The sequence below is a fragment of the Narcine bancroftii genome, chromosome 12 (genome assembly GCF_036971445.1).
Source record: "Narcine bancroftii isolate sNarBan1 chromosome 12, sNarBan1.hap1, whole genome shotgun sequence".
NCBI lineage: Eukaryota > Metazoa > Chordata > Chondrichthyes > Torpediniformes > Narcinidae > Narcine > Narcine bancroftii.
In genome coordinates, this window is record NC_091480.1 from 21,238,281 (window position 1) to 21,505,795 (window position 267,515).

General features: G+C 39.7%; 4 protein-coding genes across 5 annotated transcripts; 2 read left to right on the forward strand and 2 right to left on the reverse strand.

The window, feature by feature from the left end:
* The first annotated feature begins 3,268 nt into the window (after positions 1-3,268).
* vps35l (VPS35 endosomal protein sorting factor like) lies at positions 3,269-74,788 on the forward strand. Of its 2 annotated transcripts, XM_069906263.1 has the most exons (32): positions 3,269-3,309; positions 6,897-6,996; positions 7,835-8,023; positions 9,365-9,487; positions 10,473-10,497; positions 10,593-10,669; positions 11,906-12,034; positions 14,118-14,202; positions 15,614-15,688; positions 15,959-16,055; positions 17,393-17,440; positions 17,608-17,701; positions 17,799-17,876; positions 20,535-20,657; positions 22,940-22,986; positions 23,297-23,408; positions 26,264-26,380; positions 27,645-27,698; positions 27,782-27,862; positions 28,552-28,614; positions 31,364-31,449; positions 33,568-33,648; positions 34,830-34,893; positions 35,392-35,490; positions 36,018-36,095; positions 37,932-38,046; positions 61,147-61,286; positions 62,483-62,648; positions 68,374-68,492; positions 70,450-70,596; positions 73,202-73,341; positions 73,451-74,788. In XM_069906263.1, the coding sequence occupies exons 1-31, from the start codon at positions 3,293-3,295 to the stop codon at positions 73,298-73,300; spliced, it is 2,928 nt and encodes a 975-aa protein (XP_069762364.1). In that variant the 5' UTR covers positions 3,269-3,292; the 3' UTR covers positions 73,301-73,341; positions 73,451-74,788. The 2 variants fall into 2 exon arrangements, with proteins under 2 accessions (XP_069762364.1, XP_069762363.1); XM_069906262.1 differs by having other exon boundaries at positions 73,202-74,788.
* A 7,901-nt stretch (positions 74,789-82,689) lies between these two features.
* On the reverse strand, positions 82,690-96,808 carry LOC138747477 (lysine-rich nucleolar protein 1-like). Its single transcript, XM_069906729.1, has 5 exons — positions 96,632-96,808; positions 90,735-91,905; positions 90,449-90,532; positions 88,480-88,569; positions 82,690-84,026 (listed from the first exon to the last, which is right to left on the reverse strand). Exons 2-5 carry the CDS (start codon positions 91,902-91,904, stop codon positions 83,706-83,708), a joined length of 1,665 nt encoding a protein of 554 aa, XP_069762830.1. The 5' UTR covers position 91,905; positions 96,632-96,808; the 3' UTR covers positions 82,690-83,705.
* Positions 95,734-162,902, forward strand: iqck (IQ motif containing K). Its single transcript, XM_069904873.1, has 10 exons — positions 95,734-95,787; positions 96,726-96,813; positions 102,775-102,902; positions 126,210-126,354; positions 133,955-134,052; positions 138,627-138,679; positions 139,046-139,123; positions 148,494-148,578; positions 155,206-155,320; positions 162,673-162,902. The coding sequence occupies exons 1-10, from the start codon at positions 95,734-95,736 to the stop codon at positions 162,786-162,788; spliced, it is 960 nt and encodes a 319-aa protein (XP_069760974.1). The 3' UTR covers positions 162,789-162,902.
* Positions 161,185-173,958, reverse strand: gprc5ba (G protein-coupled receptor, class C, group 5, member Ba). Its single transcript, XM_069906730.1, has 4 exons — positions 173,407-173,958; positions 166,689-167,708; positions 166,150-166,259; positions 161,185-164,229 (listed from the first exon to the last, which is right to left on the reverse strand). The coding sequence occupies exons 2-4, from the start codon at positions 167,698-167,700 to the stop codon at positions 164,185-164,187; spliced, it is 1,167 nt and encodes a 388-aa protein (XP_069762831.1). The 5' UTR covers positions 167,701-167,708; positions 173,407-173,958; the 3' UTR covers positions 161,185-164,184.
* Positions 173,959-267,515: the final 93,557 nt, after the last annotated feature.

Consider the following 267,515-nt stretch of genomic DNA (forward strand, 5'->3'; position numbering starts at 1 on the left):
GCTGTGTCGAAACTTTTTCATTCTGAATGGCCATCAGTTAATTCTTCTGAAGAACATAAACATGATATGAGGAGTTCTATGACCGAGTGTGTGGCATTCACTGACAGAACCAATGCCATTTGATGGGTATCAAATGGATGTTATGGAACAAGACCAGACTAACAGTTGATATCAGGAATTGGATTTTGAAAGTCGTGCAGATTGATCATTTGCTGGACCCCTGCATTCAGTCCTGTTTTCCCCCTCCTTGTATGACTGCCAATTATACTTTCATGTCAATTCTCCTATGATTTTTGTTGGCATTAACTTTTACTAATTTTCTAACCCAACCTGCACACATGGGAGTGGGAGAAAATCTGAGGATAGAACCTGCAAATTTCAATGTAGCAGCATTGATTGATTAGACTGCTATGTTACACAGTTTAATCTACAAATGTTTATTCTAGTCCATCTAGATGAGGGGTTCCCAACTTGGGGTACATGTACCCCCAGTGGTACATTTGCACTTTTTAGGGGGTACATTGGGTTTGAGAGAATAACCACTACTGTACAATACATGGTATAGTAATCTGCAGTCAGATTGCACAATGTCGTGTTTTTTTAATCCTTAATTTTTAGGGGTACACAGGAACCTATAAAAATGCCCAAGGGGTACAGAGGAAGAAAACGGTTGGGAACCCCTGATCTCGATGGGATCCTCTTAATTGACTAGAATAAGTTAAATTCTAGTTATTTATGCCTGATTAGTTCTGATCTCGGACATGGAAACATTCTGAAATCTAAATAAAATTACTAATCTTTAACAAAAGTACTTCAACTGAAATATTACTCAACTGACCCACTTTGAGGATTTTCTTTCATTCTGCATGAAATGTTATTATCTTTAGCTCTGTTCAAAATCTGGCATTAAATAGCATATTAATTGCCTAAAGAAATCTCTTGGTGCCTGCCACATTGACCACCGCCAGTGGGCTGATCTCGCCTCAAACCGTGCATCTTGGCGCCTCACAGTTTGGCGGGCAGCAACCTCCTTTGAAGAAGACCGCAGAGCCCACCTCACTGACAAAAGGCAAAGGAGGAAAAACCCAACCCCAACCAACCAATTTTCCCCTGCAGCCGCTGCAACCGTGTCTGCCTGTCCCGCATCAGACTTGTCAGCCACAAACGAGCCTGCAGCTGACGTGGACTTTTACCCCCTCCATAAATCTTCGTCCGCGAAGCCAAGCCAAAGAATTGTACCACTTGGTTTTGATTCAGTTTTTAAATTTTGTCATGAATGGTCTAAATTCATTCAATAACCATTAAATGCTGACCATCTTTATGGGATAGCATGAATCAAAAATACTCTACCTCATGCATATAGCAATAGCCTCGTCTTTGCCAGGCATAAACCTACAGCCATTATGACACATGATTCTTATAAACCAAAGGAATGCAACTCTTAAATTTAATTGTTAGTGGACCAATTTGTAAAGCTTAAAATTATTTTGGTCAATGGTAATTCTGGAAAAAATAAGACTGGAAATAATTTTACTTGCATTCAGAACTAATTTTGGATACTAAAATCTCATCAGAAAAGAAAAAAGGCAGAGGGATGATCTCATGGAGTTTAAAATTATGAAAGATTTGGGTCGAGGCATATGCTTTCATTGAGAGTGATTTAACACCTTGACATTTTAGTTGATCTGGGACATTTGGCGTGTATTTGTAAAGGATAAAGCAAGCCTAGCAAATCTTTTTTTTGCAGCAAGTGATGGGGAGGTTATGTCCAGGAAATTGGCTGAAGGCCAGAAGACACATTTTGGTGAATTGAAGGTTATCAATAGTGAAACTCAATTTCTAAGATGCTGAATTCCAGAAAAAAAAGTCTAATTGATCAGAAAAGTGCTGCAGGCTACGATTCTTTCTTTGCTATATAAAATACGGGCTGTTCAACCAGCTGAGTTTCTCCAGCATTGTGTTTTTACTAAGAGCTGCAGGTTGATGGCAGGTGATGTCTGAAGTCCTGAGAATGTTTACTATCAATCAAAACTCCAGTGGAAAGCTGATCTTTTATTTGCTACGAGACATGATTTGTATCTAATTTTGGAATATCAATAGCATATTGGGCAATATATTCAGGATACTTGACTGTTCAGCATAGATTTATCACTATTTAAACACCAAGGATCCAAATATGAAGAGAAAACATAGTTTTTTGGTTGTTTTCTCTTGTAGTTCAGAAGTTTAATAGTGATTCCCCCTCCCCTCACATTTTCCATAATATCATGGAGACCAATGATTGCACGATTTCCCAGTTGCTAAAATCTAAAGTGGCCATTGCTTAAAAATTAAATTCTAGGCTGGGAAATAAGTATATATGCAAATAGTGGAAGTTTGGAACATTAGACTTGACTAGTTATGAGTGAACACAGGTATTAGGCATGTGAGGGAAAAGGGGAGTCACAAGCATGCAATGATTTCAATAAAAGATGAAACTGGCTCAAAGGCATTCTGTAAAAAAATAAATAAATTAGGGATTGATTTTGTGGACACAGAGTGAAGTCATTTCCCAACAAGCCCGGTGTTTGTGTTTCAGTCGAATGGGTCCAGTGGGAAGTGAAAGTTTATTCCATGTACTCCATCTCTCAACTTCAGGGAACTGGCTGAGGTGATTCAGTGAATTGTTTGATAAATATGATAAAAACCTATGCTACATAGGGGCCTTTAAAACAAAAAGCTTTGTAACTCATTTGAACACAGATCTTTGTTTATAAATTATCTCAATGTCAAAATCTTGAACTAATGGATTGAACGTTGCAAGGCATTTAATGCCTTGGACCCCCAGTGGAGGGAGAATTTGGAACACTAATGGTCTCTTAAAGATCTTGATCGTGAAACGTTTTGTTCTGGAAATATGGCTTAAAAGTAAGTAAAGTTGTTGCATTTGTAAACCCATTATGAAATCAATTCAGAGTGAGATAATACAATTAGCCACACTCTGTTATCTTTGACAATTATGACTCAAACAGAACGATGCATGGGAAACAAAGATCAAATGCAAACATTAAAATGAACTCGTCCCACAAATGCATCTTTGGGCGGGGGAATTTCTTCCAGCAGCGGCAGCGGGACGCAAGTGATCTGAGCCTCAGTCGTCGTCATTTTTTTTCTTCTTCTTCTGCCCGCACCGACGCCCAGTCCGGCCCACGCGTTTGTGCGGGGAAGCGGGGTGGCCGCCCCGCACAAAGATGGCGCCCCGGTCGACGTCATGCCGGGGGAGGGCGCGGCGCACAGGCACGTGACCTGGAAGATGGCTTCCGTGCAGTGGTAAGGATCGTCTCTTGCAGCCGGTTGAAACTTTTCACCGGAATTGTTTTAAACGGGTTTAGTTGGGTGACATTTTCCTTAAAAGAAATCTTGTGCGTCTCTTAAAGTATTGTCATTAATTCTGCTGGTGAAAACACAGTGTAAATTGAAGAGGTCCAGACAGCCTTTGGGATTGACCTGGACCATGCTTCCAATGCCATTAGTGTAGTGTTACCTGCCTTTCCCCTTGTGCTGCTTTGCTCTCATTGCACTCAGAAGCCACTGTTAAAACACCTTTTTAAAATAGCAAATTCTGGAATTAATCAAGGAGACACCCTCTTGCCTTGAATGTTTCTGTTTGAGAAGGCGAAATATTAAATCATTTTACAAATGTCACAGGGAGCTGAATTTCTGTGAGCAGCTGAATTTGAGGAGGATCCTCAGGTTGGAATCTAAGACTTTGGGGAAGTCCAAGAAGAGCATGTAATCCTGGGCGTTGCTGAGCTCTGCATTTTATTGGAGTTTGCGAAGGAGCCTGTTCCCAATGACTTTGGGATGCAGTGTAATTCAGAAGCCAAGCGTCAGGCTTTTTGGGATTAATTGGCCTAGAAAGACTTCGCGTGTGGCGGACAGCAAAAGGTCTCTTCCACCGTCGTATTTGTCCCCTTGTAATAGGTCTTGATGAACAGTCCTACCCCGAAAGGTTGACCAACCACATGAAGGAGTCTCTCCTTCACTGTTCACTCAGTGTACTAGCACATGCAGTTTTTGTGTTTCTCTAATGCACCCTCTGTGTTGTTCTGGTAACTGGCCATATCCGGTAATTGTATCTAATTTAGTGCAGCAACATTAATGTCAGAGCATCTGAGTTCTTGAGCAGAGGAGCCTTCAGATCTCACTGCAGTTCATTGCCAATCAAGGTTGTGTCTTTATTCCAATGCTGCTCAATTTTTCTCACCAAATGGTTGCACCTCATTTTTAACAAACCTTCTGCAGAAATGGAGCTAACAATCTTTGTAACTAATGGGAACTGAAGTAATCTCACTTCTAGTACTGCAGTATATAGAAGCCACTTATTTGAATATTCTTGGAAGCTGAGCCCCAAGTCACTCCTGTTTGTGCACTGAAACATGAGAGGATGAGCTGGGCTGTGCACTCAACGTCTGCAATGCAAAAGCCCTCAACCATCTTTCACTTTGAAAATGAAAGCTTATCGTGAAACCCTGGAAAACATGGTGCATGTCCTGTGTCTTGGAAACCTCCTTTGCATGCAAGGCAGTGATGTATATTGCCATGTTCAGTAGCCAGCAGAACTTGTTGCTCTTTTCCTCACGATACCAAAAAGGTCGAGACCTTGGACTTCGCCTGAAATGCTTGGTGTATTGTGCACCGGTGATGCCTGTCCTCTTGTATGTCTTTGAGTCCTGGACTAAATACAACTGGCATTTTGAGACACTGGAAAAATTACTCCACTGCTGCTCTGCAAAAATATTCCAAATTCACTGGAAGGAAATCAAATCAATGTATAAGGAGACGGTAAACCTTAGCGGGGGGATGTAGGTTGTCACACGTGTTAAAAGAAACATGAAATTGGTAAAATTCCTACTTAAGAATGTAGTAAATTGAAATTTTTTTGGGGATCATGAATAAAATAAAAACATTTGAAATATTAAGTTGTAAATTTAAACTGAACTGAAGACGCAGCTGGAAACCAATAGTAGATTCACAGGAAATTTCTGTTTTAGCTGGTGGCTATTTGGTTAGAATTAAAAGTATTGCTTCAGTTAACGTTTAAAATTGCAAAATAGTCTGGATTTTGCAATGAAGAGTTAAGACTCTTATCTGTGTACTCAGTTACAACAATGCAAATCAGACCATTACTGTAATTTCCACACATGCACTGTTGAATGGGGAACGCTGGTATCCTCGTCCAGTGATGCCTTCTCTGGCAGATACTGATCCAGAATCTTGATAAGATGGGCAGGCCAAGTCACTTATAGAGCTTTTGTGGTTGAAATGCCTGCCCACATGAGAACTTGGTGTTGAAGACCTTATCTTGATATCCTTTATGAATTTTCAAGGTATTTATTGTCATGTATTAATACACAAAATGTAATAATACAGGAAATGCGACAACTTTTGCCATAAAGACACAGAAAGAGACACCATTAGCATTATCCAGCGCCATCAACAATGAGAAAAAGAAGCAAAGGAGGCTCCCTTCAGAGACGCTAAGTGTCTGGATTCGCCTCCAAAGCTCTCACAGCTACACAGTCTCCTGTTCGATCCATTAGCAACCCAAGCTCCAGACTGATATGATCAGGAAGTTTCAGTGCCCAAGGCCCTTTGGGAGGCCTTCTTGTCCTCAGTGCCCTCTTGAATCCCAGCATCAATACCTGGCTCCCATGAGCCAGTCTCCAGCAGCCTGCAGTCTGGTGTGAATCCTTTAACAGACCGCCGCCTGTGTGTGTGTCTTTTAGCCACTTGAGCCCCTCACGGGTCTGCTGCCGTGGTCATTGACCCTTTGGGGTCATCTCATAAGATTCTCCTTCTTAGCATGGGGGGGGGCTGTACGCTTCTACCCTGCAACCCCTTGTGGTCCACTGCCAAGCACAGACAGCACCATCTTTGGCACAGGATGCTTAAAAGAACATTGTTGGTTCCTCTACAGGCTGTATAAATCCTTTACAGACCTGTCAATGTCACAACCAGGCAGTAGGACCCTGTAGAGCAGCACTATGTCTCCACTTCCTACTGTCCCAGGTCCATACCAGCGACAGTGCAGCCATTAATTGCGGTAGTGCCGCAATTGTTTTTTTTCTCAGAAAACTAATGTGAAATTTCTTCACATTTTGTATGCACCACCCAGGTTTTTACATGCATTCATCAGGGTTGATAACACAATGACTTTGGGTTTGTGAATCTCTGATATGTCCAGATGTGGATTGTTGAGGTGGCTAATTCCAGAGATGATTTTTAAACTGATGCAAACTCCTCACGGCTACGTCCTGCTGAGATACAGGAATCTTTCCACTGTGAGGAGCATTAAGGCTACTAACACAGTAAATGGCTAAATGAAAAGGTACTTTTGTCTCATGGTGTTAATTGTGAGTTCTGATAATAGAAAATAGGACAGTACAACACAGGAACATGGCTTTCCATCAATAAAATCTGCACCAAATATGATGCCTAAATTAAACTAAAACACTTGCTTGCACATGATACATCTCCCCTTCCTTGCGTATTCACGTCTATCTGGAAACCTCTTAAATGCTACCATTAATTAGATTTTTATCTAATTTTATCTAATCCAAGCTATGCCTTTATAAGAAAAATTCTTTGTGATGTATTTTATGGCACTTGTACTTCAGATGTTCTTTTATCTGGATAATGGCAAACAATTTCTAAGTAGTTGCATGGTGGGCAAATTGGTCTCCAGTTTATTTCAAGACGCAGGAGAAAATAATTCCCTGCTTTTTTTTAAAAAAAAAGGAAATTTGATACGAGTCGGAGGAATAGTTCTGGTCAGGCACGACTGAAAGAAATGCTGAAGTTAGAATGCAGTGAAAGGTGAAAATTGTATTTTCTGTTTATATTTTACTTTCAAGGCATTCCCGCGAAAGGAATTACAAAGCAGAATTGGAAGCTTGTTCCCTCGAGGCTGTACCTCTGGAATTTGGAGACTTCCATCCTCTGAAACTTATTACTGTAAGCGTCTCGATAATGTTCCAATTTAAAAAAAATGTGTCTGTGAATTTTGAAGTGAATCTTTTATTGTTCATTCAACCAATGTAAGCATTTATTAGAATTATCTTTAGTTTTGATATTGGTCTACTTGCCACTTCTTCATGGATTGCCACCTTGTCGTGGTGTGTGGTCCAGAGTGATGCCGTCTGGAGCTGTGCTTCTGGTAGGGCCACCCGTGGCGGCAAGGTCGAGGTCCCCGACCAATCCAACCAAGACCTCAACGATTGAACAGGCGGATGAAGAGTTACTTTGAACTCAACGGCTGTGAAGGTGGATGAAAGCTGCAACAAATCCATTAATTCAATCGTAGTGGTTTCCATGCCATTGGAACTAGCTGATTGATTTGTGAAGTATCGTGTGCTGCTTGGAATGCAACATCAAGTACACGTTAAACAAATACACCCACAGGCGTCTTCACTCTGTGGAAAATGGAACAAAGTCCATCATCCTTAACCTCGAGGGATAGCCACGACCGACGACTTGCCACAAATTATATCTTTTAATGTGGTTTTGGCAAAGTTTATGCTGTCATTGTGGACAAAGGAAATAAAGCTTAACACTTTTGTGAAGTTGAATGTGCTTAAGAAAATACAATAAAAGTACAAGCAATGGTACTAATTCTTCAAAGTAAGAGTCTTCTTTTGGTTTCAATGCATGTGAAGTATTCAATGAAGTTATGCATGCTTAGGATTCTTTAATTCATTTTTATTTACTCTATAAATCTGTAAATCAACATGCATAACCAGTGGGGAAGGATGGTAAATATAGAAAGTAATATTTATTTGGTGATTCTTTGTAGGTCACTGAATCAAAGACAAAGAAAGGTGGCCGTAAAGGAAGTACTTCATCTACCTGTTCATCATCCAGCTCGATAGTGGACCCCTTGAGCAGTATGCTAGATGGCAGTGATCCCTTGTCACTGTTTGCTGCCACAGCAGATCCGCTCACAACTGCATCAATGACATCAGGAAAGAGCAATCTCAACGCGGTATTTTTATGTTGTTTTTGTACCATCATATGTTTTGTAAATAATGCCACCTATTTCAATCTTTTGATGTTATCAATTTTTTACATTTTATAACTCTTGCTCTTTTAACTAGTAAGCTGCTAGCTAATCAGGAATGACTGTCATGAGATCAGTGGCAAAAACTGGCAGCGTAACTTTCCAGTGTATTTTGTGTCATTCGTTCATTGCATGTTCTGTTTTTAAAAAATAATCAATGGACTAATCCTTCTTAACTTGAAAGTGAAAAAATGAACTTAATTCAAAGTTTGAATTTGGTGATAAAACTGATACTTTTGTTCTCAGAATAAGTTTCTTTGAGCCATATTATTAAATGCATTCAAGAAGATTGATTTACCAAATTCTGACAGCTACCTGGGTGGGGAATACATGCTTATAGCATCCAGCATTTATTTGGCATTTCCAATGTAGTGAAGTTGTGCAGACCAAGTTCTTAAAGGATTTAAAAAAAAATGTTGCACTGGTCTTTGGGGGAAAAAAAATCTTTATTTTGTATGTTAATACTGGTTTTGAAATCAAAGGCAAATTAATTGATGTTAAAGATTTTCAAGCATGTGAGGATTTATACAGAATTAAGGACATATTTATAATGCATAGATTCCAAATGACTTTGTCAGAATGAGAAAAGAGAGAAAACAAGTTTCATTTTCACTGGAAGCAAAGATGGAGCAGATAGAGAAAAAGGAATATCTCTGATGGGAGGTCAAATTAATTTATGTAGATAGAATAGCAGGTGTTTCATCACTTGCATGGAATTCTCCAACTATAGGCATCCTTTCCAGATCAAAACTGACTATTTCTGCTGGTTTTTTTTCTACTGGTATATTAAGGCTTTCTGCACATGCCCCATGCTCTTGCTATTAACAAAAGCTCTGTCATATTAGTCTCACCCTTTTGGAGATTTCCCTTTCTTCTACCCATTCCTCCACCATCTTCTCTGTCACAAAAAACTACAGTAACTTGTTTTCTCTTTTTTTTCTAGGGCCCAAAATATTAACCATTTCTCTTTCCACAGATGTGACCTGATACAAGTGTTTCCAGCATTTTCTCTTTTTATTTCAGCTTTCTTTTATCTGCTTTTTTCTTTTTTTGCCTTGCATGTCTATAATTAAAATTTAATGTGTTGCTACTAATTTGAAACATTGCAAAAGAGGTTTCTGTATTAATGATAAATTGTACATCTGCTTTCATTATATTTATATTAATATTTTTCATCGAAATAGTCTTCAGAACTGGGTTACATTACTACATGTAAGCATGGAGTGTTCTTGTTTTGATGCTTATCTTTTTCAATATGTTCCCTAGGATCCTAGTAAAAAGCAACGTGATAAAGAAGAGGATGCAGGAGTAGGGATCGACTTTGAACCATGGTCTGTGAAGCGCAGTTACATACTTGCGCGATATACAACCACAGAGAAGCTGTCCATAGTAAGGGGCTCCTTAATTGTCTGCAATGACATTTGGCTGCATCCCGTAATGTTGTTTCAGAGTTCAATGCATTATGTTGAATTGTGAAGTGATTCAAAAAGGACCTTTTTTAATAAGCAATATAAATCAAACAAGATTTACAGTAGAAGTCCAAAAATCCAGATGCCAGAAATCCAGATCACCCAAGAATCTGGATTTTTCAAAAATTTCAAACTTTTAAAATGTAATGGGTTTTTGAGTGTGTCCATGCATGTATAAGCGCTACAGATGCACGGTGGCAACAAGCGACCAGGCTTATTAACTTTAATTTTTCTTTAAAACTGCTTGTTTTTGATGATGTATTTGGTAATGAATAAATGATCAAAATTTACCTGTTTGTCTTTTCTTTATTCCTCCCTTCTATTTAAATTTTAATAGTACTGCCCAAGAATTCTGAAAATCTGGACTGACCCAATCCCTGAGCAGTTTGGATTTTCGGACTTCTCCTGTATATAATTACATCTTGTAATTTCACAGTGCAAAGTGTATTACAATATTTTGAAAAAAAGTATCTCAAACATAACCATTGATTTATTGATACAATCTCCATGTGAATACTGATTCAGATGTTCACAGATAACATAAATGAGTGTTGAAATAAGTGGTGAAGAAGGATGGATGGAATCAGGCACATGATGCTGTTGAGCCCATCATAGGAAAAAAAAAGCTTTGAATGGTTGGTATTTCGAATGGATCCTTGCAATTTGTTAGTTATTGAGTGCAAATTTTTGTTCACCTTGATTGAGATGAACAATGTTAGGAGAGCATATATAATTAATTGTGCAGTTTTTGTAAACATTGGCATCTGGAGTCTCAATGCATACAACATTTTGAGTTTAGACTGCTAAAACCCTAAAAGTTGAGCATTGGATGTGGTTTTTTTATTGCACGTGCATTAATATCTTTTTAGGATATGCTTTTTACATGACCTGTTTTTCATTTACAGAATTTATTTATGGGAACTGAGAAAGGTAAGTGGCAGAGGTAAGATAATTGGAATATTTAATTTTTCTTGCTGGATTCATGAGCCTCAATTTTTTAAGATCTTTGTTGTATTCTCCCACAGGCAAAGCCACAAGTCCTGGATCAGCTGTTTCTGAGAAAGTGAGGACTCGTTTAGAAGAGTTAGATGACCTTGAGGAGGTAATAATATTTTTCACTTGAAATGACTCTTTATAATTGTTCCCAATGAAAGAGGATAATAGGAATTCTAGATTCCCTCAGCAGTGAGTAAATACTAGCAATTGAAGCAAAAGTAATGTAAAGTAATGACATTTTACCCCCTCCATAAATCTTCCTCCGCGAAGCCAAGCCAAAGAAAAGAATGTCTGAAGGAAGTACCTGCTCTTTCCAGTCTATGTCATAATTTTGTTTAAAATTAATAATCAAATTAATTTTAAACCTGACTTAAAGAACTGCATGACCTTGGAATTGTAGGAGTGAAAACTGTTGAAAATTACTCTTTTGAACACATCGAGATAGAACATTTGAGGAGGTGTACAAGATCTGGAGTTGAACAGGAAACCTAGAAGAAGATGACCATTAAAGAAAGGAGACCATATCACGGTCTTCCTCACGCAGAGCCCACCTCACTGACAAAAGGCAAAGGAGGAAAAACCCAACACCCAACCCCAACCCACCAATTTTCCGCTGCAACCGTGTCTGCCTGTCCCGCATCGGACTTGTCAGCCACAAACGAGCCTGCAGCTGACGTGGACATTTACCCCCTCCGTAAATCTTCGTCCGCGAAGCCAAGCCAAAGATTTGTTATTACTCATTTACATAAATTTTCCAATAATTTTGAAATTTATTCAAACCAAAAATTTTTTTTGATTATTGACTTACCAATAGGATCATTAGAGAGTACGTTGACATTTTATTATTTTTAATATCGTAAGAACATTTTTGAATTGCATTGATGTTTAGCTTCTCATTGAAAGAAAATGTTTGTCTTACAAAAAATGATTTGCTTTCAAAATTCACACTGAACTAACATTTGCAAAGAGGCAATCACAAAATTTCATTCATACCTGGGCATTAAAGCTGCTAGCTTTTGACTTCTGTGTGTATCATTTTGGAATTTCTCATGTCTGAAGTTGTTCAGGGGGAAATGGCAGTTGCCACTTCGGCTGTAATAGGCTATGTTTATATCTTCAGTTTGCTATCACTAAGATAAGAAATAATTGAACGTTACAGAACTAAAATTGTAAATATGCTTTCTTCTAAAGTTTCAAAACTTTTTGGAACAATATATATGATTTAAAACTAACTATTGCCTCCATTGTGGGAATTTTAGTTAATTGTTTACTTTATATGTATTTTTTTTGTGAACTAATAACTTTCAGTTTCATAAAATTGAATTTTTATTTCTTGTACAAGGGTTCACAGAAACAGCTTTTAAACTTGACCCAGCAGGACTACATAAATAGGATTGAAGAGCTGAATCAATCGCTGAAGGACGCGTGGGCAACAGATCAAAAAGTGAAAGCACTGAAAATAGTTATTCAGGTCGGATTTAAATTACAAGTGAAAATTAACATTTTCTTTGCTAATGTGTTCAAACTAAAAATGTTTTTTATTATTGTTTTGCCTGTTCAGTAATGACACAGCACAGTTCTACCTTCTATTTGTTTAAATAGCATTTCCTTAACCCACAATTGGATTCTGTTGTATGATTGCTTGTAAATTAAAATAATATTCAAATATTTTAGCACTCTGATTTACTACGTGGCACAGCTTTGATGTACCACCTCGTTCCTTTGAATATTAGTGATCCAAAAAATGTGGCTAGTATTTTGGTTTGATTCATTATGACCCAAAGAGCAGCTCACATCTATTCTCTTGAAGGCAATTGCCAAGTTATATAATTACTTCCTGTATGATCAACAACTCTGCAATGAAGAGAATGGAGAGCACCAAGTTCCTTGGAGTTCAGAGACCTATCGTGGTCACACATCTCCTCACGTTAGGAATGCACAACAGAAACTGCACTAAGCTTTCAGCCACCATTATATGAGCCTTCTATCGGAGCTCTATTGAGAATGACTAGCTGGCTGCATCATTGTGTGGTATGGTTACTGCAGAGAAATAGATCATAGGTCAATCCCTCTCCCCCATAGACAGGATCATTCGAAGGAGCCCTTCCACAGCACACACAGCATCTTTCAGCTGCTCCCATTGGGAAAGAGATATTGGAGTGTCAGAGCTAGGACCACGAGGCTGTGGAACAGCTTCTTCCCACCGACAGTGAGAATTCTGAATGACCAAATAACCATCCAAGACATTCGTATTCACGAAACAATATTTATTTATTTGTATAGCTGAATACTTGTCCTGTATATGTATTGTGACAGATTATGTTGTGTTTGTATTGTATATAGATATGTTTTTGGGAGATAAATTGGGGCAGGTTTTTTAGTGCAGGTCACATACAAGCACTTCAAAAGAGATCTCATTTAAAATACTGGAGCTATGCTCAAGCCAGACAGGGCGGCTCCTGGGGGCCCTTGCAAAAACTTTGGAGAGTACCCAAGAGACTTCGCTAATGGATTGATGTTTTGAAAAGCAGCAGATGAAAGAGATCGGAGTAGTTCGGAGTCGCAGACTGTATGGAGTACAGCTTATTGTTTTAAAAAGGTCATGTGGTTTTGCAAGCAGAGAGAGTCAAACACATTTTTCTCTGAGAGAGAGAGATGAGTTCTGCAGTTTTACAGTCAGCAGCAGCTGGGACTGGAACAGGACAAGCTGGCAAGCTTGTGGAAAAACCCCATTTGGAAGACGGGTTGTGAGTGCTTAGTTCAGCCTGGTCAAAGCCCCTGTGATTCATACAAGAGGAGAGGACTGGCTGCCTAATGTTTAACTTGAAATAAGAGAAACAAAAAGGAACTCTTGTGACCTGAAAGAAAGAGGTCATCATCTGCAAAACCCTGATGAGGCAAGTTTCTTCAGCAAGACATTAACGTGGCTGATTAAATCTCTCTGAAAACTGACAAAAACCTTCATGAGCGGTAACCATTTACCTTTCAAGCACCAAAGCCTGGTGAACTTCATAAATGTTAACTTCTGTGCACAGTGCAACCAGTGAACTTGGAAGAATGAGAAGTGAGATTGGGCTGTGAATCAAATAACTTTTCTGAACTTACATACACATTACGTACACGTGCGCTTAGAATTAGAAGGGGGATAAGTTAGGTTAGTTAAGTTAATAGTGATAAGTTAAAGTGTGATCCTGTTTTTATGTTTAAAGATAATTAAAAGCAACTTTTGTTTAAGTAACCATTTATCTATTGCTGCTGGGTTTTGGGGTCCTCTGGACTCGTAACAGTATGTTGTGTCTGCATGCTTTGTACTGAGGACGAGAATGCTGTTTCGTTGGGTTGTACTTGTGCAATCAGGTGACAATAAACCTGACTTGGCTTGACTTGAGTTACTCGATGCAGGATTACTAACCTCGAACCTGACTTTTTAAAAAATGTAATGGTATGAACTCCTCTTTCAAATATTAACCACTTTCATATGTTAATTTTGAAGTTAAGCCTATAAATGTTAATGTTACTTGTGTATTAACATTGAACTTTTGGTTTATTTATAGTGTTCAAAACTACTATCTGATACCAGTGTGATCCAGTTTTATCCAAGCAAATTTGTTTTGATCACTGATATTTTGGATACATTTGGTAAGATCATTGTGAAGAAATTCCCATGGCATTATTTTCATTTAAGTTTTAAAAGATAAAGCAGAAAAGTACTTAATAGAATCATAGTGGTGGGAGTTCATTACAGCACAGAATCAGATCATTAAACCTAAGTCATTCATGATGACCAGAATCCAAACCATCCTTTTGGCAATGTATTGTGACAGATTATGTTGTATTTTATATTGTGTAGGAGATAAATTGTGGCAGGTTTGTTAGTGTAGGTCACATACAAACACTTCAAAGCAGATCTCATTAAAAATGCTGGAGCTCTGTTCAAGCCAACAAGCCCGACTCCGAGTGCTTTTGCAAAAGCTTTGAAGAGTGCTCAAGGGACTTCACTAATGGATTGTTGTTTTGGAAAGCAACAGATGAAAGAACTCGGAGAATTAGGTTCAGAGCTCCAGGCTGTCTGAGTGCAGTTTGCAATTCTAAGAGGGTCATGTGATTTTCAAGCAGAAGGAGTCAAACAGGCTTTGCTCAAAGATCTTCAGTCAACAGCAGCAGCTGGGACTGGAACAGGACAAGCTGGCAATATTGTGGAAAAACATTTTGAAGACGGGTTGTGAGTTCTTAGTTCAGCCTGGCCAAAGCCCTTGTGGTCCATACAAGAGGAGAGGACTGGCTGCCTAATATTTCACTTGAAATAAGAGAAACAAAATGGAACTCTATGGTGACCTGAAAGAAAGAGGTTATCATCTGGAAAACCCTGATTGGGCAAGTTCCTTCAGCAAGGTGTGTCTAATTAGAAAAAAAATCAGTTTGTTTCCAGTGACGAACAAATCTCTCTCTGAAAACCAACAAGAACCTTCCTGAGCAGTTACTATTACCTTTCAAGCACCAAAGCATCGTGTACTTTATAAATGTTAAATTCTGTGCACGATATAAGAATCGCCTGCAACCAGTGAACTTGGAGGAGTGAGAAGTGAGATTGGACTGTGAACCCAATAACTTCACACACACACACACACACACACATACACACACACACACACACTAAAAGCAGCTTTTGTTTAAGTAACCATTGGTCTTGGTAAATTTCTGTTGCTGCTGGGTTTTGGAGTCCTCTGGGCTTGTAATAATAGCCCCACTATTTCACATGTTGCTTAAATTAATATCACCTAAAACCGTACAATTCTCACTTCCTTCATTAAAATATTAATTTGTATTCTTATAATAAAAAGACTGAGGTCCCAACTTTTGGTCTGTTTCATCTTCGGAAATCAGTTAGTTCCTTTATGCCTTTCTTGTGTTCTCTTGACCAGGTACCAACCTCTTTTAATGTAATTTCTGAGCCATATCTTTTCCAAGTGAATATTTCTTCATGGCCTTTCAGAAGAGTTGCTTTCCAATCTGCATTATTGCAAAAAAAAACCAAATTCTTTTATTACAGGTAAACTGGTTTATGAGCGGATATTTTCCATGTGTACAAAGAGAGGAATTTCCCTTCCTGGAACTTCAGTGCCAGGTAATTTTTATAAAGGGATCAAATGTTTTGAGGATGTATGAGGTCCTTAAGTCATTGCACAATTTGATATGGTGCCTCAGTAAAATGGATATTCTGGTTCTGAATTTTTATGCTGGTATTAAGTATAATGATTATGCTTTTAAGTAAAGTTGCAGTGAGGCTTTATACAAAAGTTGAAAGTGACCTCATTGTTAGACATCAATGCTATATTGCATATCTGTGAGAAAGCTTCACTCTTCTTTTGTAGTAACTGTCTCATTTATGATGCAGATAACTTTCTTCAAGATGAAGTGAATGAAACTGCAAAAGAAACTTGCTTGAACTGGTTTTTCAAGATAGCATCGATTAGAGAGCTGATTTCCAGATTGTATCCTTGCACAGATTTATTTCTATGTACGTTGAGATGGGCAGACTATAACTTGTAACAGTCCACAAGCAGAGCTTTTTAATGATGTACTCGGGGAAATGATGGGATCAGCATTCTGCCCATGTAGATACAGCGTTTTGACAGCTTGAAATCCCTCTTTAAGTGATGACCATTAAATCATTTACAGCCTTTATTTATAGAGAAAGGGAATAATAAGATTGTTTCTAAATTTTCAAAGTCTGTTTGAATATATATCAATAGATTGCATAAATTTCTATCCAAGAATTAAAATTGTTGGTCAGGATGACTTCAGTATGTCGTCACAAGGCGAACAGAAGTTTAAAAGATGGGCTGAATAATGGAAAGGTTTTTTGAGGAATGGCAGGATGGGAGGTGTGGGATGCCAGAGAGCAGGAATTGAGGGAAAACATGAATGAAAGTTTGGAGAGGGCGATCATGATACCAAGGGTAATCTGGAATTGGTTGCTCGGAGGCTGAGGAATGAATATTTGGGATTTGGAAAAGATTCAAGTAGAGGAGGGAAAGTGGGTAATATGAGTTTAGGACATGGCTAGTGGAGACTGGGGGAATGGATAGCTGAGAGGCAAATTATTTTTAAAAATAAGGTTACATGTTTTAGAAAATCTAAAACTGTAAATTAAAATTTCTTCATTTCACAAGGAGAGGCATGTGAACTTAGCTGTTGAGAAATTGGGGCTTTGGCAGAGAAATAGTACAAGGGATCGATGGAAAGGAACTGTGTAACACTGGAGAGGAAGGTCAGAGGCTCTGACTATGTTCAGGACGAGGGCTTAGGAATGAAGCTGGAGCAGGGAAAATGGAAAATAAGGATGGTGTGTGAGAAGGAAATGTTGGGGCTCTGGCAAGATGAAACTGGAAAGTATTGTTGAGAGATAGAGGCTTGGAGTTGTTAGTATGGGAGGCTGACAAGGAATTGAGCTTTGGGTAGGGTCCAAGGAGGTTTTCGAGTTTGAGAGCCCAGAATGAAAGCTCGGAGGAAATGGTGGTTGAGAAATGTGGGCCAAGGATTGGGTGGACAGGAATGGGGAAAGCTGAGGCCAAAAAAAAGGGATTTGAGGCCTGGGTTGAGAACTGGAGGGAGGAGCAATTTGAAGTGTCTGGTTGGGTTCCTGGATAGTGGGTGAACAGTGGCTGAAGATTGAGGTCAAGGAGAGGAAATTTGAATGATTTGAATCAAAGGAAGTGATAAAATAGTTGAAGAAGAGACAAGATTAAATCTTTCATAATTATTTTAAATTGGTTGTTTTACTTCTTTTCATGTGGGTGAAAATTTATTTGTCTTAATGTTACCTTAGCTATGTGGAAGTGGCCATATTAAAATGCAATACATTCCTTTCTAAAACGTAAGTATGCTGAAATATTTTGCTCCATATTCCTAACTTCATGCAAAAACCTTAATTAAATATTGTGATGAAATTACTTTCTTAGAAAATTTTCATTATTTTGCTGTAGTTTTTAATGCTTGCTGATTATATTCTTATTAAGTGGTATAATATCTTTTTAAAAAAAGTGGTATCACGGAAACGCTTCCTCGATTGACATCTATGATAAGAGGCATTGGTGATCCATTGGTTGCTATTTATGCTAGAGCTTATCTGTGCAAGGTAAGTCACAAGTGTCAGTTTATTATTTTTTAGATTACCTTTTGGATAATTTATACACACCGTGTGTTCAACTTTTATCTTTTGCATTTTCCAACAGGTTGGAATGGAAGTGACACCTCATCTTAAGGACAACTTAAATAAGAATTTTTTTGATTTCCTGTCCACGTTTAAACAAGTATGGAACTAATTTAGTCTGTTAATGGTTTTGAGATATGCATTCTAGCATTCGTGAATTTATTCCTCAAACATGAGGAAGTATAATCACAATCTCTGAGCCTCTCATTATCAGAAAGCCCTATTTGAATCTGAAATAACTCTCTAAGGGTGCTGTTATTTATTTAGGGAATCTGAAACTGTCAATCCAAGCATTTCTCATTTCACAACTTTCCAGGAGCAGAAGCATGAATATAATAAAAATGCCATGTCTGCATGCCATGCCCTCTTTGTTATTTATTATGTCTGAAGCTATCCTTGTGCTGCTGGGTCCTCGACTTCAGACTCCTGTACCTCCTGCCCAATGGTAGCAGAGTGAAGAGAGCATGAATTGGGTGGTGAGGGTCCTTGAGGATAGAGCCTGCTTTCTTTAGACACTGCCTCTTGTAGATGTCCTCGATGGAGTAAAGATTGATGCCGATAATGTCACTGGCTGAGCTAATAATTCTCCAGAGTTTTTTTCCTGTCCTGTGCATTGGCAACGATGCAGCCAGACCAAATGCTCTCCACGGTACACCTGTAGAAATTTTTTGTCTAGTCTTTTGTGACATACCAAATATTCTCAAACTTCAAACTTCTCAAGTAGTATAGCCTTCTTTGTGATTGCATAGGCATGGAGGCCCTAGGACAGATCCTCAGAGATGTTGACACCCAGGAATTTGAAATTCTTGGCCTTCTGCTGACCCCTCGATGAGGACTGGTTTGTGTTCTCTTGATTTCCTCCTGAAGTCCAAGATCAGCTCCTTTATTTTGCTAACATTGGTTGTTGTGACACCATTCAACTTACTGACCTATTTCACTCCTGTTTGCTTCCTCAGTGCAGTCTGTGATTCTGCCGATGACCTTGGTGTTATCAGCAAATTTGTAGATGGCATTTGAATTGTGCCTGGCCACACAGTCATGGATTTAGAGTTAGTAGAACAGTGAGTTAAGCACACATCCTTGAGGTGCACTTGTGTTGACCATCAGTGAGGAGTAGACGTTGTTTACGATTTGTATTAACTTCCAATGAAGAAGTTATAGATCCAGATTTTGGTGGGGAGAAGTGCAGAGGCCCAGGTTTTGGAGCTTGTTGACCAGCACTGAGGGAATGATGCTGTTGAAGGCTGAGCTGTAGTCGATGAAGAGAAGTCCTATCCACCTTCCTATCCAAAATGCTTTAAAAAATTTCAATTATATCTGCCTCTCCCACTTCCTCTGGCAGCTTGTTCCATATCACCACCATCCTCAGTGTGGATCTCCCCTCTAATTTGTTTCCTCTAGTTTGAGACTCTTTTCTCTTTTTCTCCCCCCACCAAAACAAGGAAGCACTCTTCTCAGTCTGTGCCTCTTGTAATTTTATAGTTGCCCCTCACCCTTCTGCATTCCAGGAAACGTCCTGGTGAATCTCTTCTGCATGCACTTTCCACTCTTTCTAGAGCTACGTGTCTTTCCTGTATTATGACCAACCTGGTACATGTTAATTTAATTTTTAGCTCTTTCTCCACATGTTATCCTTGAGTCAGGATAAATGACCTCTTGGATCCGAGATCTAGCAACCATCAATAGATGCTTCCCCTTACAGTTTTGCTATCAATCAGCTGTAGCTTGAATTTTGAGATTGTCTCCTCATTCTGGAATTTCCCCCATCCATCTTTGTCTCTTCCCTCCATGGTGGTTAACACCATCATGAGTTTATTCTTTACTTTCCTCCCCAGAATCATCCAGTTCCATTTGTCAAAGTTGCACATCCAAACTGGATGTAGTGTAACTAAACAGGAGCCAGTTTGTTACCTTTTGTAAAGTTCTGCATCCCACTAACATTTTTGATTGGCTAATTTTCCTTATGTCTGTATATAGACCTCTCAGCCATTTTGTTGATCTACCCTTAGTGGTTTGTTATGTATTCTCATCTCATGTAGAATGATATTGTCCCTGTGATTGAGTCTTTGGTTTATTTCTTCTTTCGTTTTGTCTTAAACAAAATTTTGAATTCCTGTATAGCTTTGGGCTCTGCTCCATTCTGAAGTCCAGACAAGATGTTTGGAACAAGTCATTGGGCCACAGTGGTTATTTCAATCCAGGCTGGGTTTTTTTTCCTTGCTATTTCTGTATCTCCCAACCACTACCCTTCTGGTGCAATAAGATTTAATCTTTTTTTTAAATTTTTTATTTTTCACACTATAGATCACATTATTCAAGATATACACATTTCTCCTTTCAAATATATACAGTGTCGTTTTCTCCCCCCCTCCCACCTCCCCTCCCCCTCACCTCCCCCTCCATCCATTCAAAACTCTGAGAATAAGATTTAATCTTGATGTTTATCATGGTCAGAGATGGATCTCAGGATGGCACTGGAGTTCATATAATAGAGGTTGGCAGTTATGCATCAGGCCCTCTGATTCCTGTTTCACTGGTTTAAGGTGGAACAGTCACGTGGACTGATAAAGGGCCACCTTAAGCTAATGAATCTAGTAAGTAATGTTTTTTGGTATATTCTGAGGCTTATAAATGTCTCCTAGGAAAATGGGTAACAGTAAATAGACTATTCCCATATACTTAATGCCCTTGTTTATTTTAATCTCTTTCAGTCACTCAAAATACAATTCATTGGTAACCATTGTTTTATTCAATGCAGATCCATGGTGAAACTGTTCAGAACCAGCTCGCTGTGCAGCGAGTGGAGATTCCAATTTACCTTACGTTGTATTCTCCTGCTATAGACTGGATTCTTCAGTGCATTGCATACAGAGCACCTGAGGTTCATGTTAATTTTCATTTATCTTTGTAAAATAAAACCTGCTTTAACATTATTGTTTTATGAGCACATTAAATGTCTTGTTTTTCTGCTATCAAATCATTTTGCACTTGGCATCATTGGAAACCTGAGATTCTTTCTCAGTGAGTGTCTGTGTACAACTTTTACTACACCCTGTTTCAAACAACCGGTAATACTTTTTTTTCTATTTATGAACTGATTTTTCTTTTCCTCGTGAGAGCTGCATAATGGGTGCATACAGCTAAATATAGAATTAGGCTTATTGGGTGGTTTGGAATTAAATGCAGTTGGTTAAGTTCTCTAACTTTTGAATATATGTCATGGAGGCATGATTCATTCTGACAAAAAAATCCAGTGTGAAGGCAGAATAAAAGCTGATATATTTGATTTTTTTTTTCTTCTTCTGTGATTAGGAGCTTATGAATGCAATAATTTTAACTTGTGTCAAAAGTTTCTTTTTTCTTTGAGTGAACATTCCTGGAGGTCCCTAACAAGGCTCCAACTATTTTTGTCCCCACACGCTTTCCCTTTTGGCCACAAATGCTTGCAGCATTTATTTAAAATTTGTGTTGACAATTTGCAGCTGGACAATGTGTTGATGGAGAGCTGCTGCTTTATTGCTCTGGTAACCTCTGGTTTAATTTTAATCTATGATGCTGTCTCTGTGGAGTTTGCATGTTCTTCTTGTGACCATGTGATTATCCTTGCAGTTCCTAAAAATGTGCATTGGTAGATCATTGCAATTGTCCACTGTAAATGTTCCTGGGGTGATGAGAATGAAATCGGATTAGTGCAACTTGATACCTGATGGTGGATACAGATGTGGTAGCCCAGAGGGCCTTTTTCCATGCTATATGATTACAATATTCCTTGTTCAACAAATCATGAAAGATTGAGTCTTAATGAAATTCTAGTTATTTGTCGTACAGTTCAATTATCGAGAATTTCGGAGGATGTTAACTGTGTAATATTATCTTTTAATCTTGCCATTCCAGTTATTTTTTTGTTCTGTTCCCATGGCCATCTTGAAATTTTGGTTGGATGACATTCAGCTTCTATTAAATTCTCCTACAAACCTATATGTCCTCTGTGTTTGCCCTCACTGTGGCAATAGAGAAGACAAACTCAAAGAACAGCACCTCTTCAATGTCAGGTAGCTCACACTCCTATGTTCCTTTCCCACTCCCACCAATGTTCTCTCCATTTGTTCACTTTTCCATCCCAACCTCCTCCCCCACCTGGCTTCATTTGTCCATCATTCCCTTCCTCATTTGGTTCCACCTCACAGCTCCTATTATAGCTTCATTTCTATATTCCTGACCTTTCCTCTCTCCCGCATCAATTCCCTAATGTAAATGAAAAATGACAGTAATCGCAACAGTGAACTAACTCTGCAGCACCCAACTTCCCAATTCAATTTTATTTTATTTTTAAAAATTTAGACATTCAGCATGGTAGCAGGCCCTTTCAGCCCACAAGCCCAATTACACCCAATTGACCTGCAAACCCATTATGTTTTGAAGTGTGGGGGAAACTGGTGCACCTGAAGGAAACCCACACAGACACAGGGAGAATGTACAAACTCCTTACCGACAGCTCCGGATTCGAACCTGGGTCGTTGGCACTGTACCTACATTGTGCTAACCGCTAGGCTAACCCTTGCCACCCCTTGTTAACGTCAATTTTGTTTTCCATTGTATATTTTGTCCTTAAAAATCATAATCTAGTTCCTTCTGTAGAACTGTACAGAAAGTCTTTTGAAAATATAAATGTTATTCTTCCACATTTTCCTTGCTATTATTTACTTAAATCAAAGAATTAAACTTGGTTGGTCATGTATAATATTTCTAAAATCCAGCCAGATTGCACATTGATTTTTTTCAGACATCAGACCATTTGCTGAAGAAATGTTTCATTATATTTTTGCAACTGGACATCCTGGAGTACTTTTATTTTCCTTTTTTCAATGTAACTTTCAATGAGGTTCACCATGTGCATAAATGATCCTTGGCAGATGATGTTGCCTGATTATCTTTAATTTTTTAAGTGGTCAATAAACAATTTGAATAGGTCAGGTTAGTGCAGCCTGACAATTTAATTTAGTGCAGCCTGCAGTTTAATTTTTTTTAAACTGTCAGTTACATGGTTTTGACGTTGTGTGTAATAATTTTAAACTAGAAAGATTCAAGGACTTTCTTAATGTCACATGTTTTATCCTTTGCAGCAATTAATTGCTGAGAAACTAAAGATGTGAATGTTTACAGGTCTTGCTCACAGAAATGATGGACAGGTGCAAGAAACTTGGAAACAAGTAAGCAACTCAGAATAATCCGATGCATGCACAGTGAAACACCTGGTAATGGCACTTGTGGGGATTGGTAGATGTCGGATAAGTGAATTTTCCCATTAATTGAGATTGCATGTTGTGTGAAATTGGCAAACTGACCGCAAGGGGGGGTGCCAATGTCAAACTTGCGTATTTTATACCTATTTATTTTCCACGATTTTTTTTGCTTGTTGCTTGAATTCTGGATAATGGGGATGTCACTGTATCTTGTTTTGATGCTACAATCAGTGGTTGCTTCCTTGTGTTTTGACCTTTATTCCATAATTTCCCACAGTGCTTTGCTGTTGAACTCAGTCATGTCAGCGTTTAAACCAGAATTTATTGCAACGAGATCTCTGGATTTCATTGGCATGATAAAGGACTGTGAGGAATCTGGTTTTCCCAAGGTAAGATATATAGCATAGATTGCTGGCATTAATGGAAGTATATGTTGATTTGTGATTTGCAGTTGTGTTAATTCTGATTGATGAGCAACACCGTTCTCGATCTTGGAACTGCCTGACGCAAAGAACTAAACTGAAGGAGTGATGCAGTGTTAGAGTTGACCACTTTCCTGGAGAGCTTAAGCTGAGATCTTGAGTGGATGTAAAAAATAAGTCTAGTAGCTAAAAGATTTATAGAGAATAGGATATGTTTATTTCTCAACCAATGACAAAGCTTGATTTTCTGGTCACTTTGTGTTACCTGTACAATCTTTATGTGCACATTTCTAGTATTCAGTCATTAAAAATACTTTAGCAAACAAAGAATGGAACTCAACAGGTCGGACCGCATCAATGTTTTGGGTCAGAACCCTTTATCAAGACCAAGGTACAATAGGTAAAATTTCATGTATAAAGAGGGAAAGAAGCTGGGAGAGGGGCCCAGAGATGATGGAGAATAGGATATGAGAGAGGTGGAGAGACTATGAGGGGGTGGGAAAGAAAACCAGAGTGTTCACAGACATTTTGAACCATCAGGTTCCCATTGGCTTCAAAAGGGCATTAATCGTCCTGGTGCCCAAGAAGAGTAGGGTGAGCTGTCTCAATGACCATCGGCCAGTAGCACTAACTCCAACTGTGATGAAATGCTTTGAGAGGCTGGTTATGGCCAGAAGTAACACATACCTAAGCAAAGATCTAGACCCACTGCAATTCATTTATCGCCACAATTGCTCCACAGCAGATGCAATATTGCTGGCTCTCCACTCAGTTCTGGATCACTATGAAAACAGCAATTCATACAAATGGCTGCTCTTCATCAACTACATCTCGGCCTTCAATACCATTATTCTCTCAGTGCTGGTCAAGAAGCTACAAACACTGGGCCTGTGTACCCCCCCTCTGCAACTGGATCCTTAACTTTCTCATCGGAAGACCACAGTCAAAACAAATTGGAAGCAATGTCTCTTCCTCGCTGATTATCAACACAGGCACACCCCAAGGATGAGTGCTTATCCCACTGATCTACTCATTATACACCCGTGACTTTATACCAGGCACAATTCCAAAGCTATCTACATGTTTTCCAATGACACCACAATTTTTGACAGTATCACAAACTCAATGAGGAAGTGGACAGGAGGGAGATAGATCAGCTCTTTGAGTGGTGTTGTATCACCAACCTTGTGTTCAATGTTAGCAAAACTGAGGAGATGACTGTGGCCTTCAGGAGGGAGTCAGGGGAACATGACCCAGTCCTCATTAAGGACTCAGTAGTGGAGAGAGTCAAGAACTTTCAATTCCTGGGTGTCAACATCTCTGAAAATCTGCCCTAGCACCTCCATATTGATGTAATCACGAAGAAGGCCCGCCAACGGCTATATTTGGGGTGCTTGAGATTTAACTCTCAAAAACTTCTATGGTGTATCATGAAGTGCATTCTGGCTGGTTGCATCACTGCCTGGTATGGAGGTCAGGACAAGGATAAACTCCAGAGGGCTGTTAACTCGGCCTGTGACATCGCAGGCACCAGTCTTCACTTCATCGAGGATATCTACATGAGGCGAAAAAGCAGCTTCTAACCTCAAAGACCTCCATCACCTCAGCCATACCCTCTTTATTCTGCTGCCATCAGGAAGGAGGTACAGGAGCCTAAAGACGAGCACTCAGTGGCACAAGGACAGCTTCTTCCCCGCTGCCATCAGATTCCTGAATAATCAATGAACCAAAGACACTGCCTTACTTTTCATGCATAACGACATATTTTAATTTTTTTAATATATATTAGTGTTGTAAGATGGTTCATAATATAAATGTTTCCGCTGCTGCAAGATATCAAATTTTGTGACTTGTTCATGATAATAAATTCTGATTCTGAAGAAATGTTAGAGAGACAAAATAAAAAGTCCAGGAGTAGAAGAGATGGAAACAGTCGAATCAGATGGGAGTATGGATGGTCTAAAATAAGAAAAATCAATATTAATGCCCTTATATTTCAGGCTGACCTGACAATGGATGAGGCCAAAGACAGAATATCAATGTAGAAATGGTTGGGGAAGTGAGAATGAGCAGCCTTCAACCTGACAGTATGTCTTGATCTCATCCTTTATCAGGGTAAGGCTAAATGTAAACTTCAGGAACAACGCATCAAATTCCTCCTGGATATCATTAAAACTAATGTCATGAATATTAGTTTTTATAATTTTTAGGTAAACCCTAGTCCCATCTTATTCCGTTGTTTCCATCTCACTGTCTACTCCTGTACCTCTCTCTCTCTGGACCGGTCTCTTCCTCTCTCTGGCCCGGTCTCCCTCTCTGGCCCCGTCTCTCTCGCGCTGTCTTGTGCTCTCTCGCTCTCTCTCATCAGTCTCTCACTTCCTCTGTTTTTCTCTCTCTTTCTCACTTCCTCTGTCTGTCTCTCTCTCTCTCTCTCTCACTTCCTCTCTGTCTGCCTGTCTGTCTCTCTCTCTCTCATACTCTCTCTTGTACTCTATCATTTCTTCTTTCCCCCATTGTATATTTAATTTCAGTTGTTCTACCTTGATCTCTACAAAGGCTTCAGACCCAAAACGATGACTGACTATTTCTACCCATAGACACTATCTGACCTGATGAGTTCCTCTAGCAATCTACTCAAAATTTTAGCATCTGTGTGACTTTTGTGTTTCTTCATTAAAAATAAGTTTGTTAGCTGGAAAGTATTTTTGGACTTCAAGGTGATGACAGATGCTGTACAATTTCATATTTTTTGCTTTGCATTCAGTGGCATAAGTGTTGTGTGGAAGAGTATGATCTTGGTTTTGATCCATTTTGTGTTGCAGCATCTTCTTTTCCAATCCCTGGGATTGAATTTGGCAATGGCTGATCCACCTGAGACTGACAAGCTACCAATCCTTAATGTAGCATGGAAAGTTATTACCAGACTAAAGAATCCCCAGGTGAGTTGTTCATTGAGATGTCATTATGAAAAGGAACACATTTTTGATCCAACTTTACACACTAAAGACAAGAGCTACTAATTATATATGTGAAATTTTAATTAATTTGATCTGGATAAATATTTGGTATGTTTTGCAAATCAATATACAATTATTGAGAGAAAGAAAGCACTGGAGATATTAAAGTAATAAGAACTCAATGTGAAAGGTCTAAAAAAAATCTGCTATATTACTACAATGCAAGAAGCTTGTGCTGCCTGCACATCACGATGCTTTCTGATTGCAGTCAGCACCAACCGCTCTATTGATTGCACACTTCTACAGGGCATTCAAAATCAATATCAGATAACCTTACTCAAACTTATTTTCACACCTCTTAAAGGGAGGGTGCTTTGAGTTGCACAGGAATTTAATTTGTTGGAATGCAATTTCAAGTCGGTTATGCGAAAGAGCTGACTCGGTGTCTTTTCAATGCTTCACCTGAACTCTCGGAAGAGGTGGAAAGGGCAGAGCTCCTTTTTCCATGGTGAAGCAGGCAGTCTCCATTACAAAAGGTCAATGGCAGTGGGAGCAACTATATTAAGAGTGAGGTACACTTCATTTATCCTGAAAATGATTAGAATGAAGAGGTTGCTATTACAGGTGGTAATTGTCAATGGATGTGTTAAAGTTCAATTTTTTTTAGCATGTCTATTAAAAATGAGAGGTTCTTTTGTGAGCGGACCAGTAGCTATCTCGTACATTGTGCACTTGTGCCGCTTCTTATTTGGACTAAGTGCAGAGTTACAAGATGTGATTCAGTGAGTATGGAATAAAGGCCACAGGAAAATGGGTATAAAGGATAGATTGATGCAATAAATGGAAAGAAAGTGGGAGGAAGCTCACCAGGGCATAAATTTGGGCATGATCCATTTTGGACTAAATGGCTGATTTCTTTCTGCTCCATTTTGGATTAAATGGCTGATTACTTTCTGCTCTAAATATTTTGTATTTTGTGATTTAATATTTCTACCCTGTGACTCGTATATTTGGACTATGGATTGTTTAAAATTTGTTTAGTTGTCCAGTTCTCTTTTGAAAAATATCCCAGTTCTCTGATGTATGTTTAAGACAATAAAACTACCTGATCTGATCTCCTAATTCTGTGAACTTACTTCATGGTGGTCAGCATTAAGTTTGTACAAACCTCAATACTAGAAAATGCATGGATAATATTGTACCTTTTTTGATTTTGAAATCAATATTATTTTGTCTTGTTATTTAGGATTACATTAACTGTGCTGAGGTTTGGATAGATTACATATGCAAGCACTTCACAGTAAGTAGGATTTATCCATCAGAGTGGTCTGAAGATTTCAAACCAATATTTTATCTGCAATAACACTAACCTTAAATTGACAGACACGAGAAGTCAATACTGTGTTGACTGATGTCATTAAGCATTTGACTCCAGACCGAGCTTTTGAAGATGGATATCCGCAGGTAAAGTGCATAGAATTTTAAAAGGAAATCAATTTGTTTTTTTAATTTCAAGTGATTTTTATTTTAGCAGCTTTTTCACTTTAGCAGTTTTTACACTTGTGTCCCAGTAAATTGGCTGTTCAGTGTCCAGGTAAGGCTGTTCGCACAGTTTTTACACTTGTGTCCCAGTAAATTGGCTGTTCAGTGTCCGGGTAAGGCTGTTCGCACAGTTTTTACACTTGTGTCCCAGTAAATTGGCTGTTCAGTGTCCCGGTAAGGCTGTTCGCACAGTTTTTACACTTGTGTCCCAGTAAATTGGCTGTTCAGTGTCCCAGTAAGGCTGTTCGCACTTGGCCTCTCTTAACCGGCACACTGCATGCATTCATACTTACCACAGGGCATCTCTGGGGATAGGAGTGATCTACCTTCTACCAGTGATGTCACGACACGTCGAGCAATGGTGGGCCTGGCCTTTGCAACCTTCAAAACATTGTAAAACCCCAGAGTCTGTTTTTGCGCTCCTTGTAAAATCGTAACATTTTAGTCCATACACCCCCCCCCCCCATCCAAAACCCTCATTCTTGCTCTCAGATGTTTTCATTTGCACATTTTTACCAGTGGAGTTTTAATGGACCATAACGTTTCTAGTACAGTAACCTGTTACAAACATTTTACAAAATACATCAATTTTTGTTCATTTTGTTTTTCAGCTTCAATCAATTATAACAAAAATACTGGAACAATTCCATGATTTTGCAGTTTTGTTTTCAATGGTAAGTTAATGGAAATCTTTCTCACATTAGTCAAGGTTCAGGGACCATAGGTGTGCCTATTGCCAATGCATACATTATTAAAAATAGTGAATCAAGCAAGCAAAGTTGAAAGGCTCTGTTAAAGCTTGCATCATTACCCTGTTTTGGGAATTTGGCAAGGAAGTGTAAAATGTAAAGAAATATAAAGATATGGAAGTAAGTCCTAGATTTATAGTCGTGATAACTTGATGTGGAATGTCCATTATTATTATTATTGTATAAAACTAAATTAAATTGAACCTTAAAAGAAATTGGAAAGGTGTTCTGAAATTTTGTTCCTGTGTATTATTGAAAAGAGTTATTTATTTTCCCAAGATGCAATGAAATTGGCATGACTATTGTTTCATCACTGAACTTGGAAAAGAACTGTTATGAAATTCATGTAGTAGGGTCATGCAGTTGTATAGCATAGATACAGGCTCTTCAGCCCATTGCCTCTGTCTGACCATCATGCCCATTCATACCAACCCCAAGCTTGCATTAATTCCCTATCCCACTCTGCCTTGTCAATCAAATACTTGTTTAGATTTTCTTAAATATTTCTAATGTTCCTGTCAACCACCCCCACCTCTGGCAGCTCATTCGAGGTATCAGCTGGTCTGTTTACCCTCTCAAATCCTCTATAAACCTCCCTCTTGCTTAAATTTTTTAATATCTGTAATATTTATAAAAATGTCATGCAGTACAACGGCTGCATTTTAGGACTGTCTGTATACTTGGCTATTTGAATGTTTTACAGTCTGCAAAATAAATACAAGTGTTTACATGAAATCTTAAATGTTGGCAGCATGGATTCAGTACAGTTCTGTGTATTGAAATTATTATATTTGTGATTAAAGAAACCTTTGCTGATCCTATCAGTGGGAACCTGCAGGGACCACTGGGAAAGTTCTCTTTGGTGAAGCCTGGCATGTTGAAAGGCACTTCTGCATCACAAGGACTAATTTGAGGAGAAAACAATTGACTGGTGATTGAATAACATCTCCCAGGCTTTGGAACTTTCAAATTCCTAATTGAATAATAATAATCAGAAATTTAAGAGTATACAAAACCTAAAAGCTAAAGAACTTGAAGTTAAACATAAAATCTAAATCACCTTTTCAAACTGTGAAAAATTTTAAAAAAAATACATGGGGTAATTTAAAGGCTTGTTTTGTAACCAATAACCTCTTGTATTTTTAAATGACCCAAACTTTTATCTGCAGCTTCCACAATCATTACCCTCCCTCCTAATCAAAAACTTGTACCTTTGTGGAGCAGGTGGAGAATTCTCCAATGAAGTTGGTAGTCATGCAGGTATTGAACATTTGACCAAGTTCCCCCCTCTTTGATGGATCTCCAAGATTCTCTGCCTATCAATGATTAATTAATGGAAAAATTACGCTGACACGACTGCCTTTGTTATCTTTCAAATCCTGATCCTAAGTTGTGACTATGAACATAAGTTTAAATGGAAATTAGAGATCCAACTTTATCTAAATGCCAGTGTAATTTCATTGTGCTTAAGAGTGCTGTTTGCACCGAGAGAAAAATCTCAGTGCATTCACTGTGCCTGGCACATTGAAACCGAGAATAAGGAATACAAGTTTTCATTTTCCTTCATGGTAGAAAACTTAAAAATGGAATATTAGACAATAATTATCAGGTCAGTTAAATATAGAAAGACTTTTTGGTGTCCTACTAAAATGTGTACAGTGTTGTAAAATTTAGGAACTCATTTTGGGGGGAAATAAAATGAACTGCATGTACTTTAATATCACCCTTCCTGAACTTTTGGTCACCTTGACCCTTGAGATGTTAAGTGATTGTGTATTGTTTAGGAAAATTTGTAAATTAGGAATTAGTATTGAAGTTAAAATAATTCTTGATTTTTTTCCATGATAAGCACCATGAAAATAAATATTGTATTGGTATGGAATGAAAGGATTCGGAGAGTATATATTGCCTTGTGTTTTTGTCTTTCACCCTCACTTGTTACTGTTGTTTTTGTTTTGCTTTTGTGAGCTATTTTCTTGTCAATTCATCTATTGTTTCCCACTCTCAATTACTTTGCTAAACTGGCTATATCTGTGTCAGCAATGTTGACACAGTAATGAGGCATAGCAAGCAAGTTCTGTTCTATGTATAATTCCATTGTGGTTTCCAGGTAGCCATTGCTGGGAACCCTGGTTGATGTATTTTTGATTTTATCAGTTGCCTGTCACCATGGCCCCTCGACTAAGGTCCCTTATAACCATATGGTTAAGATCCATTGACTCGGGACAGGATTGAATTTACAATATTTCTTAATCCATAAGCCTGAGTTTCTGCCATTTTTCAGGAAATCACTAAATCCTCTTGAATTATGCAAATAACATGGATTTTATTTTGGGATAATTCATATGATATTGTATGTGTGGGAACTATGTTCTCCACAATAGAAGGTCAATTCCATCTGCAGCCAATAAATAGTTCTTCTTGAAACATGCTGTTAAAATGTATATGCTGAAGGATTCCTGGATCTGTAACATAATATTTTGCTGTGTTAAGGTAATTGACTTTTGTACTCAGCATTACAGTTCTGGACCACTACAATGGTTAAAATGAAGCTCTAATTCATGTGCAATTAATTATTTGCTATGGCCCTTCATGTTCAAAAAATGTACAGTGCTGTACTTGAAATTCAATTTACCACAGACTCCTTGATTTCAATGTTCCCTTCCATTCTAAGGATAAATTCCTACCTTTTCTGGATATGTTCCAAAAAGAAAATGTCAGAGTGGAGGTTTGCAAATCCATTATGGAAGTCTTTATTAGGTAAGCACAAGCTGGCTAGAAAATTATGACCAGCTTATTAGAAATGTAACGATTGCAACTGTTAAATATGTTGGTTTTATTGCCACTTCCTGCAGGCAAGTATAATTGCCTAAATGGATTAGAAGAGATGTATAATATGGTGCCATTTGGTACTCCTCCTATATCTTGACCAAGGGCCCAGGCTTGAAACGTTGGTTAACCTTTACTTCCTATGGATGCTACGTGACCATCTGAGTTTTCTCCAGCACATTGGTGTATTGTGCTCATGTTCTCTGGCTTTTTGAGTTTATGCTTTAAGTTCCTACCACTAATTCTTGTCAGTTCTTCTTGTATTCCAAGCTACAGAGGTGTTTGGTGAGGGGGGTGGGGGGGAGAAGGGGGGAAGAAATGATCTGCTTAGGATTGTGGCCTTTACTTCCTATTCCTTGATACTCTCACTAAAATATAATCCATTGATCTTAATAATGATCATTTTAATTAACCCTCAAGTTGCTGGAGGAAGTGGTTCTAGATTTACACTGAGCCAATATGGTTCTAGATTTACACTGAGACAATATGGTTCTAGATTTACACTGAGACAACATGGTTCTAGATTTACACTGAGCCAATATGGTTCAAGATTTACACTGAGACAACATGGTTCTAGATTTACACTGAGCCAATATGGTTCTAGATTTACACTGAGACAACATGGTTCTAGATTTACACTGAGCCAATATGGTTCTAGATTTACACTGAGCCAACATGGTTCTAGATTTACACTGAGACAACATGGTTCTAGATTTACACTGAGCCAATATGGTTCAAGATTTACACTGAGACAACATGGTTCTAGATTTACACTGAGACAATATGGTTCTAGATTTACACTGAGACAACATGGTTCTAGATTTACACTGAGCCAATATGGTTCAAGATTTACACTGAGACAACATGGTTCTAGATTTACACTGAGCCAATATGGTTCTAGATTTACACTGAGACAACATGGTTCTAGATTTACACTGAGACAATATGATTCTTGATTTCTCACCAAACGGCTCTAGCCCTAATTTTATTTCCTCCTTTGCTATAGATTTCTGATTTTTTTTCACCGTCACCCTTCCTGCTGTCTTAAGACCACAAATGATTTTCTTTTCTTTCTTTTTCAATCTTTTTATTATTATTATAATTTATAGACACATACAGTTCAAAGAAATATAAAAAAAATACATAGTAAGTAATGAATTAATACAGAGATATTAAACAATAATATTACAGAATAAAAATATATCATAAAAAAAAATTTTGATCAGTTTAGGGTGTGAACTATCTCTAAAAAAAGATATAATTAATAACAATATATGAAAAAAGAGAGAAAAAAAAACCCAAAAAAGAAGAAAAAACAAATCTGAATTTAAAAAAACTTAAAAAAAACTTAAAAAAAAACCTACAGATATAGCTAAACCACACCGATCACTCCGATCTCATCTTACAGCCCAATTATCATACATAATCATAGAAAGAAAACAGAGCCAGATCAACTCACCACAAATGAAAATATTGAATACAAATGATTTTCCAGATGAAACAGGAATTTATTTTGGTGTATTTGTTACTTGTATTACCGTCATCTCTACATTGGGAGATCACGTGCAGATTGCACTTTGCTGACAATCTGCCATGGGTGAACCATGTTTAACCCTGTTAAACTCGACATCATGTTATTACTGTGGCCCTTGCAGTTCTTGGCTTCCAATAAAGATTCATGGAAATGTGAAGAGAACCCCCACCCCTCCATCTTTCTGAAAACATAATTAAGCTTGATAAGATGTTACTTTGAAAAAAATCTTATTGCTCCCTTATTTTGGATAACAAAGATGAATGACAAATTTCATTTAATCATTCCTTCTTTCCACCCTCACTAGGATCTTCCCTCCTGTAATCACAACTTTTAAAATCTATTTGATTTCCAGTTCTGGCAAAATGTCATGAACCCAGAATATTAATTTTGTCTCCACATTTGCTCTATTTTGCTAAGTAAATTTGCAGCATTTTTTTTTAACTTGTGATTCAAACAAGATGCTTCTTGGTGTTCTTGTTCAGGATAAATTTTAATTTGTACTTTTTGTACTTCAGGCAACAGCAAGAACTAACGCGTGACCCAGTCATACTTAATGCTTTGATACACATTTGCAAGACGTTGCACGACTCCGTCAAGTAAGATGCAATTCTTTAGAAAATTCCCTGTAAGGAATTGGGATGGATCATTTGCATGTGTGCTGGCATCTGTCCTTGCATTGGATGATCTCTAGAAAATCCAAAGTGGTAGTGTGGATTTTTTGAAACTTCAGAACATTCACACTTGGAAATGAACTGGCCAAGTCTGACAGAAGTGAAGTGGCCCTTCTGAAATAAATGGGAAAAAGCGGATCCTGGGAGAATGGGAATGGGATCCATTATTTGAAAATCAATTGGTTTCAATGTTTTTGAGTCCTTAAATGCCCTCGATTCAAACACAGCTGTGTTTGAATGTATGCGAAAACTGAAAACATTCACAAATGTTTAATTTCAGTGACAGATGGTGAGTCTCAAATTATGGTTGTACTGGCCTTTAGTCAGACAGGTGGACTCAGAGTGGGAGAAGGCTTGGGATGGGCTATGCCAGTGCACTGGTGCCCATCTCCCTCCCATCAGAAAACTATGTTCAAGGCCAAGTTAGTGTAAGGGCAGCAGCTGCTGTCCTTGAGGTCAGTTAAAAATCAGACCCATTGTTTCCCAAACCCATTATTCTTATGTGATTGCTTATCATAATGTTTTCTAATCCTAAGACGGGTCTGATATAATTTACAATAATATCTATACATTAAGAATCATCTTATTTATTGATGCTAAAGTTGAGCTTTTAGTTGTGGTGCTCCAAACTAGGTTAGTATAATGGTCTCTGATGTGTTTAACTTTTGCAGCATGAAGCATTTTATTCTCAAACAGCATGTCAAGGGTTGTTTCTTGAGATCTGTGGTAGATAAGTGCAGATGTGGTAATAGTGACAGGACTAGGTGGGCTGGTTAAGATGCAGGAATTACAATTAAGCTGTTTAATGTAGAAGGACGAAGCAAATGTTATAAATGTCAGTTAATTATCAATTTCTTAATGATGACCATGTGAAACAGATACCCAGAAATTTGATTTGTGAAGTATAATTTTGAATTACTTTTCTAATTACTGGCCTAGTCTTGTTTTCCAAATTTTATAACCATTTGTCTCCAGGATTTTAAAAAATGTTTTACTCAGCTTCTTGGTTAAAGGGATGTGATTCTATATGTTTTGCTTATTTTTCCCAGACAATAAGTTAAAAATCAGTGGTAATAGTTATTGTGTATGCGATCTTTCTTTTGAAGTGCTTTAACGTTGGAAGATGAGAAAAGGAGTTTGGCTGTATTAATAAATGGATTTATCAGAATGGTAAGTAGATAATATTAATCTGCTGGACATGGATGTTGTTGGCAAGGCCTACTTCTTCATCTTGATAGCTGGTCATCTTGGATCTTTGCTGTCTTTCTTGTGAAGCTGCTCCCATGATGAGGTGAACGATCCACAGATTAGAGGATTTCTTATTAATTTGGATGCAGGAACATTAAAAATAGATACCTTTTGCTGGTGCTACAATTAACATGTAATGTAACTTACAGAAAAAATACATTTTTTAAGAATAGATTAGAACTTGTCTGAAGATGCAGACAATAGCTCATAATGTACATGAAAAATTTTCAACAAAATCCTTTTAGAACACCCCTGAGCAATTTGTATCACTCTTATTCACACGTTTATTCTAATCAAGGAAATGTATTAGTCAGTCTAATTCTACTTTGTTATTAATTGTGATTGAAATCTCCTGAATTACATATTCTTGAGAGCTACAGCAGGTAAGTACAGGGATAAATGAGCATTTTTCTCTGGCAGGTTTCATTTGGACGGGACTTTGAGCAGCAGTTAAGTTTTTATGTGGAAGCCAGATCAACATTCTGCAACTTGGAACCTGTCCTTATCCAGTTGATCCATGTGAGTAGTCCGTACATCACTTGGTTATCTCAGCTGATCCAAATCTGAATGCTTGTGTGATTTCCATATGGGGATAAGGCTGGAAAGGGGTATTGATGGTAGTGATCAGCCATGGCAGTGCTGGCTCGACGGGCCGAAGGGCCTACTCCAGCTCCTATTGTCTATTGTGATATTAAGTCCAGCATTTAATGCTGTTTTGTGCTTGCACGTCTCACTATATTACAGGAGGGGGCGCTGTTGGTCATGATTTCTGGCTAAAAGAGCAGCTTTGTTTACTGAAAATCTGTGACTCAAATGGAATTTTTAAATTGAATTAATACTTATAATTCACAACATTTTCATGAAGCAAATTATGAAAAATATGTTTTAACTTAGTTTCAGGTCAAGAACAAAATACATATTTTCATAATTATTTATATTTGAAGAAAATGCTTTTTGATTTGTTAGATTTAAAGTCACTAGATGTGGTTGGAAAGTATAAAGATGATTTGTCGACTTGCAACACTTACCTGTATTTTTCTGTGCAGAGTGTGAATCGACTGTCAGTGGAAACAAAGAAAGTTGTGAAAGGCAGTCATTCCAGAAAAACAGCAGCGTTTGTAAGGGTCAGTGTCAAATTTAATGACTGTTCTAGAATATTGACAGTTTAGGTTTTGCAAAACTGAACTTTTGTCGTTAGAGAGATGCTACTCTATTCTGGAATTACCCAAACAGCTGTGCATTCTTGTCCTGCCTCCACCCCCCTTTTTTGTTTTTGCAGTCTTGAACTATTTCTCTGACTAAGCGTGATGCAGTCGCAAATTAATCTTGCTTCCGTGTCTGGTATAATAACAGGTATAGGTGACCTTGAGGTCTTGCAAATCTAACAAATATGATACAGCACAATGCGAACAAGGAGGAAGTAGAAAAATACAGCACGTGTTTGTATATATTTAAGGCTGTTTTCATTTGTAATTGAGCTACCTAATATTTGTGATTTACACATAATATTGGATTTGATTTTGTGCTGTTGTTAATTTTTTTAAAGGAAGTGTGCTTTCAAACCGATAATTCTCCAAAGAGTGACACTTGTTTTTGCAACTTGGATCATGAATTGACTAGATTGAAGTCCAGATTATAATTTATTTTAAAAAAAAAATGTAGACATCTTGCACGGTAACAGGCCCTTTTGACCCACAAAGCCGTGCTGTCCAATTACACCAAATCAACCGACACCTGTATATCCCCCCCCCCCCCCCCCATTGGTTTTATTTTTGAAGGGTGTGAGGAAACTGGAGTGCCCTTGAAAATCCACGCAGATACAGGGAGAAGTACAAACTCCATACAGACAGCATGGAATTCAAACCCCAGGCACGGATACTGTGACAGCATTGCATTAACTGCCATGTTCTCTGTGCCGCCCTTTTAATATGAGAGTAAAAGTAGAAATGGATCATCATTTTCTGAGTTATTCAACATTTTAACATCAGGACACGTGAAACGTTGAGTTGCTTTAATGATATATGAAAATACAATTTTTTTATATCTACAAAAATAACATTGTCATGTATTTATGCTGAGGTGTAATCAGGATTGAAGTGGCACCACAAATTCTACTGGCCTTTAGGTATTGTATGAGGACCACCCCAATTTCCAATTACAAATTAGCATTCCATATATCTGATGAAAGAAGATAATTTAGCTTATCCATTCTGAAGGACCGAATTAACTGCTGATACTAACCCCTCCAAGACTACGATTTATTAAACTATTTATTTATTTTTACACACGTATGTCTGTTCGGTCTGGTTGTGTGTTAATATTTTTGCACTGAGGACTGGAGAAGGCTGTTTGTGCATTCAGATGATAATGAACTTGAACTTGACATGTTCTCCACTCTAATCAGCATTTGGATTTTTAAAAAAATGCCGCTGACTCCAGAAATTCATTATTTTGATGCAGCATATTATACATTTATCCACTTTTTATTCAAATTAAGAGATTGAGATGAGGAAAATAGAAAACAAATAAAAATTACGCACATTAAAAACTGAAATGATCAAAAATATAGCCCAGTTTTACTTTCCTTTTTAAATCAAGGAATAAATGTGTATTTGTGATATTTGAATGAAATGTTTTTTTTTAAATTGTTTATTTTTTATTTGAATGAAATGTTGAACTTATTTCAGTATGTGTCAACCTGAAAATATATTTTTTTAAAAAGCCACAAACCTGTCCCTTCGCTAGGAGCCCATTTTTGTCTGCAGTTGAATATCATTTATTAATTTTCATCTGTTTAGGAAATCAGTATTTAGAAATTTTAAATGGTAGCGGTCTTAGAGATGAGAAGAAGGTTACTGTTCAGATCGAACATCGAACTTCATGAGAATTATAAAAATGTTAATAACCATGAGTTACTGGCTGCTAAAGTTAATTATGCTTTTCTCTTATTGACAATATAGGCTTGTGCTTCATATTGCTTCATTACCATTCCGTCCCTGACCAGTATATTTGCACGTCTCAATCTGTACTTGCACACTGGACAAATTGCTCTTGCAAACCAGTGCCTTTCACAAGGTAAGATGGAATAACTGTGTTTGTGGCAAAGTTTCAGTATGCGTTGGCATAGTTATGCCTGCAAGATTAAGTATAACAGTGTATTGGTGTCTTTGTGTGATTTTAATTGCTGTGGTTTGGAATGAATTAAGATGAACGTCATGAAAAATAAAGTGGATAATTAAAGGTGCACCAGTGTGGGGGGGGTGGAGGGGTAATTGTCAGAACAACACAAACAATACTTATGACCAGTCTCCTTCTGTATGCAGTATGGGGACATCTGAGTGAATTAGAACTTTAATTGGCTGTGCCCTGAGATTGCTGTTTCGGAAAAATAGGTAATCCTCCATTTTAGTGCCACAGAAGTAATTCCAATTTGAAATACTTTATACTTTTCTGTCTAGTGGGGAAATTATAATTGTCATCTCGTGATTATCAACTGGGAAACAATGAGATGAATTGTTAATGAAATTGACTTAGTATTCATTGTATACACTTTAATATTGATTGGATGTTTAAGGAAGATTTTTTTTTAAACCATAATTTTTTCCAACTAAAATGGATTCCAGTGAATTAGCATTTTTATTGAATTTTGTATTCCAATCACAGTATAAGGACACTGTACATTGTGCAACATTGTCAATTTGTTATATATATGTGTTAAAACGTTCACACAAGTCAGCACAAAGCAAGTTTATTCAAATGCAGACTTTAAACATGTTTGCTAATATGGAAAAATTTGATTTGCATTCTATTCTGGGAAATGCTATCTGGCAGATTTGCCTGCAGTTAAGGGCCATCTTCATTTCCCAAAAAGATCATCTTATGGAATGTTTATGTCAGAGTAAAATATTTTATGATCTATGCATAGCACATACTGTTAAGAGCCCAGAGGACCCCAAAACTCAGCAGCAATAGTTATTCACCAAGACAAATGGTTACTTAAACAAAAGATGCTTTTAATTATCTTTAAACATGAAAACAGAATCACACTTTAACTTAACTCTATTTACTTACTTATCCTAACTTAACCCCCTTCTAATTCTAAGCACATGTGTGTATTATGTGTGTGTGTGTATATGTTCAGAAAAGTTCTTTGGTTCACAATCCAATCTCATTTCTCATTCCTCCGAGTTCACTGGTAGCAGACAATTCTTAATCTGTGCACAGAATCTAACATTTATAAAGTTCACCAGGCTTTGGTGCTCAAAAGGTAAATGGTTACCGCTCAGGAAGCTTCTTGTTAGTTTTCAGAGAGAGAGATTTGTTGTTCCAGGATATCCACAACTGATGTACTTACATCAGTCACTTCAGTGTCTTGCTGATGAAACTTGCCCTTTTTGCCCTTTCAGGGTTCTCCAGATGATTACCTCATTCTTTCAGGTCACCAGACAGAGTTCCTTTTTTGTTTCTCTTATTCCAAGTGAAACATCAGACAACTTGTCCTCTCCTTTTGCATGAACCACAAGGGCTTTGACTAGGCCATCTTCCAAACTGGGGCTTCTTACAAAACCACATGACCCTCTTACAACACCAAGCTCACCTTCCATACAGCAGTGGTTCCAGCATTCTCTTTCATCTGTTGCCTTTGGTAAACAACAAACCATTAGTGAAGTCTCTTGAGCACTCTTCAAAGTTCTTGCAAAAAGTGTGAGAAGCCACAATGTCTCGCATTATCAGAGCTCCAGTATTTCAAATAAGATCTGTTTTAAAGTGTTTGTATGTGACCTACTCAAACAAACCTTTCCCAATTTATTTCCCAAAAACATTTTTATATACTCTGTCACAATAGGCTATTTAGTCTATTGAGTCTCCCCTGCCATTCAGTCAGGATCTGACCTATTTTCCCACTCCCTGGCCTTGTCCCCATTACCTTTTGATACCCTGGCTAAACAAGAGCCTATCAATCTCTGTCTTAAATACACCCAATGATTTGGCCTCCGCAACCACCTGTGATAACAAATTCCAGATTCACTACAACCCCAGTTAAAGAAATTACTCCGCATCTCTGATCTAAATGTGCACCCTTCAATGAAGTTGTTCCCTCTTGTTCTATAAAGGCAAAACAAACTGCAGATACTCTCTCCTGCTGCAAGGTCTCAATATAAAGCACTTGCTTCCACACTTTGCCTCCACAGATGTTGCTTGACCTGCTGAGTTTTTTCAGCGTGTTTATTCTTTTAGTCCCTCTGTGTATTTTCCTTGGGTATTATGTTCAAAATGCAATTTATTATATCGGCCAGGGTAAAAAAATTGAATGAATGTTGTGTCATAGTTATTGCCAGCTATGTCTATCAGAGCTATTTTTAAATATATTCTCAGGGGAGAAAATGTTGGATCATTAAACAAGTTTCTGACCATTTTAATTCCCCTTTGTTCTATGAGATAATCTTTATAGTTTGCATGTTATCTTAGTATTATTGCTTTTCTAAAGGATTTCAATTTAAATAGACATAAAGTACTTATTTCTGTACCTAATTGTCTTCAGTATGTTGGATTTGGACAATATTAGTTGGCCAGATGTGGAAAAATCTCAACACTGCCAAAACTAAGACAAAAGCAGATGTGAGTGAGGAAGCACTCTGGAGCGCTACAAATATAAATCTTTTGCCAAATTATGCTCTGTTTCCAGTCTCTCATTCCTTTGATTACATGGGAGTAACTCGAGTAGGAAAAGCTGCCCTCATGTCCATCTTTCTCCAAGTGGTAAATTCTTGTTTTTAGATGAATCGTTGAAGATCAAATAGAAAGACCAGGAGCCTCATACAGTTTAATGATTAGTTGCAGGTAGTTTCATTCAATGGTATACTTTGAACTTTGTCTTTTAATTTTGATAACAATTCATATTAGTTTTCATTCAATGAATGGATATTTTTATATTTTGTTGTGGTGGGGGGGGGTGGGTTGATGGTCACTGTGACTTGTGTTATAGACCTTTTTGTATATTGCTGAGAAGAATTTGAGGAAGAGCCGTGTCTGATGCAGGGTACATTTTAGGGCAGCATGTTCTCTGAAGTATCATGGGTCAGATCGCTAAAAGCATTCATTCCCACTCTGTTATTCTGCCATGTTATATTCATTTACATAACTTCCATCTTTAAATTTAAATTTAAAAATTTTTTTTTACAATTGCAGTATTATCATCTGTGTATTTAGTTGGAAATACTACTGAAATCTTCAAACTTGGGACCAGCTTCAAAGATAATTTACCGTTTTCTCTGCCATTAATCTCATGCATAGATTTTACATTTATTTCTCCCCATCTACACTTTTTGGCAATTAGTGTTTAGTAAATGTATTGTATGTGTAACTGTCAAACTTCTTGCAAATTGCAATTCCAGCCATTGTACCCCATGCTGCCCAATTAACCTACAACCCAGTACGTTTTTTGAAGGGTGAGAGAAAACTGGACCACTGCAAACTTCTTAAAATTAGTTTAGTGTGTTTTCCAGTCGAATGTTAACATAAAATGCATTTCAAAATATTGGAAATTGGTACATGACAAGTTTTTGCATAATTTCTCAAGTTTAAATGATTATTCATTGTAAGTATTTAGTGTTTCTTGTCATTGTATCACGTTTGTGAAGTTCAACTAATTTTGACTTTCCTTTTTGTTTAGTAATGTAGTCATTCATGTCAGTGTCATTTGGCTAATTTAGCTTCTATTGCTAACCCTCGCTGACTGAAGTGAGTTAGTTCAGGAGGAAGTCAAGCTGGGCAAACAGATTTTATTCCCTGAAGGACATGAGGGAACGAGGAGAGTATGTACTACAGTTTGACAGTTTTGGGATGGCCACAACTGATGCTACCTTTTTTTTCCAGATTTGTTTAATTATTTGATTGGGCCTCAGCATTCTTCATCTTCTTTCTTCTTTGGCTTGGCTTCGCGGACGAAGATTTATGGAGGGGTAATGTCCACGTCAGCTGCAGGCTCGTTGGTGGCTGACAAGTCCGATGCGGGACAGGCAGACACGGTTGCAGGGGAAAATTGGATGGTTGGGGTTGGGTGTTGGGTTTTTCCTCCTTTGTCTTTTGTCAGTGAGGTGGTCTTCTTCAAAGGAGGTTGCTGCCCACCGAACTGTGAGGCGCCAAGATGCACGGTTTGAGGCGATACAGCATTAACGCCCAGTAAATTAACTGCAATATCAATCAAGATTTTTTACAGGTTTTTAAAAAAAATGAATACAAATTATATACAACATAGTAGAAGACAATTCCAGCCATTGTACCCCATGCTGCCCAATTAACCTACAACCCAGTACGTTTTTTGAAGGGTGAGATAAAACTGGACCACTGGGGAAAGCCCACACAAATCACAGGGAGAATGAAACTCCTTAGAAAAATGGACCAGATTCCAACCTGGGTTGCATGTTGGCAAGAACTAAGTTTTATTTTTGACCTTACAAAAATGTCACTATTAGAGCAAGTAAGAAGAACTAAAATTAAATTTGTGCTTAAAAGTAGTAGGGAAGAACCTTTTAAGTATCCTGTGGTCCTTTTGACGCTCAGTGCAATTGTACATAATGATCAGTTTCACTCTGCATTTGTGTATTGGTCTAGTGATTGGTATGGAAACTGTATGCTTCAGTATATGAAACTGAATTTTTAAAATAAATTTTGGTACAAATCTGAATCTGATCAGATGGATGTAATTTTACCAATCTTTTTCTCTGACTAAAAGTTCACAGATGTTAAAATTGGCAGGACTCAACAGTTATGATGGTTAGAATGTGAGTCATTTTTGTATTTTGTGTCCAGCTGCAGTTCACTGTGTCAGCAAATTTACAGCTTGGTATGGAAAAAAGCTGATGTAGAAGTGAGCCCTGTTGCTCATTGCTCAATTCTTTTGTTCTTGTGCTGTCCAAAATGAATCCTCTAAAGTAGAGATTAGTTATGTCCAATTGAATAGCTCTTTTTTTGGACTGGCATTAAATATCACAAGTTTAAAGTCAGTCCTGAGGTAACTGACTGCAAAGCAGATTTTGTTTACAAAATGTGGAAAAGTTGCTTGCATTTATTTGTGCAGACTACTGCAACAAGACAGAAGTTGAATTCTTCGTGAATGGGGTTGAATTCTTTAAGATGCTCCCACAGTTCTTCATTCTGTAGATTCTTGACATTAGCCTTTATAAAACTATGGTTGCCCAAAAGTTGAGTTATTTAATTCAACAACTTGAAGGTTTCTCCCTCTCTTCCCCATCCCTCTGTCTTCTTTGCTCCAGCTCTTCATTCACAGACCTACCCCCCCCCCCCCCCCACCATCCCCCTGTTTGCTGGTATGCTGTTCCTCCTTTATCCACCTATTACCTCCTGTCTATGGGACTGCTCCTCTCTCTGCCCCTCACCCCCCCCACCAATTTATTCAGACGCCTGCTTACATTTTGCTCATACCTTGATGAAGGGCTCAGGTCTGAAACATTGGTTATGTATCTTTATCTTTGCTACCTAAAATACACTGTTTGATCTGCTGAGTTTCTCCAGCCTTGTGGTTTTACTCTGAAGGTTTTGAATACTTGCATAGTAAATTTCTGAAAGTTTGGTTTCAGATTTTCATAATATCTCAGCAAAGCTCCGTTTGCAGCAAAATACAAGAATTAGAATTCTGTAAAATAATATATTAGAATATAATTTATGACAAATTGAAAATATTGTTAGACTTGAAGAAAGATTCCTCTTTCTATTTACAAAAAATTAAGAGTTGTTTTCCTAGCAAAGGTACAGGTCAGTTCAATGAAAAGTGTTGGATACTTTCTGAACAGTGGTTCAGATTTAACATTTAAATGTGAGAGCAACACTTTTAATGGAATTGAAAATCTGAGATTTTTGTTTAAACCATCTCAAAACTAGAAGTGACTTCATTCATAGTGTTTCCTTCATATTTGAATAAAAGCTATTAAGAGACGAGCCTCTGTACAACTTTTTGCATTTTTTCTTTCTTATGGAAAACTTAGTACGGTACAACTCCAATTATCCAAAATTGGATTTTCCAAAATCCTCAATTATCTTAAAATTTAAAAACTTTTGGATAAATGAGGATATCCAAAACAAATCAGAAATTCTCATTTATCTGAAATTTTTTTGGAGCCGAACTGACTGGGGATGTCAGGCTCCAGGCGGCAATGCAGACCTCAGGCTCCAGGCGGCAGCAGGAACGTCGGGCTCCCAGCAGGAGCGGGGAGCTCAAGCTCCCAGTGGGAGCAGGGACGTCAGGCTCCCGGCGGCAGGAGCTGGAACCTCAGGCTTCCGGAAGCAGCGGGACCTCGGTGGGATGGTGTTGGTGATTGGTGGTGGCCTGCATTTGTTTTGGCGAGAACATTATTTTAATGCTTTAAATGCCTTCCCATGTTGTTCGTTGTTGCTTAAACACTGTTACAAGTGATTTGTTGCTGCTACTGGGCTGTTTTTAAAAAATGACCAGTTCTCCGAAAGAAAAGTGCCTATCCAAAATAGACCATTTCAGACAATCAAAAGTTTTACTGTGGAAAACACTTGTCCAAGATATCACAAGGCATTTTGATCCATCCTGTCTGTGCTATCTTTTTAAGTGTAATCAAATCGACTCACTTCCCTACTCTTCATAGCCCTACAATGACAACTATTTTTGGCCAGGAGCTTGGCCAACATAAATAGCTGTAACATTCAAAACAAACAATTCCATTGCTGATAACAGTGCCATCTCCCATTGCTGGTTTTACTGACTTTTCTGACAATGGAAACAATAATTTCCTTATGGAATCCTACCAGTATTCTGTTTAAACAATTCACTTAGGCTGTTCTACTTTTGGAGAGAATAGACTCGAATTCTCTAGTCTCTACATGAATTTAAAGTCCATATAAATTTTATTTATACCACTTTATTTCCTGGATCTTTATTTCCTGAGGTAATAATGTCTTCATTTTTTTTAACCATTTAAAGTGGAACTCAACAAAATCTGAATAAATCAAAATAATTGTGAGGCTCCATTGTACCTAACTTTGAGGTAAAATATTTTCTTCATTCTTTATAGCAATTGGTCTGGCCTTAACATCAGTTAGACTGCCTAAAGAAATCTCTTGGTGCCTACCCCATTGACCCCCGCCAGTGGGCTGATCTCGCCTCAAACCGTGCATCTTGGCGCCTCACAGTTCGGCGGGCAGCAACCTCCTTTGAAGAAGACCGTAGAGCCCACCTCACTGACAAAAGACAAAGGAGGAAAAACCCAACACCCAACCCCAACCCACCAATTTTCCCCTGCAACCGCTGCAACCGTGTCTGCCTGTCCCGCATCGGACTTGTCAGCCACAAACGAGCCTGCAGCTGACGTGGACATTTTACCCCCTCCATAAATCTTCGTCCGCGAAGCCAAGCCAAAGAAAGAAGAACATCATTTAGAGAAGTACAAAACCATTTAGTTCCCCATGGTTCGTTCATCCATCATTTATGAACAGCTTATTCTTCTGTTGAAATCTATGCACAAATTAACGTAATGCAAGTCGATTGTTTATGTGTATTTACATTCATGTAAAGTGAAGCTAAGTGAGTAGCGTGGTTATTGGTACCCTAGCTTACAAGTTGAATTTAAACTGACTGGTTGTAATCTTCCCCTTTTCATTGTAGGTGACTTAAAAAAAAAAAATCATGCCTTAGTAAAGCAAAATATAAAGTGTGTTTAATGGGTAGCAATTTCATCTCTTTGTCACAGTCTCAACAAAAGCAGTTGAAGATTTACCAGTACATCCAAGAGTTACCAGATGTCCTAGGTTTTACGTCTAATGAACTATTAAATATACATGATTTAACTGGTCTTTGATTCAGAAATGGCTTGTTCACAGAAGACGAGGTAGTGGTGGAAGAGTTTTAGTTGAAGAAGTGGGTGGGTTAGTAAGTTTGAAAATAACACTAAGATTGGAGCAATGGACCATGCAGAGGACTATCAAAGAATGCAACAGGATATTGGTCACAGGCATGAGCAGAAAAATAGCAGATGGAGTTTAATCTTGACAAATGTAAAGGGGAAGGTGTACAGGAAATGGCAAGACTTTTCACAGGATTGATGCACACAGGGTTTTGGGGGTCCAAGTTCTTTTGAAGTGGCCCCGTGAGTAGATAGGGTGGTAACGAAGGTGCCTTCATTTGTTGGACATTAGCTTTTAGAGTAAGGAAGCAGTGCTGCAGCTCCATAAAACTTTGGCCTGTTGCACCTGTTGAATTGCTTTCTCTGGAGTATTGGAGGATAAGGGGAGACCTGACAGATGTTAGTAAAATTCTGAGAGACATTGATAAAGTTGGCAGTCTGGATCATTTTCACACAATCTTTATTAGCACCCAAATTACCTAAGCATGCAGGCTTGCAGCTAACTTCCAATAACTTAATTATTGATAAAGTCTTTGAATGTATTAAGTCTACAAAGTCACATGACTCATAGTTTGGACTGAAAAAGGAATGCGATGAATTGGGCAGGGTCGCGGTTGTCTCTGGGTTTCGAGCTTGGTACTCCGTTTCCCGATGACTTTTTGCTCTCTCTGTTTCTCGAACAGAGGGCCCGTGGGAAAATTTATAGTGTGCTTTTTCTTCACTTCTGCCATATTTCTTGTCCTTGGATTTTCTTGGCTGGTTTTTTTGAGAGTGGGAGCAGATGGACCATCTGCCAACATGAATGCTTCACTTCCAAGGAATCAGTTAGGCTGTTACGTACATGCTGTCGGAATGTAGGTCACTCGGTGAGGAAAGTTTGTGAGGGTGGCTAACCACATATGCTAGTTCTTCTCGTTCAGCATTCTGAACACCCATTTTACCTACCAGTTTCAAAGCTATCTCATCTAGTTTTGTGCCTTGATAGTTTTCTACATAAATCCCACAAACTGGTTGAGTTCATTGCCCATCCCAGGAGAGCCATCAACATTTTTCAATGGAATCAGTGATTTTATTTTCATGAGCACATTTTTCATTTTCCTCTCTATTCTCTGCATTGTTCTCAAAGAATCAACAGTTTGGATTAAATTTATGGCTATCAATGAAAAGATCACGTGAAATATTATTTGGTTACGTGATGGGCAATAATCATAGTTGATTATTTTCCATTTCCTTTTGGTAGTACCTTGGTATTTTATCAAATGATGTGGGAACATGAAATTGATACACCATTGACCACACAATGAAATAGATTGTGTTGTACATGGTTTCTAAAAATTCACCAAAGCATTTTAAAAGATGGTCTCTGGTTACTAAATTCTCCTGTGTACATGTATTTACCTGTTGCTATAGTGAGAATATTTAAGGAGTCTTAACTTTTGTTTTGAAAGCCTGCAAGTTGATTATAGTGTAATTAAGTATTTGAAAGCTTAGAGATTTATTAGACTGTAAATTTGTTTTGGTATGTAATTCAAAACCATTCAATCTATTAACTACATTTTCTATGAATCGGATTAATTTACATTCATCAGAAAGTGGATTTTTAAGACCTGCAATGTTGAACTCTTAACAGTGTGTCTATATTTCATTATTTGCTTGTTGCTGGGTTTCTCAGCTCTTCACATCTTCAGCAACTGCAGTTGTGCTTTGTTTATTCTGTAATGACTACCTTCTGTGTTGTGCCTTCAAGGATTATTGATGATCTTTCTGTTGAACCATAACAAGATCCAACGATAATTTAATGCAAAGTGGACATCTTCACAGATCAATAAAAGGAATATGGCTACTACAGTTTGGTCAAAAAGTTAAATTTTAAAATAAGAAACAGGAAAGTAGCATAGGGAATTCCAAAGTATCAAATGAAAGAATATTGCTGTTTCTGCACAGAAATACAGCAGGTAACCAATATGTTGGGTCTCAGGTCTTTGTCAAGTTACCTTAGATACCCTTTACTTCCCATAGATGCTGTGTGACCTGCTGTTTTTCTCCAGCATATTTGTGTATTACACTCGACCCCAGTGTACTCACTTTCTTGTTTAACTGCAGTTTTTTTTAAATGGGATGTTATGTGGCATTGGATTGAAATGCATGGAACGAGGGAGGGGAGTCTTTGGAGTCATTAAGACTTCATGAATGGGGGTGGGGGGGAGGAGATAAGGTAATTGAGGAATCTTGTATTAATGCCAGTTTTAAAATTGAGTCTCGAGATTGAGTGCAATATGGGTCTTTGAGGGCCAGGATGATGGAAAAATGTGTCTTGATACAAGATGTCGGCAACATAGTTTAAGATAGCCGAGGTTACAAGAGAACAGGCACAAATAGTATTGGAGCTGTTACTGGAGGATAGCAAAATTTCCTGCATAAAAAATATGGTCCATGACCAGAGGCAGTAGAGTTCCTTTCTTAAGAGTATTTCAATGATGTGGCAGAGATGAAATTTGATTAGTGAAATCCATGGAATTGAGTAAAAGTGGGTGCAGATTTGGAAGACAATGAAAATTGGGGAGGAAATAGGACGGAAATCCTTAAATGAAAATATGAGGGATGCCTTAAAAGAAAGGGACTTTTAAAGCAATAAAAATAAATTGACATCTTTCAAATAGAATTGTATGTGTGTGAATTTATGTGTCCCTCTCACTGTCCCAAGCAGCTTATCGCATATGAAATACCATTTGAGATGTACTCTCTATACTACTGAAGGAAATTCGGCAGTCTTTTTCGCCGCTCTCCATTACAAGTAGCAATGTGATAATGACCGTACGGAAATAGTTGGCAAGGGTAGGATATTTTCTTTTCTCAACTGCCCAATGGAAGGCAGCTGTGGGCCACCACCTTGACCTGCATTTGGTGTGGTGAAGGTTCTTCCAAAGAACTAGTTAGAGTAAGTGCCAGGATTGTCCACTATGCTATTTCCAAGTGTGACTTGGAGGAAAATTTCCAGATGAATGTGTCATCATTTGCCTGCTTGTCCCTGTCCTCCTTGGTGGCAGAGAACATGGGGTTGGGAAGTGCTTTAGAAGAAACATTCGCGAGTTGCTATAGCCTACACAGTAAAACACCCTGGTATTGGCACCTATCCCCATAGATAGATGCCAGATAAGTGTATTTGCTGGTTGCTTGAGGCTGTTGCTGCTTGAATTCTGGATAATGGGTTTTACTGTATATTGCAGAAGTACAAATGGCTTACATATTTATGGTAGTGATTTAGCTCACTTCTAGAATAATCAAAACAAATTAAGTTGGAATCGTAATTGGTTTGAATGGGATCATGAAACAGGAGGGGATCCTCGGACAACGTGTTCAGAGGGGGTAGGAAACAGCAGTCTTTAAAACGTATAACTTTTATTTTGGACCACCTCTCAAATTCTTAATCCAATACACAAAAGTTCTGTAGAAGCTCAGCAGGTTGCACTGCAGTCACAGTGTCTGCAGACTTTCCCGTTTAAGTTCTTAATCCACGTTTTTTTGACATTTGGTAGAACTTGTAAAGTTGATCTCCACTAATGGTGAGGTTTCTATCATCTGTCAACAACCATTTTGTTTCAGTCATTGCCTGGTTTACAAATAAAAAGGGAGAAATTAAAAATTGCAATTAAAAGTGCAGGAAACATTGGGAGCTGTGCATATAGATTAGGAGTTATACTGAAGACAGCAGAGGGCGATTGATCTGTGGTCAGGCACAAAAGGACAATTGACACTAATTTTAGTTTCTCTTCTACTTTTCAAAAATAAATCAGAAATATTGAAGGAAGGTTCTTTTACTATTTACATGGACTGTTACCTCCCCTTTGTATTTTTCTCTTTGGAGAAATGCATTCAGATGCCTTGTTAATTATAAGATTATAAGAATCACCATAAGATTGTCTGTAAATGGTGCTGCATTGGAATTAAATTGTGAAGTGAATTGGAACAGAATGTCTTTCATCTCAAAAATTTAATTTAATTTGGTCCTTTTATTTACTTCTGCCATCTTATTCTCAAATAAAATGAATCTCATGAAGAGATGTTAGAAGGTGACAATATTTGAGTTTTTGCCTTGAAATTCTTTTTTTTCGCCTTTTTCGCCTTCTTAATAGTTTTGCCAAAATTCAGGACCAGTCATGTGGAAAATTGTCCTAATTTGTAACTGATTAAATCGCTGTTTCAGTGAGTTGTAAATTTGCATATTTGACAGCCAAAAGCATCCAATTGGGCAGTATATGTTTATGCATGTTGGCAAATCTTGTCATTCTAATGATAAGCTTTGAAAATTGTCCCACAGGACATCTATTTGTCCTCATGCCCATTTTAGATTTCCCCTTAAAATCAGAGCCAGTTTAGTGGATCTTTTGTATGTTAAATCCCCCCTAATTTTACCAACAACTACCACATTCCCACGATGTCTACTTTGCAAATACCGCCACCAACCTTGTCTATCGCATTCTCGCTACCCACCTCTAAATCAATAAGACCAACTATAGACTAGGTGACAGCTTTGCCAAGCACCTGTGCTCTGTCCACAATGGTAATCTTAAACTTTTGGGTGCAGGCCATTTCAATTCCCCTCCCCATTCCCACACCACCCGGTCTGTCCTCTGCTTCCACCAATGCCAGGGTGAAGCCAAACACAAGCCAGAGAAATAGCACCTTGTATTCCACCTGGGTAGTCTGCAACCCAACAGGATGAACAGTTTCAGATCTCTCCTTATCTGATCCATCAACGTTCACCCAAGGACACGCACACTTCTTTCCCTATCTGCTCTTAACCCCCTGGAGTTCTACCTCCTGTCCCCTACTGTTTCATTTGTCCACCATCTGGTTCAGCTCATCACTATTCATTTGTTTCATATTCCATAATCTGCACCCCTCTGTCTCCACTTATCACTATGCAGCCTGACACTATTTCTACCAATCCCTCTATCGGTCCAGAAATCCCTTCTCAACTGCATCCACCTATCACTTGCTCCTGCCTTCACTCTAATCCCTTACCTCTCCACGCTCAACCTGATGCTGTCTGAACTGGTGAGATTCTCCTGCTTCCCTTCTGCTTCTGATCCTGGCATCTGCAGCCTCTTGTGTCTCCATGAACTCAGCCAGTGCTGGAAATACTCAGCACGTCAGGATGGATCCACAGGGAGAGGAATAATTAACATTTCAGGTTGAAGACGGAGAACGATTGCGTTGAAATAAATTGCTCTACCTCAGTCCTAAATGAAATTGTGAACATTATGCCCCAGTCCCTGAGTCTTCAGCCAGGAGAGGCATTGTCCCCTAACCACTTAAGTCCTTTAAGAGCTGTGTTTTAAAACACAAAAGAAAGAGGCCCAGACCTATTCCCTCCTCCTCTTTCTCCCATTATTCTCATTTTATTTCCCTTTCTGTCAAGTCACAAACCCTTGAAGGATTGAGGGTGTGAACTTGATCTACCGATTAGTGAAAGAACAGCCTAAAGTAGACTTCATTGAATTCAATCCTATGAAACCATTTTTTCACAGTTCCATCAGGGTTCTCGTTCTGAATTTTGCTGTTGTTCCCAGGCAGACGCACTTATTTCAAGCACAAATGAGGGCAGGATTCATTTGTTCAGAGCAAGAGGAACTTGGGGGGGGGGGGGGTGGCGGGGAGATAAAGGAGGAATTTGTCTTGCCCCTTCCACCATTTATCAGTATTATGCCTGACTTTTGCCCCAACCTCATTGACCTTCTTTGACACCAGGACCCTAATCTTGAAAATGTCAATAATCCCACCCCTGCATTTGCAGTTCTGTTTTGGTAAGGGGTGGGGCATATGAGAGGAGATTTGCATCCCAGTCCATGCGTGTGCTGAGAAATAGTGAAAAGTGTGTGCTTGGTAGGTGGAACCATTTGGCTTTGAGCAATATTAATTTCCCCATTGTTCTCTCAAGATACCCATAGTGAACATTTGAATGGCTTCTTCCCTCTGAACCAAAAATTCAGCAGGTTAGAAAAAAACAAACCAGTTGTTTAAACCATGATCTTTTAAGAAATAATAGTGAGTGAAACCTAAATATTACTGACCTCTTCCATGAGCTATCCTTTCCACATTTTTTGCATTTATCACTTGCTCTCTCCAGGCACATTTGAATTTAAACATTAAAATGTTGGATTTGGGTTAGTTTGAAATGTTCCCCTACTTCATTATTGATTATCAACACAAAGCAAGACAAATAATTAATGCTTATTTTTATTTTTTATCTCCCCCCCCCCGCCCCCTTCAGACTAGGTGTACAGAATTATTATGACCCTCCGCTACCAACAGATCATGCAATCACTTTTCCACAGCCAGGCCACAGTTTTGCTCTATTGATCTCCCATATGTAAAGATTTTCTGATTATTAAAACAAGTCCGTCAGTAGGAGGCTGTGAATTGGTGCACTTGTGTGTGGGATTGCCTCCTCAAATATTTAATTGGTTGTAAAATGGAATGGATGAGGAAAGCAATTACATTCCATGGATTGATTTTTTTTTGTAACCAGTGCATAAAAATTTACCATCTGCAGTGTTTGAACGCACTGTCAACAATTCAATTTTTTTCATAAACGTTCTTGGCTTGAGGTCAGACAACTGACTTTGCATGAATTTTGGTGCTTTTTGGATGGATGAAGGCTTTGTACCTTGACACATGGTAGCCCCTCAAACAAAAATGCCTAACATGATTTCTTTCCCCGATAATAGCATCCTTTTTCTGTTTTGGAGTTTTTTTTTGGAGAGTCTCCAATTTATAACAATAAAAGCAAAGCATTGCAAATGCTAGAAATTTGAAAAGGCTATCAAAATGCAAGAGGTACTCTGGTCTGACAGCTGTGTGGAGCGAGGAAATGTTTTTAGGACTTTAAAGTGGGAGAAGTAGAAGTGAAAATATGTGTTTACATCTTCAGCACTTTCTCAGGGTGGTGTCATGAGAAGAGAAGCTGGCACTGGTGGCAGTAGAACATGGAATTAGAGAGTTTGCCATCCTGAATACTCCATTGAATTCCTGGCAGAATAGAGAATAGCTGCATTTAGTGGCAGGAATATACTGGAGCAGAAGCAGCTTGCGAACCAGCGCAGTAAAACCCCCGGTATCCAGCAGCTATGGGGATTGGTAGATGCCGGGTAAGTGAATTTGCCAGTTGCTTGAAATTGTGTTGCGTGAATTGGCAAACTGGTCACTGGTGGCGACAAGTTTTAAACTTCTGTGTTTCCTACCCGTTTATTTTCTGAGATTTTTTTTGCCGGTTACTTGAATGCTGGATGATGTGGGGTTAACTGTACACTACAACTCCGATTATCTGAAAATGGTTGTGACTGGACCTATTTCAGAAAAATGGTGTTTTTGGAGAACTGGTCATATTTTTTTAAAAACAGCCCAGTAGCCACAGCAAATCACTTGTAAATGTTTAAGCAACAACAAACAACAAGGGAAGGTGTTTTAAGTATTAAAGCAATATTTAATTCTCACCAAAAAAATGCTGGCTGCTGCCCCCAGGAGCCTGAATGTCACTGCTGCCAGCAGTCTGGCGTCCCTGCTGCCTCTGGCAGCCCGAGGTCCCCAGTCAGTTCAGTTCCAAAACAAATTTCGACAAATGAGGATTTTTGATTTGTTTCAGATATCCTCATTTATCCAAAATTTTAAAAAATTTCAAATAATTGAGGATTTTGGAGAATCCAATTTCGGATTACTATGTTCCAGCTCCAAAATCAATGATTTGTTCAGTAATTTTACAGCATAAGATGTGTTCCCATTTTTTCCCCAAGAAAGTAGCTCTACTGCTGTTGTTTGCACCTCTGTAGATTTGTCACTTGTAGCTGTCCTATTACTGCCACCTTTACCTTGTATCATCCTCCTCCTCCCTGGTGACTTTTAATCTTTCCTGCTCTTCACTTCCATCAGAGACCTTGCTTCTGTGTTCTTGCGACAGCTGCCCGCTCTTTCCCAACATCTTTATACTGCCTACATCCTGTTCTGGTTCTAACGAGAGGTTATTGATCTGAAATGTGGTTTACCATCTTCAGATCCAGCGTGACTGGAGTATCGGGTGCTTTGTTTTTCAACTTGTGGAATGAAATTGTTATACTTTAAAAATTTTTTTATCTCATTACATCAGTGGTAAAAGTTAACTCAGCTCTGAATATCGTTTTTCTGTTGCAAACATTTACTAGAGATGATCCCTTTGAATGTATGTTATTGAAAGATTTGTATTTCTCAATCAAATATATTAATTTTAAGCAACACTTTATTCTTATGCCCTGCTCTCTTTAGTCAGTAATCACTTCAGGAGGTTGGTACCCCATAGTCATTTGTTGAACGAATAATTTGAATGTTCGGATTTATTGTCAGAGCCCTCCATAATGTTACATTTTCTTCCAATATTTTCCCCTGTGCTCCACAGTTTTAAATTTGTCATCAAACTATTCACATGTAATTAAAGTGCACATTCCAGATTTTATTCAATGTTATTTGTATGCATTTCAGTTTGACCATGTAGAAATTACAGCACTTTTTTTATACATAGTCCCCTCATTTCAGGGCACCATAATGTTTGGGACATTTGGCTTCACAGGTGTTTGTGCGTACTCAGGTAAGAAAGCTAGGCTTGCTTCTAACCTTTGGTCATCTTTGGGGTCTGTAGTTGCCATTTTCCAATAGGAGGACCAGCGTTGTGCCAATGAAAGTCAAATAAGCCATTATGAAGCTGTAAAACAAGAATAAAACAGTAAGAGATATTGCCCAAACCTTGGGATTACCAACATCAACAGTTTGGAACATCATTAAGAAGAAAGAATGTTCTGGTGAGCTTAGTAATCGCAAAGGGACTGATATTCCAAGGAAGACCTCTACTGTTGATGACAGAAGAATTCTCATCATAATGAAGAAAAATCCCCAAACGCAGATCCAACAGATCAGAAACACTCTTCAAGAGCCAGGTGTGGCTACGTCAGTGAACTACTGTTGGCAGAAAAATTAATGAATAGAAATACAGAGGCTACATTGCAAGATGCAAACCACTAGTTAGCCAGAGAAAGGATGGCTAGATTACAGTGTGACAAAAAGTATTTAAAAGAGCCTGCAGAATTCTGGAAAAATCTCTTGTGGACAGATGAGACCAAGGTTAACCTGTATCAGAGTGATGGCAAGAGCAAAGTGTGGAAGTGTAAAGGAACTGCACAAGATCCAAAGCATACCACCTTTGCCATGGTTTTCATCTACAATGTAGCCTCTGTATTTCTGTCATGAAGTCTTCTGCGGACAGTAGACATTGACATATCCACTCCTGCCTCCAGAAGAGTGTTTCTGATCTGTCGGGCAAACATTTGGGAATTTTTCTTCATTATGATGAGAATTCTTCTGTGATCAGCAGTGGACGTCTTCCTTGGAATACCAGTCCCTTTGCGATTACTGAGCTCACCAGTACATTCTTTCTTCTTAATGATGTTCCAAACTGGTGATGTTGGTAATCCAAAGGTTTGGTCGATGTCTCTGACTGTTTTATTCTTGTTTTTCAGCTTCATAATGGCTTCTTTGACTTGCATTGGCACAATTTTGGCCCTCATGTTGAAAAATGGCAACTACAGACTCCAAAGATGATCATAAGCTTAGAAGCAAACTCAGCTCTAATGAAGCAATTGAACATACCTGAGTACTCACAAACACCTGCCCCCAAACATTATGGTGAAATGAGGGGATAAAAGTACTGTAATTTCTATATGGTCAAACCAAAATGTATGCAAATAACCTTGAATAATATCTTGAATGGGCACTTTAATTACGTGAATTGTTTGATTACAAATGTAAAACTGGCACACAGGGGAAAATAGAGGAAAAAAGTGTCTTTGTTCAAAACATTATGGAGGGCAGTGTACATGACATCACATACAACCCTGAGATTCTTTTTTTCCTGCGGGCCAGGCAGAATATCTACTTATCAGTCATGTAAAATGTACTCAAGAAAATGATGTGTGTACAAAAGAGAGAAATGTAAACAAACTGTGAAAATACAGAAAAAATAAATATTCAGTAATAAATAAATTGCAAAGCAAATCCTTCAATGAATCTATGATTGTATCTGTTGTTTAGGAGTCTGATGGTGGAGGGTTTTTCCTGAACCTGGTGGTACATGTCTTGTGGCACTTATACCTCTTTTCTGATGGCAGTAGCAAGAACAGAGCATGTCATGGATGGCGTGGATGCTTGATGGTTGCTGCTGCTCTCTGATAGTAGCATTCCACGTAGATTTTCTCGTTGGTGGGCAGAGTTTTGCCTGTGATGTCCTGGGCTGTGTCCTCTACCTTTTTCAGAGCTTTCCACTTAGAGGAATTAGTATCCCATATCAGACCGTGATGCAGCTTGTCAGCACTCTTTCCACTACCCATCTGTAGAAATTTTCCAAGGTTTCTGATGACATACCAAACCTCTGCAAAACCCTGAAGAAGTAGAGGCAGTGCCATGCTTTCTTCATGATGACATTAGTATATTGGGTCTAGGAAAGGCCCTCCAAGATGGTGGCTTCTAGGAATTTAAATTTGCTCACCAGCTCCACCCAGTGATCACTGGCTCTTATATGTTTAGATTTCCCTTCCAAAAGTCTACAATCAGCTCTTTGGTGTTGGTGACATTGAGTGAAAGGTTGTTGTTAGGACACCATTCAGCCAAGTTTTCATTCCCCTCCTGTATGCTGATTCATTGCCCTTTCTATACAGTGCACCTACTCTGATACCATCAGCAAATTTGTAAATGGTGGTGTTGTCGTACCGAGCCACGAAGTCGCAAGTGTAAAGAGACTAAGTATGCAACCCTGTGGTGCTTTAGTGGAGGAGATGTTCTTGCTAATCCATACTCTTTGCGGTCTGGAGGTGAGGAAATCCAGGATCCAATTACACCGTGAAGTATTGAGGTCCAGGCCAGAGTTTGCTGAACAGTTTTGAGGGAACGATGGTGTTGAATATCGAACTATAGTTAATAAAGAGCATCCTTATGTATGAGTCTATGCAGTCCAGGTGTTCCAGGAATTTGTGTATAGCCACTGAGGTGGCATCGGCTGTAGACCCATTGCTGCGGTAGGCAAATTGGAATGGATCCATATCGCCGCTCAGGCAGCAGCTGAGATGTTTCAACACCAGCTGCCCAAAACACTTCACTGTTGTGGATGTGAGTGTGACTGGGCAATAGTCATTTAGGCAGATTATTACAGTCTACTTGGGAATCGGTTCAATTACGGCTTATTTGAAGCAGGTGGGTACTACGCCCATCACAGTGAGATGTTGAAGATATCCATGAAAACATTGGCAAGTGGGTCATCACAGATTTCCATTATTTGGCTGGGTACTCTGACAAAACCAGATGCTTTCTTCGGATTCACTGCCCTGAAGGCAGCCGAGATGCATTCTTTGTCTACTGCCAACAGAGGACCATCATGTGTGCAATGGTTCTTCCTTGTTCTGGTGGTCAACTTGGGTGTAGAAGGCATGGAGATGTGACAGATTATAGATATTCTTTTGGGAGATAAATTGGGGAAGGTTTTTTTTAGTGTAGGTTACATACAAACTCTTCAAAACAGATCTCATTTAAAAGACTGGAGCTCTGCTCAAGCCAGACAGGCCAGCTCCAAGGCCTTTGCAAAAGCTTTGGAGAGTTCCGAAGAGACTTCACTAATAGATTGTTGTTTTGAAAAGGAACAGATGAAAGAACTCTGAGGAGCAGGTTTGGAGTCGCAGGTTGTCTGGGAGTGCTCTTTCCTGTTTAAAAGAGCCATGTGGTTTTTTTTGCAAGCAGTGAGAGTCAAACAGGCTTTCTCTGAGAGAGAAAGAGAGTTCTGCAGTGCTAGAGTTCAGCAGCAGCAGCTGGGACTGGAACAGGACAAGTTGGCAAGCTTGTGGAAAAACCCCACTTTGAAGATGGGTTGTGAGTTCTTAGTTCAGCCTGGTCAAAGCCCTTGTGGTCTAAACAAGAGGAGAGGACTGGCTGCCTAATGTTTCACTTGAAATATGGGAAACAAAAAGGAATTCTTGGGGTGACCTGAAAGAAAGAAATTATCATCTGGAAAACCCTGATGGGGCAAATTTCTTCAGCAAGACACTGACGTGGCTGATTAAAAGGGATCAGTTTGTGTCCAAGAACAACAAATCTCTCTCTGAAAACTCGCAAGAACCTTCCTGAACAGTAACCATTTACCTTTCAAGCGCCAAAGCTTCAGAAACTTCATGTTAAATTCTTTGTACGGTTTAGGAATTGCCTGTAACCAGTGAACTTGGAGGAATGAGAAGTAGATTGGACTGTGAACTTTTCTGAACTTACACACACATTACATACACATGCGCTTAGAATTAGAAGGGGATTAAGTTAGGTTAGTTAAGTTAATAGTGATAAGTTAAAGTGTGATTCTGTTTTCATGTTTAAAGATAATTAAAAGCAGCTTTTGTTTAAGTAGCCATTTGTCTTGGTGAATATTTATTGCTACTAGGTTTTGGGGTCTTCTGGGCTCGTAACAGAGGTCATCTGGGAGAGAAGCTTTGGTGTCTTCTACTGCACTGTTTTTGGTTTTGTAGTAGGCTATGTCATTTTGGCCCTGCCACGGCTGTTGAGTATTCATTGTTGTTTCCAATCAAGTCTGGCATCTCCACTGCCCGGGAGAAGGTTTTTCGTAGATTCTACCTGTTCCTTGTGTAATGATATGGATCTCTGGACCAATGACAAAAGCGCAAGGATTTGGTTGTCTGTCTTCTGTCCTGTCTTCCAAATCCTTTCCACCATCCACAAACCATGTCAGAGGTGGAATCATGTACTTTCCACTCATCTACATAATGGCAAGTTCTCCTGCACTCAGTGATACTCAGCCATTTGGTGTTCAGCATTTAGTGCCCTCTCCGCAACATGGTTTCCCTACAAATATATCATCTACAAACCTATTGGCAGGAACACATCATATTGTTGGTCAACAATACCTCTTATATACACAACTTTGACCGCAAAGAAGATCAAGGACAGTGCAGTTATTGCAACCCCAGCAACCCAGGTTCTAATCTGGTGCTGTCTTTAAGGAGTTTATATGTTCTTCCTTTGCCCAATTGGGTTTCTTCTGGGTGCTCTGGCTTCCTCCCACCTTCCAAAAACATAGGGGGTTTGTAGGTTAATTGGGTGTAAATGGGCAACTTGGGCTTATGGGCCAGAAGGGTCTGTTGCATGTCTAAAACCACGGTTTCTCAATTTCCCTTCACGTTGTGCACTAATTTAGAAATGCATCACTGTTCTTTCACTGGTGCATTTAAAGAAAATGTCCTGGTACAATCATTGTAGTGTAGTGAATGCTTGCCAGGGACACCCACATACCATTTACTGGAAAATAGATTGTTGAATTGATTAAGGAAATAATGCCACAGCTACAAAAGGATTTTAGAAATTGTATGCATGCTCACAGGATTAACAAGAAACGGCCAGAAATATTCGTACTGCCTTAGGTTCTGTGCTAAAATCAGTAAACCATTGGCTCCTATCTCCTTTAATACGTTGTTGCTATGGTAATTTTTGCATTAATGAATCATGTCAAAAGGTGGACAGCTGAAAAAATAAAGCAGACCCGTTTGTACCTATAAGACCTTGAAATAATTATTGTGGGTCAACATTAATACTTTATCCACCAATCTCTTTTAATTGTTGGTCAACATGTGCTTTTTAATTAATTGTGGAAAAAAATGTTTTGTGAGGACATGTAGATGTCACTTTTGATCAACTAAGGTTTGCATTACTTTATGATGCATCCCATTTTTGTGTTAGTTTTATGAGACATTAAAGACTGTTCAGAAATTTTGTTTTAATAATTGAACACCATCTGTTTCACCGAGAGGAAACGTGCAGCATTTGTTTATACAAACTGAAATAGGTTAATTAAATAATTCACAATTTTATGGCATCATTATCAGTACAAAATAATTATAATAGAAATTAATTTTTATACAATATATATGGCCTTTCAGACATCCAATTCAGGCCATTTCCCTTTATCCCGAGCACTTCTGGTACTATCGTCTATCAAAGTGAATCTCAGTAACAAGGGAGTTTTACGCAAGCGAGCTGCTCAGACTGATTTAGGACAGGTCACTGAAATTGAGCCTGGGGCAGAAGAGACTGAAGTAAGCATGGAAAGACACTTGTTTCTCTGGGGTCAAATAAGGATTTTTATTTTTTAAAAACTCACTGGGTCCCTTATTTGCAGGGCAAAATGTCTTCACGGTCCATATAAATCTGGAAGTACTTGATGGTAAATGACTGGTGGAGGAAGTCGCAACTGTCAATTGCAAGCAATTCACAAGCTGCGTTTAAAATCACGGGTGATAGCGGCCTACAAGGTTCTGAGAGGCATAGATAAGGTAGACAGCCAATGCTTTATCTTAGAGCAAGTGTAGCAAACACCAGAGAACATCTGTACAAAATGAAGGGAGGAAAGTTTAGGGTAAACATCAGGGATAAGCTTTTTTTTACACAGAGAGTTATGGGTGCCTTGAAGGCCTTGCAAGGGGTGGTAGTGGAGGCTGGAACAATAGGGAAATTTAAGAGACTCTTAGACAGGCACATGGATAAAAGAAAAAAAATGATTGTTATAAGGTAGGGAGGGTTGTTTTTTTTTTATAGGTATACAGTAGAAGTCCAAAAATCTATATGCCAGTAATCCGGACTACCCGAGAATCTGATATTTTCGAAAACTCTCAAACCTTATAAATTTTGCAGGCTTTGTGTGCGTTCATGTGTAAGTGTGACAGATGCACAGCAGAACCATGTATAGCATGTATATTACAATCTCCGAGCAATCCAGATTTTCGGACTTCTACTGTGTAGAGGTCAGCACCATATCATGGGCTGAAGGGCCTTTACTGGGCTGTCGTCTTCTATGTTCTATGAGTGGAAGATAGAGCCAAACCATTTCAATTGCACTTTTCTCCTTCTTGCCATTCGAGAGTTACAATTTTGACTATGTAGTTTGCTGAAGGGAAAATGGTCTTGTATGTTTCCACTAACAGACCCTCCATATTTCTTCTGATGCCAAGCACTTGTGACAAATGGTAATTTTTTTTAAACTGTGCTGAAAACATAACTGCAGGATGAACTAACCCACATTATAATTACAGCTTTGATTAAGCTATTAATACACCTAGGACATTGGAGGGCATTGATGAAAGGAATCTTTTAAGGAAATAATTTGCATTACGGCAAAAGTAGTGAAGTATTCATTATATTTATTACTTTTTTTTAATATTAGCTGATGCCTTCTTTAAAGCTGCAATCAGCCTTGTCACAGAGGTACCAAAGATGATAAACATTGATGGGAAGATGAGAAATTCGGAAGCCTATCTCCTTGAGTTCCTAAATAACTTCTTTTCCACCCTGTTAATAGTGCCTGTAAGTATCTTTTAATCATGTAACATTTCAAATATGTCGTTGAAATTGTTGGGCAGAGGAATGATTATGTCTGAGAACACACAGCTGCCCTGAAAGTAGAGAAGTTGGGTTAAAGAAACTGGAGGAATGAAAGACTGATTAATCCCCAAGGTGAGATTGTCCGTCACGCAGTGTACAGAAGGGAATGGCACAAAAAAAGGAGTAGATATGTGGGTGGTCATTTTCCAATGTATTTTTAGACTCTGGAACAAATCCAATGGATTAGAAGAGTTATTTTCAATGAGGGCCATCGGGCCTCTCTGGGGGCCACAGCACATTTAAAGAGTGCTGAAATGATAAAAATATTTTTATCTCTTATGTAGTTGATGGGAGAAAAGTATGGAAGAAACCAACTAAACGACTGCTTCACAAGGAAGGGGGCCCATACATTTTAAACAGAGTCCTAATGGGACAGTAGCCAAAAAAAGATTGAAAATGGCTGGACTATAGAATAGCAAATATGACCCCATTATTTAAAATAAAGGCAGTGTTAAAATGGAGAATCAAAGAATTGTTAATCTGATAGTGGAGAGTGGAAACTGGCCAGAGTCAAAACAGAACAAGCAGGGAATAGTGACGGGACCAGAAAAAGTCAAGTGTAGATTTGTGAAAGGGAAATCAAGTTTGACAAATCTACTGTGGTTTTTGGAGGATGTTATGACAGTATAGATGAGAAAAAAAACAGTGGATGTGGAGTACTTGAACTTTGATAATGTCCCATGTAAATGCAATATCAGAACACAAAGGATTTGGATAGAAAATAGGTCGGCTGGCAGGAAATAGTGGGAATAAGTGTGATTTCATCTGAGTTGCAGGCAGTGCCTAGTGAAGTACCTTTGCGATTAATATTTAGACCCTGGGTATTGAAAACGATTGGAGAGGCAGTTATGTCTAACATCTTTAAATTTGCAGATGATACAAAAGTTGGTTCGAGGATGAGAAGTTGCTCCAGGCTAATTTGGACATGTTGAGGAAAGGGGCAGGTTCATGGCTTTTGATTTAACATGCCTACAAAACTGCCACACACAACAGCTTGCAATTACACGGGTCCCTTGGAACGATTAAGTGTCTTGAGGAAAAGACAGCAAATATGAGATCATTTAGTTGCTGCTTTCCCATTTACTGAATATTAACCTACAGTGCATGTTTTTGAACAGGATCATCCAGAACAAGGTGTCCTTTACCTAGTGCGAGGCCTTTTAAATGTAATCCAGGATTACGTTTGGGAAGATCATACTGATACAAAAGTGCGGATCTACATAAATGTCCTGCATTTGCTCGCTGCGGCAAGTCAAGAAACTTACCTCTACCACGTAGATAAAGGTACACGTTGATTTGTCCTGTTGTTTTCAATGTGATTTGCTCTGCAACAGAATGATTGTTGTGCATCCCACGGTGTTGAAATGCTGCGTGATAATGGTAAATAAACTGGTCATGAAAGGGGGACCATTCAAATAAAAAGGGCCACCATTCAAATAAAAAGGGCCATTCCTGCAGGGAAGTCATGACTTTTTTCCCTTCTCCATTTCCACCAACTGCTCAAGATGATGTTTTTGACACTTTGTTCTGTCATATTGCTTGGGATGAATTTTTTCTTTTTGTTTTAACCTATTGAAAAGTGAAGAAGGCCTACATAGGTTGTGAGGGGGGGGATAAAACACTGCTGACAATAAAGAACAACCAAACAGAATTTGCATTTTACTTTCAGAATGCTGGATATGGTTTTCAAAATGCACACGCAGACTTTTGACCAATCCTGTATGCCTCTAGAGTGACAATGTTGTAAAAATAATGGAAGAATGACAACATGAGAAGGAATTTTAATCTTTTTAAATTTAAAATTTTATTTATGGCACAGTAGAAGCCAATTCTGGCCATTTAAACCTGTGCCATCCAAATTAGCCTCCAACCCCATATGTAGGAGGAAACTGGAGCACCCGGAGGTGTTTTGATTTTGAATTTTAATTTTGAAAAAAAGAATGGTGTGATAAAACAAAACTATGTGTGATTATATGGGGGATAAAAAGTTTTAAGTTCACTGTGCATAGTAGCAGAAATATTGTGAACTCCAAGAAAGTTAACAGCCTCAGTGAACAGAAAAAAACCAAAAACCTTGTGACCAAGAGGATCACTTTTCGTGCTAATTCTATTTCTTGTTGGATTGTAAAGAAGGCTTGAACCAATTCTCATGCATATTGAATAATAGGTCAACATAAATTATGTGATCCACCATTTCCTTCAAAGAAGCCGATTTTAAGTCAGATTTTGTTATAGTACCTAACGAATGGCAAGGATCGTGGGTTTCTCTTCCTGAATTGTGATTCATTTGAAACCAGTCATCACATCAGATCTATAACAGCCTGTCTAATCTAGAATTATACTGGAAGCCCTATTGTTCTTATTTTTTACTTCTATTTAGTACAGGAATGCTCTCTGAAAATGTATTATTGACACATTTTCTGCCGATCCTACCAGCTACAAATGCATGTTGATTTTTAATTCGGCAATAGAGCAGGCAAATGTCAGGTGTGAAGTCACAAAGTGATCAATATCAGTACAGGACCATTCATATGCTGGTTTGTGTAGATAAAAGGGCCAGGCCACAACCAAAAAGAAACTGTCTTTCATTTATTGACGCTTGTCAAACGTTTCACCTCCTAATATTGATCTTTAGTCTTGCCACACTCCTGCGTATTCAGATTTGAACTTCAACATTTAATTCCCTGCACTTACACAGAATTGAGTTTTACCAAATGCGAATCAACAACTTGTAAGTGAAACATTTCCTGTGTTGCATTGAAAGTAAATCTTAATATTGTTCTTGTTTTTATTGCCTGAGCTCTCTGCAATTTGTTTGACTGCACTAATTTATCCAAAGGGCTATTTTAATGAAGGTACAAATACTGTCCAGCACAAATACAAATTTATGGTAGCACTTCGGCACAGATAAAGGATCTTTAACATTTTCCACCCCCAAGGTTGATGATAAGTGCAGTATCTTTATTGATTCCAACATGCATCAGGTTAGCCAGTTTTTGAAATGGGATGAATAAACAGTTGAGTTGGACTAATGTATAGTATAGTCCAGACAATTGAAATGTTAGCAATAACCTAACCTGACATGCTTTTTTCAATTAGTTTTGAAATCAAAATTTCATATTGTAGTTTTACTTGCAAATTTTAGCTGTAATTAAGTATAAATTCTACATCTGAATATTCAGCTCAAGATTCCTCCTTCTTGGGAAGAAGCAAATCTTGATGGTTCTGTGCTTGCTTCAAACAGGCAGTCAGCAGGGAGGTGACATCCACATCCATGGCAAAAAGCAATGCCACATCCAGGGTCAGTGCTGCCAGTGAACCCATGGAAATGACGGGCTCAGGTAGAGTCCAAGGTCATATCCTGAGAATCCGTGCAGATCAACTGACGGATATATTCTCTGACCTCTTTAATCACTCCCTGCAACAAGATAAAGTCCCCACTTGCTTCTAGAAGGTCACCATCATGCCACTTCTGAAAAAGTGCACATTAACAGGCCGAAATGACAACCAACCAATGGCTTGACGTTCACTGTCATGAAGTACCTTGAGAGGTTGGTCATGGCTCACATCAACATTAGCCTGCCTTGACCACCTTCATTTGCCTACAGATGTCCACTCATCCCAGAAACACCAAGATGCCAAGGGCACCTATGTCAGACTTCAATTCAACAGCAATAGCTCTACCTTCAATACCATAGTCCCCACAAAACTTAATACCAAACTTCAGGATCTGGTCCTCAAACACCCCTACCCCCTCCCACTTCTGCAACTGGATCCTTCTTATCTAACAGACCGTATTTCAGTGAAGATGGGTAACAGCATCCCCTTCATGAACACGCTCAACACTGGCATTCCTCAAGGATGTATATTCAGGTCCTGTCTCTCTACACCCATGCCAGTATAGTTGAATACCATTTTCATTTTTGTTGACGACACCATAATAGTGGAACGGTATCAACTAAAGTTGAGACAGAATACAGGAAAGAGATTGAAAGTCTCGTGGCATGGTGCCTAGAATACCCCTCAATAGGACAAAGGAAATGATAATGGACCTTCGGGGAGGGGGCAGAATTTACACCTTTGTCAGATTAATAGTGAAGTCAAAGTTTTTAGGAATAAATATTATCTCCAATGATCTGGCACAAGCACCTTGACATAACGGTCAAGAACACACACTGACATTTCTACTTTCTTAAGAGACGAAGTTTGGCGTGTCCCTTTTGTTCCTCAATAACTTCTACAGGTACACCATCGAAAGCACACTTGCTTTATTCTTCACAGCATGATGGGAAGAAGCTACAGAAGGTAGTGAATGTGGTTCAGAAGATGATGCATAATCTCCCTCCTCTCCATGAATTCCACCTACATCTCTCACTTCTGAGGAAAGGCAGCCAAGGATCCCATCCCACCTTTCTTCACACAGAGAATGGTTGGTGTGTGGAACAAGCTGTCAGCTGAGGTGGTGAATGCAGGCTCAATGTTAACATTTAATAAGAATTTACATGGATGGGAGAGGTATGGAGGTCTATGGTCGGGGTGCAGGTCAGTGGGACAAGAGAGAATAATAGTCTGGCATGGACTTGAAGGGCCAAGGGGCCTGCTTCTGTGCTGTAATGTTCTATGGTTCTAAGAAGCAAAAACTGACCCTTTTGGTCATAAGCAGATAACAGGTGCAAGTTATTCATTCTGGTTTTTGAATCAAGGATAACCAGCAAATCGATTAGCTGAACTGAAAGTGGCTGTGGTGCAATTCTTACCATTCAGAAATTTGAACAAGCTGCATGTTAAATTCTAACTTGGTGTTAATGGCGGGCTCAATTTTGGCATTTAATTTGGACAGGTACATCGATGGGAGAGGTATGGAGGGCTATGGACTGGGTGCTGGTCAGTGGGGTGAGGCAGAAAAATAGTTTGGCACACAATAGAAGGGCTGAAGGGGCCTGTTTCTGTGCTGTAGTGTTCTATGGTTCTATCCTCCCTTTTCGTATGGGGAGAAGGTGTAAAGACAGTTTCTTCCCCATGGCCCATAATACTCCTGAATGAACCCTACAACAGTGCTATCATGCTGCCCTTGGTGCTAATTGATCTTTTCATTATAATCCAATAGTCCATAAATTATGCTCTGTATGTGGCTTTATGAATGTTATCAGATTCTGATTTATTGTCAAGAGTGGATACATGACATCACATACAATTCTGAGATTCTTTTTCCTGCAGGCGAGGCAGAATTACCGCAAGTCAGAGTCCTTAAACGAGTCCCTGATTGAATTTGTGGTTGAGGAGTCTGATGGTGGAGGGGAGGCAGCGGTTCCTGAACCTGGTGGGGCGAGTCTTGTGCACCTACACCTCCTTCCTGATGGCAGCAGCGAGAACAGAGCCTGTGCCGGGTGGTGTGGATCCTTAATGATTGCTGCTGCTTGATGGGTTTTGCCTGTGACGTCCTTGGCTGCGTTCACTATCTTTGCAAGGCTTTATGTTGAGGGTATTTGTGTCTCGTACCGGATTGTGATGTAGCCAGTCAGCACACTTTCCACCATCCTTGGAGATAACCTGTGTGTCTATTTGCTGAAGAAGCCTTCTCACTGTTCTAGGTATATTGCGTCAAATAAACAATCATTTAAGTTATATTTAAGTTATTTTATCAAGATGGCCCCAACAGCATGATTAAACTAAAGTCCTAGATGAAAAGGATTTTTGGGGAAGAGGACACTGCCCCAAAGAGTAGGTTTGCCCTAGGCTGTTGGACAGGCGCAGAGAGCATATTCTTTTCCATTTAATTTGGATGGCCCCTTTCAAGTATTGTACATTCATTGTCTATTTAGCTCTGCACAAAAAAACAGGGTATTGTAGCAGTCTGTGCACAGAGACACAGACCGGCCCGAGAAAGGCCGACGAACGCAGCGACCATGCGGACCTGGCGGTGACACCGGCCATCATCCCAGGTGAACTCTGCGTGGCCGGAAGATGGGGATCTCTGGCAGGAATGCTGGCCAATCTGAGGCCGGCACTCCAATGACACAAGGCCCTGACATCAGTGCCAGGGGCCCATATAAGCGTGACACCCAGAGCAATAAATCAGTCTCATTTTCCAAGTCTTTGGGGTGCGTGTCATTCTTCTCCACGCTGGCATAGCGTGCACGTTACATTATATAATTTGTGAGAAACGACTCTGTTCACATCACTTGCTGTATGTTTTAATCTTCTGTGCAATAAATTAGATAATGATTTGTATCAAGTTTATTTGTAGCCTTCTTCAACTTATTTTTCCTTCAGAACTATTGAAAAGATTCACTTGCAAGAATCATAGATAGCTGCTTCGAATCGCAGGATGTTGTTGTCACACATCAGGCTGTGTTATCCCAAAGATATAGGGCACAAAGAGTGAGTTTCCACTAAAAACATGGGCTCAAGCTATGTTTGGGAATGACTAATAAAACGTAACCTGCAAATGTAAGTCAAAGTGTCCCTCGCCTTTCTGACTGCAGTGAGTGAAACACAAAAGGTTGCGGATGCTATGATTGCAATAAAAACACACAAAAATGCTGGGGGATCTCGGCCGGTCTTACAGTGGCCTTAGGAGGTAAAGAGATATGACCGATGTTTTGGGACTGAGCCCTTCTTCAAGGAGTAAGCAAAGAACAGGAAGGCATCAGAATAAAGACAGATTGGCTGGGGGAGGAGTCCAGACCAACAAAAGATGTTAATTGATATGAGAGGTGAGAATTGATTTTGACCCTGTGAAAGGAGGGACTCCTCCTCCGGCCAGTTGTTGGTCTTCATTCTTGTGCCCTTCCTTTGCTTTTCAGGCCCAAAACTTCGGTAATCTATCTTTATTTCCTATGGACACTTTGAGACCAGCTGAGTTTCTCCAGCATTTCTGAAATTTTTTACTCACTGACCGCAGCACTGAGTGAAAACAAAATGGTATCTTTTTCATCGCTCAATGCAAAAACTAAATGTTACTGTCATAATTTGCATCACATTATATCTGAAAACTCTTTTGTTGCAGTGGATTCCAATGACAATCTCTATGGGAGTGACTCCAAATTCCTGGCCGAAATTAACAAACTTGCTGAAACCCTCATTGGACAAATCCTGGACCATCTCAAGACCCTTGGAAAAGACGAGGTCTGACATTAATTGTCTGATATTAAGAATAAAGTTTGAGAATAAATTATTTGAAGTCCATTATAAAAGTCATTGATATTAACATTTCATTGTAGAAGCCAAAGACTTTATACAAAATGTGTGATTTTTTTTTTAAGAAGGGAAATCATTGTTTTTATTTCTTATTACTGATTCTACGCAGCCCTCATTTTCATCTATTTTGACGGGAGCTGAAAATACATGTCAGAGTGAGCCAGCTTTAAATTAATTGGGATGTATTTCATGTTTTTAATCCATGCTCAAACACTGCATGATAAAGATTGTTTTAACAGGAGGAATTAGATGTGTGTATGCTTCCAACAGCTGTTTACACAACAGCTGAAAATATTTGTAGTAAAACACAAAAGTGTGCAGGCATCGTGGTTGAAGAACAAACAACGCTGGAGAAACCTAGTGGGCCAAACAGTGTACTTTATGTAGCAAAGATGAAGATACATAACCAATGTTTTGGGCTTGAACCTTTCATCAAGGTATGAATGTGGGCAGGTACACCAACATAATGATGGGGGGGGGGTGGGGGAAGGAGGAGCACAGTCCCAAAGGCAGGAACTCATGGGTGGATAAGGGAGAGAGGGCACACCAGCAAGCAGGGGGAGGAGGGATGGTTCTGTGAATAAAGAGGAAGCTGGAGGAAAGAAGACAGAGAGGAAGGGAGGGAGAACGGAGAAGGCTAGCAGAAAAGGGGGAAGTCGATGTTAAAGCCATCCGGTGGGAGAGTGCCCAGGCAGAAAATCAAGTGTTGTTCTTCCAATTTATGCTGGCCTTGGTGGGATCGTGCATAAGGCCATGTAAAGACACGTGAGCATGGGAGTGGGGCACGGAATTGAAGTGGTTGACTACTGGGAGATCCCTGTCACTGATGCGGACAGAGCAAAGGTGCTCAGCGAAGTGATCTCCCGGGTGGCCCCCAGTCTCTCCAGATGAAAAGAAAAGAAATCACTACAAAAAAATAATTTTTTGCACATAGAATATTTATTTGGAGTGACTTTTGCATTTTCACTTATAAAAGGTCATTATTACCAACATTATTAGGAACAGGATATTCAAGAAATGGGTTTTCCTGTGGTAGTCATCTATGGAAAGTTTTTGTCTTCGATGTAGAGCAAAATTGCCTCAGTTCTCTTTGGCAGAGGAAATGTGTGCTTGGAATTCGTCTCCTGGTCAAAATATTTTAAATTGCCCTTAAAGTATTGATGTGTAAATGTATTTTGATTGCATTTAGTATTTTTAAAATAGGAGGGTATTTCCTTCTCTGCCGTAAATAATCGACCTTCACATTTATATTAATGTCAGACTTTTCAAGACCTATGGAGATTAACATTACAAATGTTTTTGGGTTTTATTGAAAGCAGAAGGACCTTAAAGGATGATTGTTTCTTAAATTATACTTAATGACGCATGTAGGATTTAATCAGGCCACTAAAGTAAAGACATTTTTCTTGTGCCAATATTAGCTTATCCCTCTTTTGGTTTGCTCTGTGAGCACCAATTTTTCCTTATGCTGTCATCTGCTCCCTCAGGCATCATCTTCAACACTTTCTCGTACCTCCATTAAGTCTGTTTACCAATTCCCCAAGTCCTTCCCTTAACTCGCATCCAAGAAATTATCTTCCCAGGGTCTAAAACTAAAGGATATAGATTTAAGGTGGGGTGGGGAAGATATAAAGGGGACCTAAGAGGGAATCTTTTCACACAAAGATTGCTGGGGATGTGTGCACTGAGTTGCAGAGCAAGTATAGGTAAGAGATAAGAATGATTTAGATAATGACATGGACCAGAAGCACTCGAGTAGGGTAAGCTCAGGAGACATGAGTTAGTTGGGCCAAAGGCCCTGGTTGGGTGATGTATAATTCTGTGTCTGATGTAAAGGATGTGTATTTGCACTATACATGATCATTTAAAAAAAAATATTTTACAGACTTTGAAGCGACAGAGTGCCTTGTGCGTGTCCTTACTTAACAGTATCATTAGCCATGGAGACCTACAGAACAATAAACTTAATCAGCTAACAATAAACTTGTGGAATCTTGCTCAAAAACATGGATTTGCTGACACCAAAACCATGGTAAGATCACAGCATTTCACAGCTATGATGTATCCGTGCTGTACTTTTTCAACAAATTTGCTTCGTATTGTAGCAGAGAGTTGGAAAGGCAGCATTCTTACCCTTTCACAACTTTATTTTCTGTGTGGCTGTGGAATATAACAATTGCAGGAAAGAAGTGAAGGCACATGAGAAGTGGAAAAGGGTATAGGGACAGAGGTTTTGTGAATATTTTTGTACTAAAAATGACTGGACCTATTTATAAATTAGATAATGAACCATATTCTATTTAATTGACTTACGTGAGTCATTTTCCTTTTAACAATGAGTTGAACACATTTTGATGTTCTACTGTGTGGTTAATATTTTATTTGATTTATTTTAAATAATTTCTCGTGGGGTTTCCTTTGGCAGAGTGATTTAGTTTGAACATATTCAATGTGGCAGGAGGAATAATTTCTGTTTGAAAGTGTAGTCAAAGAATAGACGCTGCGCAGGAGGCACTATTCCATCTCCGGTCCACACTGGCATGCACGCCTATTGGTCCTTTCTCTGAAGCCTTGCGATTTGTTCACCACCATATTGATCAAGTTCCCTATTGAAGATCGCAATCATCACATCTGCAGGCTGTGCATTCCAGCGTCCAGCCATATGTTTAACTGATTATGTTTAAATGTTTAACTCACTCCACCATTAATTCCTTTCCACTTGATTTTATATTGGTGACCTCTGGACCTCGACCCCTTCTTCCCCGAGATCACGATCGGAAACAGCCTCGCACTCTCCACTCTACTTGGATTTCTCATCATTTTTTATAATTGTGTATCATTTTCTGAGTCTTTTCAAACAATCCCAACCTCTATCCTAACCCAGTAACTTCCCAGGAACTGTTCTTTTACATCTTTAATAGACTTTTCTAATGCCTTTGCAACTTCCTTTAACATGGTGATTAATGCTGAGCAGCTGAGCCTTCCTATGTGGGACCTTGTCAAAGACTTCGCTAAAGTCCATAGACAACATCCACATCCTTTTTCCTTCATCAATTTTCCTGGTAACCTCCTTGGAAAACTCATCATATGAGTTAAACACAACCGACCGTGCACAAAGCCATACTGATTATCCCTCATCAATCTTGGGCTATACAAATACTTGTATATCCAAATTCTTAGAACACCTTCCAATAATTTACTTAGTACTGACGTCAGGCTCTAATATAATTTCCTTTTGGACCCTTTTTTAAACAACAACATGATCTACCTGTCAATTCTGCAGCATCACACCCGTGGCTGAGGACATGCATATTTTTTGCCAATTATTTTATCCTTATTTTAATTTTTTAATTTACTTTCCTCTTATTTTTGTCAGTTGCTTCGAGCAGCCGGTTGCTTGAATACCAGGGGTTTTACTGTAGTAATCATAATATTGTGATATTATGTTTAAAAGCGTTAAGTGCAAAGCAAGACTCTTCAGTGGGATAAGACATGGTAAAATGGGAAAACTCATTCTTGGGTTAAAAGATACATTGTAAGTGGGGTCACAAGCATAGTTTTGGAGTTTGAGAGATTGCCAATGCCAGTACATTTCATTACATTAATTAATTACATTGTCCCAGCTCTTGGTTTTGTAAGTGACAGGCATTTGAAATGCTCATCCAGATTGATGAGAGTTTCAAGGCATTAAATGGAACTGGTTGACTAGTTGAGAGGAATTATTTGTTCCAACTTAGGAGGTGTTAGAGCCAGACTGTTTTCAGCAAAGAAAACTGCAGAGTCAGGAGAAAATTTGGAGTTCTTTTTTGCAAATGGGGATTGATGATGCTTGAAGGTTGGTGGTTAATGTTGGGCCTGAGACTGATAGATTTTTGTGGATGCAAGGTACTAAGGGGTGTGAAGTTAGATCTCAGATTATCCATGATCTCACTGAATCGTGGAACAAGCTTGCAGATGTGATGGTTGTGATCGTCAGCAGGGAACTTGGATCAGCTGGAGAACAAGTTGCAAGGCTTCAGAGAAGGGCAACCATGTCCATTACTGCTCCTTTATGAAATGGATGAGATGTTAAAACACACAAAACTATAATTTATTATTTTAATTAACATTTTATCAAATTGAAAATTTGAATGCAGCATACTTTTCATTCATACTTTGTTTAGAATTACAAATGAAAATTTAAAAAAAACCCCTAAAAACAGTAAATACGGGAAACACTGAGCAGGTCCAAAAGCACCTGAGGATCTGCTACTGTTTCAGTTTAGTCAATCCTGATAAAGGTGGTTTGACCTGAAATATTAACTCTCTATCTTTTCCCATAGATTGTCGTGGAGTTGGTTTACATACATTGTGGGCTGAAGGGCCTGTACTGTGCTGTAATGTACTGTGTCCTAGATGCTGCCTGACCTGCTGTGCATCTGTTTTTTTTGCCCTTTGACAGTTGTGCTCAATATCGGAGATGAGCTTTGCCTCCCACCTAAAAATTCTTGATTTTCAAATGAATCATGGATAAACATGTTTGTTTCATTACAGTACGTTATTGTAGATCCTGCAAAAGGCCATTTGTAATCACCTTCGCTTGTTTCAGTCATGAACTATCTGTATGTCTAAACAATGTTCTATTCACTTTTTTTAAGGTGAGGACATTGGAACATATCAAACGGCAGAGCAAACAACCAAATATGAGTCATTTTGCAGATCTTGCACTGAGACTTCCACTCCAGTCACGAACATAACACAGCCTCTTGTTTGTGTCACACAAACCTTCAACTGCAATGTAAGATATCTGCCTATAGCACGGAACAGTCATTTTGAAAATATGTTCGTAATTTCATACTATGTAAATAACTAATGTGCCATCTTATGCTAAAAATGTATATTTGCAGGAAGATGGCTGTATACAAAACAAAGATGGGCAATCACTTACGTAGGGTAAATTCTTTATTGACCTGGCTGGAGAACAAAACGAAGGCTTGATATTCAGTACAGCAAGGGAACTGGGTCTTGGGATTTGTAAGGATCAATATCAGACCCGCACGAGAACTGAAAGCAGGTGCTTGCCAATGTTTTTGTTGCCCCAGCAGTCTAATAGCCATAAAATGAGTGGAATTAATAATATGTCAAACTGGAGACTATAGTTACTTGGGACCTGAATATCTTGAAAAATAATTGTGGTCATCCAGACAAGGCACATTTATTAAGAAGCAGAAGATTAAAACGATTCAGTCATGGTTCATTTCATTACATTGAAAAGGAGTATCTTCTAGCTATTCAGAATAATTACGAGAAGCTTTTCCTCCTCCCATTACATTTGATATTAGTATCAGCTTTTGGTCCTGGGAATTTAAAGCTCTATAGTTGATGGTGACATTTATTGTGTTGGTCCAGAAGAGTACGGTTTGAGAATACTGTGGCTCATCTTTGTGAATTTCCCTTTTATCACCCCAGCCACTGTAATGAGTCATTACCTACAAGGATTTTGAAACAAATGCATCTTTGATCACTGTTTCCAAGCAGCATCCCAAATGATACCTCAGTTGAGAAATATTGTCAGTTTTGAATTATAGGCAAAAATGGGATACACTTGTGCAGGGTATGTAAAAATGTAACATTGTGAGATGTTGGATTACATTTTTGAGGGGATCCAAGTTCATTGAAAACGTTCTCGGGTGGGTCTTTTTGTTCCAATTTTTTTTTGTATACCCCAGCCTACAATTTCATGACCATTTGAGACATTTTCTGTTATGTAATTAGGGAAAAATTTGAGAATAATTTCATTGACAATAATGCAAGAGCTTATAGAGACATTTATTTTCCAGCAGATTGAGAATGACCTGTAAAATTTTGCTGGGAAATATTTAGCTGCCTTTAATGTAGCAATACTTTGTGTGTTTGCTTTCTAAACCAAGTTCCAGAAATTGGTACTTAATACATACACAATACAAATTAAATCTGGCAAATTTATGGAGACCAACAAAAATATTCACTTTGCCTTTTATATTAATTTAAAACAAACAAAAAAATGTTTCTTCGATATGGAAATAGAAGTGAATTGATCAGTGCAGCTGTCAGGCCTCTAGTAACATGTAGTATGTAATATTTGTAAAAGAACTACCAATGTACGATGACTGAGAAACTAATGAATATTATTTTCTTGGTTTGTGATCTTCATTTTACTTGGTAAATAAAGACAAAGCAAAACATGAGTCATAATTTTTACCTACTTTTATGTATCCCTGGTTTTATTTTAAGTATTAATTTTAAATACTGTAATTATTGCATATATCCCCTGTACTTTCTACCCTGAATTTATCCTCCCTATTTGGTCATTTCAGAGAGCTGTGAACCTAATTTTCAGTTTTTTTTAAACAGAGGATAAAATTATATAAGTAGAAAACAATATTTTTTAAAAAAAGTGCTGATGGGTCAGATGAGATCCATTGCCTGCATTTGCTGTGCCACATGATAACAAAGCTTTATGTCTCAGTCTGTTTGAGCTCTGGGTTCCTGAGTTTGAGGAATAATTGAAAGCAGCTGAAAGATTTCAGGCATGTTTGTTCTAGGTGGTGGTCACCAGGGTACAGTGCTGCCAGAGCTTACAGGAGCGTCGCTCTGGCACTTCATGGGACGGCTCCAGCACCTCCTTGCCACCATTTTTGGTGAGCTCCGGCACTTAAAAATTTAGTACTGCACCCCTGGTGGTCACCAGAGCTGAAAGACTTTGGAAAATTGTAGGGAGAAGTGGGTAAGCAAGGGATTGGCATACAGTGCAGGGGAGAGCTGGCAGTAGGTTATTCATTGCTGAATAACATTAGGAGATGTCATTTTGAAGTGCAGTTTGGAATACACCAAGCCAGAATAGAACAAAAAAAAACTGGACATTAGGTAGAAATGCAGAGATGCTGGAAGATTCAACATTTGGGGGATATAGAGGCATTTGAGTCTGTCGTGTTTGCATGGTAATGTTGCCTCCAGTGCAGGATGTCATAGGTGAGATGTACAGTGTGCACTGGAGCAAAAAATGGCTAGATGTTACAGCCTTGCATCCTAATAACTTGCAGTCTTAGAATAATGAAAATTTGCCTTGGAGAGTGGATGTGAAAAAGGAGTCACGTGATGGAGTAAGAGGAGAGTGGATGTGAAACTTGAATGAACTGCAATCAAAAAGATAATTGGAGAAGGATGAAGTATTGTTTATGGTTATCAGACTGCATTCTCACCGTCATCAAAACTTCATGTTCCCTTGTGATGCATTTTGCCTCCAACAATTATGCCTTTGTCACAAGCCACCAGTTCCCAGCTTCCTGCTGGGCAGTCAGTAAGCTTTAGTTCATCCTAATATCCATTGTACTTATTTGAACCCTACACTAACTGCAACTCATTTCAGTGTCTTATTTCTGACACACATTGTGCCTTTGACAGCTACAAAGGCAAATTTCCTCAGTGACCTTGCTGTATAACCTTCCTCATCCTTACATTAAAGCATTGCTGTATAACCTTCCTCATCCTTACATTAAAGCATTGCTGTATAACCTTCCTCATCCTTACATTAAAGCATTGCTGTATAACCTTCCTCATCCTTGCATTACAGCATTGCTGTATAACCTTCCTCATCCTTACATTAAATCATTGCTGTATAACCTTCCTCATCCTTACATTAAAGCATTGCTGTATAACCTTCCTCATCCTTGCATTACAGCATTGCTGTATAACCTTCCTCATCCTTACATTAAAGCATTGCTGTATAACCTTCCTCATCCTTGCATTACAGCATTGCTGTATAACCTTCCTCATCCTTACATTAAAGCATTGCTGTATAACCTTCCTCATCCTTACATTAAAGCATTGCTGTATAACCTTCCTCATCCTTGCATTACAGCATTGCTGTATAACCTTCCTCATCCTTACATTAACGCATTGCTGTATAACCTTCCTCATCCTTGCATTACAGCATTGCTGTATAACCTTCCTCATCCTTACATTAATTTCCCTGAACGATAACCTCTGACTGGCATTTTGTGCACCCCCTTCTTCCTTTCATATAACAATTGTTTACACCTCCTTCTTTAAGATTATCCTTAAAAATGACCTTTTTGTCTGAGACTTGGATCTTTCAAACTGATACCTTATTTTGTTCCGCGTATTTCTGACTATACATGTGAAAAGCCTTGGGATGTTTTTCTTTGTTAGAGGCTCTACATAAATGTAAATTGACATCTTAGCAAAGCAAGAGCCTTCCCAGAGGAAGGTCTGTCACTCCATGTCATTGTCAAGCCCAGTTACAGTTTTAACACTTGATATGCATATACAAATAATTGGACAGGGTTCTATTTGGACATTGTGAATCAAGGAACTCTTATTTGACTAAGTGATAAAAACACTTCTTAAAACTAACTGGCCTGTGCAGCCTGGAACCTTGAGGATTTTTAAGATCCCTTTTTTGTCAGGTAATTAATACACAAAGTTCACTTTTGCTTGTAACAGCACAAAAGAAGTTACCACTAGCATTGCCCAGCACCCCATCATTGAAAGGGAATATTTTCAGAGACAGTGACTGTCTTCTGCGCTCCTCAACCTCTACAGCTGCATGGTCCGCTGTCATGGTCACCGTCTCTGTTGGGTCATCTCCCCAGGTTTCTCCTCAGCGGGGGAATGTCCCCCTGCTCTAGTGCTGGTCCACTAATCCCCAGAGCCCAAAAACTTAACAGTCCAGTGCCAAACATGGGTGACATCTTGGGCATGGAACTCTGTGGTTTTGCTAATGTTTTGAAAAAAAACCCACTGCCCCTGTTCTAAAGACCATTTAAAATCTAAATGGCTGTCATTACAACTGGGAGTGGAACCCTGCAGAGGAGCACTTTGTCTACACTCCCTGCTCTCCCGAGTCCGCACCTCCAACAGCTCCATCAGCACTGCATTTTGTTCCCATGGGGCCATCTGCCCCATTCACTTTTCCTGTGTATATCACCTGTTGACCTTGCATGGTTCCTCCAAAGTTTTCTTTTCCATCATGCTTTGTATTATTACTTTACGCTGGGATCTTACTTAAGACATTGATGTAGAATGTAAATGGCTAATTACTGAACCTGTGGTACTTCACTAGTTAATAGCTATGAAACATTTTCTTGATTTTCTTTCTCCTGTCCTGAACATGAAGGTTGCATTTACTTTGTAATCTGAGAGGATCCTTTCAAAATTTTGCAAACTCAATAAGATTTAAATCAATAAGCTATCTCTTGAGGTAGCCATTACTTTTCAAACCTTGGATGTAGGTCATCAGGTCCAGGAGATTAATCAGCATTGAAATCCCATTAATTTTTCTGGTATTATTGTCTTTATTAATACAATTTTTAATTTCCTCAGCCTAATCTCTTGAGGGATCTGAAGCCTTTTTCAACTTAACAAAAGTTCACTTTAACAATCTTAACTGCTGCAGTAATTCTCTCTGTCTGGAGTTTTGAGTACCATCAGGCTGAGGAACAGTTTCTTCCCATGAGCAGTGAGACTGCAAAAACAACTCTCTGTGATTCTAATATTTATTTCAATTTATGTACTTTGTATAGGTATCACTTGTCTGTATGTGTTATATCTGTATGCATGTTTTGCACTGTTCTACACCAAGGACTGGAGAACAGTTTCCTCAGGTTGTACTGGTAAAATCGGATGATAAACTTGAACTTGAGATTTGAATAAAGTTGATTGGAACTATTCACGTCAATGTCAAACTGCTAACTTGTGTTCTTCCATCCTCAAAATTTGTAGTAAACACACAAAAGTGCTGGATAAATTCAGCAGGTCCTGCAGCGTGCTTAGGAGGCAAATATATATGAATAAACCACCTTTCTGGCACAAGCCTGCAGGCATGACTACATTTGCAGGGTCTGGAAACTTCCTTCTTTCACTCTATTAGCTGCGATTATAATTTTTAAAATTATTATGCTTTTGTGTTTACTCAAAAATACTGTACAGTACCTATTAACTATAGGCCCTTCTCACTGCTTAGTTGTAATTTCATTGGTGCAGCTCCTTTAACAGCCTAATTTTCACTTGATCTTCAAGATTGGTGTTATGGTTGAGTGAGACCCTCCCAAGTCACGCACTATAACCTTTAGTTTTACCATTTTCATATTGCTTTATCACCTTTACCTTCTCTTCCAAATTGCTGGCGTCTTTGATTCTGTCAGAGGCTTGCTTTGGGGGAATTTGGGGCCATGATGCATTGTATATTTTCAGATAAAATTTAGACAATGAGATAACATGATGGTCCTGGCATAAATTTTTTATTAAGCACTTATGGTGACCGCGGACATATCTGTAACTGGATGTGACTCTGTCATACATTTAAAATGATCAGAAGGCAATTGACATATAGATTGTTGAAGCAAGGAATTATATGCTGTGGAGATTTAAGGGAATGCTGGAGGAGTGCATATGTCAGCCAAGAATGTCCGTATCAAATATTCTAAAAAGTGATTTCGTCAGAGCATAGGTGTGAGTTGGGTGGGAGAGATACTGCCAAGTCCTTACAATATTCCTTAAGTTGGTATCAGGGAATTAGAGATGAGACTTGATTTCATCAGTGAAGATATGTGAAGAATGAGCTAAGTATATTTGTAGTTTGACAAGTTAAACGTTCAGAGAAACATAGATCCAACTTTAAATTAACATATAAACATGGACTCAATCCAACTGGTTTGAAGGGAATTTCCTTTTGCTGACTCCTGATGGTAACAAGCATGAAATGTGACAATTCCCCAACATAATGGGAATTCACTATTTTATGTCTATGTTCCACTGGAGAATCTAATTATTTCCTCTGATGGTTCCAATTTGCTTTTTCCCTCCCCAATCAACATTAAAAACTGCTCTTGTAGATAATGGTTCATGAGTTTCTATGTACTCCTGCATTTTAATTAGTAAAATGACTCAAAACTTGTTCTTTCACAGCTGCTTTATTCATGCCATTGGTGACACTTTTTACATCTAGCTTGACTCTATCAGTGAAATATATTAAAATGATTGGGTTAACATCAAAGTCAAATGGACAAGAGTCTGACAGAAGGCAGATAAAAATATGGAGCAATACACCTGCACACACATCTTGTAAGATGACAAGAAGAACCTCACTTCCGTTGTTTAGAAAAAAAAAACATTTTTGCCAACCCCCAACATTTAAAAAGTTGAATAAGATCAACTTCAGTGGCTCTCAACCTTTTTCTTTCCACTCACGGACCACGAAGTATTCCCTAGGCCATAAGTGCTTTGTGATAAGTAAAGGATTGCTTAAGGTGGTTATGGGTGGAAATAAAAAAATTGGAAACCACTGTTTTAATCGTACCTACTTGATTCGTTATGTGCACAGTTTCACTTCTCCAAAGGAAATGGGCCAATGACAATTTTTCTCAAGCAAAATATTTCAGTAATAATTGGGTCTAGAGCAGTGATTCTCAACCACTCGCGTACCACCTTAAGCAAACCTTTACTAATCACAGAGCACCGATGGCATAGGGATAACTTAGTGATATGTGAGTGATAAAAAGATTGAGAACCACTGATCTACTTGTAAATAGTCACAAGCAGTTAATTCTGTAATTTTGTGAAACCAATAAAGAAGACGGGTTTGAGAATCAGATTATCCAGATTCAAGTACTTAGTTGAGGGGTTACCCAGAGAAATGGAAGTCCAAGCCCAAATACTTCGAGGTGTAAGGTACTTTACTGGAGATGAAAATGGGGCCCTGTGAATATATATCAAACATATAGAAAACGCCCGAGCCACAACTTAATGAGTTACATTTCTGCCGCTTTGTTGAGCCCAAATGACGAAATAGCAAATGTTCAGTCATCTGGAACTGGAGCGAATTGTTATTCAGCTTTAAAATGTACTATGGATGATGTTAAAGGTATATTATTAACTAGGTCTTGACTGTAGCAGAAGCACGGTTGGAAGGAGAATATTAAACCTACAATCTACAACACTTTTAGTCCATAGTGATCTCAATTCACATACAATAAATTTCATAAGTGAGGGGGGGGGGATAAAAAAAAATGCCTGCAATAAAACATTTGTGAAAAGTTACCATCAGAAAGATGAAGTGCTAAAGATCAAGGGAAAACAACTTAAGCTCACCTTTGGAGATAGGTCACCCAACCCAGAATGGAAGTAATGACAGTTATGGATTTGGCTGATATTATTCAATTTTAAAATCTCATCATACATAAAACTCGTACAAGTTGCCACTCAGGAGAGAGAGAGAGAGAGATCCTTCGACTTCGACGGGGAGGAACATTTGGGCATATTAGCCTTGATCTTTCATTGGCAATATATTCACTGAAGTGGCCCAGGATCTGGCATTCTCTTCATGATCAAAGGAGTGTTATCTCCTTTTTACCAACCCATTTTTAGAATCAAATCCTGAAAAACTGCAGCAATGTCCTGGGCAAAAATAATTGACCTGCAAAGTCAATTATCTTCTTCTGTGTCAGGAATGTGGTGTGCACCTCAAAATTCAAGTGTCTTTTTATAAATACAATTGGCCTGTTTTGCGGAAACTGCCAAAATGTTTGGCCTGGAAGTCAGCCTGAAGAAAACTGTCCTCCATCAGCCAGCTCCCCACCACGACTACCAGCCCCACCACATCTCCATCGGGCACACAGAACTCAAAACGGTCAACCAGTTAACCTATCTCGGCTGCACCATTTCATCGGATGCAAGGATCGACAACGAGATAGACAACAGACTCGCCAAGGCAAATAGCGCCTTTGGAAGACTACACAAGAGTCTGGAAAAACAACCAACTGAAAAACCTCACAAAGATTAGCGTATACAGAGCCGTTGTCATACCCACACTCCTGTTTGGCTCCGAATCATGGGTCCTCTACCGGCATCACCTACGGCTCCTAGAACGCTTCCACCAGCGTTGTCTCCGCTCCATCCTCAACATTCATTGGAGCGACTTCATCACCAACATCGAAGTACTCGAGATGGCAGAGGCCGACAGCATCGAATCCACTCTGCTGAAGATCCAACTGCGCTGGGTAGGTCACGTCTCCAGAATGGAGGACCATCGCCTTCCCAAGATCGTGTTCTATGGCGAGCTCTCCACTGGCCAGCGAGACAGAGGTGCACCAAAGAAGAGGTACACCAAAGAAGAGGTACAAGGACTGCCTAAAGAAATCTCTTGGTGCCTGCCAAGTGGTCTGATCTCGCCTCAAACCGTGCATCTTGGCGCCTCACAGTTCGGCGGGCAGCAACCTCCTTTGAAGAAGACCGCAGAGCCCACCTCACTGACAAAAGACAAAGGAGGAAAAACCCAACACCCAACCCCAACCCACCAATTTTCCCTTGCAACCGCTGCAACCGTATCTGCCTGTCCCGTTTCGGACGCCAGCCACAAATGAGCCTGCAGCTGACGTGGACATTACCCCTCCATAAATCTTCGTCCCCGAATCCAAGCCAAAGAATTGCCAAATGCAGCCTAGCTCTCGAGAACAGTCACTCTCTCTGCATCTTGGAAATTTAGCTCTCTTTATCCAAGTTTAAACTGGGGGCTTTAATGAAATCTACAGGGAAGTGATCCTCGTACAGTGCAAAATTAAACTCAGCATTTTCATTGATATACTAAAACCAAAGGTATTTAAACCATTTAGCTTGTTGCAGGAGACTACTATAATGGGTTCTGATCGCATCAACAATATTCCACTCAGCTGCAGAATACCTGTTCAAGAGGCAAACCAATTTGCAGTGGGCAGAGGTGAGGAAGGAAATTAAATAGGAGGTGATGCAGTTGAACAAATAGTTATTGAGTGCAGTTGACTGAATCGACATGCCGCTTCTGCAAGTTAGTGACTCCAACTGATTTTTTTAAATGCCAAAGCAAGAATCGTAGTTAAGGGGACTATATTCAATAATGATGTTCAGAGTGATTCTGAAACAGACACCTTTCAATAACATTTTCTAAACTAACACCGCACTGTATGTAATCCACGCTCCCTTTCAGCACGCAATTTAATACTGCCAAATTAGGCGCATTAAGCACCTATTTAATGTCAGAAGAGTGGATAAAACAGGACTCAAACTGCTTTTTTTGACAAATTTATCAGAAAACAAAGACAAGATTAGGAAATTATTATACAAATTTTCTTTTAATTAACATGGAGCTCATATTTTGGTGTTCAAGTAGCTTCCATTATTGATTGGGACAGAGTATTTCACTATTGCAAAATACTCATTAATTCCATTATCTATTTTCTTATTGTATTGAAATATAGGCATGCGCTGCTTAACATCTATGATATGTTCTGTGAAATTGGGTGTTATGCAATGTGAGATTTGTGTAAACTCCATATTATATACTTAGCAAAGCTATATGGGATACGGTAGTGTACCTGTAAACTTTTTATTTGTAAGTAGGGATTAGTGTGGAGACCGGCACAGGGCTCGACAGAGTAGGGAGTGATCAATGCGGTGACTAACAAGGGGCTGTGGGAAGAGAGCGGGGCAGTGGGATCAGTGTGGGACTGATTTAGGGCTGCGGGAAGACAGCGAGGCAGTCAGATCAGTTTGGGTACACAGTATACAATTTCCTATAGCTAGTGATCGCTTTTTCTAAATTGCTGCAGATTTGCTCTCAGTAACTGAATAATTATGGGACTACGGACGTATATGTGATTGGATGCTGCCCGAATGGATGTTAAGTGGCGCATATCTGTACTAAAATTTGTAAGCTACAAAATTGTAATAAATCATATACTAAACTACTTCAGGTTGCTTTTAAGCTTTGTAATTTATTGTCCAGATTAAAAGAGAAAATTAAACATCCTGATTCTAACAAAAATTTGAAAAAAATAAAGCTATACCAAAGTGAATTTGGTCAACATAGGACAAATCCGATTCAATGTTCAAAATGAAATCCAAAACATGACAGGTTCTAGTTTCCAACTGCACTGCAGACAGTGAATGTAATTGCCGAGCTTCAGATTAGAACTAATAATTAAGTTTTTTTAAAAAAGCAGAGCTGAACCCAATACTGTTATACAAGATAACTCCAATGCAGGAAGAGAACGGTCTTAAACGACAATGAATTCTTCAAAAGTAAAGTAACCACTGTATTTTGAAGTATAACCTGCTCTGATATTGACTTTAATCGAAGACAAACTTGTGTGATTTTGAGGCGTGCTTATCGATAAAAAAAGTTTTGGTTCTGATAGGACCTGGAGATGCTTTGAAACCTAGGCCAGTGCCTTGATTTTGACGAAAATTCAATGCTTTGTCAAATTCATTTTGAAGAATGCTGTTAAATTTCTGTTCTTCTTGTTTGTTAAGTGCCATGTTGGGCTTTCCAGAAACATGTCCAGTTGATGGAGGTTGATTTGATGATTTACATCCACCCATAAGTCTCAAGAATTTGTTTTTCTGATCCACACTTTCAAATGAGGCTGTGTCCCATTGTGTACCCGTGCGCTACAGGGGGAGGAAAATGTAAAAATGTTAGAACCTGACAAGAGGACTGTTTAAAAAGCACCAGGAAAGTAGGTGCTTGATTCTCATCAGGGATTGTTGAGTGTGGGACTTGGAACCAGAAGAGGACCGTTTAAAAAGCACTGATAAAGCTAGGTGCTGTCTGTTTCTCATTGGGAACAGAGAGAGTGGAACTTGGAACGAGAGGATGATTGCTTAAAAAGCACTCGCAAAGGCAGGTGCTTGTTTAAATTTCTCCATTGGCTAATTAGCTACAGCAATAAAGGGAAGAAGTTTAAATGGAGCAATCACTGTGGGAGTGGCCAGTGTAAGAGTGGAATTTTGAGGCTTTGGTACAGGAACTGAGGGAAGGAAAGGACAACCCTGTTGAGGAACAAAAGGAGGCACAGGTAAGGACAAGTTTTTCTATTTTATGGACAATGGGAGTGGCAGCCAAGGCACGGACATGCTTCTCTTGCAGAATGTGGATAGTTACGGAAGCCAACAGTATTCCTGATGACTTCAGCTATGGGATGTGCATCCAAATGCAACTCCTTGTAAAGTGTTAGGAAAATGGAGCTGGACTTGGATGAACTCTGGACCATTTGGGAGGAGATAGACAGGAGTTACAAGGATGGAATCACACCTAGAACGTATGAGGAAGTTCACTGGTTGAGTCAGGAGAGTGAAAAGGGACAGGCAGGCAGTGTCCCTTGTAGCCCTTTCCCTCAAATAACATGTATACCATTTTTTACACTGTTGAGTGGACAACCTTCAAGAGACAAGCCACAGAGCGGTAAAGACACTGGCACAAAGTCAGGCCCTGAAGTTAAGAAAGGGAGGAGAAGAGGTGACCTGTAGTGATAGGGTGTTCAGTAGTCGGGGGGGGGGGGGGGGGGGGAACAGATACGTGATTCTGTGGAAGAGATTGGAAATCCAGGATGGTATGTTGCCTCTCAGGATATCTCAGATCAAGTTCATAGCATTCACAAGAGGGAGGGTAAGCAGCCAGATGTCGTGGTCTATGTAGGGACAAATGACGTGGGTAGTAAAAGTGATTAGGTCCTGCAAAGTGAGTTCAGGGAGGTACATGTGAAGTTGAAGGACAGAAATTCCAGGGTTGTAATCTCAGGACTGCTAACCATGCCTCATGTTTCGGAGGTTAGAACTAGGAGGAAAATGCGGCTTAATCATTGGGCTCTCTTCCAGGGAAGGCGAGACCTGTAGAGGCAGGATGGTTTGCATCTGAACTGGAGGGGGACTAACATCTTTGTGGGAAGGTTTGCTAGTGCTGCTCTGGGGGGGGTTTAAGCAAGGGGATAGGAACCAGAGTTCCAGAGCAGAAAGTGGAGTGGAGGAAAAAAAAATTATGTTTATACTGGATATTAGAGTCAGAATTCAAAGGGTTGTGCATGGTGGAAATAATGTTCTCAGGTCCATCTATTTTAATGCAAGGAGTATTGTAGGAAAGGCAGATGAGTTTAGATCACGGATTGCAACATGGAATCATGACTGACTGTTAATGAAACTAGTTTGCAGGAGGGGCGGGACTGGCAGTTCATTGTTCCAGCGTTCCGTTGTTTCAGATCTGATAAGATGGGAGAGATGAAAGGGGGAAGAGTAGCATTGCTTGTTAGAGAAAATATCACATCTGTGCTCGGACAGGTCAGATTAGAGGCTACATGGATAGAGTGGAGGAATGGGAAAGGTATGACCATATTAATGGGGTTGTATTAAAAAACAACCTAACAGTCAGCAAGAGGTGGAGGAGCAAATCAGCAGGAGGATAGGAGAGAGCTGAGGAAACAAAGCTGTGATACTAGATGATTTTTAACTTCCCACATATTGTCTGGAACTCAGTTGCTGTAAAAGGGCTGGATAGCTTGTTTATCAAATGTGTTCAGGAAAGTTTTATAAATCAATATATCGAGGTACCAACTAGAGAGAGTTCAATACTGGATTCCTATTAGGGAACGAGACACGAAAGGTGACAGAATATGTGTAGGGGTATATTGGGTCTAGTGATCATAATGGCTTTAGTTTCAAGATAATTATGGATAAGGATAAGTCTGGTCCTCAAGTTGAGATTTTAAATTGGAGAAAGGCCAATTTTGAGGAAATGAAGAAGGATCTAGAAAATGTGGATTGAGGTAGGTTTTCTGGCAAGGATGTGCTCAGGAAGTGGAAGTCCTTTAAAGGTGAAATTTTGAGAGTACATCTTGTATGTTCCTGTGAGTATTAAAAGCAAAGTTAACAGTAATAAGGAACCTTGGTTTTCAAGGGATATCGGGGATTTGGTTAATAAGAGAGAGAAGTATAGCAGATATAGGCAACAATGGGCAAATGAGACACTTAAGGAGTTGCTTGTAATTATATCAATGATCTAGATGATAATGTTTTAAGTTGGATCAGTAAGTTTGTGGATGACACAAAGATTGGAGGTGTAGTGGACAGTAAGGAAGGCTTTCAAAGGGATCTGGACCAGCTGGAAAAATGGGATGCAAAATGGCAGATGGGATTCAATGCAGACAAATGTGAGGTGTTGTATTATAACCATATAACCATTTACGGAGCGGAAACAGGCGAAAAGACAAACAAAGGAAGAACATGCACAGTAAATGGTAAGGCACTGAGGAGTGAGGTAGAACAGAGGAATCTTGGAATACACATACACAATTTCCCTGAAGTAGCGTCACAAGAGAAAATCGTAAAGAGAGCTTTTAGCACATGGCCTTCATAAAACAAAGTATTGAGTATAGGAATTGGGACTTTGTGGTATAAAGTTATACAGGATATTGGTGAGGCCAAATTTGGAGTTTTGGTCACCTAACTATCTGAAGGATATCAATAAAAATAAAAGAGCACAGAGAACTAGGATGTTGCTGGGACTTGAGAAACTAAGTTACAGGAAAAGTTTAAACACGTTAGGACTTTATTCCCTGGAGTGTAGAAGAATGAGAGATTTGATAGAAGTATACAAAATTATGATGGGTATAGATAAATGCAAGTGTGCATTTTCCATTGAGGTTAGCTGAAATACAAACCAGAGGACGTGGTTTAAGGGTGAAAGGGGAGAGGTTTAGGGGGAAACACGAGAAGGAATTTCTTCATACAGAGAGTGGTGGGAGTATGGAATGACCTGACAGCTTAAGTGGTGAATGTGGGCTCAATTTTAATATTTAAGAAAAATTTGGACAGGTACATGGATGGGAGGGGTATAGAATGGGTGCAGGTCAGAAGGACTAGGCAGAATAGTTTGGCACAGACTGGAAGGGCTAAAGGGCCTGTTCTCTGTGCTGTAAAGTTCTCTGGTTCTAATATTCCAACTGTATAATCCATCACAAGATTCATGGCATCTTCACCAATTTAATGCTTGCAATTGGAAATGGACAACAATGGGTTTGATATAAAGTAATAAGCACCCATGAAGTTTTAGCAGTTTACTGGGTGAAGAGGCAGAAGACATTTCAGAAATGTGTGCACTTCACGCAGATGTAGCTACGTAAGCTAGGGCACTTTCAGGCCGTCAACAGGATAGACAAATGCAGAGGAGCTTGCTGTAGTGATGGCCCTGGGCTCTGAAGGTGAATATAATTTTGGGGCTTCTTGAGCTCTACTGCCAGTAAAGGTGCAGATTCCGATTGTTCCACTCCAAAAGTACAAGGCTCCTATGTTTGTTGACAGCCTTTAATATGAAGAGTGTAATTCTATCATCTGATGTAGCAGGGCAAAAATATTTAAGTTACAGAATTAAGAGCAAAGAACAGGCCACTTGGCCCATTTGCCTGCTCCAGACTGTTGATCTTTCACTTCAGTGATTTTCTCAAACAAGCCCCATATTCTTGTATTTTCTTGATATCTAAAACGCTATCCATTTTAGCCTTGCATATACCAGTGAATTTGCCTGCACAGCACCTTTTGCATGATGAAACTTATTCACATTTCTATCCTGAATGGCTGAATCCTTACTATGGCCCCTGGCTTGAGAAACTCTAGCTCAGGAAATGTCATCCATAGCAACGCAATTTAAAAAAAACGTCTCTTTACAAAAGAGGACCCTGATCTAGGTTCATTTTGTGTATCAGGGAAGAACAGGGAGGAATTTAGCCTCTATACCCTGCAGAATAATAGTTTACATTGCTAGCACCATTTGTAAATGCCCAGACCTACTAGTTAGCTGTCTGACACTTGCAGATATAGGCTGCTTGTAAAAGCGATTCAAACTTAAAAACCGTATAGGCTTCTGATGCAAGTTTTCTTTCATGTAGCTAATCGAATACGGGTAATTCAAATTTTAATAGATGTCTTTAAACCTATAGCCAAGGAACTAGAGAAGCATCTGAAAGTTCATCAGCTTATTAACCTGAAGCCTGATTTTAAGCCTACTGTAACATTTTGTAATAATATCCATTGCTCTTGGTTTATTTTAACAAGCCACCAAGTAGTGTATACGCACCAATGTCTTCATTTCAGAAGGGACGGTCTCTGGAATATCAGTTTTACTCGATTCTCGATCAACTTCTTCTTGCAAAGCCTGCCGTCTCGCCTAAAATAAAATGTTAAAGTTTGGACATTTTTTCCATGTAATATTTGAAATATATGTAAATAAGAGGTATGGTTAGAGAATGCTGAAAACTTAGATTTCAATATATATATTTTGATTTTAACAAACTTAAAACCTCTCGCAAAATTGCTGAATACAGCAGCTTGGAGCAAAAAAAAGTTAATTTTGAGGTACTGGTCATTTTAAATGGAAGCAATTTGTGTGCTGTGAAGATGAACAACTCCTTTCAACCAAGAGGTCGTTGGCAGAATGACCCTTTTCCTCTGCTGTGTTCCTATGATCTATCAGCTTTTTGCAAAGTCATAATTAGGCCACTCCTTAGTAGGAGTTACATTTAAGTGAATGTAAAAGACACAGGTACTCCCCGACTTACGACTGTAATTAGGACCAAAGGATCAGCCGTATCTCAAAATGGACGCAAGTCCCTATGTGCACAGGAATCAAGATGGGCGCGCCCAGCCTATGGATCCCAGGATGCCGACTAAAAAGGGTAAGTACGCATATATTGGCTCTTACATGCACTGTATCCCTGTTATAGTTTGTCAAATACGACATAAACCGTGCAACTATGTATTTTTTAAAATTTGGTCGTATGTGCCGATAGACGCAAGACATGCAAGTCACAAGTCGGGGAGTACCTGTACTGCTGGAAGTTAAGGAAAGCTCTATGGTGTTCTCAGCAACAATAATCCCTCAACTGAACAGGTATCATGTTATTTATCTCCATCACATTTTGAAAAATACTTACAGAAAAATTACACTTCAAAAAATTAGCTGCAATTCCCAAGGGAATGCAAGACATTATACAAGGGCTTTTAATTTTGCCATCAATCCTCCTATTTCTCCCTCGCATTCAAGTTTATTATCAACTGATTGTACATGTACAACCAGACTAAAATGTTTCCCTGCATCATGGTGTACACATACACACATAACACAGCACATAATATGCATACATTGAAGTACCAGCATGTATAAATATTCTGAAATAATTTACTCATTAATATAAGAGATCAAGATTACAGGATACCATTAAAAGTTAAAGGAAATGTTACTTATCCTAATCATTTAAGAATTTATTTCATGGAAATATAAAATACTAGTTAGCATTGCTGACAATTTCAATCTTAGAATTAACCTATATTTCCTGCAGGGTTATTATGGTTACACATTTAAACTTTTATTTACAAATTATCATTGAGGAATCAAGTTCATATATTATATTTTGGTACCTTATGAGTAAATGGGACAAATATTCATAAATACCTCAGCTTTGATACATTCAACCTTTGGATTTCAGTTTAATGCATTTGGAATGCTCCTATTGACTTCATTTTGCCTCATTTAAAAAAGAATCAATTAAGGTTCTGACTTCAAATTGCTATCCATTGTCCCTTGTTAGGAGTATTGCTGCAAGGATGGAAATGGATTGGATTTAACAGTGATTAATAGAGTCCATTAAAACTTATTTTAACATGAGCAATAGGAGGGAAAGTGCAGCTGGCACCATGTGAACCAAACTTCAATAAAGGTACAATCTTTTTATGAAAGGAATTTAAAAAAAAAATTGACAATCATAAAATACCTTCACCTGAAATCAAGGTAACTGCAGATGTTATTAACCTGAAATAAAAACAGAAAATGCTGGAAATAATCAGCAGGCCAGGCAGCGTCTGTAGATCAAGAAATGAAGGTTTAAGTTGCAGGGCAACTTTTATCTGAACAAGAGTTCTGACAAAGGGTCATTAATTTAATCCTTAATTCTTTTCTATCTTCAAATGATATTCAACCGGTATATTTTGAACCTCAAATATAATACTGTGTTGACAGAAAAAGATGATCAGAAACCCATCTTTTGTACCTTGTCTATTGTCACTTCAAATAAATTTCCTTTTTTTTCAGACATAATCTGCAAATCTTCACTTTCACACTGCTCTTCTTTTACCTGAAATAACAAAATTCAGTAACATTTCACTTCAGCAAACATCTATACACAAAAGAGCACTAATGCAAATAACTTCATTTCACAAACTGCTTTCAAACAGAAATAGTGCTTGAGAGGGTCGTGCCTTCATGGTTCAGCCACAAAATATTGCAGAACAAATTTCTTTAAAATATGTTACAAGATGAAAATTATTTTGGTTTACTTTAAAACCTTGGGGCCCAGGTGAGGTTTCCTTCTGTTTCCTTTTCATTTTCTTTTTACTTTTTACAGATTCTTCAGGAACACTTAATGCTTTTGCCTGCTTTTCCCCTTCTCCAGTCACCTTTGTTGGAGAATTGTGTAATTTACAAACATTTTGAGTTTTGTCCACTTTATTCTTCTCTTTATCTAATTTCTCAATTTCTTCCTTGTCAGCACTAAGTGCTCTTTTTCTTTTCTTCTTTTTAGATTTTGTAGTGCATTCAGTGGCACTTTCAATTTGTTCTATTCCTTTTCTCTCATTCTCCACTGCTGAAGGTTCACAGTGTTCTGGTTCCAATAGATGCCTTTTTGAATGAAGCTTTTCCTTCTTTTTCTTTTTGGTGTATTTTTTATCTGTCCTGTTGATCTTATTGTCCACGGTTTGTTCATCTTTTTGCTTCCTCACATCTGCTTGGATAAATTGGTCATTCCCAGTTTTGAGGTCAGTGGAATGTTTGTCTCTTTTTTGTTTCTTTGATTTTTCATCTTCATACATTTCAATATTCCCTGTATGTGACCGCTTCTTTTTCTTAATACTTTTATTATCTGCATTACAAGGCGTTTCTGTCATTTTGATTGGAGTGCCAGATAAAGTCTCAGTATTTTCCATCAAGCCTTCTTCCACATTTAAATGTTTCACATGCTTTGTCATTTTCTTAACATGACATTTGGATTCATTTTGAACTCTGCTTGTTTCAACGTCACATGTGTTTCTATTAATCTCCTCATTAATGGTTTGTGGGCCAGTATAATGATCTGGTTTAATTTTTTTTTTCTTTTTCTTTTTTAAAGCACCACACAAGTCCTCCTGATTGTTTTCTGGTGGATTCTCATCCTTTGTTAAATTTTTCTCCTTCTTGGATCCTTGATCTTCTGTAATGCTCAAGCTTTTAGATTTGCTTTTCTTTCTTTTAACTGATTTTTGATCATTGCATATTTCAGGGTAAGAGGGAAGTTCCAATTCATTTGACTTATTTGGAATAGTTTTCTCTTTGTGGTTTTTCTTTTTCTTCCCTTCAGATTTGTGTTTCTCACCACATTCTTCATTCTTGTTATTGGTGGCAATTATTTCAATTTGTTCTTTACTCTTTACAGATTTTGATTGAGTAGCTTTAATGCCATTTTTGGACATCCTGGGGGGAAAAAAAACATTAATGCCATGATTAGTTTTGCACTTTATTAATATAATCCACAAATGACTAAATATAATGTTTAATGTTCCATACATAGCTTGCTGCAAAAACTTTCAAAGTTTTGAGGATCACAAATATTTTACCTTCTGTATTTAATTCAACAGCTTATTTATTAAATTATTTACCTGTCAATTTTTTTTAAAAGAAAATGCCTGACTTTAGGATGAATATGTCGAAGTTGGTATTAATACCATTTCATTTGATTTGATCAAGCCATTAGAATACTTAGATCCTGGTGCTTAGAATGCATTTTATTAAATTCTGCCTTGCACTATTTTCCTTTCTTTTTAAAATATTTTTATCGATAAGTATTCAATAAAAAAATACATTTATATTGCTAAAGAGCTACAAGGTTACAAATGATGATGATGAAGTGCAACATGATACAATAGAACCAAACAAAAAAGAAAAAAAAATTCTAAACCCCTTCCCTAAGCAAGGGTGAAGGTTGACATTTAAAAAAATTCAAGTGGCATAATCTTGGAGAGATTATTTTTAAATTAAAATTGGAACCCAGCCCTTTCTGCAAAACTGTGATTATGATTTTATACGAACTTCAATTCAACGTGTCGCATTTTATCCTTTTCTTTGCTAATGGCCAGATGCGCAAATTGATTCAATGGAAAGACAATATTTCACCTACACATGCACAATGGTTAAGGGATATTATGTCTTGTTTAAACTTGGAAAAATTAGATATGCTCAAATTCCAAAGATTATGGGGCTCGTTCATGGACTACAATCATAACCTTAAGAGTTAGTGTTGATTTGGAATTTTGACCTGGTGCTGTCTCTAAGATTATGCCAATATTTTTCAAATAAGTTAAAAGTATTCATCTGTGTTTCTTAAAAGTATAAAGCAGCACAAAATTGTAAGGCACAGTGAATTACATTGCTCAATTGTTAAGGGGCTTGGGAGTAAACTCTCACAAATCTTTAAAAATGTTAGGACAAATTGAGAAAGCTATTAAAACCAACATAAATACAACTATAAACAATTAAAGGTGAAAAAATTAGATTTAATGGGTATGCCTCATTCACAGTATTGTGTGTAGTTCTGGTCAACTATATATTTAAAGCCTTGAAGTATTATCAAGACAAAGGCCATCAGTTGAACAAATTGGATTTGTTTTTCTTAATCTCACGCTGGCCTCAATAAGCAGGGTTTCTCGAAATTGAAAACAAGAATAAACATTTCTTTTGTGTTCGATTGATTAAACATGGGCTTTTTATGAAAGGATAGGCAAATTGATCTTCAACAAGAACTGAATCAGTGGACAAATATTCACATCAGGTCCTCTGAAGTTTAACATGTTGGCAAAGTATAAATGGTGTTTATGGTTGATAATTTAAAGGACTTGAATCGCTGAGAAAATTCCCTAATCTCGTTTTGATCTGGCCACTTGCCATGTTTCTTAAAAGGCAAGTAGCAGATAATATCATAATCTGATAAATGAGCAGAAATCTGGGCAATCTTCATATACCAGTTTTCTGGAAAAATCTTACAAAAAATACAAAACCCACCCTCAGTATTCAAAAATATATAGTGCAAACTCTAACGAATGAATTGTTTGTAAAACAATACATGAATGACTGAAATGATAATTACACTGACAATTTCTAACCATGAACAGAAAAGCTTTGCTATCTCAATGACCTCAAAGTTAAAAGGAAAAATGTCACTGTTAAATGCGCATATACTGTTATGCTTCATTTTGGAGTCTTCCATGCTTTTGCCATATGTTAATATTTCAGAAATATACACATGGTCTTTAATAACAGAATGATACAACATAAGAAGCCATTTGGAACTCTGCACCAGTTTGGGAATCATCTACTGGGGACACAGACTGGGAGAATGTTTCATTAAAGCACCTTTGCAATAGCGGGGGCCTCTCAGTGGATAACCATTTCAATTTCTATATCGACATGCACTGCCAAGCCGAGGCCACCCATGAATCGGAGGAACAACTAATATTCCGCCTGGGCACTCTCCAACTAGATGGCATTAACATCAACTTTTCTGGTTTCCATTAGACCCCTCCCCTGTCTCCCTCTCTTTTACTCTCCCTGTCTCCTTTCCATCCTCTTCCCTCTCCATTCAGAGAGCTATCTCCTCTCACCCTATCACTTCCCATTATTTTCCTCTTCTGTCCTCAAATCCATATCCACCCAAGATCACTTGTCTGTGGGGCTGTGCTCCTCCCCCAGCCCATCCCATTACCATTTTATTCAGGCATCTGCCTTCTTTTTTCTCATTCTTTGACAAAGGGCTCAGGCCCAAAATGTTGGTTATGCATCTTTATTTTTGCTGTATAAAGAATGCTCCAGCACTTGTCTGTTTAAATAGCATTCACAGCATCTGCAAACTTCCTGCAATTAATCTTATTTTCTCACAGCCTTCCAAATTATTATTCTCTTTCTTTTGAAAGACATCACTGATTCAGATCAGTTGAAAAATTTTTTCCTGCAGTGCATTTCAGATCAATTTGTTGCAAATAAAAATCCTCAATTTGGATCTGGTGTCTTCACCAGAGAGGTTAGTGGGGACTTCAGTGAATGGTGGAAAAAGATTGAGAATGACCTATTTTCCTTGCACTCTCCGCTTGCCTATATTTCTGCTATTCGAAATATTTCCTTCCAAATCAACTTTTATCAAAACACCTGATGGTTGTTACACAATTCTAAAAAGCCATTCATTCAACCTGGGCGAGGAGCTCAACAACCTACTTCTCTTCTCTTCCCAAGTCTTTTGGTCCATTGCAACAATCTCTGCATCCACAATGTACATGTGGAATCCTTCCTACAGTATACAGTAGAAATCTGAAAATCCAGACTGTTCGGGGATTGAGTTGGTCTGGAATTTTGGATTTTCCGGATTTTTGTGCAGTACTTTTAAAGTTCAAATTTAAGCAGGAATAAAGAAAAGAAAAACAAGTAGATTTTGATAGTTTACTCATTAGCAAATACAGCATGCTTCATTTATCAAAACGATCAGTTTTAAAGAAAAATAAAGTTGCCGCTTGTTGACGCTGTGCATCCATGGGGCTTAGACATGCATGCTCACACACAAGACGGCTAAATTTTAAAAGTTTGAGTTTTCAACAAGTCCAGATTCTCAGATGGTCTGGATTTCTGGCATCAGGATTTCATCTGTTCATTCCTTCTACATACTCCATATGTCTGTTGCACATACCTTTCTAAATTTTATGTCATCTATACACATGTAAATAAACACAGGTATCAATATTGTGAAAATCAGTTTATTTGTGTACTTCAAATTAGCACTGGCCTAAACTGATTCTATGCCTTTCCATTTCCTTTATTCTGAAATCAATCATTCAGAATTGTTCTAATTTTTGGTCATGTATGTAATACATTAATCCTTTCTTACTTTAAACTTGCCAACTAAATTCCTTGTTTTCTTTGATCTTCTGCTTAGTCCCTGTCTATTTGTTGCTGTTTATATTTTAATTTCTGATATCCATGAATCTACCCTCATTCTTTCTTTATAATCCTCCTCTGCACTTTATATTTTTGAATATTTTAATTTTGTTTTTTTTAAAAATAAATATACATATCAAAATTTTCCATTTTCAAGATATATATATTTTTTAAATGTTTTCTTACAAAACAATACACAACAGCTCCTTCACTGTCACTCCCTTCACAATATAAATTCATATTGTCAGGACAAGAACGAACTCCAGAGGGTTGTTAACTCGGCCTGCGACGTCACAGGCACTCCGTCGAGGACATCTACAAGAGATGGTGTCTTTTTTTAAAAAAAAGCAGCTTCAATCTGCTAACATTGGGGAAAAGGTAACAGGAGCCTAAAGACAAGCACTCAACAGCACGAGGACAACTTCTTCCCCGCTGCCATCAGATTCTTGAATGATCAATGAACCCAAGATACTGCCTTACTTTTCGTGCACGATTATTTATATTTTTTTTGATGGTGATACTCTGAATGTCTGCACTAGAGATGATGCTGATGCAAAACACCGAATGTTATGATTTGCTCATGATAAGTAAATTCTGATTCTAGACCAGTGTGTTTCACTACATCTGCCCATGAAAATGGTGTGCTATTTTCCAGATTGCACATCATTTGTAAAATTAACTACAATGCAGAAATAAAGAGTTTATTTAAAAAAAAATTACAAGCTTAAAGCTATTTTAGAATTTTCATTAAATGTTTTGGAAGCTGGTGTGAAATGGACTGTGGCATGAAGATTATGCTCAGTACCCCCCCCCCCCCCCAAGAATGAAAGGATAATTCAAGAATCATCTTGAATTTACTAATTGTACCTTGGTACCAGAATCAAAATCTTCTATTTCTTCCAAAATAAATCTGTCAATGTCATCCCATCGTATTGCTTTGATTTTTTTTATCGTGCAAAATACTTTCTGCGGTATGTTTATGGGGAATTATTTATGGGGAATGGGGCAATTCTAATTACAAAGATCTATGAAAACTCTGAACTTGAAACACAATCAGTTGATCTTGACTTCATGCCTCAGGCCGTTTCTCCTTCTCGCTCCTCAACTTCATGAAAACGAATTGGCACCGATGAGTAATTTTGCAGCTAAATAAATAAATCAGTTGAAATAGTGAACGTTAAATAACTCTCACTTGTTGCCAAAAAGTGAGTTAAAAACAAACCTGGGCCTTCCTTCGCTCGACACACACGTGTGAACCGGAGATTCCCGACGTCCCCCTGCTGCGGCTGTGCCGCGCGGTGCATGGTGGGCAATAGGTCTGTATCCTAGCAACGGTGGCCGACAAACATGGCGCAGTGATCGGGAACCCCGAGGAGAAGAGTTTGTGGCGTGAAATCTGCGCAGGTAGGAGTGCCCGAGGTCCGCCCCGGGGGAGGTGGAGGGGGAGGCGGGGAGGGGGAGGGGTCGTTGCATCCGGCCCAAGATTGCACACTTAAAAAAAAAGACCCAGCGGTGAACTCCGTTAGAGTGAAACAAGACGCTGTCGTAGGAGTGTTGGAGAAACACTGCAGGCCTTCCCCCTAATCCACTCCTCGCCCTCCTACCCACTCCCCCCACCCCTTCTCCTCCCTCCACCCACTCTCCCCACTCCTCCTCCTCCCCCCCACATCCCCCCCCCCACCCTCCTCTCCCCCACCCCCACCCCTCCTCCTCCCCCCACCCCCACCCCCTACCTCCTCCCCTCCCCCACCCCTCCTCCTCACCCCCACCCCCTCCTCCTCCCCCCACCCCTCCTCCTCCCCCCACCCCTCCTCCTCCCCCCACCCCTCCTCCTCCCCCACCCTCCTCCTCCCCCAACCCCTCCTCCTCCCCCCACCCTCCTCCTCCCCCCACCCCTCTCCTCCCCCACCCCTCCTCCTCCTCCCCCCACCCCTCCTCCTCCTCCCCCCACCCCTCCTCCTCCTCCCCCACCCCTCCTCCTCCTCCCCCCACCCCTCCTCCTCCTCACCCCACCCCTCCTCCTCCTCCCCCCACCCCTCCTCCTCCTCCCCCACCCCTCCTCCTCCTCCCCCCACCCCTCCTCCTCCCCCCCCCCCTCCTCCTCCCCCCCCTCCTCCTCCCCCCCCCCTCCTCCTCCCCCCCCCCCCCCCCCCCTCTCCTCCCCCCCCCCTCCTCCTCCCCCCCCCCCCTCCTCCTCCCCCCCCCCCTCCTCCTCCCTCCACCCCACCTCTCTCCCCCCACCCCTCCTCCTCCCCCCACCCCTCCTCCTCCTCCTCCATTCTCCCCCCCTCCCATTCCCCCCCCCTCCCATTCCCTTCCCCCTCCCACCCCCCCCACTTTTGGTTCCTCCAGCACTTGGGTGGACTTCCCTGTTCAGGGAGCATTTTGTGAAGAGGACACAATAGAGTTGGCGCCCATCAAATTAAGAAGCAGAATCTGAAATTCAATAAAATGTTGGAACTCCTCAAGAGTTATATTTCACTTTAGAGTAAAGTCTGCAGGCTCAGATTTTTTTTTCTCTCTGATTCAGTGATTGAAGTTTTAAAAAAAAAACCAATGCTGGAGAATCTAATCAACTCAAACAGTGTACTTCATACGTTTATTTTTTGTATATAATCTGTTCCCACCATGATTCCCCACTCTTCCCCCTCCATCTTCCTCTTCTTGGATGCCTCCGACCTAGCCAGCTGCCTGCTCTGGGTCTTTATATTTCAGTTGCTCCTAACACATTAACTGTCTCAACTTCACCACTCCCCTCCCCTCTCTTATTTTTATCTCATCCCCCCCCCCACCCCCGCCAAATTCTCTACCCTCCACTCTCTCCATACAAATCCTAACCTCGCTATCAAGCTCACAAACAAGGGTGGTGTTGTTGTGGTCTCCACCCTTGTCAAGGCTAGAAAACTTGCTTCAGACATCTTTTACTTACTCTTTCCACAGGACCCCACCAACTCCTGCAGTATTTCTACCTTTCACTCATGATTCTCTGGCTCAAAACCTCCCACCCCAACTGGCTCTAACTCACCTGCTTTCACGTATCACATGTGAGCTTGTCTTGCCCTCTCTCTCTCACTGGCTTTCATCCCTGTACTCTCTTAATCCTGGTGCAGGGTCTCAGCTCGAAACATCCATCATATCTCTGCTTCTACAGATGCTGCTGAGCAGTTGAGTTCCTCCAGCATCTGTATTCTTTTGTCAGTCACAAGTATGTTGGTAATAGGAGGTGATGGTGAAGGATAGATTATGTGATTGGAAACATCTGATCAGCAGTGTAACTGCAAGGATTGAAGGAATATTGAATACTTTTCTTATTTGATGGGGTATAGAATATCAGAGCGAGGAGAAGTACTCTGTATATTTTAGGATGATGCACCATTTCACTGGAGAGGGTGCAGAACAGATTCACCAAAATATTGTCTGTGAAGGAAGATTTCAGTTATGTAGAGAGACTTAATAAGCTGGGTTTTGTTTTTCTTAAACTGGAGGAGGCTAAGGAGAGACCTGATTGAGGTATACAAAATTATGAGGGACACAAGGTAAATAGTAACAAATGTTTCCCCAAAGTTGTGGTGTTCTATGACGAGTAGGCATAGTTTTAGTATAACTGATAGGAGGTTTACAGTTAATTTAAGAAGGAATATTTTATGCACGTAGGTAGTTGGGATGTGGAACACACATTCTGAGAAGGTGGTGGAAGCAGATACTCACAATATTTAACAAGTATCTAGACAAGTGTTTAAATTCCTGATCCATGGACCAAATACTAGAACACCGGATATAATGAATCTTATACTATACTTATTAATGAGAATGGACATGATGGGTTGAATGAAGGACTTGTTTCTGTAATGTATTACTCTCTGACTCAGCAATTACAGGTATTTGCTTTGACAGTGAAGTCTGCATCCTTATTTTTGAAATAATTCCTTGATAAAACAGGAAAATATGTGCGTCTATGCAAGAAAAGGCAGCAGAAGTGCCTTTCAGGATTAGTTGAGATGGCATGGTTGCATTTAAGGAGTAACTGTAAAATCAATTACTGTTGCAGATTTTGCATTTACCTTCATAAAAGGCATTGAAAAGCCTACATTCAAGCTTCAAATTTCAAATTGGAAGAAACAATAGTGCCTTTGGTCCAATAATACTGAAAAATGAAGATTTTGCTTCCTGAACACTTTTGGGTGTATTTTATGGATTTTGGGCTGCTGAGCATGAAAACCACACTAAATATTTTCTATCACATACTGTTTTATTTTTGATATAACTGATTTTTGTGATTTTTTTTGTCTGCTGGTAGATTGCCAACAAAGCAAACTTTGTCAGTCCAAGCATGCCTCGGCATGCACTCAGTGCAAGTGGTATGCAAGTGCTGTCTTAGCTCTGGGCACGTTAGTTAGGATAGATGTCGAGAGGCTATAGAAGTAGCTCGTATATTACAGGTGCTGTGCATTACATTGATATAAATTGAACGCATGTGGATGCATGTGTTCTTCAGGCAATAGCATTGTGAGTGTACTTAACAATAATAGCATTTACTGTCTTCAGGAAGATTCATTACAACAGAAATGTCTTGACAATGTTGCACAACTGCCATGCATTCTGTTAAATTTGTGACGAGTATACACTTAAGGCTCAAAGGTGCAGCATGACACACCATGCTACATCCAGCTGATTGACAACCTGCTTCAAGCATACAAAACCATGAAGTGTAACAAGTCATTGAAAATTCATTTTCTGCATTCGCACTTGGACTTCTTCCCTGCTGATCTTGGTGCAGTCAGTGACAATATGATGAAAGTTTTCACTAAGACATTGCAACCATGAAAAAATGGTATCAGGGCATTTGGAATCTATCAATGGTGGCCAACTATTGTTAGACATTGACATGAGAGGTATCAGATGCTGAGTACAAATGAAAATCAGCGGCAAAATATTTTTAGGTCAGTTGAACGAACAAACGCAATGTGTAAGCATCATTATGTGATTAAACAAGCTGAATTCAATAAAGGTTAATTTAATGTTCTCCAACTTTCTATGTAATATAGCAAATCTGAAATTATCTTTGTGTTCGCCTTGAAGTTGTCTATCATAATCCCCATTTTTCTTCAGGAAGCAAACCTTTTGGAAAATATTTGTTGTTCTGTGTAATGAGATTATTTAATACATTTTAAATTCATTCATCACAATATAGATATGGAAAATGAACTGGCGTATTTCTCATTGCAATGTATTTCTCAGTTTAATGTTATGTGACCCTTTCAGTTCCCTGAGTTGAAAAAATACTGACATTGAACTCTCCATAATAAAACATTGCCTTCATGGTTAAAGCAATTTGAAATTCAAGAATCTCCACAATATCCTCTGGGCTTCTTTGTTATGGTAATAATACCTTGCTTCATTGTCAGTGCTCAATAGTCTATATGATTTTGCGCCCAGTGTGTAATAACACGCTCTTAATCAATGATGAAAGATCAGTGACTTAAGGTGTTAATTCTGTTTCCATTTCATAGTTGCCTGATTATTGAATATTCCAAGTACTTTCAGTTTTAATTTAAAATATCCATTGAGGAGAACATTGAGAAAGTGGAGATCCAAATGCACTTGAGAGTCCTAGTCCAGGATTCCTTAAAAGTTAACTTGCAGGTTAAATTGGTAGTAAGGAAGGCAAATCCAATATTAGCATTCATTTTTGAGAGGATGCGTAATGGTGAGGCTATATAAGGTGTTGGACAGACCACATTTGGAGTATTGTGAGCAGATTTAGGACCCATGTCTATGAAAGTGTGCGGGAGTTGGAGAGGGTCCAGAAAAAGTTTACAAGAATGATCCAAGAGATGAGAAGGTTAATGCGTGATGAGAATTTGATGGTTCAGATAGTAATCCAGAGAATATCACTTTTTTTGGTTCTCTTAATTTAGTCCCTAGTTACTCAGGTTCCTTCAGCAGACCCTCTTGTGTACTCCATCGTGTGAACTCAGATGGATTGTAACAATTGGAATTTTCCCCAGCTACTCCACATTCTTCTGTGGTCATGAGATGTCCAAACACAGACACCAGGTAACACAGCTTTCGGTACTCTTGATCTTTGCTCCAGAGAATTGTGTCTATTTCCCATGACCGTTACCATTGCTTTTTTACCATTGCCCTCTATTTCCCCACCTTCCACCCATCCCCCCACCGCCCCTCTATAATGGAATTCTGAACCAAGATGCCACAGTCAGGTTTTTCATCCCTCCTACAGCCCCACTCCTGCTGGGAAAACTCAAAGGCTGAGTCTTCTTCATTACAACCTGCCTCACCAGCTGTCATACCCACTTATCCCTGTCCATAGATCAAATTTGAAGTGGTGTGACTGACTCCTGAAACTCAGAATTCAGATAATTCTCCCCCTCCCTGATGTTTGAAACTCGGTTTCCAGGTCATCAACTTTGAGTCTAAGTTCCTCGAGTAACCAACATTTGTACAAAGTTGGTGAGCTACCTGCTCTAAATGGCTAATTTTCAGAGAGTAACACATAGCATTTGTTTCAATTTGGTGGTGATGTCATTAAATTTCAGACCTACTCAGTATAACGCAATCACACTGGTACCTTTCTCGATATAGCAATGGAATAACTTGATCTTTATGTAAACTTGCCCATTTCATTTATATTGTAGATTCTGAAATGCTTTGGAAACATTAAATGTATAGAAATATGAAAAAAAGCCCTTAATTTTGTATCTTGAGATTCCAAACCTAAATCCTGGAGACAACAGTTCTTTAGCCATGAAGCTGAAATGTTATCGACAGTCACAGCTGCACCATTAAGCATTATTACATGTTATGACAAGATTATTGTAAGAGAATGATATTGGAGGGAGAATTGATTCAATGTTTAGCATGGTTACATGGATAATAATATATAAATCTTTGGGGAGCTCTATAACTTAAATGCCAGCACTTTAATATTTTAGTGATTATTGGTGAATGTTTCCCATTCTAAATGTCCAATGTCCTCAAGACAAGATTAGAAGAATTTCAGATGTAAAAGTCACTTTGTCCTTGAATTGATGGGGCATGATATTTAATAATTTAAAAAAAAACCCTGCTAGCTGACTGACTTAGTAATTGAGAGTTTCTCCCCACTTTAAATACTGACAAATACTTTGCAGTACTTTAACAAGCTCTGCTTCAACATGGAAATACTGTGCTAACTCAAAATCTTGGAATAGCATTGTGGCAGAAATTTCATTATGCTTGTAGCATTTCAAAAAGGTGGCTCATCGTGAACTTTTTTTGTGGTTACTTGTGTGAATAAACTTTTAAAACCTCCAGGAAATAACTATGTTATGTTGAAGAAATGACCCTTATCTCTCCATTTTACAGAATTTGAAGCAACCAGCTCTCGCATTTTAGAGGATTCAAAATTGGATGCAGCATCTGTGTCTACTGAAGTTTCTCTATATGACGCTAGCAAACATTCCCCATGCTTTTATGGACATATGGTAGCAAAGGTATTCATTTGCAGAAGATACGAATAGATTTTAAGTCTGTTTGTTTGGCTATCAAGTACATTAATAGAAATTGCAAAAGGCACTATGCAGTACAATAAAACATTTTTTTTGTGATTGCCATTGTTCAGAGGGACTTTCTTCACTGGTTGTACAGAATTAAAAAATTAACTTTGTTGAAACTTTAATGAACAAAAATGAAACTATTAAGACAAATTCACTTCTTTTCACCAAAATTTATTAGGTGAACTGTATTGCAGTTCTGGTGTATTGAATATAATTACCTTCTGGTATTCTTAAAGGGCAACATTTAAAAATATTTGTCTAGAAATCCTCACACACCTGTTAGAAAGGCAAAAAAAAACCCAATGATTATTTAAATCAATAAGGCTCTATTGAAAATAAGCCTTTGGTGCAGGTAAACAGGCATTAAATTAAGCCTTCCGTTATGTGGATCAGAGGACAGAGTCTTGAAGTCACCAGCCAATCAAGCTTGTGCTCTTGTCAAAAAATTGGCTGGAAGTCATGATGTTGAATTCCATATCGCATATGGGATTCTGGGATAGGCTTTAATTTAAGTGCTGAATGTCAGTGGTTGTACTCATGTGAATATTCCAGTGATAGGGGTGAAAACATTGTGCCTTTCTATATTTGGATTTATATGGCATTTTCAACTGTGACATGTGCTTGTTAAAACTATGAAAATATTTCTCTCGTTATCCACTGAAACTAAATCAAATATGATTTGTGTTACAATAAAATGTCTCTTCGATAGTAACAGTTAAGTTAATTGATGGTGCAGACTAGCTGCTTTATCATTAGTCACTACTGGTAATATTTTATTGATAACCAAGATGAATTAGACTGAGCTGTTCTGATGTCACTTGTCATTATGAAGCCATTTCTTCAAGCAGCCCTTATTACCTTTTTCCTGTCACATTGATCACTTGAACTAGTGAATAGCTGAGGAAATCATTCTCAGTGGTCACTGTTCATGTAATAATCTCAGATATGGTTCTGCTTGACCTAACTTCACAGGCTTTAGTTTTGTGCTGTGTCAGTTAACTGTAGAATAATCAAATCAATCACTAATAGATGGCATGGCTAGAAAGGACAAGTCTAGTCCTACCCAGTAAACCTGCTCAAGTACAATCTACTTTATTTTCATTTCAAGATATTTTGGAATTGCTAAATGGCAGTCAGGATTTTGAATGTGATTGAAGTTTATCTCTGCAGCAGCCAGGGTGCAGTAATAATTTATCCCTTTGCATAATTAATTAGATTTTATAAAGTGCAAATACTAATATAGTTTCCGGATGGACATGTTCATTGTTCAATTTCCTTTGCAAAGTCTAGATTATGGTCTAGAATAGTGGTCTAGAATGATGCATGTAGTGGTCTAGTGGTCTAGAATAGTGGTCTAGAATGACGCATGTAGTGGTCTAGTGGTCTAGAATAGTGGTCTCGACTGACGCATGTAGTGGTCTAGTCGTCTAGAATAGTGGTCTAGAATGATGCATCTAGTGGTCTAGAATAGTGGTCTAGAATGATGCATGTGGTGGTCTAGTGGTCTAGAATAGTGGTCTAGAATGATGCATCAAGTGGTCTAGTGGTCTAGAATGATGCATGTAGTGGTCTAGTGGTCTAGAACAGTGGTCTAGAATGATGCATCAAGTGGTCTAGAATAGTGGTCTAAAATGATGCGTCTAGTGGTCTAGAATGATGCATGTGGTGGTCTAGTGGTCTAGAATAGTGGTCTAGAATGATGCATCAGGTGGTCTAGTGGTCTAGAATAGTGGTCTAGAATGATGCATCTAGTGGTCTAGAATAGTGGTCTAGAATGATGCATCAAGTGGTCTAGAATAGTGGTCTAGAATGATGCATCTAGTGGTCTAGAATGATGCATGTGGTGGTCTAGTGGTCTAGAATAGTGGTCTAGAATGATACATCAAGTGGTCTAGTGGTCTAGAATAGTGGTCTAGAATGATGCATGTAGTGGTCTAGTGGTCTAGAATGATGCATCAAGTGGTCTAGTGGTCTAGAATAGTGGTCTAGATGATGCATGTAGTGATCCAGTGGTCTAGAACAGTGGTCTAGAATGATGCATCAAGTGGTCTAGAATAGTGGTCTAGAATGATGCATCTAGTGGTTTAGAATAGTGGTCTAGAATGATGCATCAAGTGGTCTAGTGGTCTAGAATGATGCATGTAGTGATACAGTGGTCTAGAATGATGCATCTAGTGGTTTAGAATAGTGATCTAGAATGACGCATCAAGTGGTCTAGTATGATGCATGTAGTGATCCAGTGGTCTAGAACAGTGGTCTAGAATGATGCATCAAGTGGTCTAGAATAGTGGTCTAGAATGATGCATCAAGTGGTCCAGTGGTCTAGAATAGTGGTCGAGAATGATGCATCAAGTGGTCTAGTGGTCTAGAATGATGCATGTAGTGATCCAGTGGTCTAGAATAGTGGTCTAGAATGATGCATCAAGTGGTCTAGAATAGTGGTCTAGAATGATGCATCAAGTGGTCCAGTGGTCTAGAATAGTGGTCGAGAATGATGAATCAAGTGGTCCAGTGGTCTGGTGGTCTAGAATAGTGGTCTAGAATATTGTATCAAGTGGTCTGGTGGCCTAGAATAGTGGTCTAGAATGATGCATCTAGTGGTCTAGAATGATGCATCTAGTGGTCTAGAATGATGCATCTAGTGGTCTAGAATGATGCATCTAGTGGTCTAGTGGTCTAGAATGATGCATCAAGTGGTCTAGTGGTCTAGAATGATGCATCGTGGTCTAGTGGTCTAGAATGATGCATCTAGTGGTCTAGAATGATGCATCTAGTGGTCTAGAATGATGCATCTAGTGGTCTAGAATGATGCATCTAGTGGTCTAGAATGATGCATCTAGTGGTCTAGAATGATGCATCTAGTGGTCTAGAATGATGCATCTAGTGGTCTAGAATGATGCATCTAGTGGTCTAGAATGATGCATCAAGTGGTCTAGTGGTCTAGAATGATGCATCAAGTGGTCCAGTGGTCTGGTGGTCTAGAATAGTGGTCTAGAATATTGTATCAAGTGGTCTGGTGGCCTAGAATAGTGGTCTTGAATGATGCATCAAGTGGTCTAGAATAGTGGTCTAGAATGATGCATCAAGTGGTCCAGTGGTCTAGAATAGTGGTCGAGAATGATGCATCAAGTGGTCTAGTGGTCCAGAATGATGCATGTAGTGATCCAGTGGTCTAGAATAGTGGTCTAGAATGATGCATCAAGTGGTCTAGAATAGTGGTCTAGAATGATGCATCAAGTGGTCCAGTGGTCTAGAATAGTGGTCGAGAATGATGCATCAAGTGGTCCAGTGGTCTGGTGGTCTAGAATAGTGGTCTAGAATATTGTATCAAGTGGTCTGGTGGCCTAGAATAGTGGTCTAGAATGATGCATCTAGTGGTCTAGAATGATGCATCTAGTGGTCTAGAATGATGCATCTAGTGGTCTAGAATGATGCATCTAGTGGTCTAGAATGATGCATCTAGTGGTCTAGTGGTCTAGAATGATGCATCAAGTGGTCTAGTGGTCTAGAATGATGCATCTAGTGGTCTAGAATGATGCATCTAGTGGTCTAGAATGATGCATCTAGTGGTCTAGAATGATGCATCTAGTGGTCTAGAATGATGCATCAAGTGGTCTAGTGGTCTAGAATGATGCATCAAGTGGTCCAGTGGTCTGGTGGCCTAGAATAGTGGTCTAGAATATTGTATCAAGTGGTCTGGTGGCCTAGAATAGTGGTCTAGAATGATGCATCTAGTGGTCTAGTGGTCTAGAATGATGCATCAAGTGGTCTAGTGGTCTAGAATGATGCATCTAGTGGTCTAGAATGATGCATCAAGTGGTCTAGTGGTCTAGAATGATGCATCAAGTGGTCTAGTGGTCTAGAATGATGCATCTAGTGGTCTAGAATGATGCATCTAGTGGTCTAGTGGTCTAGAATGATGCATCAAGTGGTCTAGTGGTCTAGAATGATGCATCTAGTGGTCTAGAATGATGCATCAAGTGGTCTAGTGGTCTAGAATGATGCATCAAGTGGTCTAGTGGTCTAGAATGATGCATCTAGTGGTCTAGAATGATGCATCTAGTGGTCTAGTGGTCTAGAATGATGCATCAAGTGGTCTAGTGGTCTAGAATGATGCATCTAGTGGTCTAGAATGATGCATCTAGTGGTCTAGTGGTCTAGAATGATGCATCAAGTGGTCTAGTGGTCTAGAATGATGCATCTAGTGGTCTAGAATGATGCATCTAGTGGTCTAGAATGATGCATCAAGTGGTCTAGTGGTCTAGAATGATGCATCTAGTGGTCTAGAATGATGCATCAAGTGGTCTAGTGGTCTAGAATGATGCATCTAGTGGTCTAGAATGATGCATCTAGTGGTCTAGAATGATGCATCTAGTGGTCTAGAATGATGCATCTAGTGGTCTAGTGGTCTAGAATGATGCATCAAGTGGTCTAGTGGTCTAGAATGATGCATCTAGTGGTCTAGAATGATGCATCAAGTGGTCTAGTGGTCTAGAATGATGCATCAAGTGGTCTAGTGGTCTAGAATGATGCATCTAGTGGTCTAGAATGATGCATCTAGTGGTCTAGAATGATGCATCAAGTGGTCTGGTGGCCTAGAATAGTGGTCTAGAATGATGCATCTAGTGGTCTAGTGGTCTAGAATGATGCATCAAGTGGTCTAGTGGTCTAGAATGATGCATCTAGTGGTCTAGAATGATGCATCAAGTGGTCTAGTTGTCTAGAATGATGCATCAAGTGGTCTAGTGGTCTAGAATGATGCATCTAGTGGTCTAGAATGATGCATCTAGTGGTCTAGTGGTCTAGAATGATGCATCAAGTGGTCTAGTGGTCTAGAATGATGCATCTAGTGGTCTAGAATGATGCATCTAGTGGTCTAGAATGATGCATCAAGTGGTCTAGTGGTCTAGAATGATGCATCAAGTGGTCTAGTGGTCTAGAATGATGCATCTAGTGGTCTAGAATGATGCATCTAGTGGTCTAGTGGTCTAGAATGATGCATCAAGTGGTCTAGTGGTCTAGAATGATGCATCTAGTGGTCTAGAATGATGCATCTAGTGGTCTAGTGGTCTAGAATGATGCATCAAGTGGTCTATTGGTCTAGAATGATGCATCTAGTGGTCTAGAATGATGCATCTAGTGGTCTAGAATGATGCATCAAGTGGTCTAGTGGTCTAGAATGATGCATCAAGTGGTCTAGTGGTCTAGAATGATGCATCAAGTGGTCTAGTGGTCTAGAATGATGCATCTAGTGGTCTAGAATGATGCATCAAGTGGTCTAGTGGTCTAGAATGATGCATCAAGTGGTCTAGTGGTCTAGAATGATGCATCTAGTGGTCTAGAATGATGCATCTAGTGGTCTAGAATGATGCATCTAGTGGTCTAGTGGTCTAGAATGATGCATCAAGTGGTCTAGTGGTCTAGAATGATGCATCTAGTGGTCTAGAATGATGCATCAAGTGGTCTAGAATGATGCATCAAGTGGTCTAGAATGATGCATCTAGTGGTCTAGAATGATGCATCTAGTGGTCTAGAATGATGCATCAAGTGGTCTAGTGGTCTAGAATGATGCATCAAGTGGTCTAGTGGTCTAGAATGATGCATCTAGTGGTCTAGAATGATGCATCAAGTGGTCTAGTGGTCTAGAATGATGCATCTAGTGGTCTAGAATGATGCATCAAGTGGTCTAGTGGTCTAGAATGATGCATCAAGTGGTCTAGTGGTCTAGAATGATGCATCTAGTGGTCTAGAATGATGCATCAAGTGGTCTAGTGGTCTAGAATGATGCATCAAGTGGTCTAGTGGTCTAGAATGATGCATCAAGTGGTCTAGTGGTCTAGAATGATGCATCAAGTGGTCTAGTGGTCTAGAATGATGCATCTAGTGGTCTAGAATGATGCATCTAGTGGTCTAGAATGATGCATCTAGTGGTCTAGTGGTCTAGAATGATGCATCAAGTGGTCTAGTGGTCTAGAATGATGCATCTAGTGGTCTAGAATGATGCATCAAGTGGTCTAGTGGTCTAGAATGATGCATCAAGTGGTCTAGTGGTCTAGAATGATGCATCTAGTGGTCTAGAATGATGCATCAAGTGGTCTAGTGGTCTAGAATGATGCATCAAGTGGTCTAGTGGTCTAGAATGATGCATCAAGTGGTCGAGTGGTCTAGAATGATGCATCTAGTGGTCTAGAATGATGCATCAAGTGGTCTAGTGGTCTAGAATGATGCATCTAGTGGTCTAGAATGATGCATCAAGTGGTCTAGTGGTCTAGAATGATGCATCAAGTGGTCCAGAATGATGCATCATGTGGTCTAGTGGTCTAGAATGATGCATCTAGTGGTCTAGAATGATGCATCTAGTGGTCTAGAATGATGCATCAAGTGGTCTAGTGGTCTAGAATGATGCATCAAGTGGTCTAGTGGTCTAGAATGATGCATCTAGTGGTCTAGAATGATGCATCAAGTGGTCTAGTGGTCTAGAATGATGCATCAAGTGGTCTAGTGGTCTAGAATGATGCATCAAGTGGTCTAGAATGATGCATCATGTGGTCTAGTGGTCTAGAATGATGCATCTAGTGGTCTAGAATGATGCATCTAGTGGTCTAGAATGATGCATCAAATGGTCTAGTGGTCTAGAATGATGCATCTAGTGGTCTAGTGGTCTAGAATGATGCATCAAGTGGTCTAGTGGTCTAGAATGATGCATCAAGTGGTCTAGTGGTCTAGAATGATGCATCAAGTGGTCTAGTGGTCTCGAATGATGCATCAAGTGGTCTAGTGGTCTAGAATGATGCATCAAGTGGTCTAGTGGTCTAGAATGATGCATCAAGTGGTCTAGTGGTCTAGAATGATGCATCAAGTGGTCTAGTGGTCTAGAATGATGCATCAAGTGGTCTAGTGGTCTAGAATGATGCATCAAGTGGTCTAGTGGTCTAGAATGATGCATCAAGTGGTCTAGTGGTCTAGAATGATGCATCAAGTGGTCTAGTGGTCTAGAATGATGCATCAAGTGGTCTAGTGGTCTAGAATGATGCATCAAGTGGTCTAGTGGTCTAGAATGATGCATCAAGTGGTCTAGTGGTCTAGAATGATGCATCTAGTGGTCTAGTGGTCTAGAATGATGCATCAAGTGGTCTAGTGGTCTAGAATGATGCATCTAGTGGTCTAGAATGATGCATCAAGTGGTCTAGTGGTCTAGAATGATGCATCAAGTGGTCTAGTGGTCTAGAATGATGCATCTAGTGGTCTAGAATGATGCATCTAGTGGTCTAGTGGTCTAGAATGATGCATCAAGTGGTCTAGTGGTCTAGAATGATGCATCTAGTGGTCTAGAATGATGCATCAAGTTGTCTAGTGGTCTAGAATGATGCATCAAGTGGTCTAGTGGTCTAGAATGATGAATCTAGTGGTCTAGAATGATGCATCTAGTGGTCTAGTGGTCTAGAATGATGCATCAAGTGGTCTAGTGGTCTAGAATGATGCATCTAGTGGTCTAGAATGATGCATCTAGTGGTCTAGTGGTCTAGAATGATGCATCAAGTGGTCTAGTGGTCTAGAATGATGCATCTAGTGGTCTAGAATGATGCATCTAGTGGTCTAGAATGATGCATCAAGTGGTCTAGTGGTCTAGAATGATGCATCAAGTGGTCTAGTGGTCTAGAATGATGCATCTAGTGGTCTAGAATGATGCATCAAGTGGTCTAGTGGTCTAGAATGATGCATCTAGTGGTCTAGAATGATGCATCTAGTGGTCTAGAATGATGCATCTAGTGGTCTAGAATGATGCATCTAGTGGTCTAGTGGTCTAGAATGATGCATCAAGTGGTCTAGTGGTCTAGAATGATGCATCTAGTGGTCTAGAATGATGCATCAAGTGGTCTAGTGGTCTAGAATGATGCATCAAGTGGTCTAGTGGTCTAGAATGATGCATCTAGTGGTCTAGAATGATGCATCTAGTGGTCTAGAATGATGCATCAAGTGGTCTGGTGGCCTAGAATAGTGGTCTAGAATGATGCATCTAGTGGTCTAGTGGTCTAGAATGATGCATCAAGTGGTCTAGTGGTCTAGAATGATGCATCTAGTGGTCTAGAATGATGCATCAAGTGGTCTAGTGGTCTAGAATGATGCATCAAGTGGTCTAGTGGTCTAGAATGATGCATCTAGTGGTCTAGAATGATGCATCTAGTGGTCTAGTGGTCTAGAATGATGCATCAAGTGGTCTAGTGGTCTAGAATGATGCATCTAGTGGTCTAGAATGATGCATCTAGTGGTCTAGAATGATGCATCAAGTGGTCTAGTGGTCTAGAATGATGCATCAAGTGGTCTAGTGGTCTAGAATGATGCATCTAGTGGTCTAGAATGATGCATCTAGTGGTCTAGTGGTCTAGAATGATGCATCAAGTGGTCTAGTGGTCTAGAATGATGCATCTAGTGGTCTAGAATGATGCATCTAGTGGTCTAGTGGTCTAGAATGATGCATCAAGTGGTCTAGTGGTCTAGAATGATGCATCTAGTGGTCTAGAATGATGCATCTAGTGGTCTAGAATGATGCATCAAGTGGTCTAGTGGTCTAGAATGATGCATCAAGTGGTCTAGTGGTCTAGAATGATGCATCTAGTGGTCTAGAATGATGCATCAAGTGGTCCTGTGGTCTAGAATGATGCATCAAGTGGTCTAGTGGTCTAGAATGATGCATCTAGTGGTCTAGAATGATGCATCTAGTGGTCTAGAATGATGCATCTAGTGGTCTAGAATGATGCATCAAGTGGTCTAGTGGTCTAGAATGATGCATCTAGTGGTCTAGAATGATGCATCAAGTGGTCTAGTGGTCTAGAATGATGCATCAAGTGGTCTAGTGGTCTAGAATGATGCATCTAGTGGTCTAGAATGATGCATCTAGTGGTCTAGAATGATGCATCAAGTGGTCTAGTGGTCTAGAATGATGCATCAAGTGGTCTAGTGGTCTAGAATGATGCATCTAGTGGTCTAGAATGATGCATCAAGTGGTCTAGTGGTCTAGAATGATGCATCTAGTGGTCTAGAATGATGCATCAAGTGGTCTAGTGGTCTAGAATGATGCATCAAGTGGTCTAGTGGTCTAGAATGATGCATCTAGTGGTCTAGAATGATGCATCAAGTGGTCTAGTGGTCTAGAATGATGCATCAAGTGGTCTAGTGGTCTAGAATGATGCATCAAGTGGTCTAGTGGTCTAGAATGATGCATCAAGTGGTCTAGTGGTCTAGAATGATGCATCTAGTGGTCTAGAATGATGCATCTAGTGGTCTAGAATGATGCATCTAGTGGTCTAGTGGTCTAGAATGATGCATCAAGTGGTCTAGTGGTCTAGAATGATGCATCTAGTGGTCTAGAATGATGCATCAAGTGGTCTAGTGGTCTAGAATGATGCATCAAGTGGTCTAGTGGTCTAGAATGATGCATCTAGTGGTCTAGAATGATGCATCAAGTGGTCTAGTGGTCTAGAATGATGCATCAAGTGGTCTAGTGGTCTAGAATGATGCATCAAGTGGTCTAGTGGTCTAGAATGATGCATCTAGTGGTCTAGAATGATGCATCAAGTGGTCTAGTGGTCTAGAATGATGCATCTAGTGGTCTAGAATGATGCATCAAGTGGTCTAGTGGTCTAGAATGATGCATCAAGTGGTCTAGAATGATGCATCATGTGGTCTAGTGGTCTAGAATGATGCATCTAGTGGTCTAGAATGATGCATCTAGTGGTCTAGAATGATGCATCAAGTGGTCTAGTGGTCTAGAATGATGCATCAAGTGGTCTAGTGGTCTAGAATGATGCATCTAGTGGTCTAGAATGATGCATCAAGTGGTCTAGTGGTCTAGAATGATGCATCTAGTGGTCTAGAATGATGCATCAAGTGGTCTAGTGGTCTAGAATGATGCATCAAGTGGTCTAGAATGATGCATCATGTGGTCTAGTGGTCTAGAATGATGCATCTAGTGGTCTAGAATGATGCATCATGTGGTCTAGTGGTCTAGAATGATGCATCTAGTGGTCTAGAATGATGCATCTAGTGGTCTAGAATGATGCATCAAATGGTCTAGTGGTCTAGAATGATGCATCTAGTGGTCTAGAATGATGCATCAAGTGGTCTAGTGGTCTAGAATGATGCATCAAGTGGTCTAGTGGTCTAGAATGATGCATCAAGTGGTCTAGTGGTCTCGAATGATGCATCAAGTGGTCTAGTGGTCTAGAATGATGCATCAAGTGGTCTAGTGGTCTAGAATGATGCATCAAGTGGTCTAGTGGTCTAGAATGATGCATCAAGTGGTCTAGTGGTCTAGAATGATGCATCAAGTGGTCTAGTGGTCTAGAATGATGCATCAAGTGGTCTAGTGGTCTAGAATGATGCATCAAGTGGTCTAGTGGTCTAGAATGATGCATCAAGTGGTCTAGTGGTCTAGAATGATGCATCAAGTGGTCTAGTGGTCTAGAATGATGCATCAAGTGGTCTAGTGGTCTAGAATGATGCATCAAGTGGTCTAGTGGTCTAGAATGATGCATCTAGTGGTCTAGTGGTCTAGAATGATGCATCAAGTGGTCTAGTGGTCTAGAATGATGCATCAAGTGGTCTAGTGGTCTAGAATGATGCATCAAGTGGTCTAGTGGTCTAGAATGATGCATCATGTGGTCTAGTGGTCTAGAATGATGCATCTAGTGGTCTAGAATGATGCATCAAGTGGTCTAGTGGTCTAGAATGATGCATCAAGTGGTCTAGTGGTCTAGAATGATGCATCTAGTGGTCTAGAATGATGCATCATGTGGTCTAGTGGTCTAGAATGATGCATCAAGTGGTCTAGTGGTCTAGAATGATGCATCATGTGGTCTAGTGGTCTAGAATGATGCATCTAGTGGTCTAGTGGTCTAGAATGATGCATCAAGTGGTCTAGTGGTCTAGAATGATGCATCAAGTGGTCTAGTGGTCTAGAATGATGCATCAAGTGGTCTAGTGGTCTAGAATGATGCATCTAGTGGTCTAGAATGATGCATCATGTGGTCTAGTGGTCTAGAATGATGCATCTAGTGGTCTAGAATGATGCATCTAGTGGTCTAGAATGATGCATCTAGTGGTCTAGAATGATGCATCAAGTGGTCTAGAATGATGCATCAAGTGGTCTAGTGGTCTAGAATGATGCATCAAGTGGTCTAGTGGTCTAGAATGATGCATCTAGTGGTCTAGAATGATGCATCAAGTGGTCTAGTGGTCTAGAATGATGCATCTAGTGGTCTAGAATGATGCATCATGTGGTCTAGTGGTCTAGAATGATGCATCTAGTGGTCTAGAATGATGCATCTAGTGGTCTAGAATGATGCATCAAGTGGTCTAGTGGTCTAGAATGATGCATCTAGTGGTCTAGTGGTCTAGAATGATGCATCAAGTGGTCTAGTGGTCTAGAATGATGCATCAAGTGGTCTAGTGGTCTAGAATGATGCATCAAGTGGTCTAGTGGTCTAGAATGATGCATCAAGTGGTCTAGTGGTCTAGAATGATGCATCTAGTGGTCTAGAATGATGCATCATGTGGTCTAGTGGTCTAGAATGATGCATCTAGTGGTCTAGAATGATGCATCTAGTGGTCTAGAATGATGCATCAAGTGGTCTAGAATGATGCATCAAGTGGTCTAGTGGTCTAGAATGATGCATCTAGTGGTCTAGAATGATGCATCAAGTGGTCTAGTGGTCTAGAATGATGCATCTAGTGGTCTAGAATGATGCATCAAGTGGTCTAGTGGTCTAGAATGATGCATCTAGTGGTCTAGAATGATGCATCATGTGGTCTAGTGGTCTAGAATGATGCATCTAGTGGTCTAGAATGATGCATCTAGTGGTCTAGAATGATGCATCAAGTGGTCTAGTGGTCTAGAATGATGCATCTAGTGGTCTAGTGGTCTAGAATGATGCATCAAGTGGTCTAGTGGTTTAGAATGATGCATCAAGTGGTCTAGTGGTCTAGAATGATGCATCAAGTGGTCTAGTGGTCTAGAATGATGCATCAAGTGGTCTAGTGGTCTAGAATGATGCATCTAGTGGTCTAGTGGTCTAGAATGATGCATCAAGTGGTCTAGTGGTCTAGAATGATGCATCAAGTGGTCTAGTGGTCTAGAATGATGCATCAAGTGGTCTAGTGGTCTAGAATGATGCATCAAGTGGTCTAGTGGTCTAGAATGATGCATCAAGTGGTCTAGTGGTCTAGAATGATGCATCAAGTGGTCTAGTGGTCTAGAATGATGCATCTAGTGGTCTAGTGGTCTAGAATGATGCATCAAGTGGTCTAGTGGTCTAGAATGATGCATCAAGTGGTCTAGTGGTCTAGAATGATGCATCAAGTGGTCTAGTGGTCTAGAATGATGCATCATGTGGTCTAGTGGTCTAGAATGATGCATCTAGTGGTCTAGTGGTCTAGAATGATGCATCTAGTGGTCTAGAATAATGCATCAAGTGGTCTAGTGGTCTAGAATGATGCATCTAGTGGTCTAGAATGATGCATCAAGTGGTCTAGTGGTCTAGAATGATGCATCTAGTGGTCTAGAATGATGCATCATGTGGTCTAGTGGTCTAGAATGATGCATCTAGTGGTCTAGAATGATGCATCTAGTGGTCTAGAATGATGCATCTAGTGGTCTAGAATGATGCATCAAGTGGTCTAGTGGTCTAGAATGATGCATCTAGTGGTCTAGTGGTCTAGAATGATGCATCAAGTGGTCTAGTGGTCTAGAATGATGCATCAAGTGGTCTAGTGGTCTAGAATGATGCATCAAGTGGTCTAGTGGTCTAGAATGATGCATCAAGTGGTCTAGTGGTCTAGAATGATGTATCAAGTGGTCTAGTGGTCTAGAATGATGCATCAAGTGGTCTAGTGGTCTAGAATGATGCATCAAGTGGTCTAGTGGTCTAGAATGATGCATCATGTGGTCTAGTGGTCTAGAATGATGCATCAAGTGGTCTAGTGGTCTAGAATGATGCATCAAGTGGTCTAGTGGTCTAGAATGATGCATCTAGTGGTCTAGTCGTCTAGAATGATGCATCTAGTGGTCTAGAATGATGCATCTAGTGGTCTAGAATGATGCATCAAGTGGTCTAGTGGTCTAGAATGATGCATCTAGTGGTCTAGTGGTCTAGAATGATGCATCAAGTGGTCTAGTGGTCTAGAATGATGCATCAAGTGGTCTAGTGGTCTAGAATGATGCATCAAGTGGTCTAGTGGTCTAGAATGATGCATCAAGTGGTCTAGTGGTCTAGAATGATGCATCAAGTGGTCTAGTGGTCTAGAATGATGCATCAAGTGGTCTAGTGGTCTAGAATGATGCATCTAGTGGTCTAGTGGTCTAGAATGATGCATCAAGTGGTCTAGTGGTCTTGAATGATGCATCAAGTGGTCTAGTGGTCTAGAATGATGCATCAAGTGGTCTAGTGGTCTAGAATGATGCATCAAGTGGTCTAGTGGTCTAGAATGATGCATCAAGTGGTCTAGTGGTCTAGAATGATGCATCTAGTGGTCTAGTGGTCTAGAATGATGCATCAAGTGGTCTAGTGGTCTAGAATGATGCATCAAGTGGTCTAGTGGTCTAGAATGATGCATCAAGTGGTCTAGTGGTCTAGAATGATGCATCAAGTGGTCTAGTGGTCTAGAATGATGCATCAAGTGGTCTAGTGGTCTAGAATGATGCATCAAGTGGTCTAGTGGTCTAGAATGATGCATCAAGTGGTCTAGTGGTCTAGAATGATGCATCAAGTGGTCTAGTGGTCTAGAATGATGCATCAAGTGGTCTAGTGGTCTAGAATGATGCATCTAGTGGTCTAGTGGTCTAGAATGATGCATCAAGTGGTCTAGTGGTCTAGAATGATGCATCTAGTGGTCTAGTGGTCTAGAATGATGCATCAAGTGGTCTAGTGGTCTAGAATGATGCATCAAGTGGTCTAGTGGTCTAGAATGATGCATCAAGTGGTCTAGTGGTCTAGAATGATGCATCAAGTGGTCTAGTGGTCTAGAATGATGCATCAAGTGGTCTAGTGGTCTAGAATGATGCATCAAGTGGTCTAGTGGTCTAGAATGATGCATCATGTGGTCTAGTGGTCTAGAATGATGCATCTAGTGGTCTAGAATGATGCATCTAGTGGTCTAGAATGATGCATCTAGTGGTCTAGAATGATGCATCATGTGGTCTAGTGGTCTAGAATGATGCATCTAGTGGTCTAGAATGATGCATCTAGTGGTCTAGAATGATGCATCTAGTGGTCTAGAATGATGCATCATGTGGTCTAGAATGATGCATCTAGTGGTCTTGAATGATGCATCTAGTGGTCTAGAATGATGCATCAAGTGGTCTAGTGGTCTAGAATGATGCATCTAGTGGTCTAGAATGATGCATCATGTGGTCTAGTGGTCTAGAATGATGCATCTAGTGGTCTAGAATGATGCATCATGTGGTCTAGTGGTCTAGAATGATGCATCTAGTGGTCTAGAATGATGCATCTAGTGGTCTAGAATGATGCATCTAGTGGTCTAGAATGATGCATCTAGTGGTCTAGAATGATGCATCATGTGGTCTAGAATGATGCATCATGTGGTCTAGAATGATGCATCTAGCGGTCTTGAATGATGCATCTAGTGGTCTTGAATGATGCATCAAGTGGTCTAGTGGTCTAGAATGATGCATCAAGTGGTCTAGTGGTCTAGAATGATGCATCAAGTGGTCTAGTGGTCTAGAATGATGCATCAAGTGGTCTAGTGGTCTAGAATGATGCATCAAGTGGTCTAGTGGTCTAGAATGATGCATCAAGTGGTCTAGTGGTCTAGAATGATGCATCAAGTGGTCTAGTGGTCTAGAATGATGCATCAAGTGGTCTAGTGGTCTAGAATGATGCATCAAGTGGTCTAGTGGTCTAGAATGATGCATCAAGTGGTCTAGAATGATGCATCTAGTGGTCTAGTGGTCTAGAATGATGCATCTAGTGGTCTAGTGGTCTAGAATGATGCATCAAGTGGTCTAGTGGTCTAGAATGATGCATCTAGTGGTCTAGTGGTCTAGAATGATGCATCAAGTGGTCTAGTGGTCTAGAATGATGCATCAAGTGGTCTAGTGGTCTAGAATGATGCATCAAGTGGTCTAGTGGTCTAGAATGATGCATCAAGTGGTCTAGTGGTCTAGAATGATGCATCAAGTGGTCTAGTGGTCTAGAATGATGCATCAAGTGGTCTAGTGGTCTAGAATGATGCATCAAGTGGTCTAGTGGTCTAGAATGATGCATCAAGTGGTCTAGTGGTCTAGAATGATGCATCAAGTGGTCTAGTGGTCTAGAATGATGCATCAAGTGGTCTAGTGGTCTAGAATGATGCATCAAGTGGTCTAGTGGTCTAGAATGATGCATCAAGTGGTCTAGTGGTCTAGAATGATGCATCAAGTGGTCTAGTGGTCTAGAATGATGCATCAAGTGGTCTAGTGGTCTAGAATGATGCATCAAGTGGTCTAGTGGTCTAGAATGATGCATCAAGTGGTCTAGTGGTCTAGAATGATGCATCAAGTGGTCTAGTGGTCTAGAATGATGCATCAAGTGTTCTAGTGGTCTAGAATGATGCATCAAGTGGTCTAGTGGTCTAGAATGATGCATCAAGTGGTCTAGTGGTCTAGAATGATGCATCAAGTGGTCTAGTGGTCTAGAATGATGCATCAAGTGGTCTAGTGGTCTAGAATGATGCATCAAGTGGTCTAGAATGATGCATCAAGTGGTCTAGTGGTCTAGAATGATGCATCAAGTGGTCTAGTGGTCTAGAATGATTCATCAAGTGGTCTAGTGGTCTAGAATGATGCATCAAGTGGTCTAGTGGTCTAGAATGATGCATCAAGTGGTCTAGTGGTCTAGAATGATGCATCTAGTGGTCTAGAATGATGCATCAAGTGGTCTAGTGGTCTAGAATGATGCATCAAGTGGTCTAGTGGTCTAGAATGATGCATCAAGTGGTCTAGTGGTCTAGAATGATGCATCAAGTGGTCTAGTGGTCTAGAATGATGCATCTAGTGGTCTAGTGGTCTAGAATGATGCATCTAGTGGTCTAGAATGATGCATCTAGTGGTCTAGAATGATGCGTCTAGTGGTCTAGAATGATGCATCTAGTGGTCTAGTGGTCTAGAATGATGCATCAAGTGGTCTAGTGGTCTAGAATGATGCATCAAGTGGTCTAGTGGTCTAGAATGATGCATCAAGTGGTCTAGTGGTCTAGAATGATGCATCAAGTGGTCTAGTGGTCTAGAATGATGCATCAAGTGGTCTAGTGGTCTAGAATGATGCATCTAGTGGTCTAGAATGATGCATCAAGTGGTCTAGTGGTCTAGAATGATGCATCAAGTGGTCTAGTGGTCTAGAATGATGCATCAAGTGGTCTAGTGGTCTAGAATGATGCATCAAGTGGTCTAGTGGTCTAGAATGATGCATCAAGTGGTCTAGTGGTCTAGAATGATGCATCAAGTGGTCTAGTGGTCTAGAATGATGCATCAAGTGGTCTAGTGGTCTAGAATGATGCATCAAGTGGTCTAGTGGTCTAGAATGATGCATCAAGTGGTCTAGTGGTCTAGAATGATGCATCAAGTGGTCTAGTGGTCTAGAATGATGCATCAAGTGGTCTAGTGGTCTAGAATGATGCATCAAGTGGTCTAGTGGTCTAGAATGATGCATCTAGTGGTCTAGTGGTCTAGAATGATGCATCTAGTGGTCTAGTGGTCTAGAATGATGCATCTAGTGGTCTAGAATGATGCATCTAGTGGTCTAGAATGATGCATCAAGTGGTCTAGTGGTCTAGAATGATGCATCTAGTGGTCTAGAATGATGCATCAAGTGGTCTAGTGGTCTAGAATGATGCATAAAGTGGTCTAGTGGTCTAGAATGATGCATCAAGTGGTCTAGTGGTCTAGAATGATGCATCAAGTGGTCTAGTGGTCTAGAATGATGCATCAAGTGGTCTAGTGGTCTAGAATGATGCATCAAGTGGTCTAGTGGTCTAGAATGTTGCATCTAGTGGTCTAGAATGATGCATCAAGTGGTCTAGTGGTCTAGAATGATGCATCTAGTGGTCTAGTGGTCTAGAATGATGCATCAAGTGGTCTAGTGGTCTAGAATGATGCATCAAGTGGTCTAGTGGTCTAGAATGATGCATCAAGTGGTCTAGTGGTCTAGAATGATGCATCAAGTGGTCTAGTGGTCTAGAATGATGCATCAAGTGGTCTAGTGGTCTAGAATGATGCATCAAGTGGTCTAGTGGTCTAGAATGATGCATCTAGTGGTCTAGTGGTCTCGAATGATGCATCAAGTGGTCTAGTGGTCTTGAATGATGCATCAAGTATTTAAATCTCATACAGTAAATGCAGGTCCTATCAATTGCTGATTTCTCTGTGTCGTCCAGAAGTTTCCGCTTTATTTTTGAAATTTGTATGGTTATAAAAGATCTTTCTCATTCTCTATTTTTCTTAATGCAATTGTGTTTTTTTTAATTACAGGAGTGATTAAAGTAAAATGTTGTTTGAACCCACAATCAAATCACTGACAAACCAACAGTTTAGAATGTATGATCTGATTATCTTTGGCTGCATTGACCAAGCTTGTATTATGCAACTGTTGGGTTTTCTTTTCTCGCAAAGCTGAATTCAAATAAAATTATATTTCAAACAACTATTAACTGCTTAAACTTTGCCAGAAGTCTCCAGAAGTCCTAAGGAAAACTTTCCCAAGCTTAATGCAAATTTTCATAAAATTACAGTATGATTTGACAGTTTATGAGGAATATTTGTAAAACATTGTTCTCTCCTTTCCCATGTTACCATTTTATAAAGTAGTCAATTGACAAGGATTATATTATTAATCCATTAAAGGACGAAAACCAAATTTTCATGGTAGATCACTAATACCACGAAGCAGTAATTTATTCAAGCCATGAAAACTATTTCAAGGAAAACCACATGCAGACATTTCTGATCCACCAATCATGAGTTTTATCGTTATATGGAATAAAACTCAAAACGGTCAACCAGTTTACCTATCTCGGCTGCACCATTTCATCGGATGCAAGGATCGACAAAGAGATAGACAACAGACTCGCCAAGGCAAATAGCGCCTTTGGAAGACTACACAAAAGAGTCTGGAAAAACAACCAACTGAAAAACCTCACAAAGATTAACGTATACAGAGCTGTTGTCATACCCACACTCCTGTTCGGCTCCGAATCATGGGTCCTCTACCGGCATCACCTATGGCTCCTAGAACGCTTCCACCAGCGTTGTCTCCGCTCCATCCTCAACATTCATTGGAGCGACTTCATCCCTAACATCGAAGTACTCGAGATGGCAGAGGCCGACAGCATTGAATCCACGCTGCTGAAGATCCAACTGTGCTGGGTAGGTCACGTCTCCAGAATGGAGGACCATCACCTTCCCAAGATCGTGTTATATGGCGAGCTCTCCACTGGGCACCGTGACAGAGGTGCACCAAAGAAGAGATACAAGGACTGCCTAAAGAAATCTCTTGGTGCCTGCCACACTGACCACCGCCAGTGGGCTGATCTCGCCTCAAACTGTGCATCTTGGCACCTCACAGTTCGGTGGGCAGCAACCTCCTTTGAAGAAGACCGCAGAGCCCACTTCACTGACAAAAGACAAAGGAGGAAAAACCCAACACCCAACCCCAACCCACCAATTTTCCCCTGCAACCGCTGCAACCGTGTCTGCCTGTCCCGCATCGGACTTGTCAGCCACAAACGAGCCTGCAGCTGACGTGGACTTTTACCCCTCCATAAATCTTCGACTGCGAAGCCAAGCCAAAGAAGAAAAGAAAAAGAAAATTAAAGATCATAGTACATTATTATGGAATTTTTGGCTCCATTTAAAGAAGGGACCATGTTGAGAAGTTTGCAGTGATTCATGAGGGTACTTATTAATGTATTTTTAAAAAAGCTTGAAGAACTGGGTCATTTTTTTTTTAGAATTTGAAATTGCTGGATGATTTGCTCAATAGCTAAAAATTGAAAGGTAGAGGTCTGATTATCTGGAAAGTAGCTTGTTTTGAGGCATCTGAAACAAGACAACTTTGTTATGATTTATACAATATAAGATTTATACAGTATATATTATACAGTATATGGTTGGAATAAAAAGCTTTTATACAAGGTGTTGTGAGAATGTGGCATGCTGCATTATTAGTTGATGATTAATGTGAATGTTCAAGTATTTCTGACATCTTTAAGGGTACAGAATGGCATAATCTTTTGTCTACTGCTTGTATGCAGGATAAAAATTGGGAGAGACTGGTATTGAATTGTCATTCGGCATTTTAGGCTCAGGTTCTTAAGACCCAGCAGAATTAGGAGAATGCCACTGTTTTATGGATAGGACATTGGAATGTACTGTTGCACATAACACAATTTGGAGATTTTAGAGGCCTGCCAGACGTGGTTGATCTGAATAATGGTGATGAATAGATATCTGGTATCTTAGAGCAAAACTGATTTTGTGGGTCATGGAGAATTGGGGATGGAATGTCTCAGTGTAAAAGGGTTATGCATTAGCATTAGCTACAGCAAAGTGAGTTTGAACATATTGGATCAAATGTGTTTGGTTCCCTTGCCACCCCAGGTAATAACTCTTTGGTTTTCCTAAAATTACAGGCTAACTGGTTTCTAGGTATCTATGATTAAATCATATTTTAAGGAAAAAGTCCTGATTTCTCTGCTTTGGCCAATATATACAATATTAAATTTCATTTCAGGTGGAGCAATATGCTGTTGTACAGTTTCTTAAATAAAGAAAACGTTTCAAAATTTCAGATAAGAATTATAAAATAGCATTAATATTTTAAGGACATGTATCAGATTTTTAGGCGTACCTTAAAGGAGCAGTGAAAGGTTTGAGGAAATTTTGAATTTAAGGTGATAGCAACTATGGGCACAGTTGGTAGTGATGGAGTACTTTAAGAAATTGGATTGCACCCATTTTTGATGGCCTGAAATATTCTTGTATTTTCCATAAACTTCAAATTATTCCTTGCAAAAAAACCTGAAAAATTAGCTAGAATTCAATGAGAAACTTGTTAAATGGTTTACACCCAGCAATAAGAAGCATAACTGCACTTGCACAATTCTCCTTGGGATGATATTTATTTGGAGCAAATCCTGACCCTTAACTATGGGGTGTCAACCCTTCATCATTTACACCTGAAAAGTTGAAATCTGCTGAGTAAGATGTATTTTATAAGGAAGTCTGAGATATTCAAGTGAGATGCTTCTCATGGGGAATACGTTGAAGTAGCAACTCACTGAAGTAAATGGAAATGAATAAATGGATAAATTTATCTATTAAAAGCAGAACAGCAATCGGTAAAGTGATATTTTTATGTAATACTTGGGCACCCTTTTCTAATTCACATTGTACCATGCTGGTTATAGCAACAGAAGTATCAAGAGGGTCACTTGGCATGATTTGGACACTACTCAGCTGCTGAGATTTGTTCTTGATTTCAAGTCCAGGTAATACCATGGATGAAGTGAAAACAGTGCTGGAGAAACTCAGCTGATCAACCAGTGTACTTTATGTAGCAAAGGTAAAGGGTACATAACCAATGTTTTGGGCTTGAGCCCTTCATCAAGGTATGGAACAAAATGGTAGAGGGGGAGGGTGGGGAAGGGGGAGGAGCACGGTCCCAAAATCCAGAGGCAAGAGGTGGATATGGGAGGGGGGGAACACCAGCAACAGAGGGAGGAGGGATGGCTCTGAATGGAGAGGGAAGAGGGTGGAGACCTGGAGGAAAGAAGACAAAGGGAAAGGGAAGGGAGGAAGATCAGGGAGTAGGTTAGAAGAAACTGATGTTAATGTTATCTGGTTAGAGATGGAAAATCAAGTGTTGTTCCTCCAATTTTCAGGTGGCTTTTACTATCCCACCAAGTATGACCTCGTATACTATCCTATCAAGACCACCCATAAATTGGAGGAACAACACTTGATTTTCCATCTGGGCACTCTCCAACCAAATGACATTAACATCAACTTCTCTGGTTTCTGCTAGCCTACTCCCTGCTTTCCCTCCCTCCCTTCCCTTTGTCTCTTTCCTCCAACTCTCCAGCCCCTTCCTTTTCTATTACCAGAGCCATCCCACTTCCCCCTGCTTACAGGTGTGCCCTCCTTCCCTTATCCACCTATTACCTCCTTCCTTTGGGACAGTGCTCCTCCCCACCCCCCCCACCCCAACCATTTGTTCAGGTGCCTGCGAACATTTTTTGATGAAGGGCTCAAGACTGAAATGTTGATTTTGTACTTCTATCTCTGCTTGCATAAAATACGCTGTTTGAGCAGCTGAGTTTCTTCAGCATTGTTTTTCAACCACTGTGTCTGTGGACCTTCATATCTTACTTCTAACATTGTGGATATATGCTTGATCAGACATTTTCAAATGCAAGGAAATAACCAATCTAATCTTGTTACTGTTGGGATTTACGTAAAAATTATGAAGAGTATGATCTGCTCCAAATAAAATGGATTTTGCAAGGATCGAGCCTAAGAAAATGTTTTGGGATGCAATTTCTAGGCTACAAGGCACAAGGGGCCAAAATTGAAATCCAAACCTAGTTTAGGCTGGAATGTTCCATGGTGACTGATGAAGTTTGAGAGATGAAATCAGGTCAAAGATGAGTGAAAGTAATTTCACTAATGGAAATACAAGGAAGTGACAGAATGTTTACGAATTGACGCAGCAAACAGTGAAAGCCCAGAATGATACAAATGGAATCAGAATTGATTGTCATGAGTGTGTCACAAAATTGTTGCAGCAGTATCGTGGTGCAAATATAGCTATAAATTAAATTTCAAAAATAATTTGTGGAATAAAATAGGAGAAAGAGAGATAGTGTCTGGTTTATTGTCCATTCAGAAATCTGATGACAGACTCCTGACCTTGTGCCACTGGGTGCTTGTCTTCAGGCTCCTGTACCTATTTCCTGATGGTAGCAATATGAGGATAGATGCTGCTTTCTTGAGAGACCGTCATTATCGATGTCCACGATGGAGTGAAGACTGGTGCCCCTGAGGTTGCTGCCTGAGTAACAACTCTGTGGAGTTTTTATGTCCTATAGAAGAATTATTCAGCTGATTGTGCCGTATACTCACTCTGAAAGATTTGTTAAATTAATTTTACTCTTACTATTAACTGCATTGCACTATAATTTGTTGTCTTCATGAAATGTATACCATATTTGATGGCATATAAGACACCCCTTTTTTTTCTCAAAAATCACCCAAAAAAAGCCCCTCAGGACTTGTATGCTAAGGTGATATTTTGGAAAACATAATCAGGGAGGGATTTCTCCGCTGTCCACTCGGTATTGCCGCCTGGCCCCAGTATCAGGGAGAGACCCCTCCAGGGCACCCCCACCCCCCCCAAGAGCCACGGCTGCTGCTGCCACTATCCCAGACATAGAAGGAACTCGTACCTGTTTGTCCTCATGTTTGTTCGCAGTAAATCCACTCCAAATGGGGGATGGGTCTTTTATGCATGTGGATCTTGTATGCTGTCAAATACGGGTATTTAGTTCCTATTTGAAACATACTATTGGAAATAGTATCATTCTAAATATTGCAATGCAAATTATAATGAGTTGTAATATTTAAAAAAAAAATGATTTATGCTCTTATTAGCCATCAATTTAAATTGGTTGCCTCTGGTTACAGATCCTTGCACAAGTAAAAACCGAATCCTGTACATGCTTTGCAGAGTTCCCCATTATTTTGAATTTCTTTTTTGACGAATCATTTCACCTTTTCCGCTCAATCCAAGCTTGCTTAGATTCACAGCTTTGCTAGAGTTCCTCAACTTTAGTCATTTTTAAGCTTGATCAACTTCCAAAGATATGATGCCTTCATGTAAATCATTACCATTTATTTATAAAACTTTAATATAACTTCCTACATTTACACTTGATACATTATGTCTAGAATTCTGTACATTCTTATTAAAGCTTTTTTTTGTCTCATGTTTATTTTACTTTTTACAGTCAGCAGTATACTTTCTCGTTTAAAAAGTCACATTTTCAGCATTTGCCGTTTTTTAAAAATTTGGATTCTCTTATTGTCTTCCTATCAAATTCTATCTGCCCCTACCTATTCTTTGACATCTTGTATGCATTAAGCAAGTGATAAACTTTGTTTTCTCTCTCTCTCTCTTTCTCTCTCTCTCATTCTAGGTTTCAGTGGATACCTCATTGTTGGAGCACTTCAATGCTGAATATTCTCATCCAGGATTTTTAGGTCATGCAGTTGTTCAGAAACCTCCTCCATCTTTAAACCTATCCCCTCCTCCTCCTGTTACACCACCTGATCAAAAATCATGTACGTGAAGCAGGTGATGTATTTGGGTTTATCTATACAATTTGCAACTCTTTATTCTTTTAAACCTGGGGGAAATTATTCAATAGTTCAAGCTATTTATAGTTTTCTAATTTGATACAAGCTTTTAGTTATTTTCAGAATGGTGGTTGTTCTGAGATGTCCTTTTTGACCTAACCATAAAAAATCCTTAAAAAGGGGAGAATGTTATCTAAATGTGTCGACATTCTGGAACAGAAAAAGTATTTTGTCTTTGTTGCTGCTATAGTTTATTATTGAAAATTCAAACCAGTCTTTTTTTTCATTCCTCTTGTACAAAATAAGATTGCAAACCAGAGATGATTTGAAACTCTGACAAATTTCACAAGGATATGATTACGTTTATCCATAGAAGTATTTCTAAAATGAGAAACTCGCTTTAACCTTAATTTCTCATAGAAGCTGTTTGTCCAACAATCTGTCTGCTCAAATGCTTTATTTCTTTCCTCCTTGCACCTAGGATCCCTTAACCATTAATCAAAATGAAAGATCGTATTCTCTTGTCCAGGAAAGAGCAAGCTCCTTAATACTCTGTGCCTATTCATGGCAATTGAACATTTAAGCGGTTAAAAACGTCATCACATTGAATAATTTGCTGATATTCATCAACTTGGCATTTAAAACTCACATAAGATACTATTGTCATGTAATGAAACAGAACTGTAATATTACACAAATATGTCTTTAATCTGTCATAAGACAAAGATTTGCCATCAACATTTGCATTGCCCAGTGTCCCTGACAGTCAGAGAATGAGAAGCAAAAGAGAGTCAACCCAGAGTCCCCGAGTGTTGGTGGATTTGCCTCGAGCACTCCCACAGCCCCTGCAGCTGCACAAGACTCAGTTCAGTTCAAACCATTGGAATCCTGAGTCCAGATTCAAACCTCTGATGTGATGAGGAAGCCTTAACACTCAGGACCCATCAGGAGCCCTCCTTTCCCTCAGCATCCTCTCGAATTCCAGTTCTCATACTAGGTTCTCATAAGCCAGTCTCCAGCAGCCTGCAGCCTATTGTGAGTCTTTTGATCTCACATTGCCTGCAGCTTGATTGGTTTCTCAACCACATCGCCAACAGCAATATGAAGACCATGCCTCCTGGAAATGTGCCCAACTTAAAGCTATGAAGTCTTGCTGCACAAAAATAGGCCCTTCAGCCCAACATGTTTCTGCTGACCATTGTACCCATCTATTCTAATCCCATTTACCATATTTGGGTCCATAAGCTACCACCCAGTGATAATTTAAATGTTTGTCCTAATGCTTCCTAAATTTTGTGAATATTTGGCCCCTCAACCTTGGACAGTATGATTTCAGATTCCAACCACCTTCTGAGTGAATAAAAAATCACTTCCTCAAATCCTTCTAAACCATTCATTCTATACCTTACACTTTTGCACTCTGATACCTCTGCAATAAGAAAAGGTTTCTTACTACCTATCTTATCAATCGTCCCTTTCACATTGGTGAACCACTAAATTGGTGGTTCAACAAACCATTTTAAGATACTGGTAGAGCTGTTCACACTTGGCCAATGTTAACCAGTTTTATGCACCCTTTCACATTTGCCACCCGGCATCGCAGAGCAAAGGGGTGCTTATCCTGCATACCCCTTGTCCCGTTCACATTGGGCAAACCGGCATGCTGATTCAAAACAAATCGGCAATGACACTACCTCCCTAGGTGCTTCACCCCCAGGGAAATTTGACCCCTGCAATCCAGTTCCCGAATGTTCACACTGGCATGTTAACCAGTAGATTGGCAGTTAATTATTGGGTTAATGTGACAGTGTGAAAGGGGTTATATGTGTCTGTCATAATTTTGTATACCTCTATCATGTTTGATCCTCAGTGCCCTCTGCTCCAAGGGAAACAAACCAAGTCTTTCCCTATAACTGATACAATCACAGCCAACATTCTGTTGAATCTCCTTTGAACTTGCTTTAGTGCAAACCTCTTCTTTCTATAGTGCAGTGACTAGAAGAGTAAACAATATCCCAGCTACGGCTGAACCAAGATTTTACAAAGTTACTACCAAGACTTCCAAGCTCTTTATTGTTTGGATAATGAAGGAAAGCATCCTGTAGCCCTCTTCATTGCTCTATCTATCTGTTGCTAACTTCAGTGTGCCTTAAACGCTGAAACCAAGGTGTTTTTGTTCCTGAATTCTCGCTGGAGCCTTACCATTCAGGGTATGCAATATACCCTCCCCTCATTTGACCCACCCAAATGTGTCACTTTACACTATGGTGATAGACAAACTGGCCTGCAATTACTGGTCTTATTACTGCTGCTCTTCTTGAAAAAGAGTATCACATTTGCTGTCTTCCAGTTATCTGGCACCTCATCTGTGACCAGTGAAGAGTTATGTATCTCCATTAATAACGCCACATTTTCTTACTTTTCTCCTATACACAGCAGCTTCAAATGTGGCTCACTAGGCCCAGGAAATTTATTCCTTTTTTTAAATCTCCAACTACAAAGTCATTATTATTGGTGAATACAAAGACCAGGCCCTTCAGCCACAATGTCTTCGCTGACCATGATGCCAATTTAAACTGCACATTTTCCTGCACATGGTCTATATCCCTCCATTACTTACTTGTTCAGATGTATGTCTACATGCCTCTTGGTGCAGATGAAAAATATTCATTTGTTCTTTCTGAAATCCTCTAGCCCCATGCACAAATTTCTCCTTTCATCCCCAATGACCCCTACTCTTCCCACTGGTTACCCTCTGTTCTTAAGAAAGTTATAAAATGGTTTGGGCTTTGTGTATTAGGGCGGCCTGGTCAGTGTAGTGGTTTGCAGAATACTATTACAGCCGCTGGCTGTAAGGAGTTTGTAAGTTCTCCACGTGTCCATGTGGGTTTCCTCCAGGTGCTCTGGTTTCCACACACATTCTAAAGAAGTACGAGGTGAGTAGGTTAATTGGTCACATGGGTGCATTTGGGTAGCACGGGCTCTGAGGCCTGAAGGGCATGTTACCGTGCTGTATCTCTAAATAAAAAAAATAATTTAAAAAATATCAGCCAATGAAATTTCATGGCCCCTCTTTGCCGTTTTTTTTGTTCTCTCCCACACAATATTTAAAAGGCTTACTTCATTTTCAGTGTTCTATACTAACATTTTCCTTTTATTTTGATCAAATCCCCAATAAACGATAATATTAGGATTCACTGGATGATGTAGTTACTCTTTCTTCTTTGGCTTGGCTTCGCGGACGAAGATTTATGGAGGGGGTAAAAAGTCCACGTCAGCTGCAGGCTCGTTTGTGGCTGACAAGTCCGATGCGGGACAGGCATTTTCCTTTTATTTTGATCAAATCCCCAATAAACCATAATATTAGGATTCACTGGATGATGTAGTTACTCTACACCCTCATAGAAACTCATATGCCCTGAACTCTCATTATTTCAGTTATTAATATAGGTGATTTCTACTCACAGTCTGTTTCCCAGATCAATTTCCCCCATTCACACACTTAATTTCTGGATTATTCTTATCCCGTTCCACAACTCTTCCAAAATTTACCATATGATATCTATTTGCAAAGTATTTGCCAACTTTCTTGGATTCATTCCCTAGGATTAAGTATAGCACAACCTCATCTCTATTTAAGGACATGTATAAGCAAGTACAAATAGATCTCTTGGATGTATTTTAAAAATGTCATCTTATTGAATCCTTTCACATGGAGGAGATGCCACTTAACATTGGAGAAATTGAAATACCCTATGACCATGCTCTATTCACCTTCACCTTCCAGAGATTTGTCTTCATATCTACACCTCTCTCTCCTGCTGACAGTACAATCTCAGCATTTTTCCTAAACTCTGACCTTATGGCCTCATTTGAAGATCTTGCTAAGATTACTCCCTCATTATTCCAGTAATGATGCACTTGATAATTAATACAATGCTTCCTCCTCTTTTACATCCTCCTCCATCTTCTCTGAAACTTGTTTGACCTGAATGCTGAGTTTCAAGTCTTATGCTTTTTTTTATCATGTTTCAGTGATTGCTTCAATATCATTCCCATGTGCTGATCAACACACCAAGTTCATCTGCCTTACCAGTCAGGCTCCTTGCATTAAAATGTATGCAATTTACTCTCCCAGTCCTCCCATGTGCCTCATTGTGCCATTGCCTGCTGGAATGACCTAGTTTTCTTGTTTAACTAGTTTCCCTTCTATATTTGTCTGAACCTTGCTCCCACCAACTCTGTGTCCCATTACTTCAGCCAAATTAATTTAAAACTTCTCAGAAAGGATAATGAACCCATTTTGGTTCAAACCATTCCACTTGAATAGATCGCACCAATACCAGAAACATTTCCAATACTCTAAAGCCCTTCTTCCTACACCTTCCCTTTATCCACACATTTATCTGGACTACTTTGGTGTTCATGCATTCAGTAGCCTATTTTATTGGCTTCAGGAGAAGAAAAGGAAAGATAATGTCCATGGGGAATTTGTATTGTACTCTCAGAGTACTTCTGAAATTTGAACTTAATCAGAAAAGATAAATTAGTATTCAGCTGTTTTGGATCTGATAACATATGATACATAAATCTTTTTAACAGTGCAATGAAACCAAAGTCATAGAAGTTCATTAAGGAAAGATGCACTATAATTTGTCTGAGTTTTTTTTAAGATTGTTAAGAAAATTCCCAGTCTGCTGCCTAAATAATGCCTTCAAGTGGAATTTGGCACAAATTCAGTTTATAATATGAAGTCAACAATTCAATTGAATACTAAGAAATGGGTGGAACTAATCATGGGCTCAAATTAGATTTTGGAAGTATGCAAAATGGAGATAGCAGTCAATGAGAACAAGAATTGGGACATGAATAAGTTCCGGATCTCAACTTGACATTGTCCAGTACAATTTGTAGCATCTTTACATTGTTTGGTCTCAACAAAGCATTTTGAGATTAATTTTATAAAAGTAATTGCATTTTTCTCTGTATATAAATAGAGCAGACAATTGGTGTGCAGCACAATTCCAAAACCAGCAACAAAACAGTGACCAGATAATATGTTTCTGCATTGCTTCATATTTTGCTCCTATGTGCATAGGTAGATGGGCCTTTCTTTTAATATTTGAGGATCTTCTGACATGACATCATTTGATCAATACTCAATCAAAGTATCAGCTAGCAGACTGCAACAATGATCCTCTTTCACGCACCTGTATAACTGAACCAGTTATTTGACTAAGAATTTCAATTAACCTTACATACCATTAGTAAGAATGCCTATTTCCACTTCCATCACATCACTCGATCTCTGCTTATCTTATTGTTGCTGTAACCTTTTGTTCCTCCAAATCTAACAATTCCATTGCACGTTTGGTCGGTTTTCATTATTTACTTATATTGAAATTTGTAATCCAAAACCTTGCCGTTCATGCCCTAAATTGCATCATATCCCATTCGCCATCACCTGTCTGCATTCTGACTTGCATTGATATTCAGTTGAGCAAGACCTTGATTTTTAACTTGCTCATATTTAAAAATAATCATGACCATATCCCCTGTGTGCCATTGTAACCTCAATCTTAATCAGTTCAATATAACAGTAATACCCCACTATTTATTGAATCGATCATATCTGATTTTGACTGCTCCACCATCAACAACTTCAGCGATCAAGAATCTTAGCTCTGGAATTGCTCTTTTTACATCTCCCCATCTTTTTTTTTCTCCTCTTGCCTTTTTTGCTCTTCCTTCTGTACCTTTCCTTCCTTTCTTCCCTCATCCTTTCTCAGTCTTTTTTTTCTTTCCACCTATCCCTTCCCACTCATTCTTTGAAGTCGATCTTTTTGATGAAGCGTCAGATTGTCTCCCCCAATTTCTCCTGTAGTTAGAATCTATTATTGTTTTTTAATGCTTCTCTAAAGTACCTTGGTAAGTCTTTCCACATTTTAAATTCAGTTCAGGTTCAGAAATAATGCTTTTTCCACAGAACCCTGTAGATAATTGCACTTTGTATTTGACCCAAATGTGTACAAGATCATGAGCAGATGATTGAGCTATACATACAAGGAAATGATAATGAGGCCTCCTTTCCATCAGTAATGCCCATTGGAGAGCTCTACATACAAGGAAATGATGAAGAGGCCTCCTTACCATCAGTAATGCCCACTGGAGAGCTCTACATACAAGGAAATGATAATGAGGCCTCCTTTCCATCAGTAATGCCCATTGGAGAGCTCTAACATAAAAGGAAATGATAATGAGGCCTCCTTTCCATCAGTAATGCCCATTGGAGAGCTCTACATACAAGGAAATGATAATGAGGCCTCCTTTCCATCAGTAATGCCCATTGGAGAGCTCTACATACAAGGAAATGATAATGAGGCCTCCTTTCCATCAGTAATGCCCATTGGAGAGCTCTAACATATAAGGAAATGATAATGAGGCCTCCTTTCCATCAGTAATGCCCATTGGAGAGCTCTACATACAAGGAAATGATAAAGAGGCCTCCTTTCCATCAGTAATGCCCATTGGAGAGCTCTACATACAAGAAAATGATAATGAGGCCTCCTTTCCATCAGTAATGCCCATTGGAGTCCCTTCCACTCGCAAATGCAACTAGAACGCTGCTGCTTGCACATGGACAATATCCTTCTATCTCCTGCATATTCGTATGGCTCCTGGCAGCCTGTCAGGAAGAGAGATTGTTGTCTGTGTGTGTGTGCGTGTGTGTGTCTATCTATCTAATGCCTTTGACATCTCCTTTAAACCTCCTTTTCACCTTAAATACATGTCCATTTTTACCCTGGGGAAATAAAGATTCTTTGAGAGCCCTCTATACTGTCCACCAATCTTAATGTCATCTGCAAACTTACTAACCCATCTACTTTTTCATCCAAGTCATTGATAAATATCACAAACTAAAAGGGCCTCAATCCCTGCTGAACACACAATGATCATGGTTCTCTCTTCCACCACTATCCTCTGTTAATGCCAATTCTGGATCCAGCCTGTCAATTCACTGTGGACCTCATGTATCTGTACCTTTTGGAAGTCCCTACCATGAGGGACTTTGTCAAATGGTTTACTACAGTCCATGTGGTATCCTTATTAACCATCTTTGCACCTCCTGAGAAAGTGCAATAAAATCTGCAATGATATTTTGGCTCTCCCTAATTTGAACATGCTTTCCAAACATCTATAAATTCTATCCCTAAGTGCCTTTTACAATAGATTCCTTACCACTGATGTGAGGCTCACTGGCTTATAATTTCTTTTTTTGTGCAAAGGTACTACATTAGCTACTCCAGTTCTCCAGGACTTTGTCTCCTCCTACATTTCTTGTCAACAGTTGAACAGGAATAATGTACTGATTGGAGTTCTTGACTTGATCAGTCACTTCTAATTTTTTAAGATCTTTGAAGCCAAAGAATACCCAGCATTTCTGTCTTTTTTGTCATAAGTAGCCATTGGAACATTCAGTTACATGAAACTTTTCTCTCCTTTTTAAACAGCATTTTGATGAACTTATTATAATATATTGTCACATTTGTTTCTGAATTTCTTTTTCTACTCCTAATTTGTGAAGGTTCTCCAAGACAATATTTGGAAGACTACATATTTCCTGTGCTTCTCCCAGGCTTGTTTGAGACACTTAAACAAGCTAAAAAGGAGAACTGTTTTGAGGTCAGTGCTGATTAACAGTCATTTGATATTTATGTCAAATGAATATGGAAATGAAGTCTATCTTTCTCAACATACATTATTTTTCATATCTTGGTTACTTTACCAGGGCCAGAGGCATTCTTTAAATACTGCACTGCAATAAGAATGATATATAAATGACCCAACTTGTGTTTTTCTTTGTGTTGTTCCTCAGGAAATGTTTTGCTTTTGCTTCAGATCTTTGGTTTAATCTGCAATGTGTCAAAACAGTGGTCTGCTTAATTTTTTAATTGAAATTCCTACTAATTTGATTATGTAAATTTTATCCTTTAATAACATTTTGCATGTATAAGTCAGTTAATTTTGCGTCTCCGTGTAGGTTACAAATGATACAGATTAATGTTTTATTTGAAGGCTTACATTCTAGTTTTTTGGTTCACTGTTTCTATTTTAATTTGATGCAGACTCAACAAATGCAAAAATGAAACAAATCTCATTTATTTTATCCCTGTGGACATTACTTGCTTCAAGTCTATTAACATTACCTCAGCAGCCTTCGTTTTATTTAACTTTCCTGAGCTACAGAGCATTATACTCTATACTCCGGCCCCTCCCTCACCACCATTCAGGGCCCTAAACAGCCCTTCCAAGTTAAGCAACGGGGGTTAAGTACTGTTTCCAGTGCTCTTGCTGCGGCCTCCTTTACATTGGAGAGATTGGATGCAGACTGGGAGATTGTTTCATTGAGCACCTTCGCTCTGTTCGCTACAATAACGAGGACCTGCCAATGGCCAACCATTTAGATTCCACGCATTCCCACACTGACGTGCCTGGCCGTGGCCTCCTGCAATGCCAAACCAAGCCCAACACAAATTGGAACAACATCCAATATTCTGTCTGCGCACTCTCCTCCCAGATGACATTAATATAGACTGTTAGGCCCCTCTCTTGTCTCTCTCTTTCCCTCTGCCCCTGTCCCCTTTCATCTAGCTCTTCACCCCCATGTCTCTCCATTCAGAGAGATACCCCCTTCCTCTATCACTTTTCAGAATTTTCCCTTCTTCCCTCCTCCCCACCTTTTTATTCAGACACCTGCCTGCTTTTTACTCACACCTTGATGGCCTGAAATTGTGGTTATATTCCTTTCCTTCCTATTAATGTCATGTGACCTGCTGAGTTTCTCCAGCACTTTTGTGTACTGCACTATACTTTGTATTCTTGCTCTCCCCTTCTTGGCCTCTCATTGTGCGATCACATTTTACAGCTTGCCTTCCCCCGTTCTTGCCAATAGGAAGTGCAGTTTAAGCAAGTTAGAGAAGTAAATAACATAGTTTCCACTCTCTATGAAGGAAATTTTACGATTATACTGTATCGTATTCCACCACTACGCTAAATTAGAACTAATGAAATTCACTTAATAAAGGAAACAGATTGGATTTACTTGTAGCCTTGGCACACTGATTTGGCTTGCATTCAACTATTGAGTACTTGAACTGTCGTCCACGTGTAACATTTTTAATTAAATATAATCCCCACAGGAAAGAAAATGATTAATTGTTAATCTTTACATATTAAATTTGCAATGGGAGCAATATTTAAAATGACTAACCACACTATTATATCCAAATGCATGAACTTTTTATTTAAAAAAAATAATGGGCATGGGGTATTTTTAGGGCCCCCTTAGTATCATATTTCTAAACCTTGATTGCTTATTTGACTGTTTCCTTTTCATTCTAATCTGAGTAAGATGTCTGAAAACAACAATGAATATATAGGGCAGATATTTCCTGCAAATTTTTACCTGATTGCCAATTTTTATTTCCAGTTGATTCAAAGGTTTCCAGTTACACAGACACAATTTTTTTCAACTAAGATTTCTTTGCAAATCACAGAAATATTCCAATTTTTTTTACATCCTCTTCCTTGAGAGGCAGAGGAATTTTATTGCTGAGAAAAATGAACGGCAACAAATTAAGAGCAATTTTGTATCTCTCGTGAACTTTTCCACTAAAATAAATCCATAATTTGGAGTAAAAATCAGCAATACAAACACAGAGGTGAAATGGATGCTTCTTAAAAGATTGATATTTGTGCAAGATTTAAGTTGGCATGGTTAGCATTGAGGTTAGCACAATACTATTACAGTTCCACCGACCTGGGTTCAAATGTACCACTGTCTGTAAGGAGTTTATACACGTGGGGTTTCCCTGGGTGCTCTGTTTTCCTTCCAACTTCCAAAAATATATTGGGTTAGTAAGTCACATGGCTATTGAGAATACATGGTATTCGAGTGGCACGGGCTCGTGAGCTGAAAGGGCTTGTTACGGTGTTGTTTCTCTAAATTAATCTTTCTAAAATTATGCCTCCTTCACAATGGGATGAAATCATTCATCTAGAATCATGTCCAAATCATATTTATGTTTTTTACATTATATGATTCTCGGTCTCTAAAGAAACATTAATTGTGGTGAAATAATTATTTTCAGTACCCTCAAGGTAAAGTTCTACTTCTCTGCCTCTAATTCTATTTCCCTTTCCAGGCTACTTTTTGTGTCCAAGTCAGAAAATGCAAGGGTAATTTTACTTTAGGACCAACATTTTGGACACAGCAGCCCATGCATCAAAACATTTCTATAGCATTGCTCTCCACCACATTTAAAAAAAAAATGTAGCTTCTCTCTTATTTGTTAAATCTTATTTGCACTTTAATATTCAATGCCCCAAGAGATTGAGGGAAAAAAAATGATAGAACATGGGATTGTTGAAATGGTATAGAGAGAGTAATTTTATGATGTTGCCCTAAGTTGCAAGAGTTGAAGAAATAGTTTTAAGTCGTGAAAGATTTTTTGCCATAAAGGTCCACTTCATGATTGACATAAAAATCATGAATTGTATGGAAACAGGCCTCTTAGCCCAACTAGTCTTCTTCAACCAGTGGGCACCCATTGTTATTAAACTCATTACCCAGCACTTGGCCCAGAGATACTGTTGGGGGAGATGGCTCATCTGAAGAAGGTAACTGTAGCCCTCCATAGGTGGCGCTCTGCTGCACAGGAGGGCATGAAAAAGAGTGACGGAGTTATAGTGGTAGGGGATTCCATTAGTGGAATAGACAGGTCACAAATGGGATGTGGTGGGTGTGTGGCCTCAGTATGCAAGAGTCCAGGATATCTTGGAACGGCCAGTCATGGTGAATGAAGGTACCAATGACATAGGGAAAAAAACAGGTTGAGGTCCTACAATCTGAATTTAGGGAGTAAGGAGATGGATTAAAAAATAGGACCTGTGCCACATTTCAATTAGAGTAGGAATTACAGAATAATTGACAGGGGTGCAGTAGGGAGGATTTCAGATTCCTGGGTCATTGGAACCAGTTCTGGGAGAGGTTGGATCAGTCAACCAGACAGTCTACATCTGGGCAGGACTGGGATCAATAGCCTGTGGAGGTTGTTTGCTAGTGTAATTGGGAGGGTTTAAACTAATATGGCAGGGGGAATGCAAATCCATGCAGAAAGACAAAGGGAAGCAATTCAGAAGCCTTAGCAAAAATTGGAGAAAAAGATAAAAATAGGAGTGGAGGACAGAAAAATCAAATGCAAAAGAACAGTGAGTGTAAGGGCACTTTTATCTGAATGCCCGTAGTATTCAAAACAAGGTTAGTGAACTTGTGGTGCAAGTCAGTGCAAGGCGGTATGATTTAGTGGTCATTACAGAAACATAGTTGCATGGTGAAGATAATTGGGAATTAAATATTCAAGGTAAAGATAGCCAGGTAGGTAAGGGAGGTTGGGTAGACCTCCTAGTTAAGGATGAAATCAGTGACGATATAAGCTCTAAAGGAGAAGAATGTTGAATCCATCTAGGTAGAGGCAAGGGAAAAAGAATCATTGGTGGGAATTGCCTATAGGCCACCAAATAATAAATTTGTAGTGGCAAAGGCAATAAATTGAGAATTATCTGATGGATATAAGAATGGAACAGCAATTCTCATAAAATCTTTTAATCCATAATTCATCTGTGGAATTCTTTGCCCAAGAAAGCAGTGGAAGCTGTCTCATTAAATATATTTAAATCAGATATAGATAGATTTTTGTATCTTGGGGGAATTAATGACCAAGGGGAAAAGGCATGTAGGTGGAGCAGGCTTGATGGGTCATATAGCCTACTCCTGATCCTATTCCTTATGTTCTTGTGTTTAAAATTATCAATGAAATTCCCCTTGTATGGTACCACAATGCCCACCAGTGCTGCATTTTTTTTCTTGGGGAGCCTCAAGTTAATAGAGGCAAAACCCTGGAATATTTTCAACTGGTTTAAAAACTGCATTGCAGGCACTATAAATTGTAAAGGATTATAGGAAATTTTGCTATCTTTTCCTTGGGATTTCTAACACCTCTTGCTGTCCTTCCTCCGCTTTAAATCACCAATCCAACATTTTTGAGGAGGGGAGGGAGGGTGAATTAAAATTGGTCACACATTTCTCTTTATGAACCATAGCTATCCATGTGTTGATCCCTTTTTTTTAGATTTCTACAAGTCTTAATGCACGCTATTAACTAATTTTTAGGTTTTGCTTTTGCTTTTTTTTGTAGAGAAAAAGGACCAAGTTCAATGCTTGTGACTTTCTGGTAGAGTGGTTGTACAAGTAAGTTGTGTTTTAGCAGTTTTCTTTCAAGTAATTTCACATTAAATAACTGGTATCTGTGGTTTTCTGGAAGTAAAATATATGTGCTATGTAAAAACACAATGCTGGAGTAAATGAGCAGGTCAAACAGAGTACTTTAGATAGCAAAGATTATTATACATAACCAACATTTCAGGCTTGAGCCCTTCATCATGCATGCTATGTCTTGTCTGCCAGAGAATTAAGTAATAATTTAAATGATCCTGTCCTTAACATATCTAAGAAATGTACATCTGTTTCTTCTGAAGTATATTATATTATTGAATATTTAAAGATGAAAGAATAACTAATTATAGTCAAAACTAATTTAGTCTTTTCATTTCATAGCAAGAATCAAAGGAGATCTGACCAGAAATTCACTACCTTCTTTGAAATTCCATTTGTTAAAAATTGGCTTGAGGATCAGTAAGTACTTAATCAGCCTATTGAAAATGGGCATCTATCCAGTTGTAAATGACAGGCTCTTCTAAAGACAGCAGGTGGTTTTGACACAAGGGTGTCCTCAAATACTATGCAGATCTCTGTCAAATTATCACCATTTATTCTTGTTCAAGGCTTCTGCATAAATAGTTGTCTAAGCTTTGTCTGCACTTAAAAATATGCATATATAATTTTTGGGATGAATGGCAAGGTGATCCCTGTTGTTCCTCTTTAAATTAAAAAAAAATAGCTCTCCACCACTCTTCTATTACCTTGCCTGTTAGATCTTCAGGTCTCCAGCAATCTCCTCTTCTGTTTCCCATAGTATCCTGGGATAGATCTCACCTAGCCCTGGGAATCTATCCACTCTGACCCTTGGTTGCTGGTCTGACAATCCAGACAATCTGTCTGATTTTTGTACCTGTGTCCAACACTGGCCTCATCATTGGATTCCAGTGACAGACTCACTGCAATCCAATAACAGTCATGCTTGGTTAACTGATCTTGCCCCAACCCTGGACTTCACAATTTTATCTCTTACCTGAGATCCACAAACAGGACTATTCTGGTAGGCTCATTGTTTCTGCCTGACCTTGCCCCACTGAATCTATCTTCTCTTACCTTACCAATCACTAAAACAACCCTGTACAAATATTTTCTATCTCGTTGCAAAACCAATTTTGAATGCAGTTTTCCAAATTGTTCTGGATCCCATTGGCCCTAACCTTTTAGATGATTCTTCATTAGACCTTATTCTAAATGATAATTAAACCTGAACCTCAGAAAATAATATCCCTCCTGTAGATTATAAACCTACAAGTCTATAATAATAGGATTTGAATCCAGCGTTATCTATAAGGAATGTGTATGCTCTCCCTGTGACCTGTGTGGGTTTCCTCCAGGTGCCTAGGTTTCCTCCCACATTCCAAAGACGTACAAGTTTAGTAGGTTAATTGGTCACATGGATCTATGCTGCTCATGAGCTAGAAGGGCCTGATACCAGGCTGAACCTCTCAATTTAATTTTAAAATTTAATTACCAGACTTTTCCTTGTTTCTCTGCTTGCTGTCCTCTAGTCAATGGGGACCTCAAATGTGGTCAATAGATTTAAAAATTCGAATTAATTCCCCAGCAATCGCTTGCCTCCCCAAGCCACCTCTTCCCCCCCAGAGCCTTTAATGCCAAGGCAATCCCAGTTAATATTTGAGAAAATTAAATTCCCAATACAATAACTCTATTGTATCTCACTTTTTACTACCCCCATATATGTTCCTTTATCTCCTGCTGATGGTTAAATGGTTTGTAATACACCCCATCAAAATGACTATACATTTATTGTTTGTAATCTCTACCCATAGCATTTTAAATATTTTGGTTTAGATATTGTGACCACAATAATTGCATATGCCTTTTGATGCATATTGTTTAGATATGTGTGATTGACAATATTGGCCATTCGTCTTGCAGTACATTGACGTATATAGTGGAAAAGATTATAAGGAACACAGAGTTGGCCAGCTGCCCAGGGCATAATAGAAACAATTTGCATTAATGTAATATATATATAATTAAGGAATGTTTGAAGGCTCTTTACAAAAAAGGTGCAAGGAAACAGAGTGATTTGGAAGGGAAACATTGAACCCAATACCTAATTTTGTTTCAATTCAATTATAGGTTATTTGATGAGATTGTTGAGAGAATTCATCTAAGGAATGGGATTTGCTTATGTTCAGTCTGAGCCAGAAGAGTTTAGTTGTCAGTGAGGACAAAGTGAATCTTTGCTGTGAGCAGGATGAATTCAGTGAAACTTCGGATCAAATGGAGTTTGAAGTGTGAAAATTGAGCGTGTAATCAAAGAAAAAAGAATATATTTACAAGATTTTTCTTTGAAATGTCCAATACCCTTTATACACAAATCATGCGATTTCTGCTGTAATGTTGGAAATGCAGCTACTAATTAGGACATGGTAAATTCAGATTTATTGTCAAGAGTACATACATGACGTCACATACAACCCTGAGATTCTTTATCTTGTAAGTGAGGCTTAATTACCACTTATTGAGAGTGCAAACAAATGTACACAGCGTATACATGGAAACAAATAAAGAACTGTAAGTAGATAATGAATGTAAACATACTAAGCAATACAGAAAGAATTAGAAAAAAAGCCAAGTGCACAATCAAGAGTCTTTAAATGAGTCCCTGATTGAGTTTGTTGCTGAGTCTGATGGTGGAGGAATAGCAGCTGTTCCTGAACCTGATGGTGCGAGTCTTGTGACACCTATACGTCCTTCCTGATGGCAGCAGCAAAAATGGAGCGTGTGCTGGGTGATCCAGATCTTTGATGATTGCTGCTGCTCTCTGATGGCAAAACCCTCTCTGTCGATCTTCTCGATAATGGGAGGATTTTGCCTGTAAAGTCCTGGACTGTGTCCGTAACCTTTTGGAGAGCTTTACATTCAGGGGTATTGGTGTCCCCATACCAGACTATGATGCAGCTGGTCAGCACACTTTCCACCACACCTCTTTAGAAATTTGCCAGGGTTTCTGGTGTCATACAAAACATCCTCAAATTCCTGATGAAGTAGAGGTGCTGATGTTCTTTCTTCACAATGCCATTACTGTGTTGGGTCCAGGAGAAATACTCAGAGATTGTGACTACCAAGAACTTAAATTTGCTTACCCTCTCCATCTCTGATTCCCCTAATGATCACTGGATTGTATACCTCTGGCTTTCTCTTCCTGAACTCACTAAAACAGCTCCATGGTAATAGCTAATTTTTTTTTTGAAATGCTGATTGTAGATTAAATATTGGCCAGTAGAAATGACTGCACTTTGAAATGCACCTAGAACATCAATGGTTGAACATCCAAGTGATTGAAACACATTTTGGGGTCTCAAGGGTTGGATAGTAAATATCAAATTGCAGTTTTTAAAAGTGCCAAATACAGTATGTGATCTTGGGGGTGCATAACTAGTGCAGGTCAAAGGCATAAGATCAGGATTATGTTGATTACTTTAATCTTAATTATCCATGGAAAAGGAGTGGATGGAATTGGTCAAAGGATCAGATTTTATGATAGGATTGAAGAGATCTTAGATTTATTGTCAGAGTACATAAATGACATCACATACAACCCTGGGGTTCTTTTTCTTGTGGGTGTGCAAGAATTATGACTAATTGGTAGTGCAAAAAATTGTACACAGCATAAACATGTAAACAAACAAAGAACTGCAAACAGACAACAAATACAAAAAAACCGATAAATACAGAGAATAAAAAAGAAAATCAATAAATTGCTCAAGTAAGAGTCCTTAAATGAGTATCTGATTGAGTCTCCTGATGGTGCGAGTTTGGTGGCACCTATACCTCTTTCCTGATGGCAGCAGCGAGAACAGTATGTGCTGGATGTTGTGGGTCTTTGATGATTGCTGCTACTCTCTGACTGTAGCGTTCCCTGAAGATGTACTCAGTAGTGGGGAGCATTTTGCCTGTGATGTCCTGGGCTGTGTCCTCTACCTTTTGGAGGGCATTACACTTAGTATTGGTGTCCCCATATCTGACTCTGATGCAGCCGGTCAGCACACTTTCAACCACACCTCTGCAGAAATTTGCCAGGGTGTCTGGTAACATGCAAAACCTTCACAAACTCCTAAGGAGGTAGAGGCACTGATGTGCTTTCTTCATGATGCCATTGGTGTGTTAGGTCCAGGAAAGATCCTCTGAGATAGTGATGGAAAGCTGAGCATGATATATGAAAACTGGACATTGTATTTTTTTCTGTGATTGAATGAATTTAGTGCAGTAAATGCAATATAGTAAAACTGGAAATGGGTTAATGACACAAATAAACATATTTAATTAGTGTCAGTTCTCCATCTGTGAAATAAAAATCTTAAAATTCAGAAATTGGAGTGTTGCTCGCAAATTGTAGTTCTTAAAAAAAATTGGGATATTGTATTCAATCACCCATGAATTATTTTTACAAAAATAAAATCTGTTTGATTTACAATATACCAATTAATGCCTTGCTCCAAAAGGATGAGCTTAAATTTTAAAGCATCATACCACGTATCCAAATGCCTTCTCTGACATCACTGGAGAATTCAACCAGGCTAGTTTAAAGAAGGTACTCCGAAATTAGCATCAGCATATCTCCTGCAACATCAGAAGATAAAACACTCTGGACCACTGCTACACTACCATCACTGATGGTTGATGGTCACCACTCCATTCGATACCCACACTTTGGAAAGTCAGTCTGCATGCAGACAGAAACTGAAGAGCATGGAACCAGCAGAGAAGACTGGAAAGAGATGGTCTGGGAAGGCAGAAGAGCAGTTTTGTGACTGTCTGAAGTCAGTGAACTGGACAACATTTGATCCAAATGAATGAATTGGTCACCTACTTTATCAAGAAATGAGTGGATGAGTTTCTACTAAGATATCTGGGTGCAGTCAAATCAAAAATCATGGATGAATCAAGAGATCTGTAAACTGTTGAAGATCCGATCTGTGGCATTTTCATCAGGAAATTCAGAGATATACAGAAAGACCAGTTGCAACCTTCGCAAGGCCTTCATCATTGCAAAATTGCAATTTTGGACCAAGGAGATGTGTGGGCAAATTTTTTTACACAGAGTGGTGGGTGCTTGTAATTAGTATAATGGTGTGATACTGGTGGAGCAGATGCAATAATAGCATTTAAGAGGCTTCTACAATTTATATATGACTAATATTCTATATTGCATTATCTAAAAGCTACAAAATTAATTAATATTGAAACAATAGATACATGAAATATTTCTCTATCAAATTAATAAAAATGTTTTAAAAAAGAAGAGGCTTCTAAGCAGACACATGAAAATGAAGAGATGTCGGGTTTTTGATCAACTTCAAGTGTATCGAGTCCAGAGGACCCCAAAACAAATGGTTACTTAAACAAAAGTTGCTTTTAATTTTCTTTAAACATAAAAACGGGATCATACTTTAACTTACTACAATTAACATAAGTTAACCCCCTTCTAATTCTAAGTGCACGTGTATGTAATGTGTATATGTTCAGGAAAGTTCTTTGCTTTAATAGCCCAATCGTTCACTTCTCACTTCCCTAAGTTAAACGGTATCAGGCATTTCTTATACTGTGCACAAACTTTAACATTTATGAATTTTCAGCAGGCTTAAAGTTAAATGGTTAACGCTCAGGAAGGTTCTTGTTGGTTTCAGAGAGATATTTGATGCTTGTTGGACACACACAAACTGATTTCCTCCGATCATTCACTTCAGTATCTTGCCAAAGAAACTTACCCTGTCATGGGTTTTCCAAATGATAACTTCTTCTTCCAGGTCACCACAAAGTTCCTCTTGTTTCCCTTATTTCAGGAGGAAAAACTCTAGCCAGCCATTTCCTCATGTAAGGACTACAAGGGTTTTTTTTTAACAGGCTGAACTCAGAACTCACAACCCATCTTCCGAATGGGGTTTTCAATAAGCTTGCCATGTTGCAGCCTCAAAGGCTACTGGAGAACTCAGTTCTCTCTCTAAGAGAAATCCTGTTTGTCCTTTCTTCTCTCTCTGCTTGTAAAAACCAGAAGTTATCCCAAGGTTCCAAACCCAATCCTTGAAAGATCTTTATCAGCACTTGAGCCCAGACATTTTTTTCATTTGCACCTACTTCTGAAGTTCCTTCCAAAGCAGTTCCATTGTCTTTTGCAAAGCCACTGGTGCCTGAATGTCTGGCTTCAGCAAAGCTCTTGCACTTTAAATAAGATGTGAAGTGTAAGTATCTGTTTGTGAAGTGACCTACACTAAACTCCCACAATCTATCTCTTTTAAAAACATATTTATATATAATATAACATAACCTGTAACACAAACAGCAGAATTTTAGTGTTAACATCATGTCTGGCTGAAGGACCAAATCCTGTGCTGTACTGTTCTTTGTTCATTTTCCTTTCCTTGGTTACATTGACAAAAATATTCTTCACTAAATGGTCAGTTTTTTGGACAACCTATCTTGTATTATATCCATTTATCAAAGCAACATTAGATCCTGTTGGGCATGATGAAAATTGCAAGTGGTGTTAAATGAAATACTGGAATTAGTTTAATGGAATATAAGATAGTGAAGGAAATGCATTTCCTTTAAAATGTCTTCAAAATAATTGTGAATCTGAAAGGACACCATTCAACCTGCCATGTCTCTGCTAGATCTTTGCAAAAGCAATTGTACTCAGTCTGACACTCCCTCTTTCTGTAAGTTCCTCATCTTCTAATACTTGCTTTTAAAATTGTTTAAGATTGCCATAGCCGATGAGAGAAATCCAAGAAAGTATTAAATGCAAGAAAGATACTGTGCAAACTAATGGAGAGGATTCTTAAGTATGGGATCTATGAACATTTGGAGAAGTACATTCTACTCAAGGACGGTCAGCATGGCTTTGTGAAGGGAAGGTCGTGACTCACAAGACTAATTAAATTTTTTGAGGAGGTAACAAAAGGTATTGATAAGGGTAGGGCGGTAGATGTGGTCTATATAGATTTTAGCAAGGCATTTGACAAGGTCCTCCACGAGAGACTCGTCCAGAAAGTCATGAGGCATGGGTTCAGTGGAACCTTGGTTGTGTGAATAAAAATTTGGCTTGTTGGAAGAAAGCAGAGAGTAGAGAAATTAACTTGGGACTATAGTCTGGGGGGGTGGGGGGGAAATGAGGCTTCTAGATTTAAAAAAAAAACATTTGGGCGGCCCAGTCGAGGTTTATTGCCTTGTTCTTTGAGGGAGATGGTATACCTCCTGGGCACAAATTGGTCTACACATGATAGGAGAGAAGATGGCAGGAAAGCTTGTATATAAATGGGGAAAATGGACAGCCCCATATTAAAACACATAATTCAAATATGGCAAAAGATAAACCAGATCCTTGGGCTAAAAGTGGGGTTGTCTCCTAACCCAGAATAAATTAATTCCTAGGATCATGGGTAACAAGATCCTGGACACCTGGTACCAGAAAAGGTATTGAGGACTTTTATAAGAAGGGGAAGCTCATGTCATTTGATCAATAACCTTCAGTTTAGATTTTTTTTGAGGGATAATTTAGGCCTGTCTATTATCCTGCCGGTGTGTAGTAACATAGAGGCTCTAGTTCAAAAGGGGAATCACATGTATATTCATCTCTGTTATGTATCTCCTATTCCAAAATGAGGGTCTAAAACCAGGCCTCCATAAATCGAGGCAAAGTTGAGAGTCAGACTTAAGAACAACATCTTATGAGCAGTGCGTGTCTGACTTAGGTTAGGACACCATGACAACAGATATAGGCTGGAAAAATTACACAAGGTAAAATCAGAATTCTCAGAATTGTGTTTTAGATGCGGTGTAGAGATGGGAACCTTTGTACATTTGACCTGGCTATTCACTAAGGTGAGACCCTTTTGGGTTGATCTAGGGAATGTTTTGGGAAAAATCACAGGGGTGGACTTTCCACAGGACCTGTTTGGGAATATCATGAAAATGAGTTTGTAATTGTCCAAGTATCAAATTCAGTTTGTAAAGGTTAATTTGGCTGTGGCCAGGAAATTTATAGTGGTTACCTGGAAGTCTGACTCCCAGTTGAATACTACACGTTGGAGCATGGAGATGTGGAGCTGTGTTCCTCTGGAGAAAAATTACCTACAATCTGAGGAGGAGATATGGCACATACGTTGAGGTGTGGCAACCATACTTGCGGTACATTGGAACACTGGTATGTTGCACACCCCTCCCCCCACTTCCTTTCTTTAAAAGGAGCCATGGATGGTAAGTTCACGCCAGTACTAGAATGCAGGATTGAAGAAATGTCTCTGAGACCCGGCTAAAGTGCCCCCAAGTTTTCTTTTGTATTCTCCTTTTTGTTTTGTTTTTTCTGTGTACTTTAGGTTGCTCAGGTATCTTCTTTGGCGTATGTTATCTTTGGATTATTTCTGGACCTCATGATCTCTCCGTTCATCCACACTGTGAAAAATCCTGCCATTAACAATGCACTTTGACTTTCCAAAGTGCATCACTTAATGCTTATTCAGATTGAATTCCTACTGCCACTTCTCCACTCAACTCTGAATCCTGTCTATATCATGTGGTAACCTTCATCAATCTTCTGCACTATCCACACCTTTATCCTTTGTATCATCTGCAAACTTACTGACCCACCCCTCCACGTCTTCATCCAAGTTATGGTTGCAGTCCATGTTATGGAAACTGAAGTATGGTTAGTAGCATTAATGGGTAATGCGAATTAAATGAGAGAAATGAGGTAGGAGGAAGAATGTTTGCTTTCAGTTTTTTTGGTGGCAATCTGTCTAAGTACGGGAACAGAAAAATAACCCACATGCTAGCCTGAGAAGAAAAAAAACATTGTCCTAAACAACCTCTAGGAAGTTTAGTGTTACCCTTTGTGTCTCTATGTAAGATCCAAATTTAGAGGAAGCAAATTGACTGCCAGTATAATATTACTAATCACCTTGTACTTGGCATAATATTGTTGTAGATCCAAAGCATGCTCAGATTAGTCTAATTATAAATTGCTGTATTGATGTACATCATCTGATGTGTTGTTGGTTCCTGATGTTGCCCTGATGTCCTTGAAGTATTATTCCATAACAGATCATAGCCCTGGTTATTACTACAATGTAGAGGTAATGTAATCAAAAGTGGATTGGCAATTCCATTTTGCTTTTTTTTTGTGCAATAATGCACCATACATAACTAAAATATATGATAAGTGAAATTGAGTCTGCCAATACTAGAATCTAGAACAGCCATTCTCAACAAGGGCTATGCACCCCCCAAAAAAACCACAGCATATTTAAGAGGGCCATGGACTGAAATCATAAAATATTTATGTAGTCAGTAGGAGAGAAGTGCAGAAGAAACCAACTAAATGACTGTTTCACAAGGCGGGGGGGGAGGGGGGGCTCATAAGCTTTGATCTGAGTCCTAAGGGGGCCATAGCCAAAAAGAATGGTTGAGAATGGCTGATCTAGAACAAGAACTGAATGCTGGAAGAATTCTGTGGGACAAGTAGCATCTGTGGAGGCAAAAAAATGTAAATAGATGTGTTGGTAGAAGCTTCTCCTTCAGGACTCACTTTTGCAGGTTCTTGATTACTGTCATTGACCAGTCAGAGATTACCATGAGGTAATGGGGAGGCGATAGTATCTTTTTAGCAAAGCATACTGCAAGAATGATAAATTCCAAATTGGGTACTTGCTATCTGTGGTCAACTGATAAGTGAAAATTTGCATCCAACTGAAAGAGAAACATATTCTGCAAAGATGGATGATAGATCAGCAGTTTGAACAGAATATTTCTTTTTCAGCCCTAGGCCACCAATCCCTCTGTCTCTTTTGTTGTCAGAAGCTGAAGCAGCCCTTGTAATTCAGTCCTTCTGGAGAGGATATCTGGTAATGCCCTTTACCATGTACTTGTGTTTTAGATCTTTGTAAGGGGTTTTGCTTTCCTCAATTTCCAAAGACTTTAAGGTTTCTACTATAGTATGTACAATGAGTTTTGTTTGTGAAGATTAATTGCTAATACAATTACTCTCTCCTTGCAGCCAGAGGTTTTGAGTTCAGTCCTCCTTCAAGGAATAAAATATATTTTCTTTACTTAAGTTTTCAGTGAAATACTAAGAAAAGGCTGAAAAGTTGGAGATGTTATGTTTAGGCTGAAAATTCAAACTCAGAACTTATTTGAAAGAAGTAAATAAACACATTTTTTAAAAACTCTTATTTCTTGAGACATGCATAGATGATGTTCTCGTGAGTTAGCCTTTTCAAGGTATGCAAACTCCGTAACCTGGGGGACATCTGTATTAGGAAGGGCAGAAAGATGAAAATATTATTTTGGAATATTTAAAAATAAAATGTACAAAGATTAAGTGGGCAAGCACAAATACCCAAATAAAACTAAAATATTAGTGATTCAAATGTGAGAAAGCAAATTGCTGAAAACAAAAATCACATTGCATTAACAATGTGACATAAGATGCCAGGCTGTACCTTTAGTGTAGTTTCAAACTACCCTGGGCTGAATTCTCCCATAGAGTATTATATCACTGAGCTGTGACGTTAAAATAACTGCAGTGCACTGTGTATATTGAAATTTCTGTTTGAATTTCATCTGTAAGTCTTTGCATCATCAGTGTTTGAGTGTCTAGCATTGTTTTTAAATCAGTTTTTGTTAAATCTAGTTTTTACAATGAGAGTAAATTGATTTTACTTACAATGAATATGTACAGTTGACAATTCATTGTCTCTGGTTAATGGTTGCTGTGGAATAACAAATATTTAAAAAATAATAATAGGGCAGATTGACTTGGTCTTAAGGGCCCAGAAATGCCTATTGAAGAACATAATAGAAGTAGAATTAGGCCTTTGGCCAACTTGCATGCATTCTGCTAGTCTATAGAATGAATACTTATGCTTTACATCCGCGCCATTTTCCTCCACTAATCCCACATTTCTGAATTAGTAATATCTAATATTACGCTAATATTAAAAAAAAATTGCCTGTCTTGAAAACATTCTTCTACAATGTGGTAAACCACAGTAATGCTGTGATTGGCTACTGCTGGCTAGACATGCCTCCCAAGATTGATCCTACCCACAACACCTTGCATGCTCCCCATTCATTCTGTCAGGATCAGTCGATGAGGCTGGCGGTTGCTCCAGTCTATAGTCAATAAAAGCCGATCGTTTTCACAACCTCATTCTTTTGTGGTAATTGATGTGCATCATTTTATTGACTATAATTTTTCAGGAAAGATGGAGCAATACCTGAAGCCTGATTAAACTTAACATAGACCTTCAATTGTCTAACACTCTGAACATGTTTGAACTCTGGCTATGTTGCTTTGAGGACTTCCTGATGTGACTGCAAACATTGTTAACACGGACGATGACAGACTGAAACTCCTCCCGCGTTGGAACACTGGTCACCCCAACGATCCACAACGCATAATCATATATAGAGGCCATGAGTACCCTGAAAGGCCAATACCACAGAAGGGTAAACGAGGCCTACCCAAGGAACCTCCTGGCCACCTGGAGGCAGCAACCCAATGAGTACCTATAGGCCCTCCGGGTTGTTTGCGGGGCATGCAATTGCAAAGCCATATAGGCTGCCCAGAACGCAGAGGACCTCATCCAGGATGCCTCCAGATACATAGGCAGAGACTCCTGGAGCAGGAGGTACTTAATCAAGGGGTGGTTGCACTAACAGAGATGCTGGAGGACGCCTTTCAAAACTCGGATGACTATATGGCTTCCGCAGGGGCCATCAACTTGGGACAGGGAATCCATGAGCGACTGGTCGGAGGCATCGCACTCCTTTAGTGACCTGACCTCGGCCACTGTCGCAGATTATAGCTCCAAGGAGACAGAATGCTCTAGGTGAGGGAAAAGAGGACATTACACAAAAGTCTGCCAGTCTAAACCGCCTGTGAAACCTTGCAGCACCATGTGTGGATAGTTGCCACCTCGGACAACGTGATCAGCATCATCTTCTCTGTGGACCAGTAGCACCAAGGGGATCACCAGCTTGGACTGCACAGTTGGTGTCATCTTCTTGGTCCTACAGTACTGCAAGGAAACAGCGAAGGCAGCCATCTTTGGACCAAGCACCTGAGCAACTCTGGCCCTCCTCTGATTCGGACAGTGAGTCTACACTGGCCTCCAACACACAGGACCAAGGCAGACCACATGAACTTGCCAGATCCATGATGGACGTCCAGGTAAATGGGTACATAATGAACTGTTTATTTGATAGTGAAATTATGGAAAATTTAATTCACCCTGATACTGCTAAATGCCTATCCCTCCAAGTGTGGCCAGTCAGCCATCACTTGCATCCAAATCCCAATACAGCAGATGTCCACGGGTCCTGTCTAGTAACTTTGACCATTAAAAGAACAGTCTACAAATGCTTCCGTCTCCTTGTTGTGCTGCAGCTCTGCGACCCCTTGCTGCTTGGGCTGGACTTCCAGTGCCAACTTAAGAGCGCTACATTGGGCCCCATCTTTCCCTCCACCGTCTGCAGTGAACAGTTCCTGGGTGGCTCTCTACACATGACCTCTGGGCTCTCGACCCTCAGGGTCACCCCTCCACAGCTGTTCACAAACCTCATCCCCATCTGCAAGCCTGTGACCACCAGGAGCGGGTAGGTGATACTGCACCACAACAAAGTTGGAGGTTCAGCGTTTGTTGGGTGAGGGTATCATTGAGCCAGCAATAGGGCCCAAGTGGTCATAGTGAAAAATGGGGGAAAAGAACAGAATGGTCATAGATTATAAGACCATCAACCGGTACACACAGCTTGATGCATATCCCCTTCCCTGAATATCTGACATGGTTAATCATATTGCACAATATTGGATATTTTCCACTATCAACTTGAAGTCTGCCTACCACCAGCTCCCAATCTGCCCAAAGGACTGTCAGTATACCGCATTTGAGGCAGATGGTCGCCTCTACCACTTTCTCTGGTCGCCCTTCATTGTCACCAACAGAGTGGCCACAACCTGCAGGACCATGATGTCAACCTTTTAAAATTCCTCTGGGCTGCGAAGCTCCTGAATCTTCTTTATAACAAGGAGAATTTAATTCACTTGTGGACAACTTCCGGACAACCCGACTAGCCATTCTTGGCTGCGTTGTCGAAAATGGCATAATTGGCCTGACCCGATGGAGCTGGTTCTCCCACACACCCTCAGAGCCTTGAAGTGGGTTTCTTCTCGTGCTATGCTCAATGGGTCCCCACCTATGCGGACAAGGCTCACCCAATGGTCAAAGCCACCTCCTTTCCCCTGTCGGCAGAGGCCCGCGCTGCTTTTGGCCATTCCAAGAACGACATCGCCAAGGCAGTGATGCATGCTATAGACAAGTCCACACAGTTCCAGGTGGAGAGCGATGTGTCCAACTTTGCTCTGGCTGCCACAAGTGTATAGACCCGTCACCGTCTTTTCGCATTCCCTCGAAGGCCCTGAAATCCGCCACTCCTCAGTCAAAAAGAAGGCCCAGGCCATCACAGAAGCAGCATGCCACTCGAGGTACTACCTCACTGGCAAACGATTCACGCTCCTCACGGATCAGCAGGTGGTCACCTTCATGATCAACAACAAGCAGTGGGGCAAAATCAAGAATGATAAAATCCTCAGGCGGAGAATCAAACTGTCCATCTATAATTATGACATCCTATACCAGCCTGGCAAACTTAACGAGCCCTCGGTCACCATATTCCGTGGGACTTGTGTCATTGTCCAAATGGACAGATTGCAGACCCTCCATAACAACCTCTGCCACCCTGGAGTGACTAGGTTCTTCCATTTCATTTAAGGACGAAACCTACCATACTCCATTGAGGAGTATGACTAAAAACTGCCAGATGTGTGCTAAGTGCAAACTGCATTTCTACCATCCTAACAAGGTGCACCTGATCAAAGCTACCCACTCCTTCGAGTGACTGAACATTAACTTCAAGGGGCGCTCCCTTCCTTAAATTGGAACGTGTATGTCCTCCCTGTCATTGATGAATACTTATGCTTTCCTTTCACCATCCCCTGCCCGGATATGACCACGGCTACAGTCATCAAGGCCCTCCGCAACGTCTTCATGTTCTTTAGGTACCCCTGCTTCAACCACAGCAGCCATGGAACCTCATTTATGAGCGACGAGCTTTGGGAATATTTGATGGACAGGGATATCACTGAGAACAGGACCAGTGCTACAATCCCAGAAGGAATGGGAAGGTGGAAAGGGAGAATGCCAGTGTCTGGAAAACCATTCTACTGGCACTGAGGTTACAGGGCTTCCCTGTTTCCCACTGGCAAGAGGTTCTCCTAGATTTGCTTCACTCTATGTGGTTACTTTTATGTACAACACGCCTCATGAATGCATATTTCCCTTCCCCAGGAAGTCTGCGTCAGGGTCTATGCTGTCTGCCTGGCTGATCTCCCTGGGACCATTTCTGCTTCGGAAGCACGCCAGCCAAATTGACTGACCCAATGGTTGTAAGGGTCCATCACCTTCACGCAAACCCCCAGTATGCCTATGTGGCCTTCCCTGATGGGCACGAGGACGTGACCTCAACCTGGGATTTGGCACCATCAGGAGCCTCTCCGACCACTCTCAACCACCAACAGTCACCCCCTCTTCTCCCCCCACTGCTACCTTGGGTGCCCTTGAACCTGCTGCTGACTACACTCCACCCCTGGCAACTGTTGTCACCTACAATCCACCAGCACCACACTCCCTCATCCTTTCACCTGTCCCTTTTCCCCCAGCGAACTGTATCCTATGATGACAGACCGACCCCACAGGCTGCTATGCCCCAGCCGTTACCATATCATTTACAGTGACAGAGAAGATCCCCTGACAAACCTAACCTGTATATATGTGCATTTCATCTCTTTTTTTTTACCCTGCAGGACTCTTCTTAAAAAGGAGGGGTGAATGTGGTAAAGCCAGTAATGCTGTGATTGGCTGCTGCTAGCTGTACACGCCTCCTGAGGTCAATCCTACCCACAACCCCTTGCATGCTCCCCATTCATTTTGCCAGGATCAGTTGATGAGGATGGCTGCCAGTCTATAGTCAATAAAATTCTATTGGTTTCACAACCTCAGTCTTTTGTGGTAATTAATGGTGCATCATACAGCTTCTCCTCAACCTTCTTGATGAAGAATTTTTATGCTTGTCCCCAATGGCACTCATCTTTGAGACCATTAGGCTGGTTCTATCTCAGCCAGTGGAAATGCTTCTACTCTGTTAACTCCCTTATGAATTTTATTCATTTCAGTGAGATCATCTCTCACTCTTCTAAACTTTACCACACAGGCCCAGTCTGCTCAGTTTTTCCTCAACCTGAGGAATTAATCTGGTATATCCTTTGTCAGATAGGGACACCAAGCATATGCTCAAAATTCCAGCTGTAGTTTCACCAGAGCCCTGGTACAAACGCCAGTCTTCTCTGCTTTTGTCCCAAAAAATCCTCTTAAAACAAAGTCCACCACATTATTTGAATTTCTCATTGTTTTCTGAGCTTCATGTTAACATTCAATGATTAGTGAACAAGGATAATGTATCGATTCTCACCATTTAAGAAAATACTTTCCACAAAAGTGATTTCTTTTTTCAAATCTTACTCAATTATCATCCAGGTCCTTAATTTTCCAAAAGCGCTGATGCTTTCTGCATCTCACTTGCTGCAGCTTCCCAACCTAAGATTGACATGTTTATTTCTGTTTTTTGCCTATTATCCAATTCTCAGTGTTTTACTCCCAACATCACGTACTGTAATTATGTTAAATAATTCCCATGTGCGATGGCCTTCAACTAGAAATTTGGACATCACAGCAGTCCAAGAAATTTAATTTTGTATCATGCAGTGTTATCCTTCAGAAAAGTGATCAAGTACAAATTCAGGTTTTGTTTTTGCTTTTACATAACATCCCAGAAAATATGCCTTCTGTGCATTGACATCCTGCCTTTATAAAAGGAGTTTGTTATGTTATTATAGGGCTCACAGGCATGATGTTTCTTCCACCTATAATCAAGTCTTTATCCTCATTGTGGTTCATTAACATATTTCTGTCAATCCTACTAACATGTGACACTATCCATTTTGAATAGCACAGTATTTATGGAGTCAGAATTGTACCACACAGAAACAGGCCCTTTGATCCATTATGTCCATGAGAAGCATCTGTGCAAAGAATGGAATGGTCAGTTTTCTGGGTCAGTAGGACTGAGTTTCTCCAGCAGTATGGTATTTTTTTGCTCCAGCTTCCAGCATCTCAGTCCCTTGCTTCTCTTTTAGTTTTGGAATGGTCAGTTTGACCTATCCTTCATAGTACTTGAGGGATGAGGTTTCAATTATCCCTTGTGTTGAGAACTCTCATCCTGGATGGTCTTGCTCAGTATGTGCAAGACAGCAATGCAAAAGGCGTTAGAGATTTCTTTAAAATATGCCTGAAATACGGCAAGTGATGTTAGATTTAACATTTTTTTACCTTATCTTTTTTAAATTATGGCAGGTTCGCTGTGATTCAGAAGTTCAAGAACTACGTCGGTGGCAAAGAGAATGGAGAGAAGAGAACAGAGGTTATACCAAAAAGATTATTAAATTTTGGGCTGAACAGGAGTCAAAAGGTAAGATGAGTTTATTTCAATGGCTATACCTAAGTGTATTGTATCGCTCTCTTCTGAATATCATGAACAGCCTTCTATTCAGATGTCAGTGTGTTCAGTTTGGTATCCTCCAAGTGAAGAATAAGTTTCATCGGGCAGCAATTCTGGATGAGAAAATTAATCTGTTTTTTTAAGCTTTAAAGTTACATTTATGAATCCAAGGTAAACTAACAAATCTAAGTTAGCATTCACTCACAATAAACAATCGTAATGAAATTTAGCCAGATGGTCATTGCACAGATTGTTGCATTTCCTTTATTATGTGCAAGAATGTGTTGCAGGTAGGGTGCCACACCTTAACAAATGTACCATATTTCCTCCTTAAAATGTACGCGATTTTCTCCAGGGGAATGCAGCTCTGCATTGTGTAATATTTAACTGAGAGTCAGACTTCCATGTGACCACTATGCACTTCCTGGCTACTGACAAGGCAACATTCACAAACTGAATTTGGTATCTGGACAGTTTGAAACTCGTGTCCATAATGTTTCCCAGAAGATACAATTCTGGATCCTGTGGAAAATCCACCATTGTGATTTTTTTTTCAGAATGTTCCCCAGGTCCTCCCAAAAAGATCTCACCTTTGTACAGAGCCAGGTTGAATGGATAAATCTCCACACCACACCCCAAGCACATTTCTGAAATTTCTGCTTTAGATTTATGTATTTTTCATGGTGTGAGGTATAGGTGATGCCAGAAATTGTATTGCACCAACCTGTACCTGGCATTAATAATTGTTGTCATGTTGTCCTGACACAAGTCTGACCAGTACTGCTTGTGGATTGTTGTGGTGCCCCAAGTACTTCGATGCATTTTTCCACATTCAGACTTTTGTTGCAGCAAAGTCCAGTTACATATCAGTTATTGGTGTGGGACACAAGATCCTGTCGTCAGCTAGCTATTTAGACTTTTGGACGTCATTGACTGTTTTTCCAGGTAGCCTTTACACCATCATTAGTTTACTCTTTCACTGATCAAAATTATTGGAACTGCAGGATTAAATCTATCCAAAGGTATTTGACTTTTGAATCCTGCTGCAGGTATAATCTTGCTCTGCTGCCTGCTATACTCTCCATCACAAAGGAGCAAGTTGACTGGAAGTGCAGTTATTTCGGCAAATCCTCACATGCAGTAATAAAACTGGCAACAAAGATTTTGCTTCCTGAACACTTTGGATGTATTTTATGGATTTTGGGCTTCTGTTCACAAAAATCACCTTAAATTTTTCCTATCATGTACTGTTTTTAGATATAACTTATTTTGTGATTTCCTATCACATTTTTAAGTCTTCTAGTGTATTGGCCACAAGCAACAATTTTGGTCAGTCCAAGCATACCTGGGCATGGACTCAGTGCAGGTGCTATGCAAATGTTGTCTTGGGCCTGGGCATGCTTAGTCAGGATAGATGCAGACAGGCTATAAAAAGCAGCTCACGTATACAGATGCTACGCATTACATTAATGCAAACTGCATCCAGCTGATTGACAACCTGCTTCAAGCATTGCAAATCCATGAAGTGCAGCGTGTCATTGAAAATTCATCTTCTACGTTCGCACTTAAACTTCTTCCCCGCTGATCTTGGTGCTGTCTGTGATGAACGTGGTGAAAGGTTTCGCCAAAACATTGCATTCATGGAAAAGCGGGGCAACTGGAATCCATCAATGCTGGCCGACTATTGTTGGACACTGACACAAGAGGCATCAGATGCTGAGCACAATGAAAATCGGTGGCAAAACATTTTTAGGTCAGTTGCACTAATGCGACGTGTCAGCATCATTATGCGATTAAACATGCTAAATTCAATAAAAATTAATTTATTGTTTCTCCAATTTTCTACGTGATACAGCAAATCTGAAATTATCTTTGTGCTCAGCTTGTTGTCTATCATAATCCACAATATTTTTCTGGAAGTAAACCTTATGAAATTATGTCCATTAAGACAAATCTATGAATATGTATACAGGAAGATGATCCCAGGAAGTGGAGAGGAACTAAAGAAGGAGTACACTGGTTGGAGAACCATGAAACCCTGCTTTGACTCCCCAGTGAATTGGTGGGAAGTGACCAAAGAGAACATCAAAAGGTTCTTTATCCTCAAAGAGCCAGAGGGAACTGAGCCAACACCAGACTAACCTGCAGCAACTCCTCCTCCTGCAGTTGAGAGGGGTGGATATGAGAAAGGAACTCCGTGTGGTGTAGAGCCACCAAGCCACGCTATTCATCTCGGAGTCCTCCAAAATAATTCTCCAATTCTGCACAGTGGAGCAGGTGCTCACAATTTTTCTTCCAAAAGATTCATAGAGGGAGCTCTTAAGGAAGAGGGTGACTTAGTCACATCCTTGCTGATGGGCATACAAAGGATCAGCAATGCTTTTTATGCCAAATTGTATAACATTAAGGTTATAGACAGGATGACCTCCCAAAACTCTTGTCCTCCATCACAGAGGCCTTAGACAAACGGGAGAATCTGGACCAGCCAATGCCCTTGGCTGAACTGACAGACTCCATCCATACCTTTGAGTCCCAGAAGTGATGACTTACCGGGTGATATTACATGGCTCAGTGGGACTGGGTGGGCCTGGATCTGTTGGGAATGTACCATGCAAGCAGCATGTCAGACTCTGTGAGGATGGGCATTGTCACCCTCATCTTCAAACAGAAGGATAGAGGGCAGGAAAATCTAAGACAGCCTCACGCTACTCGGAGCAGGACAGTGGGGTGGTTGAGTATAGCATGTGTTTTGCCAGGAACCATGTGGAAAAGCATTCAATGATCCATGACCACGCATCTAAAAATATAGTTTTTTTTTAAAAAGGCAAAGATTATAAACCAGAAGCAGTGGCTACCTGCACTTCTGAGAGCCAGCAGTCCGAGAAATCCTGGTGCTCAAGAACCCTTCTGTTTGTCACTGAAATCGGAGTCGATTAATTCAGTAGTCTTTGAATGGACTGTCTTTGAGTGGCAAGTTGTGAAACGTGTCTAGTGGTCAACTGGAGAGGTTTCAAAGGTTCATGTGCTAAGGAAGCTGTGTGGTAGTCATCTCCTTGGAGGGAGAATCCAGCTCAAGACCGTGGCTAAAGATTTAGCTGCAGCATGCTACACTAACTTGTTCTCGAGCCCATTTGGGATGACCAGTTATGACACTAGCAATGCGTTCAATGATCAAGGATTGCTGAAATCAGTTTGTGAACAACCGTATTGTTCAAAAAACATTTGTTGAAAGTTGTGGCATGCTCTGGAATGAGAAAGATGACTGAGTACCTTACAAATACTTTTCCAACATCTATTACTTGCCTTCGGAGTGTTCTTTCAAGTATATAGATAAGAAACAAACCAATGCAATTTATTCCTGATGGAATTGAGTGAACCATCAAACTGGTAAGTCATGCACTAATAGTGGGGAACAAAAGCATTGGACATATTGAAGGTGTCATCTGGAATGCTGTAACTTCTTGCAAAAGATTATATATAATGAGGTGAATTCCAGAAATGATCTTTGCCAGCTTCTGAATGAGACAAATCTTATCTTGGAATGTGCATAATCATTTGAAAAGTTCCAAAAATTCTCCTATGTGATTTGATTGTCTAATCCAATTTCCAGGTTTGTATGTCTTCACAAAGTGTCTTTTTCAATGCATGATGTTTTATTTATTATAAAATGCTGGAACATGGAAGTAGAAACACTTACTTTTACAATTTTCAGTTTTTAGAATATTTAAGCCTGGCTAAATAATGTCAATTCAAGTTGACTTTATGTCCTCTATATACTGTTTGTATTTGTTGATTTCTGCATAAAACTACTGCATTCTCACTGAGGACCAGTGTCAGCTGCTTTTTTCAGCTGTTGTATTAAATATCTGGTGAAAGTCAGAGTTCAAATTTCACTGAGTCAGACCCTGTTCTAAATCCAGGTATTAATGATTCTTCAAGGGCAGGATATCATCATGTGTTTGTATGGTTGTGTTCATTTAACTTTTAAAGCTGAGAGGACCTTGACAAGATTTTTTTTAAAAATTATTCATTCTTGGAATCCAGTGGTAAAGTAACTATTGATCACCTCTGATTGTCCTTGGAAGTGTAGGACGGCTGCTGTCTTGACCTGTTGTAGCCTCTGTGGGGGTGGGGGAATACCAACCGGAGGCTTTATAACAAACGGATACATTAAATCAAAAAAAGTTTTGAATTCATGCATCTGGGACTATTCCACTGATTTAAAGATTTTCATCGGGCATATTATCTTCAAATGAAAATCTGAGGCAAATCCCATGATACTGCTACTGTGTTATTTTAAAACATGAATTATTAGGCTATTTCCAAAACTAATTTGATTCAAGTGTGAAGATGTTATTGTTCATTTTCATTTAGTGCTTAGAATTAATTCTTTGCTTACTGATGATTTTTTAAAACCTTTGCAGTTGTGATAGTTTATTGAATATGAAATATGAGTCGATCCATATGCCATTTATGATCAAAACCATTATAACTAATCTGACTTGTGCAGTAATTGGGAAAGGTACATTTCCAAGTAAGTTGATATATCCTAGCTAATCAATTGTGATATTTAAGATCCTACTGCTGTATGGCATCCAAATATTCATAAGACATAGGAACAGAAATAGGCTGTTCAGCCCATCAAGTGCCCACCATATGATCATGAGCTGATCCATTTTCCCACAGCCCAGTGTCTGGCCTTCTCCCTATAATCTTTGATGGCTTGGCGAATCAAGAACCTATCAATCTCTTCCTTAAATACACCCAATGACCTGGCTTCCACAATCACTTTTGGCAACAAATTCCACAGATTTACCACCATCTTGCGAAAGAAATTCCTCCACATCTCTGTTCTAAGTGTACGGCCTTCAAACCTGAAGTTGTGCCCTCTTGTCCTAGACTCTCCCACCATGGGAAACAACCTTTCTACATCTTCTCTGTCCACGCCTTTCAACATTCAAAATGTTTCAGTGAGATTTCTTCCCCCATCCATTCTCCTAAATTCCAACGTGTACAAGCCAAAAGCTGTCAAAGGCTCATATGATAACTTTCATTCTCAGAATTATCCTTGTGAACTCCTCTGAACCCTGTCCCACATCAGCAGATCCTTTCTTAAATGAGGAACCAAATTCGCACAATACTCCAAGTGAGGTCTCACCAGTGCCTTATAAAGGCTCAACATCACATCCCTGTTCTTGTATTCTATTCCTTTTGAAATGAATGCCAGCCTTTCAGTTGCCTTTTTCACCACCTTCAGGATATCCTGCACGAGGACTCCCAGGGCCCTTTGCATCTGGATATTTTTGATTTTCTCCTCATTTAGAAAATAAACTGCCTGTTTATTTGTTTATATACCAAAGTGAACGACCGTACACTTTCTGACTTTGGATTTCATTTGCCATTTTTCTGCCCATTCTCCCAATCTATCTCCTTCCTGTTTCTTCCACCTACCTTCATATCATTTGCAAACTTGGCCATAATGCCAATTAAAATTATTAATCTACAACATTAAAAAGAACTGGCCCCAACACTGAGCCCTACAACAGGCAGCCAACTAGATTACGTTTCCTGTCAACCAACTCTCTGCTTTCTGCCCATCAACCAATGCTCTACCCACTCTATTCTGTTTCTTGTTTTGCCACCGGCTCTTGTGCAGCACATGAATGATAAAGTTCTGAATTTTTCAGTGGTTGATGAAATGCAACAAATAGCGAAGGGAAACATTAACTTGGCTCGTATGTTCTTTTGTATTCATTTTGAGATACATAATTCTAACAATGGAGTTATCAGTATTGATGTTTCAACAAACTAAAAAAAGGATCATGAGGCAAAAGGAAATTTGTTTTCTTTAATGTTTTGCTGAGCAATTTACATTAATTGGCATTAACTTATCCCCTAAGATTTCCATACCTTAATCAATAAATTTGTATGTTTTCCATGTATTAATAAAAAAATAGTTGGTAGTTCTCCAGCACATTTATGACATTTCTCAATTCCCACTACCCTAAGGGTGAATAAACTCTTTCCAACACTGTAGCCCAACACCATTTTAAGGAATATATATGCCAGCATACAATATTGTTGAAAATAGAAATACAAAGATCACAGTCGATGTGTCATTGTGTGCAGTCATTGGCACTCTAAAGGAGTGCTGCGCATATATCTTAAATAAGGGGTTGGTGACAACAGCTCCAATTTATTCAGCAAAACTTTAATACTGATGGGCACTGTAAAAATGTGGTTTCTACTCTTATCCAGAAAGCTGAAGGTGAAACAGTTGCTGTTTTCCAAATACATCTGAAGCTTAAAACCATTTTACTACAATATGAAACCACATAAAATGTACAGACAACAGTTTTAAGGCATTCATAAATCACAAGTTGCACATAACTAGATTGTTGTCTGGAATTAGAGTCTAAATTCTGCAAATGTTAATAACCTGAATCTTTTATCATATGAGAATGTAGCAATTGAAGATTCAGATGAGATTAAGCATGTGTTCTAAAAAAGTATGCTATATCCTTGCCTATTTCCTTCCTTGATGTTGGAGTAGGAGGCCGCAATGACCTCTTGACTAAAGCAACGTTGGCTCTGCGTGAAAACTAATATTGTATTAGTATAAACATTGTGCTTACTTTTTGTAGTCTTGATATACGTCACAAGATAGTTCAGTATTTTCAGTACCTGTACTTGGGAGGGTCTATTCCCCATCTAAACCCAGTTAATGATGACCCTTTGCTCCAATATTTGTCCCTTCAATTAAATGTTAATTGAAGAACTAAAACAAAGTATTTGTTAAATAATGTAGGTTTTTATCTCTAGCTTAAAATGGTTATGCTTGTACAAAGAATCATTCAATTCTCACCATAATCAATCAACTGTACATTTATTTTGGCTCCAACAATGTTTCTAACTCAATAAAACAACATCGTGGTAGAAAACAACCACTCATTCTCGCAATTGATGCTGGCCTCATCACTACACTGTATAATAAATTGACAGTTCAGCTTGAGCAGAAATACAGCTATGAACCACAAATTGAGATGATCTAATCATCTGATAATCTACTTTTCCACCAATAAAGTGATCTGAAATAAATCATTTGTAACTCATCAATCTACATACTGAGTTATAAAGTGCTTTGGGAACTCCTGAATGATTTTGTATATGAAAACCATTTAATAACTGCCAATTTAAAAAATTTGAAATTAAAAGAAATATTTTATTATTTTTACTCATTACGTGTTGATAAGGCAGCACCCATTGTATTGTCAATATTTTAAATGAATATTTGGTTGAAACATTTTTGTTTAAATATACAGTTGGACATAAAATGGAAGAGGAAGTTGAAGAGACACTGCCCATTCCTGTTGAAGAGCCTTTTAAGATTCCCACCCAGTATGAAATGCTTCTTAAAATCAGAAAAGATTGTAATTAAATGGCACATGACTGTTACTAAATATTTTCATTTCAAATTAACCAGGTGGAATGTGACACCACTATAATGGTATTTTAATAAGATTTTGGAAATAAAATTTTTGCACATCCTAAATTTGGTCAACACGTGAGTTGTCCTGTATTTTACGCATACAGACAAATCGACTACTTGCACATATTGATTGTCTTCAATAGATATTCTGTAAAATTCAGTGTGTATGCTTTAAGATTTCATGGTACTGCTTTTAGATAACAATTTTTAATCGATGTGTCAAAAGATTGACCAATCGTTTTAGTTGTAAATAAAATCTACAATTGTACCATAGACAAGTAGAAGGTTAAATACCAGGCATTATTATGAAAGAACAACCAACAATAAAATTACTTTTAGTTAAGATTAATTGTAAAGCTACATCAGTGAATGTATTTTTCACTAGAGAATTGAAAGTTACAGGTAAGTATACTGTACAAATTTGATTTACATTATACAGAAAAATGATTTTGTAATCTGACAAATTAAAGGGACTTTCACCTTGTGGCCACAAAGCGTTTGGATGTTGACATTTTACAAACCTCGATGGATTAATGTAGTAATTGAGGAAGAGCTTTATGCAAGCTTAAAAAAAAGTCTACAGCAGCAATCTTTTGTTCCATCTTTCAACTACAAGTTGAAATTAACTTGGAATTAACAAAACTCCTTGCATACAAAACATACTCGTGTTTTAATTATTAAAACGTTCCTATCTCACTTGCTTTCAGTAGACAGTACACATGCACCACAGACTGAATCTTCATTGCAAAGGAAAATATTACTGTCTAGTCATATATAGATCAAACTACAATTGAAACTGTACATTGACAGATCAAATGACATCATGGCTTTTCTATCGGATAATTACGGAATTCCAAAACAAATAAAAATACCAAAGTTGTGTTCTATTGCAATTGACTCTTCTCCACTTACTACTGATGTTGCAGAAAAATCATGAAACATAAACAAGCCGCCTCTATCTCCCCCAGGGAGTTCCATTATTAGATATTGGTTTTGCAGAAACGAAGCAATACTTAAAAATCACACGCCATAATTTATTAAATGTAATCCACTCTATATTTATTTACATCAACACAAAAATGCTCCAGAGCCATAACTGTTTTCTTCGGAATTGTACTGGTGCTGCTTTCATTTTTAAAGACCCGCAGCTTTATAGGAAAACGTACTTCATATGTACACCCAACACACTTCACTGTACAATCCTACATTAGAAAAAAATCAGTTTTGAATATATTCCCATTTAACTGGGCTTCAAACAGTTTCTGATGATTTCATTACCACAAGCTTCCACTTGTACTGATTCTTGTTCATTGAACAGCTGGAATCTGCTCATACAGTTTTGCCTTCACCAAAGATGTCTTCCTGCATAGCTTGGAGGAGCAGATGGGATCTGAAAAATAAGTGAAACATTAGGGCATGAATCTGACAAATTATTACACTTCTGATAAATGATGGTGTTCAAATTATGACTATTAATATAAAATTGATGATTAAAAATTTTGTAACAACAGAAAAAGATATTGGGTTTATGCCAGCACATGGAAATGAGGTGGGGGGGGGGGGGGGTTGGTGGTGATGGGGATGCAGTCCAATTTGTCCCACTGCTTCTCCTCTTTGCAGCTTAATCCCTCTCAGATGCTCTTCAACTCTTCTTTCATTCCTTTGAACCCCTATGTCATAGGTGCTCTGTGATTAGTAAGGGATTGCTTAAGGTGGCATGTGGATGGAAAGAAAAAGGTTGAAAACCACTTTTAATTGTACCTAATTGACTTGTTATCTGCAGATTCATAACTCCAAAGGAAATGGGCCAATGACCATTTTTCTCAGCAAAATATTTCACGAACAACTGGGTCTAGAGCAGTGATTCTCAACCTTCCCTTTCCACCCACAGACCACCTTAAGCAATCCCTTACTAATCACAGAGTACTTATGGCATAGGGATTACTTAAAGTGCGATGTGAGTGGAAAGAAAAAGGTTGAGAACCATTGCTTTAGAAATTTAGGGCTAATTTAGTTAGCAGCTTAACCTACTGGCGTGTCTTCGGGACATGGGAGGAAACCTGTCATGGAAACTCCACAGACAGAACCTTGGATCGCGAGATAAACCGGGTCTTTGGACCGGAAAGGCAACAGTACCAAGTGCTGCACCTTAGTGGAACCTTGAGACAAACCACATTTTGTATTATTAATAAAACTGAGTACAAAAATATTACAATTATTTTCAATTGAGTGAATATTTCTGCAGAACATCAGAAATACAATTAAAAGGGCAAGATTTGCAAATACCTAGTGCAGTGGTTTCTCAACCTTTTCCTTTCCACTCACATCCCACTTTAAATAATCCCTATGCCATCGGTGCTCTGTGATTAGCAAGAGATTGCTTAAGGTGGCATGTGAGTGGGAAGGAAAGGTTGAGAATCACTGCTCTCGACCCAATTGTTACTGAAATATTTTGCTTGAGAAAAATTGTCATTGGCCCATTTCCTTTGGAGTTATGAGGCCGTGCACATAACGAGTCAATGAGGTACGATTAAAACAGTGGTGTTCAAACTTTTTCTTTCCATCCACATACCACCTTAAGCAATCCCCCTACTAATCACAGAGCACCCCTGGCCAGGGAATACTTAAAGTGGTACGTGAGTGGAAAGAAAAAGGTTGAGAACCACTGATTGAGAGAAAATGGTACTTTGCCATATGCTTCACCTGCACCAGTTGTCATGAAGGTGATCTCTTGCACTGTAGATGAAATGCAGGGAGGGAGAGACGACACACATCAACTCTTTTCAAATTGGAATATAGGGGAAGGGGGTCATAAAACACCAGAGTCTTAAAATACAAACTGAATGCCCCTAAAATAGTTGCTTATTGTCAACTCTCAAATGATCCTCCTTTAAAAGGACATCAAGATTTCCAAAAGTCAAAAGCATCTGTAATATTGAATGTTACATCCATTAAATAGCTACACAATTAAATCACAAAACATTGATACAATACAAACCATTTTAAAAGTTCTCCTTCAGAAGTTTTGCTTTCACTCAACTTTTTGAATTACAAATACACTTTTTGGTGGCAACAGCTCAAAAAGTAAATCCTATTGTTCTTTAATTCCAGGTTGCTTGATTCTTCTGCAATATTTGGAATGTTTTGCAAGTTATATTTTGGCAGGAACCTGTACTAGATAGAAGTTATGATCTCACTGAATTTCGATGCAGAGTGAAGGGAGTGTTTGCCTGACTCATTTACTGTGCTCTTCCTATTAGAATTCTAAATACTGAATATCCGCAAAATTCAAAAAAAGTCACCAACTTACATTTCCACCATTAAGTACAACTGCCATTTCAGTGGGTTGGTAAACATTGCTCCGAAGCTGAATGTTGGGTCTTTGTCCAAGACTCCCGTTGCGAAATCCAGATTTAAAGGCTATATGATAGGAAAGGGAGGAGAAGAAAATATTAGTTTACAGAGGACAATAAAACCCCTGTAACAATAATGCAACCAAATTTCAAACATGAACACCTGCCATATATAATACAGAAATATCTTTCTTGCTAAGGCGTGACTAAATCAATAGGAGCCAAATGTGTTGGCTTTTATTAAATATTTTAGCATTTGTAAACTATTTCTCAATTAAATTTATGGCACAGGAAGCCAGTATGCCCACCCAAACTACTATTTTTAAAATGCTTGTCTTTTTTTCTAACTAATAATTGACTACATTAAGTTGTCATCCTTGTGTGCAACAGAGAACAACATCCACTTTTTGCTGGGTAAGAATGAGTAGAGAATAAAATAGGAAAATAACTTCAAGAACGAAACAAACATCGTTAAAAACCTCAAAGTCGTGCTTACCTGCTCCAGATTCATCCAAGGAGAAAGCCTTATTTTCCATGTAAGTGCGCGGAAGTTGCAGTTCTTCTTCCAAGTTAGTTTCCCGTATTCTGGGCTGAACTGCGTCAAAGTAATCTGGGGTGTTTTGTTTTGATGGAACAATTGAGCAATGGACTTCCGGGATTGCATGAAATATGAGGAATATCCATCCATTAGAAACAAGTGCAATGGAGAGAGCGGGATCATCCCATAAAGGTTGTTTATTCAGTTGTCTGTTGCCGAAGAGGTACATGGCAATCCATGCAATCCAAATCAAGATAGAGAAGAGCATCGTTAGAATAATACAGGTTCCATTCTTCTTCCATTTCTTAAACTTCCCACACAAGGTGAAGAAGGAAAGGGTAAAGGTAACAGCCATCAGAAACATAACATAAATGGATGCCATGACAAAGTCCATCCGCTCATATTTGCAAGCAGGTTTTTCTTCTCTCACGATAGTTAGGATCAGCCACTCCACTGCAATAATAATCTGAACTAGCATGAGGCAGATTGCGATGCCAGCCAACAACAATCCAGAAGGGCTTTTGCCATGTTGTACCAGCTCTCGGAGTCTCCATGCCTGCACTAACAAGCATGAAAAGCAGAGTGCAAACAGAACACCCCACAAGAATCTTCTTGTAGGACATGTTCTTTCATCTTCTGGTATGATAAATGCAAATGACAGTCCAAACAACCCAAGTGTGCCAAGCAAGAACAGGAACTGGATTCCCAGCGGACTCTTCTTTTCTTTATCTTTAATGAACGGTAACTTTACCAGAAGAATCAGCATCAACAAAAATGCAGTCAGCACTCCCGCGCCTGCCACTGCCTCCACCACTATTCCCCATATTACATCCAGGCTGCAGAGGTTCAGATAGTGTGGAAGGAGGTTTAATCCACAGCCTCTGTCTGAAATAGGATTGCTTGAGTTCTGCGAATATCCGTAGTTAATTGACGAGAGAAGAATGAAAGAAGCAGCTGAAAGGGTTTTCATATTGTCCACTGAAAAAGGAATTGGGGGTGCGGAGGGATGGGAGTGAGTGGAGAAGCAGACAATCAATTTTAGATAATGCATGGTCAGGTAATTGCAAAGTAAGTTTTGTTTGATGGAACAAACTGTGAAGATGCAAACAATTGAAAGAGCCAATACTGTTTTTTCCTCAGTTATTAAAACAAATAAAAATATTCCACATGAACAATTCCTATCATTTTTGTAACTAGTATAAAAAACGGCACAATACACGAGTGAGATTATTATTTTCAGTCTTATGGTGACATGCTACAGAGCAGTGACTTTGTTAATATTGCGAAAATAAAAAGGAGCAACAGGAAAAAAAAAATCATAGAGCTACCTGATTAAATATTATTTTATATTTTAGGTTTCAAAGCATTAAGGGTGCTGCTTCCAAATGATTTTAAAAAAAAGGAGAGGAAGATGTTTTTTTTTCTATTGTTGGTTTGAAAAATTGGTTCGGTTGGAAAGTTATGTAGATGTTTCCGAGAACACACTTTTCTGGACATTCAACAGATCAAAGCTCAACCATCCTCCATAAGATCTACAATGATGCAACGGAATTCTCCTCCCAAATTAAATTTCCAGATGCGAGAAGGGGTATCAATCAGCCTCCAATGGGATTCATAACTGCAAGTTCAGGTTTCTATAATTGCTATCATTTCATCCAGTGAAAGAGAAGATTAGCCGAGATTAATGGGGAGGTAAGAATCACAGATGAGAAGGAAATAAGATTGTAATTTAAACCATATAATGCTATCCAAATTATTACAATCACATCAAAAAGATTAACAAATCATTGTGGGTTTGAAATGCTTCAGACTTCCTTTTTGTTGCAAATAGTTCATTTTTATTTCTAAATAGTTGAACATCACATTTCTTAAAAAATATATTTTAATATAATAATACAAGACTGGCATTTAAAAAAAAGGATTTAATGCAGCATTTCATTTCAGCCTTCAATAGGTCAGGGGAGGGGAAGTGGGAGAGAAAAAAAAATAGACAGGTGAACAACATGCACTAAATCTGTTTAGCCAGGCATGTGACCTATGCTATGGTTGGAATCACTATATGGTCAGGCCAAAGGACAGATTTTAAATGTACGCAAGTATACTAATCCTCGTATGTCTGGTCTGAAGCACTGATAGCCTAATAAAATTAATAGAGAAGCTCAATTTGTTTAAATTTTGAAGATTAACTTTGATGGAAGTTTCAGAACCGAAGTTTTAATGACATGCTATTTGTGTTTGAGAGCAGGGCAAGGAATACAAAAACCTCCTTAGAAATAGAAGGAGGCTTTGAACCTCAAAGCCTACAATTAATAAGTGTACAGGTTTCCAAGGTTAGTAACCCATCACAGAATAGGAACAGTGTGTGCATGAATGGATTTTAGGTGAGTAGGGGGTTGCACAGGACCAGACCCACCCTCTCGACAACCCTTCCTGAATCCAGTGGCATGGTGAGATCCAAAATAGCTTGGGGATCTTCTGTTGCAGTGAATGACCAGATGGATGGGATGCCCTTTCCGCACTTTACGGCACATTTGCTAGATGGCCGTTGACCCTACGAGAGAGTCCATCCACCCTTTGACAGGTTTTTCGTCCTGCAGGGTGTCTACCCACCCTCCTCACCAGGCATCTATTGGGGGAGCCGGTTTAGTCGCCAATCACCCGACCATGCGACAGGTAGTGCTGTGTTACATAGCACCAGTGGCACTCAGATGAGTGGCCTGACCATCAAACATTTTATTGAATCCATACGACATTCCAAAATGTACATAGTAGGAATTTACAAATAGCTACCTATTTGTTTAAAAAGGTTGATTCTGAAACAGGAGTGTCTGCAGGTGGCTGTGATTCTAGTGCCATGCATACAAGTACTCGAGAAACTCAGGAGGTCAGGTAGAATCTAAAGGAAGGAAAGGCTAACCAACGTTTCGGCCCTGAGGCCTTTGTCAAGGTATGAGCAGAAAGAAGATAGACAGCGCATTTAGTTCCTTGCCCAGGTGACTCAAGTGCTTGTCTTGAATCTTCTTTAATGTTATCAATTACCTGCCTCCACCTCAGGCAACATTGTTCTACCCACTGTGTGAAAAAATCTCCCTCAGTTCTCCTTTGAACCTCCTACTACTTGGTAGTTATCTTTGTCTTCTAGTTTTAGACACCCTTACCATCAATAAAAGATTCTTGCTAGCTATCCAATGTAGCTACAATACATTCAATTAATACCAGATGAACACAAAAGTCTATACACTGTGATCATTTTGTATACATTTTGTTCATACCTTGAAGGTCTCAAGCATTGGTTCTGTATCTTTATCTTTGCTCTATAAAGTACACTGTTTGACCTGCTTAGTCTCTCCAGCATTGTGTTTATTCTATTGATGTCAACCATTTACTAATATTGAACACTAAATAAGGCACACTTTATTCTAATTGACTCTGCATTGTCTCATTTTCCCCACCAGTATTTTCTATAATTCCATGCAATCCAAGTCCTTTTTCCGAGGAGGTGTGTGTTTAGATGTGTGCTACATATTCTAGGATTTAAAAACAAGAAATGCAAAATAAGGAATAGCTTGGGATTTTTGAAACTTCCTCAGAGAAGCTTGTAACATTTTGAAAACCTGCAGAAAAGGAAATAAAATAGAAGCTGAGACCATGACGATGTTAGCAAGGAGAAATAAAATGATGGAAAGGATCACAGGAGTCACCCTCTTCCCACCCCCACCTCAAAATCAACATGATTACTGAGATCATTGTCTGAAGAGGGCACACAAAATCACCGAGGACCCCTTCCACTCTGCCCATAGCAGCTTTCAGCTGCTCCCATGGGGGAAGAGATACAGGAGGATCAGAGCCAGCGCCACCAGGCTGAGGAACAGCCTCTTCCCACAGACAGTGAGAACGGTGAAGGACCAAAGGAACTGCTCACACTGACTATCCAAGACTCTCATATTCATGAAACAATATTTATTTATTTATATAGATGAAATACTAGTCCTGCATATGCATTGTTTGTATGTGTGTTATATCTGGCTGTGCGTCTGCATTTTTGCACCGAGGATCGGAGAACGCTTTTCACAGGTTATACTGGTACAATCTGATGACAATAAACTTGAGTAATAGGACAGTAGGAAAAAACTTTCAAAATGATAGAACTTATGTTTTAAGTACAAAAACAATAGTTTTTGACCAGATTTTAAAAAAATGTACAGAGAAGTCTTGTGGAAAGTTGACCTTGTATTTGAGTTGAATCTACATTATAGTTATGTGAGAACTTAAAGAGGGTTTCATTCTTCTGGAAGTGACCTGTGACCCGACCATGTAAAGGGCTTGATAGGGTTGACATTGAGGTGTTGTTTTGGACTGTCAATATATTTTGATTATCAAACTGATTTTGGATGATCTGTACCGTGTCTAGATACCGTTGCTGACATGTCTGTCCATGGTGTCATGCATTTCCAGTCACAGACCAACCACATATTGGAGGAACAACACCTCATCTTCTGTCTGGGCACCCTCCAACTGGATGGCATTAACATCAACTTCTCCAGCTCCCCCTTCTTCCCTCGTCACCTTTATCCCAGCTGTGTCACTCTCTTTCCCCCTGTTTTCTGTCACAGAGCTAAAATTAATTCTCACCTTTCCTCTCATCATATCCAGTTCACACCTTTTGTTGGCCTGGATTCCTCCACCAGTCAACCTTGTTTTTATTGACATCTTCCTGTTCTTTGTTTATTTCTGAAGGAAGAGCTCAGGCTGAAAATGTGGGTAATATATCTTTACCTCCCATGGATGTTGCGAGATGGGCCGAGTTCCTCCAGCCTTTCTGTGCATTTTTACTGTAATTGCAGCGTCTGCAGACTTTCATATTTCACTCTATATACAGTTGTGGTCAACTAAGCGATTATTAAAGTAGGTCCTGAATCCTGTATGAACCCGGACTCCATCAAATTCTAAAAATTAAATCACTGAAGAAAAAATTGACAGGCAACCCCCCCCCCCCAGGCAAAAAGATTGCCAAGTTAAGCAAATTATTAAATGTGATGCTCAAACATGACAGTTTTTGGTACAGATACGCATCTCCCTAGAGTAATGAGCTGCATATATTATTGTGATCATGTCCAAGTATTCTGCCCATTCCCTTTTACCAATATGGAACAAATATTACTGGCTGGAGATAGGATCACCCCCATATTAATTCTGATTCGGACATGGACTTGTTATGCATTTAAAATAGCTGGCTCAAACTCTTGAAAAACTGCGCAACCTTATGGGGCCTTTTTCACAAGCTTGATTCAAACAGACGGCTCACCTCACATCCATTTTCTTACAGTGGTATTAGGATCAATGATTTAATGTTTCCACTTCTTGAACAGTATTTTAAATAGTGATGGCAGTGGCTTGGAAGTGGAAAAGTTATATTTGGAGCGGGAACTCAAGAAACATCAGACCTTGGTCACTGTTGAATGTGAAAAAGGAAAAGCCAGATACCATCCATCCATTTCTGGCGCTTTAGGTATTTTTGGAGGCTTGGTGCATGAGATGTAAATAGAATGTGTACCAAAAGAACATTTTAAAATGGAACAGCGTTGGCTGATAGGTTCAAAGAACATGCATGAATGTCAGTTGAATGAATTTCACATGGAATTTGCAAACTTAGGGGGGCAACAAAACCACAGATCAAGATTTCAGTTGGGAGACTTGGAGAGAAGGATCTACTTGGGTAGATCTTTCAAAGAGCCCTCAGAATGTGAATGGGTCGAAATGCTTCCCTCTTAAACTGTAATTCTGGGAAAATCGACACTACAGTCAAAAGGTCACACCAACAAACTACTCGTTACCTAACAATTTATCCCATTTTGCGTGGTGACAGAAATTCGATTTAGATTTTAGTAAGAGCATGTGGGGCCACTGTGAGAGTAAATACATCTGTTGTTCCTAGATGTAAAAACAGTTTAAACCAAAATTGGCATCTGAAATCTTGCAAGCGAGATGGCCAGGCAACCCCCCCCCCCCGCATTAAATTAGCAGCGACAGCTGAAAGCCTCAACAAAATACCTTAACGATGAGCCATCTCGTTCCCTTGCCAGTGAGAAAGACGCCAAATGATACCTACTATTGAACAGTCATCCAGACCATGTATCTCACCCAAAGTGCCCGTCTCCCCCGACAGGGAATCCGAATCCACATGCACGTTTAAATGAGCTGACCCGAATGATAGTCCCACCTCGCTGCTCCATGCAGTGCTAAACATTGGACCCAGTCCAGACACACGCGAGTTGCCTTCATTCTTGGTTGATAGCAAATGGCACCTCTGCCTAACACTGAATCATTTGGTGTATTGATTGAACAGCGTCTCCCTGTCACTGCTTGTGTTCCACAGCCGCACCGAAAGACAATGGTAAATCGCGTTTGAGAAGCAGCAGGAGAAAAATTCCCTGTAAACCTCCAAAATATGTCATGACGAGCGTACCCTTGAAATGACTATCTTTAGAAATGAACAGGAAAAGATCCCAACCGACCTAATATCTTCCAATTCTTCACAAAAACACATTTCTGCACCGCAGTATTCACACAAAGCAAAAACAAAACCCAATATCGGACACAGTTACTTTCCAAACTGTTTTGAAACACAAAAACACCCCAAAAGAACAAGCCAGTTTCCAACTGAACGAGGACGCACCTCCAACGATCCAGATTTCTCTTGGATTTATTTTTTACGGAAAAAAAGATGCGGTGCAGTGAGGCTCGACTCGATGGGACGGGGAAGGGAGAGCTGCGCCCCTCCGCTCCGGACCAAGCGAAGCGAGGCTGGGCCGGGCCAGCAGAATCCGAGCTCCTCCACCACCGCCTCCTCCTCGCACTTTCAGTCGGCGAATGCAACCCGCGGCGCTCGCTGCTCGCGATTGCAATTTCTCTCCTGACGTCAACGACACTGCCATGTGAAACTGACTAATCGCATGTCCTGCGCTGGGACGGTCCAACTGGGGCAAGGGAGCAACTTCAGTTTGGTGGGGGGGGGATCACTTTCAGCTTCGACACCGAACCGTCCTCCGCGCCGCAAGAAGTCACAGCTACTCGGGTTCAACCGGCCACGTCAATGGGACCCACTTGCCCATTCTCGCTGCCAAATTGGTCTCGTCGCCCAAACTTTTCCACCATTCGTCTCCAACGACGTGACCCTATCCATCTAACTCCTGGGCTGCCCCGAAGCCTTTTACTCTCAGTTCACACGAAATCTGAGTTAGCCCCCCCCCCCACCCGCACCCCGGTTTTGTTGAACCTCTTTAAAAGACCGCAGGCGTTATTTTCATTGCTGTGGTCCCACTTCAATCTGTTCCAAGATTCCAAGGCGCGATGTGGATCCAGGCACGCAGCATCTGCAAGAATTTGATTGCACCCTCCATTGAACAAAGACGTCTCTGCCGCCTTGAATTGCCTTATCAGGAAAATATTCTTGTCTCGATTGCAAGATCACAGCATCGTTCAGGACCATAGCGAATGGTGGCTTTTAAATAAACCTGCGTTCATTAAGAAATGCAACTTCTTTTCTAAACACGTAGACTTTGTGCCTTCCAGGATGTTTAATGAAACTCCGAAGATTTGAATATGAAATCTGCACTGCAGCGAGCAGAGTCAAGCCGCCCTCTGGTGTTTCCTCTCGCAGCCTTTTCCTTTGAGAATAAGGTTCTTTTGTTTGAGATGCTCGCGGAGTCGAGGGTGCAATCTCTCGAGTTTGATCGTTTAGATTGAATTGCTCAATTCAGCTATTTATTTATTTAGTTTTGTATGGGGTCGTCTCGACCAGAATGATGGAAATAGCAAAGAAATGTCAGGAATACATCCTAGCAAATGAGAAACTCAAATGGCTATTGGCTTAATGGTATTTATTATTGGCTTCCAAGTTTACCATGAGAAGGAGGGCTATTTATTGGCGTTAATCCCGAGACGTGCAACCACCAAGAAAGGAAGAGTCTGCAAGAATATTTACATTCCACAATCATGCACATGCTGTTTTTATTTTGCTTCTCCTGAATGCCTTTTATGTCTGTGTCCTGAGAGACTGACTAATTCTCCTATTAGTTTGGAAGGCCAGGCGGGTTCTCATACTTTGATTTACCCACTTATGTTACCAATTGCCTTCCCAGTAGGTGTCAATTCCTCCTCTGACCAATCCGTGACGCCACGTGGCTGTGAGTTCACAAACTCGAAACCTTTACTGCTTAAACTGTTAGCTCTGATATAATGAAAGGTTACACCAGAAATGTTGGGTGCTGTAGATTATGAAATACTGTTTCGTTTCATAATCACCGTTGCAATGGTAAATATTTGAAACCTTGATGTTAACTCTCTTTGGCTTGGCTTCGCGGACGAAGATTTATGGAGGGGTACGTCCATGTCTGCTGCAGGCTCGTTGGTGGCTGACAAGTCCGACGCGGACAGGCAGGCGCAGTTGCAGCGGTTGCAAGGGAAAATTGGTGGGTTGGGGTTGGGTGTTGGGTTTTTCCTCCTTTGTCTTTTGTCAGTGAGGTGGGCTCTGCGGTCTTCTTCAAAGGAGGTTGCTGCCCGCCGAACTGTGAGGCGCCAAGATGCACGGTTGGAGGCGAGTTCAGCCCACTGGCGGTGGTCAATGTGGCAACACCAAGTATACAGTATCTTTGGCTTGGCTTCGCGGACGAAGATTTATGGAGGGGGTAAAAAGACCACGTCAGCTGCAGGCTCGTTTGTGGCTGACAAGTCCGATGCGGGACAGGCAGACACGGTTGCAGGGGAAAATTGGTTGGTTGGGGTTGGGTGTTGGGTTTTTCCTCCTTATACAGTATACAACCAGATGAAACACCATTTCTCTGAACCATGGTGCACTCACATACACACATAATACACAGCACATAAATACATATATATGAACATTTCAGCACAGTACAGGCCTTTTGGCCCACAATGTCGTGCCGACTTATGTAAACCTACTCAAAATACTAAACCTTCCCTCCCTCATAACCTTCTATTTTTCTTCATCCATGTACCTGTCTAAGAGTTTTTCAAGTGTCCCTATTGTACCAGCCTCCACCACTACCCTTGTTAATGCATTCAGGCACCTACTACTCTCTGAGTATATAAAAAAAATCCCTGATATCTCCCCTAAACTTTCCTCCCGTCACTTTGTACAAATGTCCTCTGGTGTTTGCTATTCCTGCCCCAGGAAAATGGTGTTGGCTGACTACCTTATCTATGCCTCTCATAATCTTGTAGATCTCTATTAAGTCACCTCTCAACCTTCTTTGCTCCAAAATGAAAAGCCCTAGCTCTTTTAACCTTGCCCCATTAAGCACTTTCTCCAATCCAAGCAACATCCTGGTCCATCTCCTCTGCACCTTCTCCATAGCTTCTCCATCCTTCCTGTAATGTGGCTACCAGAAATGAACACCTAATCAGAGATTTATAGAGCTGCAACATTACCTCATGACTCTTGAACTTAATCCCCCGCCAACATACCAGAAGCCCTATCAACCTTGAGAGATCTATGGACGTGGAACTCCGAGGTCCCTTAGTTTTTCCACACTGTTAAGAATCTTGCTATTAACCATAAATTCTGCTTTCAATTTCTTTTTTTAAACTCTTCAAAAAAACTCAAATAGGCTCATGACACTTGACCTACTCTTCAAAAAGCTACCCTGATTATCTCTGAGAATACTACGCTTCTCTAAATGTTCATAAATCCTGTCCCTAATAATCCTCCCTAATAGTTTTCCAATGACTGACATAAAACTCACTGGTCTATAATTGCCAGGATTCTCCCTATAAACATTTTTAAAGAGGGCAATCACATATCCCATTCTCCAATCCTCCGTACCTCCCCTGTGGCCAGAGAGGATGCAATGATCTTTGCCAATGCCCCAGCAATCTCCTCTCTCACTTGCTGTAGTAACCTGGGATATATCTTGTCTGGTCCTGGGGCCTTATCAATCCTAATGTTTTTAAAAAGATCCAGAATTTCTTCTTTCTTAACTTCAACATGCTCCAGCACATATGCTTGTTCTATTCTGACTTTACCCTAACCAAGATCCCTCTCTCTGGTGACCACTGAAGCAAAATGCTCATTTAGGATCTCCCCTACCTCCTCCACCTTCAGGCACATGTTTCTTCCTTTATTCTTAAGTGGCCCTACCTTCACTCTCGTCATCCTTCTGTTCTTCAGGCATGCATAGAATGCTTTAGGGTTTTCCTTAATCCTACTTGCCAAGGCCTTCTCGTGCCCCCCCTTCTAGCTTTCCCAAGTCCTTCCTTAAGTTCCTTACTGACTACCATATAATTCTCATGAGCTCTTGCTGTTTTTTGCTTCCTAAATCTTGTGTATGTTTCCTCATCTGGCCATTCTATCCTTTTTGCAGTCAGGAGGTCCCAGTCAATATTTGGGGTTGAAGTTTCTCATAACAACAACCTTGTTATTTCTGCACCATCCAAAACCTGCCTTCTTATCTGCTCCTCAGTATCCTGTTTAGGGATCTATGGACTATTCCCAATACAGTAATCACTCTCTTCCTACTTCTGACTTCCATCCCTCCTGACTCAGTTGGCAATTCTTCCACAATGTCTTCCCTTTCTGCAACTGTGATACTATCCTTGATTAGTACTGATACTTCCCCCTGCCCCCAACCCTGTTTTAACTCCCAACTTATCCCATCTAAAACATCTAAACTCCGGCATATATAAAATAAATATGTATGAATATTTTGAATAATTTACTTGCCTTATGATATAATTGGCTTTCACTTAAAGGGGTAGCAACTTCTTTCATAATAAACATGGTATAGGTCAGAGTCAGACATAACTGATTTTTTTTAATAATAAAACTTGGGCAGTTCAATCCAATACCATCTATTTTACAACTTATTTTTGTTCAGGGATATTTTTCATATATAGGTGTCAAAATCATAAATTTGCAATACCATTAATCAATTCAATTCAACATTTAACCATTCATTTCTTAATTGAAACCAGTTTGTATCATCAATTCTGTGCAACTTTTGTGCATAGAGAGTAGTTGGGAAAAGCGTAAAGATCCACAGGGAGCAAATAAGTGGCAGATATTTGTGTCAGTCATTCATTAAGAAAAGCAAATGAAAATCAATTCAAAATTGTAAAAACGGTTACAAAACTTTTTCTAAAATTAATCACTAAGGAAAGCAACTGGTAAATGGAGAAAAAAAAATCCTATATGTTATGATGATGTAGATCAACACTGGGAATAATTACAACTAAAAATGTAAATTTAATATGCATCTCTCTGGCTAGTTAAAGACTCCATCCCTCTTCTTCCAAAGGTCATCTGCAAGTTAATAGTTGGAACATTGATTAATCCATATATTGGTTTAAAACAGCTAAAAATGATCCTTTGACACAAAAGGCCCATTTAAGATAAAAATTGTGCACCATGTGGTATAGCTGTTGGATTTATGCATTGATGCGGCAACAATCTTGTCCTGTCCTCTTGGACTTGATTATCTCCATCAAATTTAATGTTTAAAAATATATTATAAATAAAACCTTTTCCTTATTGTACACCAGCATGAAACAGAAGTATAATACGACATTGTGTGAAACCTATTTAGATAGACTGCAGACTAGAGTGGAGAGCACAAAATTCCTTGGGGTGCATATAAAGGACCACCTATCCTGCACCTAATGCCTCCTAATTAGTCAGGAAGGTGCAGCAGTGCCTACACTTCCTAAGGAGGTTGAGGAGGGCAAGGCTACTCGCCCCCACCTTGACAACATTTTGCAGGAGTCCATTTGAGAGTGTCCTGTTTGGCTGCATCATTGTGTGATCTGGTAGCTGCAAAGCATCGGACTGGAGGTCAATACTGAGGATCATCCCTGGGATCTCCCTTTCCTTTATTGATGACATTTATGGGGAGTGTTTCTTAAATAGGGATCATAGTATTACAGGGGACTCTTTCCATCCAGCACACAGTATCTTTGACCCATTACCATTAAGAAGGAGGTAGTGGAGCATCAAAATCAGCAATGCCATGCTGGGATTTAGTTTCTTCCCACTGGCTGTAAGATTGATGAACAGTATAGTGTAAACAAGTAAATCATCCCAAAATATTAATATGCATTTATTTTAAATTATATGCAGATTGCATTATAGTATGTGTGTACCATGGTGTGGAGAAAAGTGGTTTCATCTGGTTATATATGCGCTGGGTATGTCACGTCTCCAGAATGGAGGACCATCGCCTTCCCAAGATCGTGTTATATGGCGAGCTCTCCACTGGCCACCGTGACAGAGGTGCACCAAAGAAGAGGTACAAGGACTACCTAAAGAAAGCTCTTGGTGCCTGCCCCATTGACCACCGCCAGTGGGCTGATCTCGCCTCCAACCGTGCATCTTGGCGCCTCACAGTTCGGCGGGCAGCAACCTCCTTTGAAGAAGACCGCAGGGCCCATCTCACTGACAAAAGACAAAGGAGGAAAAACCCAACACCCAACCCCAACCCACCAATTTTCCCTTGCAACCGCTGCAACCGTGTCTGCCTGTCCCACATCGGACTTGTCAGCCACAAACGAGCCTGCAGCTGACGTGGACATTACCCCTCCATAAATCTTTGTCCGCGAAGCCAAGCCAAAGATATGTACAGTTATATGACAATGAACTAAATTTCAGTGCAAGGTACATTTATAATTTGATTATGTAAAAGGCTGTCTATGGTTCCAAAGAAGGATGACTGAGTAATTCCATTGTATAATCCAGTTTGATGACTAGAATTGTATAAATTGTATGCACATAATTTATATATAATCTCCTGCATTCATATGGAGAAATTATCATGCTTTCATTGAGAGAAGTTGCTGCTGCTTTTGTTATAACAATGAAAATGCTGTAATTTCTCCACATGAATGTGAACAAGTTGAGATTTCTGTGTACATGTGTGGGAATTTTAAGGTTGTTAAACAAGAAATTGGGGTAAAGTGCAATGCACACACGTGCTGGAGAAACTTAGCATACAGATAAGCAAAGACAAAGGTGATGAGTGCACAGAAAACATTTGCTCTAGAATTTTAGATTGAAGCTATGGAGAGATACTACAGAGAAACGTTTATCAAGTGTACAACAAATCTCAGTCACCCATTTACACCATTAATCCCACATTCTCCTCAACTCTTCACAGATTCTCCCACTTTTCTACACACTGGGGACAATTTTTTAAGTGGGTAATTAACTTGTTAATTAAAATGTCTTTGGAATGTGGGGAAGAAGTCCTGATAATCACTGGGAGCAGGTGCACAGTCAGTACCCAAGGTTAGGAGTGAATCTGGGTCTCTGGTGTTGTGAGACAATAGCTCTTACCAGCTGTGGCCTTGAGCTGCCCCTCATAGATCCTGAAGAAACAGTGGAAAATGTATTATGGTTTTTCATTATTTTAATCATTGAGAAATCTCTTTCAAATAATCTACAAACCAGGTGAAAGAGGCAAGAATGTTGTTTTTTTTAAATCTTGCTTGCATCCTTCATTCCTTGTTCAACCTTGAACTGAGTATTTTAAATTTTTGTTACTTTCTTCCACAAATACTGTTTACTTTCAATGTCATGAGTTTCAGTCACCTCTGTCCTTAACCCAGCCATGAAAACTCATCTGTGTTTATATTGTTTCAACTTCATTATTTTAATACAGAAGTACAACCCCAAAGTCTGGAGGCACCATGGTTGAAGTAAAAACAATGCTGTTGTGTTATCTTTTATCTTTGCTATATAAAAGTCACAACAGAGTACTTTATATAGCAAACATTTAGGCTTCTGAAGAACTATGTATTGGAACAGAGTATATAGAAATGTTTCTGGGAGATAAATTGGGAAAGGTTTGTTAGAGTAGGTCACGTGCAAACACTTTAAAACAGATCTTATTTGAAATACTGGAGACATAATGGCTTCTCACACCTTTTTGCAAGAGCTTTAAAGAGTGCTTAAGAGGTGTCACTCATGGATTCTTGTTTACCCAAAAGCAACAGGTGAAAGAGAATGCTGGCTTCACTATTGTCTGCAGGAGACTTGCTGTTGTAAGAAGGTCATGTGGTTTTGCAAGCAGAGAGAGTCAAACAGGCTTTCTCTCAGTCTCAGTGTGTGCGTGCGTGTGTGTGTGTGTGTGTGTGTGTGTGTGTGTGTGTGTGTGTGTGTGTGTGTGTGTGTGTGTGAGAGAGAGAGAGAGAGAGAAGCAGAGATCACTTGACGGTATCAGCCAGCAGAAGTTGCTGAGACTGAAACAGGAAAAGCTGGCAAGCTTTTTGAAGACAGCCTGGTCGAAGCCCTTGAGGTTCATGCAAAAGGAGAGGACTGGCTGTCCAATGTTTCACTTGGAATAAGAGAAACAGAAGGGAACTCTGTGGTGACCTGAAAGAAAGAGGTTATCATCTGGAGAACCCCAATGGGGCAAGTTTTGTCAGCAAGACACTGAGGTGACTGATGGAAGTACATCAGTTATGGATGTCCTGGAACAAGAAAACTCTCTCTGAAAACTGACAAGACCCTTCCTGAGCAGTAACCATTTACCTTTTGAGCACCAAAGCCTTGTGAACTTTATACATGTTAAATTCTGTGCACAGTATAAAAATTGCCTGTAACCAGTGAACCTGGAGGAATGAGAAGTGAGATTGGACTGTGAACCAAAGAACTTTTCTGAACTTACACACACATTACACACGCATGCACTTAGAATTAGAAGGGGGTTAAGTTAGGTAAGTTAAGTTAATAATAGATAATTTAAAGTTTGATTCTGTTTTCATGTTTAAAGATAATTAAAAGCAACTTTTGTTTAAGTAACCATTTGTCTTGGTGAATATCTACAAATGCTGGGTTCATGGTTCCTCTGGGCTCGTAACATTTTCTTTATCTTAGCTAGATAAAGGACACTGTTTAACCTGCTGAGTTTCTCCAGTATTTTGTTTTTATTTCAATACCATCCTTGTTACACCTCGGTGGTCTAAAGGATTATGCAATATGTGTGCAGTCTCATATTCTCTCAGTGGTTCAATAGTCAATTCTTCATGAATTGTGTAATCTGGACACAATGTACTATCATTAATGTACAATAGACTGCAGATGCTAGAATCTGGAGCCAAAAACGATTTACTGGGGGAACGCAGGAGGCTCAGGTGGATCTGTGGTAGAAAAAGAATCTTGATGAAGGTTTCCGATGCAAAACATTGAGAAAGTATTTTTCTCCCACTGATATTGAGTTCTTCCAGCAGGTTGTTTATATATTGAATTCAGTGGACAACAGTTTTTTTTAAAAAAGCTTTGCTTCCTGAAAATAAATGGGGAATTATGATAGACAGCTTCAAGCTAAACATGAAGATAATTTCATTTTCTGTATCACGTAGGAAAATTGGAGAAACGTTAAATTAAATTTAACATGTTCAATCACATAATGTTGCTGATACATTGCATTCGTTCAACTGACGTAAAAATGTTTTGCCACTGATTTTTGTTTATACTCAGCATCTGATGCCTCTCGTGTCAGTGTCCAACAATAGTCTGCAAGCATTGATGGATTCCATTTGCCTTGTTACCACTTTTCCATGGTTGCAATATGCTGGTGAAACCTTTCACCATGTTGGTCACTGACTGCACAAAGATCAGCAGGGAAGAAGTCAAGTTTATTTTATTATCTGATTGTACAAGTACAACCCGATGAAACAGTGTTCTCCAGCCCTTGGTGCCAAACATGCAGACACACAACCAGACATAATGCACAAACAGACAAACAATACACATGCAGGACAAGTATTTTTTTGTACATATAACAGTCTCGGATGGTTAGTGTGAACAGTTCCTTTGGTCGTTCACCATTCTCACTGCCCGTAGGAAGAAGGTGTTCCTCAGCCTGGTGGTGCTGGCTCTGATATTCCTGTATCTCTTCCCCGACAGGAGCAGCTGAAAGATGCCATGTGCAGGTTGGAAGGGGTTCTCGATGATTTTGCGCACCTTCTTCAGACAACGATCCTAGTAGATCACATCAGTAGGGGGGAGAGAGACTCCTCTGATCCTCTCTGCCAGTCTTATGATCCTGTGGATTGACCTCTGATCCATTTCTCTGCAGAAACTATACCACACTGTGATGCAGCCGGCCAGGACACTATCGATAGAACTCATTGTTGCACCTTCCTGACAAGTGAGGAGATGTTGAGTGTCCACGATAGGTCAGTGAACTAAGGAATTTGGTGCTCTCCAGTCTCTCAACTACAGAGTTATTGATGTGTAGTGGAGAGTACTCGTTCCTGGTTCTCCTGAAGTCCACGATCATCTCTTTTGTCTTGTCCACGATGAGACGCAGGTTGTTACTCTTGCAACATTTCATGAGGTTTCCCAAAGCTTCTTTGTTGTGCGACTCATCATTGTGGTTGGTGAGGCCAACTACTGTTGTGTCATCTGCACTCTTGATGACCCTGTTGGAACGGGATCTGGTGATGCAGTCGTGGGTCAGTAGTGTGAACAGGAACGGGCTGAGTACACAACCCTGAGATGGGACAGTGCTCAACATGTCTGTGCTTGGTGTTTTACTACTGACCCAGACAGACTCTGATCTTCCCGTTTGGAAGTCCAGGATCCAATTACAGAGAGGGATGTTAAGTCTCAGTGAGGACAACCTCTCCACCAACTGAGCTGAAAGCAATGATCAACAGTGGCATTCTCGGGGGCGGGGGGAGGGTGCAGGACAGAATGAAGGGGTAAGGCTATAGCATTGCCATGGAATGGTTTCTTCCACAGGCAAATTGAAAAGGCTCCAGCATCTTTGGGGGGTGTGGTTTGATGTGTTCCACCATCACGCACTTGAAGCATTTTATAATGGTGGAGGTCAGTGCCGCAGGGTGGTAGTCATTGTGACCTGATAATGTCACCCTCTTGGGTACCGTGGCTGTCTTGAACCATGTGGGAATGATGGACTGCTGCAGTGAGGTATTGAATACCTCCGACAGTTAGTCAGCGCAGTCCTTCAGTACACAACCAGGTACAGGAATGCGGTCTGGTCCTGCCACCTGTGTGGATTTGAGTGCGAATGAAGAAAATGAATTTTCATTGACATTTTGCACTTCATGATTTTGTATGCTTGAAGTAGATTTAAACTAGGACAGGAAATCACAGATGTAGGTTACATCTAAAAATGGTACGTGATGGGAAAATGATCAGTGGCCCAAAATCCATAAAATACACCCAAAAGTGTACAGGAAGAAAAATCTTTATCTATTTGGTCATGAAAAGTTCTTTCCTTGACTGTGTTATTTAGAATATGTGGAGGGAAGATACTATAACAGAAATGAGTTCATTGCATCGAATTATCATTTCGCTTCTCCCTAAATGAATGCTGGGGGAGTAAGAAGTAATTCCTGATCCAAATTTTACAGACAAACTTTTTGAACTACTTTTTGTACATAAAGGTATAATATCTGCTTTATATTAAAAAAATACTGGAAATAAAGACAGTTTCCTTAATTAAGATCAAAACTGAATGGAAGGAAGATTGGTTTTCAATTTAAAGTGGAACATAGAGTACACTTTTCTAAAGATAAACTGTCTCAAATTTATCCTGATATCAATCCATTCTGTGATAAATGTAGCATTTTTGAAGCCCCTTTGATAAACGTTTTGGTCATGTCCCAAATTAGGAAAATTTTGGAAAGATATTTTTAAGACCTTTTCAGATATCTTCAGGATCAATCTTGAACCCTGTCCGTTAATAGGAACATTTGGTTTCTCCAAGGATGAGAACATAAATTTAATGTCAAATCAAAGACAAGGTTTAGCATTTTCTACATTGCTACCCAGAAGAGAAATCCTATTGAAATGGAAAGATGATTTTTCACCTACCCACTTGCAATAGTTACAGAATACCATGTTCTTTTTGAATCTAGAGAAAATTGGACATAATGTCAGGAAAATTAAGGTCACGTTTGATAAGGCATGAGATCCATTTATGGTTTATTACTACAATTTGAATAATTAAGGTTCATGGATGAGGTAGATTGATAAGCTTTGCTGGACCTCCAGAGGTCGCTGCTCGATTCCAGTAACATTAATTCAACCTTGTTTAGTAGGAGGGGTTAAAGAAGCTGGTTTATTAAATTATTTAGATAGTCATTTTTTGGGACAATAAATACCTATGGGTTTGATTGAGATTTCATGTACTATCATTAATGTACAATATGATATTCAATATTAATATATATTGTATTTGGTTCTTCAGGAACCTAATATGTATGTGTTCTCAATTAAACTCAATAAAAATATTTTTAAAATTAAAAAAAAATTAAATTGTACCTGCTTTCACCATTCTCGAGTCATCTACCAACTCTCTCTTCAAAATAATTGCCCCCCACAGTTTCTTTGACCATTCTCCTCCTCACCTTGAACACATATCCTCTCATGTGGGAAATGATTCTGACTGTTTTTGAATTAAATTGGATAGACAATGGCTTTTGTAATTGAAGCAAACCTGAGAGGGAGCCAAATTATATAACTTGCTTGACATTTGTGACTAAATATATTTCTGTACAGTTTTATCAATCATCACATTTTGATGGCGGATCACTGTGAACATTAATAGAGACACACAGGAGATTGCAGATGCTGGAATCTGAAGCGAGACATAATCTGCTGGAGAAACTCAGCGAGTAAAGAAGGATCAGTGGAAGAAAATTGATAGTTGATGTTTGGAGACAAAACCCTTTATCGAGACAAGTTAAACATAGTAGAGAAACCAGTGTAAAGAGGACAGGGTGGGAAGGATTAAATAGAGGCCCCATGTGGGACTGGTGAACCAGGGAGAAATGAGCAGAAGCAGAGGATTGGCAGATGTCAGACAAGGGGAGGGAGAGGCAAGAAAAGCAAAGGAATCAGTTGGAGGAAGATCAGTTAATCAGGGTGGGAATTGAAGATAAAGAGACAATCACCATTTGGGGCCCCCAAGCAGTCCTTCCAAGTGAAGCAACACTTCATTTGTGAATCTGCGGGAGTCATCAACTGCATCTGGTATTCTCTACATTGCTTTGCTGAGCACCTTTGCTTCATCTGCATCGGTGACAGGGACCTCCCAGTGGCCATCCATTTCAATTCTGTGCCCCACTCTCATGCTGACATGTCTGACAAAGCCTTCACCCACTGCTAAACCAAGGCCACTTGTAAATTAGAGGAGCAACACCTAATATTCTGTCTAGGCATTCTCCAACTGGATGGCATTAACATTGACTTCTCCGGTTTCTGCTGGACCACTCCTCATTCTCTCTCTCTTCCCCATCCCCCAGTCTCCTTTCCTCCACTTCCCACCCCTTTCCCTTTCCATTCACAGAACTATCCTCACTGTTATGCTCTCCCTCCCTTATCCACCTATATTACCTCCTGTCTGTGGGACTGTGCTCCTCGCCCTGCCTCTACCCCCCACCATTTTGTTCATGTGCCTGTCTACATTTTGTTTGTACCTTGATGAAGGGCTCAAGCCCAAAACATTGGAGATGTGTCTTTATCTTTCCTATATTGAGCACACTATTTGATCTACTAAGTTTGACCTGACCTGTTGAGATCTGGTAATCTCATCCATGAGACAAGGATATTAGTTAAATTTAATAAATTTAGACATACACCAGGTCTTTCGGCTCACGAGCCCATGTTGCCCAATTACACCCGATTGACTTCAATCCTGTTACATTTTGAATGGTGGGAGGAAACTTGAGCCCCCAGGGAAAACCCTCGTAGGGTGAATGTACAAACTCCTTACAGATAGTGTGGGATTCGAAGCCCAGTCACGATCACTGGTGCAGAAACAGCATTGCACTAACTGCTACACTAACCGTGGCACCCCCTAATTATCATTATATGACACTTAAGTGATGCACATGTTATTTGGTCACTTCAGGCCATGCCTTATTATTAATCAGATCATGTTGTACATTAGCACTCACTTGATTTATTATTTGGGGAATTGTAGATGGATCATTTTAAGATGATATTTTAAGGATCTAATTTTACACTCTGAAATCATTGGATTGCATTCTCAATTCTGATGCATCTATTCTTTTTATCCTGAATGCTACTAACCATTTTCCATCCATATATGCTCATGAAGAACACGTCATTTAAAATTGCAAATCGGGTTTCTAATTCACATACAAAACAGCCATTGGGCTTGGAACAATGCGCCAGTATTAATTCTGAATTGGTTTAGTGAGTAAGTAAATGAAGTCTGGATTGCACAGCATCACAGCAGTTGAAAAACAATTTCTCAGTGACCGTGGAAAGTCTGTGTTGGTCATGATTGACATTGCATAAGGGTTTAGCTTAAGGTTGAGAGCAGGAAGACATTAAGGTAACCATGCAGAGATGGTTGAATACGGAGTGATGAAAATGGGGTGGGCGGGGAGGTGGGAGCGGGGGGGGGGGAGAGATCAACTTTCTTGAAAAAAAAAGAATGGCAGAAATAAAACAGAAGTTGTTAATAGAGGACTCATAATAGGAGCAGGAGCAGGTCTGATTGCCTTTCAACACTGCTCTGCCATGTAGTGCATTTCAGGTTGGCCTGAAAAATGGCCTCGGCTCCACTCTCGGCTGTACAGCTGAACGTTTAGTTTTCTAAAGCTAAAAACAATCTGCAGGAGGTAGAAATAAATGGAAACAAAAATGTTGGAAATCCTCGGCGTTCGGAACAGGTGCATCTCACACTTCCATTGTTGTTCTTTTCGCCTTCTCCATCCCCATTCATCTTCCTTTATTTAAACCTCCCTAAGTAGTTGAGCCCCCTCATAGATAGCGACAACACCATCTGTATCATTGCGATGGTCTCGCTTGCAACCTCTTCGTCTGTTTTCTCATTTTGCCAATTCTGTTGAAAGATCAGTGACCTGAAATGTTAACTCTATTGCCCTCTCAACAGATGTTTCTGGACCTGCTCAGAATTTTCAACATTTTGTTTTGGGATCTGCTTGTGTTGCTGGAGCAGATAAGAAAATCAAACAAGATGTTTTCTGCTCATAATCTTCACTGGTGACACCTCTGGGTCTAGATCTGTGAGCTGGGGAAAGGGAATAAAAATCCACAGGACCATAAAAGTGGCAGAGAGGATCAGTGGAGTCTCTCCACCATCAACATGATCTACTGGATTCCTTGTCTGAAAAGGGCGTGCAAAATCATCGAGGACCCCTTCCAAACTACACACGGCATCTTTCAGCTGTGCCTGTCGGGAAAGACATACAGGAGTATCAGAGCCAGCACCACGAGGCTGAGGAACAGCTTCTTCCCACAGAGAGTGAGAATGCTGAATGACCAAAGGATCTGCTCACACTAACCATCCAAGACTCTCATATTCACAAAACAATATTTATTTATTTGTATATATGAATACTTGTCCTTCACATGTAATGTTGACTGTATGTGTGTAATGTCTGGTTGTGTGTCTGCATGTTTTTGCACTGAGGACCGGAGAATGCTTCTCGTCAGGTTATACTTGTGCAATCAGATGACAATAAACTTGACTTGACTTGACTGTAACATGGACAGCTAACATTCTTCTTGACAAATTATTCCTAAGTTCTCCTGGATGACCCCTTGCCTTTTGACCTCTGTTGATATCCAATTGTACATGCATCTGAGTTTGCACAAAATCCTGTTAACCCTTTAGTGCTGGCCTGGCAGCTTGACAACTTCTTTTATCCAAATCTCTCTATGGCATCACCTCTTCCTTTCCTGCCTTAGTTCTACAAACAACAGCGTATTGATATCTCTACATTTCTGAAGGGCTTTCATTATCCCACCACTTGGGAGACATGCATTCAGCTGCATAAGCTCTCAGCTTGGAATTCATTTGGAAATGAAGTCCAACTCTTTGACCAAACAATGATCATTTCTCATGAAATCCATGTGTCTTTGTGTGAAATTAAATTTAAGTTAAGACATATGGTACAGTAACAATCCCTTCTGGCCCACGATGCTTTCCTCTTTAAGAAGAGCTCAGGCTCGAAATATTGGTAATATCTCTTTATCTCCAAAGGACACTGTGAGACTGACTGACTTCCTCCAGCATTTCTGTGTTTTTACATTCTGGCCCATGAGCCTGGGTCACCCAATTAACTTACAAACCCTTAAGGTGGGAGGAAACTGGAGTGCTTGGAGGAAATACATGCAGACACGGGGAGAATGTACAAACTCCTTACAGACAGCACTCGATTAAAATGCTGGCAATGTAACCGCTGTGCTAACCATGCCAGTTATCAGCTTAGATCATTTTACTATGTTAGAAACACTCAGTTTGTAATTGAAGATAAGTGAGACCTTCATGACAGCTTTAAAATGACTGGTGACTGCTTTTAGATACAGCTTCTCTTCCATGGCATGAGGGGGAGGATGGTTAAGGCTGTGTTACATAGAAAAGCAGTGGGGGGAGGGGGGGTTAGATAAAATGGATGGGAAGGGGACAGGTAGAGGGTGAAAAGGTGAGTGAGGTGAAAGAGAAGGAGCAATTTTGAATGGCAGGACTATCCCTGAGCACATTGTTCCATGTTAGTGGGAGAGTGAAAAGAAAGGAAGTCAACAGACAGGGAGGGTGGTTTTAGCTTTGTTGGGACATGAGCAGTGCCCTTAGGATGGAAGATAGGGAGTTATTTCTTACTAGTGGTTATAATTTTGGAGTTATTACAAAAAGCAGCTGGAATGAATGATGTATTTTGTTGGCTCGTGGAGGTGAAAGCATTTCCTGAACATGAGACCAGAAGAAAATAGAACAAGGATGGCCACTCGGCCCATCAAACCTTTCCCAGTATTCAATACAATTATGGCTGATCGATTCAAAGCTTCACCTCTTCACCAGTTGAGATATCATGTTAGCTGTATAAAATGCTGGCATGGCCACATTTGGAATACTGGTCATTTGGAGTTCTGGTCATTTATAGGAAGGATATAATTGAACTGGAAAGGGTTCAAAAAAGATTCATGAGGACTGGAGGGCTTGAGTTAAAAGGAGAAGTTGGATTGGCTTGGATATTTCATCCTGGTGAACCTACAGAATAATATAAAATCCAGAGAGTTCACATTTAAGTGAAAGGGGGAGCATGGTGCATTATATAGAACAAGCTTCCAATTATAACACTTAAAAATATTTGGACAGGTTCATGGACAGGAAGGGGTCAGTGGCATATTGGCCATGTGCAGGTAAGTGGGATTGGCTCAGATGGGCAACTTGGTGGGCATGGAAGTTGGCACAGCTCTATGTCTCTATTAATCTGGAGTAAAAGACTGGATGGCACAGCGATGCTGCAGTTAATACTGCCTGCTGCACATTTTTACTGGTCTAGATTTGATCCTGATCTTGAATGTTATACTTGTGGAGTTTGGCTACTTATCCTGTGACTACCAATGTGTCCAGGTTCCTCCCACATCCTGATGGTGGATGGGTTGCGTTAAGTTGCCCTTCGTGTAGATGCACAATGCTGGAGAAACTCAGCAGGTCAAACAGATAAACTTGAACCAATTTTTCTGGCTTGAATGTTTGACCTGCTGAGTTTCTCCATCATTGCGTTATTACTTCAATCGCAGTATCTGCAGACCAAACACATCCATGCCGACCAAAATGGTTCTGATGGCCTGTCCAATTTGCCTACGTTTGGACCATACTTTCTCCACCCTTCCTCTCCAGGTAACATGAGGAAGATATAAAAACATGAGATTGGGAAAGAGACCAGGCCTTGATTAGAGGGTTCCCAAAAGTGATCGATGGGCAGAAGTAGAGAAACAGAGAGTAGGAGGCAGCAAGTCATTCTTGGGAGAAATGTTCCATGATTGGCAGTGGACCTGTGAGTAACAGATCACGTCCAGTATTGTATCCATTAGGTTTGATTTGACAAGGACCTATTTACATGGACCCTTTCAAGTTGCTAATGTAATCTTTTCCTGGAAACAGCGTCTTTGCTTCTAAATAATCCAGTGAGGGCCTCTAATGGTGATACATTTTATTGCTGTAACTAAGGATGAAGGAGATTTCAAATAGCTGAAAATGTTCAGTTTGCCACTTTAATTAGTACACAGATTTGGGAACTAGATCACAAAGTCTTAATTGGGTGGGAAGCTGTACAGTGCCTGAAAACCTGTGGCATCATACAAAAGTCCTGTCCCAGTGCGGGAAGATGTCCCAGAAGAATTTAGAAGAAGAAATAATTTGGTGTGCTGATCAAGATGGGAGCAAGGAGGGTTTGTAATGTGGAGGCACCATGTGGGTTCCTGGTTTGTAGAATATTTTGGAAAGGTAGGTTGGACACATCACTGGACAAGAGAACATTGTGTGAAGATGGATAAGTGGTTTTTGGACTAAACTATAAGAAAATCCCCAAAGAGCACATCTACCAAGTTGTTGAAAGACACTTTTGAAATTTTCTCCAGCTTAGATTGATTAGGTTCTTTCAACAAGCAAGGCTTTTAATTTTTTTTTGTTTTTTTTTTTTGTTTTAATTTTTTTATTTTTCACACCATAAACCACATTGACCATGATACATACATTTTCCTTTTCAAATAATGTTTCACATGATGTCAAAATTACTGCCTCACAGCTTCTAATGTAACTTCATGTGCCCATGCACATGTAGGTCATACACATCAGGTGCCTTGCCGTTTGGTATGGGTAATCATATCTCTCCATCCATCATGATCTCTGACCCTCCGAATTGTAGTTGTTGTCTCCCCTGTTCTCCTTCAGTGAAGGCTCCATCTCTGAGCTGAGAATGTAGTCGATGTTGAGTTCATGACTATACATAGGAAAAATACTGCAGTGCTTTCCTGCTGCCTTCTTCAGTTGCAGTGTCCAAACTGGACAGGTAATCCTGGACATTGATCAGCAGATTTATCTGCCCCATGTTTTTAGTTTTGTGACCATAAATTCCAAATTGTAGAATCTGCTTGTTAAAACCATCCTCCATCTGCAATCCATGGCTTCACGTGACCCTAACTGGGAGGATGAACAGGTACTGCACCTTCCCCAAGGATGACCTGTAGGCTATCGGACAGAAGGAGTGCCTTACACATCTTTTTACTGAGCAATTGCACAGGTCCGACACACACACGCACGCACACACACACACACACACACACACACACACACACACACACACACACACACACACACGCACACACACACACACACACACACACACACACACACACACACACACACACACACACACACACACACACACACACACAGAGGACACTGACTAACTTTCTGAATGAGCATTTTCATTGCGTTATTTTTGATAAAAATGTCACTTACATCCATAGAAATGCTTTGCATCACTATAGAATTTTAGAACAATATGTTTCAGTGTTTGAATTACAGTCACTTTATTCCTGTTTCATTCTGCTACTGATAGATACCCAAAGGATCCCCTCGTCATCTTTCAGTCACATTATCCAATGTGGCATGCAAGCCCTTGAAACCTCATACTTCTCCCCACTTCTTTTCTTACGGACCATGTCGAGACTCTAAATGAGTCAAAAATGGTTTTCCTTCCACCAAATAATTGTTTTAGTTGCATAATAAGAAAGAGCATTATGGAAGTGAATTTCTAGGTAATTGTCAGACTATTTTCATGACTATCCCTCGAGGTTGAAGAAGAAGGCCTTCATTCTATTGATCCACTAAGTGAAGACACCTGTACATGTCTTCGTTTAATGTCTTCTTGATGTACACTCCAAGAAGCACACAATACTTCACAAATCAACTAACTAGTTCCAATATCATGGAAACCACGACGATTGGAGCTGATGGATTGGTTGTAGCCTTTGCTCGCTTTCACAGCCGTTGAGTTCAGAGTAACTTTGTCCACCTGTTCCACCGTTGAAGTTCTTTGTCAGGGACCTCACCCTCAACTTTACCACCATGGGTGACCCTACCAGGAACATAGCTCCAGATGGCATCACTCTTGGGATCACAGGATCCCACCATGACAAGATGACAATCCACAGAGTTGCCGTTGATGAGAGCTTTCTGTGTTGGACAGTATTCTCTGGTTCTCTTTTTTCTCACCAGGTTTGTAGCACGATGAGTTAATAGGGAAAATGTGGTTTCTATATTAGAATTTGTTGATTTAATTTGTTCTATTTGCAGTCCATCTGTATGGCCAGCAGAGGGGACTCTCTGCACACAATTTGAAAGATTATGTGACTATAACTGGAGCAGCGTGTGAACTTGTGGCATTTGTGGCCATTTAAATGCAACGTTTTTAATACAATGCATTAGATCAGAATTAGAGGAGGTACGTGTGCATTGTTTGCCATCCTTCCATTGAAGAAACAGCTGTATTCTATAAAACAGAACTGCATTAATTCATTTTAAGTTTAAGTTCATTTTAAACCTGCTGCTAAAAAATATCAAGATGACATTTTTTTTCCAAAACCATGGTGCTACATTTAAATGACATGAGACTACACAATCAGCATGAGATAATCCAAGGTAATACCATTTCTACTCGAGGAAAAACCACATAAAATTAATTTTAAAAATACAGTGCCACAATATAGTAATTGCTAAAAACTAGACCATGGGCACAGTTGAAACAATCTACAATATAATAGACTCGGGATATTAAACGTCTGTTAGCTTGAATAAAAAAAAACTGCCAGCAGGACTGAAGAGGACACTGCAGGATGCTGCTGTGCTGCCATCTTGGACCAGGCTTGCAGGAATTTCACTGGACTCTAGATTTTAAAAGTCTGACAGCTGAATGAAGAAACCACACAATTCACAATCCACAGGAAGCCAAAAACGTCAATACTTTCCTCCACAGGGCTCCGTGATCCAAGACGGCGCAACCTCCGGGACCCCCAAACCAGGCACGTGACACCACCACTCTGGACACCACGGCATATCTTCTGCAAAACGTGTCGTGACGTCACCGGCAACAAGCGAAGCCGAAGATCGGAGGCCTCGTCCCCACAGCAGAGGCTCGGTCTCCACACCGACGCTGAAAACTGGAGGCCTCTTCCCCACAACGGAGGCCCAGACCCCACAGCAAGGGCTTGGTCTTTACAGCGGTCAAGGCTGCACAACTTCGCCGCTTCTTCTCGAAGGTTTGTTGTGGCTTGGCGATTTCTATATTGCAGCAATTGTTTCACAATGCTCTACCGCCCGTCTCTTCCGCGTTAAAAATTGTGCTTTACGTTAAGAGTTACAGAAGCACCAGATCTGGAGAGGCCACTGTGGACTGCTGCCACGCTGTCATCTTGGACTTCAAACTTTATCATGATAAACCTTTATGAAACTGACTGAAAATCTAAAAGCTGCAGATCCTGGAGGTCTGAAATAAACACAGAAAATTCTGGAAACGCTCAACAGTCCAGGCAGTGTCTGCGGAAAGGGAAACAGTTAACATTTAATGTCAAAGGCCCACTGTGAGAACTGGGAAAGAGAGATAAGCTAGTTAAACTGTACATCGCTGACCTTACCCTGTCAGAGTAAGTCCCTTTGTCATGAACCATTCTTCCCCACAACTTGTTTCCCCACCTTCTCAGATAATATCAAGGGGCTTCGATCTGAACTATAAACCCTGTTCCACTTCCCTTGGGCACTGCCTGATTGGTGTGCAATAACGCAAAAAGTGCTGGAGAAATTCAGCAGGTCATGCAGCGTCCACAGGAATCAACCAATTTTTCGGGCCTGAGCCCTTCATCAAGATATGTGCAGAAACAGTTAGAGACTTTTGCTTCCTATGGATGCTGCGTGACCTGCTGTGTTTCTCCAGCATTTTTCTGCATTACACTGCAATCGCAGGGTCTCCAGACTTTCCTGTTTAACTGCCTGATTTTCATGGTGTTTGCTGGCATTTCTGTTTTTATTTAAGAAGAATTCAGTCAGCACTCTGAAACAACGTCAAACTAACAAATACAAAGAAAGATTGAGTGGACTGGGTCTTTATTCATTGGAGTGTAGAATGTTGAGGGGGGATTTGATATAGGTATTTAAAATTATGAGGGGATGAGACAGTGTAGATGCGAATAGGCTCTTCCCCTTGAGGGTAGTTAAGATTGAAACGAGGGGGCATAAGTTAAGGGTCAGGGGGCAAAAGTTGCGCAGTAACATGAGAGGAAGCTTCTTCACTCAGAGAGTGGTGGCTGAGTGGAATGACATCCCGGAAGAGGTCTATTTTGTCATTTAAGAGAAGGTTGGATGAGTGTATGGATATGAGGGGATTGGAGGTTTATGGACAGAGAGCAGGTAGGTGGAACTAGTGGAGTTCACTTAAATCGGTGCGGACTAGAGGGGCCAAGATGGCCTGTTTCCCTACTGTAATTGTTATATGGTTATAGATATAACCTGCATGATCCTCCAGTCTGAAGGCGAAAGGGGCACAATGCACCTTTGTAATGTATGTGTCCAAGGATTTTCTCTCGCTGAATTAATAAAAGAACGTGCAGCATTAGAAATTTATGAATCCTTTCAAGATCCAGACTGCGAGCTGGCTCAGGGATTGGACACGTTCCTGGGAGAAGGGTCAGCTCCCTGCGATAGACACATGACAGGAGGTAGAATTGATGTTTCTCTACCCACTGAAATTCTAAAAGAAACTCTTGGTGTCTGAGCACAGAAGAAGTTAATCTCTCAAGAGATCGGGTCTCACAAGGGGGCGATAGAGCTGTCTCCTTTAAAATATCCATAGCTCCCACTTCCCGAGCAGCCAGACACCTCAAATTGCACTTGTCTTCTTGCAGTGTGAAAGATCAGGGCATCGTTTTCCCTCGGGAAAGCAAAGGGAGAGAACTGAAAAGGCATTCGATACCCAAGACTACACATGGGGATATCAGGAAAGTAAGAGTTAAGCACCAAGGACGATGGGGGGGGGGGGGGTGAAGAGAGAAGGGAGGTTTTCGAGCAAGATCAGTGTTGATAGTGGAGGGGGGGGGGAATGGTGGTGATGTGTTACTTAGAGAAATCAAGTCCTGGTTGATAAGGTTGGGGTAGATGTGGAGAGAGAGCCCTCTATCATGAGTCTCTACTGACTGGAGGTTCAGGTGTGAGTCGAAGGGTTGCATGAGATTCAATGGGTGGGTGATCAGGGAGTTGGGCAGAGGTATTCATTGCTGAATGAGCCTAAATCTGACCTTTTAATTCTTATAAAATCTGACAATTGTAACTCTATTATCACTTTAAAACCAAAGAGTACATACATAGCATCACATACAATCCTGAGATTCTTTTTCCTGCAGGCCAGGCAGAATTACTATTTTTCAGTGGTGCCATAAACTGTATACAAGAAAAGACAGATATATATATATATATATATATATATATATAATATATATACTAAAGCGAGAAGGAAGTGCAAACAAACTCCACAATATAGAAAATAAATATTCAATAATGAAGTAAGAGCATTTCAATGAGTCTCTGAGTTGTGGTTGAGGAGTCTGATGGTGGAGGAGTAGCAACTGTTCCTGAACTTGGTGGTGCGAGTCTTGTGGCACTTAGAACTCTATCTTGATTGCAGCAGCGAGAACGGAGCGTGTGCTGGGTGGTGTGGATCCTTCATGATTGCTGCTGCCCTCCGACGGCAGCGTTCCCCTGTAGATTTTCTCGATAGTGGGGAAGGTTTTGCCTGTGATGCCCTGGGCTGTGTCCACTTTTGCAGGGCTGCCGCTCAGAGAGATTGGTGTCCCCATACCAGACTATGATGCATCCGGTCAGCGCACTCTCCGCTACACACCTGTAAAAGTTTACCAAACATCCGCGAACTCCTGAGAAAGTGGGGGGGCTGACAGGCTTGGGTCCAGGAAAGGTGCTCCGAAACTGTGACTCCCAGGCATTTAGATTGTACACAAGTGTTAAACAGAGTCAGTAAATTTACACTAGACACTATCCATATCTTTTGAGGGCATTCCTCCAGCTTCCCTGAATTTGGACTGTCTATATTTCCTGAATAAAGAGTGACACCAATCATTGTGACTTAAGTCTACTTCATGTATGATTGGTTCCAAACATTTCAGCCAGTGACATCACTGGTAATATAAATTACCTAGTGTCCAACTCTTTCTCACTTCAGTTAGCCATCTCACCTGGAACAAAGTGTATCCTGGCTGACAACCTAGGGCAGGAACTCACCTCCATACGCCTCCTTCCTTTCTCTGGCCTGACATTGATTCAGCCTCATCTCTCTTGCAAAGTATTCTTCCTCCTTTGCAAAGGATGGAAGTGTTTTGCAACACCAACATTGAACATGGGAAAATCTAGAGCATGTAACACCAATTAATACACTTGGTCTCTCTTCCAACCAGATGGCTTTTAAAAAAAATCATAACTAGATTCTGCTTAGAAATAAGAAGAAAAATCCCATACATCCTTGGGATAATTGTCCAGCCTGAAGTTCCACCAGCAGCTTTAGAGATAAATAACTTGCATTGGCAATAACACATTCCATGTTCTCCCTACAACCTAAAATGGTTCACATCCAATAAATTATGAGGGAAGTGTGATCTCTGTTGTTTTTAATATAATCAACATTCCTACAAAGCGGTACATGACTGAGCAGCTCACTCTTATCCAAAGCATTTTAGTTGTGTTGGCCAGGGTTATAATTGCCAATGTGCAACTTGGATCAGAATAGGAGTATGTTTGCATGCCGCTCATGTCTATGATAATTAAGCTGTTCAAAAATGGGATTTGTGGAGGGAAGTAGAAACACAATTCTGGACAAACTCAGCAGGTCAAACAGTGTACTTTATGTAGCAAAAATAAAGATGCGTAACCAACGTTTTGGGCTTGAGCCCTTCATCAAGGTATCCGTTCTCATCACTTCATTACAGGAAAAATGTGGAAGCTATGGACACGGTGCAGAGGAGATTTACCAGGATGTTGCCTGGATTGGAAAACATGTCTTATGAGGCAAGGTTAGCAGAGTTAGGGCTTTTCTCTTTGGAGTGAAGAAGGATGAGGAGAAGTGACTTCTACAACATAGATAAGATAGACAGTCTGAACTTTTTTTCTCAGGGCTGGAGTAGCAAATATCAGAGGACATCTGTACAAAATGAAGGGAGGAAACTTTAGGGGAGACAAGAGTATCTATCTATCTGTCTGTCTATTTACCTCTCTGTCCATTTATCTATTTATATATTTATTGATCCATCTGTGCATTTATTTATATCTTTATGTATCTATTTATTCTTAGACAGAGTTGTGGGTGTCTGGAATGCATTGCCAGGGATGGTAGTGATGGGTGGAACAAAAGGGCTATTTAAGAGACTCTTAGTCAGGCACACTTGAAAGAAAAATAGAGGGCTATGAGGTAGGGAGGATTTAGTTTTTTTTTGTTAGGTATGCATTGGTACAATATCATGGGCTGAAGGGCTTGTACTGTGCTGTAATATTCTATGTTCTAAATACTGAGACCAGAAAGCATCCCAGCAAATACTGAGGCCAGAAAGCACAGTTTTCTCTAGGCCTGCACTCCAGAACGAGTAGCATCTCTAGTCAAATGTTCCAGTAAGTTACTGCACTGAAAGTCCTGCATTAGAGGACCTCAACAATTATTGGAATATCTGCTCCAATATCTCAGTACCGGCACCATTTCAGTGACTAGAACAAAAAAACAATGAAGGAATGAAGAGGAATGAATGAAGAAGAGTCAAACAACACAGAGACAGTTCTCAGTCCATGCTGACCATCAAGTACTATCTCTACTAATCCCATTTACCAGGCCTTGGTCTGTAGTGTTCAGTGCCTTGACCATTTAAGCTTCTGTCTGGATACTTCCTAAATGCTTCCACCATGCTCTGTCAGGGCATTCCAATTTCGAACCCAAAAATTCTTCCTTGTATTCCCTCTAAGAATATATTCCTTACCTTAATCTGATGCCCCCAGTTATTGATATTTCCGATGCCGCCAACACTATTTATACTCCTATCATTTTGTATTCCTCTGTCAACCACCGCCCGCTACCACCCCCCCCCCCCCCCCCCCCACCATCAGCCTTCTCCACTCCAGAAAAGAGATATTTTTGTGGTTATCTCTATGGAATGGCAAAACTACTCTTCTATGTAGTTCTCCTACAAACAGAATTTAACTCCCACTATTTGGAATTCTGTTAAAATACCTGGTATCTGGGGATTAGTAGGTATGGAATAAATTGTTTTCTGGTTGCTTAGGACTTACTGTTACAATATCTGCATTAAGAACAAACAGTTTAAAAGACAAAAAATACTCTACTGTACTTGCACTGAACAAACTTCACTTGCATTAATACATAAATCTTGAAACTTTTTACTTCATTTTCAGTCACATTCTTTGAAAACATCTAACCGTCATTGCATCTGCAGGTTCCTCTCCATGGAGAGGGAGGAACAATAACATTAGAGATAATTAACCCCCTCCTCACCCCCCCATCCCCCTCCCCACCAAGTTTACAGATAAAGTCTCTGATCAGGGCATCTCTTACTAAGCAGGGATAAAGAGACAATTTATTAGAGACACACAAACCGTGAGCAACATCCACTAGGTCTTCATCCTGAGTGACGCCATTGCTGTTTCACATAACTTTATTTAAACAACTGCTATGAGCAAAGCACGACCAAGGCCCTCCACTGGCTGAATATTTGCTCCCATCTTCACCAATTTATGTGTTATTTCAGAGATCATTTACATTTACAATTTTAACCTTGTGTATTTTTTACCTATTATTTTATTCTTATTTATTTTAATTTTAAAAAAATGTATTTACCTCGATTGCTTGAGGATGCTGGTTGCTTCAATTCCGGATACCAGGGGTTTTACTGTATATGTATTTTTAACTGATTACCCCCAGTGTCATTTGGAAACCTTTAGTTTAATATATTGTTCAAATCAAGGAAAATACCTTTGAAAAAGTCAGTAGGAGGGGACTCTTGTTTCTACCAGCCTTTGTCCTTTGTGATGTTCTAGGATTTCCTCTGTTAGAATTTGCTGTTGTAACCTCGCTGGGTCTTTATGTAACTGTTTTAATATGTTCATTGTTCTGCTTAAGCAGTCACAAGGGCTCTGGTTCCAAATACTTGATCTTTTATTAATTGTTTCCAATTCTATTTTGCTTCTATTTCATTGGTCAGATAAATGCAGCAGATCTTATTAAAAAGACCCAACATTAATAGAGCTAACAGTTATAACCTTGTAAGCATTGCTGTCTTGAGCTTTGAACAGGACATCCAGCAGTTGCAACTTCTATTATATATGTTTGTTACCATAAGCCCCTGTCCTGGATTAGTGTTGTTAATAATTGAATTATAGATTAAATATATGCAGAATAAAAGGCAACTTTGGATTGGTAATAGTATGTAGGTGGTTGTTGTAGGGCAACAACTATAATTTTACATCAGATAATTAGGCCAGATTGCTTCAGGGGTCTTGGAGAACAACATTGGTGGCTTGTATTTGTGAATGGGGCACCTCAGCGTTTAATTTCTTTTTTTTAAGACATACAGCACGGTAACAGGCCATTTTGGTCCACGAGTCCGTGCTGCCCAATTTACACCCAATTAACCTACACTCCCAGTACGTTTTGAATGGTGGGAGGAGACTGGTGCCGCCGGGAAAACCCACACAGACAAGGGGAGAATGTGCAAACTCCTTACAGACAGTGCGGGATTCGAACCCCAGTCCCAATCACTTGAGCTGTAAAGGCTTTGCGCTAATTGTTACATCCTGCCCTAATTTAATTTAAAGATGCATCCTAACAAGAGTCCCTTACAGACTAAGGGTCCACACAGTCCAAACACACCAATTAACCTATAAACCTAAATGTTTTTGGAGGGTGGGAGGAAACTGGAGCATCTGGAGGGAAACCATGTGCAGTCAGAGACAGAGAGAGAGAGGTCAAGCTCCTTAGAGACAGCGCTGGATACGAACCCGGGTGGCTGGGACTGTAATAGTGTTATGCTAACTGCTACACTAACTGTGCCACCTGAAACAACTGTAACAAAACTGCCTTAAACCCTCAACCTTTTGCAATGAAGGACAATATGTTTCTTGCCTACTTATCTACTTTGTCATTGAGTGTTGACATTTATTCCTGAGCTTTCCAGATGATTGAAGATAAAGATTTATTCCACTTGATCTATCTCATCTTTTATGGTTTTTTGTGATTTCTTTAGGCTCTTCAGATTTCATCAGGGTTGAAAGTAAATTGTATGTGTCCTCATGTGACTTCATGCAGTCGTGGCCTCACACATGCAAGATATTTGTTTTCCTTGATTTTCTGAGGATTGTAGTGTTGTGGGGAAAAGATGTGAAGATTATGTGCAACACGGTTGATCTATAGGTTCTGGTCATGCAGTCCACTGTAGTTTACAGCCGTATGTCGCATTTCTAATCTCTGTCTGGAGCTAAATAAGAAAGTCTGCAGATGATGGGGTGGTGTGCATTACACAAATACATTGGATAAACTCAGCAGGTCACGCAGTGTCCATTGGAAGTAAAGGGTAATCAACACTGTATCGCATATAAGCAAAAACAGGCAGGTAACCGATTAAGAGGTGGGGGCAGGGGGAGGAGCACAGGCTAACAGGTTAGATTCCAAAACTAACAGAACAGAGTCCAAAATTTCTGGATCCAAAATGTTGGTTACCCTTTAATACCTAGGAATGCTGCATGACCGGCTGAGTTTCTCCAGAACGTTTATGCATTGATGTCTATCTGCACTCTTTACCTGAAAATGGTCTTTTTAGTTAAATGATGGGAAAATTAAGAACTTATAAGGAAAGATATTGGGTTAGAATTGCAACTCACTTAAAAAATATACCACACAGAAGGATCAGCCTCAGGTTTGTGCAAAGTTCTCAAGCCTTCTATTGTGTGTGTTTGGTAGGACAGTCATTACACGTGGATACTCACCTGAAGATGTCTCTCCATTAGAGAGAATGGTTATTCTGCAAGTTGATTTTGGGAGCAGATAGGAGGTGTGTAGAATATTGGGGAAGGACTATTATAGGACAAAGTGTGTGGATGGGAGAGGATTGGTGTGAGGAAAGAAAGTAGGGGAGAGAGAATTGTGGGGAAATAATTATTTGGTGGTTTTTTGCAAGTGGTGGAGGCACCTTGTTATTCAGGGTGTCTTTTCTGAGTGAAGCTCAAGATAGTTGGGGAATGAAGTGCCCTGAAGGTTGAGGAGAAGAGGGCAGGGGGTATTTGTGGAGAGGATGGGGGGGGGGGGGTGGGCAGCACATTATGATGTTAAAAGCAAATCAAGAAAGGACAAATATTGGAGGAACTGACCAAGTGGAGAATAGACATTTCAAGGTCCTCATCCATATCTCAAGTCAAATGCCTTTGAACTCACACCCAAGTGTTGATCCTCCATTTAAGGCTTACTATAGTGTTGGGCTTGTGTTCACAGAAAATGTGTATTGGCATCAGATAAAGAGGTTACTGTCGACCCTCATTTCCAGTCCTTCATGCATTTGTGCTGTGCCTATAGCTAATCTGGGTCCTTTAATCACATGAAAAACAAGATTTTGATTTAAATAAAGTTCTTTAATGGAGATGTAAATTGGTCACTTTAGTATGAAGGAGTTCAAAAAGTGGTAAAAATACATTGGCACTGCAGAAGATTTGAAAGAACAACTAGGCAAAATAATAATGCAATGAATAGAATCGTGAGAGGAGAATGGATAAGTGTGGCAGCTTATTGGTATGTTGAAAACTTGTAGGTGGATGAATGTTCTAATTGCCACTTATACCGATGTTCCAAATTAATTTAGAAACAAAAGCACACTGACTATTTCACTACACATTGTGATTGTCTTCTCTAGAGTGGGAGAGAGAACAGTTATATATTTTGTCAAAGCCATTCAAGATGCCCAGTTCATCAAATTGCACGATAAAATGTTATTTTAGGGAAATTAATGTGAAAATGGTTTTAAGGGGTGAAGCTTCTCAACTATAAAACATGACAAGTGTGATTTAATGAGCTAGCTCTCAGCAAATCAACCTTGCTCTCTCTCGTTTCATTTAAATTTGATCTCAGTGAACAGACATTTAAAATTTATTCCAGTCACCTTTGCAAAATATTCCGACAGAGGTATTTCATCTGGAAATCTGTTCTAAGTATCACAAATGTTCTCTATCACTACTTAATTATCGTTCATCTGTAGATGATTGCATCTAATGAACAGAATGAAGTATGCTAAAGGAAGGCCTCTCTCTTAGCAATTTAAAACTTTTAATTTGTGGATGTTTAAAGCCAGGTGTTGGTGTTGTATCATTCACCTGAATTAACACAAGTTGTTTGAGTTTGAAATAACTATTACGTTACCTGAAAATAAATGTGTAGTCTATGTTATGTTGCTAAAGTGACACCAAACTGATGGTTTAATACGGTGGTTCTCAACCTTTCCCTTTCCACTCACAGAACACTAATCCCTTACTGATCACAGAACACCTATGGTATAGGGATTACTTAAAGTATTCTGTAAGTGGAAAGAAATAGGTTGAGAATCACTGTCCTAAAATCATTTTCATTGGAGTTATTTTACCACATTTATTCAGGTGTTTTTAATTGAACTGAATGCTCACTTTGGGTGGGGCTTCTGAAACCAATCATTTGGTCGACAGTAATTAAAGCAAAGTCATGTATTATCTCTAAATCAACAGCCTCATCGGTCTGTTCTTATCTTCTGTCTCAGGTTTCTGCTGAGAGAAAAACAATATTTGAAATAAACATGAGTGCTATAGACGAGGAACAACTTTCTCATCTTTTTCCCTTTGAACAGAAAGGGAGCTAACTGGGACTCAGGTAAGACTTCTTATTGAAAAATTACTTTACTTTTGATGAAATTGTTTCTTCATGGGTCTCTGAGGAACTGTCCTGGAGTCTCCATGTTGATACAATCACAAAGAAGGCTTGCTAGTGGCTATACTTTGTGAGGAGTTTTGATATGTCACCAAAGTCTATTTTTTGAATATTTTGATTTTTCAAAGACTCACATAAATCCAATCAAACAATAGTATATAACATTGTCTGTTTTTTTTTCTCCTCTCTCTCTCTTTCCCCCACCCCCCCCATATCCTAATACCACAAGAAGATTATGTTAATTAAACAAATGGGGGGAGGGAAAAAAAAACAATTATTGGTAAAGTCACAAACTCTTAAAGGAACTTAAAGAAATAAAACCAAAGTAGCCTAAAATTAAAAAAAAATAAGGAACGAAATACAAGAGTACATCATCTGCACCATGACCACTTCATTGTTCTCAATCATTCCACTACTGGTACAAATTATTACCTTTCCTTCATTCAAAAGGGGTGTAATTACATCTGTGCATCAATGTGCCACAGGTGGGGGTTGCCAAAGCCTATTGAATGTGCCATATTTTCTCCTTAAATTGTATGTGATTTTTCTCCAGGGGAATGTAACTGCATTTCAGTATTCCATTGTGTAATATTTAGATGGGAGTTGAATTTTCACTTGGCCACTATGCACTTTCTGGCTACCAACAAGATGACCTTCACAAACTGAATTTGGTATCTGGACAGTTTAAAATTCCTCCATGATGTTTCCCAGAAGGTACAATTCTGAATCCTGTGGAAAATCCACCTTTGTAAATTTTTTTCAGAATGTTCCCCACGTCCTCCAAAGGATCTCACCTTTGTACGCAGCCAAGTTGAATGGATAAAGGCTTCCAATTGCCACGCACAACAGCACATTTCTGAAATTTCTGATTTAGATTAATGTAATTTTTGTGGTGTGAGGTATAGTTGATGCAAGAAATTGTATTGCACCAATCTGAACTGTCATGCTGTCCTGATGCAAGTGTCACTCATGGATTGTTGTGCCCAAGTCTGACTCCAACCTTTCCCTTGCCTTGCATAAGCCCAGCTTCGGTCCCTCAATTTGGAATAGGAGATGTGTTATAGAGATAAAACTTGCATGTGTTCCCTCTTTGAATTAGAATCTCCATGTTGCTACATGTGGACAGGGCCATAGATGCCCCCAAGTTGTCCCTTACGAAAGATCTTTAGCTGAAGATAGCAGAAGAAAGTTTTATTTGGCAAATTCTACTTATTCCTCAGCTGTTAGAATGACAATTCTTGATAGACCTGATCCCCTTTTGCCACCAGGTGTCCAGGAACTTCTTATCCAGAGTCATGGGTATTAATTTGTTCTGGGAGGGCATTTTAGGAGCTAACCCCACCTTTAGACTGATTCATTGATTTATTTTTTGCCATGTATGAATGACATGTTTTAATGTAGGGTTTTCCATTGATATTCCATTGATTAATCTCTGGTATGGAGGTGCCAATGCACAGGATTGGGGAGGGAGGGGGGGGTTTAGAGAAAACAACAGAAATAATTCAGCCAGTAATATCATGGCATTAAATTTCACTCCTTTGAGGACATCTACAAAAGAGGGTCTTAAAAACAGCCTTTATCCTTGAGGACCCCCACCACCCAGACCCACTTCACACTATTACCATCGGGAAAAATGTACAGCAGCCTGAAGACCAACATCCAACGACACAAGGATAGGTTCTTCCCCTTCTGCCATCTGGTTTCTGAATGGGCAATGAGCCACAGATACTACCTCACTTTGTCCTTCTTGTTTTGCACTATTTATTTATTTTAAAATATAAATTATAGCAACATTTGCACAATTCTGCTGCAAAGGAACAAATTTTGTGACATGTTCATGACTAATAAATTCTCAACTAAAAACTACAATTGCACACTGGTAAATGAGAAGCCAAATGAAGAACAACATGCCTATTTCTGAATGAAAGTTTAGAAACGGGAACTTCAGATTCCAGGATAGTTCCTTTCCTGCTTTTATTAGACACCTAAATGGTTCACTGGCCAAAGATGCTCTTGCAGTGTTCGTTTTTAAAACTACTTTTTCTCTATACCTAGTACTTAATGTAACATTCCTACCTCCACAGTTGATTATTTAAGCTTTTTGCTGTATCAGGCATGTGATTTGATCCAAGTTTGAGGTACTCCATGTAACCATTAAGCTGCTGCATGAGTTTCCTAAAGATAAATTTCCTCATCTTGACTGTCATCGCAGATGGGAGCCTCCAGAGAAGATTTGGCAGATTTGTTTTTAAAATGTGTTGACACAATTATGGTGGTATCAGTCTCTGGATGTACTGCATTTTGGTGGTCAGTGGTGATCCTCACTTCTTTAATACTTTAGCTGCAGCCTTGGTGGCTCCTGCAATAATTTCTTTCCAGGCTGTGCATTTTGCTTGTTTGGATTTGGGAATCACATTTCATAATGGTTATTCTAGTGTAATAAAGCAACAACAAAATGTGGTACCTCATACAATGTTATTCAATCAGGTAAGAAAACCTCAATTAATAGTGCTCTGTGGTTAGTAAGGGATTACTTCAGATGGTATGTGAGTATTTTTTGGGGGGGGGGGGGGCGGGCGGCGGAAGGAGATAAAAAGGTTGAGAACCAGTTTGGAAAATTATTTTTACAATTTTGATTGGGAGAAAATGTTGGGGGGGAAAATATCAAGAGGGAGAAAGATTTATATAAAAAAAAAGTTTGGAAGTACGCAAACAAACCAGACAGTAAAAACTTCTACAAGTAAATTAAAGGAAGTGAAAAATGAAACATGTAATTGAGAAGATTAATGGGGGGGGGGGGGTGGGTAGAGAGGAAATGAGGAAAATACAAGTTTTTGCCAAATGTCTTTTACTGTCATGCAAAAGTATTGGACTCGTACTGGAAAATCAGGATGCAAAAGAATGGGAGGAGGGTAAGGCCATCTCTGTCAGGAGATGACAAAGTACCCGAGAAGCTGCAAGGACTAAAAACCTCCATCTCATTCTCAACAGTTGCTTTGTCTTTTATTAAATGTACTTGTGATTTTTGGCACATAGTGATCAGGTGCCACATTATGGAATTAATTATGACCAAGTGCTGTATCCATTGTTTGCTGGATTAAAGGAAATTTTTTTAAATTTTTGGAATTTTACTGTGTAAATTCAGATCCTGAATTGATTAATATGGTTATGCAACTTCCCTGCAATGCACCTGCATAATATTCATTATTACAAGCCTTGGACTGTATCCATTTGCACCTAGTTACAGATTATGGTTATTAGAAGTGCTTGCAAATTGGTTAGTAGTTCACCCATGTTTTACAAATGTGATTTCTCATCCAGGACACCTTTTTGCTTGAGAGTAAAATTCTGGCATACCTGAGGTGTGCAGGACTCTGTAGAATTCTATCTCTTATTGCAATTGTAAGGACATTCTAAGAGTTTTTGGATTTATTGCCAGAGTACAGTGAAACCCCGATTTAATGCAAATTTGGATATAATGCGATGAAGTGGGCATTGGGCTCCCAGCAGGAGTGGGGATGTCTGGCACTCGTATTGATTTAAAATGCATATAGAATAGCTGGATGTTCCAAATAAAGAGTTGGAAATTAAACCAAGAAATACAGTAAAACGCCAATTTAGCATGGCCTTGCATTTTTTCCACAAAGAAATTTTATGGAGCCCAATGAATACATTATAATGGGGTTTCACTGAACGTGTATGACATCACATATAAACCTGAGGCTCTTACCACTTGGTAGTGCAAAGAAAACTACAGTATTCATCCCTATCAAAGGAACAGCAGTGCAAAATTCATCAGAAAATGATCAATTCAAAAATGTTTTTTATTAAACTATTAATAACATAACATTTCCTACTTATCTCTAAGCTTTAAATGCAACTTCACAATGTGTAAACATGTGCGTGTGTGCCCAAACATTGAAAGGTCAATTTTAAAACTTCAGCATGATTTTAGACTTGAAGGTCTTAAATTTTCAGTTCAGAAATTTTATAAAGCTCTTTTAAACATCACAACTTAAGGCCTCTTTAAATTCACAATTCTTTTGATGAGTTGTCCTTGGGCGGTATTCCCCAAACCGAAGTGATGGTCTCCTGAGCCACAAATGTTTCTCCCATGAATAGGATAATACAAATCCTATCTTTCCAGGAGGTCAAATTGATGACCTTGAATCTGTGTTCCCAAATGATGAAATTACCCTCTTTATCTTGGAGACAGTCAGAAGTAGACTTCTCTTTTGAAATGTACTTATTCTGTATCCTCTTGGGATTAATGCATAACAGCACCTATTATTACTGTAATTCAACCCTGGCTTCCACAAAGTTCCAACTCCTGTGTGTGTCACAGGGTTTTGACTTCTGTAAAATTGATCCAAAAATGTCTTAATTTGATAATGTATTTCTCCAAATCAGGTGACATTACAACATCAACGAGATCATCCCCCAATCTTAGAAACCACATTACTATTAGTTTCATTTCTGCAAAATTTGTTGCCTTTTCAAAATCACTCCATAACAACCTCTGAGCTCCTCTCTGTTCAAGAGGCTTAAGTGGTTTTATGATGCCAGAAAGTCTAATAAACCTGTTGTTTAAACAGATGGCTTCCCTCAACTGTTCTTTTTGAGTACTTGAATACTTCAGCTTTTAATAAAGCAGACATTCCATTGTTCTTGGATAATTAAGACACACTTTTGTTCCCTTAGCTATCTTTCTAGATGCTGCGACTCTAAGATTACCTCACTTCTGAATGTATGATATGGGTGTGTAACTCTGTAACCAACCCACAATTAACCCATCATATAAGAAATATAGCTTAACATTAATCTAAATATTAATAACATTACAGTAGTCAGCAAATGTAAACAAAATAAACAAATTATGCAATACAGAGAGAAAATAAATCAGAGTGAAAAAGTAATAGTCCTTGAATGAGTCTCTGATTGAGTTTGTTGAGTCTGTTGGAGGGTGGGTAGCAGCTGTTCTTGGTGTGAGTCTTGTGGCAACTATACATCTTTCCTCATGGTAGTGATTGAATGGCTTCGAAAGGGTTGTCAGTAGTGAGTGACACTTTGGCAAGCAGTCTTCAGCTGATCGGTGGTGAGTGAGGCTTTGGTGGGAAAGCTATTGGCAGTGAGACTTTGACAGGCCAGCCTTGGGTGGGTTGGTGGTGAGAGTGGTTTCGGTGAGTGGGTCAGCGGTGAGGTTTGGCGGGGTGGCCTTTGGATTGATATCTTGGATCAATATTGGGAGTGGGTAAAGGAGCCAGCTAGGGCAGTTAATTGCTCGGTTATGGGATGTAGGAAATCTGGAACAGCACAATTGTCCCTGAGGATGACACCTGCAAAAGGTGCATCCATTCACAGCTCCTGACAAACAGTTGGAGAACTGGAAGTGGATGAATTCCGGAGCATTTGGGAGGCAGAAAGAGTAGCTGAGAGGAAATTTAGTGATGGTCATGCCAAAAGTCAGGAGGAAGATGACTGTCAGCAAAGGGGAGAGGAATAGACAATAAGTATACAAATTTTGGATACTGTTGGTGAGGATGACCTACCAGAGACAAGTTTTAGTGGTCACATTTCTGGCACTGTGACTGGACCTTCAGCTCTGGAAGGAAAATAACAAAGCAGTAGTGATAAGGATTTGATAGTTAGGGGGACAGATATGAGGTTCTGTGGGAGTGATCAAGAATCCCAGATAGTCTGTGCCAAGGTCAGAGATGTCTCAGATTGAGTTCTCGATATTCTCAGGCGGGAAGGTGACCAGCCAGATGTCGTGGTCCATGTAGGGACCAATGACATGAGTAGGAAGGATGAAGAGATCCTGCAAAAAGAATTGAGTGAGTTGGGCACAAAGGTGAAGCGTAGGAACTCCGGGATTGTGATCTCAGGAGTCTTATCTGTGTTGAGTGCTAGTGAGGCTAGAAATAGGAAGTTAATGCAGCTAAATATGCAGCTAAAGAGATGGTGAAAGTGGGAGGGCTTCCTGTTTCTGAACAATTGGGCTCTGTTGCAGGAAAGAAGGGATCTTGTTCCAATGGGATGGTTTGCACCTGAACTGGAGGGGGGCTAGCATCCTTGTGAGTAGATTTGCTAGTGCTGCTCTGGGCCATTTAAACTTGATTGGCAGGGGGTTGGGAACCAATGTGTTAAGAGTAGACAGTGAGGTGGAGGACTGCATGTATAGACAGAAATCAAAGGTTGTACTTCATAGAAATGTTTTAAGGTGTATTTATTTCAATGCAAGGACTATTGTTGGAAAGGTAAATGAACTTGGGGCATAGATTAGCATGTGGGATTATGACATTGCTGTTAGTGAGAGGTAGTTGCAGGAGAGGCAGGACTGGCAGCTCAAATGTTCTGGGGTTCTGTTTCAGACATGATAGGGGAGGAGTGCCATTGCTAGTCAGGGAAAATATCACAGTTGTGCTTAGACAGGACAGACCAAAGGGCTTGTTTAGAGGCCATTTGAGTGGAACTAAGGAACAGGAAAGGTGTGACCACATTGATAGAGTTGTATTATAGACTGCCCAATAGTCAGAAATGGAGAAGCAAATCTGTAGAGATAGTAAACCAATGTAAGAAACAGAAATTTGTGATCATAGGAGATTTGGACTTTCCACCTATTGCCTGGGACTCCCACACTGAAAAAGGGTTGGATGGCTTGGAGTTTTTCAAATGTGTTCAGTAGAGTTTTCTAAATCAATATGTAGAGGTACCAATGAGTGAGGATGCAATACTTGATCTCCTTCAAGGAAAGCAGACAGATCAGCTGACCAAAGTATGCATAGACCAACATTTTGTGACTAGTGTCCATAATTTCATTAGTTTCAAGTTATTTATGAAAAAGAATAGGTCTGGTCCTTGAGTTGAGATTGTAACTTGGAGAAAGGCCAATGTTGTGGAAATGAGAGGATCTGGGAATAGTAGATTAGGATAATTTGTTTTGGGGCAAGGGTGTGTTCAGTAAATGGAAGGCCTTCAATGGTAAGAATTTGAGAGTGCAGAGTTTGCATGTTCCTGTCAGGGTTAAAAGCAAAGTTAACAGGAATGGGGTACCTTGATTTTTCAAGAGATCTTAAAGGGGAAGAGAGAAGTGTATTGCAGGTATAGGCAACAAGGAGCAAATGAGGAACTAAAAGTGGTGGGGGAGTGGAATGAAAAACATTGATTACCAACAGTGTATTCTCTTTAAGTATTCCTTATGCCATAGGTGCTCTGTGATTAGTAAGGGATTGCTTAAGGTGGTACATGATTTGAAAGAAAATGTTTGAAAACTACTGTTTTAATTGTACCTAATTGACTTGTTATATGCATGGTTTTAGAACTCTAAAGGAAATGGGCCAATGACAATTTTTCTCAATCAAAATATTTCACTAACAATTGGGTCAAGAGCAGTGATTCTCAACCTTCCCTTCCTACTCAAATACTACCTTAAGCAATCCCTTACTAATCAGAGCACTGACAGAACAGGGATTACTTGGTGTTCTGTGAGTGGAAAGAAAATTGAGAACCACTGGTCTATAGGGAGTTTGTATGTTCTCCCTGTGACTGAGTGGGTTTTATCCAGGGGCTCTGGTTTCCTCCTACCATTGAAAATGTACCAAAGGTTTTAGGTCAGTTGGGTGGCCAAAGCCAGTGGGCAGAAAGGGCCTGTTACCATGCTGTGTCCAAATATAACATTTAAATTTAAGGCCTTAGCTAGTTAAAATCTAAAAATTAGAAAAATAGATTCTACATTTGATCTAATTCCATCAGACCCATCATTTTGTTCTATCAAAGCACCAGAAATGGTTATTTTATGGACATATGGATTTTGTTAACCTGCCCCAGAAAGACTACACAGTGTTTTAATGGGGGGGGGGGGGGTGGGAAGAGAGAAAAACAATGCTGTGCATTTAATTACAGGTGCCAGCTCAATTCCCAGCTCAATCCAAGATGGCATGTAAAATGTGTGTCCATACATCTGCAGAAAAGCACCTTATCCTTCTCAAAATCCATAAAGGCCATTTCAATTTCCCAAATTACTTTCTATGAACCTGTGAGGCTTCTTACAACCAGTGAAAAATCAAAGCATAAATTCTTCATTGTTCTGTCCAGGTGGACCCATAATAAGAAATGAAAGTGAGTTGGAAATGCCAGCCCAATCATAAATGCTGGATTTATGTGCTACCTCTGAACAATGCATTTAAAAAGATTTCATTCCATTTCCATTATATTTTTTACTTCAGCTCGCAGCATGTTAATAGGCCCTTTTGGCCCACAAGCCCAGTATACTTTTTTCTCTTTGAATGGTGGGAGGAAACTGGAGCTTCTAGAGGAAGCCCACACAGATGCTGGGAGAATGTACAAACTTCTTACAGACACTGGTCTTCCAAGCCCAGACCCAAGCGCTGGTGCTGTAAACAGTATGGTGATAACCATGCCATCCCCCGCTAACCTTGCTATCCCTTGTAGCAAGTTGACATGCTAACCACATGATTGTACTAATAACCTACACTTTTAGAATGGCTTATGACCTTAAATGGAGAATGAGTATTTTTAAAAACTTGTAACTAGCTTCTGAGGTTCTATTTAATAGTGCATCATTGTTCCTGGGCAAAGCTGGTTCACCTGATGATTCTGTTGGATTGGGATTTGAGCCTGGCATGTAGGTTTTGTACCTAATATTGGAGACTGTACCCTTGAACCTCTCTGGATTGCAGATTTGAGACTTGCCCCAGGACCTGTTGATCATTGATTAAATCAATTCTCACCTTTCCTCTTAGCCAATTAACACCTTTTGGCTGTTGATCTGGACACCTACCCTCTCATTCTTCCCCCTTTCTCTCTAGTTTGCCTGCTTTTTGCTTGTACCTTGAAGGGCTTTGCCTCCCATGCATGTTGTGAGATGAATGGAGTTCCTCCAGCATTTCTGGTTGCTTTCACTACAATCTTGACATCTTCAGACTTTGGTGATTCACTTCACTGGATTCATTGGGATTTGATGCAAAGGTGAGAGATGACTGTCGGGGGTCAAATCAAGTATGGTAAGAAAGCTTGGGTCAAGGGAGGCCCAATCCTCTCCTATGTGGCAGGGAGACTTCATTGTGAGCTGGTTGTATGCTACCCCAGGCTCCTGCCAATATGATTTTTGTTTTAGTCAGTGACAATAAACCAGAATTTTATTATGTGGATGAAATGCTTTTGTTTTTTTTATTTGAGAGATGATTATAATAATGTGTAAGATAAGACTTGGTTCCCTTTGTGATTTTTCCACCACTACAAGATGAACTTTGCACTGCCTTGATTGTCGATCTATTAATGATGCCACGAGAAGCATCTTCTCAATTTACTTTCCTGACTGTGCGTGAATATGTAATTTAGCCTGACTGACCATGGTGTGTGAAACATCTTTCATTATCTTGGTGATGATGGGCACCGAGGAAATTCCTTACTACCTTTAATGTGCTTGTGTAGCTTCTGGACAATTTGGTAAAAGGCTATTTGAACTTTAAGGCCATAGACCTGGCACACAACTTGTTTTTCAATTGTATGATTCTGGGATCTGTACTGCCAACACCAGTGTTTCTCAACCATTTTACCCTTGTGGAACCCTTGAAATAGTTTTCATGTCTCTGGGAACCCCTGCATAAAAATTATTATATACCATTATTAGTATCTATCTCTTTTATTGTACTTCATGTGGTAAATATTTTCTTGGATAACTTTTTTAAGGAAAAAATTATCCTCTGTCAAATTTATTGGCAATGCAAAAAAAAATCATGAGACCTCTCACTGAGGCTTTCATTTTAAATAGAGGTTTAAGCCTTTATTATAATAACCAAAGATTTTCCAACAATATGCTACCTGTGTATAGTAAAATTACGAATATAAAATTAAACAAAAATTACTCAAAAATGCATTAGTCTATTTATCACTGTTTCTCGTGGAACCCTAGGGTTCTGGGGAATCCTGATTGAGAAACACTGGCCTTCATGGTACTTTAAAAAAAAAATCAACCAAAAGCTGTGCCTGCAAAATCCTCAATTCACTGAGAATAAGTAAAGTGAAGCCCTATTTATACTCCACCAGCTGCAGTGTCAAATGCATGACACCACATTCTTGACACACTCTTTATTACATGGTTTGTATTAGAAAGACCACATGAGGTAGGAAGAGACTTGAGGGTGTGCTCAAAACTCTTTTGAGAAACACAGCACCCCCAATTCCTCCTGGGATTCTCTGATCCATGAGCATTTGAGGTGGAGATGGGGCATTCAAGATGCTCGAGACTGTGCACTAGGAACATGGAAAAGCACGGTGGTCCAGAGCAGGAGTGCACCGCTTTCCAAACTACCCATTCACCAAGTTTCAGGCACCTTCTGCCCCACTGTGAAAGAGTCTATGTTAGTCACCTCCAAGCCAGCTCTACTGAAGTAGGAACAAGCAATCTTTGAACCTGAGGTGCTGGTTTGGAACAACTGACTCTCTGGAGAATGTGAAGAATAATGCTTAAAATATAAAAGCATATTGGTTGCAAAGAAAGCTTCACAGAGAACATGAAAGACTCAGGCCTGCTACGTTGGATTGAGAAAGATATTTCCAAAAGATGCTGCATGAGTACCTCCAGCACTTATGTTTTAGCTACACTCATAGTCTGCGGACTTTCATGTTTCCCTGAGAATTTCTACAGCTTCTAACTTGTGATCTGACAGTCCATTACAATATTTTTAGTACAGTACTGAAAAAAAATCATAATTCCAGTAATATTTTAATGCTGTTGAATATTGAAAGAATCATTTAGCTGCAGGGTGGTAAAGATGAGTGTATTTAGCCTTTCTACAGTATAATAGAAAGATAAATAAATAAATATTGATTAAGCCTGAAGATGGGCTTTCCAGATACAATAAAATGAAAAATTTCCCATTCTGGTCAAGTTAATTAGACCCGTATAAATCAAAAGCCTTGATGTATTTTTTTTGTCCAAAAGCAAAATAGTGAGATGATATGAAAGGTTTTTTAGTAAATTGATTTTATGCTACAAAACCTTAAAAATGGTCATTGATTAAAGACCTTGCTATATTTCCCTATGGAATGCTTTAACTAACATGATAATGAAACCATTCTTTACTGTCAGAACAGCATAATAACCAAAGAGTGAAAGCACTGTAACGTAAATGGCACTTCACAATTTTGCAGATGGTACTCTTGGAGCATGTAAGAGTGAGTTTTCTGAAGCCCCTTGCACCATAATACAGGTCCAAACTGCAGGTAATTTTGGAAAAGGATTAAACAAAAATACAAGTGACTGGATAATCTATGAAATCAAATGAACAAAAATTATTTTTGGTAGTAATTATTATGGCACTTGCTGCAGAGAATTTGTAATGTTCACTTTTATAACAGCAGGGTAAGTGGAGCAGATGTAATTGAATTATTCTTTCTTGTGACAAAACAATGGCACTCAATTTGAAAACCCTTCTCCAGAATAAAGTAAACAAAATATGATGGTCTGAGTGCCTAAAATTCTATTAATAAGATCTATTTGTAAATGAGCATGTTTCAATTGGATTGAAAACAATTGCAATAAAATGAGAATCAAATTTATTGCCATGGACATGTCACAAAGTTTGTTGTTTTGAGGCAGCATTACAGGGCAAATATTGCTGTAAAATCACATTTAAAATAAATGCGTTAGTCCAAAAATAAGAGATATGTGAGATGGTATTTGTGCTTCGTTGTCTGTTCAGAAATTTGATGGCAGAAGGAAAGAAGCTGTCCTTGTGCCGTTGAGTAATTGTCTTCAGGGTCCTGTGTCTCCTTACCAATGATAGCAGTATGAAGAAGGCATGGCCTGGGTGGTGGGGGTCCTTGAGGATGGAGGCTGTTAAGACACCACCTCTGTAGGTGTCCTCGATGGAGAGAAGACTGATGGTGCTGGCCGAGTTCACAATTTTTTTTTTTCTTGTCCTGTGCATTGATGCCTCCCTACTAATCAGTGATGTAACCAGTCAAAATGCTCTCTATGGTACACCTATAGAAATTTGAAATAGTCTTTGGTGAAATACCAAATCTCCTCAAACTCCTCACGAAGTATAGCTGGAGGCGAGTCTCTTTCGTGATTGCATCGACATGGAGGCTGGCCACAAGACAGCTCCTCAGATGTTGACACTCAGGAATTTGAAGTTTTCTACCCTCTACACTGCTGACCCCTCAATGAGGATTGCAATGTTGAAATAATATTTTGTTTGCTTGTCACTATAATTGCTGCATCTATTTCAAAAAGTTGCTGATTTTCTGATTGAGTGTAATAAACAAATGTGCTGAAGAAACTCAGCAGATCATGCAGCATCCATAGGAAGTAAAGGGTAACTAATATTTCAGGCCTGAGCCTTTTGTCAACTATAAGGGACCAGGCCTGAAATGTTGATTATCCTTTACCGTATAGAAGCTGTGTAACCTGCTGAGTTTCTCCAGCATATTTGTATATTGCAGCATCTAGCACAGTAGTTCTCAACCTTTTTCTTTCCCCTCACATACTACCTTAAGCAATCCCTTTACTAATCACAGCTAGGGAATACTTAAATTGGTACGTGAGTGAACAGTAAAAGGTTGAGAACCACTAATCCAACAGATGCTTGATGAACTGTTGAACAGGGGCTATTAAATTGTTGGTTGCTGCCACAACTTAAAGATGTCTTAACCCTTTAGAATGGCCACTTTGACTTTCATAAATATCTTACTCCGGACTGGGTTGATGGTTACATTTTCTTTACAGTACAAACACCAGTATAAACCAGCTGGTGGTTGGATATAACACCAGACCCAGAAAACCAGGACAAGGTGTATATGCTCTTGTTGGATGTCCTGCAAAACTGAGACACGTCAAAGGTTTTTTTTTAAAAAAAAAAAGGAAAAAATAAGTGGCGGTGCATTTTGGCTGTAACAGGTGGTGGATTTGCAAAAGAAGAAAACCAGCAAGAATGTGTCCAAGATTTCACAACACTATTGGATATGGTGGAAAAACCTGAATGTCCTCAATTCCCTTGTGGGGAACTGCAATCCCATCACAGGACAACACTATTTCTTCCCTTCAGTGCTTCCCCATCCCACCCCCACTCCCCCAACTATCACACACTGCCAGCCCCCTCAATAACAGCACATAGCCAGCCAGCTGAACTAGATTTCACTGGTCCTTAAAGCCAGGGGTTGCTCCAGGTCACTCTTGACCATCTCAATTGTCTTCATTAGAAGCTCAGCAGCTCCCTATGAAGCAGCAATTGCTGAGGGACAAGGAGCTCTTGGATTTAAGGATCATTTCTTGCATGTGTTTTGTTTAATTATATCCTGTTGTCAATTTGAGATGGAATTGATTTAATTTTTTCATATTTTGTGTTGTAGTAAATTGGGGGCAATAATCATGGAGGTAAGAATTACTGCTAGTTTTTGGTGTAATGGGTACCTTCTGTTGGGTGTTTTCCTGGCAATGTTGCTGTCTGGGGAAGGAAATTTCTATTTTATGTGCTCCCTCTCTTCTACAACATTCTTTATCATGTACTGTTTGGCAGTGCCAGTGATCAGAACTGTGTTGTCTGTAAATAGTTTGTGCGTTCTCCCTGTGTCTGCTTGGGTTTCCTCCTACCCTTCAAAACGTACTGCCGGTTGTAAGTTAATACAGTGGAATGGGCTTGTGCACTGAAAGGGGCTGCTACGTTAAAGTTAAAATTAAAATGTGGCAATGAAGCAGAAATCAGCACAAACTGACTAAAAATGTGGAGATATTCTCACTTTTTTTTTGATGCCATAGTTTTGTTCATCCCAGGCAAAAGTAAAATTTGAGGACCCTGAGTAGTGTGCTAATGGAGTCTGGTAGTGAGTCTGATGTTGATAACTGTTGTCATGCAGTTACCAGCCATCTGCCTCTTGCTTCCACACGAGTGAAGTGAGATCCTCTTTTTCTGAATGTGGAAAAAAGTGATTTGAGGAATGTGCAAAGCAATGTTTATGCAGTCTGAGGATTCACGGTGTGCTCCTTCATCTCACTCCTTCACAGCCACCTTCCACTCAACCATCCAGTTAAAACTTGCTTTGTTAGCCCAAGGCAGAATTGTCAAGTGTGGGAAAGATAAACCTAATTGTCTGAAAGTAAACCAACATCCCAAAAAATAAATAAAAATTGGCAACCTCTATGAAATGATTGAATTGTTTTAATCTGAAAGGATTCTTGCTGTGCTAACACCATGATATACTCACCAAATTGATCACACAGCAACCCAAGTCCTCTGCCATATTACAGTCCTTGGTATCTATTATGTTTGTGAAACTTCTTCAGCACATTCTGTAACGTGATTGATAGTACTTGAAGACTTGTGTGGAGCACACATGTGCTTTTATTAGCTTGCAGTTGATGGCTGGCATCTACAATGGTCTTCAGGTAAATTGGAGGTAAGGTGGGAAAACGGGGTTTATATTGGGACTGATGGGGGCAGAGCCAAGAGGAGGGCTCAGTCGTCTTATCTACCTATCGGCAGTGAATTCCAGTTCACTACACATTCATATCACAGATATTTAATTAGTATACTTAATGAACTCTTCATACTTTTAGTAAATAGTGTTTTTTTTTTGTAGATATAAAACCAAGTTGTTGAATGTTTAAAAGGATTTAGTTTTAATCTTAATAGTCAATTTGCCCTTCTGGATTAGCTTTGAGAAATATTGCAGGTCCAAAATGCTGGTAATATGAATATATTAAAAGGAAACAAAATATGGTGTAACCATTTGCAACTCTGGTGAGGATTGCCTGCTGGTACTCAACTGGCTGCTAGCCATTGTCAGAGGGAGATTCTGATGTTCACAAGGAGCATTGATATCCTGCAGAGCTGTGCATTTGGACTGAACAATTTTGATTGGCATCAGCCATCTCTAGAGCTTGAAGGAAGATGCAGTTACCAAGCAGGTGCTGGCTGATTAAATGTTTCTGCTTGTGTAGCCATATTTCAGGAGGTTGGAGGGGAGGGGGGCAGACTTTGTAGGGCATGGCTGCAAATGACCAAACACTCAGGGTTTCCTTTGCATTAAAATTGCAAAACAAAAACTGGGCAGTGGAGAAATTAATGGAATAACTTGAAGCACTGTATGCTCAAAGGAAATCCACTTGGCTACCAGCAAAGGTAAGATTTGATTAAATGATGGCCCAAAATTTGCAGGAATAATAATGTTAGGTTCCTGCGATTTTTGCCGCACGGAAAAATCCCAGAAGTTTGTATTGCAAAAGGGGACCTGTGAAGCACTGTACAAATTGTGCAGGTTTGCTGTAAGCTTGTAAAAATGAGTCCTCCATCAGCATTCCTTTGACAAAATGTTCTGAGTTTGTACCATAAATGTGAATTATGCCGGGGCTCTTTCATGATTGAAAACTTTGCAAGATCAGAAAGGGAACCATGGAAACTGTGGATGTTTCACTCCTGCTGAGGGCAACTTTTTGTTTTTTTTTTGGAAATATTTTCTCATCTTTCATTGTGTTTTTTTTTCCCTCCTTAATTCAAAATTTCTAAATTAAAATTTAGACATGCATCACAGTAACAAGCCCTTCTGGCCCACAAGCTCGTGCTGCCCAATTAACCGACAAATCCCCATATGTTTTGAGGGGTGGGAGGAAACTGGAGCAACCGGGAAAAGTCCACGCAGACATGGGAGAACGTGCAGGCAGCGCTGCATACAAGCCCAAGTTGCCTACACTGTAATAGAGTTGCTGTGGTATTTGTCTGGTTGGGCACAGCTATTGGCCAGCTGTACCTGAGGCCCCTCTCACAGGCTTCTATATAAAGGTGACTGTTCCACTGCCCTTCCTCAGTGTAAGACAGTCAAGCAGTCTGGATTGCCTTTGTTCTTTAGTGAATGAAAGTCCAATGGTTTCTCAACCTCAGTCTTTAGTAATTGATGGTGCATCAGTGGTCCTAACTGTGCAGTTTGTTCTCGCACAATTGCTCTTAATTCTTTCTCTAGCCGAGGTTATTTGGTTAGAGATGCTATATTGGTCCCAGTATTCACGTTGACCTTGCCATCTGAATTATGGTGTAAATTGTGAAGAAATCAATCCATTTTACACTATTCATCAGTCAAAGTGCCCTGCAAATTCTACACTCATTATGAGCAGGCAGTTCTTCTCCATGGAGAAAGCTTGCCAATGAAGGCATGTTTTTAATTTTTACATTGTAATATAATCTAAAGCATGTTTACATTTTAATTTTCTAATATTAGTTCACACTAAATTAAAGATTAAAAAAAATCTACTGTCCATTGCCAACTTGAAAACCAGTTTTTAAAAAAAAAAGCAATAAAAATGTATTAAAGCATCCTTCCTTTTGCCAAATGTTAGAATTTTAATCTCTGCCATTAATCACAATTTGTGAACTGGGAATCAGCACCATTGATGAAATATTCAGATTGTATTTTAAATATTTATGTCTGTTGCAATGTTCACAAATCAGATTCCTGCTGCATGATGAATGTTGAAAGAAGTTGTGAGATCTAAAATATGTATCATTTCTGCCCAAAGGCATTTTTTCTCTGATCTTCAATTTGGAATTAAAAAGTTGTTAATATTAATTTACTTCATGAAGCCTGAAGATTCCTGATTTGAGTTTATTCAACTGCTTTGAATTAAAGGAGACATGAGATTGCTAATGTTAAAATGTGGAAGAACATGGTTTGCATCAATGGTGGAGGCCAAGGGACAGAAATGTTGAGGATAGATAGCCAGTATAATGAGGTGATGTTTGCAATAGGTGGTGAGTGGGATGTGGAGAGATGGATTGGGAAGGGGGAAAATTGGAATGGGGCTGTAAGGTGGCAGCTGCCTCATGAGATGTACAGATGAGGGAAAAATGGCAGAGCTGGTGGGCAAGGGTGAAGAAAGAGGCAAAGAGTGGAGTCACTATCTTGTAGGCTCTTTCCTGTACTCAACACGTTAATGCCAATGTGAAGAAATCACTTCCGAGCCTTGCTTGGGTGTTTGTGAAGGTTTGCACTGACATTGAAAACTCCGGCAAATTTCTACAGACATGTGGTGGATATTGGAAAGCTGACCGGCGGCACCAATAGCCTTGAGTGTAGTCCTGCAAAAGGTAATGGACACCAGCCTCCGCTCGCGAAACCCCTCGTCTTTTTTCTGTTGTGCCTTCCCTCTTTTATCCACCCATGATCTCTTGCAAGTTTTCCTCCCCCTGCTCTTGTACCACTTTATTCTGGCACCTGCCTCTATTTTGTTTGTACTTTGATGAAGGGCTCAGGCCTGAAAATTGGTTGTGCATATTTATCTTTGCTCCATAAAGTATGCTGAATGACCTGCTGAGTTTCTCCAGTGTTGTCTTTATTTTGTTGGGTGAGTGACCCTTGTGGAAAGCAGAAATGGTGGAACTTGTTCCAGTATTTTAACAAAATTCTGAGATTTCAGGTCCGGTTGCATCTGAAGGGAGAGATACAGAGCAAACATTTCAGATCAGGACCCTTTATCAGGACAAAGTAGGACAAAAGAAGCTAAGTTACAGGGAGGGAAGATGGTGTCTGTTTCCCCCCCCCCCCCCCCCCCCCCCGAAGTAAGATTCAAATAAGATCATCTGGACTTTGTTCATCTTCTCAGTACTCTCAAAAATGTAGGAGGTGTGAAATGCAGGGCAGGAAGACCTGCCCATTTGGTCAAACTTGATGTTTTCTCTGATCTGGGGGGGGGGGGGGGGTGGAGGAGAGGGGAGATCATTGAACCAATAACGCAGATGACTGAGAAAGAAATCCAGGCTTACAGAGATTTCTTCTCACAAAGAAATCAAATTATCAGAATTTGTAATGTTCAAATAAACTTCAGCATGAAACATTACCCGTTTCTTTTCCCACAGATGAACGTGAATATCTCAAGCATTTTCTGTTTTTAACTTTGGATCTCCAGTATCTCTAGAGCTTTGGTTCTTTATTAATTATGGGTTTTTTCTACAATACCTTTGCTTCAAATGTTCCAAGCTACTGATTGAAGGTGTTGACACTATTTTATCATTGTGTAGCAGTAAACGTATAACTGTTGATAATTTAAACATCTTAAACATCTCAAAGTAGTGGGCAAGGTATGTTTTTCAAAATCTTTTAATTTTTATTCTTATTCATATGGAAAATAAGAACATAGGAAATAGGAGCAAGAGTAGGCCATCTGGCCCAGAGTCCTGAGAATTTTGGTAAATTATCACCTGAAGCCTCGACTATAACTTCTGCCATTTTTTTCAGCACCTTGGGGTGCATTTGCATGCATCAGAAGCAATGAAATGTCTTGCTCCGTTAGCCTTTGAATGTGCCACATTTATATTTTAAAAATAGCACTCCCCCTGCAGGGTCCTACTGCCCAGTACTACTGTACAGGATTTAAATGGGCTGTTAAAGGAGCCAATGGTGTTTTATTTAAAATCCTGCCACTGCGGGGTCTGTAATCAAGATGGCAGTGCCTGTGTTCGGCAGCAGTGTTGAAGAGCAGTGGACTGACATGACACCAGTAACAGAGAACATCCCACCTTGAGAAGATGCAGAGAGATGATCCCAAGGATGGTGACCATGATGGTGACCAGGAGGGCCCTGTGGCTGAAGGACACACATGGGTGGTAAGCTGTTGGCGACTTGTGGGCGAAGAACCGGTGCAGGCAATGAGGTCAAAGGACTCTCCCCAGGCTGCAGGCTCATGAGAATCGAGTATCGGAATTCCGATGCAAGATGATGATGGGAACAGAAGGCTTTCCTCATCATGCTGGAGGTTTGGATCTGGGATCAGGGTGCCGATGCTTTGAGCTAAACTGGAATCTTGTGCAGCTGTGGGAGTACTGGACACGCAATGACTCTGAGGGAACTCTTTGCCCCTTTGACTGTAAGGGGTTTCAGGCGATGCCAATGGTGAGTATTTGTCTGCATTATAGAAGTCTAAAAAGGCATTTTTGTGCAATATTACACTCTGATTTATTACATGACAATAAATAATCTATCAAAACATTTGATTAAATTAGATATGTATGCAAATCATGTGGTTAGATGTGTTTCCTTTCAAAAAAAACACGATTCAGACAAAATGGCTAGGTCTCACAAATCTTCGTTAATGGCTGTTACGTGGATCATTTCAAAGATGGGGAAAAACTGCTGATAAAATTAACATGCAATAATTTTCCTTCCTGCTCCCCCACCCCACCCCCCTTCCGGGGCACCAGTAATACCAAATATTGTTTGAAATCAATATCTCTGCATTTTTTTAGTCTTGCTTAACAAAAATGCAACTTGTAAACTTTGAGCTTGAGCTTGGGTACTTCATAAATGGTAGATTTAATAACAGAAAAAAAAATGGACCTTCAATTCTCTACCAAAGAGCTCAACATGTTGAGGTTTATTGACCTACTTATTTGTAACTAATTATGATTTCATGTTTGGCAATAATGTGTGAAACAATACTATTTCAATGTTCACCTCTTGTATTTTGTTTTCTGAGAAAAGCTGGACCCTGTTTATTGGAATTATTGATTGATTAAACATAATAAACAAGGTTTCCATGACATGTACACTCTGGTTATAAAGTCTAGATGTTTGTTTAGTGCAAGTCATCAAGAACAGAACTAGATGGAAGAATTTCCCTTGATCTCATTCCGGGTTTTGGAAGATGGATACCCTTTTTGTGTTGTGGAAAATAAAATGGAAATGCTGGAGGAACTCAGCAGGTCTCGCAGCTTCCATAGGAGGTGAAGATCAATAGCCAACATTTCAGGCTCTCGCCCCTCTCCTAGGTCTGAAATGTCAGTCATACCTCCTCTGGACATGACAAGACCTGATGATTTCCTTCAGCATTTCTGTGCTCTCGCCACAATCACAGTGTCTGCTGACTTTCATGTTTCACCCTTTTTGTGTCACAATGATGTGAAATATCTTGACATTTCATGATGTAGAATACCCAATTCTAATGCCAAAACTTTTGTGTTTCTCACTATTGGTGGATGTCTTTTTTCCCTCTCAGCTGTGGCAGGGGTTTTGCTGTAGGTCAATTAACAAGGCCATGTTGCTTTGACCTAGTTTTCAATGGGTATATTTAAGCATGTACATGTTGAAAGATCAATTTCTAAACCATACATTTTAAGTGGCCTCTTGATATGAAGTGACCGCCTGCTCGCTTTTCAGTGTTTGTTCATGCAGCTTGTAATTATTGTTGTTTGCAAGTTGCACTTGGAGCCAGTTTAGATTTGAATTAATGGTATCTGCATGACGTACCTTTTTACTCTAATTATCTCCGCTCGCTGCATTTGAATCCTAAGCCATTGATGGCTTTGTAAGGAAGAATACTCTAACCATATCTAATAATGTGAAGGAAACTAAACTAAAAGTTTATTTACCTGTACCTCATTTCTACATTGGAATATGCAAAAACAGTTCCAATAAATTTATTTGCCAAAATGCCATCTTGCAAAAAGCCAATTTAACTTAAGAAACTCAAAAGCTGATGGTTAACTTCAGGAAGGGAAAGCCAGAAGGTACACAATTCAGTGATCATTGAGGGATCAGAGGTGGAGAAGGTGCAAATATTTAAGTTTCTGGGAGTCACTATCTTGCAGAATATTTCCGGGACCCAACACACTAATGGCATTGTGAAGAAAGCACATCAGTGCCTCTACTTCCTCAGGAGTTGGCGGAGGCTTGGTATGGCATAGAAAACTCTGGCAAATTTCTGCAAATGTTTGGTAGAAAGAATGCTGACTGGCTGCATCGTGGTGGGGACAACAATACCACTGGGTGTAAAGCCCTGCAAAAGGTAGTGGACACAGCCCAGACATCACAGGCAAAACCCTCTCCACCATCTATGACCTCGGAGTGCAGCAGCAATCATCCATATCAGGATCCACATCACCCAGCAAAAGCTTTGTTCTTGCTACTTCCATGAAAAGGGTAGTGGTGCCACAAGACGCTACCAGGTTCAGGAACAGCTGCTACTCCTCCACCATCAGACTCCTCCTCAACGAAGTCAATCAGGGACTCGGTCTCTTACATTTACACTTCATTGATTTTTCTCCTTTGTATAGTCAGTTTATTTATATTTCTTTATTTGTATACTTGTGGTAATTATGCCTTGCCCGCAGGATAAAAGAATCTCAGGGTTACATGTATTGTACTCTGACAATAAATCTGAATCTAAAGTCTCTGTAATAGCAATTTATTGCTTCATTATCTGGAGTGTTTCAACTGAATAACAATAACCAGGAGGCAAAACATTGATAAGCCAATGGGTAATATTATTGCAAAGTCTACACTATCTTTTAATTTTGCTTTTAAATGGCATGCTGCTTCAGAAAGAATCTGCAAGGTCAGGTTTGAAGGAAAGATTGTGTGACAGTGCAGCGTGTTGAGTGAGTGCAGCAGAGACTGAAACGGCAGGCTGGGTGCTCGGGTAACACAGCCAACTGAATTTTATTTGAACCTCGCGCGCAGCCTTTAAGTACGACTCCGTTGTGCCCCTTACACACCAGTACTTGCGTCACTGACACGAGTGCGTATGCACCCTTCCAGTCTATATTGGAAGAGACGGTCCCACGACACCATCCTTGCTGTGCTCTCCCAGAGCGTAACAAATAGGGCCAGTTTACCACTGCCATTATGTGCATCGCCATACAACACCCCTCCCCAGAACTGGCACCAACGGTCCTGCGATGCGTTGTGGGTGAAGTGTGTTGCCATCCTCTGCGTACTGGTGGTGGGACCTGTATTGGCTGGGATGTCCAAGTGGGCTGATTTTAATCGGTCCATAGTGAACAGCTCCTCTTTGCCCCCTTTGTTGAAAGCAAAAGAGGATGTGTTCCTGTGCAGGACTTTGTATGGTCCCTCATAAGGCTTCTGAAAGGGATTCCTGTGTGAGCCTCTGTGCTCAAACACATAATCACAAGAGGCCAAGTCTGGGGGTAGCTGCAGGGCAGCTGACCATGCCACCCACTGTGATGGTGCAAGTGAACCCAGCTTTATCCTACAACCTCTTGAGGAGGGCTGCAGTGTCGGTGTCCTGCTTGGTCGAAGGTGGGAGGAACTGGCCACGGACTGATGACGGTCTCGCCCTACATCAGTTCAGCAGAGAAAATGCCGAGGTTATCCTTGGGTGCTGTGCGTATACCCAGTAGCAGCTAGGGTAGATCGTCTGCCCAGTTGGGCCTTTTGAGGCATGCTATCAGTGCTGCCTTGAGGTGGCAATGGAACCTCTTGACTAGGTCATTTGCTTGTGGGTGGTAAGCCATAGTACGATGAAGCTGGGTGCCCAGAAGTTTTGAGCTCCATCCACAGGACAGAGGTGAATTAGGCACCTCAGTCTATTATGTCTGGCAGTACACCAAAGTGGGAAACCCAGGCAGGGAGGAAACCCTTGTGCCTGTCTCTGTTGTCTGGGATGGGTATGGCCTGTGGCCAATGGGTGTACCTGTCCACCATTGTGAGCAGGTAGTGTGATCCTCAGGAGACTGGCAAAGGCCCGACAATGTCGATGTGTACATGCTGGAACGTGTGGGAAGGATTGTTGAAATCCTGTGTCTGGTGTGTCACAGACCTGGCAGTCTGTGCAGGTCTTTGCCCATTCTGTGCAGATTGTGTTGACGGTGTCCAGATGGAGGTCTTGGAGCTGCAAACCCATGATGGCTGTTCTATAGCTGAGTGTGTCTGGGTTGTCAAACTGTGTATTGGCCAGACCATTGGTAGTCCATGCATTATGATGGGTCACTGGTCTGGAAACTGCGTCTGCAACCACGTTGTCCTTTTCTGACAAGTGTTGGATAGCAGTGGTGAATTCTGAGGCGTAGGAAAAAATGTCTTTATTGTTGGGCAGACCATTGGTCAGAGGACTTTGATTAGGCAAGTTAATGGCTTGTGATGTGTAGAAAGTGAATGGATGCCCTTCCAGGAAGTACTGAGGTAGCAGGTGGCCAGGTAGAGGGCGAGTAGCTCCCTGTCAAATGCACTGTACTTCAACTCTGGCAGCTGCAGGTGTCTACTGAAGGTGAGAGGCTGCCATGAGTTATTCATGAATTACTCCAGGACAACGCCCATGGTGTTGGAAGCATCTACTGTGAGGGCCATTGGTACGTTCATACTTGGGTGTACTAGCATAGTCATGTTGGCCAGGGCCTCCTTAGTTAAATGCAACGTGAGCCTCCTTTGTGCATTCAAGATCCCTCTGAACCCAACATCTATGTAAAAAGTGGGTGCATGATCTTGGCAACTGTAGGGATGAATCTGTAGGGGTATCAGAAATACCCCAGCTGGAGCGACTCCTTTGCCAGCAAAAGTCAATGCCATCCGGCAGTTCATCAGACCGACAACACTGAAGGGCCTTCACGAATACATGGGCATGGTGAATTCCTACAACAGAGGCACCATGTGGAAAGTCTCTGTGTGGACTAGTTGTCTGTCCTGGAGTTTGAGCAGTGAGTGCGCCCGGAGGAAATCCACACCAAGCAGGGGTTGGTCCACCAAAGCGAGCATGAAGGACTATTTGAAAGTGTTGTCGTCAAAATGTTGTTGGTGGCTTGCAGGGCAGGGCCCTGGATCTTTGTGGATGTTTCGAGCACTGTAGGGGTTATGATGCTTATCTCTGAGAAACCTGTGTCCTGAAATACTGTCCCAAACTTGGAGAAGGCTATTTTGTTGGCCAGCTGCCACAATCACTAATGGCGGATGGCCTCATCGTTTCCCAGGAGCTAATCTGGTTGGAGGCACCTGAGGGCGGATGACCACCAATGTTGGTGATAGAAGCAGCATTTGAGATCTTGCCTCTCTGCCTTCTGGCAGAGCACAACCTACTTGCATGGTGGATTGGACTTGGGTGTTGTCGGTGGTGGCCGTGACATGTTTGATGGAGTCTAGTGCCTCCCGTTTCGAGTGGAAGAGGACATTCCACACAAGGTTGAGGTGCATGCAGTCGCTGAAATCCATGCTGGCCAACATGCAACTGCTTGGAACACTTGTTTGAATGTGAGGCAGGGCTTATGGCCTTCTGCCAGCATGAGCATTTCATCCATGGTGGGGGGGGGGAGCCGGTAGCCCCAGCCATCCAAGTGCATGAGCCTGGCTGCTCACATGAGAGGCCATATGTGAAAACAAGGTTTTTAGAGCCATGTGTTTACCTTACTCTGGCGGCGCCTGAATAAGGTCTCCTACTGGTGAGGTGGTTTTCTGGTCAAGTGAATCAGAGGTTATCTGTTTGATCTGGAACTGGGCCTCTGCTTGGCTGAACCAAGCGTGGGGCCTATTCATCCAGAAAGTTGGCAGCTTTAATGCGACTGTGACTACAGCTGCTTGTTCCATTGTTTCAAGTCTTCAGAACGTGGAGACCTGTCGGGGTCACCAATGTGTTGTGAGTGAATGATGCACAGAGACTGAAGCAGCAGGCTGTGCTCGGGTATCACAACTAACTGAATTTTATTTGAACCTCGTGCGTAGCCTTTAAGCACAACTCCATTCTGCCCCTTTCGCACTGGTGCTTGCATCAAGATGATGTGTGTACATGCCCTTCTGGTCTGTACTGGAAGAGACTGTCCCATGACAACATCCTTGCTGCGTAACAAGCGGGCTGGTTTGCCACTGCAATTATGTCCATTGCCACAACAGTCTGGATTGTACATGATACACCATCAATCACTCAGGAAACAATTGTGGAGAAACCAAGAAGCTTTAATTCACTTGAGAACATAGCATGTCCTTGTTGTTCGGCTGTCCCGCACTGATTTGCGGGGAGCTGTGGAATAACTGGAGAGGTACAACCAGCCAATAGGTATGCTTGACCAGATAATTGTACGTTAGAGGTTTACCATAGTACAAGGTGAGTGTTCCTGTATTATAGTCCTATGATGGTGGCAGGGGTTGCCATGGATGGTGGTGAAATGCCAATTATAAGACTATTCCTAACTACATAAATTAATCTGAAAGGAATGTGGCTCCAATTACCTGCAGAGATGTAATTGTATTGCTAGAACCTCCAAACAATAGATACGATCTGTTCCTAATGAAAACTGAGGTGGGTTGTGTGTGTGGCAGTTGGAGGCAACAAATGATTATCAAGATTCATATCACCTGGGCCTACTTAAAAGGGTACCTAATGGTGGCCATTGGAAGCTTTCCTGTTCCTCTTGCTCCAGTCGCAATAATGGCCCTTATTTGGAATGAAATACAAGTTTGTACTGAACAATGAAAAGGGGAGAGTGGGATGAACCTTATTAAAGATGAAATTATTTCAAAGTTGGGAGGAAATAATAATGGCTAGGGAGGCAGTGGAGGCTTTATTGAACAAAGAAAGGAAAAATGATTTAAGGCTGTTCTGGACATTGTGAATAAATGTTATTAAGAGCTTTGAAGTCTCCAAGGTTGTAAATGCAGAAATTGGAGAAGAATACAGCAAAGGCAGGGATGTGGTAACAGCTGTTTTAAGTTCAATTGTATATTGGGATAATTGGACTAGCTGGTGTTGAGAGTGAAGTGCAATTCTCTTCTTTACAACATACTGTATGGTTTTCTGTATCGATATACCCCAGAACCAATGAACTAACATTAGGTTTAGTATTGACGAATGAACCAGATTTGAGTAGCAATCTAACAATACATGAACATTTATCTAAAAATGGTCACACAATCAAGTTCAGTCTACTGCTGGGAAGAAATGCAAAGGGGCTGGTTATCACCAAGTTGCAAACTATCTGGAATAAGCAGGGTCAAAAACATTAGATGTTCAAGCATTAATGCTGATTAAGTAAATAGAGGAGTGACTGATATGGCGAGTGATCACATCACTATTTCTTAAAATAATGCATGTAGAAGCTTTCTATTTGAAGTTTGAGGCATTGACAGAATTTCTCAAAAAGCAAAGTTCATAGAATTAAAATCTTATTATTGACGAGTCAAGAAATTTGGTGAGCACCAGGCAAAACTGGAAGGCAATGTAAGCAATGTATTTTTTAAACCAAAAGTACAATTTGAAGATGGATATGATACACCACTCACCACCCATGATGATCTCTAATATTGGAATAATTTGCTCCTTTTTGTTTTCCTGATTTGATTTTTTTTGTTAATTCTGCAAAATGACATGCCATTGGTTGGGTCCGCTGCTGCTTTTCTTCAAGCCTGGTGATTGGTCAAAGGTACACAACCTTCATTATAATATTTAAAAGACCAATCATTTATTTCCCTGTAAGCTGATGGGATCACCATTGTATTGCTCTCAATAAATACTGAGAACTGTCAGGTAATAGGTTTTTGGCAATTTAACTTCTGATTTCAGCCATCTGCATCTGGAATTGAAATTCAATCCAGTGATGGAAGCAAAAATCCAACAAATCACTGAAAATTTCTTTTTTTTAATAGAAAAGTAAAACACAGGAACTGTGTTAAGGCAAGCAAAATGTGGTCATATGGATATCTGAAATGGCATATGGAATGTATCCAACTGGTTTCTGTATCTATTTGCATTTCTATGGTTTCATTAGAATGCAAAATGAATAAGGATATTTATTCTATCCTTTTCTTTGTCTATTTCTTCAGGAAGTGTACCCTTTAGAAGTGTTTATTGCAGTGAAATAGTTGTCTGTGCCAAAATGAACAAAATCTTTGAATAAGATACCAAACATTAACTTAAGTGTGGTGGCCATGCATTCTTCCAAGTTCCTGTTGTAAAGGTAAGTAACAAGGACTGACATTTTGACAAAATATCAAAAGTTAACAACACTCAATAAAAGCATTGGCTGGTAGAACCATGGATAAGAAGTCATGCATATGGTTCTCGGTTGTATTTCCCACACTTTCTCAATTTAAAAACCTCTGGAATAACCAGAATTGTCTCCATTAAATTATTGTAATATAAATACAATATTGTACATACAATGCAAATGTAATGCAAATGAAAGCATTTTTCCAATCTTTAGCTGCAGCACAGTAATTTGTGATTGGAAACAAAGATCAAAAGCTTCACAACCAGGACTCACTAGTTGGATGTAAAGGTCCAGGCCCTTCTTGGAGCTCATTATGCTGCTTGCAGGACAGGAGATAGGATGACATTAAGATCAGCCAGGGCTGAACTCCCCCGTGCAATCTGGAGAGTACTCACAGAAGATCCACAGACAGCTATGCAACACCGGCGACACGAGGCGCATGTGGCAAGGGATTAAGACTTGCGGATCACCTTAACCTTGTGAATTAAGGACAATGACACCTCCCTTCCAGACTGGCTGAGCACCTTCTCTGCATGGTTTGATGAAAAGAACAGGATGATGCCAAAGAAAACTGTACTCCTGATGAGTAGACCCTCCGCATAGCTGTGGCTGATGCAAGGAGAACCCTATCCAAGGGGAACCTACATAAGGAAGCGGGACCAGACAATGTATCTGGTCAGGTACTGAAGGGCTGCGCAGATCAATTGATGGAGGCCTTTATGGACATCTTTAACACACTGCAACAGTCTTCATTCCTGCAGGATTCAAGATGGCCACCATCATCCTGGTACCCAAGAGGGCAACAACAGGCCTTAATAACTACTGCCCTGAGGCACTAACCTCCATAAAATGCTTCCAGCATCTGGTGATGGAACCCATCAAAACATTACCTGCCAGAGACTCTGGACCCATTTCAATTTGCCTGTAGAAGAAACCTTTCCAGAGATTGCTGTAGCATTATCCCTTCACTCCATCCCAGCCCACCTGGAGAACAATGCTGCTGTTCATTGATTTCAGCTAGATGTTTAATACATTCAATTCCCAGAGGCTGGAGGGAGAAGCTGTCATTGCTGGGACTCAACATCCCTCTCTGTAACTGGATCCAGAACTTCCTAACAGGAAGACCACAGTCTGTCTGGGTCGGAAGCAAAATATCGAGCGCTATCTCGCTGAGCACCGTCACACCTCCGGCTCAGCTTTCTTCTGTTTACGCTACTGACCCACGACATAGCCAGATCCAGCTTCAACAGTATCAAGTATGCAGATGAGACAACAGTAGTTTGCCTCAATCAGCAACAATGACAAGTTGCACTACAGAGAAGGTGGAAAATATCATGAAATGGTGAGAGAATAACTACCAGAGTCTCAATGTAGACAAGACAAAGATGATCATGGACTTCAGGAGGACCAGGAATGACTACCCTCCACTACACATCAACAACTTTGTAGTAGAGAGAGTGGAGAGCAACAAGTTCCTTGAAGTTCACTTAACTAGTAACCCATTATGGGCACTCATCAACTCTTCACTTGTCAGGAAGGTGCATCAGTGACTGCACTTCCTGAGAAGAATGAGGCAGTCAAAGCTACCAGCCACCATGTCATCCTTCTATTAGGAGCTCTATTGAGAGCATCCTGACCTCCTGCATCAGTGCGCTACAGTTGATGCAGAGAAATGGATCAGAGGTCAATCCACAGGACTGTAAGAGTGGCAAAGAGGATCATTGGAGTTTCCCTTCCCATCCCCTCCCATCGACATGATCTATCAAGAACATTGTCTGAGGATGGCATGCAAAATCATTGAGGACCCCTTCCTCCCTGCACATAGCATTTTTTAATCTGCTCCCATTGGGGAAAGAGATACAGGAGTATCAGAGCCAGCACCACCAGGCTGAGGAACAAGTTTTTCCCACAGGCAGTGAGAACGCTGAATGACCAAAGGAACCACTCGTACTAACCACCTGAGACTCTCATTTGTACTAAAGAATATTTATAGATTTACTTTTTTTATAGATCTAATACTTGTCCTGCATTTGTATTATTTGCCTGTATGTGTGTTATGTCTGGTTATGTGTCTGCATGTTTTTGCACTGAGGACTGAGAACACTGTTTTGTTGGGTTGTACTTGTACAACCAAATGACAATAGACTTGACTAAACTAGCTTCCCAATAGCTTCACAGATCTGATCCAACTTCATTTTGGCTAAGCCAGAGGTGGTAACATAGAGTTTTTGTACTCCTTGTATTGTCACCAGGAAGAAACCATCTTCTCTCAAGTATCCTGTTTACTCTGAACCTGATTCAGGCCAGTTAATAGCTCCACAAACCGAAGACATCTCATGGCCACTCTATCCTTTTCCAAGATCAGTGTGGCCTTTTCTGTCACAGCTCAGTTCTGTTCTGAGCTGCTTTCTGTAGCTTCTGATCTTGAGCAGAGCAGCTCCTGTACCAACCATGCTGTGATGTAGCCAGTAAGTAAACTTTCAATGGTACACTGTAGAAGTTGTTGAGGGGAAGTGGGTCACTACACCAGTCTTCAAATAAAGTAGAGGCATTGGTGTGCTTATCCCTGGTCCGATCACTGGAGATGTTTATTCCTAAGAACATGAAGTTACCTACTCTTTTTCATTCCAGCACCATTGATGTGGACAGAGGAATTGTCTCTGTCCCTCTTCTGAAGCTGACAATCATTTCCTTTCACTTCTAGAGAGAGGTTGTTATTCTTGGCATCATTCCACTAGTCTTTTGATTTCTTTCCTGTATTCTGTCTTATCATTATTTGATACCAAGCTTTCAACTGTGGTGCTTAGTTAATCTGAAAATCGAGTTGGAGTTTGGCTTGAATGCTGTTGGTGTAGAGGTAGTGTAGTAGGGACTGAGTATGCATGCTTTAACCATTAATATTGAATGTGATAATGGAGGAGATATTGTTATCCACCTTCACTGATTGCAGTGCAGTAGGCAGACTCTAATTGCATGAAGGGGTGGGGGGGTGGGGGTGGTGCTGAGGCCTAGTCTGATTTGAGTATGAGTGTACTAGGGACTATGGTATTGTTGTAGATTGACGTGTCCAGATGTTTCAAGGCTGAGTGGAGAGCCAGGGAGACTGCATGTGCCATAGATCTACTTGGCAGGTACGCAAATTGAAGTGGATGAAAGCTGGTTTGTTGGATGGAGTTGGCATGAGCTAAGATAAGCCTCTTAAACCACTTCATGATTGTGAATGTCAGTCATTAATCAGTCTTCACTTAGACTCATTGTGCTTTTCCAAAATATTTATTGTGCATCAAAACAACTTTGTTCACATTATATATAATTTATTTTTACAGAAATCCCAACAGATATTTACATATTCATATGCACCCTCACATACACATCCAGATCTCCCCCCCCCCCCAACTCCCTGACCACCTTGGGACCTTTGCTGACAATATTCTTTGCACAGTAAGACATTTACTCTGTAAGTACTTGTAATTCAGAGAAATAATGCATTTATGCCATTTATGAAAAAGATTCTTGTGGACACTCTTGATGTGTATTTCATTTTCTCCAGTTTATGAAAGAGACTGATGTCTTTAATCCATGTGTAATAGACTTCCTGTGCAATAAGATGTAACAGCTAATAAAGATGTAAAAGCCATCACTTTTTTCTGTTGAAAATTTTAAGGAATTGTCAGAAATTCCAAATATTGCAGTCAATGGGTAGGATGGCAAATGAACTTTAAATATGTTGGACATTCGTTGAGTACAGGAGTTGGGATGTTATGATGAAGTTGTTTAAGACATTGGTGAGGCCAAATTTGGAGTATTGTGTGCAGTTCTGGATGCCTAACTACAGGAAGGATATCAATAAGATTGAAAGAGTGCAGAGAAGATTAATTAGGGTATTGCCAGATCTTCAGGGGTTGAGTTATAGGACTTTATTCCTTGGAGCGAAGAATGAGGGGAGATTTGATTGAGATTTACAAGATTGAGAGGTATTGACAGAGTGGATGCAAGTGGGCTTTTTCCACTTGGATTGGGTGAAATAAATATGAGGTCATAGTTTTTAAGCTGAAGTGGGGGGAGAGAAGTTCCTCACTCAGGGTGGTGGGAGTGTGGAATGAGCTGCCATCTGATGTGGTGAATGGGGGCTTGATTGGGTTTTAAGAATAAATTGGATAGGTACATGGATGGGAGAGGCAGGGAGGGTTATGTCATTGGGACTTGGGAAATGACATTTGGCACAGACAAGAGGGGCCAAATGGCCTCTTCTATGCTTCTATGGATAATGATCTAAAGACTTTGCTCCAGAATCCCTGTGTTTTGAGACACTGATAAAACATGACTTGGATGGCAAGGGAAGCCATTTCACCTATTGTATTTGCTCTCTGCTTCTGGATAAATGATTGACAGTTTGGATTTAGGAAGGTGAACCCTATGTAGCACCTTAAACTGAGTAAGTAATGGAGGTGGTAGGGATAATTCTCTCAACAGCCTCTTCCCACAGTTTCTCCTCAATTTCTAATTATTGCTCCTATTCTGTCTTTATTTTGGAAAGTGAATATCTTTTGATTGACAGAATGGAGCACCAAATTTTTTTTTTTTGAAAAAGGTCCCTCTCACTCCTGGATTAGCTGAGGTACATTTGAGAAAGACTGCAATTGTTGAATCTAAATGTAGCAAAATAAATATTTTGCAGGTAAGCCATGTGTGTGTGTGACAGAAGTGTCACTACTCTCTGTATAGAGGTCTTGAGGATGATTGATGCCTTTAGTTTGCCGTAAAATTAAAACATAAAATCGGGAACTGATAATGACAATAAATGATTGTTATTTAAGCGGCCCTGAAGTGATGCAGCTGCCCACTTAAAATGACATCTCCTATGGAACCAAATTTTTAATGTATTGAGCATCACTGGATTGTCCGAGTGGTTATTCTTGTGGTTTTCTTTGATACCAGTATGATGGCCACCTTCTTTAAGCCACTGACAGGGAGATGTCTGTGAACAGGTCTTCAATTGATCAGTGCAGGCTCTCTTTGTGTCCTGGGATTATATCTGGGCCAGTTGCTTGCTTTAGGTTCACCTGCTGGAAATGGCATTGTGTTTCTGGATTTGCTTTACTTGCTGTTCTTGTCCAGAAGTAAGTATGTGCATCTCTTGATGACAACACAAACATGGATTAAAATAAAAATACAAAGCTGGAGAAACTCAACAGGTCTATAGCAAAGGTTTTAAAAAAAAACAAAAAAAAAAAACAAACAAACAAACCCATAACCAATGCTTTGGGCTTGAGCCCTTTATCAAGGCATTGCAAAAAATGGGTGCCTGAGGTTTCATACAATTTCTTTAAGATTTCAAAAGATTTTTTTAAATTTTTCCCAACTCTCATCATTACTTCGTCTGAGAATAATACAATACCTCTTTCTGTACTGTTGCCCAGTTCAACTACAGTCCTGGGCTCCAAATGCATAGAATATTTTGACCCAAATTCTGTCTTCCCACCTCCTGGGGGGAAAAATGGTATCTATTAGTTTCTCACTCTTCCATCTTGAGAAGGACTCTTCTCAGAGTTTCTCTCACTCTTCCATCTTGAGAAGGACTCCTCAAGAGTTTCTCTCACTCTTCCATCTTGAGAAGGACTCCTCAAGAGTTTCTCTCACTCTTCCATCTTGAGAAGGACTCCTCAAGAGTTTCTCTCACTCTTCCATCTTGAGAAGGACTCCTCAAGAGTTTCTCTCACTCTTCCATCTTGAGAAGGACTCCTCAAGAGTTTCTCTCACTCTTCCATCTTGAGAAGGACTCCTCAAGAGTTTCTCTCACTCTTCCATCTTGAGAAGGACTCTTCTCGGAGTCCACTTGCACTGATGTCACTGTATCATTGCTATTGTATGATCACTGGACTTTCTTAGAAAGTCGCATATTTTAAATATTTTTAGACCTACAGCACTGTAACAGTCCATTTTGGTCCATTAGTCTGTGCTGTCTGATTTACACCCAAATAATTTTCACCCTGGTAAGTTTTGAATGGTGGGAGGAGCCCTTGGGGGGAAACTCGTGCAGACACAGGGAGAATGTACAAACTCCTTAAAGACTGTGTGGGATTTGAACCCTGGTCCTGATCACTGGCGCTGATGCTAACCACTATGCCACCCATATTTCTGCCTTGCTCTCTTCCCCTGATGTACTTTCTTGTGCCTCATCAGTTGTTCAAATAGCAGTGATCTAAGTTTTCTGTGATAACCATGTTGAAGATTCAAATGGTCATCCTGGTGTCGTTTGGCCAGCAAGCATTAAACTTGGTTTGTATTGAATATATCTGACTGGTGGTGGTCTTTGGTGGGCCAATGCATCCCACAGCTCAAGTGGCTGCAATTCTTTGAAACACAATCTGTCAATTCAATCGATCCAATTTCTACCTATCCTTGTAGATGCACAGGTCTGGTGCAGCACCACAATTGGGAAAAGAGCCCATCCATTTCCACATGCTGCACAAAACATTTACCTCTCTCATAACTTTAATTCTTCCTGCATAAATGCTGAGCACCAGTTTACTCTGCCTTGTCAAAATAGATAAGGTTGATAAGCATCCTCTGTTGAAGGTAAGCACAAGTAATAATTGGGATTGATTTTAAAAAAAAAACAATGTGTCACATGCACACAGTTGCACTAAAGGAATTTTGATTTCTTCACAAGATGGACAGAATCAAGTTTTGCTGATTCATTCATGAAAATTGATGCAACTTGGTAAAATATTTGAAGCTGTGGTTTTAAAAATTGGCCTCTTGCATGACTATTCTTTTTTTATTGTGTAAATTTAAAAAAAAAAACAATTTAATTCTGTAGCATTAAGAAGCAGCATACTTTTATTGAAATTCGATGCAAAATAATTTCGGCAATTCTACTTTGAATAAAAAGAATCAATGAAGTATTCTCCTGAACATGGGTAATATTCTGCAGTAGACGTTTTAGACTTCCACTTCATGTAACAATAACAGATTCCAATAAAATTGCCCAAGGTGCTGTATGATTGCACACAGATACCTCCGACTTGGAAGATAGTTATTGACATTGTAGTTTTATTTTTCCCAGCAGAGCACCTCAGAGGAAATTGGAATTCAACAACTGATGAAGCGATTTCAAATGTCTGGCTCTGTGCCTGGAAGCGCATCCATTGTGGAGTGAAATAATCTGCTCTATTTTAAAATGGAATGGTCATGTTTGCTCGGCAATGGTCAAGAATTGTAAGCAAAGAAAACAATGGATCATGCACGAAAACATATTTTGCACCTGGTAGAAGAAATAAACAAGAGATTGCTCTAAAAGGTTAACATTCAAATAGAAAATAATGGAAGTGTGCAGCAAGCCCAAGCAGAATTCTGATGAAAGGTCATTCGTCTGTTTGTCTCCTCGTCGATGCTGTTTGTCTCCTCATAGATGCTGCCTGATTTTGTGAGTATTTCAAGCAACTTCTATTTTTATTTCCAATGTTTTGTTTGGAAATGTGTAAACCTAATGCTGATACTGAATTAAGGTGTCTTCACGGATTAGCCAGAAACAATGGGCAAATTAAGGTGTCTCCACTGATCAGTCAGAAACAATGGGCAAATTAAGGCGTCTCCACTGATCAGCCAGAAACAATGGGCAAATTGAGGCGTCTCCACTGATCAGCCAGAAACAATGGGCAAATTGAGGCGTCTCCACTGATCAGCCAGAAACAATGGGCAAATTGAGGCGTCTCCACTGATCAGCCAGAAACAATGGGCAAATTGAGGCGTCTCCACTGATCAGCCAGAAACAATGGGCAAATTGAGGCGTCTCCACTGATCAGCCAGAAACAATGGGCAAATTGAGGCGTCTCCACTGATCAGCCAGAAACAATGGGCAAATTGAGGCGTCTCCACTGATCAGCCAGAAACAATGGGCAAATTGAGGCGTCTCCACTGATCAGCCAGAAACAATGGGCAAATTGAGGCGTCTCCACTGATCAGCCAGAAACAATGGGCAAATTGAGGCGTCTCCACTGATCAGCCAGAAACAATGGGCAAATTGAGGCGTCTCCACTGATCAGCCAGAAACAATGGGCAAATTGAGGCGTCTCCACTGATCAGCCAGAAACAATGGGCAAATTGAGGCGTCTCCACTGATCAGCCAGAAACAATGGGCAAATTGAGGCGTCTCCACTGATCAGCCAGAAACAATGGGCAAATTGAGGCGTCTCCACTGATCAGCCAGAAACAATGGGCAAATTGAGGCGTCTCCACTGATCAGCCAGAAACAATGGGCAAATTAAGGTGTCTCCACTGATCAGCCAGAAACAATGGGCAAATTAAGGTGTCTCCACTGATCAGCCAGAAACAATGGGCAAATTAAGGTGTCTCTACTGATCAGCCAGAAACAATGGGCAAATTAAGGTGTCTCCACTGATCAGCCAGAAACAATGGGCAAATTAAGGTGTCTCCACTGATCAGCCAGAAACAATGGGCAAATTAAGGTGTCTCCACTGATCAGCCAGAAACAATGGGCAAATTAAGGTGTCTCCACTGATCAGCCAGAAACAATGGGCAAATTATCCAGCAAGGAACCTGAAGATATGGACTAATAATTCAGAGATCTGATGTTAAGTTGTGCAATTTAAAATCTGATGATCATGAAATGGTGGGATTTACCAATATCCTCAAAACTTTACTCAGTCTGGCATTTATGACCCCAAGCTCTTGAATGTTCTCTGAATCCTCACTTAGTTTTAAAAAACATTTTATTTACAGCATGGTAGAAGCCAGCACTGGCCATTTAAGCCCATGCTGTCCAATTACACCTAAATTAGCCTACAGCCCCATAATATTTGAAGGTTGGGAGGAAACTGGGGGAAAACCCACACACACAGGGAGAATGTACAAATTCCGAGCCTACAGTGCCAGTTTTGACTTTGTTGCTCGAACAATCAGTGTCATGCTGACCATTACAGTGTCACCCCCCCCAAACTAGGGGATCATTCGCAGTTCAATGAGCACAGCAGCCAAGCAATGGAATTGGGTGCATCTGAAGATGCAGCACTGGATTGTATGTTACTAACCTGCTAAAGCAAACACTACAAAAAGGGCTATTGTCTGATCAAAGCGCTGTTGCCCTGTCGCATTGTTTTGCATTGTAGTGTGATTGATAACAGTTAAAGATGGAGAGGGTCAGCATCATCAACAATGATGGAATTCGGCATGCAAGTGTCCTGGGGAGGAAAGAAAGCTGAGGAATTTACAAGTGTCTTTTGCCTGCAGTGCTGAGTTCCTCCTGAGTTTTGCATCATCTCGGGGTGGGTGGGGGGGGGGAGCTAGAAATCAGCCAAAGGGGTTTTCTCTGAGTGATATCATAACATTTCTGAGTGCACTGGATGCTGCCAAGTCCACGCCACATTGCAGTTGTCCGGAACTTGTCTCTAGCCTGGGTACAGCATTGGCATTCAGCTTCCAAATTTCAATTGAATTTCATTATCTGTAAACCAGTTTGCAATATCCTGACACTGTGTGAGGTACAATATAAAGGCAAGCTCTCTCTTTTACAGCTGTCATTGATAACAACATTTGATAATAGCAGAAATATGGTCTACATCTGGAGGAATTAATAACCTGTCCCCTGATTCACCAGATTTTAAATATTAGAGGAAATGAAACTATATAATTATTTGAATTGCTTATCAATGTTGAACAATGGCAAAATTGAAACCCCTTCCAAATTTGCCATTGCAGTCATACTTTATACATAAAGCTACTTCTGTCAGTGTTCAGCTGTGACTGATATTAGCCAGCTCATGAATTGTGAGCTGAATATTTCTGAAATGGGAAAATATTTTGATGTTCTTATCATTTTTGCCTGAATCCAACTGGATGAAAGTGACATGTCGCTTCTATTCCAATGAAGATCTATCTTTTTGTTTCATTGTTTCAGTTTCAACTTCAGTTTTAAATGATTATTTTTATTAAAAATTAACTCTGCTGAAGGCGTACTGAGAAATCCGATAAAAGATGAGGAGTAAATGTCAATATTTACACCTTCATTTTGGTTTTGAAACACTGACCAATCTGATGTCTGTAACGTATGCATTGCATTGGTCCAAACTATTCCAATCCTTGCACCAATCAGATTGGGCTTTTCTAAGGGGGCAGACAACTTGGGGCAATATATGCCCTAGAAGACTGGCCAACCTCAAAACACTCGCAGACATCATCTAGAGGGAGACTACTTTGTTAATTTGGATTTGGAACCAAATATATCAAAGGATAAATTATAGGGTTTGAACTTGTTTTTCAGTTTCTTTACCTCTTAATAGATTAGCAAATCCTGAAATGTTTTTAAAAAAAAAACCCAAATGTCATGGAGTGCACAATTTTTGGTCTCTTGTGTAAAGTAGAACTACATTGATATTATTAATAATAATTGCAGATTAGTTCAGATTTTGAACTCCTTATTTCTTTTACATTTTTTGTTTGTGAAAATGAACATTTTCTCCATTCCATTTCCAGATGATTTTAATATTCAGGTCTTGGCCAACAGTTACATTACTGACTGGTGCGAGTCTGTAAGAGCTTTTTGAAAAAATTGTGCAATATGCTTCTCAGTTGCAACCCTCTGGAAGCTGGCATGATCCCAATTAGCTGAAAGACCTTATGTATTGTAGTAAATAGGCGCAAAGTATAGAACCACAGAACTGTAGAATATTACACCATAGAAACCAGCCTCTTCGGTCCTTTTGGTTTGTTCCAAATGGTGTTTTTATTTTTGGCCTAGTCCCATTGACTTGCACCTAATCCATAGCCCTCCATATCTCTCTCATTTATGTATCTATCCAAATTCCTTTTAAATGTTAAAATTGTGCCTATGTTCACTACTTCAACTGGAAGCTTGTTCCACATTCCCAACACTCTTTGAAGAAATTCTCCCTTGTGTTTCCCCTAAACTTTTCCCCTTTCACTTAACCCATGTCCTCTGGTTTGTATCCCTCAGTTTTAAAAATAAAACCTATCTACATTTACTCTGTCTATCCCCCTCTAATTTTACATACCTCTATCAAATCTCCCCTCATTCTTCTACGCTCCAGGGAATAAAGTCCAAACCTGTTTAACCTTACCCCGTAACTCAGTTCCTGAAGTCTGGGCAACACCCTAGAAAATGTTCTCTGCACTCTTTCTATCTTGATATCTTCCCTGTAGTTGGGTGACCGAAATGGCACACAATACTTCAAATTTGGCCTCACCAATTTCTGAGACAACTTGACCATAACATCCCAACCGCTGTACTCAATACTTTGATTTATGAAGGCCAATGTGCCAAAAGGTCTTTTTGCAACCCTATCCACCTGTGACACCATTTTCAGGGAATTGTGTATCTATATTCCCAGATCCCTCTTCTACTGCACATCTCAGTGCTTTACCATTTACCGTGTATGTATTTTCTTGGTTTGTCCTTCCAAAATGAAACTCCTCACACTTGTTTGCATTAAATTCCATTTGCCATTTCTCATCCCATTTTTCAAGCTGGTTCAGATCACTCTGCAAACTTTGAAAGCCTTCCTCGCAATGTTCACAACACCTCCAATCTTACTGTCGTTTGCTGATCCAATTTAACACAGTGTCATCCAGATCATTGATATAGATGATAAATAACAATGGTCCCTGAGGCACGCCACTAGTCACAGGCCTCCAGTCTGAGATACAATCATCCATCACTACTCGCTGGCTTCTCCAGTCCAGCCATTGTCTAATCCAGTTCACAACTTCACCAAGGAATACCTAATGTTCTGAACCTTCCCGGCTAACCTCCCATGTGACACCTTATCAAAGGCCTTACTATAAAAGTCTACATAGACAACATCCATAATCCTTTCCTTCATCATCTTTCCTTGTAGCCTCAAAAAAAAACTCTGATTGGAATGAAAATATAAATTCCCCATGATTGATGATTATTGCAGGATCCAAGTTGTATTTGCCTTTTTTCTTCCCTCCACACCCCCAGAATATACTTTCACGCTTGTAATTTCAAGAAGATTCCTACAAAATAGTAGAATACTACTTGTATTCTAGTACTGCTTAACATGATTTGTTGTTGCTAATGGTTAGTACTGTACAAGTCAGAATGAGATGGCTACTTCATTGAAATTGGAGGGAAGAACCTGTTGGTTATCACTGATAAGAAACTATGCCAATCTGCAATTTGGGAAATCTGAACTGGAGCAAATCCATTCCTCAGGATAATTTCCAGGGCCTGTAATTATTAAGTTTTGCATTATTTATAAGTGGAATTGAATTTATTTTTTATTATATATAAAAAAAAAAATCCAAGCAGCTCGTCAATAGAAGGTGTCATCCATTGCAAAAGATTTTGAGGAGAATTATTGGCACAGCGGTGATGCGTGGGGGACTGCGGATCCTGGATCTGAAGTTAAACAATGGGAGGAAAGAATAGTTTCAGGCCAAGAACAAAGCCAAAGTTTTAGGATTGAATTTCAGGTCTTGATGAAGGATTTTGGCCATTCAAATATTGACCACTTTTCTCCCATTGATGCTGCTCGACCCTGCTGAGTTCTTCCTACAGATTGTGTTTAGCCATTGGCACAGCAAGTTTGCCATTGAATTAGTTTGGAGATTATTTTGAAATGAAGCCATACTAATCTAAACAATAGACTTTTAAAATGGAAGGTTAGGTGCAATTATTAATTGTAGCTTGAAGTAAATATATGGCCTGACCAATTATCTACTTTGTTCTATATTCATTTGAATGATTGCATGATCCATTGTATCATGGATATTTTCCAGAAGAGTTCTTGTGGAAAGATCATGCTCTTGGATGTGCTTGACCATTAAGCCAATGAAAGCTGGGTAGCACAGCCAAAGTTTTCATATTAAACTGCAGTGGATTTAACTGCATGGGATTACTGTCCATTTCCAAGCTCTGCAGTTTGGAAGTGGACAGTGTGACTCTAAGCCACTGGTTCTCAAGCTTTTTCGTTCTACTCACATACCACTTTAAGCATTCTCTGACATAGGTGCTCTCTGATAGTGAGGGATTGCTTAAGTAGAAAGAAAAAGGATGAAAACCACTGTTTTAATTGTACCTAATTGACTCGTTATGTGCACACTCATAACTCCAAAGGAAATGGGCCAATGGCAATTTTTCTCAAGCAAAATATTTCAATAACAATAATTCTCAACCTTCCCACTCACGTACCACCTTAAGCAATCCCTTACTAATCACAGAGCCCTGATGGTATAGGGATTACTTGGTGGTATGTGAGTGGAAAGATAAAGGTTGAGAACTACTGCTGAGATGCACAGGACAGCTTTAGGACAATTGGGACCGGTAGCTTGGGGCTTATCTGATTGCTTTTTCACTGAAAAGCATCTACTAATGGTGGTGAGTGGGAATGGATCCTCTTGTGATCTGTGAACCAAAATCATTGACCAAATACTAAAAAGAATTGAATGTCATTGCATCCAGTGGATAAAAAGAACCTTCCAAACAGTGAAAAAATACTCTTCATGTAGATTAGTAAACCGAAGCAAATTTCAACATCAAATTAGTTGAAATGGGCTTCCTGCCACTCCGCAGGAAAATGTTTCCAAAGTATTAATTTCTTGCAACAAAAGAATATTTAAACCGGGGGGGTGGGGGGAGGGGAACTGCTTTCATACAGCCCCAATCATATTTTGTGCTTGTTAGACACAGTTTGTAAGTAAACCCAATGAGGAAGAATTGTTGGAGGAACACAGCAGGTCACACAGCATGAATGACTGACCATTTCTAGCCAATGTTTTGTGTCTGAATCCTTCATCGAGACTTGCTAAGTCCCTTCAACAATTCTTTGCTTCTAAAATGGTGACCCGCCGAAGAGCCAATTGAAACCTCTGTCTCTGTGACAACAGAGCAGATACTGTCTGTTAATGGTCATGGAGGCAAGCTGCTGAATTCTAGTTGAGACCTGTTTCTGTGCAAGCTATCTATGCCATTTATTAGCAATTTCACAAATTTTGCACAGATGAATTCAAAATGTACTGTGCCTACTGTCTGACAGTGGTTAGACCACTCATTTAAGGGGGCAGGGGTAGGGTGGGAGTTCTGTTTGCCCCCAATCCCAGGGCCCCAACACATTTAAGGGGGAACAAGGAATGAAATTGTAAAAAAAAAATTAAAAAATATTGTGGTTAGTAGGAGAGAGGAGAAGCCAAACTAACCTTGACTGCTTCACATGGAAGTGGGCCCATATGTTAAGCAATGTCCTAAGAGGATCATAGCCCAGAAAAGGTTGAGAGTGGTAGGCGGAAATGGTAGGGAGAACTCAGCGGGGGTCGAGCAGTATCAATGGGAGAAAATGGTCAATGTTTGAATAGCCAAAATCCTTCAAGATCTGAAATTCAATCCTAAAGCTTTGGCCTGAAACTATTTTTTTCCTCCCACTGACGTGTTGAGTTTGTCCAGTAAATTGTTTAACTTTAGATGCAGCATCCATAGTCCAATAATTCTCCTCTCAAAATCTTTTGTAATGGATGACACTTTCTATTTACTAGCTGCTTTGATTTAAAAAAAAATATCAAATCCACTTATAAATAATGCACTTCATTTAGCACACAGAAGTAGAGTGCTATGCAAAATGAAATTCTTGGCTGACCATTTTAAATATAGATCACTCCATCTTGCGCTTCTGTGATTTTTTTTGTCATTAAGAGCATGACGCAAGCTGCTGGTCTCCTCTAGACATTACCTCTAATTGTATGCATTTGTAGGCCTGCCTTTCTAAAAACTGAAGCTGACTCATTTGAGTGCAAATTATTGACCATTATATTTGAATAGGCTTTCGAATTACTTCATCTAAATTGCCGTGGAACTTTTAAATTTTTTTCCAGTCTATCTGCAATTAAAAAAAATGAAATCTGGTTCGTTATAATTGTCACATCAATTTTGAGATGTTAAATGTTTTTAAATCCTAAACACAATTTCAGCTGCATCAAAGCCAAGTTGCCATTCTTAAGATAAACTGCAGACTATCTCATTATTGATTTTTATGTAAAATATTTGAATGCAGTCTAATTGTGTAGATGTGTCTGATTTTAGCATTTGGTAACATGCAAATGAGTCGGCGTGGTGAAGAAGAAAGTTTTCAAAATGAATTGTGATTTATTGTGCAACTTTTAAAATAGCTTTCTGTGCTCAAAAAGGTAAATTAGTCCTTTTGGGATGGTGCAAGCTGTACCTGCCAATTAAATTTTAAAACCAGATTGAATCTTTGTACTAAGATGTAGCTTTCCACAATGAGAAGGTTTTAAAATATCTGACAGCTACAATTGAATAAGAGTGTCAGAGATAATAAATGTTCAATATAATGGCACTGACCTCAATTTTATTGTGAATAGTTGCATTATGCACCACTAATTTGGAGTGACAATCTCATTTTCATTTTAAAAAGGTGACTTTCAATTATGTATTTCATTGCTAAAATTGGAACAAATTCAGTCCCCTCTCAAACTTGTTGATAATGAATACAAATTTCCTGCAAATAAGAAAACAATATATATATATTGGAATGTCATGATTTCCCACTGGGCTTCTCCTGATCTGCTATCATAATTTCAGTGAAAGAAATTCTGCCATGTTTAATGGTCACAGTATGAATTCTCAGCCAAACCGAGTTTAACATTTAATTGCATTCATCAGAATTGGCCAGTTTGGATACAAACTGAAAAGACTGGTGAATTGAAATTGTTGAATCAGTGTTAAATCCTGGACAATATGACTTGAAATTGGCAGATTCACAGCTTCATATGGGCAAGAGCCTTTTGGAGGGGCCATCTGTAGCTTTGGGATTTTCCCTCTGGTTTGCAATTTCACCAAATACCGGGCATCTTACATTTTCAGCATTCAGTTTTCTTGTTCTTCTGTTAAGTTAGATTTTCTCTCTACTTCTCCCGCTTTCTTTATCACCTCTTCTTACTTCAATTGTGGTAAAGGATCCTGACCTGAAGCATTGACCATTTTTACCCATGGATGCTGCCTGACTGATGAATTCCTCCAGTAGATCATTGTTTGTGCAGGATGCCAGCATCTCCAGTCTTTGTGGTTCAGATTTCATTTGCACTTGCCCTGATGAACCTTATTATTAGTCTCTCTCCACTGCCATTATATTTGAGCTGGCCCTGACACTAGTTTGGCCAATACTTTGTTCTCCTGTCCAAATGAACGTTCCCATCTATTGTTTCTGGCTCATGGCATCTTCTCTCTCTCTCTCTCCCAATTTCATGAAAGCAATGAAATTACTTCCAAAGCAATTCAAAGGCTTTATGAAAAAATCCAACCAAAAATGTGTGTGTTAGAATCTTGTGGATGGTTGCAACAATGGAACCTGTTAATTTCCCAGGAATGACCTTTAGTGATAAGAACCCACCTGTGCTTTCTGCTATTACACTGCATGACAATTCTCTGTTTAAATGCAGGTTGTAAAGTTGTTCTTTTGGTTAACTTCTATTTGGAATGTGGAGCCAGGAGGCCCCTGCTCTGCCAATCTTGTACAAACCATCAGATTTAATTCCTAGGAAGTTGAACATGGACACTTTCCAATCTTCCTGCATCACGAGGATCAATTTCTAGTTCATTTGCATTTGACATATTTGGTGATGTGCATGCATATTATTCCCATGAGTTGGAAGGAAACAATAAAAATGAGCCATGTGGTGCTTTCAGAATGTGTTGGTGCACAAGTCAGATGGGACCGGGAATATACATAAATTTGAAGCAGAAGAACCGAAGCTTGCTGACTTCTGATACTGCACACATTATTCCAAAAACTCCATCATTAAGGTTCTTTTTTTCAAATTGAATCTTTTTTTCTACGTGAAAAGTCCTGCTGCAGCATTGACTTCATTTTTCTACCTTTGAAGTTATCATGAGTGGAATATATTGGCATTCATTTTTAAAATTTAGCCACAAAGTGGAGATTTTTGGGGAATGACTTAAGGCCACTGGGAATATATTTTTAACCAAAATGGACTTTTTCACAATTATTTACAAAGGGGAAATGTGTGGAATCTGTTCTCACCTTTACTTTCATATCTATGCATTCCTGTAATTGTACATTTATTTGATTCTATTTACACCATAACCACCTCTGTGATGCCTTGTGCCACTTTCCACCACCCCCCCCCCCCCCCCCTGTTGTTTGAGGGACTTCTCCTCTGTCTCAGTCCCTCAATGCCTGATTATGGCCCTTCCCCACAGCACCCTTTGCATTGGCTGCACCAAACCTCTCTACACCCCTCAGCATGTACTCCTACAGCCTTGAATGTGCCAGTTGGCAACCTTCCCTCACCATCATCCCCATGTGCTGAATAGAAATGGTGTGGTTTGTATAAAAAAAAAAGTGGTCCACTTTTATGAACATCTTTCACACCAATGGCAAAATCTCACTCCCTTTATCTTTAAACTCCTGTAAAGTCTTGAAGTTCAATCTTGAATACAATTATTAGAAATTAATTTCCAAATTGGCATGCAGCATGTGGATACAGTTATTGTGTGTTTATTGCTAATCACCCAGAACAAGTTTATTTGATTTTATTTCTTCACTAATTCAGTTAATTGGACATTGTGGGATGGAACAAAATAGATACACAATAAAGTCTATTTTGGGTGGTGATAGTTGTATTACTTGTGAAAGTTTATCATATTAAGGGAAGTAAATTCTGAGAAAAGGTAAATGGGGAAAACTGGAGTGACTTGCTGAAGGTACTCAATGGGTCAGGCAGCATCTGTGGAAAGCAATAGACAGTCTAGGTTTCAGGCCAAAAGCCCCACATCAGCAATATCAGGAATTGGCTGGATGCCTGAATAAGAGTGGGGCAGGGGTGAGGGGAATTTAAATGCCACCGGTAATCTCATGGAGGTGATGGGTGAATACAGGTGGGAGGGAGAAGGAGAGCTAGGTGATGGAGAAGAGGGAGAGAGGGCTGAGAGGGGTTCACTCATAGGAGGAAGGAAGGAGTTGCAAGAAGCAAGATGATGGTGACAAGCAGATAAAGGGGAAGAATGAAAAAGATGAATATGACCAGAGAGATGAAAGAAAGCAGGGGAGGGCTACCAAAGGCTTACATTGATGCCATCTGGTAGGAGTCTTAAGACTGAATGTTTTTTTAATTTTAATGTGGCCTCATTCTGGGCAGTACATTAAGGTATGGACTGACATGTTAGTTTGGGAATGGGAATTGGAATTCAAGTGGTCAGCCACTGGGAAATCCTCGCAAGAAATCAGTTTAAAATTTGAAATATTGGTCTGTTGGATTGGATTTGTTTTGGGTTGAAAGCTAATATTTTAATATAGTTGATGTTCTGCTGCTTAGAGGTGGTATTAATTGGGTCTTTATCTTTGCTACATAAAGTACCCTGTTTGATCAGATGAGTTTCTCCAGCATTGCATTTTTTAGTCTGCAGACTTTTATTTCACCTGTCTAATCTGATCCTTCTCATTGGGGATCTGGCTGGAATTTCTTCGAGTCGTACAGGGTGGAAATGGGTCCTTTGGACTAGTCCATGCCAACAATAAATATCCCACCCACTCTAGTCTCACCTTGTGTTTGGGCCATGTCCCTCTTAAGCCTTCCTATCCATCCAATTTATTTTTAAACCATTGGAATGATGACTGCTGCAGCTACCTCCCTTGGCAGCCCATTCCCTCTGTCAAAAGAGAAAAGTTGCCCCTCTGGTTTTTGTTAACCAGATTTACAGTGAGGTGGAGAGATTTATCGATTATTTTATATATATATATATATATATTTAAAAAAAATTCCCCCTCCCCCCCACCCCCATTCTCAGTAAAAGACTGTTCACTAATCTGTGTGTTTTGAATCCTTCTATTGATGAGATTAACCATTGTTTGGTGATTAACAACTCTAATATTCTGAATATTAATGAAATAGAAGGGAAAAATTGATGCAATGTTCATGAGTAGTTGTAACATACCTACAGCCTAAGAAATTCATCCCATAATTTTCTACTCCTACTACAGTCCTATTCATTCCCAGATACCTTGGATATCTACCTTGTACCTTCTCTCACTGACATCCCTTCTCTAAGAACAAGGTCACACACCTCGAGAGAGCAAGCAGCTTCTGAGCAATTAGTCATCGATACATTGCCTCCATTTGAAGACATTGAGTGATGGTCCATGTCAGGAACATGTTATCTGTTGAGGCTAGGGGGCAGGTTTGCAATTTCCCCTCCTTTTCTCATTTAAATGCTACCAGTAATCTAGTGCTTGACAGATTGTGCTGCTTTCAGAAATGAGCCATCTGTTTCTGCTTACCCAAACTCCCAAATACTGGCTCCATGTTCTTCATATGGTTTCATCTCTCAGCAAAGCTGAATCCCAGAAGTCCACAGCCAGGCCATCATGCAGGTCAATATGCATGGGGTCACCATGCCCATTTCCATGGATGTGGTTTTCTGTCTCTTAAGTTGTTATACTGTGGAACCATTATGGTAAAGGTAAATCGGGGCACAAGATGAGGACTGCAGCTGTGCATAAACGTTGGTTGTAGATTTCAAGTTTATTGTCATCTGATTGGATGAAACAGTGTTTTCCAGTCCTCGCTGATTCAGACACAGCATACATAAAGGCAAACAATACATATGCAAGATGTATTTATATTTACAAATAAATAAATATTACTTCATAAATGTGAGTCTCAGGTGGTCAGTGTGAGCTGTTCCTTTGGTCGTTCAGCAGTCTCCATGGGAAGAAGCTGTTTCTCAGCCTGATGGTGCTGTTTCTGATACTCCTGTATCTCTTTCTCGACAGGAGCAGCAGAATGATGCTGTGGAAGGGGTCCTCAATGATTTTGTGTGCCGCCTTCGGGCCATTATCCTGAGATCAGGTGACTGGGGAGGGAGAAGGAAGGCTCCAGATGTTTTTTCTCTGCCATTCTTGAGTTCCTGTGGAATAACCTCCTGATCAGTTTCTCTACAGCAATCGCACCATACTGTGATGCAGCCGGCCAGGACATTCTTGATAGAGCCACTGTGGAAGGTTGATATAATGGTGGCTGGTAGCCTTGCCTACTTCAGTCTTCTCAGGAAGTGCTGACACTGTTGCACCTTCCTGACAAGTGAGGAGATGTGTGTCCACAATAAGTGATGAGTTGAGGAACTTGGAATGACCACCTTCCACTACATATCAATAACTCTGTAGTGCAGTGAACCAAGCCCTCCTGCAGTACATGATCATCTCCTTCGTCTTGTCCATGTTGAGACTTGGGTTGTTACTTTACACCATATTTTGAGATTTTCCACTTCTCTGTAGTGCGACTCATCATCATTGTTGTCATCTGCAAACTTTGCCACATCCACTCTGTCCAGGGCTTTCAGCATTTGAAATGCTTCTGAGTGGACCCCCTCCCTATTCTTCTGAACTCCTAGGAGTACAGTCCAAGAACTGTCAAACATTCCTCGTATGCTAATCCCCTCTTTCCATGGATCATTCTCGTGAATCTTATCTGAACCATCTCCAATGGCACCACATGCTCCATTAAATAAGGAGCCCAAAATTGTACCCTGCTCCAAGTGAAGCCTCATCAGTACCTTATAAAGCCTCAACAGCGCATCCCTACTTTTGTACCTTATTCTTCTAGATATGAATGCCAACACTACATTTGGCTTCTTTACCACTGATTTAACCTGGAGGTTAACCTTCAGGGTATCCTGCACATGGACTCCCAAGTCCTTTAAATTTTCTCCCCATTCAAATAATACCCAGCCATTTCAAGATCAAGATTCAATTTATTATCATTGCAATAAATCAGTCTCGCATTACATTTCTTTTTGCAGACCAATTCATAACCAGAAGGAATTGCCAAAGTGCTTATTTTAGTCATGGAGAGAGCAGCAAAAGTGAGTCCCTCCAGAGTTGCTGAGTGTCCATGGATTCGGCTCCAGTGCTTCTGCAACTGTACAATCTAGTCCAAACCATTGGCAACCCAAGTTCTAGATCTGAACCTCCATGCTCAGGAACCCTTCAGTGCCCTTGACACATCCTTGCATCCCAGTTCAAATACCTGTTAACCCTCCAAGTAGTTGGAGCCAGTCTTCAGCAGTCCGCAGCTCAGCGCAAGTCTCCCAACAGAAGGTTCCTTGCCTCGAGTTGCCAACAGCCCACCGTATGCACTGGTCCCTCAGACACCGCCCCCTCACTGGTCCACCGCCATGGTCACCATCCCCATGCGCCATCTCCTTCACTTCTTCTCAGATGGGGATATCTTCTCATCCTCTGGTGCCCTACTCCAGTCCTCCAATTCCTCAGAATCTGCAGCCTCTTTTACCAAAGTGCATGACTGAAAACTTCCCAACATTGGTCAAAGTGGTGTGAGTGGACCAAAGGACCCCAAAACCCAGCAGCAATAGATATTCACCAAGACTAATATTTACTTAAACAAAAGTTGTTTTTAATTATCTTTAAACATGAAAACCGAATCAAACCTTAACTTATCTCTATACTTAACTAACCCAAATTAACCCCCTTCTAATTCTAAGCGCATGTGTATGTAATGTGTGTGTAAATTTAAGAAAAGTTCTTTGGTTCACAGTTCAATCTCACCTCCTTCCAAGTTCTCTGGATGCAGGCAATTCTTATACTGTGCACAGAATTGAACATGTATAAAGTTCACCAGGCTTTGGTGCTTGAAAGGTAAATGTTTACTGCTCAGGAAGGTTCTTGTAGGATTTGCAGAGAGAGATTTGTTGTAGGATTTTCACAACTGAGGTACCATCATTAGTCACCTCAATGTCTCACTGATGAAACTTGCCCCATCAGAGTTTTCCAGATGGTAACCTCTTTCTTCAAGCTACCACAGAGTTCCTTTCTGTTCCACTTAGTCCAAGAGAAACATCAGACAGATAGCACTTCCAGCCATCCACTGCTCTGGAACTTTGTTTCCAACCAGCTCTTCCTGGCTTGCACTGTTCAGCTCCTTTCAGTGTCAGACACAAGCTGAGAGAGCTTATTGAGATTGGTCTCTCCTCTCTCTCTTCAACTGAGACTCCAGAAAGCCCATCTGACTCTCTCACTTGCAAAACCCCCACCTTCTTCAGCAAACAGGAGTTCTTCTCTCTTGGTCAAGCAGTTGTCTTAGGTCGCTCCTGGATTTTGTTTATCTTTCTGTGAGCACACTAAGTACTTCTTAATAGCCAGTTTGTATCCTCCAAATAATGGTCTATTCATTTCATGACATCATTTCAATTAGCACTTATTTGTGAAATGTGCATTTAAGTCTCCAAAGATCCTGCAATGTTACTGAATATGAATTCTTCAGTTTTTCAAATAAAATCTGTTTTAAAATGTATGTATATAACCTACTTTAAATCTTAGCAAATTCTCCCAATATTTACCAATTACAGTAGCAGCAAATAAAATTTATTCTGTCTCTTTACAGCCTTTTCATTTTCTCATCACTCCCTGTTCCTTCACCTATCTGCAGAATTAGCCACAAAACTGTTAATGATTTGGATTACAAAATAATGTAAAAGAGGCAGCCCTAACTCTGACCCATGCCAACCCAAATAGGATCCTTTTGTTCCCACTCTGGTTCCTGCTGATCTGCCAATGCTTTACCCATGCCAGCATGTTTCCTACAATTCTATGGACTCTCATCTTGTAAAGCAACCTCATGTGTGGCACCTTGTTAAAGGAGTTTTGAAAATCCAAATATACATTATCCACTGTACCTTCTTTATCTAGCTTGTTTGTGGTTTCTTCAAAAAAATTGCAGTAGGTTTACCAGGCAGGATTTCCCTTGAAACCATGCTGACTTTTGCTAATTTAAGGAGGTGAGAGTTTTGCTTTATATTTACTCGCTAATTTAAGGGGGTGAGGGTTTTGCTTTATATTTACTCGCTAATTTAAGGAGGTGAGGGTTTTGCTTTATATTTACTCGCTAATTTAAGGAGGTGAGGGTTTTGCTTTATATTTACTCGCTAATTTAAGGAGGTGAAGGTTTTGCTTTATATTTACTCGCTAATTTAAGGAGGTGAGGGTTTTGCTTTATATTTACTCGCTAATTTAAGGGGGTGAGGGTTTTGCTTTATATTTACTCGCTAATTTAAGGAGGTGAGGGTTTTGCTTTATATTTACTCGCTAATTTAAGGAGGTGAGGGTTTTGCTTTATATTTACTCGCTAATTTAAGGGGGTGAGGGTTTTGCTTTATATTTACTCGCTAATTTAAGGGGGTGTGGGTTTTGCTTTATATTTACTCGCTAATTTAAGGGGGTGTGGGTTTTGCTTTATATTTACTCGCTAATTTAAGGAGGTGAGGGTTTTGCTTTATATTGTCAATTTAAGGAGGTGAGGGTTTTGCTTTATATTGTCAATTTAAGGAGGTGAGGGTTTTGCTTTATATTTACTCCTTCTGAATTTGTATATCTGCGATGTCACCCCTTGTGTTCCAGTGAATAAAGACTTTTTATCTATCCTCTATAATTCCCGTCACATCTCTTCTGCGCCCCTTCCAACTTAATTCTCCATTACAACAGTAGGACTTTTGAGTGCTGAGATTGCAATCCATAATGGGAGGCGTGGTTACTGTAATGCTATTACAGTACCAGTGCCCCAGGTTCAAATCTGCCACTGTCTGTAAGGAGTTTGCATGTTCTCCCAGTGACACTGTGGGTTTCTCCTGGGTGCTTTGGTTTGCTCCCATTTTGAAAGAATACGGGGTTAGTGGGTTAACTGGTCACATGAGTTGGATGGTGTGGGCTGTAAGGGCCTGTTACCGTGCTGTAGGTTTATAAATAAAAATATCTTAAAATCCAGTATAATTACAGCCAAGTAGCTAATGTAAAGCTAACATTTCAGATGGAAAAGAAAGATGATACAATATTGAAGCTGAGTAATGAGTTCATTCATTATAGATGTCACTAACAGTAATAATCGAAACTGCAGCAATTTAAAATCAAAGTGAAAGTTAACGATCAATGTTATTAATGTCAACATCTATGTAAGCTAATAATAGATCAGTTTCTAGATACATCTGGAAGTCTGCAGTGTTCATTTACAGAAAGCACATTGAAGCTGATGACCCATCCTGGAAAGTCACTGATGTGACGTTCCTCAGAATGATTAAAAATTGAAGTTGCCCATGGTGGTTGTCTGAACAAACTGATCAAATCCATGAGGAAAAGATTGCCTCCCAAAATTAAATGCCTTTTTAGATGTACATCATGTGAGCTCTTTACAGCCCTGGGCAGATAAATATCTCGAGCATTATACAGTTGTGTTCCCAGTATTCATCTACAAGACCCCAAAGTGCAATGTCTAACTGATTTGCTACAGGTCCAAGCTATAGAGTCCATTAAAAAAAAGAAAACAAATTAAATGCTGTTGAATTGTGACCATGTGTAACAGATGTACTCTCAAGAGTGGATTAGGAATTCACTAATACAAAAATAGAAAAATGCAATATTTAAATAAATCCTGCACCAAAGACCTCAGGGACTGGTAGTTTAATTGATCACATCGGTGTATTTGTGCCGTTCAAGCTCATTGGCTGGAAGGGATTGTTGCCGTGCTGTAGCTTTAAATTAAAAATTGACTGCGATTGTCAAACCAATGTATGCTTGTCGTATTGACCCTTGTTGAATCCTCGTGAATGAGGTAAAGAAGGTATTAAAAAAGCAGTTGAATACTTACAATAGCCCATTTTCCCCTAATTCAAAGCTTATTGATGGACTGACTGAGTGCCTAATTTGGATTCTCGCTGGTTAATGGAGCAAAATGTTGAATAAGTAAATTCCAGGAAATGAGCATTGTAATGCACAAACTCTTTTTGCAATTGCATTAGACAATTAATTGTCAAAGTAATAACAATCTTGAATCAAAATTTCCTCAAGGCTGAACTGAATGCCTGGAGGTTTACTTTAAAGATGAGAGGATTCTATTGAATACAATTTGAGAAATTGCTGCTTGCTTGTTCCCGTCATGGTTTGCCATTCTTCACTGAGGCTTGCTTCTAATCTTGGCGGGGGACCATCCTTTGCTCAATTGAAGTATGTTGTTGAATCTTGGATGACCTTTTGTGATTTCAGAGTGCCATTTTTTAAAGTTTTCTTTCTTTTTTCAATTTTTTTTATTAACATTGAAATTTCACATGCAGAAAAATAGAGTACAGATGTGTTGAAATTCAAAACTATACATTACACTTGTATCGTATCATTTCATCTAAGGTACTCCACATTTTAATCAAACAGATTATATTGTATTGATATTTTAAAGCAAAATCTAAACCCACTACCAACAAAGATGATGTTTGGCCAAAAAAAATGAAAAAGACAGATTTCTTATCAGTGATAAATTATTTCAACATTTCTACCTTCATAAATTAAAGATAAAAATAATTAAAAAAAAAAAGGTCTCCACAGTCCAAGGTTGGCACCAGAATGAATGTGATAGAAGGACATTAGCGTGTTAGAGGGGAGGAGGGTGTACTAGCTGGGACCTACTTGTTGACCGGAGTGGGGGGAATTGCTAGCTGGGCCCCACCTGTCAATAAGGCTGGGGTGAGAGTGGTGCGAGCCGGGACCCACCTATTGACAACATCCACTCCTCTGTAATGGGAAATGAGGGTGCTGCTTTTGTGTCAAGCATCACGAGACGTTCGTGATGCAGCTGGGGGTGGGTGGAGAGTCATTAGCGTGCGTCAAGGTAGATGCTAGTGCTGCGGGAGGGGGTAGGGGTGGGTCTGACGGTGAATGATGGCTGCGACTGTATTGGGGGGCACAGCACCTCATTTGGGGGCAATGTCTGCGGATACTCCGTTGGCACCAACCCTGCCACAGTGTTTGAAAATTTACATTCCCATCAGAAATTGAACATCTAATCTTCTCTAAATTTAAACATGACACATGATGTCATTATAGCCAATAAGCATGATTAGGTGGGGTAATGTCCCTCCATCTGAGCAACACTGTCTGCATAGCCATAAGAGAAATTAAAGTTAATATATGCAGCTCATAATGTTTTTGTATTGTAAATTGTTTGGTCTAGAAATGATGATCCAATTAAATATTTAAAAAAAAAAGAACCTGGGGCCATATGTTAAGAGAACATGAAGTTAAGAAATTACTCTTCTATAGGAAGCGATGATTTAAATGCACATAGATATCAATTTAACAAATGTTCTTTAATTCCAAGGAATGGTTCTTTGATCAGATTTAAATAATGCAGGTGTTTGCTGCAAATAACTAATGTAGATATCTACCAAGAAGTTGGATCAATAAAGAATCATCATGTTGTTTGACTGCATTATTCATTTTACACCCACAATGTGTATGAGATCCAGGCCAGATTTTTTTACAAATGTATTATATCATTGTTTGGAGGGAAAATAGAAATGAAAAAATTAATGTATTTAACATTGTAGCAAGGTCACTATGGCTACAGCTAGGTTATAGCTCTCAGTTATAGCCCTAAGGTTGTAGCTCTAATCCGTAGGAGAAGAAAGACGCATGCCAGTATTCAAGCTGAGTTTATTCAGTGACAGCTCTGCCTTTTTATAGTCAGCTTGGCTGCGTCACCACCACGGCCTGGTTTGAGCGGGCCGGATGTCGATGCCCAGGCCTTGATTGGGCCCCACGGGCAGTGATTGGTCAGTTTCACCGCTCTACTGGCAGCCTATGTAAACGGGTGTTTGCCGGTCACTGCATCCGGCCATTTCCTGCATTGGGCCGAGCCACGGGTTGCTACAACATGCTATTTTTCCACTAACAAACCAGATTTGTAGAAAAGATTAATGACAGGATGAAATATAATTTGAATCTGGGTGTAAAATGTGTTTTAAAATTTCAAAGTGGTGTTTAATTCTGCCCACCATTTACATGAGGATGATGTTACCACCATTATGTCATATAGTTGGTTTGAAAAATTATCTTCAATTTCACTTTACTGCATGGCACTTCCTTGCCCAATTTCTAGCTTTTAACCATTTGATTTTGTACATCTGGTGAAGCTTCATTGAATCAACAAATTTGTTTCCAAAGACCTGAATGTTATCCAAAGGGGAAATGTAAAAGACCGTTTAAATATTGTCTTGGTGCCAATGTGCCTCACAGATACAGTGACAGCAGTTTGGTCACGTAACTCATGGAGTAAATTGGCAGTTTGTCAAACTTGCCTGATTATTTATGTTTATTGTTACTGTAATTAATTGTGACCAAATTTTGTACGAATGAATTACATCAGAAGGGACTGTGCGCCTAAAGCCTTTTGCTGCAGGATGAAAAGATAAATGATGTTTGATAACAGCTCAACGTTACACTACGATGTAATGATGCAGGAGTAAGAAGATCCACCATGATTGTGTTGGTTTTGTTTGTCAGAGATTCCAGGAATAAAGTTGGATGGGGGAGTTGGAACCCAGTTGGTGTAGCATTTAGATACGTTTTCTTGACCTGTTTGAATCTTCTCCCGTTCTGCCCTCGGTACCTTCCTGCTGAGATGTGCTCTTGATTTTTCTCAGATCATCCTGATGTTACAGAGCACATCAGAGTTAGGTGCTATGCCAATGAAATCCACCTTGTGTTGTAATAGAGGAAGAAAACTGGTCTACTTATTTTTGGGTGCAGAGTAATGTATTCCTCCACGAGGAGATTGTCAAAAAAAAAATTGCTTCTGAAATAGACTTGCCTCTAGCCCTGCAGCAAAGAGATCAGCTGCCTTTAATATTTAATGCCTTTCAGAGAGCTACTTGGAGATCTCTGCAAGCTGGGTATGAGGGCAGGAAGAATCTATGCATGCAAGATCACTGACATCAGAGGAAGGTTGAGTTTTGTCGGCAGAGCAGAATTTTAAAACTAAGCAAGTCGATGGGATAATGGGCTTTCATTAGGTTCAGTAATGTTCACAATGTCTCCCATACCCGCAGAGCAAACAGCGAAGTCGCAGCACTCTCCTATGGGTCCGACTACCGTCAGACCTGTACAGGCCCGATAAAGGAGCTGATGGTGGTTTATTTTAAAATCCCGTGACTACAGGGTGGGGCGCCTATGATTTGGTCGTGGCCATGACGGGTTGCAGACTCTAGTGTGCATCTGAAGCTTGGGCTGCTGATGGTTTAGGCTGAACACTGTAAGGGTGTTGGAGGTGAATCCATGGACATTCAGTGACTCTGGGGGGGGTGGCTGGTGGGGGAAGAATCTCTTTTGCTCCTCTTTCTCTGTCTGAGGGGAGCACTGGGCAATTTTGCAGATAATCTTTGTCTGCCTTATGGTAGACTAAAGGAAATTATGTTTAATATCACATTTTCTGTTTTATTACATGACAATAAAATAATCTTCAATCTTGAATCTTATCAGAACCTCTATCAGAAGGGTTGGTAACGCAAGCTCTTTGCTATTGTGATTTACTCCATTTTGACCACTCCAAGTTGAAATAAAGAAGCAGTTCCACAAAGCACACAAAACTCTCCAGCTGGTGATCAAAGGGACCATTGGGATACTTGCCTCACACATCCTCTGGAGAGGAGAGTGGGGGATTAAAGCCTGAAAATAGCAAGGATCATCCCTAACTCAATCAGTCCAGAGGAACCAAAGGTCTGATAGTCCAGCAGGTACAGGCCAGTGAAGACCCTTGATTCTCATGACAAAAATTGAGTAATAATTAGGCACGAGCAGATGATTCCCTTGGTGAAACCTACCCTTAATAGACATTGTCCAAACTAACATGGTATTTTATAGAGAAACTCCCTGAGATGAAGACCACCATGAATTAAATTGCAAAGAGATTCATGCTGACGAAGCATGCATTATGACGACTTCCTCCACACATCTTCAGCCGGAAATAAATATTTGGGTGTAACTATGTTTATATTTCCTGTTATTGAATTACTGGAAGGAGATCCGAGTATTAACAATTTTTTAAAAATCTTGATTTAGAGATTATAGCATGGTAACAGGCCCATAATCCTGCACTGCCCCAATACGCGGTTTCACCAATTGGCCTATCAATCCCATCCCTCTTTGGAATGAGGGAGGAAACCCACACAGACACAGAGAACATGTAAACTCCTTACATACAGTGCTGGATTTCAACCTGGGTTCTAGGCCCTATAATAGCATTGTGCTAACTGCTAGTACGAACATGCTACCCACAGTTTAGGAGTTTGTTTGGGAGCTTTTAAAATTGAATATAATAAATCTAGGCAGTCCTAAATCCCTGAATTAGTCACTAGCCAAAAGCTAACCCTGATTTTAAAAAGAGAGAACCTGTGTGCTTTGTAATACAGTTTCAAAATGATACTTAATCCAGCCTGATGGATTTGGATTTGACCATTCCCAGTGAATTGTCTCTTCATTTGTATTTGATGTTGTTTGACTTTTAGCTAATTTCTGGTTTAAGAACTGAACAGCATTAACTCTCCATTTTAAAAGCTCAGCTAAGTTAATTACCTTGTCATTTAAGTGGAAGCTGGATATTTGCTAAATGAGAATAGACAAATCTGGATGTTAGGGATGATGCCATTTATTCAATTTGCAATCATTAATATTTTCATTTGTTGTTTTTGCATGTTTAACTCAATGGCTTAAATGGTGTTTGTTGAAGGAGGGAAGCTCTTTTCCCACATCAACCTTTACCTTCACTCTCCTCCTACTTCTTCACCAGACCACCAGAACTCTTTGTCCATTGCACCTGCTGATCCAAGCCTTGCCTGGAGGTGATGCGGCCATCATTGCAATGGTGTTAGATTTCAGTGGCACAAGCTAAGTTTGCAACCTGTACAAGATGAAAGATTGCAGACGCTGGAAGAACTCTGCAGATCAAGTAGCTTCTGTAGAGGCAAAAGATGTAACTGGTCATTCCAGGTTGAGATCCTGTGCCAGGACTGGATACAAGGTCTTGAACTGGATGTGTCAGTATTTGAATCTTTAAAAAGTCACCCCAAAACCAGGGAATGCCTTGTATGCCAAGTATAAAATCTGAGCCATAACAGTGAAATCTCAGCATTCCCCTGCACCAAGTATAACATCCGATTGGTCAAGGACTTTTGGGGCAGTAAGACTTGGGGTAGTCTTATACAGTGATTATACCTCAAAACCTACATTTTAGTTGGAAATTCAGGGGGTTTTCTTGTACAGAGATATACATTGGTATATAGTATAGTCACTTTATTTTGTATCTGCTTGCAATTAAAGGGTTAAGGGATAGGCCAGGGTTGGAAGTATATGGGCAAATGGGATGAGCTTAGATGGGCGCGTGATCAGCCAGGATGAGTTGGAATGTAGGACCTGTTTCCTTGCTGTTTACTCTGTTCAAAGAGCTCAGGGAAGGTGGACAGCTCCAGGACATTGGTATCACCTCCTGGAACTCTTGGAATCCAGACTTGTTGTTCTTCACCAGCTGTAGAATTGGAAGCCTATTCAATTGAGGAATCTCCTTATTATTTCTGAGGTTGCTTGATTGAGCTCATATCTGGAGTTGATGACTCCCTACGTCTACGAGAAGCCAGCCAAAGCTACAAACCCCTGGCCTGTTGATTCTGATAGCATCTTCATACGTTATCAAAGCCATTGATTCTAGCAAACAAAGCATCTGTCCTCTGCTCTATTAATACTGCACTCTTGAATACTACAGAGGTTCTGTCAGGAATCCAGAAAGATCTGAAAACCAAGGAATTGTGAGGAGATAAGTAGGTGTACCTGCAAAATCCCTCTTGCTATTATTTCTTGAATACATTCAGAGCCCAGTTGGACTTGGTAAAATCTCAAGTGGTACAGCTTAAATCATTCCTTCATTTGTTTATTACCCTACATGTACCATACAATGACAAATACACATTGATCTCATGAACTTCAAGCATAATTTTGGATCTGTATTCTTTGGAGTTTAGAAGAATGAGGGGTGGGGATGATCTAATGGAAATATGTAAATTCTAAGAAGGCATTAAAAGGTATTTGTTGAGATGTTGCCATAAGTGGAAGAATTTCAAACAAGGGAATGTAGTTAGAATATAAGGGGAAGTTATTTAAAACTGAGGTAAGTGAGAATTTCTTCTCACGAGTGGTGAATTTTTGGAATTCCCTACCTTGAAGGATAACACAGGGCAATAATTTTTTTCAAAAGTTTTGTTTCCTGAAATAAAATTGGGGATTATGAAAGACAACATCAAGCTGAACACAAAGATAAATTCAGATTTGCTGTATCACGTAGGAAGTTGGAGAAATATTAAATTAACTTTTATTGAATTTGGCATGTTTCATCGCATAATGATGGTGACACATTGCGTTAGTTCAATTGACCCAAAAATGTTTTGTCACTGTTTTTCATTTGTATTTAGCATATGATGTCATAGTCGGCCAGCATTGATGGAAACTTTTCACCATGTTCGTCACTGACTGGACCAAGATCAGGAGGGAAGAGGTCCAAGTGTGAATTGGGTGATGTGGGGGTCAGGATTGGGAGCCCAGGTGTCTTTCTCCTGCTCGTATTTTCTTGTCTATCTTGAGATCCTGTAGCTGAATTTCCTATCATAGAATAATGGTGGCAAGTGTAGAATAGAGGTCGAAACCATGCCATAAATTTCCTATCATGTCAGAGCTTGATGAAGGATTTTTTGACCTTTTGAGAATAAAGCTGTTCATCTCAATTACTGTCAATTGGAACACTTGCATGCACTCCACCTCACTTTGTCCCGATGCAGGGTCTCAACCTGAAAGATTGCAAAAATTAATCCCTGAGATGCTGCTTGACCTGAGTTCCTTCAGCAGATTGTGGTATGACTTTGGAAGGAATGGAAGTTGAGTTTCGGACATGACAATCTCTCCTCTTCCCATAGAGTAGAAATCTGAGACTGCACCGTCACTGCTGCACCCTGCAATAAAAATCAGAGCCTTGAGAGTATTCTTGCCGGTTTCCATGTTATTCTGCTGACCCAGCATGTGCTTGGCACCACAAAGGTGTTCTGCACTGGGCCCTCCTGCACAACTGCGGGATGGTGGGGGAAAAAAGACCCTTCATTGTCAATATTTCCTTTTGTTTATTTCCTGAAAGGACATCTGTAAGGAATAGGAAAACAACTTTTTTTTAAAAAAAGGTTGGAATTAGAACAAGGTTAATGATTCAGGAAAGTAGGCAGGAAAATCTTTTGTTTTTAAAAAGTAATTTGGGAAATGACTGAAAATATTTTCTAAAACTAGTTTCCTCCACTTTTTTTGCTCAGTAACTGTGAACGATACCATTCACAATAACATCTTAATGATTACTAAAATGAACTATTTACCATGAAAGACCCTGCTCTTATTATAACATCTTGTCTGTCATACACATTTCCTGATGTATACACTGCCCATCTTTTTACAGGCATGAAGTATCTCTCTAATAAATAAATCAACTAAAATTTATGTTGTACGAGGGGAAATCAATGTTTGTTTGTGGAAAGATTAATGTAAAATGAGAAGTAAAATGGAGTTGCCTGGTTGATGGTCTTACCACTGTCATTCAGTTCACAGCTTTTTTTTTATTATCTTGGAAGCATTTCCCCATCAGTAGTCAGCAATTAATGCAAAGCTTTTTTATCTATATCCTATTTCCTGCCTTTGTGGAGCATGACAACTCTTGATGTGGAGAAGTGGGAAAGGATGGTTGGGCAGACTTCCTGCTGAGCCAATCAATATGATACTGACTCTGAAAGGATTGTGAGGTTCAGAATGGTTTTGGTGAGGTCACGGTTAGATTTTAATAAAGATCGTGGCTTGAGTGTTAGCGTTTTGGAAATCTCTTCAATCTCTGCAAGACGAGCAAAGGAAATTAGAGTGGGCAATTGTGCCTTATGAATTTGATAGTGTTTTGACCAATTAGATTGATGGCAGGATGGTAGGCATTATCTCTATGGACTTCAGCAAGGCTTTTGACAAGGTCCAGCATGGAAGGCTTGTGCAGAAGGTCAGATTCAGGGTGAGCTGGTCAATTGGATAAAGAATTGGCTTGATGGTGGTTGTGGAGAGCTGTTACTCAGATTGGAGGTGCGTGGCCACTGGTGAGGATTGACGCTGGGCCCATTAATTTATCATCTATATTAATGACTTGAGTGACAATGTAGTTAACATAGTTTGCAGATGACATTAAAATTGCTGGTATAGTGGAGAGTAAGGAAGGTTATCTAAGATTGCAACAGATCTGGATGATCTGGCAAAGTGGGCCAAGGAATGGCAAATGAAACCTTTCTCAGACAATTGTGAGGTGTTTATTGAATTGCATTATGGGATTTTACAACATTTAAACTGACACACACATTACAATGGTAATTGAACTGTATATAGTTCATAAACTGCTCTGGAACACCTTGCGTTTGAGAAAGATGCTATGCAAAGACCAAACAATTCCTCCTTTCCAACACTTCATTAGGGGGAAAAACCCAAATGCTGCATCATGTCTCTCGAAAATACCACAGGAAATTTAGATAACTAGCTTCCACAAATAATGCTACTCAGGTCCTTTTTAAATCTTTCCCTCTCACCCTAAAACAAGGCAGCATTTGGTGAATGGAAGAGCCCTGGAGAATATTGTAGAACAGAGAGACTCGGGCGAACAGGTACATATTTTCATGAAGGAGGCAATGGAGGTAGACTGGGTGGTGAGAAAGGCCTCTGGAATATTTGGCATCATCAGTCAGGGCACTGAGCACAGGAGTGGGTATGTCATGTAACGACTGTAAAAACCCCTCGGTGAGACTGCACTTAGTGTACTATGCGCAGTTCCGATTTTCCCATCGATGAGGCACATGTCACTAGGCTGAAAAAGGTGCAGGAAAGACTCATGAGAATGTTGCTGGGATTGGTAGGCTTGTGAGAGGCTGGGGCTTTTCTTGTTGAAGTATAGGAATCTCAAGTGTGGGGCGGGGTTTATAAAATCACAAGCGACATAGAAGCCATAGTCTTACTGCCAGGGTAGACGAATCTAAAACTGGAGGACATAGATTTAAAGTGAGAAGGAAAATATTTAAAAGGGACCTGAGTAGCATTATTTGTGGAAGCTAGTTATCTAAATTTCCTGTGGTATTTTCGAGAGACATGATGCAGCATTTGGTTTTTTTCCCCTAATGAAGTGTTGGAAAGGAGGAATTGTTTGGTCTTTGCATAGCATTGTTATTTGTGGAAAATTGCTTGGATAAATTTGCTGTTCTATTTTATGCGATTTATTTTTCTCAATCAAATTTAGACATAGAAGAAGGTAACAGGCCCTTCTGGCTCACAAGCCCATACCACCCCAAATGCACCATTTAACCTACACTCCCCTATGTTTTTGGAGTGTTGGAGGAAACTGACCCAGTCGCAGGGAGAATGTACAAACTCTTTAAATACATCATCAGATTCAGACCCCAGTCGCTGGCACTGTAATAGCAATGTGCTAACCGCTGTGCTAATTAAAGCATCCATGATCTTTTTAATTCCTGATTTAATGCAGAGAAACTTGTAAAATATTTATGCTTTAATTCTCCATATCCTTACCATTCTTGAAAGCCAAAACCAGTATGAATACAAAAAAATACCAATGATGCCAGATGGGAAAAAAATGTAGAATTGGATATTGCTGCAGATATTCAAGAAAAAGAAGAACTGAACGTTTTGAGCATTGTTCTTGCTTCAAAATGGAAAAATAATTACTTGCCTCTTTGACTGTGTTACAGTCAAATTCCTGATATATGGCACATACGGGGATTGGTAGATGCCAGATAAGTGAATTTCTCGGTTGCTTGAGTGTGTGTTGCATGAATGGAGAAATAATGGTGAGGCGCGCCAATTTTAAAATTCTGTTTTTTTTTTTTTTACCCATTTATTTTCTGCAAATTTTTTGTTGCTTGAGGCTGCCAGTTGAATTCCAAACCACAAGGTTATGACTGCACTTGAATCTTACTGTGTTTTTAACTGAGGATACATGTTGCACCTAATAGTTTGTGAACTGCTCTGGAACACTTTGAGGTTGTGAAGATACAAAACAAAGACCAAACAATTCCTCCTTTCAAACACTTTATTTAAAAAAAAAACCATATCCATATATTCTACATTGTAAAATACAGTAGCATTAAAGTCATAAACAACTGTCAAATATATTGTATTCATAATTTTAATCAATTTAATATTAAATTTGTATACATTTTGTTTAATGCACAAGTCCCACATCTTAGACTCTATTGACAAAATATCATTCAATGTAGTTTCGTGTATTCTTTCTTGACACAATAATTTAATTCAAATACTGATTTCTTTAATATTACTGTCTGAAGTACACAGGAGCAGCAATGTTAGGTGTTCTTTCTTTGTGAAGAAAGAAAATAGTGAAACTTGGAACTTTCTATTGACAGTGCTTTGTTATGGCTCTTCCTTTTGGATTACTGATTTACAACAGTGAAGTCACTGGCAATTGGAAGATCCATGAATCATTTATTGAAAGCTAGATATTATTGATATTTTAATGGGTGTTGGTATCCTAATGATAAATATCATCATATTGGACCCCAAAAAAGATGTTGCTGATATTTCTCATGTTGAAATGTTCACAATTATATTTTCAATATTTTCTTTCCACTTCACAATCAATTTGTGATGTTTATTTAAAAAAAAATACTTTGACAACAATCGGAAAGTTTTTCTTTGTTCATAATACTTTAAAATTATGTAATATAATACTAGCCACTTCATATTCCGTTCAATACCTTCCATAGTATAAAATATGCAAAACATTTAGATTCAGGTATTGTATTCCAGAAAAATATTGAATTTTAAACAAATTATTGTAACAATTTAAGAAAGAAACTTATTCATGTGCTTGTATTTGGTGATTTACCTTGGAGAGTGTACAAAATGCCAAGTCTTGTTTTAAAATTAAAATATGCAATCCCCATTTTAAAAAAAAAGGAAATCAATGTGTAACAACCAGTTAAGGGAGTAAATTCACATCGTCAATTCTGAACAACTTTGGGCACTTCCTGGAATAAAATGATAGAATTCCAAATGCAAATAAAATAGATTTTTTAAAAATTTTGGATTAGATTTAAATTTCAGAAGCATGACCAAAAAAAGCAATTAAATCTGATTTAGTATGCCCTGTGGAAAGTGTCGGCTTTGGTGTTTTTTTTAAAAAAAACAGCGAAAGATAGCACGTGGATCCCGTTTCTGGATTTAAAAGGTTAACAATTAAGGCAATAAAATGTTTAAGTTGCTGATATGCAAAAAAAATTAACATTTAGTGAATCTTTCAGCTAGCATTCATTTCAGTTATTGTGCAAATTGTCCTAAGCGAGAATAATAATGTTCACCAATCACAGTGCATTCACAATATGACCATTATTTACTTTATTACCAACAAATGCTTAAAATCTTTTTCCATGTTCTAGATGTTTTGAGCAAGGGATATAATGATCTTTTCAACATGTGCAGCACGAAAACCTATTTTTTATTCTGCACAATTATTATTTTTAAAGTAAGATAAGAGTTATTATTTAAATGGAATACAGTTATGTGTGTCGCAACAGGCTGGAATCACTGTTGATCTCTTTTGTTGCCTAATTATAAAATGAGCACGAACATTGCACCTCACAATTTTGTTAATAATACACAATTACAAAATCTGTACTTCATTAAATGTCTGAAGTGCCTCTAACAGAACAATCATTTCAAGATTTCTAAGTGCAATTGGCATTTGCTGATCAACTGTTTCTTATTGATTGTTACAAAAAGTTCAATAAACTCCTGTATTCAGGATAAACAATCAAAGACCATTCTTTAATTCTGTCTACAAAGTACACATGTATTAAAATACATTGTGTGGAAGTGAATATTTTCTCATTGTAAAGCAATCGATTGGAAAAAATAATGCACACTGAGCCATCAACAGCCGCTCTTACTAATTAGCTGAACCTTTCGCAACACAAATTGTAAATGGCTCTGCAAACTCTCTTCGTAATTGTTAAAGCAAATTCCTCTGAATTTGCAGAAAATAATTGTTTGAAAATTCCAATTAAAACAAACCACGCAATACATTTAAATTTACTCAAATATTTCACCTGAGTGCATCCCTAAACGATTCGCAAAGCTTAATAAATTAATAATATATTGGCAGAAAACATTGATTTATATTTACACTGTACGATCTTAACAATTTGGATCAATTTAAATTGTACTATAGAACCTTTAACAACTCTAGAGAATACACAACATACAATCTTTTGGTATATGTTTGTCAATCAAGATACAAGTAATTT

What these genes read in the sequence shown, in the direction of transcription:
- vps35l (XM_069906262.1), top strand. An exon ending in TCCTTATCCAGTTGATCCAT is followed by an intron (nt 35,491 to 36,017) that starts GTGAGTAGTCCG and finishes TTTTCTGTGCAG; the next exon opens with AGTGTGAATCGACTGTCAGT. An exon ending in CCTCTACCACGTAGATAAAG is followed by an intron (nt 62,649 to 68,373) that starts GTACACGTTGAT and finishes CTTTTGTTGCAG; the next exon opens with TGGATTCCAATGACAATCTC.
- LOC138747477 (XM_069906729.1), bottom strand. Translation starts at nt 91,904, where the DNA reads ATGTCCAAAAATGGCATTAAAGCTACTCAATCAAAATCTGTAAAGAGT. An exon ending in CTGGGCCCCAAGGTTTTAAA is followed by an intron (nt 90,533 to 90,734) that starts GTAAACCAAAAT and finishes TTGTTATTTCAG; the next exon opens with GTAAAAGAAGAGCAGTGTGA. An exon ending in TTGAAGTGACAATAGACAAG is followed by an intron (nt 88,570 to 90,448) that starts GTACAAAAGATG and finishes ATTTTATTTTAG; the next exon opens with GCGAGACGGCAGGCTTTGCA.
- iqck (XM_069904873.1), top strand. Translation starts at nt 95,734, where the DNA reads ATGGTGTCTTTTTTTAAAAAAAAGCAGCTTCAATCTGCTAACATTGGG. An exon ending in ACCACCTGATCAAAAATCAT is followed by an intron (nt 126,355 to 133,954) that starts GTACGTGAAGCA and finishes TAATTTGTGAAG; the next exon opens with GTTCTCCAAGACAATATTTG. An exon ending in CCTTCTGGAGAGGATATCTG is followed by an intron (nt 148,579 to 155,205) that starts GTAATGCCCTTT and finishes AAATTATGGCAG; the next exon opens with GTTCGCTGTGATTCAGAAGT.
- gprc5ba (XM_069906730.1), bottom strand. Translation starts at nt 167,700, where the DNA reads ATGAAAACCCTTTCAGCTGCTTCTTTCATTCTTCTCTCGTCAATTAAC. An exon ending in CTTGGATGAATCTGGAGCAG is followed by an intron (nt 166,260 to 166,688) that starts GTAAGCACGACT and finishes CCTATCATATAG; the next exon opens with CCTTTAAATCTGGATTTCGC. An exon ending in TTGTACTTAATGGTGGAAAT is followed by an intron (nt 164,230 to 166,149) that starts GTAAGTTGGTGA and finishes CTTATTTTTCAG; the next exon opens with ATCCCATCTGCTCCTCCAAG.